The 288,358-nt window shown below is 42.2% G+C and overlaps 4 protein-coding genes across 8 annotated transcripts; 2 read left to right on the top strand and 2 right to left on the bottom strand.

Annotated features, from left to right (window-relative positions):
* Window positions 1-4,538: 4,538 nt before the first annotated feature.
* Window positions 4,539-107,461, top strand: MITF (melanocyte inducing transcription factor). Of its 5 annotated transcripts, none has more exons than XM_051627452.1 (10): window positions 4,539-4,831; window positions 61,119-61,365; window positions 87,191-87,418; window positions 88,546-88,629; window positions 89,783-89,878; window positions 94,902-95,019; window positions 97,807-97,863; window positions 98,882-98,957; window positions 100,494-100,641; window positions 103,407-107,461. In XM_051627452.1, the coding sequence occupies exons 1-10, from the start codon at window positions 4,728-4,730 to the stop codon at window positions 103,806-103,808; spliced, it is 1,560 nt and encodes a 519-aa protein (XP_051483412.1). In that variant the 5' UTR covers window positions 4,539-4,727; the 3' UTR covers window positions 103,809-107,461. The 5 variants fall into 5 exon arrangements, with proteins under 5 accessions (XP_051483412.1, XP_051483413.1, XP_051483417.1 ...); XM_051627457.1 differs by lacking the exon at window positions 4,539-4,831 and adding an exon at window positions 6,806-6,937; XM_051627454.1 differs by lacking the exon at window positions 4,539-4,831 and adding an exon at window positions 36,390-36,479.
* Window positions 107,462-112,984: 5,523 nt separating this feature from the next.
* LOC127388413 (2-epi-5-epi-valiolone synthase-like) lies at window positions 112,985-119,752 on the bottom strand. The gene is made up of 5 exons (XM_051627883.1): window positions 119,583-119,752; window positions 116,726-117,359; window positions 114,965-115,198; window positions 114,034-114,286; window positions 112,985-113,085 (listed from the first exon to the last, which is right to left on the bottom strand). Exons 1-5 carry the CDS (start codon window positions 119,750-119,752, stop codon window positions 112,985-112,987), a joined length of 1,392 nt encoding a protein of 463 aa, XP_051483843.1.
* Window positions 119,753-126,613: 6,861 nt separating this feature from the next.
* Window positions 126,614-158,075, top strand: LOC127388414 (uncharacterized). Its single transcript, XM_051627884.1, has 12 exons — window positions 126,614-126,622; window positions 127,495-127,594; window positions 128,584-128,782; window positions 130,459-130,550; window positions 131,566-131,798; window positions 138,662-138,898; window positions 140,189-140,272; window positions 141,536-141,749; window positions 146,373-146,581; window positions 147,109-147,181; window positions 151,603-151,720; window positions 157,880-158,075. Exons 1-12 carry the CDS (start codon window positions 126,614-126,616, stop codon window positions 158,073-158,075), a joined length of 1,764 nt encoding a protein of 587 aa, XP_051483844.1.
* Window positions 158,076-206,003: 47,928 nt separating this feature from the next.
* MDFIC2 (MyoD family inhibitor domain containing 2) lies at window positions 206,004-238,319 on the bottom strand. The gene is made up of 4 exons (XM_051627885.1): window positions 238,265-238,319; window positions 223,804-223,842; window positions 210,519-210,740; window positions 206,004-206,301 (listed from the first exon to the last, which is right to left on the bottom strand). Exons 1-4 carry the CDS (start codon window positions 238,317-238,319, stop codon window positions 206,042-206,044), a joined length of 576 nt encoding a protein of 191 aa, XP_051483845.1. The 3' UTR covers window positions 206,004-206,041.
* Window positions 238,320-288,358: the final 50,039 nt, after the last annotated feature.

Here is a 288,358-nt window from a genome sequence, read left to right on the forward strand (position 1 = left end):
GTTCTTGTGACAATCAGACTAAATGGTGCTGCTTTGAAAAATGTAACTGGTATATGCACAGCAGAGCAGCAGCCAAATTTCCACAGGTTTCATCCCCCTCGGACATTTTCCATCCTAAATGGGAGCAGGATTCCCCTGCTGTTACACTTCAGAGCTGCCATGTGCAGGGAGCTTCTGCTCAGAGATTCTTGTTTGGTTTGTTTTCCTCAGTGCAGGGAGTGGGGAGAGGAAACCTTTCTGAGAGCAGAAAGGATGAAAACTGCACCTTATGGGAGATCAAAACTCAAATGGTCCTGAGGGCAGGCAGAAAATGCCATTAAATCCTGAGTAAATGTGTGAGGGCATCACTGGGAGGTGGAGGGAGGTATGAAATAGGAGGAATTAATCTTGCATGGGCAAAGACAAGGAGTGGCAGCTGGGAGGGAAAGAGAAAGGGTGATGGATTGGGGGTCTGTGCAGAAACAGAGGTGGCTGGGAAAAAAAAGCACTGGGGACAAGGAATGAGGGAGGATGACAAAGCGTATGGGCAGAGGGTCTCCTACATCTGACCTTGGAGAGTGAAACAATTTAGATGATATATTGGGGGTGGAGATTTTAGCTGGCAATATATGCAGCTGGTAGGGGAAAAAAAAAACAACTGGAAAGGGATATTTCTGTGGGACTGTACAAAATCTCTCCATGGGTAATGGAAGCTCTCACTTAAATGTCACCTTTCTTTCTGTATTCAATGCTGAAAGCTTTTAAACAGGTCTTCTGCCCTGTAGGGAGATAAAGAGCAATAACAACTTCTTGTCTTTTCCTCTTCAGAGGTAAATTGCATCCTCTTCCTGAATTTCAGTGTGTGATACAGAGTATGAATACAAAGGTCTGTGAACTTTCTTCAAAATTAAGTCACATGTCTGTTTATGGTTTTGAATAGCTGCATTGACTGCTTCATTTCCCCTTCAAATATATGCACAAAAAGTTGGTGTGTGGGAATTCTTGTAAACTGGGAATTCTGCTGAGTTGAGTGTCAATTTTTTTGCCTGCTTATAGAGATATCAATCCATATTGCTGCTTCCTGCCGTTAACTTGAGATCACCAGACTGTGGTTTGAGTAACCTTACTGATGGGAGAACCATTTTGAAATTGTACTTATAGGCCAGAAGAAGGAAAATACAAATTATGAGAATTGTAAGTAAAGATACAACTGAAGGAAATGCAAAGAGTAAATTTTTTTGGGGGGAGGAAGGGAATAGCAACTCTGCTTAATGTGCTTGCTGCATGTTGAATTGTGCACCCATTGTATCTCGAAAATCATTGCTGAAATCACAGGAAATGTTCGTTCAGAATGAGGAAGAGCTGTGTCTCCTGATAAACCCTTCTCCTCAGCAGCCACGCAGCCAAACATACTCCTTCAGTCTCCCAAACCTCTGTTGCTTCTCTCTCAGACTTGATGAGAATCCAGTCTGAACAGGAGAATTCATCTAATAAGCTGAATGCATATTTTAACAGCTTTAGCTATCTCAGATCCACAGCTGAAAAATAACTGAACAACACTGAGCAGGGAGAGGGTCTGCACAGCACTGGGGAGCCCAAAGTAGCTCATGGCTTTTGGGAGGGGGTCATATTTGGGTGAAGAACAAGACAGAAATGTCCTATAGGCATTGCCTACATTACTAGATGTTAATCTACAGTTCTAGGAAGGTAAGAAAATGTCATTCCATTTGAAAAAAAATGGAGAACAGTAAAAAACCAAATGTGAGCAAATTGAATATTACATTCAAGAGAATAAACCAACACGTAGTTGTCAATAGAGATGCAGTTGTTTGTTTTATTCTGGCTGCATTTTGTATTAAACCATTCTTATAGGCAAAACCAGTTTGAGGCAATAGGAAACCAGGCTGTGAATTTCCAGTGGTCCCTAAAGCTGATTATGTGGCTGTGCCCCCAGTGAAATCTGACTTTACCTCATAGAGTGTTTGGGTCTGACTTGTAGTGGTGTGACAATGCTACAGAAATCCTACCTGGTAAGGGTCTTAGTTGGGTTATGCCCATGAGACAAACACTGGATTAAAGTTCATGTTCTCCTGCTGATTTGTGTTTGACAAATGACCTTTCTGTGTTTTGTTTTTCACTTTGCTAAATGGGACAATCGTTCTTGCTCTCCTCCCTAAAGCAGTTTGACATCTATGATTGGAAAATGTTCAGCAGAGCTATACAGAAATCTAAACCCTGCATCAACACAATAGTAATTTCATCTCTAATTCCACCTACTATGTATTTTGGGTTTAATTTCATTTTCTTTATGGCAATTAAACTACAATATTGGCATAATGGGGTTCACCCTCAAGCACCATGTTTGCTTTGGGGCATGCTTACGTACTGGCATCCTGCTTAGGCACAGTAGTAGTATTGTTCCTTCACTCTGAAAGATAAACTCTAAAAAAAATAATGTAAACACAAATGACATCTATCATGAGTGGAAGAAAGCTTTGTGTGACTCAGCAAAATGGTGTGAAGGTTCCAGTTAGCCCAGGTGTAATGAGAAATTGCCCTTATCCAAACACAAAATGCAAACCTTGCAATGCATGGAGGAGGGATGAAAGACAGAAATAAAATCTTCATGATCTGATAAGAAAAGCAGAATCTTCTCTCCCTGTGAGCTGTACAAGCCAGCCTGCTGAAGCTGTGGTATCTCAAGTGAAGCAGCAGTGCCTGGGACATGGATTTGCATACCAGATCTTAGCTCTTTAGAACTAGTGCTATAATTACAACAGAGCTGAGAGCTCATAAGCTATACATTGTGAATAGCTGAAGAGAATATCTCATTTTCACACCTGGAAAAACAGAAGTCAAGTCATTACAAAGGGATGAGTCCTGCTGCTTTTACCTCCCTTGCATGAAATCATGTCGCGTTTGGTCACTCATGAAAACACAGCTCATCAGAAACAGCCCCTAACCCACAGAGACTCAGGCTGGAAATGCAGCTTAGCAGTGGGTTTATTCTAAGTTGTTTTTAATTGTTTGTTTGTTGGTTGCTTTTTTTGCCCAAAGCACTGTTAGCAAGCCTACTCCTCTGTTGAGCCATCCCAGCCATCTGCCAATGTGGGCTCAAAAGAACATTCTTCAGGGCCTTATCCAATTTGTTGTATCTGATTCATTAAAGTAATTACTCTTGCTATTAAGTCATTGCTTGGATTTTGGCAGCTGCATAATAATCGGGGACCTAAATTCTAAACCGAGCTAAAATTCTTGCTTGGTTTTGTTTTATCAACTCTCACATTGCTTGAAATGAGCAAGGGTCCAGTCCAGCTGTGAGCAGTCTCTGGTGCAGCTCTGAGCACCTGCTGCAGCTGTGACCAAGGAAAAGGACATGTGGAAAAGCCTTTTTTCTGGCTTACCTGGTCTGCTGGAGTTAGTGGTGCTGCACTGATACAACAGGAATGGTGGGATTTTAGCTGTGAGTGATATAATGGCACCAGAATTAATTTGCATCAGCAATCAACAGCATCCTCAAACGTCCCAGGCCTTTGAGTTGTGCTGTGACTTCATTTAGTGAGGTCGAAGCACGGGGGAAATGCCATGAATGGCATTTTCTACGGCATTTCTGAGCTCGAAGGTCTCTGTCACCCTAACATCACAGTGGGCAAGGAGATAGGACAGAGGTGAGGAAGGTTTCTCTGGGCTGTAAAGAACATGAGCATGGGAGCAAAACCCCACTCCTGAAACCCAGCTCCCTGCAGCACAGAAACCCCTGTTGGAAGAAAACAAGCAAGGCCAAATGGGACCATTTAACAAGTCCAGAAGGGGACTTGGACCCTGGAGGTGTGCAGGGTCTTTGAAGCCAAGGAAGGACCAGCCCCATCACTCAGAGGGGCCGGGCAGGTACAGGGTATCTCTGATTCCTGACTGCACCCACATTCCCCAGTGCAGACACCTCCTGCTTCTGTCACCCCTGGGACCCGGTGTGGGTATGATGGAGCAGGGCAGAGACTGAACTGTGCTTCAAGATCATCTGCTTGTAGTTTCCTAAGCCTGCAGGAGCCAATCAGGAAGATAAGGCAGCATTACATTTTTTTTTTTCTGCTGCAAATGATTTAAACCCAGCTGGCTTTCAAATGTTTTATTTTATTGCACCTTTCTTAGCAACGTTTCTGGGCTCTTGCCTATTTCTAAAGGCACACGAAGTTTGCAGAAGCCCCGTTAGCGCTATAAATTATTTTGCTGAGAACTTGTTCTCGGCGCAGACAGTCCTGGCAGGTGAACGCTCGGCAAAATAAGTGTTGTTTGCCCCCGAACCCATCCCGCTCTCCTCCACACAACCCCCACCTCCGTCCCTCACCCAGCTCCCAACAAGGCCGGGTTCTGAGCCGCTCCCCCCGCTCCGTGCGGACACGGCAGCCCCGGCCCCGCTCCCCAGGGTGCCCGTGACGTCACGCGGGGCTGCATGACGTCAGAGCCGTGTGACGCCAGGGGGCGGCGGGCACGGCCGGGCCGGGCTGGGCACCCCCCCCCCCGCTCCCGGCTGACAGCGGCGGGCCCGGCCCTTCCCGGCGCGGCCCGGCGGGAGTTGTAGTGCGCAGCGGGCGGAGGCGGCCGGGCCGGCCCCGGGGCGGACTACAAGTCCCACAGGCGGGGCGGGCGGCGGCGCCGGGTGTGTGCGGGAGCGGGCGGCGCGGCTGGGCTCGGCTCGGCTCGGCTCGGTAACCTCCCGTCTCTCCCTCTCGCAGCGGCGGCGGGCGACGATGCAGGCGGAGTCGGGGATCGTGCCGGACTTCGAGGTGGGCGAGGAGTTTCACGAGGAGCCCAAGACCTACTACGAGCTGAAGAGCCAGCCCCTCAAGAGCAGGTGGGACGGGCGGCGGGAGGACGCGGTGCCCCCGCGCTGGGTCAGGCCGTGTGCGGGCGCTGAAACCGGCCCCCCCCGCCGGCAGAGACACCCCCGCGCCGGGGGGGGGGCTCATCCCGCGCCGCGGGGCGGCCATTTAGCGCTTCCTGCCATAATAGCGGCGTTGTCGGGCGGGAGGGCGGGCCGGGCCGGGCCGGCGTTATGTAAAGGGCATTGTTGGCCGTGCGGGGCCTCCCGGGACGCCGGGGCTGGGGGGGGGGGGGGGAGCGGACGTGGCGGCACCTGCCCCGGGAGCGGCCGTGCCCCCCGCCCCGGCTGTGCCCGCAGGCGGGGTCGGGGGTCGAGCTGCAGAGTTGTTGCAAGGTCCTGCGGCGTGTGAGGGGGCTTTGGGTTTTTGTTTTCATTTTGGCTTTGAGAGCGGGTTTGTTACTCGTAGTTGCGTGAGGAGGGGAAACTTTTTGCCTGGGTACGTCACTCCCTTTCGAAAGTGTTTTCTCCCCGAGATAGACCCTTTATTCTTATCTGGAGTGGCTGCGTCGGGGAGATATGGCCCTTAAAGGGAAACAAGGTGGTGTGTGTGTTTCTCTTTGAGGGGTGTTAGGGACCCGTTTTCCATGCCAGGGCTGGAAAAAGAAAGCAAAACCTCTGCCACTGCCTTGTCAGCAAGGGCATGTTTCTTCCTCCCCCTGGCTTTTCATTCAAAGTACCGGGGCATAGCGAGACCTCCATTTCACCACAACACTCTCCTTAGCAGTACTCAGCTGAATATAAGGTCATTGCTGTGAGTGTGTCGTGTTTGTAGAGTCTGTTGTTAGCCTGTCTTTATATTCACGGTTTTTAGTTTTGAACAATTCCTCTTTGTACAGCTGTGCATGCGGTTGAAAAATGAATGGGAAGGTAAATATAAAAAAAAGTAAAGTAATAATGTGCTAGCTTGGGTTGTACTGCCTGTCAGACACACTTGAATGTAAATAAAAGATTTTTGGTCATGTTCTGAATGCTTCAGAAACACTGGAGGTCTTGTAGTAAAAGATGTTAAAAATTCTGTCCCTGGCACAGGGGCTGGCAAGTGTGGGGCCACCTGCTGTGGCCTGTCTTCATGGCAGCCCTACCTTGCCCTGGACTTTGGGTATTGCTGAGGAAAGGTGCACATAGTGGTGGTGGGGATGTGCAGCCTTTCACAGCTGTGACGAGCCAGCCAACCTAACTCCTCTGTCCTCCAAGGTTGTGCAGGGGAGTTGCTGTTATCCAGGTAAATTAGCTGAGAGCCAGGGAGAAGATGGGTTTACCAGCAGTGATGGGTTCCAGCTGCAATGGGAGACCCAGAGGGCTTTGGCTTCGGTGCCAGTGTTACCAGCGGCGTGCAGCAGTTGCAGGATAGGTGCTGGAGCACTGATGCCTCATGCTGTGGTCAAGTAGCTCTGTTTGCACCAGCCACGGGTTCTAACTGGTGTGCAGGAGTTGTCCCTTTATGGTCATCTGCTTTGCAGTCAGCAGTTTATCTGTATGCCTTCAGATGGTGTGGGCATGGAGCTTAGATAGCAAGTCTGCATTTGACCTTGCACAGATGTTGTAACTGCTTTTAATTCCTGTGACTTGATGCTTTGGGACCTGAATGCTGCATCCCTTTGTTGCTTACTTCTCTTGGGGAAGAGATAGTAAAGGTACTCTGTAATGAAGCTCTGGAGTATTTGGCTGTCTTCTAAATGTTGACCCTTCAAACTTGCGCCAGTATGTTCGTTCCCACCTGGCACTGCCCACCCTTGGGATTTAAAAGGTCCTTGGGTGAGTCACTTAGACATCTTGGTGGCATCTCAGGTCAACATCTGTTCTCATGTTTCCAGGAGGGTGTGTTGGGTAGAAGAGGTGACCAGCTTGCCCCAGTTTGCCTCCCTGTCCCTCTGCACGTATCCATGCATACGAGAAGAGGTAGCCCCGAGAGTGGAATAACAACCCATGGTTTTTCTGGCAGGTAGCAAACTGACATGCTAATCTCATCGTGGATCCTGCCCAGCTCACGTACGACTCTTACCTCGAGGTAGAGTCTCAGTTGTCTTCATGGCCTTGTGGGAAATGAAGAAGCAGAGGAGCCACGGCCCCTGCCAGGTCCGTATAAACCTGTCCCTGGAGCCAGGCTGATAAAATTTGATGATAACAAGAGGCAAAAGTTGCTCACAAACCTGTTTGCTGTATGACGTGCAGATCGTAATCTAAGAGGACTTAGACAGTCCTTCAGCTTTGCTCAAGCCTGCAACCAGTCTGACTGATAATTATCAAGGGTATCCGACATCACCCTGCTGCTTTCTCCTGTGGATGTAAATCAGGAGTCAGGGGAATAGCACCGGGCCAGCGCGGTGTAGCGATGGGACTGTGGCCATGAGAATTGCTTTCTTACCATCTTCTCCACAGCCTTGCTCTGGCAAGGTGCCTGGGGAGCAGGCAAACCAGAGGTGATGGCTGATATTAGGAGGTGAGTCTGAATAGCAATCTGCTCTCCCCCCTGGTGAGAACTGCTGAGTTCCTAGCAGCATTCAGGGCTTTCTCTGATCTTTTCTAACTACAAGAGGTGAGAAGCATCCTCAGCTTATTCATGGCAGCTGAAATTGTGAGTACACAGCAGAGGCCATCCAGCTCAGAAATATGTAAGAATGCTGTGCTCTGAACCAAGAAGAAACCTTTTTTGTTGCCCAGTTAAACTCATCCCTGCTGATACTGCTGTTCTTCACTCAGTAAACTCTCCTATTTGCTCCCTTCCAGATTTGCTTGTTTTCCAGTATGTGACATCCAGTTAAAGATTTCTCCTCCTCTGTGTGCCATCACAGTTACACCATCCATATTTCATAGTTGAAGTCTGCAATCCAAAGCTCCAAGGGGTCCAATAATAAAAGCTTTTTGCAGTAAATACTGTACAAACTTAGGCCAAGCCACAACTGAATGCTAGAGGCCAAGGAAAAATGTAAGCCCAGCAAAAGGCTTTAATCACAAGAGATGGAGAGAATACATGGGGCTGATTTACATCAGTTCCAGCCATATTTCCTAAACCCCTCAGACTCAAGAGGAGTTAGCTTCTTGGGCTCAGTGCTAGATGCATTTAAGGTTTCTCTGGAATTTGCTGCGGTTGAATGTCTTTGAAAACTGAGATGTTTCAGTCACTTTGGTTTCTCCAGAGTCACTTTTCACTGTGGAAGGAAACTGGATTGCATGACTAGCCAGTAAGACAAGGAGATATTTTTTTTTTTCCTCACATTCGTACTTTATTCCTCTCCTACCATGCTCCCAAAGAATAACAGTTTTAATTTTAAGTGCATCCACTTAAATATGTATGTTTGTGAAATGAACAAGTAGGTAAAATTTCTGGTACAAACCGAGCACAATGAAATTGACAGTGTTTTATTTTCAGGCAATCAGCTGAAGCAAATAAACACAAATCCTGCCATGTCTGCATGCAGCCGCCAGGGTACTGTATGCTGTAGTTACATCTGTCATACTACTGATGTGGATTCTGTAAATCATTTGACTTACTGAAGTGATATTTCTGATATCCAACTGGTGCCTGGCAGTAAAGACATTACAGTTTGCCTTTGTGTGATCTGAACTACCCAGATGTGCTAAATGTAGCAAAACATTTATATATACAATTATTTTTCTCTTGTGTTTTGGTCCCCTGTACTGTGTGTCTGTTTGGATTGTATCCGTGACCTAGCAAGTACCAGCCAATTATTGTCAGTTGTAATTTACTGCCTTGCTCTTAATCAAAACGTGTACCTGCAGGTAAATTGCTACTATTGGTGCTATTTTCTGTTGCCCTTTCCCAGCTTACTTATTTTCAGAATGGTCAAAGAGCACATGAATGATCCAGTTACTCAAGTATTTTTAGTGGAAAAAAATTACTAGGAAATGCTTTTAAGTTGCGTGAATAGTTTTTTAGGAAGCTTATTTTTGCTTTATGAGCAATAGCATTGAGATGTAGAGTTTGTCATGATTAAAGCAATGATGTTTTTATAAAATTCTCATCATTCCTGGTGTCCAAATGCCTTTTTTAAAATCTAATTTTTCATTTTTTTACTTAGACCAACTAGTGCCTCATCTCTATCCAGTTAGGACTTTCTGTAAAACTCTCCTAGTAAATGCTTCCTTTTTAATTCACAGTGTTTGTTGAGACAGTATCAATTTCACCAAGGAGGCATACATCTTTAAACTGTGTACTTACTCTGGAGCCAAAGAGGACTTATAAAGTGCCTTAGTCTGTAGATGATCAAATTTAATTTTGTAAATGAACTTTGCAGCATGATTAAATTTGAACTTGATTACATTAGGCTTCTCAGCATTGAGTTTGTGCCTTACTTGATGTAGTCTTTTCATATTACTGCTATTTATGGTTCTTATTCAAGTGTTTTGTATTCTGGTTGCGTTCTGCAATGCAGTTTGTTCAAGCTACTGCTTATATCTGTTCCAGTTGTGCAAGAAGTGGAAAATATCCTTTATTTAGAACAGGTCACATGTGCTTGCATCCAGGAACTGCGTCTCAGTGTGTTTGAAAAAAATATAAAAATGTGTCTTGGAGGAACAGATTTTAAAAGTTCCTGAAATATTTTTCCGGCTGTTACAGAGGAACATGACTTATTTTAAGCTAAAAGGTAATAATAGCTGAGTTTAGAGTGATATATAGGCTAGCACTGACTGAAATAAATGGTAAAAGTCTTAACCAATGTCAGGGGGAGTAGAGCTAAACCAGAACTGTGTCTCTTTGAAATCTCTCTGGTAACATTTTTGTGAGTGAGTCAATAAACCCATGTTTATTCTGCACCTCAAATTTGCTTCACTGGGAAGGAAACCCTCTCCACATCTTGTACTCTTTTAAAAACAGTCTTAAAAGGAAAGGCTGCAATTGGCGTGTCTGTTATATAAATGTGTGGAGACAATACGTGGTATTCCTTTGTATTACTTTATACTGGGAGCTGGTGCAGCTCCCTGTCTGTAGCTGAGCATTTTCCATGGTGTGAGATCCTGGTTGACCTTTTCTGTGAAACCCTCACTCTGTTATTTGCAGTAGGCCTTTGCTATTTAGCAAGGAAACAGAAATAGCCCATGAAATTCAGTTCAGCATTTGCTTTGATATGAACTATTGAACGTCACCTTTTAGCTTCCTTAGCCTGCTTTCCTTGGGAGGATTTTGTTTAGCTGCCAAGCTGGTCAGAGAGTGCACAGATAGTTAGAGGCTGAGCTAACTACACAGACTTTGAACCTTTGAGCATGCACATGTATTTTTTATTTATCAGAATGCTGGCTGTATTAGTTGTGTGTAAGTACACATGCACTCTACATGAAACAAATCCATACCTTTCTGGTGAGCAGGGAGCTTCCCTAGCTGGCTCCTATTGATTTACAGAATCCAGGTGCTGATTTGAATCAATATATTCTTCTGCATTTTAAATGGCTGAAAAGAAACTGATGCAGCCCTGCTGATGGATAGCTGGGGTGCACTGGTAGTGCTCAGTTCCTTGCATGTAACAGAGGTAATTTCACAAGCCTCTGGATCAGAAATTTTGGGGCTATTGTGAACCTACCCATTGTTATTAACAAGACTCTGTGGAGCTTGTTCTGCACTGTGTCTGTTTTTATTTGGCTCTTAGGGTGATTTGTCAGAGGTTCTTTCCAGCATGGTGGTATCTAGAAGAAAACTGGGAAATGGGAGCAGAAAAGATGTGCAGAGGCATCAAACAAATTAAGCCATCTTCTATGATTCAAAGTTTAATGGGAAGAAATCTGTACAGCTGCTTAAAAATGAGGGCACAGGAGAAACTTGTTCCAACATTCTGCTGTCTTCCTATTTCTAGGTTTGCTTTTCACATCAGCATGCTTTGAGACTCTGCAAATGAAACAGGAGGAGTAATTTTCGGTTTACTTTTCTGCTAAAAATTGGAATTGCATGTTGGCTGTTAATTGTCTTCCGAGAACAATCTGCTGTTTCAGTGTTGAGAACAAAATGAGTGTCCAACTTCCACTAAGCTGGTCAGGCTCTTGGCCATTATTGTCTGTCTTGTTCTATTTTGAATTAAAAAAGTTTTCAAAACATGTTGGTTGTAACTTTTTTTGTTGTTTGGTAAAATTTGCTGTCTCTTAATATTATTTTTGCTGGAACAAAGATAGCATGATTAGGCACCATGTCATGGCAGATTTTGTTGGACAGTTAACTCTTGTATTGTCATAATATTATACTAGAACTGTGGTTATTTTATTTATTTTTAATAATCCCAGCAGCTAAACAGTGACAGGACAACTATTGGCTTGCATGTGGTTTTGTACTTTATTTTGTACTGGGGAAAAACAGCACAGGAAAAGGAATATTGTTGCATATTCATAACAGCACTACTGCTTTATCTGCAACAGCTGTAAAAAAGCTGATGCTGCTTTGAGTGTCAAGATTAAAATATTTAGGTTCACTGGAAGAGAAGGCTGTAATGCAGTCTGAAACAGACCAGCTTGTCCTCCAGCCCCTCTGAGATCGTGGTTCCTTATGAGCCAGGTCAGGGGTCTCCTTGCTGTGAATGCGCACTGACAATTTTGTGATGCCTTTGGAAAGGGCTCTCTCCCAGTGTCCTTGGCCAGAATTTCAGCTTGTGACTTGCATAAGCCCTGGTCCTTGATGTCTGTGGGCTTCACCTGAAGGTAAGCACTTCAAAGAGGACATGGGAACATCTGAGTGAAAGAGAATGGTGTGGATATCACTGGTACAAGTGCAAAAAATGAAAATTAACAAGGCAGGCTTGCAGTACAACTGTCAGCTAATACTTTAACCACTAATAGTGCCTTTGGATCGAGCTCATTTTTTCTGGTAACATCTCTGCTGCAAGGGCTGCTGTTATGTTTGTGTTAGCAGCTTTCTGCCAAGCATGCAGGCCAGGGTCTGGTGGTTTACAGCTCTTTTTTCTTTGGTGGTGATTATATAGAAACCCTCTCTGTACACTCCCCCCACCCTGACCTGCTGCTCACAGCTGCTGCTTGGACTGGACTGGCAGGTTGATGGGTAAAAATGTGTTGCTGGGATATATAATTACCTCTTCCAGCATGAGCCAATCCTGCTGCTTGCTGTGATGATTGTTACGTGTGCTGCTATGTAAAACAGAATGCAAGTTTAATGTAGGGTTCGGGCTAGTATTTTAACGTTGTAATTAACAGCCTCTAACAGTAAACAAGTTTTTTTTAAATTAGTTCCCATGAAGATTAGTCCTTTATGATGGAGGCAGACATGCATTTGCAGATATGGAATTTATGAATTCTGTATTACTTGGAGAAATGAGCATCAAGAACAAATACCTCTTTTTTAGACCCTTTTTCTGTTACTCTAAGAATACCACAGGTACGGTGTCAGGCAGCTGGAGATTAATCCTGCAGTTGGTATTTCATAGGGACAATTTGGCTAAGGGAAAGAGTCGCATTTGAGATGATGTGGCAGTTCCCAACTCTTGGAAGAACTGGATTCGTGCTTTTCAAATGCTCCCCAAAGACCGGTGAGCTGGTTTCACAGGTAGGTTGCGCCTCCGTTTGTGCTGCTCTTTTGACACAAAATTGGCATAAACCCACCTGAACCTGCTGGTGTGGCTGGGTAGAGTGTGCTGGGGGCTCTGGTCTTCTCAGACCATATTGTGAGAGTGCTTGTGAAGAGACCACTGGAGTTGCAGGGAGCAGAAAGAAGGTTTCTAGGTGTTCAAACCTACAAATGCAAATTTTGATAATCTGTGTGCAAGGATTATGTGCCTGGCTTGCCCTGCTGTTACATAAAAGAATTTATTTATGGTGAATTCTGTAATAAAAGGAGTTTACATGGTGAAAATTAGTGTTTTGGGTACCTGGAAAGGTGTTGATCAACTTTGAGATAGTTAGGTGTGGGAAGCTTGCCAAGTTTAATGTGTTTAAAGCGTCACGCCAGTAGCAGCTCCTGGATTGTCAAAGCTTGCCTGTAACCCAAGGATGCTGAGACACTCTTGTCTTCACAGAATGTCATGACACAAACTGGTGTATGAATGGCAGAAACCTCATAGGGCAGAGGTGTTGGAATCTGAAGACGGGGGAAAACTAATGAGGAGAAATAGGAAAACTGGAATGTCCCAAACAAAGGATGCTTCATAGAATGGAGATAGGAATTATGAGTGATTGTTACTAATCTTACTGACAGCCATCCTGTTCTATCATGGAAACACACAGAAAATAACAATTGCTGTGATTGCTGGTGGAGAAGCAAGAAAACTTGGGATGGAGCTAAATCAGCTGGGAACTGTTTCAGGGTGAGAAGATGGAAACGGACTTTGGAAGCCGTCAGAGGGCAAGAGATGGGGAATATGGGCAAGGGGAAGGTTGTGGCCCTGGAGCATCAAACTGGGAAGTTGGAGTAGTTCTGTGGAGAGGGAAAAGGATCATTGAGAGATCTGAGTGGGAGAGCTTGGCTGAACATGTTTTGTGCACACTTACTATCTCCTTTCGTGATTCTTTGGGTTTGTAGACTTCAGCCTGAATAAATAACAGTTGCAACCTGAGAGGATGAAGTCAGAATGATATTGAGATGTGTACACATGCAGGAGGGGTGATCTTACAGAAGAGCTAAGGGAAAACCTTTCTTGGGCTGTTCACTGAAAGCTGGAAGGAGCTCGGGGGGTTGTGGGGCTCTTGCAGGGAGTCTCCCAGGGTGCCGTTAACTTCTGTGTTTGGGTTTCTACTCGGTCTAGCAAGTTTTATTTTATTTGTACCAAATATTTACAGTTCTACCCAAGCTCAGCCATGCTAAAGGCACATCCCAGATGTCAGTCTGACTGGTTGCATAATTCAGAAAAGCTGCTGGGATCGTTTATTTATTTATTGCTGTTGTAACACCAAGGTTGGTATCTGATAAATAATTATTCCACCCTTGGAGAAGGCACACTGTAAATCTTTTAAGCTGCTCCTTTGTTTGTTAGGCTTGTGCATAATGAGTTTGGAATTTAAGATTAGTAGTATGCTGTGCAACTGCTCATTCTGTGACCTCATCCTCCTCCTTGGCCCGCCTGCTTGTCCACCTGTCACATCCTGTTGGGCACCTAGGGCTATATTCATAAGGGGAACTTTGGTTTAGCATTGCATCATCTCAGTTTTATGTGTTCTGCTGCCTAGTGGAATTAAAAAAAAAACAACAAACGGTGAGGTAGATGTCTAGGTCCCTTACAGAATGTATGGGGAGAGGTGGCCTCAAAGAAGGCTTGTGAAAACCAGGATGTGAAGTGGAGAATTGTTTGAGTCAGCTAGCAAAGGGTGTAAGAGACTGGTCTTCAGTGCTGTCACTGGAAGATTTGGTTGTCTGGTCTAGATGAGCTGTTGGTAAACCTTTCTTGGAGTTATATGTCAAAGAGAGGTCTGATCTTACAGAGATGAGAAAGAGCAAGTAGTACAACATGGCACTACCCCCGTTTTATCCACTTGGGACACATTTTGAGTTCCAGTCCTGTCTGTGACTCAAAACATGGGACTGAGTATGTCCACCACCCTTTGGAATGTCCAAACCAACAAACCATGGGCTTCTTGACGTGTCTGTTTTGCAGAAGACATTTTGCCATATATAGTGTTTATTGAACTGGTAGTGGCAGGATTGACTTGGTGTAATGCAAGAAAGTGAGCATTCAACTGGGATGGTTTTTACCCTGCTCCAAAAATAGTTGTTTGTACAAAGTGAAACAGCTCTACCAGGAAGCAAAGAAGATGTGCTCAGAAATTAGATTGTTTTCAGCTCCATCTGTTTCTAAAAGGCCATGGTCCAAATTTCTGTTATTGGGGTTACAGAATGGAATATGGGGACCTGCTTGAAATACAAGTGGTGATTTTTAGGGCACAGGTAGTTGGATGGAGGAAAAACATCTTTAGGGTTATGGGAACCAGAGATGCCTGATTTGCTGCAGGAGGACCAGGAAGTTGGAGGGTGTTATGAACTCTCTGATGGTACTGATAGCCAAAGGGCTTCTCTGAATGGTGTATATTGGCGAGGAAGCTGTCAGGTAGAGGTGGGTATTAACAGTGGAGACAAGTATGCATCAATTCTTGAGAGTGTTTAACTGTGTAGGAATGTGAAAACATTTGTGGTGCAGCAAGAGAAGCTTGAATCTGTGTGGAAGTGGGTTATTTCAAAGGAGTAAAGTAAGGCAGGAGGTGAAATAAGTGTCTCTCATGAACTTGTTTTTTTGATTTAGCTTGTTGCACAATTTACAGTTTCAATCTAATTGCAAAACTATTCTGCAAGTGATAATTTGGTTCCCAGCTAATACAGCTTTTGATATTTACTGTAGAAAGCTGTGCTGTAGGAGCTCGCTTGCCCTGAAGATGCTGTGGGCTGGCAAGGACTTTCTGGTTTTCAAGTGTATCAAGTAATGTAGAAAAGCATGAAATGGATCGACCTGTTGATGAGGTTCTTGGAGGTGCTGGAGCTTCCCCTGCAAAAAAAATAGGGCTGCCTGGAAGAGGCCTGGGACAACTGGGATCTTTCTTGCCGCCTTTTGGTATTTCCCAAAGGAATTTGCCACCCTGCCTTTACAGCAGCCTGCTGCTTTCTGGGAGAGATCCCTCTGAGTAGGCAGTAATGACTGTCTTTCCAAAGGAGTCCTCGTTTGTGGAGGAGACTGTTAATTATCCCTCCCATAGCCTTTTTAATGAAGGTGCCTGTAAGAGTTGTGCTGGGGTAGCACAGCCTCCATGGCACAGCATTTCCCTTCTCTGGCTCTGCTGTGTGTGCAGCCGTCTCACCGATCTGGGGCACGTGTGTGTTCTTGGATCTCAGGTGAGATCCTTAGGGACTTGTTCTTTGAAACTCTTGACCATTTGGCCTTTTGCTTTGCAGCACCACTTGAGACTATAAATAGCAGGAGGAGGACCAATGAGCTCGTGTTCCCGAATGCCCTTCTGCTGTGCCTTGTCGGGCTGCATACCAGCTCAATGAAGGGAAGTTGTCAAGAAGAGGTGGCTCCTGCAGTGAGCTGCAACCTGGAGCACCTCTGGTGTTGGTTGCAGTCTCAGCTGGTAATCCCACCGTTTTCATATCCAGAGCTTCTCTTGTGCAGCCTGAGCATTGCAGCTATTTTAGGGAGGCACATGGAAGATGGCAGGTCCTACTCTCCCAAAGGATTGCAAGTGCATCAATACCCTGTTGATAGGGTGCAGTGTGCAGCAGGTCACAGTGATACTCTTCTCTGTGCCATCCTGGCTGGCTGATGTGGTAAACCAGCAGTACTGCAAGAAAAGACATATTAATGATCTAAAGAAGAAATGCATTTGTGATTTCTTACAGCTTCTCCTTGTTCAAACACTGGGTTTGCTCACTCGCCTGTAATTTCATACCATTTTGTGACGTGCTGTGAGCTGGAGGGTGGTACTGGTTTGTATGGTTACCAGTCTCATCCCCTGCTATCTGATAACTCTACCCCGTTGCTATGAAACGTTTAGTGAGGTGAAAAGTAAAAGGGATGAATATCCATCTGTAACAGCAGAGATATTTTTTCACAACTCATCTCTTGCTGATCTTTCTGATCAGTTTACTGATTCTGCTGTTGATGTATTTAACTGATTTCTGGTGTTGCCATAAAATTATCTAATGTGTTTGCCATCTGTACTTTAATAACTTTGCATGGAGGTTTATTAAATAATGGTGCAGAAAAGTGCTGTATCTGTCCTTGTTGTCTCTTTGCAGTAGCTTTATTTTTTGTGGCAAGGACTGTAACAGCTCTTGAAATTCCAGTTCTGTAATCACTGTTCAATCTAAGACAGTTTTCCCGGTATTTAAGAGCCACAGAATTGGGCTGTGCTTTAGATAAATGGCAAATTTGGCTATTTCCAAGTCATCCACGGTACAGAAGTTGTTTAGTAGGTGCTGTTTGGTTTCTTGTAGTGCTATATACGCCAGGCTTTGAGGGCTACATGATGGAAATGCAGTTCCTTCTTTATGCCTGTAGCATGGTAAGAAATCAATGATAGAACTAGGAACTGTGTAGACTTTATTTGATAGCACTTAGAGTTGCAGAGCACCCCTGGCAGGAGGAAAAATGTGTGCTCTAGAACTGCAAGATTGTATTGATTGTATGGCATTTCTACTGGAACAAAATTATAAGAGGCTCAGCATTTGCACTTTTCACTTGCAAATTTTTTTCTCTTTATTTTGTATATTTAGAGAATGTTATGCTCTGCAAACTGCTGGTTTAGTATTTTCTGTGGAATGAAAACCATCTGGATAATTTAATTGAATTTTACCAAGGTTTATGGTAACAGGCTCTTCTCTGTTTCCTGGCATCTTGTTAGTTGAAGATGAGAATTCGAGTTAAAATTCAGGGACGTAACAATGTGCTGGTTTATGACCTGGAATTTAGAAACAACTTGGGCTTGTTTGAAGTTGTAAAAGTAATCAAAATATTAAAATGATATACAGTCTCTCCCAAAAGCATTCTCTCTGAGCAAATGCCTGCCATAGCCTTTTTTCCAGCCCCAATGCTGTTTGAATCCTTGGCATAGTGGGAGCTGAAGCTGAAGAAAGCATCCAGCATTCATGCCGAGGCTTCTTTAAACAAGATCAGATTTAAACACCAGCTAAAGTTAAGCATATGTTTAAAGACTTCCCTTGATCAAACCTGTGTTCAGCAGTATACTTCCATCTGCTCCTTATTTCAGAATCCTAAATAATTCCATTGATTTTTATACTCATAGGTTTAAACTTATTGCAGCCCTAGTAGGGCTGTAACAAACATGGGAGTGCCCTGCACTGACCCAGCAAACCTTCAGCACTTGAACTGTGCTGCTCCAGACTACCTGTGCTGAAGTTTCAGCTCATGGTTTGGGTATGTTGCTGGACTGGGAGAAGAGTGTTCTGTATATGGCTGACTGTTAAATCTGATGTAATTTTGAGCCTGACACTATGATTGTAATATATTCCACTCTTGTTGAAATACTACTTACAAAAGTAAAAAATGCCACTAGAAGAAGATAAATACATATTTTTTTTCAACATGAAATGCAGAATTAACTGCATTTCAGTATAGTCTGTGTAACAGAGGAAGAGCACTATCAGATTTTTCTGACCGCCCAGTGCTGCAAAACTGTGCTTTGGTGGTGTTTGTGCAAAGCTTTGACAGATGCTCATCACTTTAAGATGTTATCTGGACTGTTTAATGTGTATAGTAATTCCACGAGTTCTTTGATGCACCAGCACTAACTTGTCTGCTATGAATTCATACACTAAAGTAGAAATTACTTCTAAAATAGTAAACACGAACTTTGGCCATCTCGTGTTCTGGGATGATTCTAGAATCAGTTCCTCAGTGTGCTGAAACGTGCAGAGAGTGCCTTTTTGTAACTTGCAAATGTCTGTGTTCAACTGCTGCCAAGCGATGTTAAATAAATAGCACATGGAATTGAGTACCTGAGCTTCAGTCAGGGCTGATCATGCCTTGTCTCTCCCATGTCATGCGGTTACCTAGGACTACAGTTTTTTGCAGATTCCTTTTGGCAGCTTCAAGGACCAACAGGCTGGAGATCATACAGATTATGTTATTTAGCATAGAAAAGGTGTACTGGAATTACTGGATAGGTTTACTTCAGAGGTGCCTTCTGGGCTAAAGTAAAACCTAGCAGTTAAATGCAAATCGTTAAGGACACTGTCAGTAGCAAGTAGGAGTTGGGTGCTGTGCCATAGCAGTCTGACTTGATTCACTTGGTATCAGACATGGATGTGAACATGTGCTGACTACACAGTCTTTAGTTTGGGTTTTCTGAGGCTGCATTCATTTCTCTGTACTGTCAAGCTCTGGCATGTTTGGGTAACTGGAACTGACTGGCAATAGCAAAACATCAGGTATAGAAAATAAACCATATTTACTGCTCCAGGCTTTGTTCCTTTGGCATTTCCAATAACTATTGAGAAATAAGCAGAAAGTTAAGAGTGCTTTCTCAGAGTAGCACTTTTTGGGGAAGTGAATTGATTACTTGTTGCTATCTGGAAGCTCCAAGCAAACCAGAGAACCAGTGGTGTCAATGGTCCTTCTTACTTCATGTTTATAGGTGAGGGTGATGTCTGCATTTATTCAGTCCTTTTGGGCTTTTCTCATGCTAGTGAGTGATTTTTGGATGGTAAACAATGTACAGCAATATCTGAGCTCCTAGGATGCTGTAAGGCTTAGCTCTTAGGTGCCTTGGTGACAAAATTAAACCTTGTGAATGTTAGCTGTTGGCAGATTTTAACAGTAGTTTTTGTCTCTGCCTGTACCTGCAGTGAAAGGTCTTGTTACCCCCTTGCTTCTGTTTGTCTCCCCTTTTTTATTCTAAGGCTCAGTGGTGTGTACAAGGGAGATGTGGAGAAGCAGGTGGGGGGAGAGGTCTGGACATCTGCTTACAAGGCAGAATGCCACTTGAGTATCTCACTGCAAATGCAAGATTTGGGAGCAGGAGGAATCTTGTCATCTGGGTAAAATGTGGGATCCTGGGAGGTCTCGCTGTGTGAGCTGCTGCTTGAATAAAGCTGTTGGGGCAGTTTAACTCTGCAATGCTTAACTTCAATTAAGTTGTCAAGTTTAGCATTGCTTTAGGCATTAATAGAGTTTTACTCTCACTTAAAAATCTGGTTTAGTAATTAACCTCCATTTTATTCTGGAGTTCAGAAGGTGCTCATTTAGTGCAGCAAATCTAATGTCATGTGAATTAAAACATGAAAGATATTCAGTAATGAGAAACTGAAACAGGGTAGTGCAGAAATTTGATTATATGCAGCTTACTGGGAGGGAGCCTTGCTAGATGCTGAGTTCTTAATGAAAAGTGTTTTGAAGGCATTGCCTTACCTTTGCATTTGCATGGTTAAGGAATCTTCTGAATTAAATTGGGAATTACTAATGGAGTTGGAATTTCTGTTGTTGCATATGGACTTTTTATTGCACTTAGGTGTCTTGTAGAGCTTTTTGTGAAATCTGGATGTTGGATGGCTGTGACAGTACAACTACCAGAAGGTGTGAGGCATTCACAGAGATTGGGAGAAAAGTCTATATAGATGGAGGGACCCCTGGGTTAACTGGGTGATATGGACTAACAGCTGAGATCCCCCTTGTTGTTTTAGCTGAAGTCCGAGCCCAAACTCCAGCACATTATGCTGAGTTTATTTTTGGAGAGAGACACGGATGCACATGGGAAGAGAATTGTACCTGCAGGCAGCAGAGTTGCTTCACAAAAATGTGCCTTGCCTTTGTGATTTCCTGGTAGCATTCTTGATACTGCTGTGCCTGTATTTTACATCCTGCCATAGCCATTATTATTACAAAAAGTGGTCCCCAGCTTTTCTGGCAAGAGGACTGTTTAACTTCACCAAGCATTGGAATATAGCTGCATGGTGCTGTTCCAGAGCTGCTATGCAAGGGGAAACAGGTTTGATTTTCCCCAGAAATTGTCCAGCTTATTACACATATGCATGGATTATGTCTGGCTGGTGAGTCCCAGGCTTTCCAGGACTGGACTGCTGGCATCACACCAATTCATGTGGGCTGACTTGCCTTTGGATATAAGGTACAGGCCTCCAAACGGCCTGGAAAACTGCATTAGATCCTACTGTGCAGAGGTTTTGGATGGCTGCAGGGATAAGGGGCAGCTTCTCCCTTTTCTGCTGAACATGGCATGCACCAAGTGTTTGTGCATGTTTTTGCTCTGGGTATTGGGGACTACTTAAGAGTGCCTGTTAAGAACAGGAACACAAAGGCATTTGCCGAGCAATACTATCATGCTTTTACCCTGTGATGTGTGTTCTCACTTCAGAATGTATTTCTACTAATTCTTTGGCATTATTTGTTGCAGTAGATCTTAGAGTTGAAGACACAGCCGACTCCTCTATAGCTTAGATACAGCCTAGAGGCTTTGTCTTTTCTATCATCTAAGTGATTTAGGGGGACAAAAATAGCCTCTTATCAGGTACTTAACTACTTTATTTCCAAGGCAGTAATGTGGGGTAAAAGTTCACTGTATGAATGCCAGCAGAAGGACTATGCACTATGCAGGGCGAGGTTTTGTGCTGCTCCTGGTCTCCTCCGCTGTGGGAAGGTGTGGCCTTGCCCATCTGTGCCTTCAGTCCCAGTCCTGCACCCTGAGGAGGAGCTGGCTGCTAAATGGCTGCAGGGAGGGTTGATTTATCTCACTCATTCAGTAGGAAAGGACCACACATGCTCAAAAAGAATATTTTCCATCTGCTTACAGAACTGAATTGTGCTACGGCCACACAGCTACAAGACCTAGCCCAGGGGTGGGTTGGGAACCAGGACCGTGGGAAGGCAGGGCTCCTCCTTCTGTAGCAGCTTGAACTTTGGGTTAGATGGAACATAAAATCTTACTGCTGACCTTAGAAAAACATGGTAAAAGCAGTGTGTGAGTTGTGTGGTGGCTGGTGATCGGTTCATTTTCTGAACGTGGCTGGATTTTGCTGTCTGAAAAAGCATTCCAGTAGAATGTGTGACAAGTGCTGTGCTTAATTCAGTGACATCTTTACCAGTGAATCCAAGCTGATGAGTTTATATGACTGATTTTTGACATACTGAATATTTTAAACGAATGAGCAGTGATGCCAGCAGTGTGGTAACCTGCCAGGACTCTTTCTCAAGCTTTATGCTTACTCCATAGGAGCCATATGTACTGGCTCACTGAGCTAATCATCTTACGGCTCAAGCATAGTTTAGTTAATTCTGTGTAATAATTTACTGGTGTTAGCTATCCTGCAGTGGTTATCTGTGTGCAAAGTCCTGGCTCATAGCAAATACAGTGTAATGCAGGTTAACGGTAACCTCTGTGACTGTAGGCTGAGCTAAGCTGTCTTAGTACACATTGGCTGTGGTCTAACAGCACACGTGGCTGCCCTCGCTGCGCAGCTGCTGAACAGTAATTTGTTAAGCCAAGGTATTTTGATCGGCTGCTTTAGTCCTCCTGCCACCGTTGAGACCTGGTATCACTTGTGTCGACTGCAGCTGGAATGTCCAAGTTGTCCTCTGTTAATCCAGTTTTCATGGCAGACAGAAAATGTTGATAGTGGATGAAATGGGATTAAAGTCTTCCAGTGTGTGTAGCCACTGCTGGTGACTGTGGACTAGTTTGACGGGGTTCACATCTGTGTTAACTTTCAGAAGACAACATGAAGCTATTATGCAGTTACTGCCCACTCCAGGATCTGCACATCTATTAGGAGAGGCTGCTTACTCATGCTCCTCAAAAGTTGTGCCAAAATAGCTATTACATTATGTCAGAGCCCGTATTTTCATCCTGAACAATTAATCAGAATATAAACCTTGTTTCTCCTCAGCAGCATTGTATATAGACCTAGGACTTTGATACAAGGTATTTCGGAGCTGTCCTGATTCAAGAGGACTCTCCTCTGTAGTTGGCACATGTCAGGGAAATTATTAGGAAACGTGACATTATTTTTCCAGCAGCATATCTGGGGAGCTCCAGTAACAAAGTACTCTTGTAAACAGCTTTTGTTCTGTGTGTTGTGACTTATTCTACTATAACACTTAGAATCCCTGCTCTGGACCCAACGTCCCATGCTGCTGATAGGTGCTATGTGAGCATGAAGGAAGGTGGTGGGATGCTTCACAGCAGATCTGCAATCTGAGAATAAGACTTGAGAAGCAGATGGCTGCAGAGGGAAACAATGAGGCAGAGCTGTCAGCGTGATGGGAAGGAGTCCTAGTGCACCCACTGCCTCATTGCTGCCAAAACCTTGCTCTGTGTCCTGCCCAGGAAAGGGCTCTTGAGACAGACTTGGAGGAGGAGATGCCAGGGCAGGTATGCTTGGAGGTACCTCTGAGGACCTTCCTTTGTAAGTGGGAGAAAGTGCTGAGTAGATGTTGTTGTTGAAACGTGGCATTTTTGGTGACCAACTTGCAGCATTTCAAATCAAGCTTCAGCAGCTCATGGTTGTGGATCCCAGCTCTGTCTCTGGAGCAGTTGAATGTGATTCACTGTGACCCTGAGATTCCTGGTAGCAGAGCCTTAGATGGGAGTAGATCTCAGTTAAGATGTGACATGCCAAGGAAGTAGCATCTGTGGAGAATGGCAAAACCTGTTGTAACCGTGCAGAAAAATATTGACTTTACTGGTACTTGAGGTCTTAGACGGGAACATGGAGGCCTGTCTCCTGACCTTTCAGACTGTCCTCATATAACAGCTGCCTGATGGTGCTCTACAGGAGCTCCTTTTTCCTGAGCAAAAGCTCAAATGTAATGGCAAGAATTATTTGTACTGTGCAACACACAGCTGGAACAGGGATTGTGTACAGAAAAAAGTACCGTCACCCTCATGGGAAGGCTAAATTTGGTTCTGTAATTCTTGATCCTAATGGATGATTTTCTGTCTGTTTTGCCAAACACTCTGTAATGCATGGAAAACAACAATTTGATATAAAAGTGCTTGCTCCAACTCCTGCATATGTTAATGGCTGGATTTTCAGGCAGGAGATTCCAGGAAGGTGTGCCAGCAGTCTGAATACCTGCTTGTGCTATGGCCCTCTTTCCATGAAAAAGCTGTTTGGGTTTGAGACAGGGATGAAGTCATTGGGAGTGTTTGGTATCTCTTGTGAGCTCTGTGTGTAATTTTATTAGAAGTAATGGAGTATCATAATTCCTGAGGTATCCCACCATGCTTCCATTTATTTCTTCACTACTGGAAAATTCATGGAGAGTGAATAAGTTTGCTGTGTTGGAGGCCATCTGGAAATAGCTATAGCAGGAGATCTGTATATGTTAAAAAACTTTTCAAAGACTTTCTCTGGGGAAAGGTAGGATGGAGAGCTGGAAAAAAAGTTTAACAGGAAGAACAGACAAAGAGGTTTGGGTTCCAAAAATATGAAATGATGGAAATGTTTTCATTCAGAGAAAAGCACACAGAGAACGTTATGATTGCATACGAATATTTGATTATGGTTGAATGAAAATGCTGAAAAGTGTTACCCAACCAGTCGCTGTTCTCTTGGTTTTATCAGTCCCCTACCAGTTAATGTATATAAATTTGAGATGCCACCTTTCTGTTGTTGGACAAGGTAGCTACTGGTGTTAAAATAAAATTAAATACACACAATGCAGTGCAATCCTATTGGTTTGTGCCTGGAATTTGGGTACCAGTCAGCTGAGTTCTGGCCAGTTGGATGTCGAGTTCCTTCTTTCTCTAGCTATTTCAAAACTGGGAGTAACTCATCAAAGCCTGGGCTAATGAATCATTGCAAATGCTTGATGTGTTGGCAGCTACATGCCACCCAGCTTCACACTCTGTTCTTCTGCCATAACTTTAAAAAACTATTGGAACAGTGCCTTCCCCCCCAAAAAAAAAGTATATCCAAAGATCTGGGAAGTAATATATGCAACCCTCCCTCAGTTTATTTGTACCAAGCTGTTTAGGTAGGCCTTGATATTAGTTCTAGCTGCAGAACAGCTTTTAGTAAAGAAATCAAAATCTTGGATATCATTTACTCTGAGTAGGTAAATGAACCGGTTAAACCAGAATTGATGAAAAAAGCTTATCTGTGCTGGGAGAACTCAGTCAAAGAAATAAAAATCTCCAAATCCACAAGAGTTAATGATGGGGTATAGAATTTATCCTGTCAGTCATGTTTGTTAGTTTGATTTAGGGTAGGTATAGAGGTGTCTCATGCCAAGCTGCCTTCATCTTTGCCTGTACAGGAGACTTGTTTATTCTTGTGATGTATTAATTTAGTTAGATTAACTGAAATCTGTACTTCCATCAACTATTTGTCATACTTTAATTGACTCACAAAGTCCATGTTGTGATCTACTTCAGTGTTAAAACAACTTAGTCCAATACTCTGAGGAGGCTGCCTATCCTTGGGGGAGCAGATGCCTGGTGAGAGTGATCTGCTCCCCTCACTCTGGCTGAGGCGTCAGTAGGTAATATTTGTACTTTCAACAGAGAAGAAACAGGGATGTGTGTAGGTGAATGGTCCTCTCCTGACAAGGTAGTTACTGCACCTTTGGTTTCTCACCTTCCACTCCTGCAGCACCTTGACTGCTGTCTGAAGCAGACCATAGTCACATTGCAGGTGAGCCTGACCAGAGGCAGTTTCCATTTTATGGAGGGGTGAAAGTCAGGGACAATGTTTTAAGCTGCAAGTTGTGAATCAGGCCTTTCCTTCAAGTTTGGAGCAACAGTCTCCTTCTCCAAGAACCTTAAAACCTTTTCCATGATTTGAAAAGCTGCCTGTGCTAGCACTCCTGCCTTTTCATTTTCTCAGTTTCTGCAATGTCAGGAAGAAAAAATAAATCTGTATTGCAAGTAATAGTCTAAATATAGAAGTGTTAGTTTACAAATGAGCCATCTTTCTGATGGCTTCAAATGGGTTTTGTAATAAAAGGAAATGTATTTGACACTGCCAGAATTTACAGTCCCACCAGAGGCTTGTGAAATAACTGCTATACCAAACATCTTGGGCTGTAATGGAGCTTGTTGACACGTACGGGTTACTGAAGGGTATTTCTGGCTGTTGCCATGAGGATGAGTTAGCAGGAAAAATACTTTCTTTGCAACTTGTCTGTACCATGAGCTTTCAAAAAGAGGTTTTTAATAAATGGTGTTTAAAGAGAGGGGCTGTCTTTCAAAATGGGTACCAGAATATGGCCTGTGGGAGCCAAGAGGAAGGGATTATGAGTAAGTCTGGTGTGAGTGGCTAATAGTGCTTTTGGCTGTTTAACTGAGTAGAAAACTTTTTATTTTTTTCTTTTTCTTTCTCCAAAATCCTTTCAGGCTTGGTCCTTTCTATAGCTACTCTTCAAGGACCCAGTTATTTCGAAGTGGGATAATGACTTTTTCATGTGGTCACTTAATAAACTTAAGTGTTGCAGATTTAGAAATGAATGATCTTACTCAATTTGACAGCACTTTATTTGTAGTAAATATTTATAGGTGCACCCAGGGGACCAGTTCTGTTTGGTACACAGAGGCATAGCCATAAAGAAATTCCATTAGAAAGAGTGTACTTTGCCATGATTTCTGCTTGGTCTAACTTAGGAGGCACTGAAGATGTGTTGGGGGAGAGAGAGTCTCTGCCCAGTTTCTCTTAGTGTCCAAAAATAAAATACTATTTGAGGACTTTTTCTAAAAAAATAAATAAATAGCTGATGCTAGAAAGAAAATAAAAAGTCTGTAATGAACTTCCCCATGCCAAAAGTTAGTTTTCAGATTGAAATAAGATAGCTAAAAGAAGTATTGAAGCTTGATCCATAAAATTGTCTATTAAAGTATGAAACTAGGTCTCTGGTACTTAATTTTGTCTTCAGTCCAACTTTCCTATCTGATTCATTGCCGTACACATGGGTGTACATACCATCTTGTTTTAATCTGCAGACCTTTTGAAGGGTTTTACTGCTTGTCTGTGGGTCTTCATGTTGCCTGCATGAGGGCATCAGGAAATGGAGCTCCATAGTACACTGAACACTAAGGACTTGCTTAAGTGTTTTACTTGGGATCAGTTCCCTGTGGTGAGTGACAGGGCTTTAGCCAGCACAAAACCCAGTTGTAAAGCTATGGTTTCCAGCATGGTTAGGCCTGTGGCTCTGTGTGACCTGTGTCTGTGGGACATCAGGCTTTGCTTTGCCTTTTGCTGTGCTTTTGACGCCACACTGATGCTATGGTATTGTTTGAGCCCTGTGCTGGGGACCACCGCTCCAGGCTTTACTCCTTCTCAGTACACAATGCAAATACCTCCATGAACTCTCAGAGATGTTTCAGGTTACATAAACCAGAATTTAAAATAGTATCTTTTTCACAACACTTGGAACACGTGTTCTTGAATATAAATTCTCAGTGCAGTGCCAGCAGAGTTGGTTGAACAGATGCAGAACTCCGTCGCTAAGAATAGTTTCTGCAGTTATCTCCCCACACAAATTTTCTCCTTGGGCATTTGCAGTGTGCTTATCAACATTGCAGAAGATCATAAGTATGTTTAGTTTTTTTTGCAGAAAATAGTCGGCAATCTTCCTGCTTTCAGAAGCAATTAAAAGCTTGCTCTTCTGAAGCCCCAGTGAGTTTTAACTGATGAAGCAGAATTCTGCATGGAAGGGATTGAAAACAAACAGAATAAGGAAATTGAGCAGTATCTTTTTTTTTTTTTTAATTCTTTTTTTTTTCCCTTGGTAAACAGCAGCACTTGCTGGCAAGAATGGGAATAACAGATCAATCTGATGATTTTCAATTGTTGGGTTCATGTTTGTTAGTCATCCAGCTCTTTTGCAGCTGTTGCCCTGTTCAGTTTACCTGGTGAGGAGAAAGATACAGTGTCTTACCACAAGATGCAGACTCCTTCATCATGACATTAAGGCCATAAGAGCACCTGAAGTCAAATCAGGAGTTTGTTTGAATTAAAGCTTAATTTTCAGAGTTTTCCCACTGAAGGAAACTAAGTGTTCTGAGTTAGACAAACAGAATTTCGTCCCCAGTGAGCACAGAAAATTGTATTTAAACAAAAAAGAATTAATTGAAGGTTGTCTCTTCCTCATTCACTAAGCAGCAGAACTTGCATGGGGTGTGAAACTGTGGTTACTAACCATAGTTAATGTCTCATTCATTGCCATACACTGTTAACAGTAACTGTGGGTTACTCTCTGTTCAAGAAATGTTTCTGTTGCCAGTGGTGCCAGGAGATTTACTTTATGTAAAAAACAAACAAAACACAACAAAAGACCTGGGCTTGGCATATTAGTAATTATTGAAGGTGAACATAAACTAAATACAATAGGAACAACCTACTGAAAAGAAACAGTTTTTAAGGTAATTGAGTGCTTAATTCCTTTTGTTATCAAACACAAGTGCCCACATACAATAAAAATATGGCCTGGAGGAAAGAAAGTGAGAACTAGCAGAAAGACTTTGGGTCTGCCTAAGTAAAGCCAGAAAAGGGGAAAAAATGGGTAGAAGAATTAAAAAACCCCAAACACCTAAATCCCCCTGATTTCAGTGGACATCAAGGGAGGTAACTTGATGTGCTCTTGTGTCCTTTCTGAGTCCTATCACATCTGGCAGGCAGCAATGGAATGTGGTTGTTCTGCTTCAGGTGTGAATGCTGCAGAATTACTTGTCTTCTACTTCGAAGGCCAGTAACTTATCAATGGATATAATTTTATATAAATGTTGGTGTTGTGGCTTTGTGTATTTTAGTGTATTTTTTAGATTACTTTGTTAGATTGCATATTTTCTTGTGCATGGGACAAGACAGTCCTCAATCTTGGGATGATTAAAAAAAAGTGTCTGAAAGTATATGGAATAGTGGGTAGTGCTTTGCTCAGGGGAAAGAACACTGTGTATGGGGTGGAATTCTGTGAAAATCACTGTTGTTGCATTGATGATATAGGATTGGTAGAGCTAGGATGCATTGGATGTGCTAGGAGAAGTCTAAGGCAAGGGAGTGTCTGTGAGAGGGAATGCAGGTCTCCATGCTTCAGGAATAATAGAGAATAAGCTTCCTTACTATTTGACTCTCTTTATTTCTTTTAATGTACATGATAATAACTGTTCTGAAGGATGGTGGCATTGATGGTAGTTGGATGGTAGTTCTCATCTTCCTAATCAGGGACTGAGTTTATTTGTGTACAAGCCGTGGCAGGTCCAACCTCCCTTGGTGTCCCCACCTCAGTGCTGTCACTGCGATCTGGATTTTTCAGCAGTTTAAAACTTTTTCCAAAGGTGGCATTTCTCTTACTCAGCTTTTACAGGCTGCAACAGCATTTGTGGTGCAAACACTTCTTAAACAAGGGGGGGGGGCGGAATAAAAACGGTGCTGGAGTATTTACAAGATTCCCTAAACTTGGAGGTACCACTCCAATTCTGGATCTAAGCATTATAGCCCCTTTCCTCACCAAAGTGGAAATCCACCTCTCTACCCTGGGTTTGTCTCCTGAAGTCATTGTACAAACTGATGTTGGGAAAAGAAAATGTAGCCAAGCCAAGGAGCCTGGAGCCTGCTGTCCCACACTTTGCTTGTCCATACTTCGGAGCAAAACTGATCCCTGAAGTCTGTAGGACTTCCCCCTTAAAACAGGGAGTGGGAATACTGAGGGACAAAGGAAAGCTTGGGATTTTCCATATTCTTTTGCTTAATTAAAACAGTGATTCAGACAGGCAAGGGATACCATTTATCTGATCAGGCTTGGTACAGGCATTGCCTCTTCTTGAGCCAAATACCTTTGAGGATGGAAGAGACAACATAGTCCTTCTTGAAACCTGAGAAGGCTTTTGGTTGGTTAAGAAGAAATAAACTTGTAGATGATGAGTCTGGTGAGCCTGTGCTGCCATTTACACCTAGTTGGAAGAAAACAGGGATAATAATAGTATGTCGGAAAAAAACCCTGTAATCAACGAGTATGTTTTTGTTTAAGGATGCCTTTTATTTCAGGGAGGTCTGATAATTTCTGTCACTTGGAGAAGGCTACTGTGTGTGGTTTTGTCCTTTCAGCAGCTGTGGTAGCCCAGAACGATAGGGTGCTGTCTGCTGTAGGTCTGAGATAAGTGTTGGAAATCTGAATGTTTATTTCTGAAATATGATACAAATGTAATAACTTCTGCAGATCAGCTATATATTAGCAAATACTTGGTGAGTCATACCTTCCCCTTGCTGCTTTTTTTTTTTCTTCAGCATGTCATAAACATTTGGGAAAGCTCATTCATTCCGAGGTAGGCGTGAAATCCATCTTTGATGCATAGGATTGTGACTCAAGGAGTGGAAACAAAAAGGCCACTTGGTGTAATGTCTGCTGCTATACTCTTGCCAAATTCCTTGAGCAGAGGGGGAAATCTCCTCTGCTCTAGTTTGTTTGGAGGATGCTTTGAAGATTATGGATCTCTTCCATATAGCATACACCAATTAAATGTGATTAGGAGTGTTGTAGGTAATAGCTCTGCTATGAGGATGAAAAGGTGATGAGAAAGATGAATAGCACAGGATATGAAGGTATTGGCTGGATATGTGAGGGAAGGCAATGGGGTGCTGGGAATCTTGTTCCAAGGGGAACAGGGCAGCAAGGATGTGTAAGACAGCCTGACCTGGTGGGAGATATGTCTGGAGGGTTTCTAGGGGAAGCATCAGGAACTGACTGGGAGCAGACATCTAGGTGAGTTTCCACTTAATCTTCTTGCTCTGTCTGCAGTCCCTCTCTTTGTTGTATATGTTCCTTTGGCCCTTCTGGTAGAGTAAGTGGGACTACAGTTCTAGAAGACCCTTCTGTCTTTTATGCAGCACAAAGGGGAGCTCAGAGCCTTCAGACTGTCTCTTGTCTCTTCTTTCTTGCTTGAAATTAAGTATGTCAAATGTATCATTAGCTGAGAACTTGCCTCATCCTTTCATATCCGTCTTCCATCTGCCAGGACCCAGCATTTCTACCAGGCTCCCTATCCCTTGCTTCCTATACTTGCTCTTCCATTCTGGAAGGGTTTTTGGCTGTGGTAAAGTTAACTGCCTGCCATAATATCATGCATGTACATCACCTTCTCCCCTTCCCACCTAGGAAGTCACTCTTGTAGATTTCTTTTGTTACAGCACATCTACTTCTCCTTCCTGAAGCTTTTGCTGTGGGCTTATCCACCTTGTCCAACAGGGAACTGTTTCATGATCATCATCCTCATGAGCCTTTTAAAATGTTCTTATTAATGAACTGTGCTGTAAGTTATGGGACTGACAGTTGGCATTTAGTTTTTAGGGCTGTCTTGATAGCACACAGAAACCTCTGCAGTGCTCCCAGTGGATGACACCGACTCGGGTGCTTGCTGTCACAGGGACAGATTCTAACTAGCTGCTTGCGTCCTGGCAGTTTAAGGCTGATGGAGCAGTTTTCAGGGCACTCCTCTGTGCTCAGTGTGTTTGAACAGTGTTGATGTTCCTGTAATTTGCACTGAGTAGACAAACAGGCTGCTCATTGCTTCTCTGATTGCCCAGGATATGTTCTGTCAACTCCACCCTTTTTTCCTGACTTCTAGCACTTCCCTCTGATCCACTGTGGAGCTAGGCTGAAGAGAGGAACTGGGAACTAGGTGAGTCACCTCACAAAGCTCCTACAGCAGGTGCCTCACTGAATCTGCTTACGTTGCTTTTCTTGTCTCTTGTGGTCTTTTTCTGACCCATCTAATCAGTTTCTTCAGGTTGTTATTTGATGAGTTGCTTGTAATAAACAGTCTCATTAGCTTGTTTTTTCCTTGTGTTGCTGTCTCTGTTCTTTCCCTCAAGATTTTCAGCTTACCAGGGAAGAGATTGGCAGGTAAAGATGATCTTGAGATGTTTCCTGCTACGCTTCCTAGGGCAGCATTACAGAAAATCAGTTTTGCTCATAGAAAATAGAGGTGAAGGTTAAGCAGAGCAGTGCCTGGGGAGGAAGGAGAGGGAAGACAACCAGCTACAACAATGGTTCAAGTAAAAGTTGCTGCCTGTTGGCCTTGCTCCATCAGAGTGAGTTGACTGTTAACTTTTATACAGAAAAAGTATTCTTCTCTTCCTATTTCTCCTCTCAAAGGGAAGAAGAGATCCATGATAGGAATTGGTTGGGTTTCTGAATTATAATTATTTAAAAAAGACAAACAAAACCCTTTGGCATCTATTGTAAGGGCTGCTGCTGTCTCCTGGCACACTTTTGTCTCCACTCACGTTACTTATGTTGTCTGTCTTCTATAATGAGTTCTTTGGGACATGAGTGGTCATGTTTGCTGTTTGTGTAGTGCTGTTTGTGCAAGATGCTGATTGATGTTGACTGCTCTTGTGTGCTAAGGCAGTGCAAACAAATAATTGAGTAGCTTATATATGGCAGGTGGAGACTCGGTGTTTATGAGTGAATGTGCACAAAATGTTATTTTAACTTTCAATGCAGATGGGCAAACATGTTACCCACTTAATCCATTTTCTTCAAATGTGTATAGTACAGTCAATGAATGCTTTTGATCTTCATCAATTTTTTCACCTAGCCTGAAAGAGGCAAGCTATAATAAAAGAGAGCTCTACTAAGTCCATTTTGGTGTGGGTCACTCTTCAACTCCTCCTGCACTGGGAGAAACATTGTACAGTTTCTTTTAACAATGTAAATATTTAGGGGGAACATAACTTCTTTGTGGAAACTGTCTAATTAAAAGTCTTAGGAGCTGTGTTTATTTATAGCATGTATGAATAATTATTACTCAAAGTCTGGGTATTATTTTCTTGGGAAGTCCCTCATTAGAAACTCTGCATCATCAAGAGTTTACTGTTACTTAACTAGTTTCGGTTCGCATCTGGGCAGAGACGTAAGGAAAAACTGCAGAGCCAAATACAACATGCTGAGTAAGTAAGCAGATCTTTCAGCATCCCAGATAATTCTCATAGTGATTTTTTTCTTTGTCTGGAATAAGCACAGCCAATGCTTGGCTGCTTGTGCAGTGCAATGTTAAATATAAGGAGTGTTGTTCCGGGGGGTGCTGGGAGGGAGAGAGAGAGAGAAGTTGCAGGTGGGTGTGTGCTTCCCACCACCTTAGAGCTGGTGTTGCTGGACATCTCTGATATGTACCTTCTACCAGACTTCACACCCTCAATGCAGCTCTGCCTGGGTTATACATTCAAGTATTTGGCCTCTCTCCATTTTCTTTAGAACAGGGACCATTGTTTGTGCCTGGACAACAGAGGCTGTGTTTTCTAATTCAAAAAGTGCCTTATAGAAAAGGCCTTTATCGTCATTCCTGCATTACAAATGTGGAAACAGAAACAGAAAGGGAGCAACTTCCCCTCAGGTGGTGTAGATGAGCAGCAGTCAGGAACCAGAACCTTGTCCTTGCCAATTCGTGTAGTCATTTTGTCTTCGTTAGTGTCACCAAGCAAAGCTCTCCTGTGACCTCCTGAAATGCAGAGTTTATTACAAATATTGCAGACCCTGAGCAGCCCTTCCTTCTGTTCAGAGAGAGCTAGCTTGGTTGCAATGACAAGTTATCATGGCCTTAAGCTACTGACCATGATATTCTTTGACAGGCAGGAGTAGCTCAATAGTCCATGCTGGAGCTGTAGGGTTGGAGAGATGTGGCAGACAATGGGAACATGTACAACAGACTACTTCTCATCCTTCAAGTGACGGGAAAAGGAAGGTCCTTCACTGTCTGCTCATGGCTGAGTCCAGGGAGTGTTCTCCCACACAGGTCCTTGCACTGGGGGTGACCTCTGACCAGCTCATTTCTTGAAGCTGTCATTTAGTTTTTGTTACACAATACTTGCAGCTTTGACCTTCCCTTAAACAGAACAAAACTCAGAGCCTTTGGGGTCTCTTGTTCTTACTTTCTCAATTCTTCAGTAATTTTTTTTTTTAAACTTCTTTTTTAAGAGCTGGTGCCCTGTCTTTCCTTGTCACTTACTTTACCTGATGTGAATATCCAGCTCCTGCCTTCCTGCTGCAGTCTCCACCTGTGCTGCATCTCTTGGGGCTGTTCCTTGCACACCAACTCTTGTCCTGGCTGCTCCTCTGCATCTCTGTTTTATCTTGCATTTTCCTGTGCCCCTTTCTCCTAAGTGGAAGGCCTCTTGTACTACACATCCTTCCTTTTGACGTGAAGTCTTGACTTTATTCCACCCTCTGTCCTCTCCCTGTCCCATTTAAGACTAAAGGAAATTTCTGTAGCTTCATACCTAATAGGCAGATCTTGATTCTTTGTATTTTCACAGTAGGGAGAAATCACAGCTGTACCTCTGTACTTGGGAGTGTTTGTGCAGCACAAATCCAAGGATGATCCCCAAAACTCTGTGAACTTCCTTAGTTAGGGTAGGAAAGTAAGTAACACAGAAGCAATGAAAGGTAGTATTAGTTAGAGATCCAGGCTGCAGGAACAGGGGAGCCCACCTTCTATATTGATACCTTCTGCAGCAGCGTTTTTGTCCTGTCAGGACTTTGCAGACTGGCCATTTTTGAGTGCCCAAGTGCTTCTGTTGATCTAATGGAGTTGTCTTATAAATTCTTCAATCATCATGGCTACAAAGACATCCCTTTCTGTTATTATAAGAGTGTAACTTCTGATGTTTCAGGCAATTGGCTTGTTCGTCAGCTGTTCTCAGCAAGTTCTTTGAGGATGCATCCCATGGTTATCTGTCCTGGTTTCTTTTATATTTAGAGAAGGTGAAGGAGCTGTGTTGAATGTTGTTAAGATTGACCAAGGGTGGTCTGGGACATCTGCTTTGAGTCTCTGTTGAGTTCTGGCGCAAGACCTTTAAGCACTGGCTTTTCTATGTGGATGCCAGAGGGCTTCTAGAAGCACAAAGCGTTTGTGGTGTCTATGTTGAAGACCTGAGGGGGACCTGGACCTGGAAGGGCTGAATTGTGGCCCCACTGCCTCCATGAGGTGTCTCACAGGAAGCTGAAGGAAACTGCCTCCTACAGACCAAATGCTCAGCCTTGCATTTGAGAACAGGGTGAACACAGAAACTAAAAGGGACGGTTTCTGTATCTCTGGCATCTTTGAGAACAAGGGCAGTGGGATCTCTCCTTCAGCAATGTCTGGTAGCTCCTGCCTGGAGCAGACCTCTCAGATCTCCCAAATATAGTTATTTCACCAGATATGAAGCTGATTTTTTGTGTGTGTGTGTGTGTAATGTCCCAAGCCGTTAGCCAGGCTTCTTTTCAGAATACTTCACATTTGGTAATTTTTGCCTTGTGGTCTTGTGCTGGGCTTGTTTTTTCCTGGCAAGACTAAGAAATAAAGCTTGATTTGCACAGGATTTATTTCTTTACCATTTTTTGGTGTAGTTGAAATGACTTGAAATGAGCTTCAGTCACATGGTACTTACATTTGTTATAAAATAATAAGCAGATTTACTCCAGGTCTGAGTCTGCCTACCTGGCGTGGCATTACTCTAAGATGGATAAGCCCCTCTCTTGAGTACAAGACCCCATACTTTATTGTCCCTGATGCTGGACTGCTGCTATTGGAAGGGGTTGTCACAGGAATAGCCATCCCTTGGGACAATCTTGTCTATTTTCAGCAGGAAGTTCAACTTCAGTTTCTACCTGAAACTTGAACCCTTGGTAATAACTTGGTGAACATCCTTTTGTTCTGAAGTGTTAATTGCCAGAAGGATGCTGGAAGTAATTATTTTGTGTGACTGCACCCTAAGAAGAGATCAAGCAGCTAAACTGAAATCATCCATTCTTTATTTGCCAACATTGAGGCACTATTTATCATCTCTGTCCTAAGCCTTGTGTCTTGTATCTGTTTTTTACATAGGAATTAGTACTTGCATTCTGGTGAGCAGCAACGCAACTGAGAGAAGAGGCAAGTTCTGGGAGACTGATGTCTCCTCTCTCCCCACCCCTGCTCTGTGCGTTGTGCTCAGCAGTAACTGGGGAGATGATGAGTGTTTTCTTCAGAGGCTTTGGCCAGACTTGCTGTCAAGATGTATGTGCTGCAGTGCCTGGTGGCTTGAGTGACACTGGCAGATGGACTGTGTGCTCAAGTGGCTCTGACCGCTGGCTCGTCAGCACGTGTCTAAACACTTAGTCACCCATTAGGTGAAGTTTTTGAAATATTTTTTCTTTTTATTTACCAAACACAGGTCACTAAATTCTTCCAAAATCTCTGAAATATGGTTTATTCTTAGCCCAACAGAAGCATGTTTGGAAATGTCTTTTTCTATATAAGCTTTGGTCTTTCTGTTGACCTGAAATTGCTTATTGACTTGGTGATGCACCAAGGCTCTTTCTGAAACAGTTCATTTGATACACCCTCCACTCTGCTCAGTGTGTGTGTTTCCTTTAAAATGCTACTCAAAGCACAAATATAGCTGGAGCACCTAGTCTGGAGTCAGGGACAAAAATAAACATGACATTATTATATTAGATGTGGACACAGTTCTAACTGGTGTTTTGTTTTACCTTTGACATCTAGTATTTTTGAGCAGACTTCGAGGTTCGCAGGGGTTGCTGGTTTGGTGGTGAAGCCTTTCTCAGTCCAGCTTCTTTCTCTGAGGTTCTCGATTTTGGTGTTTGTGTCCTTCTCTAAAGGCTGCTATTATGGAAGGCCATGGTTGTGTTTTTCCCTGGTCATACAGAAGTGGCAGTTGGTCAAAATGCTCTCGCTGCCAACTGCAGATGCCTTTTTTTTTTTTTCTCCCTGTTCAGCAAGGTCAAAATTACCCAGGTTTGCAGTCAGCTGGCTCTGTAACCGTTACCTTGCTAAAGCACTTTTGCAGCTCTCTTACCTCCCTTCCTGCACTGAAACTCCTAAATTTAGTACCACTGAAGCCCAGGAGTTCGATTTGTGCTGTGAATTTGCCACAGCTCATTTCGTTTGCCTTATCCCCACCCAGACTGTGAAGCAGCCATTCCCATTCCTCTGCTTGGGTTTCAGGGAGCTGTCGGCAGCTTCCTGGCAGAGTTGGACCACAGTGCTGCTCTGGGTCCACGTCACTGTTACACCCACTGCTATACCAATAGCTGTATTTATATTTGCAGTATCACCAGCTACAGGCCTTGTCTATTTTAAGTATCCCTGGCATGCTGTAGCCTTTCCAGAACATGATTTGCACTCTTAGGGGAAAATGAAAGACACATCCAAGAGAAAGCAGCAAGCTTGCAGAAGTCTGGATGTACATCAAGTTTCCTTGAGGCGTATCTTAAGAGAAACGACGGCTGGTTATGAAGTATGGCTGCTAGAAGTTTCCTATCACTTACAGAAAACTAACAAGGAGAGATTCTGACTGATTCTGCTTATTTTTTTCCAATGCATATACACTGGTAAAATACTTCTGTGTTCAGTGCTGAATAGTTATTAACTCGAAGCCTTAAATGCAGCATGTCAATCATGTGGAGTTGTCACTGGCAGTAGGGTTTGGTAAAGATGCTCTGCCATGCTCCTCTGACATGTAACGTTTTCCTAAACTTGCTTAAAGGTAATAAAACTGATCTTGAGTGCTGGCGCTGTTGCAGAAAAGCAATAATCTAAACAACCTGTGTGTGTGTGCATGTGTTGGATTTGAGCAGGGAAATTAATGAGGGCTGACTCACCAGAATGATGTTTTGGGGGAAGGAAGAGGGTTCAGCTGCTCACCATTCTTACAGGCAGTAAGTATTTGAAGTAGGTTAGTATTTGATAGCAGGCAGTTAGGGAAATAGCTGTCTCCACATGGTGTCTGCACTGGGCATGCTTGATGGGCAGAGGAGAACATAGGTAAGGGTTCAGTGGTTTCTTGTTGCCCCAGCACACTGAATTTTAGTAGTTGTCAACATTATTAAAAGCTTACTTGAAATCTCTATTTAACTGTAGTAAAAGACTTTGGCTAATAGGAACATTCAGCCTCTAAATGTTTGAAAACTATGGTAGTTCAGCAACCTTAGTTTTATGGATTAATAAAATAATAACAAAGACTGTGAGTAAATGGCTTGTGTGGAGCCTGTGCAGCAGCACATGCACGGAGCAGTTACTGAAAGAGTTGTAAGGGTCTTGTTTGCAACTATAAATGTTCTTGTATAGCTTTCCAAGGGTTGATGCAGGGGCTGGGTCACATCATTCTGGACACTATCTGCTGTGGCTCAAACCTTGTATTTTTCTATGCTTTTATGTATATGATCAGTAATTTAAAATACAAAGACTAAACTTCAGTGTTTCTGAGCCAAAAATAATTTGGATTGGATGGGGTCCCTAAAGGTTATCTGCTCAAACCCCATGGCTCAGTATCTTAAGTTTGAAGTTGGACAAGGCTCAAAGCAGCCTGGTCTAGTCAAGCTTTGCTTATCTCCCAGGGGTCCCTAATGAATATCTTGAAGGATGTTGATACCAATATTGACCCCCTGAAGACTGCTGCTGTTGACACCTTCCACATGTAGTTGGACAGACCTGCTGACTGCTGTGGCAGAGTGGGGCAGTCTGTCCGGATTTCCTTGCACTTTTTCAGTTAAACAGTGATGGCTACTCTCCGTTTTTATCCATCTCTCTGCAGAAAGCAGGCAGCTTGGTGAGGCACTGTTTGCCTGGCATGGGATCTGTCGCATCGCCTCTCCCCAATCCCAGTGGAGCTTACACAGGTGTCTGACTCCTTTGCTTTGCCTGGTTACTGACAGCCCTAGACCTAAATGATCTTTGCAGTGAGCAGGCCGTCAAGACCCAGGGCAGAGTGGAGGACCACTGATTTCTAATGTAGTTTCTCTCTGCCAGAAGGCTTAGCAATGCTTGTGTTTGCAGAAGACCTTAAAAACCTGGGATACAGGACTGCTCATTTTCCTTCCAGCTGCCAGTGCCGGGCACTTCCCGGTATCTTTCACTGCCTGGATGTTCCAGGTTTCAGAACAATCTCGGCTGTACTGCTAGGTACATCGAGGGTGGGAAGAGTTTGTTTCCTACTGAAGAAATTAATTGCTGGTAACTTTCCACATTCTTCTTTCTCAGTTTTGTCACTGAGTATTTTCCAGGACCTGTGTTTTTTTTCCGGTAACAACTTTGGCTGGAAAAAAACTATAGGCTGATTTTTGGTGCAGTTCAGTCTGGAATGGCTAATATTAAGAGGAAAAACTCACTTGCATTTTCAGAACTTGTGGATGATTACATTTTCAGTAACAGATTATTTTTTTTCTTTAAGTGCTAACAAAATATGTGTATGTACAAAAGCGTGTTTGAGTGCAGAGAGATTAAGCCAGCTATAAATAGCATCTTCCGTGACCCTGCTGGAATTTTCTTTAAGCTTGGAAACACTGAAGTGTGTGTTTTGTGAGATTTGAATCATGAACCCTGAAGAAGAGCTAATGAGTTCTTATTTCTCACCCCTAATCTCCAACTAGAGCGTTCTTTATACAAACAGCAGATCAGTCTGAAACTGCAGCTCAGTTGCCTTATTTAACTTCTTTTACTGCCTTGTTCATGGGAATGTTTTGGTTTTTTTCTCCAGTTGATGTGTTTATGAAAATAATTTATTTCAACTCATATTATCAAACCCATGCAAGATGTGCAATTGTTGCTGTGGGTGGCAGTTTCAAAATCTACTTTATTTCCTGTGGTACTAAAAAAATAATCTCTTTTTGTAACTCCTACTGTTATGAAATGCATGGCTCTCTCTGTTATTCTGTCTCATTTTCCCTGCAGCTTAATGAAGAGGTGTAGCTGGGGCTAAATTGTCAGCTCCTGGGACAAAAGCCATATTCTTTGCTACCTGTCCTGGTGGATCTGGTTGTAGGCAACGTGTGGCAAAGCACTTGTTTGCTTTTGAGGCTGAGATTTGGCTCTAGGATTTAAAAATGTTCCCAGGATATGCTGCACCTGAACCTGCCGGGGTGTGATTAACATAACTGCTAATTAAATTTTGCCAAAAAAATAATTAAAATTTATTAAAACCCCTCAGTTTTGTTGAAATAGAAGTGCTTTTTAGGAACACATGGACTTTGACATTTTTGGTAGGAAGTAGTCAGAATGCTTTGCATGTTCTTTTTTGATGTAGAATTCCTTTCATCATGTGTTAGTATTTGAACTGTAATACATGTTTTGGTAATAGGTTGAATCCTTGCTCCAGGAATACCTTCTTTAAATTTGTTTTCTGTTTCTGTATAGAACACAATTGTAAAAAAAACAAATTCCAGTTCTTTACTAGCTGTTGTTTGGCATGAAGTCGTAGAGCACTTAAAATTCCTCATACAACAGCTTTAATTGCTTGCTAATCTTGCCTAAAGATTGGCTGAGAATGTCAACTCTGTTCTCCTGTTACTTGTTTTCAGTAGCATAGACCACAAATGCTTGGATAAAATGTACAAGGAGTATTTACTGTAGAATGTAGATAAAGGGGTATGGAAAACCTTGCCTAGCTAGGGTCAAGCTTTTGACTTTTAGGTTGTTGGCTATTGATCTGTATCACTAATCTGGCAGATGTATAGCTTTTGTAGAATGAGTTAATAATTTCTTGGTGTAAAGCAAAATCAACAACCAGTTGACCTGAGCCCCTTGAAAGGAGAAGGGGTGTGATGCTTTTCCCAGCGCTGCTGCTCCTCTGTGGAGCCTTCCTCAATGAGCTGCTCTTTTGGACAAAGATAGCTGTGCCCTTCCTCTTTCCTCCCCACATTGTGTTGAGCTTTGATGAATGTGTTAGTACTCATGTTGTTGCCTGTTCCCTTTTTTTAGAAACAAATCTTACCCTCAGTAACTATATTCACAGTGAGTAATGGAGAAATCATTGCTCGTTAATGATTCACTTAGAGGTTCCTGTATTGCTGTTGCTCAGTCACTTGTGTTGCTGTTATCTGCAGAAGTATTGCTCAGATGAGCACTTAGACCTGATTTTCATAGTTTCAGTAGGATTATTGTAATGACAGCATGGCAGGTGTCTGCCTTGGGTTACTGATGATCTAGTCCAAAGTGTATCAGCTTGGAGTCAGTCCCAGTGATGCTCTCAGCAGGCTTGTAGAAATTCTTTGAACCATGCAACTAAAAGAATGTTGGTGCTACTTAAAGACCACTTATAACAGTTATTTTGTTGTTGGTTTCCAAAAGTTATGCATGGCTATTTCATAGAATCATAGAATGGTTTGTTGGAAGGGACATTAAAGATCATCTAGTTCCAACCCCCCTGCATGGGCAGGGACACCTTCCTCTCAGGATTTACCTGTCCTGTTGTACCTCTTGTACACTGAAATGATTAAATACTAAGCTACTTTTCCATTTGAAACTTATTTTTCAAGTTAGTCTTCTCTTCACAGCCTCTCTCAAGTGTTTGCTTTCTGTGTGCACGCTTGGCGATCTGCTTTCTTGGGAAGCCCCTGTGCTTTGCTGCTGCAGTCATAGGAATGGTGCATCTAATAAAGGAGCAAAAGCCACCTTCAACTCTTAAGTAAGCTTGGTTGCAGAAACCAAGTCCTGAAAGAGATGCCTGGGGTTACCAAGTCCAGTCCTTTGTCTCTGCCGTGCCTGTCATATCCTCCCTAGGCTGACTGAGTTACGCAGATGAAGCTTGCCTAATAATTCCGCTTCCTATTTTGTAACAGTCATTATTGTAAACTGTTTCATGGTGCCATTGTTCAAATAAACTAAAAGAAAAAAGAGGGCTCACACAAGAACAAGAGGATGCTTTCGCTGCTTCTGGCTTGGTTACTTCCTGTGAAAATAAACACTTGCCATGCAATGCTCGGGATTATTCAGCAACAGTCAACCCAGTAATAGAGTTTAGTAAGTTGAAAACCCCTAGAAGCTTCAGAGTGTTAGCAATATGAAATTGGTGTGGCCTGACTTTTAAACATTCTGTGTATTTTTAAAATTATTTTTTTATTTCATTTTTTTTTGTTGTTGATGTCTACTTGCCTTCCAGCATGGGTGGTCAAAGCCCAGTGGCTCTGAGTTGTTTCCCGGGAGCCTTGTGCAGGTTAATGACACCTCTGGGCTCCGTGGTGCTATGGCTAAATCCAGGGTTGGTGTGAAAACCCACACACCAAACTGGGCAGCTATGACACAGCCACTGCCTGGCCACGAGTGCAAGCCTGGGTGGTGGGAGGAGCAGGAGGCTATGGCGGGTCCTGGGCCATGTGGGGTATGTGGTGTAACTGTGTTAGGGAGAAGCGTGGCAGATGTTTTGATAAAAAGGGCTGATATAAAACCTAGTTCACTTTATTGCGTTTAGGATTTTCTGTAATTGATTTGATTCCAGGGAGAAAAATCTGAATTTTTTAACCCAAGTTTTTTTCTATTTTTTTTTTTTTCTTAACCAGTGGTGTGAAGCAGGTCAGGGTCTGTGCACTGTCATTTTACAGCAATGACTTCATACCCTCCCCATTTTCTTCCTCTCGTGTTGCTGTTCCCCACTTCCCTGCATGCTGCCCTTTCCCTCCTGTCCCACCTGTCTCCTCCTGGAGCAGGGGCAGAGCTGGCATTGGCTTTGGTACAGGCCAGGGTGCTGGAGTGCCAGTGGGGAGCCCAGAGCTCAGCCTGCCAAAGCACCTTTGCCTTCATGAATTCACAAGCTCTGGGATGTCGCATACCAGAGAGCTCAGATCTGCATTTGGGTTTAAATTTGTGCAAAAGAATGGAAATGTCTCTGTCCAGCCTTTTTTTTCTTTTTTTTAATTGCACTCTTAATAGCTAAAGTGAAGGAGCACAAAACCTGGTTATTTTTAATTTTTCCAAGGGATACCCCTTCCAACAGCCCTGAGGTTGCTCTGCATTGTGTTAATCCACATAAATTGTTCGAGAGACGTGGGCCTAAGCCCGGATGGGAAACGGCACCGAATCAATGAAAGAAAACATTCAGCAATGTGCATTTTATACAAGCATTTAAACTTTTTTTTTTGGGTTTTGTTTAGTAATAAAAGGAACAAAGCTATTATTAGTGACCATGGGCTTGGGAGTTTGCTAAAGCAGCAGTAGTTACTCATCTGTTTTGATTTGCAGAAGTATTCTAACAAAGGCAGCCACAAACGCAGCGGCGGGGTTAGGAGGTGGATGGTAGGAGTGGAAGTGCAGTTTCTGGAAGCTGGTGCTTACTAAGACCTTTCTGTCTAGTCTTGGTTTCGTGGCCATTAGGAGCACGGTTCCCAGTGAGCTCTTGCCTTGCTGGATCGAAAAGAGGGAGAATGAATCCTCTGGGTAAGTTCTCGGTCCTTTTTGTTCTCCGAGCTGCAGCAGGGTTGCACAGAGCAATTGTCACTTCTGGTGCCAGCACGGGGTTGCGTTTGGACGTCAGCTCTTGCAGCTGGCTGGCTGGAGTTGGAGAACAAGCATTGTTGTAGGATATTTTCTTCTGCCCCATCCCCAGGTAGGAATAAAACTAAGAAATTATCTGATTTACAACAACAAAAATCCAAACCTGCACACGGTTGTAAAGGCTTCCTTGCTTGTTTCTTCTGTGAAACCGTCCTAACAAGCATGCACAAGACCCGTGTGTGTGCTTTAATGTTCAGCCAAGCTGGTTCATGGTTCACAGACGCTGTGGACTGCAGAACTGATGCTGTGCGTGGGGTTGGTGCTGCCTTGTGAGTGCTGTTGTGGTGCAGTTTGCTCGGATTGCAGTTGGGGCAGAGGAGCTGGCAGCTGGAAATGTTGCAGTCCAATACCAGCAGTGCCATAAGAGTGTTAGTCCCTGGGGAGTAGGAATGAAATGCTCCTATTGATTTCCTTGGGTTTGAGACCATGTCCCAGCTAAATTTGGTTACAATGGACTGAATGTATGCTTGAATTTAATGTTGTAATCAAGTGCTTAGTGAAAGTTTGCTAAGTATGTCATTAAAATCAGCCTCTTTTTCACCCCAGTCCTGCAGCAGTTAGAGTGTGACCTTGGAATTTGAGTTTAAATCCTAAGGCTGCCAGGACAAATACCACGAGAGATACCTTGAATAAGTAGTGTTACCTTTCTGATTTAACTTTTCAGAAATTGCAGTTTGACTAGATGTCTGTGTGCTGAAGACAGGGGCTTAAAACCACGGAAATGCAGAAGACCTAAATGGAAAACAAGGATGGAGCAGGAGAGCTCTTGTTTGTGAACAGAGATCTCTTGGAGCAGCTGAGCCACAATGTAGAAAGTTCTGAGTATTTTTCTAGTGTCTGAAATGATATTGTCTGTGGTTTTTAGAGAACAGATAAGCAAGGGAGGAATAATTGGGCTGCTTTATCAGGCTGCTTACAGAAACTTGAAATTTAGCATGATAGTTGAATAAAAGGTCTTATCTGTATTTATGGTTAATAGTCAGAAACTGCCGTTTAAGAGTATAGATTAAGTAATTTGTGTTTTGCTTTTATTAAAATATAAATGTCTTTTCCTTAGTTGTTTACAAACATTTTGTCAAAAAATATACCTTCTCTCTTCACTGCATGAAATATTTTACTTTCAGAGGCCAAGGTTTTGGGAGTCAACTGATAGAATAGGGAAAATGTTGCACTGGGCAATATATTTGCACAGGACATTTAGCAGGACTTTTCTGCTTTTTAGGAGTGTTTTTGTTTTGTTTTTTTAATTTGTAACCTTCAAGGTTGTTTTGTTCTGTTTTCTCATAAAGGTTTAGCAAGCAATGAAATATGTAAACAGAAAAGTTTGAAATGACCTGACACTAAAGGGAACAAAGAAACCTTCACACTTTTGAAAGGGGATTGTGCATGTAGAACTTCAGTTTGCTTGTTTTTCCTCTATGGCAAACAAATTTTTGAAGTTTACTTTGGCAGTGATTCCTACCACCATTGTGTTAAATAGGAATGGAAGGATATTTCCAAGCACAGTGTTACTGCTGTGCAGAAATGCAGTTTTAAATATATTTTACTACTTTGGTTTGGCTTTTTACATTTTTTTGTCCTCTTCACATGCATTTTAAGTTCCCAACCACGTTGGAAATAGTCATATTCACCTTTTCACTGGAATGAGGAAAATATATGATTTGGCAATTCTGACTTGAAATTTACTGCTTAAATTTTTAGGCATATGAAATGTTAACCAGTACAAAAATGCCTGCATGGTGGGTCCCACCTTCTACTTGCATATTTGATGTATTAGTTCCAAAGAGTTCTATAGCATTTAATGAAAAATTATAAAGATGGACTTCAGTATAGAAAATGTGATCAGTTTTCTGCCAATATAAATTTTTTGTTTGCTTCTCTAGTTATGAAGGAAAACATTATCAGAGAAAAGCTCTTGAATCATGGAATCATTAAGGTTGGAAAAGACTTTAAAGATCATGAAGTCCAACTGTCAGCCCTACACCCCCATGACCACTAAACCATCTCCCAAAGCACCATGTTTACCTGTTTTTTGAACATGGTGCCTCCCTGAGCAGCCTGTCCCAATGCCTCACCACTCTTTCAGTGAAGAATTTTTTCTTAAGATGTTACTTCTTGGAAGGTAATGCTTGGATGGTCGATTAAATGATGCTGCCATTGAATAATGTAGTGAGAAAATGATGGGACAGTTAGAAACTGGGTTTTTAAGCTGCTGCAGCTAAGTCTAGAACATCCTGGCCGATTTCAAACAAAACGGACTTCTTCAGGTTTTCTGGAGCATGGTCTCTGCATACCTGTTACCCCAAGATTGAGGGATGCACCTTTTCCTTTGGGGGAGGGTATCAGCACAGGAGAATGTGAGTTATCCCTGTAGTAATATGTCCTTACAGTAATACCTCAGGAGCTGCCATGGTTCAGTGAGTGGTTTGGGGATTTTTGTGGCTTGGTTTTGTTTTGAGGATGCTACTGTCAGCTCATGTTCCTTAGGCTGTGTTGGGAATGCCATGATCTCTCCTAGAGGTGAATAAGACCATCCCTACAGTCTTTTCAGTCTGTTACTTCCACTTGGTCATGGAGAGGGCTTTTCACCTTCTTGAACTAGGATCTTCTGCATTCACTGGAATAGCAGTAGCCTTTTATTGCCCTTTTTTATAGCAGAATATTTATTTTTTCCTTAAATAAGAAAGGATAAAACTTACCTGAAGTAATAGCAGTAACAGTAATAAGGTTTTATTGCTCATAAGACACTGGAATGTGCATCCCATTCTGGCACTTGCTTCAGCTGCAAACTTTTTCTTGGACCTGTTTGAAAACCTAACCCCTCTGGCCTGGGAACTGCATTATTCTGGCTGACTTTGCAATCCTCAGCTTACTGGGTGCTGGTTCTGTGGAGGTGTATGGTGGGATGGATGATGGAATTTGATTTTTTGTCAAGGGCTGCTTTTGCTCCTTTGAGGGAATTTTTGAATCCCAGTCTGGAAAGTTTTAATGTGCTGGCTTTTTAGTAATCGTAAACACTTGTTGGATTATTAAAAACTCATACAAAAGCATTCAAATATAAAAGACTTAAAACAACTTGTATATGGACTTAATCATTAGAATGTATTTCTTAATGCTTTTGATCTGCTTTATTTTTTTCCAATGGAACCTTTTCAGCTTAACATTGTGTATTTTGTAGATTGTCTCTGCTTTCCCCCAATTATTTTTAAAAACCAATTTCAGCAGGATGAGGTAACATTTCTTTAGAAAGCGCTTACTCTCTCAGACAGGAGGGTGTTTTTCAGGTTGCATACTTTGATTTTGTGTACTTCTTAATTACTACTTTTTTCAGAATAAATTAGACTGCATTGAGAAAGTACCGGAGGCTGAAGTTCTTTGTTCCCTGGCTGGAAATAATGTGGCCAATGAAGGTGTTTTCACTGCTCCACTTCTGGACTTAGGTGGAAATTTTGGATGGCAAGTCCAGGACATGGAACAGTAATGGGATGGCAAGGGTTTGTGTTTTTAGTCTGATGTAATAGACTGAAAGGGTTTTTCTTTGCTGAACTCATGAATAGGTCTTGCAAGAGCCTGGTAGGTTCACATTCAGTTATGTCTTGTGTTGCTTGTCACTGCTAGGTTGGATAAAGAATCTTTGGGAGAGGAAGAGCAGATGAGCGTGAATAGATTAGCCCGTGTGGCCTGGTACTTCAAAGCATGAGAGTTCCAGGTTTCCAGGATGGCAGGAAGTGGTGGGCAAATGAAGGTGTGGTGTAAAGACTCTTGAAGGTAAATTGGCTTAGTTCTCCCTGCAAAGCAAACTCCCTGCAGGGGTGTGTGAGTTTTGTTCCTGTATGGAAGTCTGCTGCAAGTTCTATTCATGTTATAAACACATTGACCTGAAGAGAATAATTAAATTGACTGACCAGTTTTGGCTGTCCAGGCTGAACTGTTAGAGATACCCCAGGCTGGTTAGGAAGGCATTACTTGGAAACCAGAAGGGACCTTCTAGGAGAACACGGCATAGTGGGTGTACATTTTTGTACGTTTTTGTTCCTTGACTGAAAAAAGAAGCAAATATTTTTACTCAAAACTGGTGACCTACTTGAACATTTGATTAAGGCAAAACTTCTCGATGCTGACTCTGTGGGCAATTAAACTGAATAACGTGGTGTCGTTAACAGAAAGAAAATAGGGACCGAGGCTGATGATTCGATGTGAATGAATAACAGCTTCTCCTTTTCATCACCTGCTCCCACAGTTTTCTCACTCCAGCTTTCCTTTGCGCTGCTGTGTCAGTTACTTGTGCTGCTTGATGGGAGTTTTATGCCTGTTTAAGAAACAGTGACTTGGAGGAACCTTTACATGACAAAAATTATCCTTATATGGAGCCTGTTTTCAGACCTTTTCCTAATGTTAGTACTTGAAGTTAGTCTTAAACATGGAGTTAGTCCATCTGAATGTGTGACTGGCCCAGGAAGCACAGGACCCCTTTGGTGTCTGCGTGGTTCAGTGCAGAAAATTGAGGAACAGTGTAGCAGCAAGACACAAAAGGTGGGGTCAGTTCAACGGTAGTGACTTGCAGAGTGGTAACATAGGCACTCAAGTTATTTTTAAATTAGTTGGAAAGGAGGGGTCACATTTTTGCGGAATTATTTGCTACTTCATCACTTCTGAACTCTGGTTCACTCAGCTGGGCTAACATGGGAGAAGATATGGGCAACTGCATCCTCCAAGGTGGGGGTGAGAGGGAGGATTTCCAAGAAATTGCAGCACAATGACTGCAAATAATCTTTTTTTCAGCTGACCCAGCATGCCAGACGATATGAGGAATGTTTAATTAGGGCCCAGTTGGGCTGGTAGCTCTAGAAGAGCCTTTTTTTTTTTTTTTTTTTTTTTTTTTTTTTTTTGTGGGATTCACTGAGAAGCCTGTTGAAGCTAGCATGCTCACCTTCTAGAAGGATTGTATTTGGCCATGCTGTGGTATGGAAGGCAACAGCTCCTGTTGTGTGCAGGACTATATTCCAGCATTGCTTCAGGATCTGTATGCTCTGCCAAAGAGCTTGTGTTGTCCTGCATCTGTTCCGTTGGAGCTTTTGGCTGGACGGCGTCTTCTCTGGCCCATAAATTGTTACTGGCTGCTTCGTTTCACAGTGACCTACTTTGATTAGGCAACAGGTCTTTATCTGAAAAGCAGCAAGTTGTTCCTTTGCCAGTCCTCCAGTTGGAAACAGTTTTGGAACTGGACTTCTCAGAATAAGACTGTTGGTACCAATTAAATCCTATTCATACCTGGTTTATATCACTTGGTGAAGTGTCAGGGTTGTTCTTTCTGGGATGTTTGTTTCTCTGCTATATTTATAGACAAGCAAACACTCATCCCCATCAGCCTTCATTTTGCAAGGTGAAAATGCCAAACTTTTCTTTAGTTTCCTACTATAAAGGGGGATCTTGTTTCTCTCCTCACTTCAATTTCAGCTCCTTGTTTCCGAGCAAAGATGCCCAAGCAGGAGCCCTTGCCCACAAGGTCTTACACAGATGTCTTGAACTATGGATACTTGTGCTTCTCCATCCTCTCTGGTATTACCTTGTCTGAAACAGCCTTAAGCTGCTTCTTTTTATGCTTTTGTTGCAGTGCTTGGCCACTTGTGCTGTTAGGAGTGACTCATTCCCCTGAGCTCTTCTCTGTCCCATTGAGTTTAAATTCATCATAGAAATACCGATGATGGACCATACCCTGTTGTGCTTTGAAAGTTCCTAATGGAGTTATGGCAGCTCACCAGAAGGATGAGCTGTTTCTTCTGAACTGTGCTTTGAAACAATACAGACCAGATCCAGCAGATAAAAATCAAGGGGAATTTTACTGTAAGCAATGAGTTATCTCCCAGAAAGTCAGTGAATCCAAGTCTGAAGCCTTAGCAGAGACATCAGGTACAAAAGTGATCAGAGGGCTAGAAAACGTCTCCTGGGAAGATAAGCTGAGAGAGTTTGGGTTGTTCAGCCTGGGGAGGAGAAGGCTCCAGGAAGACCTTATAGTCACCTTCCAGGACCTGGAGGAGGAGTATAAGAATGATGGTGACAAATGTTTTAGCAGGACTTGTAGTGATAGGACAAGGGATAATGGATTTAACTGTAAGAGGGTAGATTTAGAATAGGTATAAGGAAGAAATGTTTTATGCTGAGGCTGGTAGAACACTGGCACAGGTTGTCCAGGAAGGTGGTGGATGCCTCATCCCTGGAAACATTCCAGGTCATGTTGAATGGGGTTCTGAGCAACCTGATCTAGGTGAAGGTGTCCCTGCTCACTGCAGAGGCGTTAGACCAGAGGACCTTTGAAGGCCCCTTCCAGCCTGAACCATTCTGTGAAAGCTGCTGACCAATTTGGGTGTATGATCTGGCAGTAAGCTTAGATGCTGTCCCTTTATAAGGGGAGAAACAGCAATGCAGTTTTAATGTGGTGGGAGCTCAAGGCCAGTGTCAAGGCTGGTAGGAGTTGCAGTGTTGTTTGGGATTTGGAGTTTCTGAAATCTTTGATTCTTTCACAATGACATGACAGTGCTTGGAGGAGGGATGAGTGGGTCTGGGAGGGGAGCAGGGCCTGGGAGGTCAGGGCTGTTCTGAAGCTGATGTGTGCCCACTGTTTATCGGGGGAGGGCTGTTTATCCGGAGGGAGGGTGGCATTTTCCTCTTTGCCTCTTTACCCTTTTTCTCCCCTCTGAAGCGAGGTGCCAGCCAGCTGGCTGGGGAAGCGGGAGACAAAGCTCCATCTAGTGTGGAAAGAGAGATGTCAGGGAGCCGGCAAAATAAGAAATCCTACGGTAGGTGCCTCCCCCTGGTCCAGGCACCGGATTTGTGGTTTGGTTTTGTTTGTTTGTTTTTTGCTTTGTTTTGGTTTGCTTTTGATACCTTGTGAATAGGGTTGTAAATGCTGCCTTCACTGTGCCATTGTTAATTGAATAACTTGGGCATCCTGGAGAGCTGGTGCTCATTTTCTGTACCCTGGAATGTGCAGAGGTTAATACTGGTGTTAATACAGTTTTAAGTAGTCTATAATGTCAGTTCTTGGCAAAACCAAGTATATGTCCATCCATTAAGATTAGGAATTTTATAGCCAGCTTATAGCCCTGTGAGGAGAAGGGACACAAAAGTGTAACTGTATGTAAAGGTTAATGCTTTTAAAGTAAAATAACTTTTGACTGTCTGACTGGCTTGTACAACCTTAAACCACGGTAAGTGCAAAATTAATGCAAGTATAAATGGACAAGACATTTTATTATTATCTTTTAAAAACAAAACAAGAATAAGTACTCTAGTTGACCCTGCCTGGCAGAGGTGATGATCTTTCGAGGTCCCTTCCAACCCCTAAGATTCTGTGATTCTGTGAAATAATCTTGTCTGTTCTGGAAGTTGCTAAATATATATTTTATTCCCCCCTCCGAGTATTTAGAAAACCAGTTGCAGTTCCTGAAAGTGGCTTTGCAGCAACCTTTGGAACTGCACAGCATTTCTAGGTGACTTTGCTGCAAATTTATAAACCTTGGTGGCTGCTGTAGGACTGTATAGTTGTCTGCTGTAGCCTAGAACAAGAGAAGGTGTGAATTTCTGCTCCACCGTATTGGTGGGTCCTGCTGCAGGCACTTTGCCAAGGTCATGAATGCTAAATAAACCAGATTAAACAAAACCCTGTTGCGAGAATTCATGATTAACTGTAGTCTTTGCAGGATTTATTGGTTATATGCTAAGCCCCTGCCTTTATTTTTTTGTCCTAGTAACTAAGGCAGATGTGAACTTCAAGTCTGGTGAAAAATTGTTTGGCTCTTGCCTGTGTTTACATGATTCAGGAGTTTGCAGTAGTTCCACAACAAATATAGCTTTGAACAGAAATAGCCCTTCAAGTGCTGTGCTTCTGGCAGTGCAGGAGGGATTAAGAGGCTCTAATAAAAAGGCTTGTAAATGGTTTTGAGTTGAATGCTTTTTGTTGGTGGTTTTTGGGGTTTTTTTGTGTATGTGTTGTGTGGGTTATTTTTTTTTTTCCTTTTTCAAAAATACACCAATAGCTGTAGGGTGGGTATTTTGCAAAGTAAGAAGTGGTATTCCTGCAGCAAGTTACCTGGACAGCATGTCTGGTTTAGTTGGGAAACTGTGCAAAACATGGTGCATGCTGGAGAATTTAACTTAAAATACCTTTTTTTGTAGAACTGCATCAGCTGTATTAATTTTTGATAATATATTTGGTTGCATGAAGTTGTTTCTGAGGGTTTTGCTTGACATCTCTTACTTGAGAAGGGCTTATGCTTTATAGATGCAACCTGAGACAGATGCGGAACAAAAGAGTAATGGCAAAACGAAATGAACACTTTGTATGAACAGGACTGTATTTGAAGTCTTAAGAAAAGACTTAAGAATAGATCAAGGAGGACCTTTTTGTGTAGATTTTGACACAGTGAATTGGAAAGTATAGATGTTGCTTGCATGTTCTTACTTTGAATGAGACTTGATTCTGTATCATGTTTTTGATTTAGTAGGTCTTTTATTTACATGTCGTCCTAAGCTTCAGTGATTGTTTTCCTCTTTCCCCCTCTCTGGTGTTCATGGACCTTTGTCTGGCTAGACACAAAGTACATAATTATTTATTTTATAGAGAGGGTGGAGGGAGACTTGCCAGAACAGTCTCTGGAGATGCCAGTTCCCCAGAACTCCAGCCTTTAAATCAATACTAAATATTTTTGTGAAAGACTGCAATTCATATAGATGTCATGAACTTTACAGAATTTACAGCTGTTGGATGGTGGGTGAAGAGGTCCTCTAGTCAACACTTTCTCTGACCTACTCCAGCCACCCAGTGCCAGCTGCATACAAACCCCAGGGTGTTCTGACGTGACCCACAACTTACACCTGGAGGTTGTGAGCACCCAGTGCCAGCTGCATACAAACCCCAGGGTGTTCTGACGTGACCCACAACTTACACCTGGAGGTTGTGAGCACACAGAAACCCTACTCATGTTGGGAAGGCCCTGAACTGGGAGTGGTTGGGATTTTGGGATAGGTACCTGGGGACAGAAGTACCTTATTGCTGGATGTGGCTGTACTGAGGATGCTGATGGATCTCGTGGTAGAACAGTGGAGCTACCTGATGGACTACTGGGGTTTACTTTCTCCAGGAGCCTTGGTTTGAGATTGCCTCATGTCAGGGTTGTTGAAAGTCACATGGAACGGCCTAAGGAAGGGAACTGGAGGCCATCTCTTCTGTAGTTGTTTGCCGTTGGGCCATTCCTTAAGTGAACAATTGTCATTTTGCTTGGTCTCAACTAGCAAGTTTGTAAACATCGCTAGTCCTTTCTTACATGGACAGCTGGAGCTTGTCCCAACTTCCCTGTCTGTGCTGTGAATACCCAAAGCAGCAAGACTGGTACCACTGTCCTGCCATTGCAAAGCACGATTGCAGCTTACCTATCCAAATGGTTGGTAAAGTAAGTTGTTGTGAATAAAAGTCGTTTGCCCTTCCCCCCCCCAGTCATTCAGCCTGGACTGTCAAACAATCCTTTTTGCCCTAGTCACTCTTCCACAAATAGCCACAAATGTGGAAGAACTATGAGCAACGGTTAAGGACTAAAACTGAAGTTTTCTTGAAATGTGTAGACACTGAGAAATCAGTTTCAGCAACCTTGAGAGCTGCTTTGTTAGAAAGAAAAGTTGCTAAAGACACTCTCTGATCTGATCAGGTCTTGTAATGAACAGCTAGAGCTGTGGCTAGAGATTGAAGTGAGGGTTTGCATAATGTCTGCCCAAGATTATTTTAAAGTTAACGAGTTGTTGCAGTGGTGTGTTAGGAGTTTTTTCCCCTTGCACAGAGTATTCACCATAACAAGCAAGTCCCACATGCTGATAACACAGACCCATCACATACCGAGCACCAAATTTGCTTTGTGGTTTTCATTATGACTCTTCAGGGTTCTTAATCATTTAAAGCAAATCTTCCATAATCACTTTCCCTTTTACTCCTTAAGATCCTGTTTGCTCAGCATACCAGAGTGAGGATATCATCTGTGCAAGATGAGGCTCTGAGGTGCCTTGGCATCTTAGGAAAGGGTTGTATAATGCTCTGACAGCGGAGCCAGGAAGCAGAAAACCTTGGATGAGCAGGAGGGTGTGGGCTGGGCATTGCTGGGTCACTGTAAGCCTGGAGGAGCCTGGTGGCTTTTTGGCTGAAAGGGACTCTGAGCTTGTGAATGACAGGTACAAGCTGTGAACACAACATGGTCGAGTCTTGTTTTCTGCTGGGCTGCCTCTGTGAATAAACTTGCCATCTGACTGTGTAAGTGCTTGATCATTTCTATACCAAGATATGATGGAAAGGTGATGGATGGGCAGTCAGATTTGGGCACTGTGTAATTGCAAAGTATCTAAAAGTTTGGTGATCATACATAATCTTCCCTCTAAGCTGTGGTGTTATCTTCTCTATTTACCCAGATAAAAGAAGGTAAACTCTGTATTACAAAATCAAGAGCTACAGAGGTTGTTAGTGGAGCGTTATCTCCTGCCTTTTTCTTTTATCACCTCTCGGTCGATTTTTATCTATCTGATTTTATCTATCCTTTTTGTTTTGCAAATGTGTGTAGAGCTCTTTAGAGAGGGAAGTAGATGCCACCCATAGATGTGGTGTCTGAAAAATGGTTCAAAAAGCCTTTAACAAGGTGACTGGTGGTCAGGATCTCAAGTGAAAGACAAATAAACCTCATGCTTTCCGTCCCCCCCCCCCCTTTTTTTTTTGTGTGTGTAATCTCTTGTCTGAAGTTTGTGATGGCTTTGAAAATTTCAGGAAGAGCACCAAACCAATATTGGGTAATGCAATCAGCTGAACTTTAAATTCCTTTCACCCAAGAACATTTTGGGGAGCTTGAGGTATTGGTGTGTAGGTGTATCTTCACCTGGCTGCTCCTTTCTGCCTGAGGAATTCAGCCGTTTGAGCAGAGGTGAAACTGGGGAAATACTGTGTATGCTGTTACATTGAGTCTCTGTACTGTTACAGGTGCATGTCTAGCTCTTCTGAGATACACCTCCAGTGATTCCTGTGTGGAGGTTCACCTAAGTGAACCTTGAACGTGAAGGAGTTACGTCCCAGAAAACAGATTTGCCTTGCACCCCCCCTTTCCTGCTGTCTCTCTTGGTGATAAAGATCGTGAGAAAACTGTGCCCATTACAGACAGCCCTTATCCAATCCTGTGATGCCATTAATGGCCAGATCACACCCCTTTTAATGAATGAATGGGAGAAGCACTTTCAGTGCCGACCCATGTCTTCCTTTCTTATTGAATCTGCAGCGAGATGCCTGTGGTGGCCAGGGTGGTGCAGCTGCCGAGGCACAGGTCTGGGCATCAGCCCCACGGGAGCACTGGGCGTCCGTCTGTGCCCCGTCTCCAGCAGCAGTTTGTGCAATACTCTCGTGCAGGTGAGACAAGATGTAGTGAGATCCTGACCCTGAACTTCTGGGCTGTTACGGAGTCCCTTCATGACGGCTGAAGACCTTGCATGTGGCTTCCTCACCTGCCCTGCTCTTCATCTTGGTAGGTGCTGGATTGCACAGGTCTGCAGTGCTGGCAGGCGCCGGGCGCCGCTGCCCGCCTGGCTGCTCCCCAGGGATTGGAGTTGCCAGGTCCTTATCTGGAGCCACCCCTAGAGACACGGCCAGCCAGAAGGCTGCTTGACTTTCAACCGAGGGTGCTCTGCAAAAGCCCTTGGACAGGATTTTGGGGGGGAAGATGGAAGCTGTTAGTGTTCAGAGGTTCATGCCCTGCTGCTTTGACAGCTTCTGTCTGTAAGTGGCACTTTGCTGGAGCGATGGCACCGCGAGCCGAGAGCATGGTGGGTTTGGTGTGATGGAGGTTGTGTTCTGGGAGGTAGGAGTGCCATGTTTGGAGCTGGCTGCTGTCTTCTGCAGAGGTGCAGTAGCTGTGGCTGGCTGGAGATTGTGATGGTGGCTTTTAGGAGGGGAAGAATTGTAAAATACTCCCGTGTTCAAAGAAGCTCATAAATATATACATATGCACACATATATATGTCTATATCCTTCTGCAACTTAATGGCATGCACATGTTTGGGCTAATGGAGGTTCAGTTTAGTAATAAAAAGAGTTGGTGCATTATAGTAGTTACCATATAGAGGTCTTTGAGGACATCCTGGGTTTGCAATTATTCATTTCCCTTTTAACAGGAATGGTAGTAAAGGATTGTAAAATGTGACCTTTGCAGCTTCTAGACTGAACCTCTTTAGTTTTACATTGTTCCTTAAGCTGCTGGTGATCAAGCTTCCCAAGCTATACTGCAAGCTGTGTCCACAAGTAAATGGGCATTCAAGCAGATCAACTTACGGCATTTTATTAAGTCAACACTCATGCAAAAGCCACCTCCAGAGCTTAATAATTATTTACTGAGTGCTCTTGGGTCATGAGAGAGATTTTCATTAAGTTCGGAAAGCATTATGTTCAGCAGCTTGTGAAGGTGTGTTTTAAAGACAGGAAGAAAAATGGAAAACTACTAAATGGTGTACAGCTACTTAAAAACATTTCTTAGCCAAGGATTAAACAACGGGTTTAAATGTTAGAACTTTGTTTGGGTTTTGGGTTTGTTTGGTGGGGTGTTTTGATGTTTTTACTTTGTTTTGTTTGTTTTTTCAGAAGACAAGTGTATCTACTGTGTTAGTTCAATTTGTAATTCAACCCTTAGCTCCTGGGTAGTGAACCTTCATGGTGGATGTTTGAGGTATTTTTCCTTCTTCCTCCCAGCCAGGTCCCCTCAATGCATTCAGGTTGGATGCTCCTTGGGCTGTGAGTTGTTCCATGGGTGCAGCCGCTGGTGTAGGGTAAGCAGTGCTGCTGCAGGAGAGCAGCTCTGAGCTGGTTCAGGTTGAGATAAGAAGGCTCTGGAGGGACATAAAACGTTTGCTGTGATGATGGAGAAGATACTGCAACGGGCAGAGTATCTCTTTAAAAATGTAACCTTCAAACAAGGAAACCCTCTTTCATATAGAGGCCTAAAACGTAGTCCCTGCTTTACTGTAAAAGCTGATAAAGGTCTCCACAACGTTTGTGCCATTACCCTGTCCTTGGCAAGAAAGGACGTTAAAGGGGTGCCAGCTGTTAGTTTATTTATTTTTACATTGATACTTTAAGCAGTGCCAGGCATTTGGTGTGTGAGCAGAGCATCGCTGTAACCCACAATTTTAGGCATGAAGTACAAAGTGCTCCAGGGAAAATGCCCTAGTAGTGTTCTTATACTTAGAATCCTTAATAGAATACTTAAGCTGAAAACAAGGGAGAAGAGATTGTGTGTGGGCTTTGTTGTTTGTGAGTGTTCTTGTTTTGGGGTTTGGCTCCCTCTTGCAGTTTTTTTTTTCTTTTGGTGTTATCTTTTCTGTCACCCCCTGTGGCAAACCCTGCCGGCTGGGAGATCAGATGCTGTGAGAAGTGTTGTTGCTTCAGCCGTGTATATAGTCCTGTTGACAAAAAGCTTCTTGAAGTTTTACTGCTTAGTAGAGAGACTGAAATCAGAATCTGCACAAATAAACTCAGTTTTGAGGAACCTGTAGTGGTCATTGAAGAGGAGAGGGATGTTGGAAGGGGAGCTGTGTGGTGGTCTCTGGTGTTGAAGCCTTCTGGAGGTCAAGCCATGTATTTGAGTTGTGATGTTAGCATTCTCTCATCTGCTTGCTTTAAAGATCAAGGTAGTTTTATGCTAATGTCAGATGCTTAAATGTGGGTGTCTTTTCTCTATATATAATTATGAATGGGATAAGGGTAAGACATGAAACACAAGCATCTAAATCCTGTGTTATTTCTTACCTCTGACCTCTGAGATCTGGTGCAGCTCAGTGGATTTCTGGAGGTTCTAAATCTGCTTTTCTTGGCTGATTTTTCTGTGGACTAGCCCATTAACAAACAGTTGGCATGAACAGAGGAAAGCACCAGCCTCCCTCTTCTGTGCTATTTCTCTGCTTGTAGCACAGCAGTTGATCCTGCCAGAGCAAGTGCTTTTGAAGCTCTCTTTTTAAATGCATTTTATTTGGTTCTTGTTCATCTCTATTTGAGAAGTTGGTATGTGCTTTCAGGCATTGTAATTTATCTAAGAAACCTTACACTGGAGGCTTTTGTTTTTCTTTTTTCTTTTTTTAAGAAACCTCTAAACAGTAATTACAAAGCAAAGCTGAGTTAAATAACTTTTTCCTGTTCAAAATCTCCAGAGAAGTCTCTTAAGAAGTACATAGCTAATGCAAAATAATGTTTATAAACCAGAAAACTCATGTAAATAAGGCATGTGAACCACAGAACTTGTTTGATTGATTTATAAGACTCTGAAAAAAAACCACCAGACCAACAAAAGATTAGTTTGTCTTTTTGCCCAAAGAGGCAGAGATAAAATAATCAGCACACATCTGGGAAGGTAGATTAGGCTCTAAAAGGTATGGTCTCTGTAATCTCTTGAGTCGATGGCAACAAAATCAAACTTGATTTTAACCTGATCAGTTGCCTTTTGTTGTGGAGCAGCCCATCTGCATTATAACTTACATATGCAGTAGCATTTCCCAGCCATCTGTGCAAAGGATATGTAATTTAAACTTATTAAATAAGATGTTATCACTTCATGATTAATTGGATTGGCACGTGACACTCATAACTAGTAACTCTCAGTCTGTATTACACTATGCTTAATAGACTAATGGATAACTGGCTTAATCATATATCAATTAAAAGGATGAGTCGGTTTCATTTATTGCAATTAAAAGGTATCCATAAACAGTGTTTGCAGGAAGTATCTAAATCACATTGTGTATCAGTTGTGTGTGTGGGCTCAGTTGCCAAGTCTGCATAATCCAGGGGTGAATCAGTTCATGTATGAGTTTGGAACCCATGTGTTCAGGTTCTGGGTTGTGCTTCGGTACATGGCACTGGGCTTGGTCGTGGGAGAAGATCTGTCTGTGCAGCAGTGCATAAAGGTCAAGAAGCTTTAAAAATACACATTTTCAAAACTCTTCTGATGAAGCCTTTGGCATAACAAGTTTTTAATAGCTTTTTTTTAATTGGAAGAGTGAGTTTCTGACAAAGCTTCTCCCATTTGCTCTCAGGAGGGTAGGTGGTGATGTAACCCAAACCTTCTTCCATTCTATTTTGGAGTTTTGCGTGGAGTGTCCTGGGGTTGAGAGGAGGAGCGGAAGGGAAGGGAAGCTGGGTGGGAGGACAATCCATGTTGTGTGCAGAACAGGCTTAGAGAAGAAGATACCAATGTTTCATGCAGTTTTCCACGTTTGTTCAGTACCAGTTGTGGCTAGTGGAAGGAGGGCTGGTGTGATGAGACCACCATGCCAATGGGATGAGCATCACAGTTCGGGGGGGATAAATAGCGTGGAATCTACGTGGCAGGAACTGTCTCGTGCTTGTCCAGTTTCCTTCAAAGTGCTTGTGGCCAGAACATCTGGCCAGGCAGGCAGGTGTCGTGTGGCAGCTTTTATCCCAGATAACAGTATTATTGGAACTCAAATATGTTGAGGACAATAGCTGTGGCCTGGCAGCACAATTGCTGCCAGCCCTGCCTGTGCCCAGGGCTTGTGTGCCTCTTCACTAGCTGTAATTATAACGTGCACAAATAGGAGAACCATGCGACTGTTGAGGTCTCAGCTCTGTTGTAGCTACATTGGTTTCTGGCTTCTCTTTTGAAGTAAGAATGAACAGGACCTTCACTGATCTCCTTTCAGGCTTTTTCTGGCCACCAAAATCTGGTGTTTTGCATGTGAGTAAGGTCAGACTCTTCCCTTTGCTGGTGTCTGCTTTTCTTTTGATATTTGCTTAAAAAGTACATTGCTCAACCTTGCAGTATCTACCATATTATGTCTAAGCTGTTTTTCCAGTGAATAGTTAAAATACTGAGTAGACTTGCAAAAGCAATAAAACCTAGAAGCATCTCTGCCCTTTGGGGAAGAATTTGGTAGAACAGCATTTTCATGGACTGTTATTTCTTTTAAAGATACAATCTTTGAAACTTTTGTTGACAATTTTCTATCCAGGACAGACCCCTTACTCATCTGCAAGAAGCTGTAAGGACAGTTGTTGAGTTGTTGGTGTGAGTAGGCACAGTCATCGCGTGAGCGAGGTGAGGTTCCTGGCAGGGGCTGTTTGAAATGCCATGAAAATAATTTCTGCTTCTCCTTTCTCCCTCGTATTGCCCAGAATTCTAATATATGGGAAGGTTCTTCTGAGATGGTAGGTGGAGAAACAGTTTGAAATAAAAGAAGGTGGGAGGAACTGCTGGGTTGCCAATTTCTCAGCATTTAGCTATCTGTAAAAAATGTCATTAGAATCACAGAATCATAGAATGGATAAGTTGGAAGGGACCTTAAAGCTCATCAGGTTCCAACCCCCCAGCCATGAACAGGGACACCTACTAGACCAGGCTTCACAAGCCTCATCCAACCTGGGCTTGAACACCTCCAGGGAGGGGGCATCAACAACCACCCTGGGCAACCTGTTGCACCTTCCTACCCTCATGGTGAAGAATTTGTTCCTGATGTCTAACCTAAATCTCCACTCTTTCAGTTTAAAACCATTAGCCCTTGTCCTATCACTGCCCTCACTGGTGAAAAGCCCTTCCCCAGCTTTCCTGTAGACATAATGGGAATCCTACTCAGTGTAATAAAAAATAAGCCTTTCCTCAACATGAGAAGAATAAATCCTCCCTTAAAAGCAGCATTGGAGTGCCTTCTTTTTCTTGTCTATTGCAGTGGCCTCCACAGTGGGGTAATCAATATTATCAATGAGCAGGAAAAAAATACTAGCACTTCAGTAATACATGCATATGAATAAATATATATAATTGGGGTGTATGCTCAAACACTTTTTCCTGGTAACAGTGCATAATCAAAAAAAAATTGGGAATCCACTATTTACAACAGTCCTGTCATGGGCATAAACTTGTCCTTGGTTTGGAAATGTGCAAGTGGTTCAGCTGTGTTCAGAAAACACACTGCTGAGTTTAGATGTGAAATGCTTCACCCTTAATTGAAAGGGTGATGGTTTTTACGAGTATCACAGTCAATGACTTGTCTTGGGCAGCTAATTAGTGCGATTATTCCACAGCTGCATTAGTTTCACCACAAAGGTTTTCTCTTGTTTTATCAAAAGGATCAGTGTCTCTGTGAATGTTTCAACCTGACAGGTCTTAAATAGCAAGATGGTCCCCGCTCTCCCTCCTTCCTTCCCTCCCTGCCCCCAAATGTGTGCTCTGGAAAAGCAGAGTTGGCTCTCCTGGGAGACTTAAGTGTGAGTTCTCCTTTTTCATTTTTACTCTGTTTTCAACATTGGTCCTAAACAAAGCTAGAAAAATCCTAGCAGCAGTGGCTCCGGTTGTCCAAATACAAGTAGCCTTTAGTGCCTGCAGCCTGCAGGCCAGACCTGGAGGGGATGCTGGCTCCTGGACTCCTTTGTAAGCTGTCTCCTCAGCATCCTGCAGGTACCACCCGAACACTGGAGCTAGAGGTGGGATGTTCAAGAGCTGTCTCCTCATAGAGTGGGAGCGTTACTTCTCGCTTCCCCAGGCATGGCCCTGCATTGTTGTAGCCTTGTGAGCCCTTTCCTTCCATGAGCTGACAGCAATCAGCTGCAGCAGTTGGAATCAGAAACCAGATACTCTGAATTATACACCCTATAGCTCTTTCTTTTATGAAGTCATGTATTTTTATCCATTTCCAGCATTGTTCCCTTGAAGGATGTGCAGCTTAGTATTTACATACCCTAATTGTTCTGCCTTATGCTACAGAAATGTCTTATAAATGTAATGTAGTTCTGAGGGCTTACAAAACAATGGGTTGCATCAGAAGGTGTTCCTGCAGTCCATGGCAAAGTCCAGTGGTTTGTCTCATGCTCTCTGGTAGGAAGCTCTGCTTGCCAATGGCTTGGAGATAGCTCTTAAGTGGTGGAGCAGCACAGTGTGCTACCCTTGGGCCAGCTTGGTGGACTCTATGAAGTGTGACTGAAATAAAGCTGTTACTGTTGTTTATTCTGCCTGTTCTTCTATCTCACTGCACTCAGATGATGCTGGTAGGCCTGAGGGGGGAGGTGGGTTTTTTTTGTGTCTGTTTCTGGCTATGAAGAGTGTTGCCACCAGCAAATCCAACCCCTAGGTAGCATTTAGTAGAAAATAGGTGAACCAAAGTTATGCTGTGCTGTCACTGGAGAGGTAGGTCTATTTTATCTATGAATTTTGGAGCTAGATTCTTAGACCTGGAGTATTACCTATACCTATCATTAGACTTCAGACAGCCTTTATTCCCTTTTGTTAAAAGCAGTATGAGTGCCTGCTGCTGCCTCGCAAGGCATTTGCTTTTCTTGTGGATGGTTGCTGTAAAAATTGAAACAGCAAATAGCTCTTTACAGCTGGGCACTTTGGAAGTGGTGAGCTGCAGTCAAGTTAAGGCAGCCTAATGTGGCTGCTAAGTACCTGAAGTAGGTCGGCTCCGAATTCCCCCAGCGCGGTGCGGCGGATCCTCACCCATCCCGCCCCACGTTCCCCTGGAATTCTGCAAGCTCCCACCACCATAGCTGCAATCCCACTTGTGGAAGCTGAACTGTCTCTCTTTGGTCTTCCCACAGCAATTCCGAGCATCCTGGCGCTTCCAAGCCTCCCTTAAGCTCCTCCAGCATGACCTCACGAATCCTGCTACGACAGCAGCTCATGCGTGAGCAGATGCAGGAGCAGGAGCGTCGGGAGCAGCAGCAGAAGCAGCAAGCAGCCCAGTTCATGCAGCAGCGAGTACCAGTCAGCCAGACACCTGCCATCAACGTCAGCGTCCCTACCAGCCTGCCCCCTGCCACCCAGGTCCCCATGGAGGTCCTCAAGGTATGCTGGTCTCTGTTCAGGAGCTCTTCCTCATCTAAACAGACTTTATTTAACAGGGCCATGGTTAGAGGGATTTTTTTGGCAATGAAATTTTGCAACTAAGCTATGTTCTGGCTTGATTTGCAGCTTATTTTGGTGTCCTGGTAGCCAAGAATGGAAAGTCTTTTTGAAAAAGTTTGTGTGACTTTTGTTTTCTTCAGACTTTGAGATCTCGGGAGGGACGTTTTGTTACAAAACTCGTGTTTCCGTCATTCTCCCTTTTGAAAACACTTTCCTGTCTTTCTAGTACTTAGTTATTTTCAAAGAGAAGGAATTATCAGTAGAAATTCAAATCAGTGTTTTGATTTTTAAGAGAAAAAGAATGAAATATTTTTGTAAAATGGAGTAAAAACTCATTACAAAAGAGCTCCTCGGAAAGCCTTAATCTGAAATACGGGTGAGTTTCCAGCCTTTTGCAACGAGCCTTCGTAATCCTTTTTTTCTTAAATGACTTGTTTGCTATTAGTAGCTTTGGATTCCTTGTCCTACTGGAAACTGTAGGAGCTTGTTAGTACCCTCTGTCAAAGGAGAGGTAGCTTGCTAATTACTTAGGGGGGAAAAACGTGAAGAGCTATAAGAAAAGAGATCATTTCATGCGCTGGGTAAGTCTAAGTAGAGTAATGCAGTGTGAAATGTGGGAAGAAAAGAATGCAAAATGTTTTTGAGAAATTTCCTGACATATTTAATGAAAATGTTATTTTCATTAATGTTGAAGTGTTACCTATTTCCTCTGCTTGTTTCTAAAGCTTTTTATTACAATCTGATGCTTAGTAGCCACTTTCAGTCGGTAAGATCGTTATTTACCAGTTGAATTGATTAAGTTTGGTTACAATATGCCTGTAGTTTGCTCATCACTGTTATTTACCAGTGATATGTATTCAAATATTTTGTTTTAAAACTAAAATCCTGAGTTGCAGACTCAGGATTTTGAGGCCATCTGTGTGATGGGTTTATGGCGGAAACGTTGGGTGCTTTTATTTATTACATCTGCGTTACGGTTTTGTGTGGCCAGTGCAAACACTGATACTTAATTGGGACACTGGAGTTGTACTTCAGTATGGTCTGTGATGTAGGAACAAAATGGACACAGTTGAATTTTGTATTTTTATACATAGATATGTTTCCATTAAGAATTAAATATGACGTACCTAGAGCGTATGTGCATATATATATATAGTAGAGCCAGAAATGAACTGGAAAGAGCTATTTTGTCTAATGTTGGTGTATAACAATTTGTTAAACTTGTTTCTAAGTTATGACACCATAGTTATAATTAATATCCAGCAGATGTGTAGGTGCTATGAAATAGCAGGTTGTGTTTTTTTGTGTAATGCACTTATTTAACTAAACGTATGTTTTTACGTCCTTTCATCTTAATATGTTATGATATGAGTTTTAGCGATTTCATTTAAACCTCTCTGAAAATGTGTAGGAAAGTGTTTCTTTTCAGATGATATTTTACTGTTAAGGAAGTAGGGTGATGTCTTGAAGAAGCATTAGCAGTTGTCTGTGTTGTTCATGTTAAAACTGCATCTTTATATGAGAGTGGAGGGGAGGCAGCACTTGATTTTTGAGGGTCAAACTACAGAAAACCCTGCAGCTGAGAGGTGATGCTCCATTATTACAAATGGGATTAATAAGAGCTGGCTAGTCATAGGATTTGTAACCTGGTGGAGCAGTGCTAGGAGACTTCCTGTGAAGGACCTGAATCCTTGTCCTTCAGGACTACAAAAGAAGTCCCCTGTTTTCTCCTGATGGAGGAGAGTCTTCTGGAAGGAGGCACGACACCTCCCCTGAACTTGTCTTTGGCCCAAATGGCAGTGTGTGCATGACCCTGTAAAGCGAAAAGTTAAGAGAGTGTATCCTTAACTGCCTGGTAAATTAAAAGTAATAACTGGTAACAACTAGACTTGTACATTGAAGGTGATGGTTCTGGTGGAAAATGAGCTCCCTGCTGGAGCAAAGTGAAGGTTGTCTTCTCATCACCTACATTTACATAAGTAACAGTCAGAATTGCAAAACCAACTCCTCTTGGTCTCTGCCTATGAGAGAAGAGAGACTGCTTAGCATAGTTTTGCTGCTTGTTTTTGATGGGTGAAAGGAGCTGAAGATTCATCCTTTTATTCTTACTGATGAAAGTGGACAAGTTCTGTACAAAACAAAATAGTTCAAAATACCAGATTTTGTCATGATCGTCCTAAAAATTTACCACTGATGCTTTAGTGTAAGTAGCATTTCTCTGAAAGGTCCTTATAATCTTGAGTTGTTTTGTTGTTGTGTGGTTTGTTTTTGTTTTTTTTTTGGGGGGGTTGTTTGGTGTTTTTCTTTTAAGTATAGGTTATTTGGCTCAAAAGAGGAAATTAACAATAAAACAGGGTCTTCCTGGTGCCCGTGTGGTGACAGCTCTGCCTGCTGTATCGCTGCTGTACGAGTGACATCATTTCCCTGCAGCTGCTTTTTACACTTCAGTTGTTTTTTGGCTGTAGAAAAATTTTCCATATGAGCTGTACAGAAGTTTTAATTAGATAAATAGGGAACTAACTTGGTAACTTTATTATCCAGATGGTCTGGATTTAGTGAGCTTACCGAATGAGGTAGACAAAAAGGGAATTTCTACACATTCAGAAATGGTAATCTACAAAAAAAAGAGGTCTTTTTGAATATGACTTCACAAACAAATAAAACCAAGTGTAGTGGGGATTTTTGCTTTTTTGTTTTGGAAATAAGGGTCAAAAAATCCTCACTCCAACCCTATTGAATTTTTCAATGTTTGTGTTTTTTTTTAATGACATTGTGTGACTTATCCTTTCTCCCACATCTCACAGTATGAGAAGAAGAAGAACACGTCTGAGGGTGGTAGTTTGGGATGGCTAGTTTAAAAGGAAATCAAAAGTGTTAATGAGCTTGGATATTTTACATCTGTTTTCAAGATGTTAAAGATGTTCATTTAGAAACAATACAGAAAGAAAGAGGAATACATACTAATTGATGTCACATTGCATAGGAATCCCCAAATTACATAATGGGGTATGTTCAAGGTCATATGAGTGTATCGAATTTATTTTTCTTGAGTAATGACTTCTTATTGCATCACTTCTCTGCCAAGTAATGTAGCTTGGCAAGGTAGGAAATAACCTGTTGGAATTTAAATTTTGTGTCTCTTTGTGGCGCCTCGTTACCAGACGGACTAGGAGTAGGTCTAAGGCCTTTGAAACAGTATCTCTTTGAATCTCATAGCAAAAGGAAGATTTGTTAAGCTTTCCGTTACCCTTCTGCAGACCTGATGTTACCTTCACAGCTGTACAGGCTGGTTTATATTTAAGCACCTTGTCATCCATCTCCTGTTGGTAGTTGACAACAAAACACTGCAGAGAGATGTCACAAGAGTTTCTTTGCTTCTGCTGCAGTTCAGCTTCGTGCTCTGCCTTGGATCTAGAAGCATATAACTTAAAATGTTGGTCACTGAAGTAGTCCCAAGCCCTATCAATGTTTGATCAGGATCTGTTCCTGAGGTACAAAGAAAGTTTATATTTAAAAGACTTAATTATTTGGGAAGAATTTGTCTTAAGATGTCTTCAGTGGGTTGTTTTATGGAGTAACTTCGTTCATACATGTGTATTTTTGTTCTTATACTGAATTGGTATTAAGAAGCTGTTTTGTTGTTGATTGTAGTTATTTTCTTGTCTAGTAGAAGTCCTTATCTGTTGCAACAGAAGTGCTACTGGAGGTCTCAACTTTAGTATTCCAGAGCTGATTTTTGGAAACTGCTTGCTGCATTTCAGTAAGCAGGGTTAGCCCAGGCCTTGAGGAGGTCACGCATCAGATCCCTGCCTGTGGTCACTGAGGCATGATGATAGGTTAGTCCTTTTTGCTCTTCAGTCATCCATCTGCATAATATTACTGCTGTTAGTCCCATACCTTGTGCAGTTAAATTAGTTAAAGGTGGTGAAATCCTTGGCTATTAGAAATCGAGAGAACGTGCCTTTGGTTTGTTGTTCAGCTTTCCCATAGCTGTCTTGAACTTAATCTGTTACTGTCTTCCTGCTTACTGTCATGGAATTAGATTTTTCTCCTGCAGTCCTAGCAGCTGTCTGCTGGCAGTTGTTTAGGGAGCATCTCCTGTTGGTGTGATGGAGTTGCTGGGTTCTGCTTTTCATGCCTTTCATGTTACACGCCCCCCATTGGTGCATGGATACCACGCTAGTGCTGCCATGTTTTTCATGTGATGCACCAGGCCATGGCTCATGGCTTGGTGGAAGCCTGAGCTGGATGTGTTGGGGTGAAATGGTGTGGTCCCTGCCCCAGTCTGTCCCTGATGCTGCATGTTAACACTCCAGCAGACAGATTTACCTCCCTTTTTTCCTGAGTCTCGTCACACCAGATGAATAGCACAATAAGAAGTCTGGTGGACTTCCCATGTTTCTTCCTCCCTCTTTGTGTGCTATTGAGGATTTAAGAGTGTAGCTTCTATTTGGTACAGGTGCTGAGATGGGAGATGCTTGCCTGAGACAGCCGCCTTGGGTGCTGCTGCAAAGTACAGCCTGGAGGGCTGGAGTGGGGACCTGCAGTGGGTATTTGCTGCACAAACTGGCATGTTCCTGCAGTGATGCAAATATCTTTTGGACGCTGCATAGATGCTTTGCAGGTAATAAAAGGTCTCCTGACCAGTGAATGATATAAAAGGTCCCTTTCAGGATGCTAACATCCCCTTTTTTCTTGTTTCTGAAAAGTAAACAAACAGTTCCTTTGCTCCAGGCAAGCTGGGCAAGGTGGGTCCTACTTCGGTCATCTGCAGCACCCTCACAGTGCCTGCTCTTGCTAATGGGGCAGCTCACCCAAAATGCCAGGCATGTATTCAAACATGTGAATTGGAAATACAGGCTAAATCCCCATTTTTAGTACTGACTCTTAACAGATGGTTAATGGTGTATTTGCATACAATAATGCTTATAATATACTGGATATATTAAGTTACCTGCCACTAAGGACCCCATTTAGGATGCCCCCAGCTGCACTGCCTAGGTTGCTGTCTTCATGGTATATGTTGTCTGTGCTTTTGGTGCTAGAAATACAGCTCTTTACTGCTGTGTCTTGTCATTGTGGCCTTTCTTTCATCTGGGGACCTAAACAAGCAAAAACCTCTTCTTTTCAAAGCCAAGAACAAGGTACTGTTTACTGGATTTCTCCTCTTCTAGCTGGATTATTGCAAGAGCTTTTGCACATCACATAGTGTGGGCTGATCACTACTGATACCAGCGCAGTTCTGTTTGTCTCTTCCTTGTTACCACCCTGGCCACTGCTGTAGCTCATGCTCTTCCTCCCCCTTAGATCCTCCTTGTCCATGTCAACAGGAGTGCAATGCTGCAGCCACCCTGCTTGGAAGGGTGCAGGCAACCAGGCTGGCCTCTTGCTTTCACCCTCGTGTCATTGCTCATTCAGATTTTAAATGCACCACCACGATAAGCTCTTTGCATCAGATACCCTGTATTTCTTTGGCTTTGAAATGCCAAGCATGCCTTCTGAGTGATGTTAATGACTATGGACATACATAAAATAACCTACCTCCTCCTAGTCCTTTTCCAGTGTGCTTATTACAGAGTGACCTGTGGTGGTAACGCAGTCCTGCCTAGCAGGGAAGGCTGTACAATTAGCAGTAGTGTTCTTAGTGTAATAATTACCATAAAACTTCATTGTGTAGGGGACTTATCTCACAGTTCTGAAGAACAGGAACAATGGGATGTCAAGATAAATGTGTGGTAACATCTGCTACAGCACATGTGTGTTTGTGGACACACTTATCTGATTAAGAGTTAATTTAATCTAACCTGACAATGGTAGATAGTAGTGTGTGCCAGTATGTTAATTAAGTGTGGTGTGTACTTGCAATTGAGAACTTAGACAAGTGATTTGCCAGACTTGAGTCTTGGTGAACTACAGATAGGACAGTTAAACTAAGGTTTCTTACACTTCATAGAGAAAAACTTGCCTTTGACTACAGAACCACTGAAACCTACCTTGTGTCCCAAGCCTTCATGTAAGTAAAAGTATCTCTCAGGTATTAAATCTCTTGCTTGCTTAGTGGGTTGAAAGCTATTCCAAAACAAGCACTGGTGCTTGATGTCTGTGGTTAGTAATAGAGGTAAAGTGTAAACTCTTGCTTAACACCCAGGTTATTAGACATTAAAAATGCATGGAATTCAAGGGGTAGCATACTTCTGTGTAAAAAGAGTCTGATTGCATGACTGCTAGTGCAAAACACTGCTTTCACCCTTTGTCTCAGATGTCCTTTTCCTGTGGATGCAAATATGCCTGTTGCTTAGCTCTTGAGAGGTTTGCTGTTGCTGATGAAGATGTCTGATTTTTCCGTCTTGGCTCTTCAGCTGTGGTCACTGTGGCACAAAATACAGCTCCCAAAGCGGTGGGACAAACAGTGTTGCTGCTGAATGGTGCTGCTGGGGGGCTGGGGTATTTCCTGGGCAAGTGATACTGTGAGGAGACTGCACAGGTAACTGAGCAAAGCAGGGTGGTAGCTGAGAAACTGCTCCTGATCACAGAGCTGCTGCCCTGCAAGTTCACTGTAGTTACCTAGTAGTTTGAAAAAAACATTTTTTTGAACCGAAGGAAATAAGGATACACACACCCAATTATACAGGCATATGGAGGACCAAGCTCTGTTTGCCTTTAGAAGGTTCTTGGTGGTTTATATCCTAGTTGGTGGCCCCGAGGATTTGCTGTCTTCCTGCTGGCACGATAGCATCCACAAAGTTAAGGAGAGTTTGCTGAGTTTGTTCTGTTACAGCTTCAAAGCACTTTTTTCTTTTTTTTCCTTTTCTTTCTTTCTTGCATGGTCTAGACATATTATCTGATGGCTGAATTACCAGACCTTGGGAAAATGGTGGTTCACCACGTGTCAGTGGCTGTTTTGGACCTGCAGAAGATGAGTTAATCTTCCTAAAGATTTGTAGGTGCCCATAGTTGTGGGTATTAAAAGCATTGATGAGGCTCTGCAGCCCACCAGGTTTTAACAGCTTGTATTAAGTCCTTTCTCAGTCAACGTTAATTTAAAAAACACCTTATTCCACTTTCCTGCCTGAGCCAAGGACTTAAGAAGAGGGTGACTGATGGTCATTGCAGTTGTGTTCTCAAGTCCGTGGCTTAATTTGGCAGAAAATAGTGCCTGGAGCACACACGGGGCTGGAGAACAGGGTGGAGGTCTGGGGAGGCCTCTACTGACACCTTTGATAGATGTTAAATTTTAAATGTGACAATTCAGATCTGCTAAAAGTAATCTTTCAGCATTATGTATGCTTGCAAATATTTCAGTTCTTCAGCTAGTTTGGCAGCATTATTCTCTCAGATGCTGAACCTTGTGTAGTGAATGAATTCAAAGTGACAAGCTGGAGACATTCCTGCCATTCAAGAGAGGCTTAAGGAATTTCTTATTGGCTAAATTACAAATATGTAGCATTTTGCCCAGCACTGCATGGCAATTTCAACCTGCTTGACCGTGACAAGATTAGCACTTTTCCTCCCCCTCCTCAGCACTAATATTAAAAAACAACAAAAAAAAATTAGATTAAGAAGTACCAGGCAGAGATGCAAAAGCTGGAAAGAGTAAAAACCAGCCTTACCTTGAATGATTCTGTCTGTCATTGGATTGGTTCCTTAATTAGCCCCATGTCCTTTCACCTCTTGAGAAATAAGTAAGGGATAAATTTGGGGATAAAGACAAAGACGCCCAGAGATTTACCACACACCGCTAGGTAATTCATCAAGGAATGTTGGTAATTAGCCCTGCCTCTTTCCTTTCTGGCTCATTTAATAAAACTGGTTGATTTAAAATAATTCCTGCTGGTTCATTATCAACTACTTTAAGAGCCAAGTTGTGAACTTGAAACAAAAAACAGTATTGTGTTGCTGTAAAGGATCTGGCAAGTGTGTTTTGTTTTTTTAAAAGAAATTATTCGGTCCTGTCATCAGTCTCCCCAACTTGATAATTAAATATTACTTTGTTTGGATTACCACTTGGCTTTTGGGGTGTATTTATTTCTGGTGTCTACTACTGAGAGGCAGAGAGGAGGGGTAAAAAAAGAATCCAATATCTTGAAGAGGTTCATGTCAGGTTGTGTTAAGAAACATGGCCTGATGGAATTCAGCTGAATGTGGACTTCACAATAGGAGTCGTAGTTGTCCAGTTGAGGAAATGGGCAGCTGCTTTAACCCTTTATCTCAGAAATGAGTGCCAGCTAGATGTCTTGTTCTTTGAGCAAAGTGATTCATTTTAGTAATGCATCTCCTTAGTGCTTGTGGTGGAAATTTGTCCCTGCATTGAAGGCAGAACTCTTATGGTATGATTTGCATAGGAAAATACTAATGCAGAATTCTGGTTTTTTATTATGGATGGAAGTAGCATTACTCAGAAATTAGATGAGAGTTTCAGGCTAGAACTGGATTGATACACTGCTGCCTCTGTATGGCAGCATCTGGTTTGAAATTGTTACATCAGTTGCTGGCCAGCAGATCTGGTTTTGTCTGTCTGACTTAATTATTTAAGTTACTATTACTGTAAATCTTCCTATAATAATTAATGACAGACTCAGGTTGCAACACTTCTGAAACTGTTGTGGGTTAGAGGAAGGGCAGGCTGTGCCAGCTTCCCGCTTACAGTAGATTTGCCAGCTCTTGAATCCTTTAGAAGACTTTTTCTGAACTTCTTCTAATTCACTAGTATAATTTGGTGCAGAATTGGCTACATTTCACTGCAAATAAGAAAAAACATCCTCACTTGTGTTCCCCATCTGTGTCCTCTTTGATATTCTGGGGAGCTTGTGTTTGTTACTTGCTGCTGTGACCCAGGAAAACGGTGGGTCTGCTTTTATGCCATGGCAGGTTGGTAAATTAAAACCAAAATAGAACAAAAAGTGCTGGCTTTTCTGGAAATTCTACTCTGCCAAGCCTTACTTCTCAGCAGTTCTTCTGCTACCAACTAGAAAAATAACTTATTGCCTCCAAACACTTGCAGAGAGCACGCCAGGTTATTGGGGTGACAGCTCAGCCCTGCAGGTTGTCACTAGAAGCACTTCCACTGGATGTCAGTTACCCACTTCTTTATTATTTTGAGACTTAATAAAATTTGATAGTTTAAATTGACTTAGAACTGGGTACGTTCCTTATATTTTTAACATACTGGAACAATATTTTGTTATGGACCTGAGTGATTTATTGTCCTTAGCTTGCTGAATATCAGTAATGGCAGCTAAATCTGAAAACTCCTGGGTAACTTACACAATTCAAGCAGATTTTTTTTTTTTTTCCTTTTGAACTTGGTTACGAGCAGCGAGCATTTCAACATCAGTATTACAGTAGTTAAGCTGGTACATGAAGTGCTGGGAAGGACTGAGAGCTCATTCAGGTATGTCATTAATTGCATTGCACTTTCATAATCTCTCAGCAGATGGCACGATGGTTTCCAAGAGTGTGTGTGATTCTTGGGAATGCTCTGAGCTGCTGGTGAAGTCGAATTCCTAGACTATTTCTTTCACTGATAAGAGCTAATACTTGAGTGTTAAAACTCTTTCGACACGTTATTCTAATAATGTTATTTGCTTGTGTTACTGTCTTTTATTTTCACCAACCAGAGGTACCTTTAAGCCATTAACCAGTTAGATGCTGTATGCAGTAGTTATTAGATGTGAAAAGAAATTACTGCTAGGAGGGTAGGTTGCCTCTTTTCAATGAACCTGCTGCTGGTGTCCAGTAGGAGTACTAAACCTGTTTAGCAAGTAAGACTAGAGTGCTCAAAAAGCCTAAGAGAGAAAACTGCAGCCTGTTTTCCATTGAACGTTCCCTGTCCTCAAAGCTATGTCAGACACAACTGCATTGTGTTAAATTATATCCCACTTCCTGCTTTGTGCTGCAAATCCTGATTTTTGTAGACAACATGAGCTAGTGACAGAAAAATGATTTGAAGAAGTACGTGATGGCTTTCTGGAAAAGTAGTAGTAATTATTGCTGTATTTCTAGATGAATGTGGCTTATACAACCTAGAAGCCATTAGCTGTTTTCAGGCAACCCACCTACTTGAAGTCCTGGCTTCTGACAAGAACATTTTTGTTACTGCTTTGGCTGGAGTCCATGTCGTGTTGCCAAATGAACACGTTGACATCAGCAGGAAGGTGTCTTGTGTGTTTATAGAAACAAGTGTTTCAAAAAGCTGTTCTTCTGCCTTGGGACAATGTACTTCTTTCTTGCTAGCTAGCTAGCTAGCTCTTCTCTCCTTTTGAACATGAAGAGTGGCAGATCTGCTTGGCAAAAAGTGTCCCAGGCCTTGGGTGCTGCAGATGCTGAGCGTACAGCAGCATTGGGAGCCATTGCTGGAGTCTTGGCAGCCCTCAGGCACCTAAGCGTCTTTGAAAGGTCTGAGTCTAAGGATTTGTTGCTGCAGGCTCCAGGGAATTCTAAAGAGTGAGTTTCAGAGTATTTTCCCTTCCTTATCTAACACTGGTGGTGCTTTTTCTTTCCTAGTTGCAGTGAAAGGCCTTGCCAGTAAATTGTTGTATTAAAATCTGCTGGGAGTGATACTGAACCAGAAGTTATTTTGACCTGGAATAGAAAATAATTTATGAATTGAAGAGAAAGTTTGTATGTCAAAGAGGTGAATCAAGCTTGTATTTCAGGCTTTCTTCCTAAAAATCATCAGGAAATTCCTGGTTGAAGCCATCAGAATTCAGTTTGTGGACATAGTGGTTGGCTATGAGTGGAAACTTTCTGTTCTTTTCAGAGGAAAATATAAATGGGCAACTAAGGGATATCTATGGGAAGAAAAAAAATCCCTCGCTTGACAGGAGCAGGTTTCAAGACTGAGGTGTAGAAAACAACTGATCTGCCTATCCCAGATCTTTATAGAGGTCTTGTCAAGGACCACGTCTTTAAGGCTACTACTTCTTGCCACCTAAGCCTGTCATGTCTCTCTGCGGGTGTTTTGTTTTTTCGTTTTTGTTTTGTTTTAAGTGTGTGGGTGTTTAGTTAGTGTTAAGTGTGTTTGTTCTGGGTTTGGAGAGCCCTGGCTAGAGGAGGTGATATTCTTAGGAAAGACTTATGCCAGTGTACCCATATCAGTGATCCAGGGAGCTGTTGCCTTTAACCAGCATCACTGTCCTGATAGCAGCTGACTGATAAACCTGCTTTTGGTGAGAGAGCTTTTTTTTTTGGGGGGAGGCAGAGCTACTTGTAGTGCTGCTACAGCCTCATGTGAAGTAGGGCTGTTCTGTCAAAGCATTGTTAGCATTTCAGGAACTGCTTTAAAGTTAATTCCTGCCTTGTTAAACAGTCCTTTAGAGTTAATTCTTGTCTTGTTAAACAGAAAATTCTAAGAAGTGAGACTTGTGTTTAAAAAACAAAACAACAAACAACAAAAATACAGCAGTCATCTATATTATCATAATTCACTAATTGAAAATTCATCCTTTGAGCAGTTTAATACTATTTTATTATAGTATTACTTTGTCTATGTTACAGTTCTCAACTCTCACCAAAACTATGCTCTTCTGAAATACCGCAATAGCCTGGGTTGGTCTCAAACAATTTGTCAGGGAAGGAGTAAAATGACCTTGAATGACTCAGCACTTGTGTGTAGCAATCGTAAGCTTTCTATCCCCTTTGCTTTTTAAAAGGCAACGGGTTCTGGACAGCAGGCACCATTGATTGCACAGCGGTTAATGGGCTCCATTCACATGAAAGTTCATATATTCCTTAAGGGTTCAGCCCTGTCTGGTTTGCTGTGTAAAAGGAAAAATAGTATTTAATCATGCTACTGCGGCTTTTCAAAGGAGTTTATCCTTCTCTAAAGTACATTGGCTTTTTTGAGGAAAGAAAAGTGGTGCCTTCTGCTCTGGAGTGCTGTTCAGTATTTCAAGAAGTGGTGGCTCTATGTAAAGTACAACTTCCTATGTGGGTCACTGTTCAGAATTGCCTTCCCTTGTGGTGTTTAATGTAGGTAACAAAGGGAAAGCTTCCAGCCAGGGTTTCGCTGGTTCCCAAGACTTATCCTTAGAAAACACTTCTCTCTGAACTTGCACCTTCTCCAAGAAAATTTGTTAATTCCATTTTGATCTGCTTTGGTTGAAGGTGGCGGGCTGTGAGGACTGAGTCAGGTCTTGGTGGCTCTTACGTGATCTGAGTGCGCTGAGTCTGGACACTTCACTTAGGATGTGGAGTGAGGAATGTGCTGCTGACTGCTGCAGGGCCCAGGGAATAGTGACAAATAACTGCTGGAGGAACACAGTTAATCCAACCTTGCATTTTATTCTCTAGTAGCTGCAATTCCAGACAATGCCTGAAAGGCTGTTGCTACTAACTGTATATAAGAAGCAGGCCACCAGATGGGGTAAGGCAAAAGCAGCTCTGGCTTTTGCTCAGTCATTTCTTATTTGTGCCCATTTTTATTCTGGGGGACTCAGTCCCGTGATACACTGACTGTGAAGCAAAGGTGGCTGATTATGTCCCTTACAGCCCTGGTAGTTTTTGCTCGCATGGTTGTGCCAAAGTGAGCATCTGTGGGGCCACACTAAACGTTATGTGGGACTGCTGAGGCAGTTTGACATTTTAAAAAAGCCCTTTTTTTGGAAAACTGACTTCTTATTTTCATCAGCTTAGTGGGTTTGATGGCATGGATCTATGTAGCCCTGCAGACAGCTCTACCTGTGTTAACTGAGGAGTGAGAGCAGTGAGCTGATGTGGTGGAAGGACAAGCAGCTGGACATCAACACTGGCCCCTTCTCAGGCCAGCTCTGCCTTTAGTGTGGACCTCAGCCTGTGAGAGCCAAGTAGAGCTGGTCTGGCATCAACAGCTTGAAATGTGTGCAGTGTTCTGAGCCCTTCTCCTTAGGGGTCCCATGTCTTGCTCCATACTCCTTGAGGGTGCACAGCTAGCTGTAGTGTCCTGGTGACCAGCTGTGACCAAACCTGCCACTGTCAAAACCCAACTGTTTGCTGTTGTGGATGTACTGGCATCTTCTCATGCTCCTCAGCAGATGTTAAAAAACCTCAGACTTTTACTTTTCCTCTGTTCAACCTTTAATTCATTTAAAACAAACTCTGTTCCTTGTGAGCTTATTTTAATTTTTGAAGCATGAAGATCTCTAAAATATTTATCTCATCCTATAAAGCAGTGATATGCTAAAATGGGTTGACACTTGAGGTTTAAAAAGGATGAGGAAGGTATAGAAGATTGAGTTAGGATCTAGTTAATCTGCATCAAATCTCTAATTACATCCATCTAACTAGCATCTGGTTGCCTTGAAGCATTCTCATACTATTTCTTGGGTAGCTAAAACCTTGTGTGTTCTCAATCAGTGATGAGAGGGGTGTTGTAAAATACATGTTGTATCATTTGTATTTTTTCAGTGGTAAAAGGAGATGCATGATTTCCCCCCATTAATAAATACGGCGTTAGTGAAAGGTACTGCGGCTGTTTCCCCTTGTGAGCACAGTTCTGCTCTTGTAACAGCATTTGAAGGGTTACATTAGTGTGGGTCAAGTGCGGTTTAAAATAGGATTCTTCTGAGACCAAGCCTGGAGGCCCTGAATTTCCTTCTCAAAAGGCGTTTTGATCTTCTGACAAAACTCTTACTTCTGAATTCCTTGGCGATTCTTATTTGCGACTAACCTTTGGAGAACTGGAATGGTAACACACACTCTTCTTTGTGCTTTGTGAATGTGCTTCTCCTGGTGAGCTGCTAGCTTGTGCTTTTTTGAAGTTCAGATGAAACCATTGAAAAGAGTTTTCTGTAAGCTATTTGGGAAGGTGGAATTTGTCTGATGTCATGTAATAAAATGTGATTCCAGTTCTGCACAAAGAGCCCTAATCCCAGCCTTGGTAGGACTCCATGCAGTAGAGAATGATGAGCTTGTAGCCTCTTGCAGGCTGGATGTCTTACCTGTGTTCACAGGCTGAAAATGCAGCTGTGCCAGGGTGTGTGTGTGTATGCTGGAAGAGCATCATGGCAGAAGTTTAGCCCATCTTTTTGTATCACCTATTTTTCACAGTCTTTAAGTTTTAATGATAAGGAACTTGTGCAATGTCTGTTGAAGTAATGATCCTGACTGCATTTTTTGGTTACAACTGCAATAAAAACAGGGCAACTGGCAGGTCGCTGTTTTTGTCAAAGATTTCACCAGTTCATATGATAGTCCTGCAAGCTCCCCATCCTCTGCCCTGATCAAGGGTCAGTTACGTGGACAAGGGCTTCTTGTTTCACAGTGTAACTAACTAATTGCCTACTATATGTGAAATAACATGAGGAGAAGGGTTTTCAACACCTCATCTCTGGAAGACATGGAGGGGCAGGTGTGGGAAAGGTTACAAAAATGGCCAAGTGTTTGGATGTTGTTTTTGTAAGTATAAAATAGATCGTGATGCTGTGTCTGTATGTATGTAAGGCCCAAGATCTTAAAAGGGCTGAAATGTTGGCTTCCTTGTTTCATAAATGAGCACGTGCTCATATTTATTTATTTTTCCCTTTTTTTTTCTTTTTTTTTTAAATTTCTTGGGAGCCAGATGATACTCACTGTCTGTCTGTTGTGGGAATAAGATCATGGGCTGTAAGAGATGAGGTCATGCAACCTAGTGGCTGTTTCCCTTAAGTATGTCTTTGAGTTACAGAAGTATTATGGCAACATTCCTTTAAGAAATAACTAAAACACTTAAGTTTCATTATGGTTTTTGGGTTTAAAATTAGAGCGGAATAAACATACTTAATTTCTTCCTATTGCAGCCTTTAATCTCTTGTGGCTACTGTGATGTCTGCTGTGGCACCTACTTGGTGAGTGAGATGTCAGGAAATAAAAGATGTCATGTTGCTTGGTGGGAGTGTTGGACTTCAGCACTCTGCTCCCTAGGGAGAGCCATAACTGTGTGTGTGGAAACCCTAACACTGTTGGCTTTCAGTTTTGATGCTCTATGGCATCAGTTTACCCTCCTGGGTTAATTCTTCTCCAGGTTTGCCACCCTCTACAAGGAGCATATTCATCAAAGTCCAAAAAAATCCCAGTTCTGATATGTAGCAAAATGCTTCTGATAGTAGCAAGTTGAGTTTTCATGAAGGTGACTTGGATTATTTTACATTAGTGAACATGATGATCAAGCACTCTCAGGTACTGAAACTGTTTTATTACAACTGGGTAGGTTTTAATACAGTCATAAATAACATCGCAGCTCATTGAGCAGAAGGATAAAAATGAAGGAGTTTGGTGGTAAGTCAGCTTGCATTTCCTTCACTTCAATGAAGTCAGCAATTTATTATTATTTTAAGTTGTGTCTAATGATCATATTAGTAGTGTGAATAAAAGGGACAGATCTACACTGCTTTATTCATCTGCTTGTTCAGGCCTTCCATAGTGGGTCTGCCATGAGACATCACTGGCTGTAGACAAAGTGATGTAAAGCCCAGCTTAAATTTTTCTAGTTTTTTATTAACTGTGACATGGAGAAGCTCAGGGCAAAGTTAACATGCGTAAAACTGTTCTGAATTAACAAAATCTTCATTCTCTTGCTAACTTCTCATGGTTCTTTGTATTTGTCATAAAGTGGGTAGTCTCAGAACAGGCGTGTTCCAGAACAAGTGTCCTTTGTGCCGTGGCCAGTGTGTTGCCAAGTGCTTTGTTAACATGAATGGTTCTTTCGAAATTGTTTTCACTCTTATTATTAGATACTCTTTTAAAAGTTTTGCTAGGCAGGCTTTTCAGTAGATGCCCAGGCCCAGCTGTTCCAGCACACCCGGTGTGGCACTGGTTGGATTTGGTGTATATGTTTTCTTGTTTTGATGTTTGAGTCGTGATTAGTGGCATGTTCTTGATATGTGCTTTGTGAGTGACCTTGAGAGCAGGCTGCCAACCTCACAGTCCCCGTGTAATTATGTGAACAATGAGCATAGCAGTCTTCACCTAGGTCATTTTTAGACTAAGTATGCAGCAAGTGTAGATGTCTTTAGACAAGTATGCAGCAAGAAGTAGAGGTTGGACTAGATGACCTTTAAAGGTCTCTTCCAACCCAAACTCTTCTATGATGTCCTTCTGATGTGCAGTGTGCCTCCAAAACGAGAAGGCACATTTTTTTTTCCTTAGACTGTAATAATCTAAAAGTTTCATTTGAGTTTACAAAAACCTTGTATTTTAAAAAGAGAAGGACACAGCTGTTTGTTTGTGGCTTTTGGGCATTAGATATATTTTGATGTAGTGCCGTCTTTACATCTTTCTCCCTATTATGTGTTTCATTGCTGAATGTTGAAATTCTGTAAATAAATACTTCAGTAGCCCACAGGCAATATTCTGAGCTAGCATTGTGTATTTGAAAGACGTTTAAATCAAACTCACTTTTTTCTTAGCCCCAAAGTGCCAAAGATTACATTTCTCAATGTTTGAAGTTATCTAGACTCAAAACTGTGTTACATACACTACAAAACTGAGTTATCTTTCACAAACCTCCTAGTGACAGATGAGACCAGTGTGGAGGGGTTGGTTTTTTGAAATTTATGAAAGTAGCAGATTGAAGTTTTTTCCCTTTCTGGTACTTTTTATCTACAGTTTGAGCAAAATCACCTATTTTAGCATAAATTTTACCTGTGAAAAGTCAGTGTTGTGCGATGCACATTAAGACAAGTCCATGCAGTGGCAAAGTAGATTTACTACATGAAAATCTGCTTTTGGCATGGGAACTTGAAGCTTCTGGAATTTTATTTATTGAAGTCTGGATAATAAACAGCCTGATCCATTCTGTGTGTGGGCAAATCCTTGTCTCTAGGAAGCTGGTAATAAGGATATGTATTTTAAAGTCAGCATGTGCTCTCTCTCCTTCTGTTTTAAGCTCAAATCTGGTTACTTTTTACTCAACACCTTGTATAAAACTGTTTTGTGCTTTGTTGATTTTCAACAAAGATGCCATTATTTTTACTCAGTCCTGTTTGCATTCTTAGCATTTGACAAATAAGCAACTTGAGCAAAACCAAGTATGGAGAAGGATGCCTCTTCTCACCTGTGGAAACTGTCTCCTCAGGGCATTGAAGAACTTGAGGAAAAACTCATGTTCCTCCTCTTGTGTAACAATCTGCATGCTCTCTCGGGTGTAGGCTCCAGAAATATAACCAGAATCTCCAAATCCTTTGAAGGATGATGTGATATAAGCAGTAGCCTGACCCATCAAGGCCCTGCTGGGAGAAGGTTCTATGTTCTGCACCTCCTCCAGGCCATGGGAAATGTGATGGACTGAAGTTGTGAAGACACCAGTTTTTCCAGCAAGCTTGCCGTGAACCAGAGACCTGGAAGTAAAATACTCTGTGGTGCAGGTCTAGCAGGGGTTACTGAGGGCTGGAACGGTGGCTGGGTTAGTAACCCCTGTGAAATGCAACTGATAGTCTTGCTCAAGCTCTAAATATGTGACTGCAGGTCAAAGCTGTCTTACCCAGTCCTTGGCAACCTTAGGAGGAAGATAAGGTTGGACAAATACTTTTACTTCTCTACAGTGACTTTTGACAGTCAATAGTGAGCTCTGTTAGAGTGGTCTGGTAAGTCTTGCGTTGGTGTTGCTTGGGCTGTAGGAAAGGTGGATGATTGTGCTTGGGCTACAAAAGTCTTTGCAAGGGAGAGCAGGGAGGAGAGATGTTTTCAGAACTTCTGTACTGACTTTGGACAGCTGAATGTCTGTAGTCCTATGACTGTGCTCCCTCTAGAGTTCACATCTCTACGCCAGGTCTTGCAGGAGAGCAACTTTATGTCTATCTTTAACAGTTCCTGTAAGGAGGAGTCATGTCCTACTGTGAGCTATCTCAAATCCTCTAGTGCTGATGGAAGTGCTGCTCAGCTTCCTTACGAGAGAGGAGGATGGCAGAAGTGGACATAAATATGAGGTGCTTGAATTAAACTTTTTACTGTGGGAGTACTATAATTCAGACTTGCCTCTTAGACTCAGTTGTGTGCCTGATATTCTTGCCTGGTAGTCATAAATTATTTATGCTCTGCAGCACCTGGGGCAGGTGAAATCACAGCAGGAGATTTGTGTCTGACATTTGATGGAGTCAATTACTTGTCTGTCCTAAAATGTTGCAGTGCTTTTTGGTGTCCTCTCAGGGAACTGTATGAAATAAAAATTTATGGCATGTGTGTTAGGGAGTAAACAGTTGAAATGCTGTTGTACTAACAAGAAACAATGCAGGAGTTCAAAGGACTGAATCCTGTCTGAAAGCCACACTTGAGGAATGGCAGCTCGCATGCCACTAACCTGCAAGTTACATCAATTCCTGTGGCCTTAGGCAAATTTGGCTAACATCTCTTTAATTTCCTTAGATACTGTTGTCATGTGCTTCTATAGCTAAAGCACAGTTTTTAAATACTAATCCACAAAAACTTTGTTCTTTTTGTCTGCTTCATGTCTTTCCCTTGGATAAAAAGTCACGTTACGCAGAGGAATTTTTGGTGATGAGCAAAACAACCCATAGTTGTATAAGTGGTCGTTCTGGACAATGTGCCTTTTCTTTTTCATAACTATTTGTGCTTGAAGATGGCTGTGGATCCATGTAGACTGGAATCACGATGCCAGTTCTTAAATAACTTTTTCATACCTGCCTTGATTTTCAAGTTCAGAGGGTTATTTTGAGTGGGTTAGGTAACCAAGGAGTTTTGTTGTGCTGATGTTTTTCCCTTGCATTGGCTGTGCCTTAGGTAAAATCAGCTCACCCTGCCTGTCATTCCTTGGTCAATACAAGTAACTCCTCACCTCTTTCCTGCACTTGAGGCTTTCAGGTCAGTGTTCCTTCTGGCCACTCTTCCTGGGTTATGGACAAAAAGCAAGGGCAACAAATATGATCTAGAAAAGATGGAGAGAAGGGGAGAATGGCAGCCAGAGAAGTTACTGAATAGGTGTATCTGTTACTGAATTCACAGTGGCCCTGTTTTGAATGATAAATCCCAACCCAATCAACTTCATTTTGATTGCATTTCTAATGAGGTAGCTGTTCCATCTTGGAGGACTAGAAAGGCTGCAGAAAGCAAGAGGGCAAAACTCCTCATGCAAAGCTCTTAAAGGGCATGGAGATCCTTAGGGGGAAAACTGTTGATGCTCTTCTCTTTGAATGGTGCATGTGAGAAAGTGTCTTTGAGAATGAGTTAAACTGGTGTCTTGCAGGTTGTTAGGATTGCTCTGAGGTAGTTTAGGAGAATTCTTCCTGACATTGCAATGAAGCCGATGATCAATATTTTAATGAAATAATTGAAGTTTTTTTATAGTCTTTATGATTTTTCATCTTAATGGGTCAAGCTGTGATGAATGACTTGCAGAACTTTGAACCTGGATAAGAAAAATTCAGGAGAAGAAATCACTCTTAACGCAAGAGGCACTAATTGATTATCCTTCTTATATGTCATCTTTTTATTCAAAGTCCTAGAAAACAATTTGTTGCTACTGCTGTTGTTTTTCTTTATCCTTGAAAGTGATAGGTGGAAGCAGCTTTGAAGCCCTGGACCAGCATGTTGAACAGGGTTATTGCTGTGACAGTGGAGCAAGCTGAAGCCTGTAACCCTTGCAAAACACTTTAGTGGATGTGGTTTTGTATCGTTTTTCTTTGGGTAGCATTAATTGTTCAATGACACAGAATTTTAACCTTTCTTAAAAATCCCATGACATTTAGCTCTCTACGCAACAAAAAGTTGTATTGAACTGAGAAAACTGACCAAAAAGTATTTTATTTGTAATCATAAACTGTAAGTCCTAAGGCAATTTACTTGAAACAAATGGTCTTTTTAATTAAAAAAAAAAAGTGGGGGTGAGGAGGCAAAGTTTTCTTCTCCCTTCGTTGGCTGTCCTCTGTAAATCTCTGCTGTGTCCCTCTGCCCAAGCCTCTCTCTGCTTAAATGAAGCATTAAGTGGTTTGTCTTCACTTTCGCAGGAAGATTCAGTGGTATTTTTGGTGAGAAGAATCTCCTTCTGTGTGGTTTGGGAATGGGAATCTGGTCCTTCCCAGCTCCTAGGGGCCAGAGGAGTGGGGCATCCCCAGAGCTGCTGGCATCGTGTTGGCCTTTTGTCACTTGTGGTGCGTCAACAGAGCATTTGGGGCATCTTCAGCTTTTACAGGCACAGGCATGAGGTCTCCACTGCTTAATTATACCTCCTGGTTCTTTTTTGTCTTCAAATTCTTTGTTCCTGGTGGTTTTTCTGCTTAGCTTGGTTGCCTTTTCTTTACTTCATGTGAATGGTGTAGCAACATGAGTAAACCAGGAGTAGTCTGGGTATCTGCAAAAGTTTTCACAATGAAATTGTATGTTAAACTGTTCAGAAGTTGCAGGAAAGACCATGAGTAAAACAAGCATTCAGAGTTGCATAACTTTTTGTTTTGTGGGTTTGTGTTTTTGTTTGTTTGGTGTGGGTTTTTTTGTTTTGGTTTGGTTTTTTTAGGTTTTTTTGTCATGCTGTTCATGCAAAGCTCATACAAAATTATTCTGTGATCACACTGAAATAGACTTTTTAAATTTCTCCCTGGATGCTAAGAGAGGTTTGAAAGCAGTGGTACTTGGAGATATGAGAAATAATACACTGTGACTTTAAGTAGTGGCTGAGATAACCAATAAGCAGTGTTCCACCTTGAAGAAATACTCTTAACACAAAATAAGCTGGGCTTGGTGCTGGCTTCCTGCAGGTACCCATTTCAAAACAAATCATACCCATGCATGGATAAATTCATAGATATATAAATAACACAGGCCAAATAACTTTGCCTAGTTACCTTTAACCAGAAGTACTGCTAGGTCAAACCTTGATCCTACAGCAATTAATAAACTTCTAACTATGATTGGACTCGTAGAATCTTAGAATACCAGGTCAGAAGGGACCTCAGGATCAGCTGGTCCAACCTTTCTAAGCATGCTATAGTTTATATGAGATGGTTCAGCACCCTGTCAATGATCTTAAGGGTCTTTTCCAACCAAAATTATTCTTAGACTCTCTGAACTTGGAAGTTTTCCTAGAGGATGATTGGTAGTAAAGCTACAGCTAATTACTAATTTTTATTCTGGTATAAATTCCCTGTTATTTTAATCTGTGCAAAACACTTGGCCAAGCCAGGAGACTTTGCTACCCTGTGCCTGCCCAAGAGTGAACTCTTCCATGCCCCTTTACCAAAGGGATTTGGTCAGTGGGAGTGGGGGTGCATTGCTTAGTTGCTGCGCAGCACTGTTCCAAGTTCTTGCCATCATTAGCAAGTTATTAATAAATTAAGTCTGTGTGATTCTCAGCAAGTCTTGACAGGAAGAGCAAGTATCAGAAGTATTGTTTCAGTTGTTTGTGTTGGCTTTGTACAGAGGAACCATTGAGTGCTTTGTGCTTAAGCAGGCAGCTATGCTTTGTGTGGAAATTCCTGAGCCCTGATCACCTTAATGGGAGACATCTTTAGCTTTTTAAATTACAGGAAGTCTGTTGGTCTACTCAGGAACCCTGTCGCTGATGTGTAATTTACTACAAGTATTTTGAAGAGTGTAGTCTGAAGTACACCTAAAATTCCCACTGGTGTGATGTGTGCACTTAAAGCTAGTGAAAGCCATTGATTAACTATTTGATTGATTGACATTACAACCAAGGGCTAGGAAAAATCTCCTCTACATATATGGGTTATTACTGTTGTTTTTGTGATGTGGAAGAAAACAGGCAGCTTCACTGGAACTGCTTTTCCCCCTCCTTGGAGACATGAACTGGACGTATGCACTGGAATTAGGAGTCACGTGTCGAGATTAGAAGGCATCAGAAAGCCTTTTCTCTGCTTGAGATAGCGTTGCTCTCCAGGATACTCCAAAGAGTGAGGGAGGGATGAGTGCTGAGTGGTAATCAGCATGGCTCCATCCAAAACTTTTCCAGCCCAGCTCAGCCTTGTTGAGCCTAAGATGGGTTACATATGGGTGCAGTCAAACTGGTTTCTTTATACTTCTTTTCTTGGTGCTTCAGCTCAAGAAAAGCAGCTCAGTGCCAGCATGGCAAGAATGGATGGAGCTGGAACTTCTGTCCTGCAAGACCTGTAGAGCAGGAGCAGCTGACAGTTGGCTCTGTGTGTGGAGCCAGCCATGGAGATTAGTGGAGATGCTGCTGAGCTGGCACTGGAGGCTATTCTAGCATGAAACCAGACCAGCTTGGCTATCCTTGAGCTGTAGTTTCTTGTAGCCAATTTTTTCTGTTACTAGGTTGTGATAAATTTAGCTGCTTTTGCCATCTTGTCTTAAATAATTGTCGAAGTTCTTCAACTCATACTGCCATTACTTCTTGCTGCCAATACCAAAACACCCCAAAAAAACATGTTCTACTCAGTTTAGTGACGTTACAGCAAAACTTGGGTTGAGATTCCTGGACATAGATGGTGGGAGATCCAGAGGATTCAGTTTTAAGTGGTTCTATTTTTCTTGCATGCCCCATTCAGACACATTTCTTAGGGAGCATATCCAAAGCAATAAATTGTTGTCTTGCACTTTGTGTCTCATGACTGTGGAAGAACAACAAGAGCTATTCTTCACCCCAAAGGCAAGAGGGGGCTGAGGACCAAAATTAGATCTTAATTAAGGCGAAGCTTTTATTCATGGTTTCAAATTCAGAGTGGTGGAATTCTGTTTTAGGGTCTGTTTTGCAGCTGCCACTGACTTGAAGCCCAGACACCTGACAGCAAATAAGTTTCCTCAGAGTCACTTGTTGCCCATGTGTAGCAAGAGTTGACTCTACATGAAAATGTGGTATAGTGGGTAACTCTGCTCGGAATACTCCCAGAAGGATATACCCATTTCTGTGAGCCAGAATGACTGTGGTGTCAGCAATTAAACGGATCAGATTATAATTTGCCTTTGCAGTCATGCTGTGCACAAATAGGTGGTTGTGTTTATCTCACTGTTACAGTCACTGTAAGAGTGGGAAGAGGAAGAAAGATATACCTCCCCACTCCCCAAAAAAAGGAGAAGAGAAAAAATCAAGAGATCGGCTTCAGAACTGCAGCTGAAATCTGTTGCCCTGGACCAGAGAGAATACACTTCTCAGCAAGATTAAAATTCTCAGAGAATAGTTACACTGCTGTGTTAAGTAGAAATCTGCAACTGCTTGTCTTCCCTGGGCAGCACAGCCTATGAAAAAAAATAATTAAAAATATGGAATAGCAAAATAAGACAGTCTATTTAAATGCAGAATACTAAAATGTTGGGTAAAGTATGTTCTTGTTAAATAAATACGTGTTTTGCTGACAAAAGTCCTGTGTCAATTAGGCAGTGTGTATTTCAAACAGTGGAGTTGGTATTAGAATCTAGTGCAGATAATATTTGATGATTGAAAGTGAGGATGTGAATCTTGGGATTGTGCTCGTCCCTCTCCTGGGAGCATGGGGGTGGGTAGGAGATGGGTGGGAGAGGAGAGGTTTTGATCCATCCTATTGCCACGGCAGGGTTGAGGGAGAACAGCCGTGGGGTCTGATGCCTGGGGAGGAAGAGAAATGTGCAAATTATGGCAGACAGGAAGGGCTTGTTTTGAAAATAACATATTCAAAGATAAGTGTTATGAAAATAACTCATTTACTGATAACTTTATCTACTTAGAAGATGAAGATTTAAGTGAAAAATAGACTTATCTGGACAGTGTAAACCTTGCCAGGAACATTGATAACACAGTTTGGGATTGGGAAAGCAAGTGCCGTGCTTATCACAGCAGAGTTCTGTATTATGTTGCCCTGTGATTTAGTGCAACAGATCAGATTAAGCTTTCCAGAAATGCTGTCTCAAGTGTGCTTCCCTGCATAGCAGAAACCTTGGAAAATAATGCAAGCTGAGCAGCTTTTAATGCCTGTGCTTGAGGACAAACTTTTGTCATCATGTTGAATAGAAGGAGCAAGTAAGTTCTGGAAGGTGTAGAGACACTGTGCAAGTGTGTTTGGGACATGCTTTAGCCCATTGTCAGCCATTCTTGAACTGGAAAGCCTCTTCCATTTGTAGGCTGGGGCAGAGTTAATGGGCTCTGAAGCACCAGGGAGGCTGAGGACATAGAACTTTTTCAAATCCTCCATGTTCAGCTGCAGGTCCTGGGTGGGTTGGTAACTGCATGGGCCGGGTGACGGAAGGTGAAGACAGGACTGTGTAGCCACATGGATTTATCCAGTGCACCCCACTGCCAGGGCATGTGCGTTAGGCTCCTAGGGAGTTTGTTCACTTATTTCTTATTCTGTACTTAAAAAATGTTAACCTTACTGCTTAAAGAAAAATACCATTGTCTGTTAGTACGACTGGAACGAAAGATGAATAGCAAATTAGCCTTGAGCGAACTGTCAATCTGACTTTGATAGCTCATCACTTAAAAAGGTCCTTTTATGTTGATGAAAAAGGATGACGTCAAAGCCAGGGAAGAAAAAATAAAACCAATATTTAGGGCTAAACTTGCATAGCTCCCAAGAAGAGCCCCTGTGTGAACTGTTTGTTTCTCTACATGCGTGGCTAATAGGCGTAGGTTACTATAAGTCTGAGCAGTGGCATTCAAGTTCCTTCTGGTTTGGGGCAGCTTGTTTATGGTGCTTCCATATGTGAATCCCTCAAACTGGAGCAGCATAGAGCAAAGGACTTTGCAGTCACATCTCTCCCAACCTATAAGTAGTATGCTGGAAATGCTTGAATATAATCATTATCAGGTGAGTTTTTACTGCAGATTTATTTTAAAACCGGGTGCTAAGAAGGCTTACAGATTCAGGAAATATTTTTCCTCTAGTAATATGTTTTATATAATTTCTTCCACAAAATAACAGGGGGACACATACATGGTCACTTGTAACTGCAAAAGACACTTTAATGAATCTGTTTTAAAACAAAAAACTTCTCAGAGTATTGTATTTTTGTTCGCTTTCTACCTTCCGATAAAACGCTCACGGTCAACAAGAGGTGACAAAGAATTTCCAGGATATGGTGAAAATTTTGCATGGAAAAAGTTGCCTTTCTTCTCTTGCTCATTTATGGTACGGGAGAATAGTTCAGGATGAGGTTTTTCATATTTTGTATGTAAAAATTTCCAAGTACTGAGAAGCTTATCTTAAATACAAAAATAGCTGTTGCTGAGGACAGTGATTGATCTGAACCAAAACACTTCATTTTTTGCATCTTATTTGCATAATGTGTTTATAAGCAGGTTGTCTTATTTGTATATCATTTAGGCCTTATGTCTGAGATAGAAATAATTTGTAGGCAGAAAAACAATGTATATTTTTTAAAGCAATCTGTTGTTTTAAAATAAACCAACAAAACCTAAAAAAAAAATAACAAACCTTTTGCTCTCTCTGTTACCTGCCATTGATTAAAGGTCAGCCATCTGTACTAGTTGCTTTTCATCAGTAGCTACTAGCAAGTAAAATGAGTCCTTCAGTGCAACTTGTTTCTCTGTGTTTTAGTGAGAACTAAATGTCACGTAGCTGAAGGTCTGAACGGAGAACAGTCTGTTCTGGAGTATCTGTATCAACTGGAAAACATGAGCATTGGTCTCAAGTGAGAAATCTCATGTTGTAGAAAAACAAATGGGACTTCTTGGTTTACTGTTGAAGTGTCAGTTGTTGAAACATTGGAACACTTGCTCAGGGACTGATTTCTTGCCACTGAGGGGGATATTGGTGAAGTGCCGTTGAGTTCCTTGGAGCTGCACGGGTTTGTACTTTGTGCTAAGCTGGTACATTTGTCACACAAGTATCGCTGAAGTCGGTAGCGCCTCTAATGATGATGTAAAACAAAGCACTTTTCAAATTGTGTCGTGCAGGTGCAGACTCACCTTGAGAATCCAACCAAGTACCATATCCAGCAAGCCCAGCGGCAGCAGGTAAAGCAGTACCTCTCTACCACTCTAGCAAACAAACATGCCAACCAAGCCCTGAGCTTGCCATGTCCAAACCAGCCCGGTGACCATGTCATGCCGCCCGGAACTGGAAGCAGCGCTCCCAACAGCCCGATGGCCATGCTTACCCTTAACTCCAACTGTGAGAAAGAGGTAATACACTCCCCCTGAGCGTATTCTTCAGGAACATGGAATTGCAGTCTGCTTGATTTCTGTGTTTGCTCATTTTTAAGATGTTCATTTCTTTTCTTCTCAGAACTCTTCACTTTGAAAATGCAACTACGACCTCTTTGTCTGCCTGGTTCTATGTATATTTGCATAGAACATTTTGGCCAAAAAAAAAGTGTCCCTCTAATTTCCTCTTTTTTGAACTATTTTAGCTAGTTTATGCTTATTAAAACTACTTTTTTTTTTTTCTCTCCTTTGATTGATGCATGCTGTGAATAGTTGACCTTTGCAGAATACAAAGCAGTTTTGTAAGCTGTAACTTTCTGGAATAATGTTATTTATGGCTCATTTGTGTAAAAAGAGCAAAGAGCATAGCAAGAATAACTGCAAAACAAAGGGTTTTGAGACCTTTTAGGTATTTTTACAGTAAAATTTGAACAAGGCTTTTGCTTAGCTGGAGGGCCAGGTTGTCCCAGTTAGTTTACCTTAAAATGTAACTGGTTGCTGTTTCACAATGAGCTCAGTGCTGCAAATATAAGACTTCACCAGCCTATGCCTAGAAGTCCTCAACCTTGTCTTAATCATTGCTGGTCAGAACTTGGTTGATGTTACTTGTGTGCTCAGGTGCTGAAGGAAGATGTTTTGAAAGATGTTAACATCTGTAAGAATAATGTCAATACTTTGATAACATAACAACTGGTGTAGGATTGCAGAGCTCCTCATGTCGCCTCATCCTGCCCCTGAGGCCTTTGTGCCAGATTTCTAATACAGTTGCACTCTGTGGGGAAAATGTTATACAATTTGAGAAACATTTATTACAAAATGTATTTTGCACATGCAAAGGAAATTACTTGTGCTCCATAGCTTCAGAAGAAATAAATACCAAATTGTTTCATCCTGTGGTCTCAGTTGTACCCAAATCTTTTTTTTTTTTTTCCTCAAGATATTTACAGCTTCACTTTGCTGTGTCATCAGGCACATGTGTGCATGACACTGTTTTAATAGTGCTCTTTTTGGGACTGAGACTGTGCCATGAACTCAGATCCATGCTTTGCTTTTTCTTTTTTTTTTTTTTATTTCTTTTTTTTTTTTTTTACGTTTTTTTTGTGCAGGGATTTTATAAATTTGAAGAGCAAAACAGGGCTGAGAGTGAGTGCCCGGCTCTGAATACACACTCACGAGCATCATGCATGCAGGTACTGGATAATACAGGAGCTGGAGCACAGGTCCCCTTTCTGATGAGCATGTTTCTTTGAAGTTACATGGAAGAGTCAACATGCCCTCCAATGTCTTTAAGAGATTGAGTTTAGGATGTGTTTAAGGAACAAAACAATGTTAATTTACATCAATGTCAAAAATGCATTAAGACATCCAAGAAGGGATGTGCTTTTCTAGCACTGTAACAGTGTAGCAGAAGCGCTATCAACCAGGAAGAGGTCTCTTAAGAAAAACTTTCCTAATGCAGTGTGTGTTCTTGTCCTGATAGTTTCTAATGCCACGTTTCTATGCAGATCACACTTGAATTTAAAAAGAATGCTATGAGGAGGCTTTAATCCACCCATGGTCATTTGTCCTCAATAGGCATCTATTGCTGGTTTGGTTTTGTTTATTTTTTAAATCAAGGGGTTTGTATTTCTAGATATAGGATAAAGGCTGTTCCTTTCTTGCTCTCACTTCCAGTCAGTGTAATTAATTCTGATCACACTTTCTGGAGGTGATACAAACCCCCTATATACTATTATTTCTACAATCCAAGTTATGCATTGGTTTTGTAAGTTACTGTCATGCAAACTTCTTTTTTGTAATGAGCAAAAAGGAAACAGTCAATGCTGCAGAACAGTTTGGAGCACCTGTGTGGTGCTTTGGAGGGCTCTGTTTCTCCTGACCGTGCAGGAGTTTCCAGAGGCACCTTCCAGCCCAGCCCCAGCAAGAAGGTGGCTTGCACCACCTAAAACCATCTCTGAGCTGCTCTTGGATGGTGATTCCTGGCAGAGTTTCTGAGGGATGTGAATCTTATGGATTCTGTTGTGAAGAGCATTAGCGTAGCTTGTTCTATGAGGAGCTTTCTCCTCTGTTCCTGAGAGGAACAGGGTGTCCGTGGCAGGTAGAGCAGGGTAACTGCTGGTGGGAGGAGTGGGTTGGACCATGAAGTCTCAGCTTTGTCATGACCTGACTGTCCTGACTGAATAGTGGGAGTCATGGCTGAGGGATGTGGAGCATGACAAAACTGCCCAGGCACCTCGTCCTGGGAGAGAGCTGCTGTGTGGCTGAAGGGCTTTGTTGGCCTCTCTGTACCCTAGTGGCTTTGATAACTGTTTTGTTTTCTTTTGTCCACCTTTTCTGTTGCAGATGGATGATGTGATTGATGACATAATTAGCCTCGAGTCAAGTTACAATGAAGAAATCCTTGGCTTGATGGATCCAGCCCTGCAAATGGCAAATACGGTACAATGGTCCTTACCTTCTGGTTTCCCAGTGAAGTCCAACTGCCTTTCCTTGAGAGAGCTCAAAGCTGTAGCATGACTTTTTTTTTTTTGTTTGTTTGCAGGCAATTATGGAGTTATTGTGTTGTCCCGTGAAGTGTAATTAGTTAGCTCTAACTAACTGTTAGCTCTAACATCACAGCTTTGGCTTAACCTGATCTCAGATGGAGAGAATTCCCTAGCTAGGCAACAGCAAAAATACTACAAAATTCACTGGGACTAAAAAACAATCTTCAAATCAAACAAAAGGGGAAGGAATAAAGAAACTTAAAAACTGAACAGGAGAAGGGGACACTGGAAGGCTGAGACAAAAGGCAAGAACACAGAGGTGGGAAAGTGAGTGAGGGAAGGCACAGGTTTCCTCCAAGTTTCTGTTTCTGTTTGCAGCTTCACATTGCTGCTAGCATTAATATAATCGTACTTCTGGCATAATCTTATTTTGATCTTCTGTGGAGGGCAGCTCCAGTGAATTTTTTGCCTTAGGCTTAAGTGCTGTTAGATCTGGCTGAGTAGATGTCTGCCAGGGCTGGCTTCTGTTTCTTTTTTATCTGGTGCCAAAATTTACAGCTTACCACATAGCATCAATCTTGTAGCACAGTTGTACATTTGCTGACAGTACACTAACCTAGTCCTATGCTCCCACAGATTCCCACAGCCCTCTCAGAGATGTGGTGCATGCTGCAGGAAGTGGCCCACCAGCATCCCTTGCTCAATAGTGCCCTTTGAGTAGGTAGAGAAATAACTGCAGAGTCCTACTGGAAAGAAGGGATTTACCTTTCATCTACATTTGCTTGAAAAGTGCAGCGGCCCTGGAGCTGGAGAGGAAAACTTAAACCCATGAAAATATAGTTTTCAAGATAGTTACTCTTTCATTAGGGGTTCAGGTTCTTTTGGAGACCTTCCTCTGAAGTTCCATTGGATTGGGACTCAGGGAATTAGAGGGGGGTTTTATCTCTTTGTGTTTTTCTTCCTGTCTCCTTTCACAGGGACCCCAGCAGTGGCTCTTTGCTTCCAGAAAAGACCATTATGGTACTCAGAGTGCTTTTGGTGCAGGGGGGTCCATAAGTCAATACTTAGGGAGGTCTGCATCCCTCCTGCTTGCTGCCTGACAACAAGCTTTGTAAAGACTACCTCACCCACATTTGCTGTGAAATTTCAGAAATTGCCCACTGTATGTGGTGAAGTCTGTAAAATAAGGATATGAAATAGTAGAATTAAGACTTCTTTACTAACACATTTACATTGCTGGAGGCATAAAGCATATTTCAGCCTCTGAATTAACCTGGAACAAATCCTGTAGAGATGGAAATTGAACCACATGTTCCAACAACTGTTTTGGGGAAAAAAAAGAACCTAATGTAACAGATACTTTTGCTTTGGAACAGGATTTAGCTCTTAAAACACCCAGCATTTTACTCATAAGGAATTCATGTCTGTAGACTGGGCTAAATAGAGGTGGAAGAAATCAGGAGAGGAAGTGGTCTCTAGAGAGACACAACCTATAAATAGCTGTGCTGAGACTATGACAAAGGCTGCTATTGTTCCATGACCAACAGAGAACAAAAGGAGCAGTTTGTTACTCTTGGTAACAGTACTTAATTGATAAGCAAAATGGGAGATTTCTCTATAGAGGGAGAGAAGGGAAGCTACCAAGTTCCTCTTAATTGAAAAGGGCTCATGGCAATCAGTTGCTTGTGGAAGTGTTTGTAAACTTTGGGTTTGGGTCACAAGTTAACTGGCTTATTTCAGTGACTGTTGCTGAGTTTGTGCTTGTAGGTAAGGGAACAACACAATACATTGTTGGTTGCAGGAGCTGGGGAACAGAATCCCTCCCAGTGTGTTACTGGAACCTTAGAAACAGCCCTGTTGGTCACACAGCTGATGTCTCCATGATTTATATAGAGCCAGAGTGACTGAAATGTGAGTGCTTGTTTGGTTGGGATAGTGGAGGAGAAAGGAAAGACTCCCCTGAATGTGCACTATGAGGGGGCTGTAGTAACAATTACCATATTTGAAATTTCTGCTATATAAAAGCAGTAATTTGTGCACCTTGTGAAGCTAAGGCCTAGAAATATGAAAACTCACAAATGAAGACTTTTTAGACCATGCTGTTTCAATGAAGATGACAAGCTAAGTCAGCCATAAGCCACTCTTCAGTTACTTTTTGGGAGAATAAAGGTGAATGATCTGAATGATGCTGTGTTTAAATTTCGTTGTAGCCAGAAGTGGCTAACAAAGCTTTCAGGGAAGAATATTGAAGTTATAAAGATGCTAGAGTTTGGTGAAGGCAGAGAAGGAGCCTTATTAGCACTAGAAAAAAAAGACATCAAATTCCATGTATTTCTCAGTTTTGAGACCTGCATCTTCCCCATGAAATGACTGTGGGAGTTCTGAATATTTTCCGATTGCTTTGTGCTTGGGGAAGGGGATGAAAAGCTTGAGTATCTCAATAGATCAGAGCTTGTAGCATTTGCAAACAGTATGTTTTCCATAGGAGACATTCCAATAGGAGACATTTGAAACCAGCTCAAACCAATGCCCTCAGCATAGGGATACTCTCTCCTTTCTAGTTCCCTGAACTTTGCACTAATTAAGTGTTGGTCTTAACCTTAAAAGTCAACTGGTTTTTATTCCCCTGGGACTTGGAATAGAATTGGGAACAGAGGATGTGACTCAGTTTTAATTTACCTTTACCTGCAGGTATTTTAGCCATGTGTGATGAGCTGAAGTGTTGTATGCACTTCATATTTTTCAGGTGAAAGGAGTTGTATGAAGTTAGTCCCAAAGATGTGGCTTGTAGTGCTGGAGAAGTGGCCCCCCAGGGGCTCATGCTGAGTGTGGACTGTGCACATAGTCACACTCATAGTAAAAAGTTAGAACTGAAGCTTTGAGTTCAGCTTGCTGAGGAAAGGGGTAAAAAAAGAAGCTGATCAATCTCCTTCCTTAGGGGTCACTGATTTAAACTGAGATTGTTGGCATCTGCCTCTAATGTAAATTTCCTTGATAAGCATTCACGTCTATATGCAAACTTGATCAGCTCTACAAGTTTCTCCCTGCATCTTCCTTTATTTAGCTCATGCTGCATCAGCAGTGATTGTGCTCTGGTTGCTGCACAGCTCTTGGTGTGGTTCCTCTGGTGTTTGCAACTTCTACAGGACTTCAGCAGCTTCTGCCTGTGTTACAGCCCCTTTTGTGATGATGACTTGTACAGGTCCTGTTTGTTTCCATGGAAATGCAGCACAGTGCTGACACCTTTGGGGACAAAAGAGTAAATCACAAATCTGTTTTAACAAGCTGGGTCCATTTTGCAGTAAGTAAAGCAGCTTGGTGACCTTGAGTATTCTCCATGTTTAGTTATAACGTGCTGCTTTACTTAGGCATCAAGATGCTACTTTCTAGATTTCGGGGGGGGGGGCAGGGGAGAATTTTGTTTTATTTCCCTGAAATTCCTAATTAGTTTTCACATGTCTGGTCTGAACTTCAAGTCCCTGAGCTACAAACAAGTTCTTTGTGCTCTCTCCACGAGAGAGCAGCATAAATAGAAAAAGCACATCCAAGTCAGAAGGGTGTGTGATGCTGTTGCTGTGCCTGTGTCTTGGATGGGGTCAAAAGATATAAGGGGTCAGCCTTGTAGAGCAGGCAGGGAGAGAGTGGTCACCCTGATATTCATGGGGATTCATCACAACTTGGGCCATAGTCTGTGATGGACACCTGTGACCTTAGATTTATTATAGGTATTCCTTCTTGTTGTTTGTTTGGGGATTTTTTTTTTGGTTGGTTTATATATATTTTTTATTTTATTTTATTTTATTTTGCTTTCAAGAGCTAAGGGGAAAGGGAGGAATTACAAGGCTTGATCTTGGTGAGAATTCAGTTACATTTTTCCTCTGTCATTTAAAAGATTGAGTCAAGGGACTTGATTTTTCTTATTGGCCACTGTCTGTTCAATACAAGTATGAGCAGGAGTTCTAGTGAGTGGATGCAGATCAACTTTTATTCTTATGGTGGCTCCAGATGGCAGATATTTTCTTAGGTCTCATTCTGGCAAGGACCATCAGCAGAAGTTGGATAGTCTGGGCTGTGACTCACTCCATTGTATCCAAGAGCATTAGTTATATGGGTGTAAAGTTAATACTCTTCATCTCTGTAGGATCAGTGTCTTGGAGGGACTGGTTTTCTTTGCAGCAACAATGATAAGAAGTATTGCAACTCTGATAAGATATCAAAGTGGTTTTTTTACGTGCCTTTTCAAAACCTAGTTTGAAAACGAGAGAGGTGGGTAAAATAGTGCACACAGGATAAACTTCTTTAAATATGTTTCAATTTAAAGGTACAGCTTTCGAAAGTCTTGTTGGAATACAATCCCATTTCTGTATAGACCTTCTTGCTTAAATATGCCTAAATAAGAATAGCAGAATGAACAAGTAATTGGGAAAACTTAATGTCAAAATAATCTTCCTCCCACTGGTGTGTGTTTTTGTTATGTAAGTTAAAGTAAACTTAAATGTTTTCTGTGTAGGTAGCTTTCAAATCACATGAGAAAAGGGACTGATGAATATAGTGTTCTCCTTCAAGCATGTGACAACTTGCTATGTGCTTTCACTCACATATTCCTGGAAAGCTGGGGGCTTCCTCCAGGAGTGCTCTGTAGGCGCTCTCAGATTGTTCGTGTAAGAGAAGCGATGGGGGTACAGACTTCACTGTTCCACTGCAAAATAAGGAGAAATAAAGCAGCAATGTTGTCAGCTTGTTACCTCTGCTGCACGTTCTCTGTCTACATATTTGTGAGAGAAGACGGTTTTCCTAATGTAGGAGTTCTATTCCTCCTGCCCTTACAAATCAGTGACTTTTGCTGATATCGTTGCACGCTCTGTTTGCACACAGAGAAGAGCACAGATTCCTTAGCAGATCCTACTCTGTTCTTCTGTTCAAAGCCTTTCAAAAGGGCAAAATAAATGATCCTTTTTCTTGTTTATCTTTTCCAGTTGCCTGTGTCTGGCAATTTGATTGACCTTTATGGCAACCAAAGCATGCCTCCTCCAGGACTAAACATCAGCAACTCATGTCCAGCCAATCTTCCTAATATAAAAAGGGAGCTCACAGGTAAATATGTCTTTAATACCACCTTGGAGCAATAATGGAATTGTTTTGAATTCAGGTGATATTGGACATAATTTCTGTTATGGAAAAGAATATGTGGATGAATAGTTACTTTTTGCTTTCTGGACCATTTTTTAGCAGACTTGTTAGTCTGCAGTGCAGTTGTGTTCCTGTGTGGCCATGTGTGTTCACTTTGACAAATTAAGATCAAGTCCCTAAGTGTCACAGGGAGCTTCTGTGCATCTCTTGCAGAGTTGTTTTCTAGTTTGGGCTTATCATTTGCTCTGTCAACACCAAACTTTTAACAAATTCACATCTGGAGTCTCTGTGGGATACAAGTTGAGGAATGCTACAAGTTGAGGGTTTACTCTAGTTGGGGAGGGCAAGAGTGAACAACCAGGCTGTTGTAACATGAAATCTGGACGCTTAGATCCTGTAAAATGCAAAATTAGACACGCAAGAGAGAGAATATGCGTCTCTTCATTGAAGAGGAAAATGAAGAATCCCATACACTTCTTATTGTGTTGGTTCTTCCGGCAGTGATTTGAATAAACCCTTGGGAGGCAGGGGGAAGGGGGAGACTAAAAGCCTTTTTCTCTCAACCATGCATGTACAGAAACTAAGTAGTCTGACAAATGAAATAAGAAGTTTTGTTTTCTCGAGCGTGTTTTGTTTTTGCTGTTCTGCTTCACTTGAAAGGCTATAACCACATGTAGGGTACAGTAAACAAAGTAAGCTTGTCTGCAGGAGGAACAAATGGAGATCCATCCTAGAACCAATGACAAAATCATCTTAATATACCCAGGAATGGCTGTTCTTCAGCCCAGCAGGGAGCCACACTGTAGGCAGCATGGTAGAGCCATAGTTTTGTCCTTGTCTGACATATTTCTGGATTTCTATTGTGAAAACTCACAGGCTGACTCAGTTGCAAAGCAGGTTCTGGGCATGAATTAGTTTAAGGAGAGCAGTTTTAATAGCCCAGGAGTCAGCTTCCCAGGAGGAAATACCAGAGCTCTGAGCTGGCAGATATTTGCATTTATATGACTGTACAAAACGTCAGTTCAAATGAAGACACCCAAGCTGCACAATGATTTCTGACTGTTAGAAAAAGAAAAGCTCTTGCAGTGATGGAACTTCATTAAGAGGTGGATGGCAGGGATGAGAACTACTCAAAGTCTTTCATCACCTCAGTTATAGAAAGTTAAAGGTGGCTGTAGGTGGCAAACTAAACATCCAAGTGGTCTTGTGCAAGTCCTCAGTACCTCAAAATAGACCTGAGCTAAATTATGTATCTATAAGCTACATTCACCTGTGTACAGAAACAATGCAAATTAGTGCTTCTGTTCAAAATATATGCTAGCAGATTGCATTTGATTTAAGAGAGTTTAGGAATTAAACTCAAATTTGATAGCAGTTGCTTTGACATTGATCTGGCCAAGCCTTTGTGCAGAAATCACTATTGCCGGTGCTTTTTGCCAGCCAGAGATTTTAAAATCAGCATTTTATTGCAGCCAGGAGTCCTTTGGTTCTCCATTTCCTGATTTTGCTGTTGGAACTTTCCTTGCTATATTTAAATCTAGCATCTGTCAGAAACCTTTCTCCATCCTACTGTATCAATATCAAAATTATGAAGAACCAAGGGAATTTAACAAACTTCATTATGCTTTTGCCTGAAGTATTGTATGCTGATGTCTGATAATCATAGAATGTCTTGGGTTGGAAGGGATCTCTAAAGCTCATCTAGTCCGACCCCCCTACAATAGGCAGGGACATCTCACAGTAGAACAGGTCGCTCAGAGCCCCATCAAGCCTGACCTTGAATGTTTCCAGGGGTGGAGCCCCCCACCACCTCTCTAGGCATCCTTTTCAAGTGATTCACCACCCTCAGATTAAAGAACTTTTTCCTAATGTCCAACCTAAATCTACCCTCTTCTAGCCTAAAACCATTACCCCTTGTCCTGTAGTTACATGCCCTAATGAACAGGTCTTTCCCAGCCTTCTTACAGGCTCCTTTCAGGTACTGGAAGGTCTCTATAAGGTCCCCCTGGAGTCTTCTCTTCTTCATGCTGAGTGTGTAATAAATGTGTAGAGCAAGGTTAAGAACAGCTCTGAGTTGAGGAGACAACTGATACGTAGCATGGTTGTCATTACTTTTCTTTTTGCTTTCCTGAAGCAAGGACTGTTGTTTTCTAACAATGTTGCTGATAAAGGTGTTGAATTTTTCATCTTATTTCCATATAATGAGGACAGTAGTATAGCTGGAAAATACAGTATTTTTCATTGGTCACTTAAGTTATCCCTTGAGTCTTGTAGTGACGTGCAAGCACGTGCCACAGGAGGAGGCAGCTTTAATTTGGATGAGTAGAGCCTCTGACTCCTGGCTGCTTCACATCCTGCCCAGGGAGCAATGCCATAAGCATCTGGTTCCTCTGGTTCAGCCTCTGCTCCCTGCGTTGCTGGCCGCGTGTGAGCGTAGGAGAAGGGATGTTGAATTTCAGCAGTTTGTTGTCCTCAAATACCTTGCTGAATCAGGGCCTCCGTGGGAAACGTTCTCCTCACGGAAGTCAACGTGGGAAGGGATGCTCCACAGGTGCAGGGATGTGAAGTTCAACACCAGTGTTGGGTTTTGGCACTCACTGCCCCCCTGCTCCATGGAATGGGTGCGATGATTGGTTTGGCAAAACCCGACCAGGTTTCCTGCGCAGATGTTTCACAGACCCACACGTTGTGTTTGAATGACCTTCATTCTAATTACTTCATTCACATGCACAGCATGTATTTTTCCTACAGAGTCAGAAGCAAGAGCGTTGGCTAAGGAGAGGCAAAAGAAGGACAATCACAACTTGAGTAAGTTTTGGTTCTTCATGTTTTGCACCAATTTTAGCACTGATTTTAGGCGTCCACTGTTGGAATGTGGTGATCATAATCTGAACGGGACACTGCATGTGGTATGTAGTCCCCGTTCCTTTTGTTGTGCCCATAAAACAAATATCTCCAATTTTTTGTGAAACGTGTTCTTAAATCTAGTATTGATTTTTAAACTCTACTTTTATTTTTTTAATAATCTGAGTGAACAGGAGGTTGTTACTAATGGAATTAAGAGGAGCAGTATCCAGTTGCTTTTAACAAATCCACCTTGCATGATTTAGCCATTTTTTTAACATAATCTAAAATCTTAGATATGTGATGAACTTGTGACTTTAAACATCAGTGTGTGTCCTCACTGTGGCAATTTTATAAATTCCATTTTTTAAAGGAATGTGTATTTCCAAGTTGGAAAACCCCCTGACATTTTCATTAGCATCTTATGATTTAAAAGATCCTTAAGTTGTCCTTTTATAACTTTATATTACTAGAAAAAAAAGTTCTTTCATGCCTTGAGCTATTCAGAAGCCTTTTCTGTAGCATGAAAAGCTAATGCAGGAAAACAGGTATTTAAGTTTGACTTCTTGATTCTCAGAATGTTGCATTTGAAAGAGTATTTTTAAGAAGAATCTATACATTTTATGCCTTTTCCTGCTTTGGGATTTCCTTGAGCATCTAAATTTTTGTCCCTGAGTTTGTCTGTGATGCTCTTCCTTAGGAAAGCATTCCTTTCTCAGTTGAGTCCTACTAACAGCCATCCTGGTTTTTAGAGTCTCAGTTAAACTCAGCCACTTGAGCAGTCCCACATGTTTGCAGTGTAGCCACAACTTCTGACTTAGTGTCTCCATGTGTGGGAGAGCAAAAGAAATTACTCTGCCACTGGATTTTAAGCTTCAGGCAAACATTTCAAAGGCACTTAAAGAAGTCTTAGATGAAACACTTTATATATTGTAATTAAGTGTGAATATTACTTGTAACATTTGTGCTGTTTTTCCTAAAGTTGAACGAAGAAGAAGATTTAATATTAATGATCGTATAAAAGAACTAGGCACTTTGATACCCAAGTCAAATGACCCGTAAGTATAATGTGCCCAAGGAGACTGTGGGAGGGAAATGTCAGAAGAGAGAACAATCCTAAGGGAGAAAGAGAATTCACAAAAAAAAATAATTCTGAATTTTTTTGTATGATCCTGGCACTCCATGATGGTAGAAATGCTTGAGGGTTCCATTATGTTTTATGAAGATCGTTTTGGGGGTTATTTTCTCCCTTTTGGATCTTAAATTTACATTAATTTGATGATTTCTGTCACAAAGCAGTCACCATACCGTTGTGCAGGAGCTCAGCATGGACTGTGGGATTTGGAAGGGCTGGGGTTGGTGCTGGGGCTGCCTGGCTGAGCAGCACAGACTTGTTAGGATGGGAAACCTTAGTCTGGTCTCACTGCCTAGCTGGCTGCTTGTCTTGCTAAGCGATTCTTTCCATTTGTTTCTGTGAAATTACAGGGCAGTTCATTATAATTCCCCTTCCCTTCAAGAAGGAGGAAAATAAAGAGCGTAGTCGTGTGTCTGTTCACTAATAATTGGCCAGTGTTTATGGTAATTTCCCAGTAGTTCTTTTAGGTAATTCTACTGCTACTAATTTGTCAAGGAACCCCTCTTGCTCTGGATCTTGAAAATCTTACTTAAATCTGAATGAATGCTCCATGGTGCTTTTGGGCACAGTTTCCATTAAGGCAGCTGGCCATGGAGCAACTCCCAGCTACACTTCAGAGAGGCTCTTTACTCTAAAGCAAGCAAGACAATATTGCACAGTATCAGCCTATGGGAGAGGTGGATCTTTGGTCTGAGAGTCTGCAGTAATCTGGTGGTTTTCATGTAAACAAAGTAAGATGATGCAGGGGAGAAAAGGATGCAGGCAGCCCCTCTCTCTAAAGCAAATGTGGGAAGAACAATGTGGGAGAAGCAGTATGGGAGCCACGTCCCCCCTGACTGAAGAGCTATCACCCCCAGGCTTCAATGTGGCATTTTTCTTGTAGCCAGTTTTAAGCTAAAGCACTTGAATTTGCTGCTGCACTGAGCTTCTCTGACCGTGGCACAGCAGTGATACAGTGCCACCAGGAGGACTATTGCTTGCTGCTTCTGAGAAGCCAAAGGGCTTCAGGTCTTTCTCCCACAGAAGCACCACGTGTGTCCTTTTAAGTAAGTCCCCAGCTGAAATCAGGCAGGGCACAGGTAGCCAGCTGGGCTGTGTCCCTGAAGAGCCTTGTGGGGTTTTGTGGTGTTGTCTTCCAGCCTTGCCAGAAAGTGACGAGGGGTGACCCTGGTCATCTTTGCTCTGCATGGTCCTAAGCTGTGCAGTGACAGGGGGTGGGACTGAGGGGATGGTCAGAGGGCAGCCCCTGGGCTCTGTGCCCTGGGCTGGCTGCTGTGTGGTGACCATCTGGCCACCTCTGCCTTCCGCATTCATCAGCTTGGAACCAATATTAGCCAGGTGTTATGTATATAGGAGGTGTAATCATACCTGCCCATGGGAAGGTAGTGACTATAAAATAAAGCTCTTAAACAAGCTCCCTGAAAGCCTTAACTCTTCCTTGTTTTCACTGATCTCAAAGGGATATGCGCTGGAACAAGGGGACTATTCTGAAGGCATCCGTGGATTACATCCGCAAGCTGCAAAGGGAGCAGCAACGCACGAAGGAGCTGGAGAACAGGCAGAAGAAGCTGGAACATGCCAACAGGCACCTGCTGCTCAGAATACAGGTTTGCTGAGAAAGAAGCTGCAAACGCTGTCGATGTTGCAGTGTGTGACTGCAAATTGTGGCAACTGAAGCTTGTTTGTAGGAGTGTGGGTTAGAAGGAACCACTGCTTTAATTAATGGTGGCCAAGGCTAAGATGTCTGCAGAGATTTTTCCAGGAAAAAAACAGGATACATTAGTGTAAAAAAAAAAAAAAAAAAAGTAATGCCACTAGTGCTAGTAAAGCACTTAAGACTGGTCTATTTTTGTTCTACTATGGGCAACAGAAGTTGCAAGCCATACTATAAGAAAAATTTATGTAGATTTTTTCCGTTTTTTGGGGTGCCAGACCTAAGGAATTGGGACTTTATATATGGTTTATTTGTTGATAGTGGTCAAATTTAGTTGAACTGTTTGGGAATGTGTTCACTCGATATGTCTTGTTTGTGGAGGTTTTTTTTTGACCTGTAGCTTTAGTGCTTGTTTTTCCTTCTGAAGTGGTTTGAGATGACTGTCAATAAATAAAATCTTTTAGGTCCCATCAGTCAGAGAAGCTCTGCAGATTCCAGTCTTCTAATCTGCTCTCTTATTTCGTCTCTCTATCAGCCCTTCTCTCTGATGCTCTGCAGGAAACTGTCATCTGCTTTCTGCTGCTCACAGGACAAAATGGACAGGGAGGGCAGCACTAGTGACAGACACCACAGCACTGTATCTTGAGTTCCCTGTTGGTATCTGGGGGACTGTATTTAATGTGGAGGCTGCCCTGGCTTATCTGATAGCATTTGCAGAGAAGTGCACCTCATGCAAGTGCTCCAAGAGTTTTTCAGCAGGACAGCCAAGAGTGTTGAGCTGCTTTTTTTTTCTCATGGAGCTGCTGTGGTTGGTTGGTGGTCGTCATTGTTCCTTGAAGTCTGTAGGACTGTAAAATAGTTCTCCTCAACACTGAAAAGCAGTAGGTGGCATGAATATTTTATCCGTGGGTTGTTGCCTTGTGAGATTCACCCAGGCTCCCAGCAGCCTGTATGACACAGAGATGTAGGGGTGAGAGCTCCATCTCTCTAGTGGATTCCTTTGCCTTCATCTCGAGCTGGATAGGAAAACTTAGCCTTGCACCCTACACAGCTTTTGTTGTCAAGTCTGTTCTCCAGGTGGACAGAGAGAGCTGGATGTCCACCCCCTCTATAAAAGGCTAATAAAAGAATATCTAGACTTGGGTGTAAGAACACATAACATGGAGACAGTGATGTCCCAGATTCTCCCGTTGCTGCTCCCCGCAGCGCACACGGCCAAGCTCTCTGTGCAGCCTCTGGTGTCAGACACCCCTGAACCACAGCCTGGCTAATCCACAAAGGAGATAATGAAGCTAGAAATACCTGAGAGCCAAGTGTGGTAGTAAACAGCTTTAAAATAGAACAGGCTGGGATGAGCTTGAGTGCTGGTTTTGTAGTTCACTGAGCAATCTGTTTGCTTAGAGTGAGAGGATAAAGATGCATGACCCCTCTGCAGAGCAACATCAAGAATTGTTATTTCAAAGCTAAGTCAGATCACTTTTTAAGCATCTTTCATCTTCCTTTGCGTTATCCATCTGCCCTGGCTCCTTCTTCTATCAAAACAACATAAAAAACAGACCCTTGAATAATGGGCAATACATCTGGCAGCAAATAACCTAAAGTCTGTGTTTTCTCTCTTTGTGTTGATTAAGCACAGAATAATGTTAGCTGATGGAAGAAGTGACTCTTTCTTCCACCTTCTCTGTTGATCTTGCAGTGTCAATACAAGCTTGTTCTCTTAGCTTGAAAATGGAAAAAAGGCAATTAATCAACCTCAGTGACAGGAATATCCAGAAACTGTACAGTCACAACAGTGATTGTGATTGCCTAATATAAGGTATAAGTAGAAGCAAAACACTTCTCTTACCGCTGCATTTAAAAAAGGGTATTTAAGTAGATTCTTCTATTACCTGTCTTCAGTCAAGTGCATCTCTTATCATTAAATGTAAAGGTGAGATTTAAACTTTTTATGGAGATTTGAAGAATCCTGGCTGTGTGTGAAGTATGAAGCGACTTGCCTGTCATTTTTCAGTGCAGGAATAATGTTGCTCAGTTTTGGCTGACCTCTTTACTTCCAGCTCTACCAGACTTGTAGAATGAGAAATGTCCCTTCCAGTGTCTCAGCAGGAAATGACCAAGCATCATCTAGACATGCTCTGTCTTCACATATGGCTTTTTGGACACACATCTGTCCCTGGATGTGTTCAAGGAAAGGCTGGATGTGGCACTTAGTGCCGTGGTCTAACCAGTGTGGTGGTGTTAGGTCGTAGGCTGGACTTGATGATCTTAAAGGTCTTTTCCAGCCTTGGTGATTCTGTGATACGAAGTGCATGCTTCTGCTATTCCATTTTTATTTTTTTTTTCCCAACTTTTAAATGCTTTCCCCACCTGTCCTGATTCCGGACTTGCCTGTGGCACTGGTTTGAGAAAGAGCCTGGGGGAGGAATGTTTCGTTTCTGTAGGGTGCTGGGCTTTGTTTCTGAGGTAGGTTCTGAGGAGAAGTCATGTTGTGTGTGGTGATGCTCATCCACCTCTTCATGAAATTAGTGTTCAGGTGAAGATCTGTAGAAGTGTACAAGGTGCAAGCTCTTGTTACTGTTAGAAAGGGAGGAAATTTTTTGTGTCCAACAGAAGGATGCAAAGTTGCAGTGTAAGTTGCAGTACCTGAGAGCATGAGATGACGGATTTTGCTTTCATATTTATTTATTATTTTAATCTGTCCCTTATGGTCCTTCACAGGAACTCGAGATGCAAGCTCGGGCACACGGACTGTCCCTTGTTCCATCTACAGGCCTTTGCTCCCCTGATATGGTCAACAGGGCCATCAAACAAGAACCTGTGCTGGACAACTGCAACCAAGACATCCTGCCGCACCACACAGACCTGTCTTGCACAACCACCCTCGATCTCACTGATGGTACCATCACCTTCAGTGACAACCTTGGGAGCGTGACTGAACCAACTGGCACTTACAGTGTTCCTGCCAAAATGGGATCCAAACTGGAAGATATCTTGATGGACGATACCCTCTCTCCTGTCGGAGTAACTGACCCACTACTTTCCTCTGTGTCTCCTGGAGCATCGAAGACGAGTAGCAGGCGGAGCAGCGTGAGCATGGAGGACACTGACCATGCTTGTTAGCATATACTTGGCACACCTTTCATAAACTGCTTTGTTTCTTGATCAGTAGATTAAACAGTTTACCTTTTGTAGAATTTTTTGATTTTTTTTTTCCCTTGTGCTTCATCAGTAGCCCAGTGTGTGTGCGTGTGTGTATATATTATATATATAGGATTTTTTTTAGATTTTTTGGTGAAGAAACTTGTATATTCTATTTTAAAGCTACCAATGCCTCCAAAATATTGTACAGCATATGTACAGTATCTGTGAACTGGATTCGCCAAGAACTTTGAACTGGTCAAATTACTCAAAGCAATAGAATGAATTACACATGAAGAGTCTGTTTCTACTGGGGGGGAGGGGGGAATCGTAGAGGTGTAAATGCAACCTATTTACTTGGAAACAAAATGTACAGTTAAAAGAATGTACAGAAACAACAACAAAAAGTCCAAATTTGTAATTGTATTAATTGAATAGTGCTGCCTTAAAGATACAGTGTCCCTCAAATGTTGGTCTTTACATGACAAGTGTTTAGGGAAATATACCCACCCTACTCCACTCAGAATACAAACAAGCAAAAACAAGTGTTAAGACATCCTGATTGTGTTGATTGTGAGAGGGAGAGGGGAGTCTCTTTCTCGGAGTGCTCTTTAATTGTACTCTGAGCTGATTTGAGTTTTCCTTTTGATCATGGTTCCAGTTTTTCTCTTAGATTTTTATTTTGTTTTGTAACACGTGTTGATGGCTTGCTGAGAGGAAACCAAGCAGGAGCACTGTAAGTTGGTAGGTACACACTTTGGACAAAAAACCCCACAACAATTGAGACATTTTATCAGCTGGGCACATTACGTTGTACATATCTAATTGGCTTTATTTTTTTTTTAATTGCATTGTACAGTTTCTTTTGATTTGCATGGATTCCTTAGTTATCCTCAACTTTTTGTTTTAAATATATTTGTATTTCATTTGTAAGATTTTTGCCTCTTAATATTGCAAGAATTTTTTGACATTTTTAAAACTCATTGGAAGTTTTCTGCGTTCTTTGTAAACACTTGAAAGGAAGCTTTTATGCAGGGTTCTGTGTTTTAAGAGAGATTTTGAGAATATTTTGTATATTACCGTCTCACTTTGAACATGTTTTTAAACACATTTAAGGTAGAGTATAAATTTAGATTAGGTAATAAAACAACTCTGTAGAGAAACTGAACTTACATATTTATTTTTAGTGATACAGGAAAAAAAAAGTAGTAATATGCTTGGAAACATAACTATGTAGTTAATATACCAGTTATAGTAATTTGTGTTTTATTTCAGCACTGGGGCTGACATAAGAAAAACAAAAAAGAAACAAAAAAAGAGTAAATTACTGTATCTGCAAATAACTGTTACTTGATAACAATGTTATTAATTTTTAACATGCAACAATGTTGTACAAGTAGTTGGGTGCATTATCTACTCAAGTGTAGTCCTATGCAATACTGGTAGTTATACTCGTATTATATCAAGCCTGGGTGTTTGAGAGGGGTGACCTGTGGTGTTACGGGCTGGATGGAGTGGATGGATTTCTCCAGAGCAGCCTAGAGCTGACTCGCAAGCGGCAGGCGGGCGAATCCCGTTCGGAATGAAGTGCCTTAAACTCTAGTTATAGTCTTCCTGGACTAGCACTGACTGACGTGTGGCATAGGAGGGAGCTTTCGGGTGGTGTGTTCCAGGACGCTGGGGTGTTGCATGGTGCCTACGTAGAGAAAACAAGAGCTTCCCATTCTCCTTTGTGCTACACGGGGAATTACAGAGGGTAAGTGAAACGGTTAGTGATGGGGGTGCCAGTGTGGGAGGTTCCTGAGGAAACCTTGATGGCAGCAGCTGGTGTTCAGAAATCAAATGTGAACTGGGCAGCGATGGGACAGCTGGGGACAGGGTCGGCAGTTCCCGGAGCTTGCGGCCTGGCTGGCTCAGCTTTCTCCTGAGGGTTTCCCTGTGGAGGGGTTCTTGGAGTGTCTCCTCCCAGTGCCAATGGCTGGGGGCTTGGGGGGGATGTGGCTTGCTGCTCTGGTGCTCCAGGGGCTTGCTGCTCCAGGGTCTGCGTTGCTGTTGCTCGTTCTGTGGCTGCTGCTGGCTGTCCTGCCATCTCCGTTCCCACGTGAGCAGCAAGCTGTGTGTTGGCATTGATGCAACCACCAGGTTGTGGCTTTTGGTTTGTTGAGTTTTAATTTTTTATTTTTTTTTTTTAAGGAGGAGCTGGAGTTAGGTTTTCATGATGACTCTTCCCCCTACGCTCCAGACAGCTTTTGGGAATGTGTCTTTCCTAGGGTAGTGAAGCTCTGGCCCAGGGCAGGACCTGGGACCCTGCAGGACATGCTGCAGCCATCGTGGTCCTTAGGCAGGGAAATCCCCTGCCAGGCAGCTCTGCTGTGATTAGCTCTGAGTATGTGGGTACAGGCTTCTGGTGCTGCTGTTTGGTAATGGTGACAGGTAAAGAAAATCAGGGCTGTCAAATGCTTGTAGCTGTAACACAGGGTTGCATTACCCTTCCCCATTGAAATGGAACAGCTCTGCAGCAAAATCAGGGTGTGCACGCTTGAGTGTAGTAGCTGAAAACCACTGAATAGATTGAATAAGGCTTTGGTTTAGTGCCTGTGCTGGGCATTCAGAAATTCAAGTCTAGGCTGTGGTATATAAATATTTTTTCAAGCTGACTTGAAACACTGGTACCTGCTGGCAGCCATGACTGATATTTGGCTTCATGCTGTGTGGGGATGAGTTAGGATTCAAGAAAACTGTCATATCAAGAGCTGGATTTCTTGATAAAAGTCACTGTGACCCCAGCAGCTGTGTTGTGTGGTCCCTGTATGTTGTGTCACTCGGAGGTAACATGACTCGGTTGTGCCCTGCTCACTCATCACCCCATGTTTCCTTAGGCTACAGCCCTCCTCTGAGTTTAACCAACCTTTGAGTGGCAACATGTTGGGGCTGTGGTGGTGACATCTCAAGGAGACACGGACCTCTAGGTGGGTGCAAACTGGAGATGGCTTTGCCTGTTTGCTCATGGAGGAACATGTGGCTGTGAGGTTTTGCAGCGGATTGATGGCAGAGGCCAGAGACAGTGTTTAGAGGCAGGGTTTGGCATGAACTCGGTGGAGTGAGATGGACAGAAGTTATTGCCCAGTCTGATGGTGGTGTCTTGAGGGACACTGGGCTGGCGGTGGCTTCCCTGAGTGAGCGGACAGGACACCTACCAGTTCTCACTTTGCCAAGGCCATGCAACAAGCAGGAACATGCAGAGTACCGTGGAGTTCTTCCTTTACTGCTTTTGGTCTACAAAGCAATATTTAACTCTTACAACCTGTAAAAGTAAAAAGAAGGTACATGAGGAAAGCACAAAGCACAAAATAATGCACTTACATTTATGTTGTTTGACATAAAATGCACTGGGGGGGGAAGCTGATGTTGATAATAGTATAAATACCTATATTTCTTGAAAAAGTGACATTAATTACTGCCTCTTGCTATGATGCTTGGTACTGTAATGTTGATATTCATCTGCTGTTGACTGCAGCAATAATTTGTGTATGGTCCATAGCACTGTAAATTATGGATCAATATTAATGTATCCAATGAAATAATTTGAACTGTTGTTCTTGATAGATGGATTAAAGCATTTGGTTTTTCACATATGTCTGTGTAAGCCACTCGTTTTCCATGTAAGTGGATCATGTTTGTCTGTGTGTTTGAAGTCCCAGCAGTGCTCCTGTGTTTGTGACCTGGCAGTGGATGTGTCCATGTCCCTGAGTTGGTGTCAGTCAGCAGCCCTGGTTGCCCCAGAGCTGTCTGGTTGTGTTGTGGTAGCACAGGGGGGATGGAGCTACTCACCAGGCTCCACTTGGGCTTTGCAAGTACCCACCAAAGCAGATAGAGCCAAAACTTGCTGTTCAGGCTAAGGGACAAAACAGGTGGACATAGAAAAATAGCATTGCCCCTTGCCCCCCACCACCTGCCCTGTGATGGACTGGGTGAGGTCTGGGGGTACCAACACCTCTGCCCTGCTGTGTCTCCTGTGAGGTCACTCACCCCTACAGTTCTACACAGAAGCACCTCACCACCTTCTGCAGCTGACCTCTGCATAGAGACATCCCAGTCCTCTCTGCTCTGAACCTTCTGCTCACCCAACATGCAAACAACTGCTGCTGGGTTGTGCTGCAGCTTATGCTGGATAGGAGCTAGCTGGGGTCTTGTTTGTCTTCCCATCTTCATGATTTTTCCCTGTCTCTGTTGCTTTCATCCCCTCTGTTGCTTGCTGTCCCCACAGCATGGAGTCCTCACTGTCTGTGAATGTTGCTGCAGCAGCAGTGGTGCTTAATGTGAATTACCTCATGGGCTTTAAGCCCAGATTACAAGTAACAGAAATTTTAAATTTGGCCTGTGTCTAGAAAATCTGATACTTGATAGGAGTAGAAAATACTCAGTAGAAAATAATTCAGTTACAATTAAAAATTACCAGCTGTCCTGCATCACAAAATTTAAAAACCAACCAACCAAAAAATGCTGGGCAAAGCTACCCAGCCCTGCTTGGAATGGAGTAGAAAAGTCCTGTGCCCTCTATGTTGAAGTTTTTTTAGTGTTTCCAGCAGGCTTTGTAGTGCTATTCCTTTAGAAGTTCAGCACAGTGTTGGAATGTGACATTGTAGTACTGCAATGGGAGATCTGTTTGTCTGCAGTCTAGGATATAATTTCTAATCTGAATTTTAACTGTGTTTTGGCTTTTCTTTTGGTGGTTGGTTGTGCCAGCACAGTGTTTTGGGAGTGAGTTTCTTGGTTTTGGTGGAAGCAGCTCCAGGTTTTGGCTGGGTTGCAGAACCCAGGAGGAGGAGGAGGAAGTAATGGGAGTAATGGCTGTAAGTTGCTGAATGTGTGTCAGCCCAGAGGTGGTAGCAGTTCTGCGTAGAAGCCTTTTGGTTCCTTTGGACAAGCCTGAAAAATTCTATGTCGGGTAAGAAAATGGATGTTAAAAATAAGGCTGCCAGTGCCTGGTGGAGTCTGGTTTGCTGGAAAGCCCCATGGCCAGGCTGTGGGACGCTGCAGGGCTTGGCTACACAGTGTGGTGGCACCTGCCACCGTGTCACCACACTGTGCTTTCCTTCTGGGGAGACACCTGAGAGCTCGGCAGCTCCCAATGCTGGTAAGAAGATGGTGATTGTGCTGCCTCGGCAAGTTCAGTTCCTTAAAATTGCAGAGGAATGGCTTGAAAAAGTGTCCCTGACTTATTAAAATTAATAAGGCTTAATGAGATGTTGGCTTGCGGGTTAAGTAGCTGTGCACTGACCATTGCCATGGTCTTAACCTGTCATCCAAAGTGTGCCTTATTTGAATCTGCTCCATTTTTAACTAAGTTTTTGAGAGCAGCTCTCTTCAGTGTGTGTTGAAGCTCATGTCTCCACTGAGGCTGGAAGCTGCACTTTTTATTTTTTACAACTTTCTTACCTAGACTGTAAAGGGGTAATTCCATTCCTGCACTTCCCAGAGCTGAGACACTGTTGTGCTCTATGGACAGAGTGGGAAATTATGGTTCCTGCAACACACCTCCATGTGAAATGCTGTCCAAGAGCTGGGTGAGGCAATGAGAAGGCTGCTAAGGTCAGTAGGGTGAGCCAGGGCATGCAAAGCATCTAAATGTTGATTGCCCTTTTATTGTCTTTCTAAAAATCACCATGGGGTTGATGTGCACATCTGCGTATTGTGGATATCTTCTCTCGAGTTACAAGTGATAGAACAAGGGGAAATGGCTTCAAGTTATGCCAGGGGAGGTTTAGATTGGGTATTAAGAAAAAAATTCTTCACCAGAAGGGTTGTGAGGTGCTGGAACAGCCTGGCCATGCAGTGTCACCATCCCTGGAGGGATTTAAAAGATAAGAAGTGGTGTTGAAGGACATGGTTTAGCGGTGGACTTGGCAGTGCTGAGTTAATGGTTGAACTTGATGATCGGAAAGGTCTTTTCCATGCAAAACAATTCTGTGATTCTATGCTGTCTTGAAGGAGCTGTGGGAGAAATCCCTAATGCCCGAGGTGCCTGCTGTGGGCAGGGGAGGTGCACTGGGTGTCTGGGGCAGCTGTTGAACACGGTTAGAGGCTTTGGGAGCTGGGCACAGTGGTCACCTCATGCAGCCATGGGTGGGGAGGCCACAACTGTGTGGGAGGGAGGGCAAGTGCCTGGCTCCAGCTTGAGACCTGGCATCCGAGTGTCATGCTGGTCCCACGTTGTAGGGCCAGGCTGTGCTGGGCTCTGGGGTGTGCTTCAGGGTTGGGTCAAGGGAACACACAGCTTGGGGGGCCTCTGCTCTTCCTCAGATACTTAGCCCTCTCTCTGGCCCTTCAGCAGAGCCTCTCCAGAGCTCCCTGCTCCCACTGGCTGCTCCTCCTTGCCTTCGAGGGCAGCAGGAGTTGGATATGAAATAAAAAATGCGGGAAACAGCACACTCTGGTGGGGCTGCATCGTTTCCCGCCGCCTGCGAGGCTTGACGGAGCGCAGGCCTCCCAGGGTGGCACCGACTCAGTGATCATCCCGGTGGAGAGTGCTCCTTCACCCTCACTGTAAAGAAGTTTTTCCTCATATTTAAATGGAGCTTCCCATATTCCAACTTGTACCCGTTCCCCTTCATTCTGACACTGGAAACTACTGAGAAGAGCCTGTCTCCATCTTCCTTGCACTCACCCTTTAGCTACTTACATGCATCGATAAGCTCTTCCCTCAGCCTTCTCATCTCCCGGCTAAAGAGTCCCAGCTCTAGGAAATAATTTCTCTGACCTCTAAAGTAATTTCTTTCAAACAAATCCATGAAGAACTTGTGCTGTGGAGAACACAGCTGGGTCCTCCACAGTCCCCTTTTGTCCTTGGAGTAATGTGTCATCGAAGGTAATAAGAAAATAAGAAGAGATTTTAGGTCTAATGATAATAGTTCTATTTGAAAAAGCAGGAATTTAATCCAAGCTGAATAAACAGAAAAATAATTAATTTCATGCTAGACATTTTAAAAAAAAACAAAAAACAAAAACCAAAAAAACCCGAACAAAACACTGCAAAAAATGAGGTGTATTTTAAAAAGCTGCTGTTCTATTAATATTTTCCACCTCTTTCTCTTGATCTTCCAGTGACAAGCCAGGCAGAGGCACTCTTTATCAGACTCTGAAGCAGTTGAGCTGCTGTCATATGCCTTTCTTGATACACACGTATTAGTCACACAGCCGTTTTGTGTTCTTTAGCATATTTTAGTATATAATTAAAAATGTGGCTGTCTGCTACTAAGCAACCAAGCATGCCAGGGATTGATTGTATTCTGTCACCCACGGCAGAAGGGAGGGTGAAAAATAATAATCATGTGTTCACTTTTCAGTCTTAATTGTGCTCCAGCTCCTCTGATATGTTGTTACACACGCGCCGGCTCTGGAAGACAGAGGCAAGGCCAACATGTGGGAGTGGTTGGCAGGTGACCCGTGGCCACGTTGCTGTCACCAAGAGCACATTGGTGTTAGGTACTGAGCTTTTAATGGGTACATGTAGTCTGGGGACTCTTCTGGGTTCGGGCCAGCTGAACGCTGCTAGGGTCCTGCTTGGCTTTCCAAGTGCCTGAGGAGCTAAATGCCTTTGGGCCCCTGAGAGTCAATCCCTGGATATTTAATGTAAGCAGTACAAGGTAATGTTTGTCTTGTAGCTCCTCCTTGTAGGTAGATGGGAGTAAAACCACTGCACTGATGGACACTGACCGAAGGGCAACTGATAGTCCTGCTCTTCATTGGTTTCTAGATTATCTGATGTGAAAAAAGGCCCAACCAGCTCCTGGAGAGGAGGTAAACCACTTGCAGGTGCACCTGGGTGAACACTGTAAGCTTTGGGAACACCAGAGCTACAGCTCTCTGGTCCCAGATCATCTCCTAGGGGTGGCCAGTACCAGATGGGACAGAGACAACACACATTTCCTCTCCTGGAGGCTCTCAGCACGTTGTCCCTTGCTGTCCTTGGGGCTCACTCAGGCTCCTGAAAAGTTCAGGTCCTCATCTAGTCTGGTGGTGAATCCCTTTCTGTTCTAGTGAGAGGCTGACAGTGCAGGTGGCTTCCCTGAGAGCAGGAGCAATGCTTGTCCCACTTGGTGGCTGCTGTCAGGAACCAGGTGAATGAACCAGTGTTTGATGGTCTGGAAACAGGAGAAAATTCCGTTGATATCCTCAGCCACAGGCTTATTTAACTCAGGGTGTGAAGAGGTTATTTCTGTGGGAAGATGTGGCCCTGAGGATGTGCTCTTGTGCTGTTTGCTGCAAGGGCCCTATGAAAAGTCTTCTTAGTAAGGTGTTAGCATCTGTATGGAACCATGTCCTGAAGCTGGAGAAATGCACGGCTCTGAAGAAGGGCTCAGGAAGGTTTTTTGTGTACTTTTAGGCATACCTTCTCCAGGCTCAAGAGGAAAAGGGATTGATTATTTCAGCTTTATTCCTCACTCTTCCAGTGCCCTTCCATCTCTCCAGCATATGCAGGTGCACACAGGCATGCAGTACCTGCAGCAAGGGAATGGCTACTTTAAAAGTTTTCCAGATTTAATAGCTTTTATTAATTCAGCAAAACAGAAGCCAGTACATCAGCACAAACTGGTTCTTTTTTTTTTTTCCTTTTTTTTTTTCCTAGTTTGAATGAGCTGAGAAAACAGGAAGAACTCAGAATGCCAAAACCAATGAAGGAGAAGAGAGAACCCATTTCAAATATTTGATACAGCATGGAGATTTTGTCTGGTGCTTTATGTGGTCTGTGAGCCAGATGCACCTAGTGACTTCAGGGGTCCAACACCAAGCAGTGGTGGGACAGAGCTGTGCAAGGCCATGGCAGCCCCAGGGTGGATAAACTAAACGCATGAGTAGAAGCCACTCACTTCCCCTGAAGGACACAGTTTACTATGAACTACGCCATGGGCACTTGGTGGTTTTACTTCTGAGCCATCTCTTGAGCGCTAATGAATTCCCTTTCAAGCAGAGCAATGGGAAGAGCTAAACCAAGTCAGATGCCAGCCTGTATCCTTCTTGTTCCACGCAGCTCTGGGTGTAGGTGGTTTCACAGGTGCTGCAGTACTTATCTTGCTTAATATTCAGTCATGCCCACAAAGTTACAATGTTGAAAAGCTGCATCATGGGGCAGGACGATGGGGCCAGGCTGGCAGCTCTCAGAGGGTGGCTGGTTCCTCTTCCAGTGCCGTCTTGCAGTCCCTGACCCACAGCTTGTATGCTCTTGCCAGGGTCTCTTCAGTAGTGTCATTGAATATCTCTGTAAAAATAAGACTTGTAGTTAATCGAACACCCAGAGGAGCTTTTCCTGCTTGCATACTCTAACTCACTAGAGGGGAGAGTAGCTCCTCCAGTGTATGAGAGGCAGTTTTCTTGTGAGTGTGTGGAGACTGAATTTCATGGAAATTGTCTGGATGGATAGTAATGCAGGAGACCACAACCTGGTCCCATGCATTGCATCTGTGTTAGGGTTTGGCTGGTTTGTTGTTGTTTCTTCCTTTTGTTTTGGTTTTTGGTTTGGGGGTTTTTTTTGTTTGTTTGGGTTTTTTTTATGAGTGTGTTTCACCCCAGATACTGAACAGATACTGTTTAGTTTTCAGGTATTGTCTCTAGGCACGGTAATGCATTAAATTCATTTTGCCAAGCATTATTTAACAAATATTTTCAAGTATAACAAAGGAGTAGTTTGTTTCCTTTTGACATTGTTGGTTTGTCTGCCAGAGCATTGTGTTTAGACTGTTGGTTTGCAAACACATTTGCAAAGTGAATTGGTCAGTCATAAGGCAATTAAATGGGCCTCAGTCTAATCAGAAAGATCCCATGTCTCAACAGGTTTTACAGAATCACAGAATGGCAGAGCTTGGGAGAGACCTCTGGAGATCATCTAATCTAACCCACCTGCTAGAGCAGGATCCCCCAGAGCACACAGGAATGTGCCCAGATGGGTTTTGAGTGTCTCCAGGGATGGAGACTCCACAACCTCCCTGGGCCGCTTGTTCCAGTGCTGTTACCCTCAGAGCAGAGAAGTATTTTCTTATATTTAGGTCAAACCTCCTGTGTACCAGCTTGTGACCATGATTATTGAGATGTTAAGAAAAGCACGAGTAAAACCAGAAACTGCAGAACGTCAGGGCAAAATTTGCAGCATGTCACCATGCTGAGGTGCCTGCTGCTCACGGGTGTCCCTGGTGTCCCTCTCCCACCATACCTGCCACGCCGAGGCCGGTGGGCAGGGGCATGCGGGGCTGCCCCCCGCTGTGCTTCAGACGCTCCATCAGGGCTCTCTTGATGAGGGGCCAGCTGCAGCCACTGTGCCAGACCGGCAGCTCCAGGCCCCGCATGCACTGGATGATCTGCTCCTTCTCCTCGGCCGTGACCAGCCCCCTTGTGTAGGCCACATATGTCATGAAGGCCATGTCGATGTTCACTGCTTCTCCATGCATCAGCGACGGCAAAACCCTCTGAAACGGAGCAAGGCAGGTGGGGGGAAAAAAGGCTTGGGTTGGCAAATAGTAAATAAGTTGGGTTTTTTACTTGTGAAAATTGATATTTGAGACTTGCTGGATGTTAGCGCCTTGTGGTTCATGGGTTGTCTGGGTGATCTCTTTCACGGGTGATTAATTGCATGAAAAATCTCCCCTAGGCATCCAGGTTCTAATTCTCCTCCCATTCAAATCACTGATAAAGAGGACCACGGGATGGAGAGAAGAGCTCTGAATTAAGGTCTAGTCCTCCCCATAATTCCTCAGTGGCCATTTCTCCCCAGTAATCCAGGCTATGGTCTCCATGCCTTTGCACTGTTGTAGCTCATGTTGGTGATTTCTAATGGCTTCATTGAAATCTGTTAATCTCTGTGCTTTGGTAAGGGACTGGTAAGAACCAATAACTGGCCTGTGATCTGAATAGGAGACATGAGGGAGGATGTGGGGTGGGTGGTGGGGGGTTGGAAATGGGGCAGGAAAAGGGTTCTTTTTACCCAACAGAACCAGGCTGGGTGTGTTGGGTGGTCTCAGGTAACGTGCAAATCTGGAGTTCCACTCAGCTCCCTTTGCACAAATTTTTCATGCTGCTGATTGAAAGCTTTTTTTTTTTTTTTTAAAAAAAAAAGCAGATGTTGAAATATTAGAGCTGTCACTCACCATTTCCAGCTCTGGGCTTATAAGGTGACCAAAATCAACCAGCCTGTCCAAGTCATCCTCCCAGAGATTGGGAGCCAGCTCTTCCAGCATGGTTTCAATGGCAATCCTGGTAGTCTGCAGTGCAGCATCCCCGTGGTCAGCAGAGCCACTGTAGGACTGGAACTTGGTGTCCAGTAGGTATTTCCCATGGTTCTTGAGCAGGTCAAACAGCCCTTTGTGTTTCATGAGTGCCATCTAGGGTAGAACAGAAGAGGTAATTAAAGATAGTTACGTGATTCTAGTATGTGCCTTTGAAAACTTGAGTGTTTCAATAGACTGGCCTGTAATTTCACATTATACACTAGCAAAGAAATATCTACACACTTGGTATGTGGGAAGGTTCTACATCTGTAACATGCAAAAATATTTCTGTAGACACAGTTCCTGGCTAGCATGTATGTGGTAGGAGGGAGGATACACCAGTCTGGTGAACATTCAGGTCTCTAGGAAATGTGACCTGGTGGTTTTCCATGTGTTGCCAGCTATGATAAGTGAAGATGTAGGCAAAAGCAGGGTGGAAATGTCCAGTGGGGTTCTGGTAAAATGCCAGAGATGATGGGAGCACTGTTGGGCAAGTTCCCGTGCTACTGGACAGTGCTGACTGTACTGTGAGCTTGCTACTTGCTCAGCAGTTTGTGATGAGCTTTGGCTGTTTGTGTGCCTGGCAGGAAACTCCAAATGGTCTCAGCTGCATGGTGGCCACCCTCAGGACAGGGACTGGATGGTGGGCACCCACAGGAGAACTTTAATCCCTGAAATTGCTCTTTGGGCAAGGGTGGGTGGGAAAGCACTGCAATATGAGCAATGTTGAATGCCAGAAACCTTCACACATCCAGGGAAGTTCCCACTATGCAAGCACTGAAAAATGCTACTGATTAGCTCATTGCTAATATACTTCGATAGTCTGAACTCTGCTTTATCAAAAGTTTTCAAAGCTCTCCAGGCACAAAACCTTTTACTGTGCACTTCCCAGGTAATTTTAGAAGCAGAATTTTCCTCACAGGCGATTGATTGACCACACTCAACATACCCCGTGAGGTAGGTGCAAATGATCTTGCAGATTATTAATCTCCAGGATAATGAACCACAAATTCACTGCCAGCAGTTCATTTGAGAGACCTATGGATCAACATAAATGGGAAGATGCTGAGTATGTCTGGCCTTGAGTTTTGGAGTTTACTCCTCAAGTCTAACTCTAAGCACTGTGTTTAAGAGGTATTCTAACAAGTTTAGCAGCTCTAAAATGTATGTAGGGTCAATGAGAGTTAGAAGTCTCCATTCAGCTTCAATGGTTCACCATAGTCTCTACAGGGCATTTTATACAATGCCATGGATGGTGGTGGACATCCTACCAGCATTGCAGCCTTTCCATACTTAATAGGGACTTACAAGAAAGATGGAACAGACTTTTTGGCAAGACCTATTGCAATAGGACAAGGGATAATGGATTTAAATTAAAGAGGGTAGATTTAGACTAGCTGTAAGGAAGACATTTTTTATGCTGAGGATGGTGAGACACTGGCACAGGTTGCCCAGAGAGGTGATAGAAGCCCCATCCCTTGAAACGTTCAAGATCAGGTTGGATGGGTCTCTGAGCACCCTAATCTAGTTTAAAGTGTCTCTGCTCACTGCTGGGGGGTTGGACTAGATAGCCTTTAAAGGTCCCTTCCAACCCAAGCCATTCTATGATTCTATGAATACTGCAGTTGCAAAAGTCCATACCTTTAAAATTTCACCGAGGCCATTGGAGATGTGTCGCCTAGGAATGCTCTGAATGAAGGATCTATCCAGGAAGCTGGCTACTGGGGGGGTGTAGCCCCCGAGCTTGTTCTTACACTGCAGGAAATTCACCCCATTCTTCGCCCCCACGCTGGCATCCACGTAGGAGAGGAGGGTTGTTGGGACCCGAATGTAGGGGGTGCGTCTCCTGTAGAGCGACGCGGCCAGTCCTACGATGTCCAGGCAGACGCCTCCTCCGATGGCGATGATGGGCTCAGTTCTCCTGTCAATGCTGAAGCTCTGGACTTCTTGCAAGATGTTCAAGACAAGGTCCATGGATTTCGTTTCTTCAGTGGTGGGCAGGGCGAGGATTTTGTGCTGCACGTTATTCTCTTCAAAGTATTGTCTGACTTTGGAGCCATAAAGTTCGTCAACAACTTCATCTATGACAATGAAGCGCCTCAGCTTCCTTTTGCTGCTCATGGCTAGCTCTAGCTGCTGGGGGTCAGTGATGTGACCCCAGAGCAGAGTAGTGTTAGAAGGATCCAGAATATTGTATGTTTCGACCACTTTGTAGCAAAAATAGATGGGAGCTTCAATTGTCCAGGAAATTCCATCTTCAGAGACACATTCTCCTCTGGCAAGGAACAGAAAACAATTATGAGATTCCTCTTGTACTCTGCATGTCTGAACTAGCTGGGGATGGGGAATGTGGAGTCTCCTGCCTATGCACTGCCAAGGCACAGGGCTGACAGGATGTGACATGTCTCCTGGACATCAGGGCCCAACTGCTTTGGCAGCAGAGAAACCCTCTTGTCTTAAAGAACGGTCAAATGTCTGAACTTCTACAAGATAATGGTAAAACAGAGAGCAGAAAGGGCTGGAAAAACAAATAATTTTCCTTGCAATTCATTCATGTGTCAATAAACCAGCAGAAAACCCCAGTCCAATCACCCCAGCTCCCCAGAAGGGAGTGGGGAAGAGACTGCCAAAGTTTCCCAAAGTATTTATGAAGCAAACATCCTCTGCCCAGTATATCTGGGTGAAAGGAGTTGATCTGTTCCTGTCTGTCTGCACACAGCCACACACATATACACACCTCCATACAAAATAGTCTCTCTACAATTCTCATCAGAGTGGATCTCTCTGTCTTGAAACAGAGATGATAGAAACAGGAAGTGCTCCCAGGTAGTTAAAATAAAAATATAATTATTTGAGAGGTGGCAAAAGTTTCCACAGTGGAGTTTGAAAGGGTAAATAGAAGCCCACAAATCTGGCATGTACTATCTATCTAAAACAGTGAAGAACACAGCCCTGCAACCCAGTTATTGCTTCTTCTGTTGCCAAGGGGCAGCCAAGTGGCTTCTTTAGTTTACTGGAAATCAGGAAAGGATTTTGTTTTTGTTTTAAAAGAACAAAACTGCATATATTTTTTTTTTTATGAGATCACTTTGTGAGGGTTGTTTAAAAACCTTTGCTTTGTTTTTTTTTTTTTTGAAGGAGCGGATGGCTGATTGGATAATCAGATTTCTGTACATGCCCAATTTCTTTCCACATGCCTGAACTTTCTCTTTTAGGCCTAAATAGATGTTTCTCTATCTTCTTTACCAAATTGCTGTTAAATCTGGCCCTAAGCTTTTTAAGTGGTACAAAAAAACAATGAGGATTTTTACCTCCAAGAAGATTTCCTCTGGGCTTTTAAAATGCAAAAAATCACAAAACATGATGGTGTGTATTTTAATGTACCAAAATATACACCTTACAGCTGTACTTTATGTGCATATACCTCTGGCATGTGAGCCTCCTAAGAGACAGGATGGTTTGGAATGTTGGAATCAGCTGTGGGTGCCAGGTGGCACAGCTAGCACCCATCACCACCCCTCTGCTGTATGAAGAGAGCAGTGAATTGGAGTCTGAACATACCCTTGTTAAAGCATGTGTCAGCTGAGGATTTTTCAGGGTCTGCTCTAGGTTCATCCTACCACTGACAGAGGTCCTGCAGACTGCCTCTGGGTCTGCCCAAGTCCTTTCTACCTGCTTCAGCTCTGCCTCAGCAATGCTCCTGCGTGGCAGCTGCCCAGGGCTGGCACTGGATCCCCTTGACCTGGTCTTGGAAAGGCTTAACTTGTGACATTAAAGCCTGAGTATAACAAATGCTAGAAAACTCCTGATGTGCAGGAGATAACTGTGTTAAGGAGGAGCTGCATCACAAACAGGGCTCCATGCACTTGGGAAAAGGAGTATCCTGTAATTAAAGGATAATTAACTGGAGAGATGTAATATCAGCAAAGAGCTGTATGTATCCCTGGGAGAAAATTGTGTCCCTTGTCTGAAGCAGCATTGGGTGACTTCTACAGTTTCAGGGATGTGTTAATGGTTTTGCCCTGTGTCAGTGACCTAGTGTGATTGTTTTTCCAAGCCAGTCATTTCTTCTACCTGCCACTCTCTCTATAGATGCATTCTTCTCCCATGCCTGTGCATGAGCTTTTGTACACAGACATCTCCTGTATATACAGGGGGAAAAACAGACCAACCCCAAGTGCAACATTCAGCAATCCCTGCAGGAACGTTTCAGGACTTTAAAGAAACTTCCCATCTACAGAAATTCAGGCTGTTGATAAAATTCCCTATGTAACTTAGCCAGGTCATGCCAAGGAGAATAGCAAATACCTGTGCTGCAATATTGCACCTTTTGAAGCCCACTCATGTAGGGATGTACACTTAATGGTGGGTTTAAGCTTCAAGGGCATGCAAGAGGGTTTTTCCAGCTGAGATGCATCCCACCAGGAAGACTGCACAGTCTGCTAGCCAGAGCCCTCCGGTGCAGTCACCAGTGGACACAATGTGCTCCTATACTTACATTTTTGCTTCGGAGAGAGTTACCTTGTCCTCACAGTTGGAAAGGGCTTCTCCTTTCTTGATCCTGCACCACGTGTTCCTGACTCTCACCAGCTGGAAGTCTGTCTGCCGGGGCTCCTGGGGCACAGGGGCCGGGGCCACTGGAGCAAAGGTCTCTTCTGACACTGGCATGATTCTGGAAGGTAAAATCTACCTGGTAAGAGATCTCCTGTAACTGGGTGTCTTTGAGGTGCTTTTTAAAGGCTTCAGGTGACCAGGTGTTGGAAGGGGAGGACTTGTCTCCACGGTGCAGCTCAGTTACAAAACCAAGATTATCTAATCTGGGATGCACGTTAGGGGTGGTAGGAGCATTCAAAGACATGTGCTGGTACCAGGATGGGGTTGTATAATCAGCTGGTTTTATAATGCTTGAGAGGTATGCTGGGAGCACATACGTTATCTTCCAACATGATGCCCTACAGCAAATTAAAGGTTATGAAAGGCAAGTTGTATGATTCTCCATTATCTTCAGGAGCCTCCTTTGCTGAGCGAAGCCTCTGGTCTGTCTGCAGCTCTAACCTGCTCTTATGGGGTGAGACAGGAGAAAGAGCATGGGGACAGGATCAATTCCAGCTGGTTAAATGTCTTTTGAGCTCACATTCCTGTTTTCTTTTGTGTTGAGGAACAGTGTGACTTTTGTTGTTGCTGGTTTTAGCTTTTATGGTGTGTTAAAAGAAATAATCAGAGGGAGTCTTTCCCTCTAAGGGCTGTTTTTGGGGGGATTACCTGGGTTGTGATTTGTTTGCCAGGCTGCTGGTGAGACTCTGAGATGCTGGGGTTTCCCTGTGGTGGAGTCATTTCAGGATCAGCCATGTGGTCCAGGTGATGACCCTGCCCTTAGTCCCCTGCTCTCCTGCAATTGCCACCTATTTGTTGTATTAAGACTATGCCGGATTCCCCCTAAGTACCCAAGAAGACCCTATCTCCCTAAGCCAAAAGCACGTTGCTTCTGTGGGTTGGCTCAGCCAGAGGGTAGAAGTCTCCTTCTCTAGGAAGTGCTGGCATGGTGGGGGGTGGCAGGGGGCCCATTCCTGCTTCCCACGTGATGGAGGGATCCCCAGTTCACCTTTCTGTCTGGTGTTCCAGCTGGAGCTGTCAGAACCAAACTCCTTTAGCATCCAGCTCTGTGCACTGATTTTGCCAGCAGTGCCTGAAGGTATGAATTCATCTTTGCCTTCTCCTTGGCCCTGTTTCTAAAAGCTGTCCTTGTTCACAAACAAAGATCAGGAAAACCGAAAACAGGCGTGAAAGCAGCGGCTGGAAGAAATGCTTCTTCAAGAGCCCATTGAACAACAGTGAGCTCTCATTGCATTGAAGGCTTATGGATCACAGGATCACAGAATGGTTTGGGTTGGAAGGGACCTTAAAGATCATCCAGTTCCAACAAGCCCTAGATGTATCTCAAAGTTATATTTCCAAAAACGCTACAAGAATACGCTCTAAAGCCATGTAGCCCTGCTCCAGGAAGGGTGTTAACTCCTATCAGCTAGCTCTCACTGCTGGCTTCATCTCCAGATGGTGAAGAGCTTTGCAGAGAGGACAGACTGTTATTCCCATTTTACAGAAGAGGAAAACAGAGTGACCAGAAAAGAAGCAACTTGCCCGAAGTCACCTCCAAAGCTCGTGGTGGGTGGGTTAGATGACATACTAAAGCTCTTAGCCCATTTACCAAATATTTGTGTGAAATTTTAATTCCCAATCCAAACACAATTTGGATTGCTTTCCACAGGGACTGCAGGTCTAATGCAGTTTGTTGTTTACTAAATCATAAGATGGAATAATCTTAGCTATGTCCTTTTTGTCTTATTTGTTTTGATTAATAGCAATCCACTGATCATTGGGACTTACTGTGTTTACTTTTTGTTTAGGCTTTTGTCCTGTTCATTCATTTGTTTTCCATTTATACTTTCCTGTTCTATTCTGGGGGCACTGAAATATCTTCTGTTTCATTTTAGGAGCTGACAAATGGACTTTCCAGTGTCCATCCACTGGCCGTAGCCAATGACTGCCATGTCCTTTTACTGTCTGTCCTGCAGAGGGGCTGCCAAGAGCCCTGCAGGTAAGACCTGCTCCCCCCAGCCTCTGCTCCTCCTGTGCCCAGCCCTGGGCTCTCTTCTCACTCTTTGCGGGTACATTGAGTCAGTCCTTGACTGGAGAAGCCCAGGCTGAATGCCCCAGAGGTGAAAGATTCCCTTCTGGTTATGGGTTTGTCCACATCTCCTCATTACCGTCAGTTTGTGTTTCATCTGCATGAGGAGCAGACGGCCAGCCGACCTCAGGTCCATCACATGCTCTTTAATTAGTTTTTTTTAATTCCTCACCAGCCTTTTCTTCTCCAACTCTGCTCCAGGCCAGCTTAAGCTTTTGGATACCCTGGATGATCCCAGTGGTTTTTCCTGACACCTCCTCCAGCCAGTGCTTTCCTGGGATCTTTTCTGGTGGTGCAGGAGCACTGTGTGACACAACCTTCTTCAGCCAATGCAGAAACCTGGCCTCTGAGCTGGACCCCAGAGCAGTGGGTGCTCTGAGGTCTAGCTGCATGAGGCAGTGAGTGACCTTGCAGCTATGGATCACTTGCAGATAATCTGGCGTTTAAAGTCCTGGGGCTCTTTTGGCCTCATACCTGATGGTTTAGTGGGGACATGTCTGTGCTATGTAACCAGAAGGTTATGAAATTGCTGATTCTCTCATTGAAAGTTATCCTTTTTTTTTTTTTTTTTTTTTTCCTCTTTTCATGCCAGATGCTGTTGGTTCTCACCCACTTCCTGTACTCTGGGTGGGGTCAGGAGTGGGTGCCCAGGGCCATCCTCCCTGCGCAGCCTCTCCCTAGGGCTGGGGCTCAGCCCAAGTGATTACTGATGGAGAAACCCATCCTCTTAACAGACACCTGAGCACCAACGTGCTGCTCTGCAGAGGCAGCAAACCCACAGCAGCATCCTCTGAGGCTGGGGGACAAGAAGCAACATGCATAATCCTGCAGGTAAACTCCCTGTGTGGGGTGGGGAGCTCCAGGAGAGGTGGTGTGACAGGAGGGGATGCTGTGTGACCTCCCAGTACTAAGTCACTTGCTGCCCAGCAGAGATGGGATCTACAGACTGTGGCTTGGCAGAAAAGAGCAGAGGGTTTATTGGGGAGAGGAATTTGAGGCTGAGCAGGGGAGGTGGGTCTGAAAGAACCTGCAGTCAGAGGGGTGGATGCTCCCAGCAGTAAGGGATGGGCAGGAAGGTGGACACTGGTGTCAAGAGAGTTTAGCTGTGACTAATTTCTGGTGGCTTGGGGTGCTTGTTTTTATAAATATTTTTCCTGCAGCTTTACCATTGCCTCGGTGCTTTCTGTGGTATCCACACGTGCCTGGGTAGCAACCACAGCCAGGTGCTTGCTGCCTTTTTTGCCTGTTTTCTGAAATCACCAGCTGAGCGTGGGAACGCCGGCTGCTCTGAATGGAGAGATTTTGTTCTCTCACAGCCCGATCTAAAGCCCATTGAAGCTGTCAAAGGACTCCTCTTGACTGCCCTGGGCTTTGGATCTGACTGTCAGTGGGTACTGCTCGTTCCTGCTGCATGCAGCATCATTTGTTACGTATGGAAATAAAAGTATGCTTTGCATATGATCTGCCAGGGACTCCCGAGCCTCCCCGATGCAAGCACACGAGTGCAGGGAGTATCCAGCCCTCCTTTTCCAGCAGCAGAGCCTGTAGAAAACATGTCAGCTAGCATGTTTTCCTTACCTTCCCCTGAAGTTCAGTCAGAGTTTAGCACCCTGGTTCCTGCACAAGCTGCTGCTTCCTCCACCTCAGCTGCTTCCTCCAGCTCTTCCTCCTCATAGTCCCACTCCACTCCTAATCCATTATCTCTCCCCATGCCATCACTGCTGCCATCACGGGCTCTGGCGCTATTGATGCTGAGGTTAAACATCAGCTAAACTCTGCTCAGGACCCCCTGCAATATTTAATGGGCAGGCAGTTGGGTTTGGCCCATGCTGTCAGCCCACTCTTGGCCCCACATGGGCTATGACATGACACTGTAGTTCATGGTCCTGCCCAGGCTCGTGGGTGGTGGGTTTGGAACCACTGAGCAGCCTCAGAAGTGCCACAACTGCAATCCTCCTTCCCTCTGCTACAGGTCCATCCTTTCAGTGGGCGTACATCACAGCTGGGTTTAATGTAGTTGGGTCAAGCAGTAGAACAGGGTCTCCTGATGTCCTGGTTGAAGTTTTGTGTGCAGGCTTCTGGTGGGCTAAGGAAACAGTTCAACTTAATCAGTCAGAAAAGCAGAAGGCCACAAAAATGTCAGAGGGCTGGAGCACCTCTCCTATTAAGTCTGTCTGAGAGAGTTGGGGTTGTTCAGCCTGGTGAAAAGAAGGCTCCAGGGAGACCTTATAGTGACCTTCCAGGACTTAAAGTTGGCATATAAGAAAGATGGAGACAAACTTTTTATTAGGGCCTGTAGTGATAGGGCAAGGGGTAATAAATTTAAACGAAAGAGAATAAATGTAGACTAGATATAGGGGAGAAGTTTTTACAATGTGTATGGTGAGACACTGGCACAGGTTGCCTGGAGAGGTGGTAGAAGCTCCATCCCTGGAAATACTCAAGGTCAGGTTAGACAGGGCTCTGAACAACCTGATCTAATTGAAGGTGTCCCTGCTTACTGCAGGGAGGTTGGACTAGTTGACCTTTAAAGGCTTCTTCTAACCTGAACCACCCTGTGATTATACAAAATTATAGCTCAAGCATTGCCTTTCTGCATCCATGAAGAGGTTTGCCTGGTGAGATGTGGTGGCTGAGGTGTATTTACATGTTAGGATGAAGTGGTGAGTGTTGTGATAAGCTGTTGTCAGTGCCTGAGGTGCTGTGGTGAATATGATGAATATGATGGCTGGAACTGTTTGGGATGATTTTATCAGGCTGGATTTCCAAGTGTTTAGCACCAAGTGGCTCCTGCCCAAGCACTTGGCACCCAAGCATTGAGCTGGCAGCATGGAGTTTGCGTGCATCAGGTTCAAGCTCTGCTCTATTTGGGAAGGGGAGCTCTTCTGGAAGTCATTGCTGGAGCTGCAAAATAGATTTTAGAGGCTGGAAGGTGAAATGAGGATAGCCCAAAAGTGAGATCCAAGGCTCTAGTCCCATATCTTTGGGTGTGGTATTTTCACTTTGCTTTTGCCAAAGGCAGACTGCCTTTTTGTGTGCTTGTCTCCATGCCTTCTCCTGAGCAGCCCCCTGCAAACAGTACAGTGTCCTCCACTTTCCTGGCTGAGCTCCCCCCACCCAAAACATGCCATCTAAGTCCAAGCTACAGAGTTTAATTTCACTTCTGGAGCAGCACATCCCTCTGTGGTGCTGCCCAGCCTGCCTGCTCAGGGGACACTAATGTCTCCCACATATAACTTTGCCTCCACCTACAATCCTGATTCCTGACTGGTGTGAACTAAAAGTGCCTGATTCCTGAAGAAGCTGGAGCTGCAGTCTGTTGCTCAGCCTAGTTGGAAAACAGGCTGACTCTGCTCTCAGCATCTACTGAGGAAGATGCTGGGAACCATCCTGCTGGCAACTGTGGTCCGTTTTAAGAACTGCCACCTTCTCTTTTTTAGGAAGATACTGGAGGCTTAAAGCAGCCCTTTCCTGCTTGAACTCCTCTGCTTTGCACCTGGAAGCATTTTCCTCCTCTGAACGAGCTCTTTTTAATTTTCTACACACACACACACACACACACCCCATGCATGAAAAATCTGATGCACCATTAGATGGGAAGGGGGTAAGAGTTGCCTCTGCATAGAGTGAGCTATGAGGAGGGAACCAGGCAATCTAGTTTGGTGCTTACTATAGTACAGCAGCTTTACTAGGGTTGAGTATAAAACTATGCACTTTTCCTGGAGCAGCATTAAAGAAAAAAGTAGTTACATAAATTTTCTCTCACCTCAGTGCTCGGAGCCTGGAGCTCAGCCTGGCCAAGCCTGGCAGCCAGCCCTGAGCTCTGCTCTGACTTGCCGGGTGCTTGCATAAATGAAGGCAATCCTGACCTCTGCTGTTGGCCCGAAGCATCATCAGGCTGTAAAAAAAAATAACAAATATGCAGAACTTCCTGAAAAGATTGTATAATCTTAGCTACTGAGTGATCTTGGCATGCCCCGCGTGCTCCCGCTCCCCGGCTGAGCTTTTGGCGCCTGCGGTTGGTGTTACAACACAGGTTACAAAACTGCTGGAGGGAAGTCTTGTGTTCCCTTCCTTCAGTGACAGGGGATCCTTGTCTGTTATGCATCCAGAAGCTTAACATGATGATTACTGAAATCCGACATGGATAATATAGATGGTTTTCCCCCTCTAAATTAACAAAAAGCCTCCGAGTGCTTGTCAGGGAGCAGGAGCCTGGAGATGCTTGCTCATGGGGTGGGGAAAATGCTGTGAAAAGGTGTCTTCATACAATGTATAGTTGGGCTGAGGTCAAGAAATTAACACATGGTGTGGGAATCGAGGTGGTTATTCCTGCACTTAAAATTAATTATAAACTGCTGAAAGAGATAGAAGCTGCCCATGGTGGTGAGAGATCGGCAGGAGATGTAAAGCTGGGGCTGCTGAAGCTGCCTTCCTTGTACGTCAGGCTGAGCTACTGCTATGAGCAAGATGCTGTTTAGATGACCTCCAAGTCTTGCCCAGGATGGCAATTCCCATGGAAAATGCACATATATTTTATGTTCCTTGTCTACTTTTATATGTTTTTTGTAATTTTGAAAATGAAAATTGGTGAAGTTGTCTCAAGAAACAGCAGAATGGTCATCTTAGTAGCTACAGAAAGCTGAGATGCTGTTCTGAGAAGCAGATATTTGGGGAGATTTAGACCTTCCCCTGTTCCCAAAGACAGGAGATTATTAATGTGGTGCCACTTGGTACCAGGAGGAGTGGTCCCCAGCAACTGGAAGCTGTGTTAGGGTCATCTGGTGTATCTCCCTTCCCCTTGGTGCATGGAGGAGTTGTAGAAAGAGACACTGAGAGTGGCCATGACCATAGTGAGGAGACAGCTATTCTCCCTTCCTGTGTTGAGGACATGTAGTTGCTTAGTGTATCCTTCTCAGATTTATCCCTTGAAATGCTCAGGCAGAAAAGACACTTAAAAAACAAGCACCGTCCTGTCATGTGACCACTTAGCTAGAAGCTGACACCAGACCACCACCCAAGCTTGGATGGGACACCCATAAGACACAGTGTTTGGGGAATAAATCCAAGGGGTGTTTTAAATAGATAGGAAATAAATGGAGAACAGAGAATCCAGAGGTACGTAAGTGTCTGCACTTCTCAGTCTGGTCCTTTAATGATCTTCTGATCAAAAACTATTCCTAAACTACAGCTTCATGTTTGCCTTCATAGTCTCTCAGCAGTGGGCTAGATGAGGTGATGCTCTGATGTCCTCAGGGGCTTCATACCAAAGCTCTGCCAGAAGGCTGTGGCATGGCTGGATGCATTCTACAGCATCCCAGACCCCACCAGAAACCCATTTTGGGATGGGGTCATGGTCCCTACAGCAACTGTATTTCCACATGGACAGGGCTTTGCCCCACAGCTGCTAGGCTTGTCCGGGCCAGTCTTCCAGAGGAAAAACATCCCTTTTCACTCGCTTCACTTAGTTGTCTGCAGCTTTTCTGTCATACAGAATAAATTCCTGCCAGGGGCAACCTACTCCACCCCAGTTATACTCCAGCCTGCTTGCCCTGGGTCTCTGAAATCTGGGCTCACTGGTGCTTTCATAACCCAGCACGTGCCCTTACACCTGAGGGGTGGGGGAGATTTCTGAACCATGTCTCTTTCTCTGTGGGGCCATCACTCACCAGGGCCCATCATTGTGTTGCTTCCACATGGTGATATGGGATTTTTGGGGTTTCAGGGCAAGTACAGTGCCATAGGCAACATTGCTTTTGCCCCCAAGACAGCCTATTTCAATCCTGGAGATGTTTCTGCAGACTTTGACATGCTGACGTATTGTTGTGTGTGCATAACTGTTTCTCTCTCCACCTGAATCATCAGCTTTTGGCAGGGTCTGACTTGTGAAGAGCTGCAGGGAGATCTACCATGCTGTGCCAATGGGTTCAAGCATGGTTAGGTTTTTTTGACCTGAGAAACAGAGGGTTCAGGGTGGTGCATCACCACCAGAAGCTGTTGTGGGAAGTTAAAGGCAGAAGAAGGGTTAGGAGGTTGGATTCCTGCCAGGTTGGTTGCGACATCAACCTGCTTAAAAATTGTCAGTTGAAGAGCATCTTTGATTTTATGCCATCAGGGATTTGGCACAATGATTTTTTTACTTGAGTATTTGTCAGCTGGGCTGCATTAGGGCAGGTGTACTTGTATTTTAGAAACGAGCACCATGGGCTGCTCTGCAGACTCTGCACAGCAGCCTCCGTGGCACAGACACGTGTCGAGGCACTTGTGCACCTTGTTGGCACAGAGGTAGCCGAGTTCCTCCTTCTGACAGAGGTAGTGGTGCCTGCGTGTCCTGGCCTGGAGGATCTGCCTGGGTTTGCAAGAGTGGTTTGAGAAGCACCCTGCTTTCTCCAAGGAAAAAAACTACCGAGAGGAGTGGGGTTTATACACAGTTGTTTGGTGTTTGATGTTTATTTCAGAGCTTCAAAAGTGAAAAAACATATTTTTGAATAAAATTGTTTGGGTTGGAAGGAACCTTAAAGATCCTCTTGTTCCAACCCCCTGCTTGAGCAGAGACACCTCCCACAAGAGCAGGTTGTTCCAAGCCCAACCTGGCCTTGAACACTTCCTCTCAGAAATGCATCAACTGTGAGGGGAAAAAAAACACAGAGAGAGCATGAAAGAAAAATGAATTAGAATGGTAATATTTTTCTAGTTTGAAGAGATTACCATGATTGTTTTTGTAGCCCTTCAAAAATGTGTATTTTATATAGAAAAACAAATAAAGCACACTATTTTTTTTGTGTCTAAATTCCTCTTCTGCTGATTTGAGCAGTTACAGAATCATTGCTCTTCCTTTTGTTTTCCATTTCAGAAACCCCAGCTGGACTCATTGCTGAGAACCTTCTCAAAGCCAAAGAAATAGCCCTCAATGACTCTTGTGTTCCTGAACAGCTCAAGAATTACTTACAAAAAGCTCTCGATGTTGCTCTTGGACTAGACCCTTACCTGGATGCAATGGCAACTTCAAAGAGGTAGGGATAATCCTTTGCAGCCTTGTGCTTTTTTCCTGTGATTGTATGAATGTGTTCTTAGATTTTCTGTTCAGAACACCCCACAAACACAGAGGACAGTGGAAGGAAGGGGGATGAGAGGTAACTGCACCCAAATATATCACGAAATGTGCATGAACACGTGCGTTTGTGTGCACCTTGAGGAGAGGAGGTGAGAACAGAGTCCTAACTTGAAATTTTGGAAGATATTCTGCCAGTCAGCTCTTGACTAAAGCAATGCTTGTGTTGGACCATATCCTGGGCAAAACTGTAAGGCAGCTGCCACACTGTGCCCTCTGAAAGGCTCTAAGAATGAGCCCCTGCATCAGATTGTGCTGGGATAAATAAAGAATGAAGAAAACCTGCACCTCTGGATCCACCCTCTAATAACAGCCTTTATATGCAGCTTTTATCTCCAAGAGCTCTACAAACATTAATTAATCTGCTAACTAAATTACTCTAGTAACTAAACTAATTAATTAAACTAATTTAAGGTATCATTAATTCAGAAGTCCAACTGATACCCTCATTATTCTTTTTTGAGCTACAGTGTATTACCCAGCCATGTGGGGTCTGCTAAGCCCTTCCCATTTATCAGTGTGCATTTTGATGTGTGGAAAAAGCCAGTTCTGTCTTAAAGTGACAATGTGTAAACTGTTCCAGGCTGTGGATTACGGGAACACTCCTCGATGGTTCTGTTGCTGAAATAATAGCTGAGAGTTGTTTGACTTGCTCTTGCCGTACGATAATAGCTATACATTATCTTATTAAAGTTGTTAAAGCATTTGTGAGGGGCACAAAAGAGGTTATACAAAATGTTCTACTCTTTAAGTCTTGGATTATCTGAGTGTGGCTGACACGGGTTATGAATTCTTTCTCATTTTACTGAGGAGTGTGTGTGTGTGGGGGGGGAGTTCTGGGGAAGGGAAAAAAAGAAGCTGAAAAGGCTCTAAATACTGGCCCACAGAAGTGTCACCAGCCATTTCTGGTGGTTGTTTACTTCAGATGGGGTCATCTAATTTGTCTAGAGGCTGTGGACTTCTTCCAGTCATCTGTTCCCTTCTCTTCATAATAGGTATCATCTCACTTCATCCAGGGTCCTTGTCACAGGCCTGGTTTCTGTGAACTAACACCTGGAGATATCCTGCTTTTCTCAGCAGGTTGGGAGGAAAACCATTTTTTCCTGTCTTGCAAAAAAAAAAAAAATCATAAAAAATTAGCTTTTGCATCTTTTGCCCCATTCTGCAGTGAAACCTCTTCTGGCTGGAAAAGTGAAAAAAAAAAAACAAACCACCCAAAATCTGGCCAAGGTAATTGGAACCATTTATTCCAAACCAGCAGGTAGATAAGACACCCGTCTGGAGCCAGCTGGAAATGGGGAAGATTTGAGGTTGAACAGTAGGCAACACTTTCTTTCAGCACCACAACCCCTTCTTCCCTAACCCATATGGCTGCAGCAGCATCAAGACAGTCCTACTGCCAAGGTAGGTCCTCTTAGGCATGTAGTTTAGGAACACTTTTCATGATTCTGGGCTGATTTCTCATGCTCATGAACAAACAGACATTTTCCAGGAGTTCCCTCTTGGCTGCTGTTTTTTAGGCAGGATACTCAGGATTTTGATTGTTACCATCATGTTGAAATTTCTGTCTTTTCCCAGAAAACCTTCACCTGACCACAGCTCAAGAGATGCTGGAGGAACTGAAACCAGAGCTAGCCTGCAGGCACATCATACCTCTGGCTCTTTGAATGGTAAGTTGGTCAACCAAGCAGATAAAATTGCACCTGACTGGTTTGAAGTTTAGCACTGAAGTTCATCCTCTGTTCCATCTTGTGGGGAGATAGTCTGACTGGTATGGAAGTGCTCAGAAAATGTGGAAAATTCCTTAAAAAGAAAGACAGGAACTTCCTGTAGGCTTGGATCTTTTTTTTGTGTGAGTTTTCTCTGTCTTTCATCTCCCATGCCCTTGTGCACATGCACATGCTCCTGAGTGCTTTAATTCAGAGTTCCAGTCCCCTCCCCTAGTGAGCAGCAAGGAGACCATCATCCTCTCTGGAAGGGGAAGGAAGGGAAAGGAAGGGAAAAATCATGTTGGTTTTGGTTTGGTGGTGTCTGATAGAGGTTTTTGTTCTTTTGTGGTGCAGGTGGCCTGTGGCCAAGCACTGCACCTTTCCAAGCAGCAACACCCAGGCTTGTATCCCAGTATAAAGTCTATTATCTAATCTATTCCCAGATTCATTCTTCCCAGATGTTCCCATCTTTTGAGTAATATATCACCACAGTGAAGTACTCTTATAATGTATTACACTAATACATTGTTCGAAGGACACCAGTGATGATAAATTTCTTAAATGATGGTGCTGTCTAGGGATAATGACTCTAAGAGCAAATGCAAGGTAATGTAGTGATTTTTTTTAACCAGGTTCCAGAAAGAATATGGAGACCTCTTAAAGCCATTTTCATATAGGGGGAATGTTAAAATATGCAATATTTCAAGCACTATTTAACAAGCACTTGAACAATAGCAGCATTGATGCTAAAGGTTCTACATTTAAAATCAGTCCCTTTATTCTGTTGTCTTTTAGCTGCATTTTAGTTTATTTTTTTTTTGTCAGATTCTGTTGTTAAGCCCTTATTTGAAGGTGTTTTAGGATTAGTTTTTTATTTTAATGATCACTTAAAAGGTACATCTAATTTTCATTGTGAACAGGGAACAGTCTTTCCTATGGTTTTTATTTTTAAATTTTAATTCTTTTCTTTCAACAGGCCAAATTTTTAAGATGTTTATGCATATGATCAGAGCCAGGAGGATTTTATTAATTGGCAAGCTTAAAGGTTACAGTATCCTTGCTATTGCAGAAGAATTACCAGATGATGGCAGAATCTTTGCATGCGCAGAAGCGCCGTATCTCGGAGTGAACAGCCAAGAAGCATTTGATTATTCTTCAGATGGTAAAAAGATAAGCATGAGAGTGGGACCTACAGCAGACACTTTGGAGGTAATGTCAGTTGGAAGGGGAGTTTCAGGGTTTCAGGCAGGTCCTTGTTTCTGCCCACAAGATGCTGAATGGTGACCTTGCAAATACGTGACCATGCTCTTGCACTGGAGTTATTTCTTATTCATGATGATGTATGATGGGATGGCTCTGTCACACCAGATAATTTTTTGCTTCTCAACTAAAATACTGTACCTTTTGATCAGAGGGATTACAAGGTCTAAGTGCAGGTTGATAAGCTTCAGTGGCAGGACTTGACATAGGTGGGCTTTGTCTCAGGGGCTCTTAATTCCAAGCATAACAAGCTGAAAGGGTGTATCTCTCCCTGCTGGGCATGCCCTGGGAAGGACAGCTTGCACCCAGTGTTCACAAGAATTGGAAAAGTCCTGCAGAAGTTTGTGACCCCCAGGCTGTCACCGTTTTCCCCAACTGGCAACCCTGCAGGCCATTAGACCCCAAGTTTCTCACTTCCAGAGCAGTGTGATAAGCTTCAGATGTGCAAAACCATTAGTTGAGTTTGTTTCATTATGAATAGTGACTTTGTCCCAAGAAATAGAAAAGCTTATAACTGTCAACAGCTAGAGGAGTTTCACATTGAATTCCAGTTTATACAACTCCAGGACATGGAGGGCCAGCACGCTAACAGGTGATGTCCATGCTAGGTTCATTAAACATGTAGCCTTTTTATTATTAATGATCAATTTGATCTGGTTCTGTTTTCAATCTGGATGTGTTAGTGTGAGCTGGATTGTAACTGTATTTGCATTAACAGGTCCCATATTTGTTTCTAAAATGAAATGGCCAGAAGATTTCTGACCTCTGACTGTTATGACCTCTAAGTTTGACAAGAAAGAAAAAAGAGCTTTACCAAGTATATGAATAAATGAAATGTTACAGATCACCTGCAATGTGCAGCATTTAAAATCCCAGCTCCCCACAGTGAGTGTGAAATTAATTGAATTGCTGTTGCTCTCTAGTGCCCATTCTGTGCAACTGACTTACTGTGACTGAATTAAAATATCCAGAGGCAGGCAGAGTACATGCTGTGTAGAGATTAAAGAAGAGAGCAAAGACATGAAAATTAAATCCTTAAAACAGAACATTGAGGTTGATTTTATATCCTCCAATTGCAAAGCAAAGGCACATCCAGACCCCGGTTCTGCAGGTGCTCAGGGCTTCAAAGAAACTCTTGGATCCCAGAGAGATCCCAGTGCTGAGGACACCTCAAGGTGCAGGATTTCTGCACTGGGCTCTGAAATTTGGTTGCTCAACCTGGCAGGTATTTAGCAATTGGGATCAGGACGATCAGGATTGTCCTACAGGTCAGAATGACTGTAAAAGGTGAAGCAACGCATTTGGTGGCCTCTCTATTGCCTTTGCAGTTTGGGCTTATTAAGGTTTGCTCAGCTGGAGTGAGGCAGCCATGTGGGAACACACCTAGATAGATGGATGGAAGAGGCTCAGGCTGTGAGCAGCATGCTGCCTTTTCCCTCCCAGAGAAGACCAGCTTAGCCTGAATACCTGTGGCTTCCTCCACTGCCATTTGGCCGTTGTTGGGAAGTGTGGTGAGATTTAGGAGAGCTAGAACAAGCTCTGGGAAGGATTATCTTTGTTGTCTGTGGTGTCTGCAGCCCTGGGTTTCATTCTTGTCCCTCTAGAGATATTAGAGGGCAGAGATGGTCACCCACCACATGATTTTTGGATATGTCTGCTGCAGCTTTCTTACCAAAGTGACAATGGCTGAATTTTCTTTCCAACCTGAGTGCAAAAGGGCAGGATTTCTGCCCATCTGCTGCTCCTCCCCTTTTTGCAGCTGTGCAAGCCCCTGGGAGCAAAAGATTTGCCTTGCTGCACTGGCTTTTTCAAAGCACAAAAATGTCATATGATATATAAATAACACTGCCTGGCAGGGAAGTCCTTTTCTGCTGCATGGAACTATGATGTGGAAAATCCAAACTGCCAGAAGGTATGAGATGGATTCTCACTTCTGGTGTAAAATTAGTCCACCGAAGAGTTCCTCTTGCCTTGAGCATGAGGCTACCATCCACATGCTGCAGGATTTGTCCAGTGCTGTGTCCACATGTGCTGCTGATGCCCTTTAGAAGGAAATCTGCCAGATGTTGCAAGAGATGCCACAAGGATGTGGCACATCTGTGCCTGTGCACCTCAGACAGCAGGAGCTTTGTGGCACCCATGTAGCTCTGGTTCTTCCACCTACACCCAAAGCCCACGAGGGCTGTGTGAGAGCAGAGAGCAGTGCAAAGGCAGCTCATCATTCCACAGCAACACCATGACCAGGCTTTCTGAAGCCTCTTGTGCTCCTTTGCATTATCGCACCTTCCCTGTCTCTTGTCCCAGCTCAGAGCCAGCTGCAAAACACCTGGGATTTTGAGCTGTCAAAGGATTCTAAATACCAGACAGGAACTGCAGAGCTCAGGTGTACAATGGGGTGCTTTTGGTACCTGAGGGCATGATATAAAAAATCCACCTTTCCCACATGTGAGGGATGGCAGGGCCAAGCTAGGTCAGATCCCCACCAAAGCATGCTCCATGCTCACATGCACCCTGGCACAAGCCTCTGTGTCCATTGACCGCAGGAATTTTAATCCAATATTTAGAAATGTGGGCAGTGGGGAAGATTTTCCTTGGGCTCAGCCTCTGATACAGGTGCTTTCAGTGGGAATTAGCTACTTCTCCAACACATGCTGGATCAGTGTTTCAAAACCTTTCCCAACAAGGTCCTTCAGTCTAAACTCTTGTCATGCTGTTCCTGGGTAATTTCCCTTGCCAGGCCTGATCCTGCACAAAGAGCTTCCTTTAACTCCCACTGGACTTTTGGTTGAACAATGGATGCAGGATTGAGTCCGGAGGGCATGCAAACTACCAGGAAATGAATTTCCCTTCCAGGAGTTTTTTGATCCTTCCATTTAAAAAATCGAAACAGCAACACACAAAATAACACCGTGTTTGCAGCAGATTCTGCTGATTGCAGGGCATTGTGCAAGCATGTCAGGGGTTTCTTTTTTCTTTTTTTCCCTCCTTTTACCAGACAGAATAGGTGAAGAGGTTGAGCTGCAGATCTCATTTCTCCTGTTTTGCTGCTTGTGAAGTCTGCCAACAGAATCCACCTTGACAAAGTCAAGGACTCTGCGTTTAATGTTGAACTGAGTGAATAAATTATGCATGAAATTGTGTCGGAGTCTCTAGTGTGCAGAATTGCTCCTTTTGATATGAAAGGTTAATTCAGAAAGGAGTCCAAAATAGCTGGAAATTGTGGGGATAAGTGGATAGTATTCACTGTTGTGAGCTGTTATTACTAGAAATTGCATTCCCTCTCTAGCTTCCCTAGAGATTTAGCTTTGCTGGTGAATATAAACTGTACTCAATAGACTAGCATTTAGGAGTAACAAGAGTGTATGTCCACATACAGTAAAATATTCTAATGGTGTTTTAAAAGGAAGCTGCACTTTTTCATGTATTCTGTGGACCCAAAGGATGGATTGCTATTACATTTAGGTCAAGAACAAGGCATAGGGAAGGTAATAAGTTTTGAGTACATCTTTATTACAAAGATGCTGACTGTATGATCTGTATCGAAGGAACTGGACAGTCATTTCTTTTCTGACTGAGTTTGTATGTGCCTTATGAGAGAGTGTCATCTCTGATCAGGACTCCAATCAGGTTTTCTCTGAGCTTTGACAGAAGATTCATTCATGTTTTCATTTGGGATATCCTCTCCCTGATTTTTGCTGTATCCCTCAGCAGCTCTGCTGTGCCCTTTCTTGTGCTCGATTTCAGTGCATCTCCTCCATGTGATCCTGTGCTAAAAGTTTGTGTTGTTTTTTTTTTTTTTTTTGAATCCTAAAGGAAGTTAATGACTCACTGTAAGCAAAAGCATTAATTTTAGCCAAGTTTGCTCTGAATTAAGACACTTCTTGCTGCCATCTGTTACCATCTATGATGCCTCTGTAGCAAGGAGCAGGGATTGCACTGTAAACGTTCAGGAAATTAGTTTCAGCAGGATATTTTGCAGGCAGATTATTTCCTTCTGGATCTCAGCTTTCCTCACAGTTGGAGGCATTGGGGCTCTGCCTGTCTCCAGCAAAAGACAAAGGCATCTCCAACGTGGTGTGAGGTCCCAGGCCTGGCCTAGTCTGAGAATGAGTGTGGTCAATCCCTCCTCTTAAACCCTCTCCTCCATTTTGAGAGGGACAGCAGTGAGGGTCTCCTCTCCATCACTGCCCTGACAGTTCCAGTGCTTAGTTCTGCAGTCACAGCTGCTAGCGGAGAAGCTTTTCTTTTCTTTTTTTTTTTCCTGGCTCTCTTGGTTCAACAGTGGGTGCTGGCACTGAGGAAATGCTCTCCAGTGTGGTAGCCTGGCCACCATGACTGCCTGTCTGAGTGACCTGTGCTCTGCTAGCCAAGGAGTTCCAGGAAACAGAGCACTTTCCCATTCCTGAGACTCTTATCCTCTTGTGCAGAGGCTGCTCTAGAGGCAAAGCTGGTTCAAGGAATGTTGTGGATTCCTCTTGTAGGCCTAGAGTTATTTCCAGTGAACTGCTGTGGAAAGAAGAAGCTCAAATGGTGGCAGGGTTCCAGTACAAATTCCAAGGCAGTGATTCAGGCATTTCCATACAGGTGTCTAGCATCTAGAAGAAATGAAAGGTGGCCAAGTGACCTTCATGGCTGGACATTCAGGACTTGATGAACTGGTGGAAAAGAAGTGCCTTCTAAGCAGTGGCCTTGGACACCCTGGCAGTGCAAGGGCAAGACAAGCATGTGCTGGGTACAGCCAACACAGACACCCTCCTGGGATGAAAGCTGGGAAGTTAAAAGGTGGTTAATCTGTATCAGAAGACAGATAAGGAGATAAGCTGTCAGCAAGTACAGTACAATAAGCAACAGTACAATAAGAGGGCTGAAATGAGAAGTCCAGCTAATATCCAAAGATCTACACAACTCCATATGGACCTAATGAAGTCAATGCATTAAAGTGAGATTCTTTTTCATTAGGGAGCCATACTAGGGAGCAGTAGTAACATATGTTCAGAGATGGCCACATCTGCTTCTGAATGTCTGCCCCCCACCTCCTCCATCCGGGAAGGTTACAAGTCAGAAAGGAGTGATAAGTCATGATAATTGCTCAGATTTGGCTTTGGCTCTTCCCTCTGGGGAATGAGACCTCTAATCTCTCTCTCTGATGGACTCCTCCTCCTAGCTTTAATCCTCTGACCCTTCCTGAAGTATCTGCATAGGACAGACTGGCAGAGTGGCAACCTGATATCAGATATTCTTCCACAGTAGCAAAAATGTTCCAGCTGCTTTCCCCCACTATTGCTCAAGAGGGAACCAGGGCAAAACTTTCTAACTGGTCATGAAATGAAAAGATGAATCCCAGGAAACCAGATGTCCCCAGATTCTGCTAGGTTTATTATAAAACAGCATATATTTGGCCTTAAGATCTCCTTTTGTTGTAGTGCAGTATCAAAAGGTGTCCTAAAATGTGGACTCATTAATGCTTTTGGCAGAGCTTCTGTGCTATCAAGCATCTGCAATTAAGTGTGAGTATCCAGGCTTTCAGGCAGGCTTAATTTCTTAACCACTAACAAGCTCACAAGGACACTAGTTTGCACAATAAAGTAATTCAGAGTTTCAGTGATCCACTTCCTGCTAGTTCTTCATCTGAATGACACACTCCCTACTCTTGAAATCTCTGTTTGGGAGCCATCAACCTCCTTCCCAAAAACAAATTAGTTTTTTTCACATTCTGTTGCCATTTGTTATTGATGCTTCCTCTGGTACATCTCAGGGGATTGCTCATCACTCATTGTGCACAATGTCTCCAAACACAAAAGGGAAATCTGGACGCAAGAAGTACTGTTAAAAGATGTGGTAGAAACAGTGAGTTCTGGAAAACATAATTGTTTCTCTTTTCACTCAAAATGCCAAGACTTGAAAGCGTTTTCTTGCCGAGATAGGTGGATGAGCCGTTGTTTCATTGCAATGCACACAGATGCAGTTAAACAGTCCCAGATGGAATCTGAAATATTCCATCGCAGCCTCTTGGGCAGCGAGTGCATTAACTGCCACAGGAGAAGGCTGTAAAGGCTCCCATCTGGTCATCCATCAACACTTTTATACATTATCATCAGCAGCCTGCTTGGAGGGAAGGTGTGCCACATTTCTGAAAATCCAATTAGATGATAGCAGCCAGTTCTCTTTTATCCTCTCTGTTGCTGAGCCCTCCAAAGCATTTTTTTAGATTAAAGAAACATCATTTTCCTTCACAGAAGCTGGGCTGCTTTATCTCTATCATGACCTGTTCTTTTATGTGCTTTATAATTCTATTATTAATTGGGATTTCAACCATTTTCCTGCTACAGAAGTGATATTCACTACTTTGCAATTCCCAGGATCAGCCTTATGCTTCTTTTTCCCAGACTGATATAATTGCCACTCTTCAAGTTGTTGATAGTTACTCTTGTGAGAAAAGACAACTTATTGCAACACCTCAGCTTCAGGGTTTGATGCCATTCCTCTCCCTGACCCTGAAGGATCAATTTACTTTAACTCTAGATAGGCAGAAGTTTCTGCTGTGGCTCTCAACACCAGAAGCAGGGACAAACCATCCTCTTTTATACCCTGATTTCCTCTGAGAGGTCAGAGTTTTGGACACCAGTGTTGCTGAAGAATTGTTTGCAAAGCATGGAAAACTCCCAAGACCTCCACAATTCTTGAAATGTTAATTTAGAAAAAAAACAGGGTTCCTTCGGATTTGGATTTTACAAAAAAAAGCATTTTAATGGCAAGACATTAAGTTTTCAGGTAAATAATTAGTGTTTTCTCCAACACATTTTTTTTTCCAGGCGTTACATGCTGAGGATGAGCACTTTGATATAGTCTTTATTGATGCTGATCAAAGGAATGCTTTTAACTACTACAGCTTTGTCATGGATAACCACTTGCTGAGAATGGATGGAGTGGTCTGTGTAGAGAATACACTCATGAAAGGACAAGTCTGCCTGGAGAACATATCGGATGAAAATGTACTAGCTGTCAGAAAATTAAATGCAGTGATTAATTCAGATCCTCGTGTTGAGCAGGTTAGTGCAATGCAATTGGTGAAGGTGTCCGTGGTACCATGTCTATGGATTTTGAAAAGCACTCTTCAAAATGTTTCTTTTGTTGGTGCCATTATCCAGAGGACCTAAAACGAACTCAAAATTTTATTATAATTCACCTCACTTGAGCTCTATGTATGAGTTTCTATATTCAGAAATGGTCCCTATTCTCTGTCTACATCATGCAGAGTGTTAAAGGCAAGATAAAAGTGGAGCACTTAAGAGTGAATAATCAGCTCTACACTACAGCCTCGGAACCAACACCCTGCTTTAAAGGCTCTGGAGGCTGGAGGGCATCTCCAGCACAACAGGAGTCAACCAAGTCCTACTCCAGCAGGAGATAAAAAAAAAGTAATAGGATGCATAAAAAATATGGTGTGGTTTTAGAGGCAATATTAGGTACATATCCTCCAGGGTTGGTGCCATGGTGGACCAGGCAAGGCCTGTCACCTCCCTCCAGGCACCTGCCCCCACACTAACCCCTGCCATAGCGCTGCATGGCACAGGGGTGTGAGGCACATGCCCACAGGGTTTTGGTGTGCACCTCACAGGCATGAGGTCTATCCATAGGCCAGACAGACTCTAGAGGTGCCTCCTGTGATTCTGTATTTGTTCTGTCATCATCACAAGTATTAGCTAATGTATCAGGAGTAACAGCTTTTCTTCATAGAAGCAGGAACAATTAATGACAATTTTCCATGCCTTAAGTCTCACTGTTAACCATGCACTGTGTGTCACTAGCATGTTGTTTCCATATCTAATGTTCTAACAGTTTATTATTGGCATTGAACCTCCAACACTGAGTGCAGCTTTCACTGAAGTGTGATAATAGTATCAGAGAAGGTAGGTGGCAAAACCCCCTGACATTCTTCTATGCAAGACAGATGTTCCAACAAATGCTGAAGGACACCAAAGTGTTGCTATTGTGGTTTGCTAAGCTCCAGGAAGAAGCTTGAAATATCTTTGTGACAGCATTAGCCAGAGAGTGGAAACCCAGCAACCCCAGCAGCTGGCACTGATTTAGAAGACTAAGAGACAAAATTGCATTTATTTTCCTGGCGTTTGTGTAAGCTGTGAGTTTGGAAGAGGAATGTGAGCAAATACAAATGCCTGACATATTTGTGTTGGAAGGGATTTGAACTAAAGAATAGGAGTAGGAGAGAAGCCGCTATGACCTAAGGAAGGAAAGACTGTCCCTTGTGTCAGTGGAATCTGGGTGGTGGAAAGCCAGGTACCAAGCAGTTGGGAACTGTGTGTGTGTTACATTTGCAGGTAATTTTACCTGTGCAGAGTGGACTGAGCATCATTCGAAGAAGCCCTGCACCTCCAGATGCAGTGATTGAATCCAAGGTATGTGTTTCCTCTCTCTGAGCCATTCTGGGAAAATTTTGACTCTGCTGAGAACAAAGGCAAAATAATTTCCAGGGGTTTGGTGATGAGAGCCCAGGCTCACGTGCTGTCGTGCCGTGGTGCTGTGTAGCTTGGACTTAAAAGCTTAGGGCTTGGCATGTGTTGGGCTCGTGAATCCAGAGTTACACTAACACTTTAAAATGCTGATTCCTTGCAAAGTCTTTTGGATGAACCATGCAGGTGCTGTCATAAATCCCTGGAGTGGCTGGCAGTGCTCAGCAGCTGCCTATCCCTGGTGTCTCCAGTTCTTCCCATGCAGGAGGGCTTGGGCAGATGGAGCAGGGGCCCAGCTAGAATGAAGCCATGCAGGATTTCTGAAGTAGCACTTTTTTTTGGTTTTGTTTTGGCCCAAAGGCAGCACATGATGCCCTCCTATAGTTTCTGAGCTGAATATTTGCATGGCCTTAGATTTTGCTTGTACTGTGGAAAAGATAGTGCTTTTATCTTTCTCCATTTCATGCAGTGGGCATCATCCAGCTGTAATGAAGTTCCCAAAGGGAATCATAAGGGTCTAATTCAGGAAATCCAGACCCAAACATCCTGATAGTTTTGCAGTTCAAGTGCTCCCAAAACTACACGCACTGGTAGTTCCTGGCATTTCAAACTCAGTATTTTAAACATCTTGTATTTTCCATTTTGATTCCAGTCAGGGGGAAATGCTGTATGGCAGCTGATCAGACGACAGCTTGGTTTAAGTTATTGGCTGATATCTTTATTTGCGCACCAGCCTTGTGAAGATATTTTGATTGCACTCCACTTCAGCCAAATCCCGCTTTTGGGAACTTGTTCTTAGCTTCTCTGCCTTCCTGAAGCCAGCTGAGCCCAAGGGCAGGTTTGGGCCTTTGGGGTGAAGTATCTTAATCTGTCATCTTCTGAGACATTGTACTTGACCTGTCTCCCCTGGGAAGCTGAGCCAGGAAATTCTGTACCCTGCTCTCCTGTAAGTGGGGTGGTCAGTGCCTCTCCCCAAAGCACAGCCCTTCTGCTCCATCGCCTTGCACCTCAGGGCTCCTCTTGAGACTAGTCTCTGCAGGGATAAGGGTGCTTTTTGCCTGAATTAGTCACACCTTTTGTATTAAATAATGGGCCAAGAAGGCATGGATTCCTGTTGGTTCTGTCACCTCGTTCTCACAGGCAGAGTCCTTCCCAGCTGTTGCTTACTGACAATTGGTGCCTTATTGTGCGATGTGTGTGTTTTTGTTTCAGAAGGATGTGGTGAGGGATGATGTCTTCTGGGGTCACAACCGGCGCCGCATCCTGGACCGTCTGCGCTTGGACGGGAAGGTGGCCTATGTGACGGGCGCAGGGCAGGGCATCGGGAGAGCCTTTGCTCATGCACTGGGGGAGGCTGGGGCTAAAGTTGCTGTTGTGGATCTGGTCCTTGCGAAGGCAGAAGCTGTGGTGTGTGAGCTCAGCCTCAAAGGTAAGCACAGGACTGACCTGCAGGTCCTGCTGGACACGGCCTGGTGATGAGTTGTAACGTGCTGCTTTCCTTGTTCAAACCTGACCCTTTCTCCCAGGTGCCATTCTCTTTCATCCAGCCCCTTTAGGGAATAGTTAGAGCAGAGGATTTTTAAACAGTGAGTGCATGGCATGGTGACAAAGTTTCTCCTACCCAGGCTTGGTGTCAGCATTGTCTCAGCAGTCATTGATATCACATTGTCTGCAGCCAAGGCACCTCAGGCTTCACTAAGGATGGCAGACAAACATGGCCTATGAATTCATTAGCACATACCCCCTCCCTGGCAGCTCTTCCATACTTAATGTCTGGACAGTGCACCAAAACACCAAGCCAAGGCAGAGCTATTGTCACCCTAAATCTCTCTTTGTGGCCTCAAACTGAAGCAAAGTAATTTTTAAAGCCTGAGCTGTAGTTCTTTCAAACATGCACACAAGATCAGCTATAGAACAAAATACTAATACACATAATAACTAAAATCCCAAATAAGAGGTGAAAGCCTCTACAAGCAACTTCTCTGTCAACAGTAGAAAAGAAAATGTAACTAAAATTGAGTTTCCCCCTGGAGCCAAGCTACACTACAATTGTAAAAGGGTAAAAGAAGTCTGGAAATATAATTTTAATGAGAGAAGAAAGGAAGTGTTACTCATTGTATAATTCCTTCTGTGAGATTACAATTGAGCCTTCTTCAAAGTCCAGTTCTTCATTGCCTCTAAAGCTGGGCTTTACCTGGGAAATTTTCACATTCCCATTTGGATACAGTCACTAATATTTTTTTCCACTCTTGCTTCAGAAAGAGACTGGACCATTTGGAACCATATTCTCCAGCAAAACTAGCCCCCTCAGATGTGTTTGTTTCTCCCAGCCTCAACCAGCTTCCTGAGGAAGGGGTGAGGGATGGTTTTGGTGCCACCCTGAGCCTCTGCAGAGAACCCTTAAGTCCTGGTCTGTATGATCCTGGCTCTAGTAAGCAGGAGGCACTTCACACTGAGTACCAGTGTACTGCTTAAAGCTTTGATTGCTCATCTGATCCCAAACAATGACCAAGAACAGAAAGTGTCCATCTCCTATTACGAATTCTCAAGTCATCCAGTCCCTCCTTCCCTGAAGCTGTTCATTTTCTTATGCACTGAAGCCATATGGTCTTGGCACAAAGTAGCTGTGCCCTAAAAGTTAACTTGCCTTTTGGACGTTTTTTCCCAGGGAGATGCTGCATATCAAGTACAGTTATTCAGATAGAAATGGGCTCCTTGAGAGTGCCATGAAACTTGGGATGCCAGCAGCCTAGCTGAAAACTAACCTAACTTTTCTCCAGGGCATTTTCAGGAGTTTGAACATCCAGCCTTCACTGGCTGACCTAGATCTCTGCTCCTTCACCAGTGGGCTGCAAGCCCAGAGGAGACATGAAGGAGTGTTACAAAATGCAGTTGGAGAGGTCATGAGGCATAGCAAACATTATTGCAGTCTAAGGTAAAGAAAATCATGCTTCTCAGTCTTTACACATCTTTATCCTTAGAGGTCAAATATTCTCTATCAACCTGACCGCTGCAGCTGGTCAGGGCACACCTATTCCATCTCGTGATGGTTTTTGAGGTTTCAAATTTATTATCTTTCCTTGTTGGAACAAACCCCAAACTTTGTAATGCTTTTCTGAAAGGGAATTATATCCAAATGCCCGTTTTTGGAAAGGATCTGAAAAGGTCAGGTTTTCAATCTCTTTCTCTCCTGAGGTAACGAGAGAGTCTAGCCTGGACCTCAGAAGATTTTCCTTGAAAACTTTTGTTGAAATCAATATGTTTCCATGAAACATTTTGGCTTCAAAGAAGTAACATACTCTGTTGGAAATAAATTTTGACACAAAGGGTCAGCTAGCTTTATTCTCAAGATATTCACGTGAGTAAATTGAAGCATTCATAGTATTAATACATATTTTTCTTGGTATAATAAGCACAAAGGAGCTGTGATTTCCCCTCCTCCCCCCTTTTTGGTTGCAGATCTCTAACTGGAAGTTGGAAATAGAGTGCCCCAAGTTATTCCTGTATAGGTACTTTTCACAACATTTTGCTTTGCTTTCTTAAACCCACTTTGCTTCTTACACCCAGGAGCCCTTTAACTGTCTTTTGGGATGGTGCCATCATTTAATGATGAGTTTTAAACATCAGAACCTCTGTGATCTCAGTTTTAGCTTTGTTAGACAGCTTGGGTGTATCTCCCTTGGCTACAGGGGTCTTTGGTTTTAGATCCTGCATGGATACTTCTTTCAACAGTTGCTAATGGATCCTGACAGAAGAACCAAAAATGATGAAACATAACCAAAAAATCCTGAGGGTTACCTTCTACTGCATACCCCTCTGTCTTCAGGGGGAATTACTGCCTCTACCTTGTGGGAAGAATTAGTCTGATGGGATTTTTAAAATGTGCATTTTCACTGTAAACTATGCAAATGCCTTCCCCACAATGTCACTTCTGATCTTCTTTTCTTTATGCAATGTGCTACTCCCATTTCTATGGAGACACCAGAGATGAAGCCCCGTGGCAGGGGGGCCATGTACATGTCCCCTGCAGAAGGGCACCTCAAGCAGGTTCGGCACATCAATGCTTCTCCAGCTCAGAGCCACTGGGCTCTTCTCCTGCTCCTCTCATCCCAAAACTGCCTCCACGAGCATCACAAAACCAAACTGAGGACTGCAGAGATGCATGTAGCAGCATGCTCATGTCTTGAGTTTCTTACATTTGGTTAGGACTGCACATTTTAAGTTATTTTTCCACAGTTTATTTTTAAGAGATGTTTGGGGGGGACAGCAGAGAAGCAGAATGTTTTTTTCCCCTCTCTCAGAGTGCAGGGATATCAGCTGAATTGATTAAAGTCAAGTGCGGGACTCTGGTTTGAAGTGAGTGTGCCTTCACTGCTTGTTTGCTAGACACTCACACGTGGCACCTTTTGTCTTGTTTTTATGAACTGCTGTATAAGATGAAGCCATAGATGGGGTGAGAGTTGGAGGGCAGGTGAAGAGCCTCATTCTGTTACCATTAGTAACACGCTTGCACCCGTTTTCTCTGTAGATTGAATAAGAAAGATTGCAGCAGCTCCCTGCACTTTACATGTCTTGATAACAATTAGGAGGAGCACCAGGGGCTGTCTGGCTGTTCTTATTCTTTCAGCGTACTTCAGTAGAAAGCCTGCAATAAAATAAGAGGCTTGTTTTGTGGCAGAATGTGCATTCATGTTTGTAGGTGGTGTATTATGGGTCTGCCCTTTTCTCTGCTATGAGGAACAAGGGGACCATGGTGTGGCTGAAGGCCAGAGGGGACATTAGCTTCCATATCCCAACACGGGGAGCATCCCAGACCAGCATCACCTTGGGGCTGGTGCTCCAGCAGGCTCCAGGAAGCACTAGAGGTCAAAAGGAGCTTTCCATCCCAAAGCCCCTTTTCCTGTAATTTTCTTCAAAATATTTTATTGTTTTGCCTTGTTTTTGTGGAAGTCTCCATCACAGAGCTTCATTTTAGGAGAGTCTTCTCCTGTTCTCCTGGGATAGGCTTAAGGCTTCTGTGAATTTTTTTTATAGGGAATAATTTTTCCATTTAAATGCAAGTAAAAAAGTCTTTCTTGAATAGCTGTAACTTCCTACCTGTGTGCTGATTTCTGGCAGTCTGCTGATCTATGGTCCAACTCCAGCAGCTGTCCCTCCTGTTGGTTGATACCCGTTTCCCCACAGCCCTTCCTGAGTAGCCTTGGTTGGCTTTCAGGATGGACATAATCCCATGAGCATCGGGTGCCTCAGCAGGCTGCTTATTTTGTTTAATAATAAGGGTATTTAAACGTGATTTTCCTAGTAAATTAAATGAAGTTGTTTTCGTATCAGCTTTGGTGCAAAAGTCAATGCCTGGATTTTTCCAGGGAAAAAAAGTACAACTTTAGAATGTTTTGAATACATTCAATCTCTTAACTTCTGGATGTTTGCATTATTCTGGTAGTGTGATAAATAAGGCCAGGCACTGTGACTACCCTACCTGGGAGCCTGCAGGTATTCCCAGTTAGCTCCCATCTAAAACTGGTTTGCTTTTCTCAGAGGCTCCCAGCTGCTTGCACCCTGTGCTTCATCCAGAGAGCACTTTTTGGACAAATCGGTTTGATTTTTGCAGCATCTTGGGAAGAACTGACATGAAAGCAGGCTCCATCTGAGCAACTGAAGGAGTCCTTTGCTTGATCTTGTTCCTGAGCTGTTCCCATCCAGCCCAGAGTGCTAGAAGCTCCTGTGGAACTGCTGGCGGGGGCGAAGCTGCAGTTGAGGCTTTGGACAGAAGATGGTGCAGTGTTCAAAGCTTCGTCCTGCCGCAGTGCCAGGGTCCTCTCAGCCCTCGGGCTTCTGCTTGTCTCCAACAAGCAAACCCCGCACCCGTTAGCAACTTGACACTAACAAATATGACAGGAACAAACACACATTTTGCTGTAATTTGTGGAGCAGTGAATGAAGGTGGCACATACATAATACATGTATGCGTGTATGCATGAATTAACAAATAATCATAAAAGAGATTCTTCGTGAATTCCTGAACCGATCCATGGCTCTTACTTGAACTCAGGGATTAAAAGCATTGCCCTGACAGCAGATGTAAGCAAACCCGAGGATGTGCAGAGGATGGTGGCTGCAGTCGTGGCTCGCTGGGGCACAGTTCACATCGCTTGCAACAACGCGGGAATCAACCTGAACTCTGCGAGTGAAGACACTTCCCTGGAAGAGTGGGACAAAACTTTTAATGTGAATTTACGAGGATTATTTTTGTGTTGCCAAGTAAGTTTGAAATGCTGGACTGGTCTGTTTTGCAAAGGGGTTATGATTTTTTTAAGCATTTACCGAGATTTGGTAACATTTTAGTAATAATTATCAGCATAGAATTTGGGCAAAGTTATGGGGAAAATTTGCTTTACAGCAATTACAGATTTTGGGTCAATATTTTCCAGAGCAGCTGGTACTTACTGGCTGCCCAAACCCACATATTTAAGAACGGCCAGATTTTTTGGAGGCTGATTATTTGACACATCCTGAAAACCAGAAAGTTTTGGGGGGCCATTTCCCACATTAGTTATTTATTTGATAAAAACGTGGCCAACAGCAAGGCAGGTCTGAAGTGGCAACAGCATTTTTCCAGCATCAGCCGTTTTTATATCAAGTTTTTATATCAAGTGCTTAAAAAAAATTAAAAAAAAATGTGTTAGCACATAAACTCTTCTGAAAAGTGAAGACTTAATTTATTATCATGTCATTATTAGCACAATCACAAAAAGGGTCACTGGTCTTTCCTTTAATTTCTGTCACAGGCTGCAGGCCGCATTATGCTGAATCAAGGATATGGGAAGATAATTAACACAGCATCTATGGCAAGTTTAATAGGTGAGTGATGAGAGCTAACAGTTGTGCTTCAGAATCCATATTTTAATTACTACCAATGCTATTTGATTCAATTAAACCTGTATTGGGAAGGAGTAAATCACTGACATTTTGTACTAGAGGAAATGTACTACAAAAATTTTATTGATATCATTTTTCAACATTTATCTGTCCTTGATGTTTTAGAGCACTTATTACTTTCCAAGGAGGAGGTGGAGTCACCTTCTCTGACTTCGATGCAGGGATGGAGTGGGGAGAGATGCTGGTGCACTCCCCATTTCTGTCAGGAAAATGTGTTTGAGTGCATGAGCTGTGCCTCCGTGATGTTTAGAAGCCACCCTGAAGCTTTTGCACCAGTTTTTGCCCCAGTACCCAAGGTTTTATTTCATTATCCTTGCCAACAGGTGTCTGCACCGACACTGCTGAATCAGCAGTGTTGTCAAAAGCACCAATAAACCATTGGAACATATGGAATGAAATCCCTACTGCTGAGCTAATCTGGAAGGCAGTTACATGCTGGTGAGCTGAGGCCCATGTAACAAAAATTGATCAATTACACAAATTAAGCATAGCCCTTTAGGAATTTATTTTATTGGTCTGGACATCTGTTGCAGTATTGTCCAAATCCAAAAATCAAATAGTGCCTTGGGTTGCCAAGTTAGGCAAGAAAATCTAGTAGCTATAAAAGCACAACTGAAAACTCCTGTATTAATATCATGTCCATCTGCTGAATGTTACATAAATATGGAGTCCTTTTATTTTCCTTGGGAATAACATTTATTTTTACTGTGCCCAGTTTGACATTCTGTGACATTCTGCTCAGTTTATTGCACAGTAACTTTAAACGTTTCTTCAAAAATGCATTTATAATGTTGTTGTTAATATTTTTTTCCAAGTGTCTTTACCAGCTGTTTTACTCATGCTAAAACACAGGCACTATCACTCTGCCCCTGCTTTGCAGTTACAAGATCTCCCAAAGAAAAAAAGTTTAGAAAAGAGATTTAAATTTCAAATGCCCCCTAATTCCATGCTCTGTGGGGGTATGGGCTGGGCTGGGGCTGTCACCATCCATACCAAGGTTTAAAAAAAAAAAAGATTACTGAGGGGGGTGCTGCTGGTTTGGCACACTGTTCCTGGCCTCTCTCTTGCAGCCCAGAGGCGCTCAGCACTGCTTAAAGAGAGGTATTTCCCAGCTTTTCCATCAGGCCCTTGTGTTGTTACACCACAGCATCCATCCCAGCCCCAAGCTGGGGCTGCACCTCCTTGGCTGGCACACCAAGTCCACTGAGACCCTACATAGGGGTCACATTTGAGGGCAGTATTGTTCCTGGAGCAGGAACAAGCATTGGAAAGCAAACCTGAGAGCAGCCTGGAAAGGGTCATTGCAAGATGTGTTTAAATGTCATTGAAAGTTAATGTGTGCTGGGCCAGAAGTTGAGAGGAGAAGAGATGCATTTACCTTCTGAACCTGTTTGAATCTTGGCATTGAAAAAATCTAGTAGTTATAAAACTACAACTGAAAACCACGATGTTCATATCATGTCCATCTGCTGAATGTTAAATAAATATGTTGGTTGGTTGGTTATTTAAGTATGTTGGCCAACTGGCATAGTATGAAATGTTTCTAGAAATAGTTAGGGTTTTTTTTTTTAAATTTTTTTTTGTAGGTTGAGTCCTTCCTCAGAGATACAGAAAAAATAAGGAGCCTGTTAGCAGAACAGGGAGGTTTTTCTTTGTGATTTTTCCAGATACACTGCTCAGAATCAGTTGTAATTAATTGAAGAGGAGCTGCATACATTTTGCATGTGTGCATTTTGATTCTGGTGTTTCACTGGAGTTATTGCAGATGTGGCTTCAGCAGCACAGCCCTGGCCGCTGCAGCGCCGCGACTGCACGGATGTAACTTGGATCTGGAAATTTTACAGGGAATATCTCTAGTGGTGAGTGGTCCAGTCTTCTCACTCTGTATGCACCTCTCATTAACATTACGTGGCTGCTTCAAGGTCAGGCTGGAAGCCTTATGCGCCTAACAAGGTTGCAAAAACCTGGCATCAGGTGTTTAAAATGCACTATGGCTGCTGCCCTCAGTGTGTGTATCTGCTGTGCTCCCGTCTTCTCATCTGGAACAGGAATCAGTGCCCCTGATTCACTTCCCAGAAGCCTTACAAATTCAGATGGTTTTGCTGGTGTTCACAAGTTCTAGCCCCATTTTGTAGGAATTTAGAAGGTTGCAGGTTCTGTCTATAAGAGACCACCTCAGGTAAGGGAGGAGGAGGTGGGGTGGGGTGCTCAGCTGCAGAAAGCCAAAGCTTCACAAGCCTGGCTGGCTTCCTCTTGAGCTCTTCCCTTTGAGAGGGATCAAGTGTCTCAGGATGGGAAATTTCGTCTTCTGAATTACCTTCCTTAGATATTCTTGTGAAGACAAAAGCATTTACATGGAAGGACTCTTGAATACCCCATCTGAGGACCCCTCCCCAGGTCAGACAGCTGATTGGGATACCTTGTAGCAACTTGCTGTTCTCACCCAGGAGTGATGGAGGTGCAGAGCTGGTGCCAAAGCTCTTCTCCTCGTAGCATACTCCCAGTGATTTATCACAAACAGACATGTTTGGAAAGTTTAGCAAAGAACTGCTTTTGGGAGGTTCCAAGGTTAACTACCGAAGTTGCATGTAACTTGGAGCTGATGTGTGGCAATTAATCAAGAAATTACATCCTACATCTCTTCGAGAGCCCACATGGTGCGCTGCGTCCGGGGGCGACAGGCACAAGCAGAGGGCAAAGCAGTTCTGCCAGCCAAGATGTGAATTATTTCATCTTGAACAAAAAATGAGCACAGAAGAAATGCTGGCAGAGGGCATGGAATGAACTGCTCTTTGTAGCAAGCAAAAGGCCTCTGAATTTTGAGCAAACCTCCAGCACACATAGAGAAAAAGAAATACTAATTGTTGCTCCCATCACGTACGTGCTTTAAATCTGTTCTCAAACATCTGTGCTCGAGGCAAAGCTCCTTATTCACATGCTTAGTAATTTGTGTCAGGACTATTTTGTTCTTTCAGAGTTTGGATAAGTCAGTATGTTAGTATCTTCACCCGTTGTATTGACATGCTCAAACCCAATGGGTTCAGTCAACAGAAGGAACAGTGGATGTGCTGGGATAGCACAGCTGGTGGTGATCTTGAACTGATGCACCACTTCAGCTTCATGAATTAGACCAATTTAATGCCACCTCCCAGTGCCACCAAAGTGCTGCTATCAGTGTGCCATGGGATTTTCAGGCTCTGCCTTATACAGACACCACAATTCACCTGCATTCCTAACCCTGCAGGCTACAATCGCCTTTGTGTTTCCTTATATTCAGCACTGATTTTCCTGATCCTCCCTCCATGAGAGAGTCAGGAACTCAGTGATGCTCGGTACCGACACGATGCTAATTACAGACCAGTGCTTTGCACTGGGTTTGCTTAATGCAGTCATGAAGGCAGCCAGAAAAGTCCAAGAAGAGACACTTGGGGAGTGTAAATCCCAGCAGCTGGTCTGACTGGGTTTGCCTCTCAAGGGTTTAAAGCACTTAACATCCACTGGGGATTTGTCCTTAAGTAGCTTTCCTGGGAATACTGCAAATGTGAGAGCTGGTGGAGGGGCAGAGCCTCCTGAGCACACAGCACTAACAAGCTTGAACATTGTAATTAGCAAGCTGATCATTTTCCCTCTCTGACTGACATGTGACATCGCTGAAACATTTTCAAAAGCTTCAGATTTTGAAAGTGGTGGGTGTTCTGAATTTTTGGGGCACACCTGTGCTCACATCCACACAAACACTGGTTAGATAATGTGATGTGTTTGCTTCAGACTATGGAAAATTTAAAAATTAAGGAGAAGAATTTGTTTCAGGAAGCTATATATAATAATATAATATGTTCTATAAAATATATTATGCACTAATATAATACAACATAAATTATATCATATGATAACAGATCATATTATATCATATGATTTAATAATTATGGCATGTTACATTTTATTAATATTACAGTTTACATATATTTTGCATATAAACATACATATATGTACAATACACGACTGTGCTTGTGTATATATGATTATCTTTCTTGGGATTAGTCAGATATTGTACATGTATGTTTAATACATTGGGTTTGCCTTTGCCCAAATGCAGAACCTTTTAAATGTCTTTATTTCTATATTTTTCTCCCCACTAGCCCACCTGCTGAGGCAAAAAGGTTAGATGACAAGACACAGATGCAGATTTTTGTGCTGTGGGTGGCTGAATTCTTGTTGCTCCCTGCCTAGCATCGGGGAAAATGGCCAGAAGTTCATCTCAATACAGGGAATTGTCCATGTAGTGCTTAAGCTATCTCAGCTAGTGGAGAATAAAAGATGTTCTGTTTCTGCATCCCTTCCAGTCCCGCACCCTCAGAAGCAGCTGGCGTACAATGCCTCGAAAGCCGGGGTTGTAAAATTAACACAGACACTGGGAACTGAGTGGATTGACAGAGGAGTAAAAGTCAACTGCATTTCCCCGTAAGTAACATGTAGTATCGTTTGGAAAGTACAAAGAGAATGAAATGTTCTAAGAAGCTCAAATGAACAGTATCTCGGCAAATAAAGTTTCTAATTAGCAGGTGGATTGCATCCCTTTTTATGTTGTCTTTTCCTTAACAAAGGTTTAAAAACTTACAACCCAGCCTGCTCTGTTGCTGTGTATACTCAAGGATTTAAGAAGAGGTTTTAGCATTTGATAATAGGTTTTCCAATAATGTGAAGGGTAGTTTTTAGCATTTCTCTTCCAGATGAAATATTTCCTTAGTCTGTCCAAGCCTACTGTGGTTAAAGAAAAGGCTTTTGACACTTAATAGACAATACCTCTTTCCCCTTTTTACTTGAGACAAATATATAGGCACTTTGAAAGCCCCATTGTACTGCTGTAATTGAGATACTGTTCAGCTCTGACAATCACAGGAGGCCAGGTGTAATTTTATAAATAGATATATATTTATTACAAATTACATTTCCCTTATTTTCACAGGCTTAAAGCTGTATGTTTTATTTTGTGGTATTTATTCACAAAGAAAAGTTTTCTTGCTGCATACACTTTTTCTCTCCTTTTTTCTCACACACATGCCCAACGCAGTCATTTTATTAAACAATTAACAGTGCATGATAGTGCTGAGCAGAAACCCAAGTGGGCAGCGTTAATTGGAAGCGGTCAAATTCCATAGACCGTTGAAGTCAATCAGAGTAAGTGAGAAGGGCAGGATTTTAACCCAGGAGTTAAATTGTAATAATGAAGATATAATGTACGTCAAATTAAGAAAAACAAATTACATATTTTAATCCACAAGTGGAGTAAAAAAAAATAAAAATCACAGAGCTCAATGGCAAGTGGCTCAGTTGTTACTGTCGGTCTGCTCTCCACGTCCTTGTGCTAGCTGTCTTCCTTATGATTATTTATTACTAATTATCCCAGTGACTCTAGCCATCGCTTGATGTGATCCACAGAATTTTTTAAACAGCATCTTACTTGTTAATGGGATTTTCCCCGTGCCAGTGCTATTGGCTGTGCAATAGTGATCCCACAACTAGTGCCTGTGAACTTGCGCTGGCTTTCGGGAGCCGGGGGAGATGGAGAGAATTCGGGAAGCTCAGCAGAACCTGGAGGGAGCTGTGTCTGAGGGCACAGGGATAATCTTTACCATTGGAGGTGAGGTAGCAGTGCCACATTCACAGTGATCATGGATGAGGAGGCTCTTAGGCAAGGAATTAACCATTTCAATGTCGTTTACATAAATTTAAAAATTATCCACGTAATGTTCAAAACTCTTTGTGTAAGTGGGAATAATATTTGAAGAAGTCGTGTTTCTGGACTCTGTTGTTCAGAGCATGGAAAAAAATAGTCACGCTCGCCCTTTTGTCCTTTTCAAGCCCAAACAGGGTTGTATTTTGATCATCCTGACCCGTCTTTACTCCAGCTCCAAGCTCAAAATCCTGCAAAAGGAAGGGGAGGATTTCTTTGAGGAGGAATAGCCAGAAGGGGCACACAGATGATAGATGTTTTTGCTGTCTGGAGTTGCCCAGCTGTGGTCAGGGAAGTTCCCCTACAGCAGCGGGGGACTGGGCAGGACTGCTTCAGCAGTTGGGCTCAGCACCTGCCCAGCAGTGCCAGGCTCAGGCTGAACCCCTCCTGCCTGGGTCACCTGGGCAGCTCTGGGTGGTGGTTCAGATGAAGGAGCCTACAGTGGTTCCTACAGCTCAGATCCCTAGAAGAAAAAACCACATATTCTTTAGTGAATAAATATTCATGTTTACCCTCCTGCCTGTATGAGATGTGAGCTTGCCTTTCAGTGCAGATTTGGACTAATTCTTAGACCTGTGGACCCCACCAGTCTCATTGTCATGTCTCTTGATGTGACTCACTGAGGCACAGGGGCATCTTCAACCCCCTTGAGCTTAATTCCCAAAGCTGGGCAGTACCCTCAAGGCAACAGTGCATTGTTCAATGCTGTCAGGATATTTGGTAAGGTTAGAAAATGTCCTAAATGCATGTCTTTCTGAGCATGCATGCCATCCCCCACAGGAGGGGATTTTGAAGAATATAAGGAGTACAGAGGTAGATATGGGGCATAATGGTACCCAAGAATGATCTCTGGATAAGTAAAACATGTAAGTGTGCCCTGAAGTCCTTTGCCCTTCCCGCTCACGATTGTGTTAATGCTTTAAGGAACTCTCAGAATTTCTCTGGCTATAGCTCCAAACACTCCAGTCTGGACTTAAACAATATTTTACCATGCAAACCTTTGGCCTTTTTCTCCTCTTCCTATCTGGTCACATTTTATCAACTTAATTTCTTAATGAGTGCATAGAACTTATGCAGAGCAATGTGTAAACGTTATCAATGCATAAAATGTTACTGCAGACTCCTTAGGATAATTTATTACATTGATAAAATTGAATATCTAGAGTTCTCTTGCTGGTCACACAAGACTCACACCCGTGAGGAGAAGGCAGCTGAGGCTTTCTGGATGCTCTGGCTGACTTTGCCTATTGCTCCAGGTGGCAGCAAGTGTCTCTATGTATGTCTCTATGTATCTGCTTAGCTCTTCTGCCACCATCTAGGGCAGCTGCCTCACAGGTTGCTGCACAAGTGATGCCATACAAAATTGAAAGGATGCTGGAGTCTTCCCAAATGGGATGGGGGGTTCAGGCTGCAGAGGAGACCTTGGTATGAACAGAGACCTTGACAGAGTGCTGACTAGTGGCCAACACATTTTCTGTCCCCCATACATGTAAAGTTTGTTGGGTGTGATGGAGCAGGGAGCTTTTAGGAGCCTCTGGTTTTTGGCATATCCGACATTAGAATTCTTTATTGTCACAGACATTGCACTGAATCATTGCCCATTTTGGGGGCTAATTGTGTCTCCCTGCTTGATTTGCAAAATGCCATCATGTGATGACCTCCAGGATGGGCAGCTGCAAGTTCATCTTCAGTTGAACCCACAGCCAGGCCAGCTTGCCAGGGACCCCCTGAAATCCAGCAATCTCAGGAGATTAACCATGTTCCCTGCTGCAGGGATATGGGTTTGGGCTGTGATGAGCAGAGACTTTGTCCCCTGCAAGCCTGTCTTGCTCCCCCAGGACAGTGCAGGGACAGCCAGACGGTGTCGTACCAGGGTTTTAGGTGGGTATGAGGAGCCAGAAAGCAGGTAGGGCAGCATCATGGCAGGTTTTGAGTGTATCCCACCACGGGGGAAGGAGAGGCAGAGCTGGCAAGAGAAGGAGCACCCCAGCATCACCTGAAGGCGTCCCAATTAAGCAGCATTACCATCCCTATTAAGCAGCAGTCGTTGCTGGTAAGTATCTTTGGACTTAAATCTAATTCCTTGGGAGATGTCCCAATTAAGTGGATCTCTTGATTAAACACTTCCTGATTAAGTGGAGTGTACTTAACTCATTCAAATTAATAACTCATCTGAAAGAAATCAAGTTACATACAGATGGAATCTTTTTTTTTTTTGCTCTCATTTGGGGATTGAGCGCACGTAACAATTCCAGTTAAGTATCTGGTAAGTGATATTTTTCCTAATGCGTCTCTCAAAGTGGAAATGTTTTAGGCGATTGTTTTTTTGTGGTGGTGGTTTTTTTTTTTCCTTCCTAATGTCCCAGTTGTCCTGTGTATCAATAATGAAATATTGATGCTCACGTCTAACATTAAGGAACCAGCAGTTTGATATTACATTGACATGCAACAGAAAGTACTGATAGGCTCAGCACTGCATATGAGATGAGGTAGGGAATTAATGCATTGGCAGTTGTCTTTGCTGGAACTGGTTGGGAGCCAACTAAAATCTGCCTAAAAGGGTTCAACAACATTAAATTGCCCAACTTGGCACCAAAGCTTTCCCAGAAGATGTGTAGTATCAATGACATGCCTAATATTTATAGTGCCATCAGTATGTGTGTTTGCAACTTTTTAAGTTTTGCGCTGTATTTTTTTCCTCATTTCTGTAACAAAGATTTGTACTGAAGTTTTGTTACACATCTACGTTTTTGCTGCTTGGAGGGAACCTAAAGAAGGGCCCAGTGAGAGGCCCAGCACTGTGATTTCTTAGTTGCCACGATCAGATTAAGGATCATTTTTCCGAGCAGATTGAGAAAAGCCCTCTTTCCCTCTTTTTAGCAAAATCTGTTGTGCTGGAGGACTGTGTCTTATGCTCTAATCTACATTCCCTTGGGGTTACAACATATATGTAATTAAAAAAAAAAAATAAAAAAAATTATAGAATCATATGGATCTCACTGTGAACTCTGGTAGTGTAAAGCCAGAATGATTATGCTGATGGATTTGTAAGCACTGTGAGAGGCACAGGAGGGAAGGGAGTCCAGTATGTGTCACGTCTGCTGCTCAGAGCGTGTATGTTTCTGAATAAAACCAGTTCTTGAGGAGTTTGGGAGAACGAGGGGGGAGAGTGAGGGGCTGTGCTGGGGGCAAATAAGTAAATCATCTGCAATCCTATGCTGGAATGTGTTTGATTTTATTACGTTGCCAGAGCTTAAGTGAGCTGCATTGCTCAGTGTTTCTGAACTGCTCTGGTGTTATTGACAATTACACTAAAAAACTAAAGCCGATGTATGAATCCTGTCTGATTAGTGAAAACAGAAATGTTTGGGGGAAAGTCTGAATTAGTTCCACTTCATAACAGAGTAAATAGCAGATTTCAGCCTTAATTTAAAACAAAAGGTGAATCTCATACCCAGAATCCAGTGTGTCTCAAAAAATTGTTTCCTTGGAAGTACAAATTGGGATGCCAATGAAGTTTCAGAACAAAACGGGTATTTTTATACTTTGTTCATTTCATATTTATCACTACCTTGTTTGCTAATTTTCATTTGCGAGAGGCAATTCTTCCAGCTAACTGACTGCCTCAATGGGCCACTGATTTCTTTGAAGTGACAGTCTGTAAATATGCATAAAAAAGAGATGCAATTAGCGTGTGTGTGGTTCAGTGCAGCCTGATTTCATTGGCAAGTTTACCCACAGTGTTGATAAGCTACATTATCTAGAAAATTGGCCGCTGAAAAACAGCACCTCTGATTGCCAGCAAAGGTTCCAGATAACAGGGTGCTGAAGAGAAATATAATTGAGGTTGAATATGTTAACCAAGGTGTCACATGCTCCTTAGAAGCGCTAATTTATCAGCATGTTGGAATTTTTATTAACATTTGGAATGCATTTCTACCGCACTAATGAAGTGGAATTGGCAGTTCAGGTTTTAGTTATTGTCATTTCTGAGAAGTTAAATGTAATTTCTCGTTAGACACAGTTATGTAAATATATTTGTTCAGGGGCTGAAAAAATTATACATTTTGCAAAATACAAATATGTTGTTAAGGAGGAGTATGACAAATCAGTTGCAGTTAAAGTCACAAAAGCCAGCCAAATGTTTGCCCTGTGTTGTGCTTTCCAGAGCATCACTCATTTTTAGGGCACCTGAAGAAAATGAACATAGCAGAGTTTTAATAAATGGTGTAGTCACTCGTTAATGGAAAAGATGAGATGGGAAAATATGTTGTAGTCTGTTTGGGTATTGGTTTTAGGGAAACCTCATTGGGCATGCTGTGCTTGTCTTTGCTTCTCATTTTTTGTGTGGAAAGGGTCTGGTGCCTCTAAGGGTGCTGGGTTTTGTTTCCCCTGTTTTGTGACATATGTGAAGTTGGGTTGTTTTCAGTTTCTGGGCTGCACACAAACACACTGTGTGACATTATGCTGCAAAGCGCTGAGAGGAGAAATCTGTAGAAGGACAGCACAGACCTGGTTCGAGGAGTTTTTGGTTCCAATGAAATGCTTCTTTTCTATTTAAATAAATTAAATAAATATAAAATTAAATTATAACAAGTAACCTAAAAGTAAGGGGGTACTGTTTTCAGCTCTGAGCACTGTGTGTGTGTGCTCACTTTAAAGAAACCTTCCAAGGCTGCTTGGCAGCAGTCAAAGCAATAGGAAAGAAATGCTACCCAAGTTCATATCACAACTTTCAGCCTAGGCAGAACAAGTCTGCCTCGTGCCTCTTCTTTGTGCTTTTCCACAGTTTTCCTTCCCAATTAACATCTCAAACACCCGTAAGTTCTGCCTTTCCCTCTCGGGAGAGCCCTGCCCTAACCTCTTGGCACGTGTGCTGGTTGCAGGGGCATCGTGGACACGCCGCTGATCCGCTCCAAGGAGCTGCGGCCGCTGGTGCGGCGCTGGCTGGTGGACATCCCGGCAGGGAGGCTGGCCCAGGCCACTGACCTCCAGGCTGCTGTCGTCTATTTGGCCTCCGAAGCCTCAGATTACATGACAGGCCATAATCTGGTCATCGAGGGTGGCCAGAGCCTGTGGTGAGGAGCATCCTTCAGCATCATCTCTCAAGGACATAGTTTGCTTTGGAAAGCGCATATTAGAGTTTAGCTCAGTCCCGGTTTTGACCTGGGTGGTCAAGTGGCCAGCTGATATGAAATGATTGTTTTCTTTTTTTGGGTGTTGCTTTGGAGACTGATACAATGGGGGTGGGGGGGGAGAAAAAAAGATAAATCCTTAATTTTCAACATTCTCATGTTTTTCATTATGCATTCAGATTTCTGTTACATTAGTATTTAGTGATATAAAGGCACATTTACTGCAGTGAGATTTGGCTACTACTGACTTTAGCAGGGGGAATTTTTAAAGCAATCAGTATTAGCTGGTTTGTGTAGTATATTGTTCAGTATGGTTATTTTTTGTATTCGAGTTGCTCTGGTGACATCTGCGAGTGGTGAAAAACTGTTGGGTGTAGTGTTCAAAAATAATAATAAACTAGTGCATTGCATTTGAACCAGAATGTTGCCTTTTTATATTTACTAGTGTTCTTAGTTTATGACAGTGTTTTTACACAAACAGCCACACAAATACCCCTGAAAGAAAAGTTCTGCACCTAATAGAGAATCCTTGTTGATAATTATGTTGCCCCTAATCTGAAGACTACTGAGGTAAGTGCTCATATACTTAAGTGTATGTGTGAGTCTTGATACAACTGAGTCTTTGCTTTCCTTGATAGGCAAATGTAAGCAAAGGTGATCTTCCAAATATTTTTTCTTTTCCTGCTGTGAAATGATGAAGGCAACTCTTGGGTGTAAATCAGGGCCAGCTCAACTGATATCAGTACAGGTCTGTTGGCTGAAGAGCTCGTTTTGGCAACAGTGCCGGGTTCATGGCTCATGGGCAATAAAACGTGGCACCATAACAGCACCATTTTGACAATGTTATGCTTTTGTACAGACTTCCATCCCAAGGGCCTTTCAGCATAACCTAAGGAGAATTTACGGGAAGGAATTCACTTCCACATCCTCATGTCATTTGTTTTGCATTTGGCAGCTCTTTGTTACCATAACATAAATAATTGTGGATGAATGTCATTACTTTGATTAAGTGCTACAAGTCCATACATTGGCTAGCCATTATTGTGGTGAATTGCTATAATGGCTTCAGACTTGACATTCACAGCCACAGTGTAAGGTATGCATCTCACTGACGTACTATCATCGTTATCGTGGATAAAGTGCAAGAAGATACTTGTCTTCATTAAATTTTCTATTAGACCATTGATAATTAATACATATCTCATGTTTCATCTCGAGCCGTTTTTCTGTTGCTGTTAAGCGACTCAGGGCTGGAGCTTTTTGGCTTGAAATCCCTGCCTGGTGTGCATGATCTAATTTATTGACAATGCTCTGCAAACTCACAGGCTTAAAGAGAGCTCAATTTTGGATAAATCTTCAAGAAAAACAATTAAGGATTTAAATGTTTTATTATTTTTCTGGGCTTACAAAACCTTTTCTCTACTAGCTCCCACACTTGCATCATTTTGTGTCATGCTCTGGAGGGCTCGGTGGAGTTCTCACATCCTTCTGGCTGCCTTTTAGCTCAGAGGTTAATGTGCAAACATTGGTGAACTCATCAGGAGCTCTTCCAAGGGATCCTAGAGGGGCTTGTATACTATTGCTTGGACTGCTGGTGAACAGTTTGTTGCAGCTCCTACCTAAAGTGTAAAATAACAAACTTTAGCTAATTTGAAACATGAACTGCATTTGGCACTGGAACTGTAACCAGTGTTTTCGTTTTCTCAGCAGAAAGACAAAGGGCTGAGCAGGCTTCTGAGGCTGAGATCCCTTCCTCTGTCTGGAGATGGCTGCAGGTTAGCACCAAGAGGCTCTGGCAGGGCATTGCAGGAAGCTGAGGTTCGTTGTCCTGGTGCCAGGTGTTTTTGGGAATAAGATTTGCAGCCAGCAAGGGTTGTCTGTGACTTTGGAAGCTTCAAATGAACTTTTTAAACAAAACCCAGACAGCAAAAAGAAAAAACAATGCAGACTTTAAAAAAAAATTAATAAAATAAATAAAATAATCAAAATGATCTCTTAACTAAGCAGCCTCTGGTGTTTGGACTAGAGCTTGTCTCACTCTGGTCTCTTTGCCCCCAGGCTCTGCCTTTGAAGGGCTGAGCAAGCAGAGTGAGACAAGTGAGTTTACCTGCACAGGCTTGGACCTTGTCTGGAGATGCTGCTCTGCTCCCACAGGGACCCTGCCTCTACTTCTGGTTGGCTAGGGAAAGAGGTCATCTCTTGTCAGGAAGGGCTCAAGACTTTAGCAGCCCAAGGGCATGTGACACTTGGTGCCAAGTCCCCAGGTGGTGGACAAATGTCCTCATGGCACTTTTGGCTTGTGTGGCATCCTCACTTTGGCCAAAGAAATGGATCTTGAAGGAGAGCACGTGTCAGGAGGGAAATGGCTCTCCCCACAAGTGTCTAACCTCTCCTGAGGACAGACCTTCACCACTCTTCCTGCCACGCACATGTACCTGGGAGTTCTGACACGGGCATTGAGGCTTTTTCTGGTCTCCTTTGTCATTTCATGGGGAAAAGGCTGATTTCCACCCAAAGGCAGAGCTGGTCTTGCAGTGATGCTCAGACCAAAACTTTGGGTTGAAATTTCTGCTCTGTAGCCTGATGCCTGCTCCCCAGGCATGGGGCTCCCCAAGGTTCCTTGCTGCAGTTGTGGGGTCTCTTCTGGCAAAGCAAGTGGAAGTGGTGATTTCCACTGTTAAGGGAAAAGCTCAAGAGTGATGCTAGAGAGATGTTTTTCTGTCTTAGCACAGAGAACCTGGGGGGTGGAGGGGAATAAAAAAGGAAAGTTTTGAAAAAAAAGGTGCCTTTCTGGGGGCTGCAGCTGCGAAATGACAGCATCTGGGTTTGGTGAGGTTGGTGGGGGCAGCTGAGCCCGGGGGGTGCGGGCAGGGACGGGGTGTTGGGCAGGGACGGGCGGAGACGCCGTTCCCGGCGGTACCTCTAGGAGGAAACCTCAACCTGTGTTGTGTCTGCGGGAGCCGGGCTTCCCGCCGCTGCTCCTCAGCTTCTCCACTGCCGCGAAGTTAGTACTTCTGATATTTCTAAGTTTTTTTCTTTTTCTTCTTTTTCTTTTTTTTTTAAACATTTATGTAGAACACCACATAATTGCAGAAAAGATAATAGTCACATACCCTAGGGCTTGGTGTACACTTATGTTAAAAGTACAGCTTTTATTGGCAACTACAGTAATAACCTTTCCATGTCAAATTGCTTTAAATTAAACTTTAAAAAAAAATGTAAAAAAATGCTGGCTGATACCCACACTTCGTAATTGTCAAACATTAACATAATGTGGAATACTAAAGCTGCCTACATCTTGGATTTAAAAATAATTATTTACTTAGGTAAATTCTCTATTCAAAAGCATTATATTAGATTTTTTTTTTTTTTTTTTTTTTAACGTGGCCTCCTTGATATATAAGTTAAAATGCAGACTTAAACTTGACATGGAAGTGGGATGAATGTTTCTGTGGCCTCTCAGAGGAAAAAGGAGAATTTTATACCTTTAACTCATCCATCAGTCATGGGTGACCCTGAAAGAAACGTGTCAAGGTGACACCTCCAAAGGCATAAGTATTGCAGGTGACATCTGGTGACCCAAGAGCAGTGACCTGGAATATGTGCTGATTGCACCTTGTGCCACAGGCCTGAAGCACACAGGCAATGTTCCTTATGCTGGAGGACATCTCAGAGGTGGGTGTCTCAGGTGTGTGGGTAGGCACAGCCAAGGGCAGCAGGGTGGTAAGGCTTTACACACAGGTGTATTTTACTTACCAGTTTCATCATGTAGCTGGAGGAAATGTGATATGGGTCATTCAAATTTCTGGTGCAGAGCAGGAGGGGAACCTGCATCATGACATGTGGATCTTGGGACTTCTCTGCTGCATCTGAAGGAAACTGGATCTCCCAGGTGCTGGGAGAACACAAGTCCTCATGGTTTTCTGTTTTTTGGGAGGCTCAGGCTCTGATTTGCTCTACTAAGGACTTCCATCTCTAGGAAGCTAGGGCTTCCCTGTGAAGTCCACCCCACCAGTTGTTCCTTGGAAGTACGCCAACATTTTGCTGGAAGGTCATTTTCTTAAAGAAATCGGCAACTCCCTTAGTGCAAGAGCTGTTGTAGCAAATTCCTGTTCACCTTTGGCTAACAAGGTAGAAGGGGATTGCCATTCCCATTCCTTTAGCAGGTAAGAAGATCTGGGAGGCTCTTGCAGCTGTTCCAGCCAGCTGGTGGTGGAGTAGAAAGGCATGGTAGCACCTGGGAACAAGAGGTCTGTGATTTTCAAGAGAGTTAAACAGTTGTCGGGAGGGGAAATGCAAGGAACTGAGGACTGAAAATTGGACACCTTTCCCAGCCTTGCCTATTATCATATGTGTTTTATTCTGTAATTATGTATCTGATTATACTTTAATTTCCACACTGTTTTAATTCTTTAAAGCAGAGAAGAAAAAGACATACTCATCTTTGGAGAACCTCAGTGCAATCTTACAGCATTTGCTTTCTCACCAGAACAGGCTGAAATTCTTCAAAACTCTCTAATCACAGTGAGTGTTTGATGCTAGATTTTCACCCATTGGGTGTTTTTTCTTCTTTCAGTACCTCATTCCTCTTTGTCTAGAGCTCTCCCTTCCTCACCTGTCCTATCTGACCACTTTTCCCTGCTCTGCTGCCAGTGTTGCTACTGTGACCCCACTGCACCAAGGCAAATGGAGAAGAGTGGAGAGGGGCCAAGCGAAGCATGTTGTTGGTACACATGGGTTTTCCAGAGACACCTCTCCATCCCAAAGCCTGGATTTAGCCTTCATTTACTTGTACCCCAAATGACTCCATTGCAACCCATGCAACTTCTGGTACAAGGACTTTATTGGCAATAAGAAACGCAGGAAGGGTCTTGTTCATGGGTGAGTACAAGTAACTCTTACCTCAATCCTTTCCCATGTGATTAGGTGAATATGTTCTAAAACCAAGGGATGGCCTGAAAAGGTGTCCTGACGGCTGTAGGTCCCATTCCCACTTTTGTTTAAGTCCTTTCCCAAACTGGAGCTTGATGAAGACTACCTCAGCCCTTGCCAGCTTGGATGGGACAATCTGCCCTCCCCTGGAAGGTGTCCTTCAGGACACAACCCCACACAGCAGCTGTGAGTGATTTCTGCCATGCTTGATTTCCTCCCCTTTCTCCAGCATAGTGAGCTCTGTACACACACAGTTTGTGTCTTTACGAAGCCTCATTAAGTCACAAGATACATTTTTTTTTTTGCTTGACAGTTTGTAGCAGCTTCTTAAATGTGTAAACTAGCATTTCCAGATTTGTATTGAAATACCAACAAATAGATTTATGTTTCCTTAGGCTACTTCCTATGTCTGGACAGGCTACTGACACTACCTTACATGTACAGTTGTTGCATAAATGATATGCATGAGAGAAGCCATTCATTTGAAACTGTTCAGAATGATTAAGGGCTTTAATTACAGCCCTGATTAAAACAAGGCTTTTGGTAAATAGCAAAATGGCCAATACTCTGCTATTCCTTGACAAAATTCTCTTGGTGACAGCAGAGTTTGTTGCTTCTCTTATTGTCATACTACTCTTCAAATTCTGATGTTCAAAACCCACCTAAGAAATGGGAACAGGCTTTGCCTCAATGCTTACCTGTCAATGAGGTGTTGGAAATGCTGATCTACTTTTGATATGCTGCACAGCGCCTGTGCTGTAATAGATGAGTTAGTTGTGGAACTAGGATCGTGACCATGTTTCAGTTTTTCCAGATCTCAGGTAGATTTACCCACCATCTTGCATGAAACCATGTGAATGCTCTTCAGCAGGATTTCTCAGGGCAGTGCAATTGTCTGGGAGATCAGTTTTCTTCCCTTTTGCAGGGGACTGTTGCCTCTGGTGGCAGAAATGTTGGTTATATTTAGAGCCTGCAACCAGCACCGTGCAGAATACAGCGAACTTCAGCATCTTTCTGTACAAGCATTTCACATATTTCTTAATCTTCTGTGTCAGGTTTTTTCTCTGCTTCTAATCCTGAACTGCAGAAATGTTGGGAAGTCTTTTCTGAGGGATAGAAGTAGCTCAAGTGGGTTGCAAATGCTAGGAAATTGTCTTCCCTCCTTCTCTTCTCCAGTACTTTACGGAGTTAGTAGGGTGGTCCTGAATGAAGAAGCAAATCTTCTCTCTTCTGAAGCTCCTCATAAATGTGCTTGCAGTTAATATGAGTCCTTTTATATTCTCTCCCTTCAAATTCTTTGGATTAAAACAAATACCGTCTGGTTCTTTTAGCTCTTTTGATTATATATTCAGAACTATTGTGTATCCTGGAAAATGAGTTCTTTTCAGTTTTCACTTTTCTTGACAACAAGCTGAAAAATTTCCCCAAATGAAAATTTTCTGCAAAAGTCTTGGTTTGTTCCCAGACCCATTTTTCAAATAAGTAACGTTTTGATGAAAAAATGCCAACCTGTTCTACTTAACAACTGTTCGTAGAACTGACGAGAGAAAAACAAGGAATCAGAGGAAAAAAAAATTACCGAGTCTTTTATGTAGAGTTAATCTTTGAATATTCCTGTTGTTTCAGTAACAGACAAGATGTTGGTACAAGTAGATGAATATTTAAACATTAGCATTGACACTGACTTATCTTCTCGATGACATATTGATTGCATTCTTTCTGTAGGGATTGTTATGGACTTCCCATAGAGTCACTGAGCATCTTAATGAAGACACAGGCTGGATGTTTATGTAGGTATTTCCTTAGAGGTTGGTTATGTGGACAATCTACACACTGAATAAGCCCCCACAAATGCACCTCGAGTGTGTCTGCCCTTTTATCACCGCTAGCATGCGTGATTAGGTAGAAAGGCTCTTGTTGTGATGCAATCTTAGCTCGGTACCTGTTACTTATTGCACTAAAATGACCCTTAGCTTTTCTCTTGACCAAAGCACCTGGAAGCTGATTTAGACTGTCCTTCCCCTGGGGATGGATGTTTTTCAGGCATTCAGATTATGCCTGAGATGTAACTCCACAGCCCTTCCCATGGACACCTGTACACATTTTCTGGGGAAGTCTCTGAAGGGTGCTGGGCTCACATGGGTGTCCCAGCAGGCACGGAGCTGGCTGCTGCCCCTGACACCAGGCAAGGGGACAACTGCCAGGTGGCTGTCACCACTGCAAAACAGAAGGGTGACAGAAGTATGCTGCTTGGATTAATACAGGGGCTGTGTTTTGTTAGTGGCACCGAATGAATTTTGCAGTGGATGGAGATGTATGGAAAGAGAGGTTTTCAAATGAGAAACGTATTTAGTGCAGTAGACTACATGGTAGTGTCTTGTAAGAGAATTTTATTTTTTCTAAATGAAAAGTACTAGGAAGGAAAAACATAAGTGCATAATAAATTATGACTCAGAGCAAACCTCATAGACTTTAAAAGGAAGGCAGGATTTAATTTTCACTGTAGTTACTAAGGAATGCTTTTCACTGACATGAAGATGAGAGACAGAGAATGGTCATCTGTGGGACAGTGAACAGTTGTTCATTCTGTTAACATTTAAACTGACCAGTAGGTTTGGTGTTATCCTTATCAATAGCTGGTTTTGGCAAGTCTTGCAAAGTCATACGAATTCTTACAGATCCTAAAAATCTTCAAAGAATAATTTGTCAGCCTTGCAGTTCTCAGCTTAAGACTCTTCCTGCACACCTGGATGAAGAAGATTGTCATATGGACAAAGGCACTTCTTCCAAAAGGTGTTCAGGACATCCTCTAGGTTGTTGAACTTATTCTGATGTGGAAGATGCCCCTCTTTGGGTTGGAAGGTGTCGGTTCTTGGAGTGCTGGACATCCCTTCTCCCCATCAGTGCTCTGGAGAAAAAGTGGGTGGGTTTTCTGATAGTAGTTAGGGTGGCCATCCTTGGCAGAAATGTTCTCCTTGCTGATATATCATGCTGAAACCACACAAAGTGATATTGGAAGCCACCTATTCTCCAGGGCATTTGTGTGCTTTTCTGAGCGTCAGCCTTGGGCAATAGGAGAGACTTTATGTCATGAGATTGCTCTAAATATAGTTGGACAAATTGTCTTGTTTGGCTAGGTTCCATACAGGTGCTTTTAGGTTTCAATCCATGTAGGTTTACCCCTAATTTAAGCTCCAGCTTTGAATGAAGTCAAATTGGAGATGTATGATATAATTGTTGATAATACAAAGACCTGAAATCTGGATAGTGCCAGAATAAATGCATATATTGATCCAGGGTTGTTTTAAATTAAACTGGATTCACTTAAAATATTAATGAACTGGAAAGGGTCAGTTAAAATCTTCAAGCTGTGAGATTTATAACAGGCTTATCAAAGCAGCTGCATTTTGCATCATTTCTAACTTTTGACTTGTAAGAAGTTTAGATTTTTTTTTTTTTTTATAAATACATATATATTTTCTCTAGCAAATGTGTGTGTATATTTATATAGATTTTTTTTCAGCTACGTCCCCATATGCATCCTCACTCTCAGAACATTTTGCTTTTGCTCTCCTGGCGTTTCAGTAACTCTCCTCAGCTGTGTGCTGCCTTCCCTTCCAAGTGCAAGGCATCACAAATTCCTGCTGCTTTGCCAAGCAAAAGAGGGCATTGAGCTTCTTTATGAAGAGGATATTTTTGCAAACTGGACCTCATCTATATCCCAGTGGAATTTTCTGATGCTTCCATATTACTCCTGTAAAAAAAAAAATAATTAAAGAGTTATAGATCAGACATCAAAACCAGTAATTAAAGTCCAACTTACTCTTCTTCACTATCTGTCCGTGCACTTCATTAAGGAGCAGAGACATGTCTTTCCTCTCCTACAGCAGTCAGATTCAAATAGACAGTGTAAGGACCAGCCATCAGTAGTTCTGCTTCTCAGATTTCCAAACCTTCTTTGTTGGGAGATACTGGCAATGGTTTGAAGCTTAAAGAGGGGAGATTCAGGTTGGACATTAGAAAAAAGTTCTTTCCCATGAGGGTGGTGAGATGCTGGAAGAGGTTGCCCAGAGAGGTTGTGGCTGTCCCCTCCCTGGAGGTGTTCAAGGGCAGGCTGGATGGGGCTCTGAGCAACCTGATCTAGTGGGACGTGTCCCTGCCCATGCAGGAGGGTTGGAACAAGATGATCTTTAAGGTCCCTTCCAACCCTAGCTATCCTATGATTCTGTACTGTTGTGTCTCCCCTTAGGTGGACATATAAGTCTCATATGCATAGCTGGATATTTAAAAATAGTTGCACATACGCAATTAAGTGCGAAAAGCACTTGCCAGGTGAACAGTTTGGATTTGTGCTTCGAGCCTGGATGCCAGCAGTGGATGATGGTGTTGACATTGTGCTGGTAGCCATTTGCTGAGAGTAGTCACAAGGGACTGGGAAATTGTGACCTGTCCAAAGTAAGCCTTTGAGGGATGTAATATTTTTATTCAAGTGTATTTTGAAAGCTCACAGAGTGAAACAAGCCTAAAAAGCCTGTACGTAGCACTGAGAAACAAGCCCAGTTTGATACTGGAGATCATGGCATCGCTGCAGTTTGTTTCACTCTTGGTACCAGCTTTGCTGTGCTTCTCCACTCACTGTCCTGCTCCTACATGCCCTGCTCTCCTCTGCTCATACCACCCCTAGTCACTACCTGAAAACCTAACAAAAACAATAAGCGTGAGAATACAGCACAATCCTCCTGGCAAACACATCTCCTTGGCATCTTCCTGGGTTTTTTGGGGGTTTTGGGTTTTAATTTGTTTGTTTATTTGGTGGTTGTTCGCTTTTTTTTTTTTTTTAAGTCCTAGTAGACCTGACTTCAGGGAGTGCAACCAGGAACCCAGATGTTCCATCTGGTTTTGAATATGAATAAGTTTCTGAGATGCTTGGAGAGAGGAGAAACCTGCCCAGTGCCAAGTGGTGGAACTGGTTCCTAGTACTGCTTCAGTGTCTTATGGAAGAAAAGCCACCTTGGAAAAGCAATGCAGGTTTAGTAGGCATGAACCCACATAAAAACAGTTTATCTGTGTAAAGATCTAACAGACCTCTAAAAAAGACTTTTAAATTTGGAATAGGTCTGGGAAAACACTGTGCAATGCATCACTGTGGTGTTATCTGCTTTGGTCTCAGAAGGAAGCACATGATACTCTGTGGAGACCCCGTGTCTCCCTGCCTCAGGAACAAAGTGAGCCTTTATCAGTGACAGATGAGAGCTCACGCAGAGTACAGACAAGGAGTTTTCATGAGTCTGTGGCCTCTGTTTTAATGACCTCTGATTTAATGTCTTCAGGAGCACAGAAGCTTCTGCAGCTCTTGCTGGGATGATGAGCCTTTGCAAAGATCTGGCTCTTCACGGCTGTTCAAGCCTTAGAGGGGTAATTATGCTACAACTGACTCACAAGCAAGAGAAAGCTTGTAGGCTTTCAGCTGTCTTTAATTTTACATTAGACAAAAAGCAATAAAGAAACTTGTTTTCTGTAATCTATGGATTTAACTTTGAATAGCAGGTGGTAAATGTTCCAACAAATATGTATATATGTATCAAATCTGTGAGTGCCCAAATATTTACATCTTCAGCCAAACAAAGGCTGGAGACTCACGTTGCCTGAGGGGAAGATTGTTTTAGAGAAACAGGTTGAAAGGAAATCAAGAATGGGAATTACAAATTTTCTTTCAGAGATGAGTGGTTGTGGTGGGGAGGAATCATGTTCCTGATAGATGCCTGGCTTAGAGAGATAAGCCGGCTTGCAAAAAGGGGTATCCTCTTGTCTTTTGAGCCATGGTCTTGTTCCTTTGAGCACTGTGCACAGTTGAATTGAAGGCTGTAAAAGGAGCACGCCAACAGTAGTCAAAGTTGGTACCAGCTTTCCCAGCATGGGCTGTCAATCTTGTTACATGGCAAGGGTTTGAGATCTGCAGCTGATGTATGGATCTGTCTTAGATGGCAACACTAGGAGTCTATTAGTTCCCTGTTGCTAGGGTGGGAATCAGTGGGAACATCAGTGGATTTATGGAGCTCCAAGAGTCTGGGAGCTCAGACATTTGTAACGTAAAACACAGCTATAGGGAGATAGGAGCTATTTGCTTTCCACACCACTGCGCCATTTTAAAATCTAAGAATGGCTAAAGTGATGATGTGTTGTGTTTAGCAGGTGGCTGCTAAACTGAACTAGAACTTCTCTGCATAGTGGAATTTCTGCCAATGTCCAGTACCTTCTTGAATCTTGCGAGGTTGTAGGCTTCATGGACTTTCTGTTGCACTGAAGCAAATTGGAAAAATATGAGTAACTATTGGTTTGTATTTTCCCATCTTTTAATGTTCCCTTTCCATTTTGAGATAGGAAAACCAGAAGGTCCAGCTCTTCGCTTAAGGTTTTTTCCACAGCTTTGAATACTGGTGTGCTAGTCCATAACACAGCAGTTCTGCTCCATGCACTGGAACTGTAATTCACCAAGTTTTGTGGGTTTTCCTCCCAAAGGCTGTGCATCAATTGCAGATGCAGATCTTAATCTGGATTAATGGACCTCAGTGGTGTAATGCATCTCTGAATGTTCCCACTGGAAAACTCCCTGTTTTTTCAGATAGTGTGTATCTTTTACTAGATTATTGCTAGCAGAGGAAAAAAAATGGTGTGTGTCTATGCACCAGTGGGAGGTCTTATCCTTCAGGAAGGTTTTCTAGAGTGTCAGGAGTAATACTGTTAGTATGTAAGGAGTACAAGGAGTAAAGATTGAATTTGACCTTTGCTTGTGGGCTATTTTCAACAAGATGGAACCAGACTGGCACTGCACTGCCTCAGGGGTGCCAAAACCAAGTCAATGCAGGATAAATGCCAGGACAAACAGGTATACTTTGCTATGCTTTTGATGTACTCAGTGGCAGATGCTGAAGCTTGTGGTTTTGCATGGGTATGTGTCACCTGTCATGAGCTGCAAAGAAATCCAGGCCTTTTTTAAAGAATTAGGGAAACACAGGCAGGTGCAGGACTCTAAGGCGGCAGGAAGAAAACAGTGAAGTGTGTCATTTCTCCTCCCATCACGGCTGAGGCAGCCTTTCCTGTACATCAACACACACCAAATCTCTCATCCAAACTTCCATCATCTTTTGCCTCCTTTGCTGCTACATCTTTTAGTCTCAGACACAAGCTGCTGCTTCTCCTATTCAAGGCTGTTCTGGTCTATCTTGATAAATGTGTTCAGCAGTGGCATTTCACCATCCTTCCTCCAGTAGACAGAGATGGGTTTGTGGTTTGTTTTTTTTTTTTGCTGACTTTATAATGGTATAGAGGCTTCTTTGTATGTTGGTTGAACACTCCACAACAATGTGTGGACCTCTTTTTCCTCTTCCAGCTCCTTCTCTTGCTTCCATGCTTGTGAAAATAGCTATGGCTGGAGTTGGGTGCTACCCACTTCCAAACAGGAATAATTAGCACAACACTTCTGGCACAGATACCTGGTGGTTCTTGACCAGTATGGCTGAAATAATAAGGAATGTATGAGTGATCCAGACATAAAAGTAGGAGTTTGCGTCATATAAAATAAACCTAAGACATCATTTACCGGCCTTGTCACATGGGCAGAATTCTGAACATCTTGGTAGAAGAGAAAGAGTAGATGGAAAAATGAAATGATTGTTATACATATCTGAATTACAAGTAGAAAATAACTGTGAAGTTAAAGGGACATTCTTCTGTTTAAAATGAAATCCCAGTGTATTTGTAACTTCATGAAAAGAAAGATAAAAACATTCTGGAATTTGGCTTTTCAGTTTCACATATTTTACCATATCATTGAGTTTAAATGTATTGATGTATTGGATATGTTTTTCCATGTAAAACCTCTTGTAAATGAACTATTTATTTACATGAAAGAAAAGGATTCCCAGTGCAGCCCACGAAACTTCTCTCTTCAAGCCTGCCTTGAAAGAAGGTTCTATATCATATTTGGCTCTAGCTCTCCATGCTCTCAATTTTTTTTTCTTTTTAAGTATTCTTAAAACTAAATAAAACATATATATCAGTATTTCTGGCTGAATGAATGAGCACTTCCCCTGAATAGACCTATTTGAATGGCTACTCAATGTTTTGTTAGAAAAGTATATTAAAATGTTGTAACAGGCTGCTGAGTGAAGGTGAGGGACAGAAACAAAATATAAAATGTGTCATGTGAAAAAAGAGCCCCTTATCCAAGAAGATCTTGGTAAAACTTTAAATGGAAAAGTGACACTCATCAAACGATTTCTATATCATCTGCACTGAATAATTTACTTTTGGGTGAGATTCACGAACATCATTGCAGAGGAAGTGTAATTGAAAATTATGAAAGCTATATCTTTATTGTATATTACAGCACATGCCTTTGATATGGCGTTATGTCTGCCACAGCAGGAAGTGTTTTTCAGAAAAAGTCAAGTCTCTGAGACAGATTCCCAGTGGTGTAAATCAGTGTTACTCCACTGAGAGCACCCTAGTGAGCAAGCTTCTCCCTGAAACCCAGCGTCCCATGTCTCTTTAAGCACCCAAGCAAATGACTGGTTATTTTCAGGGAAAGTTTACATGGGTAAACATAAGCAGAGGAAGAGCTCTGCTAGTTTGTAACAAACAGCTCCAATGTTATTGTAAAACAGCAGGGTCTTCTGCTCAAAGTTTATAGAAGTGTGTATTTTCTCCAAGTGCAATTTAAGTCAGTCTTGTTTATGATCACTAAGCAGTGCCACAGGTCCCTGTGCACTGAATGTATCCCAGGTCTAAGCAGCCTGTCCTTTGAGGTCTTGACTGGCTTTGATAGCACAGACCCTTCAGTTTCAAAAGGTGCTTCAGAAGTAGGAGTCTGAGTAAGAACTAGTCTGAAAACAGAACTGGTGTCTAAATCGATGAAGATCTGCTGGCTAAGGACTTGCTAAATGTCTTTTTAACAGTGTAGATGGCAAGTCCAATGCACTTTTAAAATTGCTCCAAGAGTATCTGAATGCCTAAGGATCCATCCCCAGTGATTTGCAGAAATCCACCCCTTGCCAAGGGCTGGCAAAAAGGGCAATGTTGGTTTAAAGTACTCAGTGTCTGAGCCAAGGGATTTTAGTCTCACCGTGTGCACTGGGGCAAGTCCTGGCTGGTCCCCAGCACCCCAGGAGAAAGGCCACCAGCACCTTCATGCTAAGCCGTTTCCCAGATGACTTGTGCTGGTGGAGAAAGTCTGCCCAAAGTAGAACACCATGAGTGACATTAGCATTCAGAGAGCATCTGTTCAGCCATCCCCAGTTAGCGTCTGACTGTCAAACTGAGACACAAGTCTATTCCCAATCCAACTCCTTAACCCCTGCTGTGCCTAACCCACTGCCACATCTCCCAGCACCATTCCTCAAGGGAGAGGCAGGCCAGTGCTCTCTGCTCATCACTAGGGACATGAATTAACTATGAAGGCCTGGCTGCCTTATTAGCAAGCATCTTGTTTGCCAGTGCAAAGAGACCATGCATGAACCCCCTCTGGACAGTTCTTTGATGTACCATATCTATGTCTTTCTTGGCCATTCGCCCTATCCTGCTCAGGGATGTGGTTTTAATCTACTGGAAGGAGAGGTGGAAAAGTTGGCAGCCTCGGTAGCCGGGAGGTATTAACCGTCATGAATGAAAATGTGAGTTTCATGTAAGGAGCTAGACCCGATGAGGTGCAGATTCCTTCCTGATTCCTTCAGGTGAGCCTTGGCTAAAGAAAGGTCAGCAAGTACTCTTGTGAAAGCCCATGGGAAACTGTCTAGAATGTCCCAGGATAGAGAGCAGAACACCAACATTTTCAGGATTTACTGGTACTTTTCCTCAAAGGGCAATGGCACAAGTAAGTTTTGTTTGTTTGTTTGTTTTTGTTTTTTTATTATGTGGGCTTCTGCATCTCTTCAGTGCAACTTTCATTTCTAGAGCTGACAAAAAGCCTAATCTATCCTTGTCCTCCCGAAGTGTGTGTGTGTGTGTGTAGATGAATAGAATTTGAATGTTAATCAGCACTTTTGTAGTTCTTCAGAGCTCTTTGTGCAGCATTTGTCTTTTTGGAAGAAAGGAAAGTTTTTTTGTCACTTTTAAAAAGAGGTTGATGGAGAAGAACTTGTCTGGCTTTGTGTTGGAGATATCTCCAGAGCCTTCATCATAAAACTATCAGCATTTGCCAAGAGATACCACACAGTAACCACAGGTTTTGCTGGTTCCCCCAGAGAGCTCACTGCAGGAGCAGGACTGAAACGTTAATCCAGAGAGGATTTTGGCTTTTAATATCCTCTGGATGGCAGTTATTGAGGTATGAGTCAATGCCAGTCCTGAGATATGTATCAGCCTGTTTCACATCATGTGCTTCATCCTTAGGCCAGCAAGGATGTTTGATTAGGGCTGACCTTCTGGTAGACTGTTGGATTGAAACCCTCAGGGGTGGAGGTTTGGCTATCTGAAAGCTTCCTTTTGTGACCTTGAGCAAATGCTTTAATCCTTCTGCTCACTTGGCCATCTGTGTCCTAGTAGGATGTTTGGGGAGATTCTGGTGCTCTTGTGCCCTGACCTTATTTTGAGTTCTCCTGGTGGAACTGTAACATGAATGTCAGTACTTACAAGGATGCATTGCATGCTTTGTTTCTCTTTTAAAGGCAAGAGATTTTGAACATTCTGTGAGTTCATTCACAGAATGTTTTTTAATCCAGTTTGCTACTTAAAACTTTGCTACTTTAAACAATTAAGTTGATTTGCTCAATAATGACAAATTATTATTTTCCAAGACTTGTGAAAAATGCCAGTGTTCTTGTACTCCAGTCCCTGAGCTGATAAAAGAAGCATTCTTATAGGTGTTTTAAATGTAATGAGTTTTCAGATACCATTTATAAATGTCCAGTGGATAGAATTTTATTATTTTTTTAAATTTCCTTCATCTGATCTAGGTCTTTGATAAATACTACAGACAAACGGAGTGCTGTAGGATCAGTCTTGACAGTTCTTCAATAAAAGGCTGTGTGGTTCTTCGTCAGTGTCTTCCTTTCAGTGACAGCTGCTTTGTTCTTTTTCAGTCAGATTTTCTAGTTAACACATCAAAAGTGTATCTGTGTACACGCAGCACTGAGAAAACAGTTCAAAGAGGCAGGAGATTCACTTTTAACTCTTCACTGCGTTTCCCTGCACTTGTCACAGAAGATAGCTTATGCAGAAAGCTTCAGAACAAGGTGAGGAGTTCACTGAGGAGCACTGTGAAGCATAGCACATGTGGATTTGTCCTAGAACACAGACTGGACAGTCAATCCACTTACCATCCCAAATTAGCTTTCTTTCGAGCCAGGCTATTAAGTGATAAGAAGTTTTCAGGTTTAGGCACCAGGCACAGATAAAGTCATTTGTTTGATCAAGCACTGAAGTTTTTGTCTGATGGTTCTTGCTGTGGTGTCAATAACCTGAAAACCAATTAAACTGAGCTCAGTGTTCAGTTTAAACTTGGGTGTTTTTTTTTGGAGTGTTACCATCAGCTTCTAAACAGTAAGGACAAGCAACTGCTTTGCATATCACTTCTCTCATCTTTGGTGGCTGAAAACTTATTTCTTACTACATTTTTAATTGCCCACCCTTCACCCACCACCTCAGCATCTTAGCACACAACTTGGAATGCTTTTCTGCTACTTTACAGCTATTGAGCGTTGCTCAGGTAAGGAGCCAGATCAGCAGAGTAAAGTGCTAACTCAGGAGAGCATCTTCCAAGCATCAGTTCCTAGTCTGAACAAGATTTCAAACCTGTGCTAAAATCCAGTAATGTTAAGTCTTACTGGAAGGTCTATTTTTGAGTGCCTCTCCTCATGAGCTGTCTCCTGAATAAGACCTGGGAAAGTGGTTGAGAGCAGCAGCAATGTAAGCTTCCTCCAGGATTTCTCACAGCCCTACAGCCACAGTGGCAAACTGTTTCTTGTACCCTCAGGTAGCCTTGGCTAATGGAGAGCCTCTTTGGATGTGGGGCAGTGACTCTCAGGCATCAGTGGAGGCAGTGTAACATTCCTAGCAAGCACCTGTGCCCTTCAGGGGGAATCACTCCCTCAGCACAATGTCCCACTTCCGCCCCACTGGAAGCCAGGTCTCTGTCTCTCCAGTTTGGCCTGTGGGGATGGTGGTGACAGCCCATAGTGTGGGCACAACAAAGGGACCCACTTCACAGCTTCCTCATCAATAGCCAGAGAACAAGCTCATCCTCTGCCAGCTGGAGCTTCTCCTTTATCTTTTTATTGTTCCCTTCATTGGTCCTATTTTTGTTTCATTCTTTCTTTAATTTCACAGCAGTTTGGAGCACCCATGAGCCTCCATATCCAAAATTTACACTTTGTATCTTAAGCAAGTGGATGTGCCACGTGTTGGTGGGAAGAAAGAGGAGATCTGATCGTCCCAACAGCACCACAACACAGGAAGTGAGCAGTGACCCTCTCCTTCCCTCCTCCCTCTGTTCTTCACCCAGTGCTTCTCCACTCCCTTGTGTGGTCTGTGTCTGCAGGTAGGGGCTACAGCATCTGGCAGTGACATTTCCTGTGCTCTCAAGCCCCTGCCTGTGGAGTGTCAGCTGTTAAAGACACACAGGACAGGGATCTGCTCAGACATGGCAGCATCCTCCTTAGCTCAGCACGACCCATCAGCTCCCACTGACATGTCCTCTACTTGACTCCTGCAGATAATGGAGACCAGAAACACACATCTTCCTGGAATGAGCCCCACCAGACAAGCTCTCCTCAGGCTGCCCTTGTTGTACCCTCCTGCGGTGCGTACAGCCTCAGACATGAGGTGACAGAGCACGTGAGAAGGCAACATCAAAGCCAGCGCTTGTTATGGACCCTTCCTCGGGTCCTGTCATCTCAGGAGCGGGCTGGATACCCCGGTGGCAAAATTACCACATTTCTACAGAAGAGGATTTATGCAGTCTGGGGATATTGTGAAGCAATGCTGGTAGAAACCATCAAAAGAAGGACAGCTGGTTACACAAACAGATAAGGAGGTATGTACCACAGAATAAGGATTCTTCCAGGAAAAGGAGGAGGAGCTGGTGATTTATGTGGAATGGAAATTAGTCATCATTAAAACAGATGGGTTGGAGGAATGAGGAGAGCTCAGTGCTAGGGTGGATTCCTGGGAGGTGGAGAATGAGTCCAGCAGCCATGTTCTCCAGGAGAAACACAAAACTGTGCTAGGCTCCTTTTAGGCACAAAGGGAGCCTGAACCACATGCAGGACAGGGTCTATGGACCTGGGCATGTGGGAATGTCCAGTTGCTCTGAAAACACCAGTGAACAAAGCACCATCACCTGGCAAGAGTATTTACCTCAGATTTTGATGGGACGTAGAGCTGTAAATGAGGAGGCATCGCTGGTGTCACTGGAGATGGCCAGACTGGAATTCTGTGTGGATGTGTTTTGGTTAGAGAGGAAAGGGTGAAAACAAGTATAATTAAAGATAAGATGTAAGGAAAACATTAACAAATGGGAGCCTCTGGTACAGAGGGTGTGTTTTCCATTAGGGTGATAACTTCTAACTTTATGATTCTGGAATACATTCTAGTAGGGGATCAGGAATCATTATTTCTGGAAAAATAGGCTTTGCCATCTCATCTGTACTGTATCACCAAACGTTACATGAATTTGCCTAAACCCAACAGAATGAACAATACTGCAAGTATGATCTAGGGTGGAAAACGAGACACTGAACAGCTGCTACAATTGATTTTAATATTTAAAAATGCCCAATAGAATAACCTCTTGGAGTATCTGGATATACGTTTATATTTATTTTGCAGGAAGATGATTTTGCAGATAGATGGTGAAGGAGATACAGTACAGGACAGCTCCCTTCAAGAGAAGGTGTAGGGGTACAAGAAAGAGGTGCAGGAGCAACCAGGTCTATCATTTTGTTCTCCTCTCATCATTTCTGTGTGCTTAAGTTTCCAAAAACCTGGTCATTGTTGAGCAAATTTGCAATCCCCTTGGTTGGTTTCTTGCACCTCCACCCCCTTCTCACTTCCATCCCACTGCACTGGCTGAGGTATAAAATCTTCAGCGCTGGCCCCATTTTAGCCAAATTTCTGAATTCTTTTTCCACACTGGAAAACGTCACTGGGAATCATTCCATTAACTTCAGTGATCCTCTACCATCAACTGGCATTAGCAGTAGAGACTGAAGGATCTGGAAAAATGTTTTTTGTATTCTGTCAGCCAGGTAGAAAGGTGGCAAAAGGAGTGCATTAAAAAATCTGCATTTATTTGTCAATACCAGAGTGTGCACTGTCAGTAACCTCTGGCTTACATTGTTTTATCATGTCAATATTTCATAGCATCATAATGCTATTATACAGCTGACTAATGGGAATGGCTATTAGCAGTGTTGATGTAGTTTGAAAATAGCAATCCATATTTTATGGACCAGAAAGAGACCAAGCCTTTACCTTAGACCTTAGCAAGCGTAAAAAGGGAGATAATGTAAATGAAATTTACCTTCTCATTTCCATCTTCCCCCAATTAGTTAATAATTCACATATTGTCCGTCTGCTTTCATGCTTTGAAGACACTCACACAAATTAAAATATCCTGAGGAGGTCTGTTGAAAACTCATCCTTTTCTAGCTGGAGGTAACAGACAGCTCTGCTCAGCCCAGCCTGAGAGCCTTTCTAAATCACAGCTGTCCTTTGTGTCACAGTCCAGGCAGTGTTTTGAATGATTTACTAAAGTCAGCAACTAAGTATATGGACTGGTGCTGCTGGGTGTCTCAGCAGGGAAGAATAGGGTCTTCCCCAAGGTCTCAGCTGATGACCACAATATCTGTGACCACACTCAGTCTTGGTGTTTAACTGCAACTTCACACGACCCAGACCTCACTGAAAGGCAAAACATGCCAGTGGTTTGATCCACAATGGACATGGCTTGAACCCTTGCCCCAGCACCCACCTGGTCTGAAATCCAGGGCTGCAGGATCAGACTCTTCCCCTTACGTTGGAGGCCAGGAGGAGGCAGACAGACAGACAAGATGTTGCTCTGAGTTTGTACAGGTTCCTGATGCGCACTGTGGAGGGGCCAAGAAAAAAACCCTATTAGTCTGTAACCATCAATCTTCTGCACTAACCTGCTCTAGACCTTCATGAAGTCTATGACATTAAAGAGAGAAGAGAAATGAAAATTGCAAATGGCCTGTGAACAGCCTGCCTCTAAAAAGTTGCCATAATGGGGTTTTACTCAGGCCAACTAAATATACTGTAATAGTAACCTAATGGTGGAGCTAGAAATTAAATAGATTGTGTGTTAATTGGGTATTGGTTAATGATATTATTTCACTTCATTAGTTCATATTCCATCTCTGAAAATGAAATCCACCCTTGTGCAGAGAGGCTGAAGCTCTCTCAGACCTGAAGAAGACCCTGTAGGTGTATCACTTACACCCTGCTGAAGCTTTCAGTGTGGGGCGTTAGCAGGTGTACTCAGCGAGAACAGCTGGAATAACACATCTGAACTGTGCTACTTCAACAATTAGCAGCATATTATTAGTACATTATGAACTTGCTCCTAAGAAAAAAAAAATAAAAAAATATCCCCAAGCTAGAAGGTCATTAGGAAAGTATTTAGAGAAGGTGATGGGAAGCTTTCATCAAGACATCCCATTAAAATGTTTTGCATTTTTTACCTTGGCCTTTCCTGGCCTCATTGCACAGTATGCATTATTTATTAAAAATGCTGTCCACACAGTAGTGGGCAGCAAATTGCCCTTTAAGCTCAGTATTAATGAATGAGTGCAAAAGCTTCCTGAGAAGTGGAGGATTTGGAAACCCAGTGGTCAGTTTGATGCATCCCGGAGAGCCAGATGTGTTGACAGGCTTTATTTTACACTTATGGATATGATGTCAAGGCTTCATGGGAATGCAGTGGGTTGTGAGGGCTGAGGCAAGCTTGCTGGAAAGAGTGGGAAAGTAGCTTAAATTGGTGAAAACTGAATTTATCTCAAGGCTTCTTAAAACTTCTTTGTCATTGACGTTTCCCTTTGGATCAAGGCATGAACCTTATGTGGTATTTTCTTTTGGTCCAGTAATGGGCCAGACTTGCACTACATTGTTGCAACAGTCAGTCATGGAAGGAAAAGGAGAGGAATGTAAAAGATAAGTAGGTTTTCCCAGTGAAAACAAAACAAAAAAGAAAAGTCTGATGTATTTGACTCAGCATTATAGCTGCTCAAAAATGAGATAGTGGGAATTCGCAAAAAATCCATATTTTCTTTTCCCCTCCTGAAATTTGATATTGTTATTGTGCTCGTTATGAACAAGACTTTGTTTTTTATTTCCTTCATCCCACCCTCCCCTTTTTTTTTTGAGTAGTCACGTCATGTTTAAAACCCTACACTTTCAAAACCAATTGACATGCCTTCACCTGTCCTTTGGGACGTTTTATTAGCTCCTGATTCACAGGGAGCCCAAGCCTTTGCTCTCTGGCAATCAATTATCTTGGGCAGCCACCCAAAAAAAGCAACTAAACCCAGGGCAATCTTTTTCTGAAAAGCAGGACAATGTGGAGTTTGTGCCATCAGCTGATGGGTGGGGTTCTGCATTCCTCTGATGCCTACATGGAGGTGCTGGCTCTCCACACAAACTAACAAGGGGGTCCAGCACGAGGGGACAGGACTCTGCAAGCTCAGTGAGGTTATTTTTTCAGCCCTCTGGGATCTCGTCCAGTCTGAACAATTGCAGATGGAGGTTTGCAGGATAGGAAGACCAGATTATTTTCTTCCTTGATTTACTAGACCACATAAGTATTTTGTTCCCTGTAATTTATGTGGCTGGAGTCTATATTCTTCCTAAACTTTATAAAAACATCCTTTGCATACTTTAAGCTTTTAGTACCGTGGCACTTGCCAAGTTCATTTTCAGTCTTTTCTTTGTTACTCCTGACTTATAATTTCCTGACTCCTGCCCTGATGCAACTACAAATCCTCTGATTCAAAATCTGCTCCATCAGAAACCAGCAGCAGCTTACCCGAACAAGAAGGGTACAACCTGGTCTTCAGTAATTAATGTAGGGACCATCAGACTATATGAGACCCCAGACTATTATGACCTAATTTTATAGGTAAAAATTACTTGTACGAGCTGCCCTGGAGCTAAATCCAGTGGGTCAAAACAAAAGAGCAGGCCAGACAAAATGCCTCCTCCTTTGCTCATCTTCTTTACAGGCTGGCGCATGTCTTAAAATATAAGACATTTCAAGTCCTTTCTGCTCTAATTATGCGTAACAGTTTCTTCCTCCCACCCTTTTTTCTTAAAAAAAAAAAAAAAAAGATTTGCTAAGATTCTGCTTTCAGGGCTGTCTTTTGGCAATGGGCTTTGTCAGCTGCCTGCTGTGCTGCATTGCTGCTTGATCTGTTCCAAAGGAGGGTTGCTCTGTTAGTGCAACTCGATTGCTTTTCATTCCCCTCAACTGGCCGGGTTGGAGTGCAGCAGGAAAAGTGTCTTGGGCACTGGGTGAGGTTTAAAAGCGTATGATTTAATCTAGGAAATTTGAATGGAAATATTTTAGGGCAATGTTTTCACTTCTCTGCTGGTTAAAAGGAAATGGGAAGCATTAGCTCAGAGGACAGAGTGCAAAGCGAGCATTTGCACAACAGACAAATTATTACCACCCTGGTTCAGTGAAACAGAAATCATAAGTTTGTTGTTTTTGCTTAAAAGGAAATTGTAAATATGATTTTGTAATCCAATATTTATTGGCCTTGGTTTCTTCAAAATATATAGTTTCCAAATCAAAATTTAAATATTTATGCAGTAGCACACATTCCTCTTATAGCTAATACAAGTAATAAATTTATCTTTCAAGGCAGCAATATTTTTTCACTCAACCTTGACTTTTAAGTTTAAATATGTGGATAAGAAGTGGTGTTATCTAGAAGTTGTTGTCACTTATTTCTGTGTACAAATCAAGATAATTCAGACTGCTCTTTTAAGAGGTAGCATTTTTTATTTCTGTGCTCCAGCTGATCAAGCAGTTTATGATGGTTTATTGTTGTTTTTCATTTTTCTTCCTTGAGTTAGCCGGATTTCTTGTGTGTACTTTCAAATATGAAGAGGTGAATTTCCACAGCCAGTGGAACTGTTGGGAAAAAAGTTTAGTGGTAAATGATCCTTTTCCCTGTAAAACTTCAGGATAAGATTTTCATCCATGTGAAGTCTGTCATGCATCATTCTCACACTTTAAAGGACCTGTGATAGGTATATATGTAGAAGAGCATGAGAAGGATTTTAAGGTAACTGAGACTCTTGTCCATGTCTCTCAGTAGGTGGAAACATCTGTTTCTGTAGGACATTTTTGATAGATCCCAGACATATTCGTGTCTGGTATTAAATCCAGTGCAGTTATAGCCGTTTACTTCTGCTGGGGAAGTGATCCTGAGACCCTTACTGTTCTTGCTCATTGTGTTTCCAGTCCTCTGGTTTGCTTTGGCACTGTATTTTATTTTTATCAGAGAGAATCTCTAGATACAGTAAATTTTATTTTTCTGTCCTAGTACATAAGGGATAATTTTCCCTAGCGAGGCCTTTCCTTCATCATTTTTCTCTCTTTCCTTTGTCTTTCACCCAGCTATATAACAAAAGCAGGTAGTAACGGAATATTACTTTCCCCTCTGGGTGAGGCTACTCCTGCTTGCACTAGAATCTTGGCCAGCGAGCCCCTGGCAGGGGCCGTGAGCTCAGTGCCTGGAGAAGGGATAGGTCTGTTCTGCAGAAGGTGACTCTCTGGGTACATGGGGAGAAAAAATGCCAAATGGCACCTTTCCCTAGGAAGCAGTTTTGTCCTCTTTGGGGAGATGGCAATGTTGTTTTTTTCCTGTCCTGCTGAGGAGGTGTGAGCTAGCTCTGGGCATCACCACAGTCAGCTCTTAAAGATGTGTGGCTCCAAAATTGAACCTTGGTCTTATCTTGGCAGAATAAGTGTAAAGTCTCATTTTCAGAGGTTCTGGTTTGTAGAGGGAGCTCCCCTTGGCTTTCACCAAATTTTTTTGACTGCCCAATCCACCAATTAGTCCAAAGAGAATTTAATGGGCTAGAGAGTCTGTGGCCACAACTGAGTACCTTAACATATTTCTCTTACAATACTGCAGCTCCTTGACTTGAGCTCTTCATCCAGGAGGACAGTAGTGGAAGAATCCTCCCTTCCCCCTTTCCAAAAAGCAAAGTGCCTCATACACCAGCATTGCAGCAGAAGCATTATTCTGTCAATACAATGGCCCTTGGGATGTCAGTGGAAAAAGTTAAAAAACCTGAAGTCAAGAGAAAAGCCTAATAGAGTTGCACTGACTTTGCATACACTTTGAATGAGCCATCATGGTGTCAATCAAGTGTCTAAGACTGAGCAATCTCACAATGTCAATGCAAGCTCTGTGCTAAAATCAATGGCAGGGTTCCTATTAATATTTGGAATTTCTATTTTCTGAGACTCTTAAAGCTATTTTCATATCTTTTGAATATTCAGTAATGCATGTGAGAAATACTGCTGCTCTTTGCCAGTCTTCCTGTTTTCTGCATTAGAAGGTGTGTGACAGTAAAGGGGTTTTTATGAACCCTCTTGCTGGCTCCTTTTTGTACAAAGATGCCTCGAAATATTTCTGATCAGCTCTGTGCTCATACACTAAAATAAAAAAGTGTTTCCTGTATGGTGAAACACCCTGTGGTTTCTAAACCTCTCACCTCTGCCCCTTGCTCAGGTGAAGCAGAAGGGTCCAAGCAACCTTAGAAAAGGTTTAATTTGAAAAGGCTTGAATCTTGGTGTAACCACTTGTTTCTTCTCCTGTAGACAGCCCTGACCTAAATTCCTGTAAGAACTTACTGTATAAACCCAACCACCTAGGATTATCTGACATCTCCCATAATTTTTAAGCTATAGGGGAACTTATCAATGGCTTTAAAATCATTATCCAATACCCCATTAAATGTCCCTGCAGCTGAATTATAAGATGGGATATAAGAGACAGCAAGCAGAGAATACTGTTCCTCAGCGTGGTCTTACTGTACCAAGAGAGCAGAAGGCAAAGCAACACCAGGTTTCTGGAGATAATGCTGGCACATCAGCATTAGGCAATAATGGAGAATGTATTCCTCATCCTTCTTCTCCCCCAGACAGGCAGAGGTGATATATCTTTTGGCACTGTCAGCCTAATCTAGGTCAGTCCTATTGTCAGGCTCCTCAAATAGTACCTGTCCATAGTTAAAATTTATGTTGGAAAAGCATTAATGCAAGCTTTTAATAAGATGAAGAATTTAACAGTATGCTGTTATCTGGAGATGATATATTTTATATACAGGAGACATATTTAATTAGCTTTGCAATAGTCAAAGCGGCTCATGCAGAGGCAGGCGTAGCTGCACCTCCGCTCCTTCCCTCCTGTAATTAGAGACAGCAAATGCAAAGCACATATTAACTTTTCTGGTGGCTGAAGCTGCCTTGCTCAGACCTTCATACACACTGCTGCTCAAATATAAATTAGCACTGACAAAGCACACTTGGTGGATAAATAAAAAGGAGGAGAAGGACTCCTTGAAGTTTGGCTGTGAGGTACCCGTGGCAAGGGAGAGGAGCAGAGGCAGCATGACCTGCGGACAGCTCAGGTCCTGCAGGGAGGAGGATAACCCAAAGTGGTGGGTATGATGCTCCAGGTTTGAGGCCCTCTCTGCACTAGTATCTACCTCTACAGCCAAACCTTTCTCAAATATCACTTGATGTTGTGGGCCCAGCAGGAATGCAGGCAGCTGGCTTGTCCCTGTCCTTGGGGAACCCTCCATTTTTTCCTGCTCAGCCTGTTTTAGGGTAGTGACACTCAGACCCTTGTTAGAAGTGAGTGGGTCACCTCCACCCTGCCTGGGAGGTGCTCTGGGTCAACAATGAGGGTGAAGTCAATGACACCACTGACTGGAGCTGCTATTGGTGTTTCTGTGCAGGTCATTACAAACAACACTTCAACTGATCCTATTTTTCACTCAGCCCTCATCTCTTCCTCTCCTTGCATGCCAGAGCCTGTCAGGAAGACACACATGCTTCTGGAGGCCCCATGCAGAAGCCAAGGATGTCCTTGAAACCCTGTGAGCATTTCTGCTCTTCAAGTACAGCACATACGAGGCTTTCTTCTGGGTTATGGCCTGGCTGGGCACCAAAATGCAAGCCCACAGGAGTTGGAAGGTTGCAGGGGTGAGCGTGATGCTAAATGACACTACATCTTATTTCTCCTCCCTTATCTTGTCCTGCCCAGGAGATGATCTTCACTAACAAGATGATGTTTCCTCAAGCCATGTGCATAGCCCAGGCATCAGAGTGCTCCATGGCACTGTGGATGGAGTCACATCTGGCAGCTGATGGTTGAGACTGTTGCATTGGGACCCTATAGCAGTGTGACAGCAAAGGTAAGCACAGCTCAGCCACGGCCTTTGGAATAACTTCCTGAAATATTCTGTGGGGGAGAACTTATTTGTTTTTTTAATGCCCAAACAACGTTTTAAGGATTGGTGATGAACAGCCAGTCTGTTTCAGAGGTGTCACATTTATTAATGCACAGCGATGAGGTATCTGTGAAAAGTCAGGGAAAATGCTTTACTTCTCTCATAATGATGATACAGCTGAGGTTAAATAGACAAACATATTTTATAAACACAGCTTTTAGGCTATTAAGGCTTTTCTCCTGGCTGAAAAGATGTAAGAAATCACTGTAAACTAAGTAAATTTAAATGGTTTCTGTTAAAAAAAAAAAAAAAAAAGTTAACTATTAATAAGTTGTTGAATAACAGGCATTTAAAGAAAGACATAACTATGATATTAAATAGATAAATGTAAAATACTCTGTGTGCATTTAAATGTGAAGATCACATTAGGAGTAGAAAATTACAAAAATTTAAATACTGTAGGAGGTTGTTATGTAGGTAGTCTATAAAAAACAGGCAATTTGGAATTCCTCTAAAGAACATAAACCCTAGATAGAGCTGCTAGTTCCTTTGATAAAGACAGGTCTCAAGCTGAAGGTTTGATGTTTAAAACCCCTAAAAGATGTCTGAGCTATCTTTTTCTAAGGGATTATATAAGATAAAAGCTTGCACTGTAAGTCCCTATTTTAAGGAACAGAGTTGCTAGGAAGTTGTTAATACAGCAGGCTAATTGTGCATGCAATAGAAGTATTGCTCCATTCACAAAATGAAGTGCTAACTTTTTAATAAGGGTTGAAAATTGTCTGATCAGGAGCTGGTGCTGGTGTGTATCCCTCAGGGGCTGCTCCCACCTCAGCTTCAGCACCGGGATGCCCCATGGACATCATGGAAATGCTGTTGTTTCTTACAGTGATTGTTGAGGAACTAACAGGGTGACATATCCAGGTTTTGTGCTGGTCAGTCTTCCCAAACTGTTTACATCTCAATTACCTATTTACTTGATTCAGTTCAGTGTGTCTTCTTCCCTTTCCAGCCTCCAGTGTCCCCTCCAGAAATTTCCCTTTTCCATCAGTGAGCTTGTTTGTCCTGGGATATTTTCTCTTTCCCATGCCAGGACCCAGGTAGCCAAGATACAATACCATGCTCATCACTCCATTTTCTGACAGTCAGAAGATTTACCCCTCATTTCAGACATGTTTAATATCTTCAAAGGGCTGCATCCCCTTCTGGCTGTGCCTACCTTTTTCTGTGGGTTAGGAGTACAGACCTTGACTGCTAATTTAAGCATTGCAATTAGTCAAATTTCTACAGTTTGATGAACTTAATCTAGGCTTCAGGGGCTCAATCCAAAGCTGGAGTGAAATGTCATTCCTCCTTTGGATTTTCTGCTTTATGTGAGCTAGATCGAGGAGGGGACATGTATTTTAATGTGGGATGAAGGAACAAAGAGCTGAGCACAGGACAGTGGGGACCCTGCACTCAGCACCACCTCAAGACACAGTGCAGACCCTTCTCCCTTCCTCTTCCCTTCCTGGGCTGATGAACTCATCTGGTTCAGACCCTGCTGTTGTGCTTCCCCCCTCCAGCATTTCAAGGGCTCATTTTAATCACTGAGGTCTTGCATTCCTCGCAATGCAGCAGGTTTCCTCTGTGTACAAGAACTTGTAGCAGAATTAGGAACCAGACCCTCAGCTGATGCAAATCAGCATCATTTCATGAAACGTGGCTGCCCCGGTGCTATCAGTGTGGCTGGCTTGATTCACAGCAGCTGCAAATCAGGCCCCAGAGCTTCCTTTTATTAAAATACTCTTGATCTGTAAAAAAAAGTTGTGAATAAGATGATGGTGATAGAAGAGGATAGCCTGCTTTGTAGTACCTTGTTCGCTAACGTTACAAATGATATGGAAATTCAGTTGATGTTTTGCCTTTCAAATATTAGTTAAATCATTCTGTCAACACATATTTTTTAATACATATCCTCCCTGTCAGATTTTACACTTAATCTTGGAATCTGTAGACAGCTCAAGAGCATCTCTTTCTGCAGTGACTCCTGCATCAAGGTCTCCTTTTCTGTTATATTCAGCTTGCATCTGTTTAAACACAGGATGCAAGATAAATGGTAGTGCCAGGCTTAAACATACATCATCAGGACTCTGATGTGAGGCTCTGGAAGTGGCAGGGCCAGATGGTGTAATGCAAAACTCAGACATCATAGTTTGTCATGCAGTGCTCCAGCCCACTGGACTAAAAATGGACTTCCCTGTGCACTTAGTCAATCATCTCTCTGGTGACCAGAAAGCAGGGGTCAAAACAAGAGATGTCACAAAACAAAGGTTGTGGTCCTGCCCAGCAGCTGTTCAGCTCTCCCAATCTGGACATTGTCCTTGCTAGCTACAGGGGTGGAATTAATAGTGGAAGGAGGTTATTCCAGATGATTTTATGGTTCTGCACAGTCACACTAACTTAAAAAATAAATATATATATATAAAGTATTTTTATAGATATATAATGATGAGAAATACAAATATGAGATAATGCGCTTACTAATTTTGTAGAACAGAGTCAAGAATATACAAACCCATCTAGAATAACATAATACTAAAGAACTGTTTTTTAGGAGGACACCAGAGCCATCCATACATGAATAAGTCCATGTGATGTTTGCTGTAGGGGAGCTACATAAGTACCACCCAGAGAAAAAAAATTATCAGCTAACCCATTATGTTGTTGGGGAAAAAATAATCAGAGGGAAGTGGCAGAACCAAAAGACACTCATTTGAATGCAAGTCTTTGTGGTTAATTTTGATTTACGAGCTACAAGAGCATTTGAAATGTGACCACATTTTACATTTTTTACATGCTGGCCTCAAGACTATATTTAGAAACTAGTCTTGCTGTGAAACAGGACTCAAGATTGTGTGTAAGAAACTGCTAGGAGTAATTGTATCTCATATTCATTAATAATCAAAATACTTGTATTTAGAGGATGATTCCTCACCATGTGTCTTCAGTTTTCTGTCTCTGAAACTTAGTGAAACCTGACAGTTCAATTCTTTTGAAGTAATTTGGAAAGAGCCAGAAGGAGGGATCTTTTGCTCTGGTTTTGTGGTGGTGTAAACCCTGGAATAACTTGCAGTGAACTGAGCTTTCTGGTGCTAAAAGCAAGCAAAGAAAGGAGCAGCAGCTTGCAGCAGCAGATCCCACACCTCCCAAGCCCACTGAATTTGAAATGTTGCTCCTAGTTACCAGAAGAATGTTTGTTATATTATGTGGGACAAGCTCGTTTGCTAAGCTCTGCCAGCTGGAGAAAAACATTGTATGACGAGTTTGTATTGATTTAGCAAGGTGAGTTACTCCTTGCACTGTTACACTTTGAGGAAGAAACTCATCAATTGCTCATCTCTGGGAGATTTTGTTTTATCAAGCAGCAATTTCAACATATGTGTAAGAAGTGGAGAAGATTCAACTAAAACAGACAGACATTTTTAAAATTTGCCTCAATTTACTGTTCTTGCTGTGTTTTCAAGCTGCCCTGCGCATAGACAGGGCTGAGTAAGAGGTCAATGTACCTTAAAGCTTGTTTACCAGCACTGATCTATGCATCTGAAATAGGACCACAGGAAACTTAAATGCTTTACCCAGACTCCAGGTATCTCCACACAGAGGTTACATGTGCTCAGCTGGGCAAGGGAGCAAGGAAAGGGATGCAGGAAAACACTGTCCTGTTTGGAAAAAAAAAAAAAAAAAAGATTTAGAGTTGTCCCCTGAGTACAAGTAAGTGGAACTGTTTTTCAGTCTTTATTTTTCAAGGAATAGGTCATTATTTGTAGCCTAAAAAGAGATTTTTGGAAGTACATACTGATGGTAGAATGAACTTGTTGGAACAGTCCAGTAGATGTAGAGTCAGCCTGTTTGGGAAGTGTAGAGTGAGGCTGAATTGTACTCACAGGAGCAAAACACCCCGAGCCCATTGGTGTTTTATAGAGCTTTGATTTGATAGGTTATTGATTTTGGCTTTGGGGGATAAACCCCTGCTGAGAAAGTATCAAACTCACACTGAATAAAATTGTCAAAAGCCTTAAAACCAGCAGTGAGGGCCTGGCCAGCTCTGACTGCAGTGTTTCTAATGGAGTGGGGAGGAGATGCCTTATTGCCTTCAGACCTCTGGAAGCAGTTATGTGTATTAAATACTGGAATAACTTGATATTTTAAAAGCTTATACGCTCATCCAAGTAAAATGGGTTTAGAAGGCTGCTGGGAGTTTCATTATTTTATGACTAAATCGATACCCAGATTTATGTCTTTTGGACATAGAAACTTGAATTTAATTGAGAAAATGGATCTAATGAGGATAGGCATTTTTTATGCAGGTGCCCTTGTTTAAAAACACACATGCACACAATTCTGTACCACATGGAAAAAAATAAAAGAAGGAGCCATTGAGTTTTAAGGCTCAAATTTACCCACTGAAAAGAGTGACATGCCCAAAACACTGGGGAACAGGGAATGGCAAAGAAGTGGTGGCACTTTTGAGCACCTGAGAAACTAAAAGAATTTTCTTTTTTTTCTTCCTGAATACATAATTAACTAGTTAACACCGAAAAGCATATTATTTTGCAACCTACCAGCAAAATTAATGGCCAGATGACAATAACCTGACCATCACAATCAGCACTACTGCTGATTCAAGTGCAGCATCAGTGTTTGCTATTTGCCCATTCTCTGGCAAATGTGTGATATTTATGGAACACTTTCCCTAATACAAGCTCTTATCTGCAGTGATGAAAATGAGTAGGAAATAGTATTAAATATATTTAGCTAAATTCTGCTCCCTGTATGGAATCAATTTAAAAAAAAGAAAAAAGCCCCAGACAAGAATATATGCACATGCTTAATTTTATTCCTGTCTCCAAGACCAACTTTCGACCACAGGCTTTGCCAAATTGAAATCAAAATGCAGAGTAACCCCACTGACTTCAGTGAAATCACTTGTGATTCAGTCCCGTATATTTGTCTCAATATGTGTTTCATTGGCTATAATAGGCAGAAACTATTTATGACACAAATTTCCTGGACTTTTACAGGCACAATTAGCACTCTGAAGGGCAGAAGACAACTAGCAGGGAAAGCTAACAAGTATAGTAATGTCGATGGAGAAGTCATTAACATTTCATTTTCTATACATATACTCACATACACACACCAATGACTCTCCACTGGGAACGTACACATCTTGCAAATCCAAATTACACACTGAGACTAGGTTTGTGTTGCAATGTACTGCAAGAAATTTTCAACTTTATAGTTGGCAAGAAATTAGCATTTACTATATAGAGAGACAACGTGGCGGAGTGTATTTTGCTCTTTATGCTAAACTTCCACTGATTGCCATGGGAATATTCTGTGTGTGGAAAGGTGGTAGGAGCTGAGTCTGGAACAGTAAACAACAGTGATAATCAGGGATGTTTCTGTCTGCACTGAAATAAAGTGCTAATAAAAAAAATCTGCATTCTTATTATTTAAAAGCCACAGTCAATAGATTTCTTTTTCCCTACTGACTGGAAGGGTAAACTTCTGTAAACAAAATCTGACGTGCCTCTCTTATTAAATGTCATTTAAATGAGCACTCTGAAAAAACCCAGAGATGCCTTCAGTGAAAAGAGGCAAAGGGTGGGACTGGGAATGTCTTGCGTGGCACAGGTTCTCCCGTGTAATTTTGGGTATGGTCCTTGAGTCTTCTGCTCCTTGCAGAAATATTGTGGAGGAGAAGTGCTTGGGACAACGTGAGGACAGGCTGTGATGGGGCTTGGGATCGTGCCCAGTCGAGCTGCCATGGTTGAGAGTCCTGTGCTTCAGGGAGCTCTACCCAAACCAGGTTTGACCTGCAGGAATACCCTTCAGCAGATCAGGAGCCTAAGCAGGAGCTGCATAATACCTCATGGCTTCCTCCTTCTCCCTGAACTCCCCCACATACCAATCAGTATCTATTGTCCTTCCAGCTCCAGCTGGGAATTTTAATGACCATTACTGGGATTTATGCACACGCTTCAAGTGTAACACCAACCCCACCATGGCATGTGGTGTGTTCTCCACCAGACCAGGCACCTTCTATTTTTATTTTTTTAATATTTGCCAGCCAAATTTGTCTCTGAAGTTAATGGCAGGTTTGGGTGCAGGTAGAAGCCTGCAGGTAGCTGGGAGAGCAAAGGCTGCAGCAGATCAAGCCAGGGAGAGGAGCCCACGAGCCTCTGCTCACACCTGGGGACACGCTCCATGGTCCAGGCTGGTCTGAGCGTCCCCAAACTTGTAGCTGCAGATACTTCTGTAAATAGCTCCCAATAAAAATAAATCTCCAAAATGTATAACTGGAGGCTGTGAGCTTTGTATCTGTTACTGCTCACTGCACTGATAGAAATCCCCCAGCAAGGCTTCCTTGTTTTATTCATGCGGGCAGGTTTCTGCTGCAGTTAATGGCAGGACTGTCACGTTCCAGGAGCTGGGTCTGTCCCTCGTTTTGCCCCGAGTAATTTTATAGGCCAGTGAATCCTGTGACAAGCTGAGCAGTTGTCCTGCCCAGCACAAGCTGTGTAACTTTGTCCTGTGATTCCTACATGAAGCTTGACTATTGCTAACTAATCCTGCAAGTGCAGCGTGCTCAGGAGGAATTAACTGCTTTTTGAAAATACATTCCTTCCTGTCTCTTTCAAGTATTTTTACTGAGTGTTTTTCACACTAATTTTCTGTGTCTTGCTAACATTTCTTAGGATATACTTTTTTTTTTTTTTTAATAAACAACATATGATTACAAAAAGAAAAAAAAAAGCCACCCTGGAAGAAAATTCATAAGGATAGTGCCAAGGAACTGAGGAGTACTGGGATTATGAACGTTTTTCCATATTGATGTGAATTCAAAATGGAACTAATTTTCCTAAAATGCTTGAAGGAAGCAGGAACATGGGAGAATGAAGTAATTATTAATAATCCTTCAGGTTGGTTGTGTCTGTCAGGTTGGCTGCAAGGACTGGTTCAGCATCTCAGTGTCAGGGACAATTCCAGTGCAGAGCCATGTCCCCCAGCGATGGCTCATCTCCGAGCAGGACCAGCCCAGACCTAAACTCCTGCCATCACATCACCTTAATGAACCCACTCACAGCCTCTCTTACAGTGGCAACAGGATGTAAAGCAGACATTGGAGGACAAAGGATACACTTCTATCTGTAAGTAGCAGTTGGTAATGGGATATTTAGAATGACTGATGGTCCCATCCTCTTCCCTATCAAGAACACCAAAGCAAGGTCTATGCATTTGGCCTCTCAGAGAGGGAGGGGACTTTCAGATTCACAATTGTATCTATCTAAACTGGTTAAAAAAGAGTCTGCACTTTCTTGCTGGAGCAATTTCCATTAAGTTTTTGCCAAGCAATTTTTTTTTTTTGTCAGGCATGTTTTTTTGCTTTATTCTGTACATGAATAGAGTCCAGGTAAAATATTTTTAATTCATTTCAGGCTGGATTAGTTATTGGAAAAAAAGATATATATTTTTTTTCCTTTTTGTTACTTGATTTAATTAGTGCTCTGTTTTTAAAGTGGCAAGCCAAGCTTTGCCAAGTCTGGCTCTCTGACTCATGCTAACAGGGTTTTATAGCCCCACCTGCACCTAAAAGAAGGAAAAGAGTCCCAAAGCTTTATTTTTAATTCCGTGTACATACCTTGTTCATTCCATTAAAACACACACAAGTCCCAGTGCCCACTCTCTGCCCACCAAAACCCACAGCACTGGTGGTCCCCCATGGGATCTGGGGGAATGGCTGCTGCAGGCAGGGATGGAGGCCAGTGAGGAAGCTCATCGTGTCCCTTGTTTGCTATAGACAGTGACTAAGAGAGTTTGAGGGACTGAAACCTTTTAATTTCATGTTATTAATATCCTTGTCTTATAGGAATTTGTGCCTTTGCACCTCTCCAGTCACCGAGCACTGTGCAGTGGATCCAGGGCTACCTGCAATGGCTGACCCAAAACCTCCCGTATTTACCCAACCTCCACCTGAGCTCTGGGTTGGGGTGAAAGTCTTCAGTGTGAAAAGGGTAAAAAAAGGTGTTGTGCTTTTTTTAATTACCAAAAGCTGTGCTTGTTTTGACATTTAACATTATTCCTCTTTGCTCTGAAATTTTAGTTGCTTTATTCTTTATGTTAAAAACAATTAAAATCCTGTAACGTAAAAAGATTTAAAAATTATCACAAAGAGCTATTTGCTGTAACTCTGCTTTTTTTCCTGGCTCAAAAATTAATTTTTTTAAAATTATTTTTTTAAACCGCACCTTTCTTTATCCTGAACAGGAGGAGAAAAGAGCACCAAGGTGTTAAAACCTCTGAGAAGGTGGGAGAACCCCAAGCTCTGCACAGAACAACCCTCCTGCGACAGCGTCGGGCTCTTCTCCCTCCTTCTGTGTGTCTAAAATCCACATGCTAGAAGATGAGGATGGAGAAGGATGCTCCTGGAGGTGACTGACTCCCTATTCTCACATCTCTCAGGCCCAGGATAACCTGGCACAGGGTATGCTTATCCACTCTCCCACCACCACCTTGTTTCATCCTGTTGGCCCAAGAGGGCCGGAATCCTGCTCTTCCCAATGCCGCTGGCAACCTCCCCGCTGGCTTTGGCAGGAGTGGGCCTTTTGCTGTTGATTTTTTCCCTGTCAATCAGTCACTTTGACATCTAAATGTCAAATGACACCACATGGCATTTTTTTTTCTTTTTTTTTTTTTTTCCTTTTTCTCCTCACAATTTAATTGCAAGCACAAAATGGTGGGTGCAGCGCGAAGGGTTTCGAGAGAATGTATCATTAGCAAATTCAATTAGCTGGCACTTGTGCTTGCTGGCATGGAGGGCTCTGGAGCTGGTGCCAGGGAGGATGCTGCAGCAGTAGCAGTTCTCCCAGGCTTCCTGGCTCACCTCTTTTTCCTACCCCTTGGGAGCAGGAGAGCCTTCCCTCCTAAGCCACCTGGGATAAGAGGTTCTATGGTCAAATTCTCCCTCTGCAATGACAACAAAATAAGGGTCTCTCATGCTTCCAGGAATTGTCTTGCTGTACCAGCAGATCAGCATTTCCTCAATTGTAACATCATTCCTGGAAATAGTGTTACATGACATGCCCTCGCTGCCTGTCTCCGTGTGAATGAGAATCCAGCAAAGCTCATGTTTTCCATTGTTGAAATACCAGCATAAATCTTTCACTAATGCTCTGCTGTCTTTTATTATAACAGTCACTGCAGCATAGCAAAGTATGTCAAATCTCTCCTTGTTGGTACAGTCAGTTGTTGGCATCGCCCTGACATGTTTCTTTCCTTAAAATGGCTTTGTAAAGGGACTGAAAGGAGTAGCTCAGCCTCTGGCAGCACCTTTGCATGTTTTGACAAATCTGAGGCTTCAATGTTGTACGGAAGGAGGTTCCAAACAGTGGGGAAACAGAGCCCTAATGATGGGTTTTGACAAAAGCCAGCCCCATCTAAGGAACAACAGTCCCAGATCTTGTTCTTTGGGCAGGTTCTGTGCTGGTGGGAGGGTGGTGATGGCAGGGAGGAGGACAGGTGGGGAGGGATGTCCCTTGGGTGGGACCCATCAGGGAAATGAGTGGCTGGGACCACTCGTCCTGTGCCATCAGGATGCTCACCTGCCCTTGGCAATGCCCACGGGTGCAGAGGTCTGGGTCCTGCCCTGGCTGCCATGAGCAGGGACACTCACTTCAGCATGAGGAAGGCAGCTTCCAGGAGCAGGGGATAAAGCAGAGCTGTGCTCATGTCACAGCCAGGACAGATTTAGGTTGACCTGAAAGAGCATTGGTCTGAGACTTGCCCTTGCCCATGCTTTCTAAGGGGGGCTGATTTTGCTCAGAAATATGAAGGTACTTTTGTTCTTTGTGTTTCCCTTTCAAAACTGAATATTTCTGTGGTTTTAGAAGAGGACCTGGCAGCTGGTGACTTGAGGCTGGTTAAACAAATGGTTTTATAAACAAAAAAGAAAATCACAGTGATGTAAGAAATTAATGCCTGGCTGCTTGAGTCACAGAATATCCCATATCTCTCTGTGTCTTCTTTCATCTTTTCTTCACTGCTGTTGTTGACATCCTCTGTTGTAAACCCCTCAAACAGACTTATGCCTTCCTGGATGTCTGTGTGGCCCCTGTGCCTTTTGAATTCTCCTCCAATAGAAGAAATTATTCTTCACCTGCTTCACTGCAGCTTTGAGGAGCTGTGGCTGCCCTGCTGCCAGGGGAAGGGCCAAAGCACCTGCTGCTTCACCTCAGGCTGCCAGGACCTCCAGGTGAGGAATGGCCACTGGCAAAGGAAACAAAATATGGAGGGGGACAGTTAATTGGGGTAAAATCTACTCATCTGCAGAGTGCTTATCTCCACCTCTCTTTCTCTGCCCAGCGCTTGGCTGGGGCATTGCTGTCTGTCCCTCTCCAGCCGTGCAGGATGCTCCCCACCACCTGCCCCAGCCAGGATACTGGCTTTTCCCTACTGCTTAAAATTTCCTGCACTTGAAACTGCCTCTGCTCTCTCTGCAACAGACAAGTGCAGCTCCTCTCTGCTCCTTTCAGAGCAGAGGCAAAACCCAAGTAAGCTCCCTTTTTGGTTCCCTGTCTCTCCACGTTTTGTTCCTTCTAGGTAAGAAGAAACTTCTTACCTGTAAGACCCTCCACCTACATCTCAGATTAGGAAAATCTGTTTCTCCTGAAGACAAAGATTCTTGTTAGGTGTGGAGAAGAGCTTGTCTCATGGGTCCTTGTAGGACAGTGAGGGCAGCAATGTTAAACCTCTGCAGAAGTTGAAGTCCTCTTCAGAAGGAGGACAGCTCATGTCCTGTATTTTCCTGGTTTTCTGCTTCTTGGTTTCTAAACTACATGATACAGAATTGGATGTCCCTTCAGTGCCCAAGACAGCTGTGCAAAGGACATACTAACATTTTTTTCTGTTGGGAAACTGAGGCAGGAGTATGGTGTGAGTCAGCAGGGTTGCAAATGGATTCTGTGGCAGGACTGGAATTCAGTTGTGTCTCAGATGAAAGTTTTCTCACCACAGGCATGAGATAGCCTAGTCTCTAGGCAGACATCACAAAACCAATGCTGTTCCTCGGGAGCATGAGCTCTGGCCCAGCCCTTCTCTGAAGGCAGGAGGGACATCCCTGCTTCCCAGGGCTGCCACAGGGTAACTATCTGATACCCCCTGCAAAAAGCTGCAAGGCATCTGGCAGAGGTGCAAATGGCAGAAAGTGTTTGGCAAAGCTCCCTGGCATCCCCTCCCCGACTCTGCACAAGATGTTTTACAGCCTTTGTGAACCCGTGTAGATGCTGGTTCCTGGCAAGTGTTGTGCTGGAGGCTGCTGGTTTTTGCTGAAGCCTCAGGAGTGCAGCTGGCCTTTAAATCCAGCTTTATAGGAAGGAAACTCTCCCGTCCCCCAAGAGGGAGGTATGATCTTGTGACACTTAGTGGAAATAGAGCAGGTTTCGTTTGGTCAAAGGCAAAGTATTTTCAAGGAAACATGAGCTTTTTAGGAGTGTTCCAAAGCCAAGTCCAAAAACTTTCAGTCCAATTATCTTGCTTTCCCAGGCTAATTTTATGAGGAGGCCCTAAGATGTGAATGAGGAGTGATCTTGTTCAGCCTGAAAAATAAAATTAGCACCAGTATGAAGAGGACTGAGGCCCAGAAACCCACAAGTGCCCTATTTTTTTTAACTGAAGGATGCAAAGGCTCAGCTCAGGATGTAACTGAGGTCCATTTGGAATAATGTATTTCATACTTGCCTATGAGAAGGAAGTAAAGTAAGATCCCTTTGGATGGAGGCAAGCCCTTTTTTAGTGCAATAAAGGAGAACAGGGATGTTCTTTTTCTTCCTGCTCTTGTAGGACTTTCTACCATGTCCTAGGTCCTTTCCCCTACAATGTCCTCTCTCTCTCTCTCTTGTAGGTAGGTAACTCTATCCCTCACAGGTCAACCTGTTCTTAATTTTCTTTCTGCTTCAGTGCTTTAACACCATTACAGCTATGAGGCAATATTCAACTAAAAACTGTAACCATCCAGCCAGCAGCAAGCCTGGACTGTACCACCTGTCTCCTCAAAGCTGATGGTCATGTTTTCTTTCTTGCCAGCAAATTTGGAGTTCATCTTGAGCCTCTGCACTTTTGTTTTGTGCCATAAATGCAGTTCTCTTCCCTCTCATTCCCCTCTCTCTCTCTCTCTCTCTCTTTCCCACTCCAGCCCTGCACACCAGCTCATCCTTTCACTGTAGGCATCCCCAAGGTTTCCAAGGGGTTGTTAGAGAACAGTGAAAGCCCAGCCCTGGGTAACCTGGGTTGTGCTGGATGGCTGCAGTGGCTGCTGGAGGTAAACCAGAGCACTGACATTTATACCACCAAAGCCACCTCACCTTGCCAGTTGAGCCTCATAGGGATGCTTTCCTAGGTCTGACAGCACAGTCCCCCCTGAAATTTAGATATTCTGCAATAAAACAGACATCAGTAACTTCATTGCTATATATAAAGTTTCCCTCAAACCTTTTTCGAACTAAGTCCTGTCTCCTCCCCAGGAAGCATCTGCTTCCCGTTGCCAAATTCTTCTGCGTTCCTGTCCCTTTGGTCGTGTTTTCTCTGAATCCTTTTTTAAAAAAATGTGCATTTTGGCTGCGCGGTCATGCCAAGGAGTGTGAGAGTTTGCACATTCTGAGCAGGGATTGGCCCGTCTCGAATTGGTGCATCCAGGGAACCTGTCACAAGTTCCTTGAAGCACTTCTGCCTTCTGTTGTGCTGGCACTGAGCTGACGGGCCCTCATTTTGCATGTCTCGGCTCCACGCTTGGCTGGTGAGGATATTTGCAAGGCTGGATATTTATGGTTCTACTCCACAGAAGCCTTGCATGGAGTATTTGCTGTGCCCTGCCTTACAAAAAGGAGCCTAGTAATAAAACTTTGAAGGCTCCTGTTCAAAACCCTTATGTCAGACCTGCCTGGGTGGTGGGATGTCTCTCTCCCTGTTTGCTGAAGGAGTTCCTGAATTTTTTGGCTGTCACCAAATCCCTTTGCTCCCCTGCAGTTCTCCTTGCTCTGCCTTACCAAAGGGTTTATAGGGCTTATTAGTGTCATTTCTCCCTGTCCTATTCAAGCCATTTTTCACTCATAGATTGAAAGATTTGGAAGTGGCTTGCGAGGCAGTTCAGACTAATTGCCATCATGCAGGACTGTACTGGTGCTGCTCCCAACGCTTTGAACCACGCCTAGGGCCACCAGCAGAAAGTGTTTATGGCCTGAGACCCCAAAGCAGGTCCTTCAAGGATGGGGTTTAGAGCAACCTGGTCTAGTGGAGGGTGTTCCTGCCAATGGCAGGGGGGGTTGAAGCTAGGTGATCTTTAAGGTCCTTTCCAACCCAAACCATTCTATGATTCTATGAAATTCTATGAAGCCTTAAAAGCTACATTTCGGCACAGCCCCTTTGGACTTTTCCATCAGACAGTGGCAGAAGGAGCCTGTGGTGACCAAGGAGCAAACACCAGCAGCTGTCGATCACTATTATGCAGGATGAGCCACATCCTTTGAGGTTACCAAACTAGAAGTGATAGCACATGGATACTGGTCTATCACCTGTCTCATCTGTCAGTGGTGACTTCATCATCTGGCACCTGGAATCCTCTTACTGCCCAAACACAAGGGAGAGGAAAGAATGAATGATTTAAAACCTCCTTTCTCCAAGTAGATGCTGATCTTGTGTTGCCAAATTATTTTAATGGTGCCTTCTGACCTTGAGAGAGATGAATCTAAGCTACATATCAGGTCTTTGGATCTTGGCAAAGTTCAGATTTCCAAGATGAAGAAACTCAAACAGCCAGAAAGGCGACGCTGAGCCTTCTCTGGATGGCTGAACAAGTGCCATTAGCTCTTGAGTGTACTCCCAACTAGATATAAAAGGAATCGGGAGTGTTAAGGAAAAACAGTCAAGTGAATGCCTGTTACAGCTGTCGCAACAGGGAAGTTGCAACACTTGCTTGTAGGAAAAGATGCAGAAGCACAGAGAGTACCTGTTAGTGCGAGCGAAGCCAGACTTGGGCAGGATTTCAAGTGTTACAGACACAATCCTGAAGGCTGTATGCAGAGCAGTGTGACTTTTCCATGGTGCTGGTTAAGAAGACGTGTCATTGCAAATTCTTCCCCCCCACACCCTTTTTTTTTTTTTTTCACTCTTAATGCTGCTTAAGTTTGCTTGGGCCTATACAGAGGACAGGAGCTCAGGAGCACTCAGGGTGCCAGGGCACTGAATGGAGGGAACGGCATCCTTGACTGTGCTGTAAACGTGGCTTGTTCCTTGGTCTCCCTTGCTGCAGATCAGATTTCTAGCTGAGAAATGAAGTTTTTGGAGGAAAAAAAATCCACGCTTGGTCTCTTTGTTCTTTCCTGTTTGCAGACTGTACAGTCTTCCCTCTTTCATCTTTAAAATTAGGAGTTCTCTGGGTCAGAGTCTCCCCCCATGCCTATGAAGCAGTGCTTGTGACAGAGCTGTTACAGGCAAAGATTAGGGGGTTTATTCCACCAGAGATTCTGGAGTTTGGGGAAAAACACCAGTTCAGATAGATGTTAGAAAATGAAAGAACTAATGTAAAAGGATCATCAAAGAAAACACACTCTGGAAAGAAAGGAAGGATTCTGTTCTAGTTCTTATTTTATGTTTTAGTGAAATGAAACAGATTGTTGACCTGACTCTCAAGGACTTCCCAGGCTCCCAGGAAAACACCTGGGTTGTTCTTCTTCTGTGGAACCCTCCAGGGAAACAAGCAGTTCCCAGCTCTACCTTGCCCATGATGCTGCAAGGTCTGCTTTAGCAAGTGGTCACTGTGTCATGATCAAACATTTTACTGGAAAATTTCTGCTCAGCTTGAACTTTGGCAACTGTATAGTCTCTAAAGTTATTAACAAATAGTGCTGGGTCTGGCTTTGTTTTAGGAAGGTTTCTATCACAGTTAATCTTTGCCCACTCTATGTAATTTCTTGCTTCTTGGAACACAGTCATTGCTCTAAATATCCATGAGTATAAATATGGATTTCTATGTACACACATACACTGAACTGCACAAACGGATATTTTATCCTACCATACCCTATTGTGTCATATAACTTAATATAAAACTGTATGTCTGCAATGAGAAGACACATTTTTCTGGCCTGGTTAGTTAAAGTGAGGCATCAAAGGTTAATTTCTTCCTGTCTGAAATTAGCACCAAGCAAGTTAGATCTGACTTCACTCTGCCAGGATAAACTTTGTGTAGTATATCTCATATAAAGGTAAAATACATTTTCCATGACTTAAACCTTTGTGGATCGGTGCTGTGCTAAGGGCAATTAGATTTAACATCCCTGGAAGCTCCAGAGGCATTTTAAAGGACTCACTCTTTCGTTCCAACTCTAGCGCTCAGAGAGAGTGAGACATTTTTGGAATGGGTTTTGATGGACTTATAGGAAAATTTGTATGACTAAGAACTGGATTTGTTCCTCTGGATTTTTTTTTCCCTCTGGATTATCTTTATGTTGGAATTACATAAGTGTGCAGAGCTGCATGCAGTTGGCTTAATGTAGCTAAAAATATATCTTCTGATTTCCATGTGGAAAGGTAGCTAGATTTTTCCAGCTTCCCCTCTCAGCGATGACTTTATGGTATGCATGGGTTATAGATTACAGGAAAAATTGAAATGTTTAGTAAAATGAAGAGTTTTGAAATGGATTAATATTTGGTTATATCTTTGAGAAGATGAATATTGATGTTTGTCCTTCTCCACTCCAGGTTTTGAACTGTGCTGGAATCCCTTACAAACGAAGCTTATTTCAGAGAGACCATCTGGTTGTAAACAAGGGCAGGAGTGGGAAGCACAAGAGGCAGCAGAGACCTTCAGGAGCTGGGGCAAAAGTTCAACTGATGCTTGTCCTGCTTTCATACCATGGCTCACTTGTCTCTGGTGCTGCAGGAGTCACGAGGACTACCCAGAGAGGAGAACATTCTTCCAGGGAGCAATTGGAGGCCATGAGGTAGTAACAACTGCTATTGATTATAGTAACCAATGTTACCCCATCTCCTTCTGCTTCTTAATCCTTCATCTACCTCTCTCTTCATATATATATATATATATATATATATGTAAAATAGACTTTGTTAACACTGTACTATGCAAAACTGTTTCTTGGAAGGAGATTGTTCTGGCTGCATTTTTTGATGCAAGGGCTCACAAAACACCAGGTGAACTCTCCTGTTCCAAAAGATTAGAAAACCTAACCCTTTTTTTTTAAACAACTGATTGTCCCATTTAACACAACCTTCAGCACATTTTGCTTCATCCTCCGTGTGGAACAAAGACAAGTTTCAACACCCCCAAAATTTTGAGGAGCTGAAACTGTGGTTTTGTGGGCAGCTTTGCTGTTTCCTGAGCAGAAGACTTTGTGTGTATGATGATTGTATCAAGCAACAGGGCACAATGACTCTCTGAGGGAGTAAATGATGCAAATGTACTGCAATCAAGATGAACAAAGGGTGTAAATTATTTGCACACTTGTGATTTACCTAAAACAAGTCCAGTGTAACACTGAGGACCTATCAGGATGTTTCCATCAGCTTTTAAAATGCTGTGTAAAATAGAATGTGTTACAGCATAAAACAAAAATCCTACTTTTGTTTTGTTTCTTCTGTCCCTGCCTGGTATCTTTTCTAAAATGGACACATCCCTTTGGCTGTATAATCTTATCATACATAATTTTGATTTAAATCTTGTCTTTTCTCAGCTGTGCTTGCTAATGGAACCACTTAAGCTTTTTATATAGTTGATACAATATTTTCTTCATTGCTCTCTGGTATTATTTTTTACTTTGTAGAAATCATGGCAGAACTGGCAATATAAATTCAGTCTGCATTTTAATTATATTGATGGTGATTTTTTTTGTGTGTGGTTGTATAAGATTGGGGTTTTTTTTCTCTCTCTCTTTTTTGCCATAACCATTTAAATATACTGTGGCATGAGCATGTGAGTGACTGTTTCAGTTGCAAGTTTCTCTCATGAGGAAGCAGACTTTTCCAAGATCTCTGTCACTTATCCTGCTCAGCTCAATGGGGGCACCAACAGAATGTCCCTGAGACATCATCTGTTTTTTTCTTTTTATTTTATAAGCTTTTGTAGTGGCCTGTGAACTGGTCTGTTGGAAGTCCACAATCCCTCTTCAACACAAGGAGAATGGTGACTCATCTCTGGAAAGCACTAAGAGATGGTAAGTCCATGATTTTTGGCACCTTCGGATTTGTAGATTTCTTAGACTTCAAATGGGGATTGATGAGTAGACAGTTTTTATTTACTGACAATTTTTTTTTTTTTTTTTTTCTGGATGCACCTAGAAAGAGGACAAATTCTGTGCTGCAGCAATGGCTGACTCTTTCATTTTATATTTGTGCAACCTCCATGATGACTTTAATGATGTGGCGGGAGGGGACAAAATGAGTGTGTCTCTTAAGAGTGAATTTTGTCCTTATTTTAAAAGAGTTCTGAGATACCAACTGCTGCCTCAGGAGACATAAGCCCTTCACAGAGGCAGCAAATGCAGTTCAGCATTGCTCTTTCTTTGTGCTTCAACTCTGACCAGGGAGGAGCTTGCTCCTGGGACAGAAAGTTCTCTGTTTACACTCAGACCTTGGCATTTTTCCTAAGGGTGCCAGTTATAATGCTGGTTTTTTGGTAATATGGGCACACATCCATTCTGAATTGGCTTGCACCCACCTCCTCATTTTGCACAGGCCGTGGAACATGCATCAGATGGCAGCCATTCCAGTTCTGCGTTCTGGCATTTCCTTAACATGAAATGCTGAGGAAATCTAGATCTTTACCAGCAGAATAATGAATTCCATAGAATTGTTCCATCGTGCAACAATATGAAACATGCTAAGAGAAAGTGCAGTTTCTCAATTATTCCATCCATCCCCCCTCTTTTTTCTAAACCACAGGAACGATAGATTATTAATCATGATTAATACTCAGTTACTGTGAATTATAGTGGAGCAGTGCCTGGAAATCCCAATCTGTTCACTAAACTTATTTTCTTGCATAACAGGAAATTCATCTTGCATTTCAGGGGCCTAAAATACAGCTTGACATAGAATTGAACCAGCCGTTTCATATAATTTAAAGAAAAATTTAATAGATACATTCTTAGTCCAACACTAGTGAACATTTTTTTAATACTGTGCAAGCATAACAATAGCAGAAATATAACTGTCAACATCTTAATTGTTCCTGTATTTTGCTTTCTTCCTGAGAACAGAAGATGAGCAAAGCTCAGCTCCAGCTCTCAGCCTAATCCCAAACCACTGGAGTTAAGGTGGAGTTGTGTCTTGTCTTGACATTTGGAAGATGTTGGACATTCTGCTTGTGATTGCTTAAGAGAGTATGAACATCCAGAATGTTCTAGGAAGCAGAGGAAAGTCAAGATAAAGTAGTATGCTCCATCTCCATATTTGGAGGTGTACATGGGCTAATTTTTATTAGCCCAGTAGCTGAAAGGACTCATAGTGTGCATGGAGAGTAAGGCACCAGACTGACTTTATGGAAGGGCTCATGTTCAGTCAGAGAATTTAATTTCCATTGAGATAATTCGTCTTCAGCCTTTTGGAAGCACCCTGAGGACTTCCATGCTCAGTTCTCTGTGGGCGGGACAATATTGAGAAAATAACAATTACTGCTATAAAGAGTTTACACCATAATCTGTATAATGTCCTGAGAACACAGTGGAAGGAGGTGAAAAGACACTTTTCTCTCAAGAATGAGACTGCTGGGTCATTTTTAAGAGAAGATCCTTAGAGAGCATCCCAATGTTCCCTCCTGTAGAGGGTAGCAAAACAGCTCTTTGTTATTATCTCTGCCTCTCTCTTCCCCCAGCCAATCTGTCAGCCCATTTATGGTGCTGAGGAGAGGCGTTGTGCTGGAGCCATGTTCCCGTTTGCAAAATGGTAACTTCTATTTGTTGTTCTGAGGAGCTGGTTTCACACACTGGGGAGCTGACATCTCTCTGGGAGCACAGCTGAGTCCAACATGTTGAGAACAGCCATCCACCCAAACGCCTCCTACTCAAGCACTCAGACCTTCCTTACCAGTAAATAAAAATCACAGAGACAGCCTTGAATTGTTCCACATATTTCTGTTTCACTGGAATGTCTGCCTGTATTCAAATCTGATAAATGGGTATTTCTCTGGCCTAGGAAGCCAGTTCAGTGTGGGAATTAGATGGCTCTCCAAATTGAAAGCCCAGATTCTGGAACAGGTAATGGAAAAGTGTGACTGACTTTCTCTGGTGTCAATGTGTTAAAGAATTCCTGTGTCTCATGAAAACACAATGTTGCAATTAACAGTTTTATGACAGAAAGCAAAGTTTTCATAAGTGGCTGCTTCTAGTACCTTGTATGAAATAGCACATTTTTTAAGGTTTAATTGCTCCTACAGAAGAACCTCTAAAAATCTACTTCCTAAAACAGGAAACCTGTCAATGTACCATTGTACACGTTGGGCAAGGAGATATGCTGCAGTATTTACACCACCACCATTCACTACAACAGCAGCTCTCAATATAACCCAGAGTGTGATTCAATTCATATTGTTGGGACATCCTGTCTAGCCATGGCCGTGACCATTGTAATTTTGTCTTTGACTTTACCCATGCCCGAGACTAGACGTGACCTCAGTTTGCCAACCTATACATTATGATGTGAAAAAAAGCTCTTTCAAATATAGTTTCCTAAAATAAGAGTTAAAAAAAATAATAATTTGTGCCAATAGTCCTTAATTCAGCTGCACAGCTGATGCCTGCAGACCTCACTCGCCATGGATGATCCCAGTGTAGTCAATGTGAATTACCTTGCAAGCTCAGAGCTGGAACAAGGCATCCTGGCTTGCAAGAGAAGTTTCCTATCTCCGGGTCCCTCACTGGCAGCATTTTGGGGTATGCAACCCTCTGGTTTTCTCTCTTGGGCTCCTTCTTGCCATCGCACATGAGACCTCCTCTTTTGGATGGCAGCATCAAGAGCGAGGACTGCCAATGTGCATATCTAGAGGTACTTCTCTAAGAAACGGTTTGTGGGGCAGGTTTTCTCCTTTTCTCACTCTTAAATGCTTTAGGTCAATGTCTTTATCCATACGTGCCCACTTGCCATTTGTCAAGGACAACCTATGGAAGAAAGTGGAACGACCCAAGCCTTTGTGGCCCCATATGTTGCATTGAGAATTTAGTTGTAAGGTTCAGTATTGGGAGACTTAAGATCAAAACCCAATGGGTTTTTGGGAGAAGTTTTAGTGCCTATACAAAGCAAATGTTGTCTTTGTTGTTAGTCTATAAATAACGTGAATAAGCAACCCTGTATTTTCCTCTGTGCTGAGTACATGTGTTCTGCACCCTCAGGCAGCTGAATTTACATGCTTTTGGTGTCATCTGTGTAATGTACAATATGAATTTCCTTTTTATGAAGGAGACCTGCCATCAGAAAAGAGAGAGTTTGAAAGCACAACGAGGACAGATACTGCTGTTTTGTAATCTTTTGTGCACAGGTGGCACAGATTTCCATTGCAATAGCTGGCAATATTCTGCTGCTTGCAGAAATCCTACAAGGCAAAGGAGTTACTGGCCATCCGTGGGGCAGTTCTCTTCTGGAAGTGTGCAGTCAATTCCCATTTAGACTAATTACACTTAAGGAACCCTTTCTTATAACTAATGAACAACAGGCATAACCTGCTATTACCTATCCATAGGCACACACATTAATACACTGCCAAATTGCACTGCCCTGTTAAAAAGCTTCCTTGACAAAATTCACTGGAGATTTTTAGAGGCATTTGCTGTAATTACTGATAGCATGGTTTCTAAATTCATTTAATTTTCTTTCCTACCTAAACTGAGCATGTGAATGTGTTTTAAGAGATTGGATAAATACATTTTTAATTATAAAATGATGCTATATCATAAATTATTAATAATAACCAACAATGTGTAATACATGTTTAGGTATGAATCCATTAGGAGGATGAACTAATATATAGCAGTCCTAAAATGATGTCCTAATTTGTCCTGTGTTTATGAATGGGAAAATCTGTGTTTGAAGCAATTAGAGGTTTATAAAAGCCTTGGATTGACAGTGGGCAAAGCATCAAGCATGCTTGGCACTTAGGAGTTCTGTTGTTATCTACGGCAAAGGAGAAGACCCATTTATTTTTTTTCCCTTTATTGGATCAGCAGTTTGTGGAATCATACAACCAGAATAGTGCAGGTTTACAGACCTTCAGGGTGGGACCAGCATGGTACTGGTTGGCAAAGGCTCTGGTTATCATAATCTTTAAAAAAAAAAACAACAAACCCACAACAAAACACAACAAACCATCAAAACCAAACCAACAAAACTCCTGTGTACTCTCTCAGTTCACTTGCAGGCAGTTGGGAGGAATTTTGCCTCTTTATTTTCGTCCTAGCGATAACAGACTTCGGAAATCTCCATGGCAAGTTCCAGGCACTCACCAGTCTCGTGGCAGGACTCAAAAAGGCTGCAATCAATGTCACAGTCACAGTTGCAGTCGTTGTTGGCGTGGTCGTCGTTGGAGGTCTGGTAGTATCTATTGGATGGACAACAGGTATCTATCAGCCAATGTTCACAGGTATCAGGCAGCATTATAAGAAAGTCCCAAAATTGGCAGAACAAGCAGGCCAGGATAAGGGTCGCACATTCATCTAAGAGAAAGGAAAAGCAGCGAGACATAAGAGAAAGGGTGTGCTGGGTGACCCAGGATCAGGCTAGTGTGATTACACAGAAATGAGATGCAAGACAGCACACCGGGTAGGCTAAAAATACAGTAGTGATGACTACTTCCATAAAGTCAAATGAAGGGATTTATATGTTGTATGTTCTGGAAAAACAAAACCAGCATGAAAATAATTTGAATGAAAATATTCTGTGGCAGTGAGTTTCAGAGGAACAAGTACTCTGAACCAAATTTGTGGTTGGCCTTGATGAACTTAAAGGTCTTTTCCAGCCTAAATGATTCTATGCTTCTATAATCTTAAAGCCTTTGGGCTATAAATTTCAGCACAGGAGTGAACCTGAGGCAGCAGGGATGGTCTGCAGCTGGGTTGCAGCCTTGAGGAGTTTGGGAGTGCTGCTGCTTTGTGTTGCTACATGTGCCACCCAACCAGTGCATGAGACACTGGAGTTTATCCTCTGTTTCACAAGAGTTTGCCATTAAAGAAAAAAAATCAGACTGCTCCTGCTATTTCTAGGAAGGAAAAAAAATAAATCAACAAAGGCTTCCCTCAGAAAACTTCCAGGGGCAGTTTTGCAGCACACAAAGATTTCAGAATAGTCCTTATTTAAACTATTCTTTTCTGGGGTGTTAAGTCTGCTACAGTCTGAATCAATCCTTGCTGCAAGTCAGTGTGCAAATATCCAAAGCTCTTGTAGAGAGTGGATCAGGCTCTCAAACACTCCAGGTCTAGTTCTTGCTTTTCTTCAAGGCCATTCTGGAGGTATGGGATAGCGTGTCCCTGGCTCATGAAGTCTATGTGGCATCCAGATGTGGACTGAGATGATCTCATGAACAAGACCAAATCCACACACACAAAAAGAAAACAGATTCATTACCTGCTTGTAATTTTATTTCTAAAAGTATTCTATTTCAGTAAAAAATGTTTAAGGGCAGCTCAACTGTTTAACCAAAGACAGGGAGGAAAAGCAGCATTTACAGACAACCTGCTGATCGATTCTCACCCCAAGGAACCTTCCACCTTTCTCACCTTCTCTTTCACAGCTTTGTTAATTTTTGAAAGGAGGCAAAATTTTGAAAATAGCATCAGCTAGGGTGTGTGTCTGGACCCAGTGAATATTCCAGAAAACCTGTTTGTTCCCCTCAAAAATCAACTCATGGCCTCCCCACCACTCAAAGCACAGCTCTGGGGGAGCTGCCTCCAGGCGCCGCAGGGCTCGGAGCAGGTGTTGGATCCTGACGGCGTGAATCCAGTTGGAGAGTAAAGATCCAGACCTTCCATTTTTTTTTTTTTTTTTTCCCTCCTTGATTTTGGAAAAGAAAAAGTGCTTTCAACAATATGAATGCCTTTTCATTGGTTCTTTCAGGAAAGCATATGGTTATAACCACATTTCTTGCCCTAGGATGACTAACTGTGAACTCGTTCAACTGCATTGGTTCTGTTGTGGCATTTTCTGTCTCACGTAGCATAAAGTTCACTGCCAGGAAGTTTCCAGAATTATGCTCTTTCTTTTTTTTTTTCTTTTTAAGAAAGCTTTCTTGATGAAAAACAACATTAAAAAAAATCATTTCAGCTTCTTTATTAGGAAAATCAGGCAGTAAGAATAAGCAGCATGTGATTGAACTTCTTTCTAAGCAGCCAAACATCACCAAAGTTATCAATTTTAATACCTATTTCAGTATGTCAAGATCTATTTAAGTTCAGACAAGCACAAGTAACTTCTAAGTCAGTTCTGTAGAATGAAAATGACTAGATTTTGGTGATACTTAGTAAATTCATGCTTATATTTTTTTCTAACTAAATGAACTGAAATAATTATAAAATTGGAACATTTTATAAGGTGACACCACTGCACTTAATTGTATGAAATTTACAGTGTAGAAAATGTAATCATTTTATTCAGTAGTCCATAGTGTAATTAAGACTATTCTTTTTAGATACCTTATGTTTATGAAATTGTAGTCCTATATATAGACATGAGAGATGAAATTTAAAATTATATATCAATTAAAGAGCTTGCTTTTTTTTTTTTTCTCTCCAAAGATCTGCTTTCTAATAACAGTTTTTTCTCCTGAATATGTTAACAATAATGGGGCTTATGTAATCTGGAGAGAATAGATACAGTTCTTAGGGCTTGATCCAGGAAAGAGAGCACACAAAAAACCACAAGATTTTAATAATAAAGTAATGTTTCAGCACAGAGTATGTGATGTGCAGTAAAAATGCTTTTAAATTCCCATCAGAGCACACACCATGAACTGTGATAATGGATGTAACACATTCCGAAAAATCTGCATGTGTGAGGCTTTTTTGTCCTGTTTTAAGTGGGGTAATGTATATAAATAATAGATATTAGCAGTTAAACATCCATTCCTATGCATCCATTTATATATTTGAAAATAAATTAGCCACAAACTGCACAAAAGGAGATGCAAGCTCCTTTTTTCTCCTCTGTTTGCCCTGCTGTTTGCCACCAGCGTTACTGCATTGATCTCTGTGAGAACAATCACCTCAGCTCTCAGTCTCAACATTAGTAGATTAATAACCACAAAAGAAGAACTTCTAATAATTTTGCTAGCCTGCCTCATCTTTAAGTTTTTCTGCTCTTGTCAGTGGTTGCCAGCTCACCCTCTGCTCACACAGATGACGCTCTGAATGAACCTGGTCCAAAGCTCACTTGAAGCCACAATGGTCACCCCTGGTGAGACCCATGAGCTTTGGCTCTGCTCCTCTCTGAGCACAGGGAATTAAATAATCACTGATTTCCTCAGCTATCACTCTGTCTTCAGAGATTCTCCAAGCACCAGCAAACAGGATTTGGCCTCGTGTGTGTGTGGAATTAGCAGTAACTTGTCAGAGTAGAGTGAGCAGAGTATGCAGTGACAACCACAAATCTGGCTTCCTTCGGTTTTCTTGGCTTCCATCCAGCCCTTAACATTATTAATTGAGCACAGATTGGGTTGGTTTTTTTTTTTTTGTTAATTTCCTTCACTTCAAGCCTTTTTAAGGAGTATGAAATCTGTTATTTGCATCACATGGTACACACCTGTGTGCCAGTAATGGCTGAGAGGCCTGATCAGATAGTCAACAAATTCAGAAAACAGGGTGTCTGGACTACAGAGCAAGACCCTTAAATAAAATAAATACTTAAGATCCTTCACTGAAATTAAATGGATTCTAATAGATGTATCAAAGTTGTTTCACTTATTACATCTTATTACGGGATCAGTGATACAATGGGGATGGTAATGGTTCCTGGAGGGCATGGTGGTTTACTGTGTTGATCTCTATTTAGAAGTTCCTCATTCAGAGACTGTTAAATGATGTGCATGGTGGAGCCCAACCCCATTGGATATAACACACTAATCTGTTATTGCAAAAGGCACACATAGCAAACTTAAAAAACACTTCACAGTACCTTTTTTTTTTTTTCCTCATCCACTGGGAATAGCTGGTTCTCAGCATAATTCCATTAAAATCAGGGGTGTTATATTATTTAGATTAGCAGGAGTCACGGCCCTTGGTCTGCAATGAGTGTTCACAACCCATTTTATTCCTTAACCCTTGGTTACACTATTGCCTCTGAAGCTCTTACAAAAAATAATGCAGGTATTCACTCTTTAACTTTTACACAGTAAAAAGGATCAGCCCCTTTTGGGAAAAGATAGGACAGCTCTAATATTCCCAGAGCAAATCAAGTTTTAGCAATGTTCAATTGCAAAATTGCACTTAAACTGTTTGGCTTCTGCTGCAGTTTTGGTTTGTAACTCCCTTTCTGGGTGCTTTGTTTTCAAATATGTTTTTTTTTCAACATGCGGAGCATATGGAACTAACCAGAAGTCATCTTTATATGTATCCACCTGGCCCTGTCATCAGAAACATCAGGGCAGAGTATGAACAGAGCTCCTCATCCTGACCCGTGTGAGTGTTGCAGTGCAGGCTGCAGAGGTCATACACTGACCACCAGTCACAGCCTCTTTAATATCACTGACACTGGAAGAGCATCTTCCACAGATTCTCATCTATCACCACAGTGTCTGCAGGGCAACCTAATGTTGCTTTTGGCTCCGTTCTTGAGCCTCCTGTTCAGCACAGAAGCATTTACTTTGAGTTAGATACACACAGTGCTCTTGCAAGAGGCATTGTTTGGAAATCAGCTGAAAGATGCTCTGTTTTATGGAACATACCATCACTGTCTCTCTGATGTACCGATGCGTCATCTTCGATGTAAGTGAATTCTCTGCATTTCTCCAGGGCAGCAATGGATGATGTGCTCGCATCTGACAACTTCTTCTCATTTTTGGTACCCTTTGATGAAGCGCCTGTGATGCTGAATTCTGCGACAGAGCTCACAACAATGCCTTTCATAGGCTTTTCATCTGTATGTGTTTCATTTGTAAGCTGGATATCTGGTGGGATTAGGGGAAAAAAAAAAGAAAAAAGACTTGTTTGTGATACTAAGACAGAGATCTGAAAGAATAACATATGTAGAATTTCCAAGCCTACAGCTGTTTACTTCCAAGCCTAACCCTACTTACCTCCTGATTTCAGTTTCTTTATGCAAGTGAAGTTTATTCATAGTATCAGGATTTCTGAACTTGTATTCTAAGGTTTTTTCCTTAAACCCAGTGGATTTAGAAGCTGAGGAATAATTCACTTCCGCTGGGTAGGATCAGGTCGGGAGAGAGAACGGAGCTATTGCCTCAGTCGACATCTATTCTGACTGTGGTATCCTAACTTCAGTTGGTGACATAAAAGAAGACAAACCAATTATCTTATTATTTTTCAACAGCAGCTCTATTTCCTTAAATTTACAGCCAGCAATGCGTGTAGGTGGTACCTAGATGCAGATGTGCCAGCTCACCATGGCTCATAATCTCATAGCTAAACAAGCCAGATGGTCTCTGTTTAAAATCCAGATTCATTATTTCATAACTTCATCCACACTTGTGTTCTTGGCCTGGAAGTCAACTAGAAGACAGGATATTTCACATACTGTCAGCATGCCAGAAAGGCAGCTCAAAAACCAGAGGGAGAGCTTAATTTTAAGCCCCAACTAGGGGAAAGGTTAAGAAGAGTTCTGAGCTCAATTTATTCTTGAAGAACTTTGCAGGCACAGATAAACATGGGTTGATATATAGTTTCACTTACTCTCTGAAGTGATCAAGAGGCCAAGAAACACAGTCACTCTCTCTATGGCTGGGATGATAAAACCTCATCAGTTCTTATCTAGAGCTGATTAACTCCTGCACCTCACATCAAGCACAGCTTCAATTTTTATCTTACTTAAATCTTGTGATATGCTTGCTCTTGAGATGGATACAGAAAATCAATCTTTACAAACACCTCAGTTTTGCAAACGTTACTTTCCAAGAGAAACAGTAAGTGCTCTCAAGTACTTAGTCTGCTCTCTGCTGCAAGGAGCCAGAAGAGAGACCCTGCATATCTCTTTTTTTCAGACACCTTTGACCCTGGAGAGATATTAAAGAAAAGCCAAGAAAAGATTGATAGAGAATGAAACCTTGACAAGAGTTGCAGCCAAAAGGAGGAAGTGTGGATGCAATGGGTGGATTTCAAGGTAGGTAAAAAAAACACTGGAACCATCAGGCTCAAAGTGGGGGGAAGAAAGGATTTGAGGTCTAACTGTATGTGGAGCAAGTCCAGTGAAGGTCATCAGGGTGGTGAGGGGTCTGGAGCATCTGATACATGAGGAGAAGCTGAGGGAGCTAGGCTTGTTTGGACTGGAGAAGAGAAAGCAAAGAATGGGGCTGGATGCTGTCTTCTACTTCATGACCAGGGTAACAGAGAAGTCAGACCCCATCTCCTTCCAGCAATGTACAGAGGTAAAAGCAACTGTCACAAGCTGCAGCAAGGGCATTTGGGGGTTGTATATGGGAACAAACACTTCATCATGGGAGGTGTAAAACAGTGGGGCAGACCTCAAACAGACTGGGGAAGCATGGAAAGCTCAGCTGTGCATGAACCCCAGCAGCCTCCTCTTAGTGCAGTTACCCTGGTTTGAGGCAACGGCCAGACAAGGTGACTTCTACAAGTCCCTTCCAAGCCAATTTTTCTATGATTTCTGTGTTCTTATTTACTTACAGAATGAGTGAGCATTCCCATTAAATTTTCACCCATAGTCAGCTTTCATGTCATTTTAGATCATCTCCATCTGGTGACACATGTAGAAGCAGAAAAGCTGGGTAGAGCTTAGTAGAGTAAGACCTTGGAAGAGGGTAGGTAAGAAGCAACACTAAGCTATCGATTTCACTTGAACTTTACATCACTGCATTAAAAATGTGTGTTGGCAGATGTTTTGGCTTGATTTTGTACTTGTAGCAATGACAAGGACTAATATGAAGGGAATGTGGATTTTCACTGTTCTGGAGAGTTCAGAGATTAGCCTTAAACAAGTAGTGACTACTGGTGGGATAGAGAGAGGTGGAGGGAAGGAGGCAGTAAGACAGCAGCAGAACAGGGAGGAGTCTCAGAAACCTGTAACGGTGAGTTTTTATGAGTGTTATGACCTAGGGAAGCCACAGGTGAGACTTGGGAGGAGGTGGTAGTTCCTCCACATGTGAACCAGCAGCTCAAAGCACAGCGGTTTCACGTGAAGGTTGTACACTTGGTTGCAAGAAAACAACATTCTGGGCAAAACTCAGCTGCTCTTGCTCATCTGTGATAATTTGGTGGTGGTTTCCCTGCAAAGTAAGTACAGATTTTTTTCCTCCTCTCTGACTTCTTGGTCAGCTTTTTGAGTTCAAAATGTGAAAATCAATGCATTTTGGATGTCCTTACACGTACAGAAACCACTGCTTCCCAGTGTTTATATATCAGTGATATATCACAATTTTTCCTGCACTTCATTTGGTAACAGGCTGTCTCCAGGAAAAGTTGTGCTAATTGAAGTAGCAGAGCTCTGGAGGAAGCCATGTTGCCCTTATACGTTGGATTTATTGGACAATAATTGAATTGTGATTCTAAAAGTCATATGTCCCACCTGTTATTCAGGTGACAATCTTACAAACGGCTTTTCCTTGTCCAGGCTGAGAGCTGCACCCAGGCTGAGCAGCTGAACACACATGGATCAGACTGAAAGTCCTAGGTAAGTAGGATGTTTTCTATCATTTTCCACTTTCAAAACTAGCCCAGAAGTCTAAACCAGATATGTTTTAAGTTGCAAAATATTCATTGAGTTTCCTATTTCTGCAACAATACAGTGGCCCACAGTAGGCTTTAAGCATTAAAAAAAACAAGACTGAAAAAAAATTCAGACTGAAGTAATCAGTGAATGCAGACTAACATTTACCATATCCGGCAACTTTTACTATTCATGCTTTGAGTCAATTTTTATTCTTGAAGTGCTGTTGAAGAGAAATCAAAACCAGAAATAGAAATGCATAGACATAACCTGAATTTTTCAATACGGCACCACCAAACAAAAGGGTAACAAAAGCTGTCATTCAAGGACTCTTCTGTTTGTTAAAGCATGCTACATCTTTGAAAATACAGTACATTTTAGTGTCAGACTCTTAGTTTGAAAAGCTCCCTTTAAGTAATGTTATACTTGTCTTGTACAGCTAGATCAAGTCTTCATGCAATCACCATAACAAGGAACTTGCTATGACAAGTGAGATCCTTGCTTCCAGAAAACAGTGTGAGAGAGGCTAAAGCAGTGTACAATTATAGGTCTCCATTTCATTTTTATGCAATTACCTTCAGTTCAGCTGGGGGTCCATCTACATTATGTCTTTGATCAGTTAAATGTTTGCACAGAGTGTCTAAAGAAGTAAAGATTATGATAGACCAGCATAAAAAAAAAAAAAAAGGAAAAAAAAGAGTGGTTAACACTCTTTTCTTCTTTTATAATTTGCTGCTGCATGGAACAGTAGCAGGTTGAGAGTTTGGAACAAATAAGTGGTGCCAAATAGGCTTTAAAAGTATATTATGTACAACTGGTATTATTTATGATTAATGTTAAGATAGAATAAAAAGAAGATGAAGTTACAATAGAAGATGGGCAGAGGCTCAGACTTTGTTACTGATCAGCTTTAGATATCCACAAATGCCTGTGTTTGTAACGTATAGAAATCACCCACTGAAGTGAATTAAAAGAAAAAAAAAAAAAGAAGTGTATCACGCTGAAGAAAGCTCAGATTATTCAGTGTTAGACTGTTAGGCAGAGGCAGCTATAGGTAAACTCCCACAATGTGCCATTTTTAAAAAGTATCACGAAGTAGCAACTTTCTTCCTGGTATGGGGAAGCTGGGACTTGCCTTGGTTGTTGTAGCAGGAGACTGGGATTGTTCACCCATGTTTGAATTAAAGATAGAGACAGTTGTAATACTCACATGAAATTTCTATTTTCTTTTTTTAAGTTGGGTGATTCAGACAGCTGACTACACTGCCTGAATCCATGAAAGCACAAAGTAATTCACTTTCCACTGATGCCAGCCCCAGATCCCTCTGGTTAATAGTGAGGAGCAGTGGTAGCAGCACTGGCATTTGCAGCAGGTCCCCTGACCTCGTTTTCTCTTCACTGCCTTAGGCACAAACCACGCTGCAGCCCTTCAGAATAGGAGGATGCAGTTTCCTAGCATGCTTTTGAAATTAGCTTTTATGTACAGGCATTTAAGGGCTCTGTGTCTGTTTTTTGGCAAGGGATGGAGGGGCAAAAGGGACTTTGGTGCTGGATGGGGACTGCAACAATGTGATTAAAGCCAAAGAGCTGCTTTAGGCCATGGGTTAGGGGGAATTAGCACTGAAAGATGGAGGAGAACTGTCTATCACCCTGCAGAAGGCTCATACACATCTTAAAAGCAAAGGACAAGGAATTCTGTGGCTCTTCTCACCAGTGATATTTGTTGGTCCTTTCCCTCACATCTTTGTGACAACAACTCACAAGGGTTAATGTTGAAATGAGTGGAAAACTCCCTCAATTTAGGACACATAACTTTTTAATTTCACCGTGAGGCATCTTCATGTAGCAGTGCAGCACAAGAACCAAGGGAGTGCCTGGCTGATCTCCCTGCCATTCGTTATGCCATGCACTGCTGTCACTACCTGTCTGCTTAATATATCACATGCTCGTCACGAAGAGAGCTGTGTGCCATGTCCATTCAGTCCTGAGATGAAGCAGGCAGAGCTACATCAGACCTGATGGATGGTAACTTGTATGTCTAAAGGCTAGAACTGAACTCACTTGGTTTGAAAAGACTCATAGTAAAATGAAACCCAAGTCCCAGGTTTCAATGGTCGTGTTTCAAAAAAGAAAAAGCACAACATACTTTTTCTTGTCAGCCTAAAGGACATATTTGGCTGCCAGCAGTGATGGGAAAGGATGCCAGAGACACCTCTGCATGGTGTGAGCCATGCACAAGGCCACAGTTTACCTGGATGGTCCTCGCTGCTCAGCATCACCCTGGGAAGCACCAGGAGAGGCAGGGAGCTGGTGCAGCTGGCTTGGTGGAAGAACAAAACAACTTTGCAGAGGGACACTGTAAATAAACGTGGCTTGGCACGTATATCACCTCCAGCCACTTGGTGACAGTCATTGACTTCAGGAGTTGTTGCTTTGGGGGCAAACAGAAGCAGATGTGTTTCCTTGCAGGGGGACAGCGCACTGTTTCTGTTACCCTCTGTCTCATTTCTGGAAAGGAAGCCAAAAATGAAGCTAATTGCTAAGAAAGAAAGTTTCACCTGAGAAGAGGGGAGAAGGATCACTGGTAGGTACAGAATTTCCTTTTTTCAGGTAGGTATAGAAAATTTGAGGGCTGGGAGATCTACTATTAAATGTGGGTCATCATCTGTGCCAAGCTTGCCAGAAACCTTAGCTGAGGTTCCCAAACCATCAGCAAAGAAGGAGAGAGGAAATTGCAGCCCGAGCGCCAACCTCCATGGCTTAGCTGCCTCTCTGGCCAAGATGCCCAAGGTCCTTGTGGTGGCAAGCCCAGGTCCCCACATGGGTGCTGAGCTCCTCTGTCTTTCCTGTGTTTGGCCATCCACTCCACGAGTAGGGCTTGGAGGCTTAAATCTTCCTTCCTTCTCTCTCCAAGGGTCAGGGAGGCAAAGTGTGAGAGCATGAGGAGCTATCCCTATGGCTTGTGCAGCAGATGGAGCAAATGCCATGGGAACTGCTCTCATCCATGGAGGAGAGGCCAGAGGGACAGCCAAGCTGAAGCAAGCTGCTCTAGATCATAATATCATGGGTGCTTTCATAGTTCTGTGCCTATTACATTTTGCTGAGCTCTGGCCTAAGGATACAGGGGAGTTAGAGACTGCTTGTTTTTGTTGTAAGGAAACAGGGAATAGTACACAAGGCTATAAATATATTTTGGGCTTCATATGACATCACAAATGCTTCTCTTCTTATTAATGATGATGGATGGGTAAGTCACAGGAGCTTTGGTTTTACTTTATTTTGCAGTTGCAGTAACAAAGCTAATGGTACAATGGGGGTATTTTTTTTCAATAGTGAGATTTTGACCTCTTTGCATACGTTTTAACTTTATGAATTAGTGACCCAGCTGACTGTAAAGCCTTCTATAGGCTTATTATAAATCTATCATAGGACTGGCAAAAAATTTTGGCCCAGATCCTAAACTCTGACAAGCATGTGTTGATGGACTGCATAGCAAGCACTTCCACTAATATTTCTCACTAATTATACCATATATTAAGAAAAATGAATGAAGCCAATGTTTATATGCAGCTTTAACTGCTTTTGATATAAGAAAGCAACACAATCCCTGATAAATTTTCACCTTCAACATTTCTATTCATTATGGTTTTTACCATGATGAATGAAGTTAAAACTGAAGAGGGAGGGGGTTTGTCCTGAAATCTGTTCAGTGAATGACTGAATTTACTTCCCTTCTCCAACTTGTGTTGAGGAAGGAGGGAACAGATGGACACAGGAAGAAGAGGGAGGCGAGTGCAGAATGAAGGATATGGGTGAGGAACAGATGGAGTCGGGGGAAAGCAAAGAGGAGAGTCAGCAAGGATGGTGGGAAAGTTTTCCACTTGACCTTGAGTGGAACTGAAGATCTGCATACACCATGGGGCACCTAGATTTTGGGATGCATCCTTTTTCCTGTCTGTGACACTTATGCCTCAAAGCCCTGTGGGCCATCGCAGCAGTCCAGTCCATCCCAGGGGATCTGCAGAACCAGATCCTAGATTTTCTTGCCGAGATGGCTGCTGCAGATGGGTGTCTGCACTGTGCTCAAGACCCCCAGTGGTAGTGGCAGGGGAGAAATGTGTGCAGGTATAGTATCCAAAATGGGTTGGGGCATGATAACCCTCCCAGGGATCCCAGCCAATCCAGAAACTGGAACTTGTCATTTTGAAGAGTCATCCTACACCCTGTTTGTGAGGATCCAATGGCCAAAATATTCAGTGATTTATGATTTTACCTGCCTAAAGTAATTCATCCGAGATGGCCTGATTTGCAGAATGTGCTGAGCATCTGTGCTTGGAGGTGGATTGAATTATATAGCCTGAGTCACTAGTAAGTCCTGGAAAATCTTGATTATATTCTTAATTCTATTAAATTGCCTGTGTATAGTCCATTGGTTCTGGCTTTGCGAGCTGAAGAATGGAAGAGGTGAAAGTTAAATATTGGCCATGTGTGTCATTCCCTTTGAAGAAAATGGGAGCCATGTGCACTCACCTAACAGCAAAGTTTGGCCCCAACTATGATTTCACAGCTGAGCCCAAATTTCAGGAATGCCAAAGCACTAAATGACTCAATTGGAGTAATCTGATCAATGCTGTATTTTCACTGTGGATTCAAACTGCACACACAGCAAGAGCAGAATTAGTTTTCTCCTCTCTCAGAATCACTTTTCTCTGCTGATTTGATAGCATGAATATGGAATTTTGCTTTCATCCCACAAATAAGTGAAATGGCAGAAAACGTGTCAAAAATGCAAAACTTTATGTCCTTTTTTACTTTCTGGGGGCTGTTTAAGAAAATGGTTTCATTAATTTTGACTGAATAAAAGGTTTCTCTAAGGGTTTTCAATAGGTGGCATGAAAAGTGTTAATATGAATTATCAAGACAATGGAGGTTAAAACTGTTTTGAAAATATGTTTCTTTTATAGATCTCAGCTGCTGGAAGAATTACAGAATAAATACACAGTAGTGCTGACATTCTGTGGTGTTTCATCTTAGCAAAAGAGTTTTTAGTAAAGAAAATTCTTCTCAAGGAATGTTTTCTGCAGCCAGTCCTCAAGAAGAGGTTTTTCCCCCTCCCAGTTTAATAAAATTAAAGTAATTTCTGTCATATTGATATGTCGATATGTTTTTCAATAAACTTTTTCACAGAGGGTGTTTTTTTTTTAAATTCTCTTCACTTTAAAAATTATAATTATATGTCTTCCTCCCACTTTGAAAATGGCACAAGGTGCTCATTTGCAGAGCTCTACTGTTCAAATCTTCACTGAGAATAGAAATGTCATGACTCAGTTAACAATGCTTTATTATTCACATTGATCTTTTTTTATAGTGTTCTTTATCTCAAAAACATTGTAAATCAGATATCTTCCTCCCACTCCTTTGTTCATTTGCAAATTTTTATTATTCTAGTTTAAAAAAGCAATGGAGTGTCAAGAGTCAGTGTATATTGTTTATGTTCTTTTTTGCTTTAAAATCACTTTTAACTATAAAAAGTAAGATGTACAGCAGGGAAAAAATAATCTGGGTTTAAGGATGTTTAAAAAAAGAACTGAAGGGATCAGTGTGGATTTTATGTTGTTCCCTTAGAGTTATAACATACTTTGCAAGAGGGGGGACCAACCACTGAATGAAAAGGCTTCAATGTGTTAATTCAAAGTCCCTGTTGCATCAGACACTGGCCATAACTCATGCTCTTAACGAACTCTTCAGCAAAATTCCCAAGTGCAGTGCAGTGTGTTCCCTGGATGGTTTGCAGGTGCCTGCCCAGAGACCTGTGCTCTCCATCGCTCTGTGTCTGAGCTCAGGGCCAGGTTCTCAGGAGTTCCTTCCTTCCTTCCTTCCTTCCTTCCTTCCTTCCTTCCTTCCTTCCTTCCTTCCTTCCTTCCTTCCTTCCTTCCTTCCTTCCTTCCTTCCTTCCTTCCTTCCTTCCTTCCTTCCTTCCTTCCTTCCTTCCTTCCTTCCTTCCTTCCTTCCTTCCTTCCTTCCTTCCTTCCTTCCTTCCTTCTCTCCCTCCCTCCCTCCCTCCCTCCCTTCCCCCCTTCCTCCTTCCCTTCCTCCCTCCCTTCCTCCTTCCCTCCTTTCCTTATGGTTAATTACTCACCTCATCAATGAGGCTAAGACTGTTTGCCAATATGATCAAGTTTAAGAAACAAAATCCTAACCAGAACACAGTAGCCAGAAGTGGACAGGGCTTTATTTCATATACTGGCACAGAAACTAAAGGTAGGTCTCACCCATGAGTGTGTTTGTGTAATTGCTAACTCTGTTTAGTTTGGGAAATTTATAGATAATATAAACCAGAAAATACTGAGTTTATTACAAAAGATATTTTTTTTTTCCATGTAAAACTCTGTATCATTAAATTTGGAAAGCACTTTACATTCTCAGTTTTATTTTTGGTGAGCACTATCTATTGGAAAATGAAAATATCAGAAGGATCTCCAGGCAGAATATGTGAACATTACAATGAAAGGCAGCACAGTGTCTTCCTTTCATGTCCCAGGGTCTTTGGCAACGGTGCCACTTTCTGAATGACACTGGAGTTAAGAGCCAAAAGCTTATTTCCAAAGCAAGCATTACACACAATAATGGTCAAGATCTCCTTGCACAGCATTAATGCCAGAGGAGCTTTGAGGCTGTCAGCATTTTTATTTGGTGGGGGAAACACCATCAAACCCACATATATTCCTAAAATTCATCCAAACTGTTTAAACAGAGCTGCAAATCACAGAAGATGCAGCATTTCTCATAGATGGTGCTTAAAGCTCTACTTGTGGTAAATTGGCATGTGATAATGTATGACTACAAAACCCCATGTCTTCTAATAAGTTAGAAAACCTTTTCTTTGATTCAAATCCAAGGATAAGTGGCAATCTGTGGGAATCTTATGTCTTCTAAAGACTTTCCTAGCAATTTTTTTTCTCTCATCTGCATGTCATACTGGAACAAATCTGGGAGCTGGACTTGTCCACTATAGCAAACATTATTAATTTTATTATGTTCTGAGCACCTCCCTAGGTGTTGCTTTGCTGGACTGTGCTGGAAAGCCATTTATTTAGCTCTGCCAGGGCCTGATTCAGTGTCAGCAGATGTCAATGGAAAGACTTCCAGGAAGCTCAACAGATCAGGCTCCAAAATAGGGCAGCCTTCTCTGGATCTCTTGGCTCTTTTCCTCAGAGAGAGTCCTAGACAAAGCAATTAGCTGTATCTGAAGCAGATGTGTCGTGCCATACATCTTCTCACAAAGTGTCTTTTTCCTGGTGGACACCAAAGATGCAGAACATCTATTCTGGGGGCACACAGATGACATCCACTGTTTCTTAATTATGTAGTAAGTACTTCTAGGACAGTGTAGTCTTACTAGTTCTGGCAAAGGCAAAAGTGGTAACTGTTCTGCTCGTGGTATTAAATACACTTCTCTTGCTGTGCAGTGGAAGGGTGTGTTTAAACTCACAGTCTCTCACTATTCCTGGATAGTGTAGGAGAGCCCAGGAACACTCAAGATGTCTTTTCCTGTGTACATTAACTCATTCAGAGCAAAATAGTGCTCTTAGAAAACATGAATCTTGGAGCAGAAGGAAGTTTCCTTCATGACTTTGCTACAAAGGTTTCCAAAGAGCTGCTTGTTCCTCTGAGTGCATGAAATATTAGGTTCAACTAGCTAACAAGCCCAAACTCATAATTTCTTCTCACTGTGGTGCCTTGGCTGTGGTCATTTCCACCTGGCTTTTTAATGTTGGTAAGTGCAGTATTAGCACAATGTCTTTATTGTACGAGCTTTCAGAGTGGAGCTGCAGAGCTCCTGCAGCCTGGGTGAAATGCCAGCCTGTCCCCAGCACCAGCTCTTTGTCCCCCTTTGCAAGGAACTTCCCTCCCAGGGAGTTTTGCTCTTATCCAACATGAGCAGTGAACACCAGAGGTTTCAGGTGTTGCTAGATGGGAGGTCCCCATGCTCCCACCCCTCTGTGGACCAAGAAGAAGGATTAAAACGTTCACTGGGTGACCTTCAGGGCCCTCAGCTCTCCAAAGCCCCCAGAGCAGGACCCCTTGTCTGTCCCCTCAGGGTTGCACAGGCATGGGGTGGGTGAGAGCTCAACCCTCTCCTCACCACTTCCTCACATCAAAACTTCACTGAAGCTTTTGCACAAGGCTCAGGTGTACAACCCCTTGCAAAGAAGGAGGTCACAGCCCAGGCCCTGGGAGGAAGAAGTGAGTGTCAGTGAAATGGAAAAGGTGCCACTGTTTTAACACCGAGATTAGGCTAAATCTAACCCCATTAATCCTTCAGAGCAGGGCCCCTGGTTTGTTCTTTTTCAGTCTATTCAGTATTCAAAGCAAGTTGGGTTTTTTCTGTCACTATATCGCTATTGTTAACAACTATAAATGTATTAAAAACACAGGGGCATTTTAGTATGTGTATTGTGCATAAGAAATATTGTTACATGACAAGCTCCAATTGGCAAGTGAAAAGAGGTTTTATTGAAGGAAATAGCAGCAGCAAACAGTGAACTATGCAGAATAATGGTAATTGTTCCTTTAACACTGGCAGCGCACGTTCACTTAATATGACTGCTCCTCTGTCTCTGCCTCATCCAGACCCAGAGGACCTGTTAGACAAGCAGGCAGCCACCTCTCTCTGGGATCAAGCTGTCAATGCAAACTTGCTTTCTTTCTCTTTCTTGGAGCTAAGCTATACCCCCAAAGCTCCTGAAGCTTTCCCTGAGTGAAAGCTTTAAAAAAGCTCCATTCTAAATTACATTACATGAGCTGTTCTCTTCAGACTGACAGAACAAAAGCTGGGGGGGGAGGAATATGCCAAAAGTACCACCTGAATGACTGCTGAGTTGCACAGAATGAGTTACCTCCTCATGCTTTATCAGAGCAGACTAACGTCATCTTGACCTTGCCTACCAAAGCCCCAGCAGTGTCCTCTAATGAACAGATAGAGTTGGTGTCCTGTGTGTTTGCAATACAAAGAAATGCAGAGCTGTTTAGTGTGGGCTTTTTGCTTGCAACAATAAGGTCTTGGGTTCCTCATTATAAAAGGTCCTGACAGGGGTATGGTGCTTTCTAAACTTTTTAAGCTGACATGGTCTCTAACACAGCCAGGCCAATGTCACAGGGCGAGCCCAGCCTGTGAGGGCTGCACAGCCTGCTGAGCTCACCCTCTGAGCTGTGACACCTCAACTAATGGTCATGGTGGGAACTGCTGAGGGCCACTGCCTAAATCTGAGAGGTGGCTCAGGTTGGCTCCCGCTGGGAAACTCCAATTAAAGGTCATAATCAGAAGAAGGGAGCCTACAGGAAAGCTGGAAAGGGACTTTTTACATTAACTGATAGAATGAAGGGGGATAGGTTCAAGCTGAAAGGGGGTAGATTTAGGTTGGGTGTTAAGAAGAAATTATTTCCTGTGAGGGAGATGAGACGCTGCTTCAGGTTGCTCAGAGAAGCTGTGGCTGCCCCCTCCCTGGAAGTGTTCAAGGCCAGGTTGGATGGGGCTTGGAGCAGCCTGGTCTAGCGGGAGGTGTCCCTGCCCATGGCACAGGATTGGGAACTCTAGGCAGTTCCAACCCAAACCATTCATGATTCTATGAAATAACGAGAGCATTATCCAGTTCTGCTGTGGCTGAGTAGGAAGCAGATAAATTGACACATCTACCCCTTCTAAAGGCTTTCAGGTGGTACCAATTGGTTCAAGAACCCTCACTCAGGGAAACATCCTCAGCTGGAAAGGTAGGAGGCTGTGGAACTTCCTTCTTCTTCAGCAGATAAATAAAGGAAAGATAGGAGGAACGGAGCAATGTTCTGGCTGCTCTCCAGGTAAGGTGGCTAAGGGTCAGTTGAGGGAGTTGCATAACCCTAGAGAAATCTATGGAGATCTTGCAAGCTGAAAGAAGCAGCTTCTGTGTGTGACTCACGTGCTGACCTTTTCTGGTTTCTTACTCCATTTTCAAAAGAAAGTAGTTGTGAGGTTAAGAGCTTGTTATCTTGGTACTCAAAAGCTTGTAGGCTTAGACCACTGCTCAGCACTTCTATGCATATTCTGCTGTTTTCAGTAAACCTTAAAATGTTTCTTTAAGTTATTAATACAAATAATAATCTTATTTTTAAAAATGGGCTTAAAACTGAAACAGATGATGAGTCAGTATTAAGGCAAAAAATGTTGCTCCCATCCTCCATGGAATTAGAATAATTGAGTTAATTTTCCTGCATGAAAGGAGCACCTTCTGTAGTTGCAAGGATGTGGTGCCATGTGTTGTGGGGACAAGGAGCTGAGAGAGTGGAGGGCTTACCTGGGTCTCCAAGGGGCTGTAGGATGGGGCTGTCCAGTTCTGGAAAACAAGAACGGGAGAGGAAGGCTTCACTAAGCAGGAAAAGCTCATCAGCTTTATCCCACTGGGCACCAGGACTCTGCAAACTGCTAAAATCTCTGTTATTATCATAGGGAAGAATAAAGTCAGGCTACTGGGGCTGGAGAGTGAGTTCCCTGCTTGGCTTCACAAGTATGGAAAACACTACTTTTAATAGAAACTGGGAGATGCCCCTTCCCCTGAAGGCTTCTTGCTCAGATGACTTTTTCCCTCCCCAGGGGACACAGAGTGTTTTCACATGGTCAACACAGCTTGTCTTTTCCAGAGGAGCAGACACTGCTGGAGGATCCTGACTCCCTGATGCAATGTTCAGCCCTGAGTGAGTAACATTTCTGGGTTTTGTTACATCTTCTTGGTGGCCTGTGTTTGAGTTGTCTGTATGTGCTGGATTGGTGAAATGTCTCTGCCTTGATCTGTAAGGGACCATCTTAATGCTCCTTAAAGCTGATGGAAATGTTTGGCTTCAGGGCTTAGTAAATCAGGTGTTGTATCTGCTTTGTGCACCAAATCATGAAAATCTTAATTAGGCAAAATCTGCATTAAAACAATTGCAACTGGGGAAAACACTGGTAATGAACCTGAACACAGACCTTATCGTTGTGTGCTTCCTCATATCCCTGTTCCTACCAATGATGCATATATGAAGGTGGTGGTTTTTAAACATAACTACTGTAACACATGCAGCCTAATTTTCAGAATCATGCTTTTAGAGGACAGTGGGGGTTCAAGTTTAGCTCAACTATCTTTATTTTTCTGCTAGCAGAGCAATGCTTCCTAAATTTTTTGGTATATTAGGACTTTGGGGTGCCTTTAACTTCCGGGGTATCAGAGTATCTCAAAATTAATAATGATGGCAAAGCAGAAAACCTCATGGTGTTTGTATTTGCTTTGGATTTCTCCTGCTTAGAGAGGAAGATATAGGTGTTCTCTGAATGCATGGATGTTTGAGTGGCATTGTGATCCCACTGGACGTGGGGTTTTGTGTCACACAGAGGTCACTCAAAGCAATAATATTCTGTAGCTTTTTGGTAAATCTGGATCTGAATGCAAGTTGGGAAATATACTAACCTGCCTTGAAAATCTGAAGTTGTCCTTGTAATCGTGGCAACCAGAAGCTTGCTTATAAAATGAGGAAAATATGATCTGGAAATAATTTGGAGACAATAGACTGGGTGCCATGGTCCTGTTTCCAAGCTTGTGATTCAAGCATTGCTGGCTTTTCAGCAGGACAGCAGCGAAGCTCCTCATGGCATGGGGACAAGTGTACTTGTGGGTGATGGCTTTTGAGTCCCTGACACTGACATCAAGAAAGACCTGGAGACCACACTCCCCTCTAAACTTACAGTTCTTCCTGTACTGCTCTGCCTGGTATGCTGCTGGGTACATGCCCTGGGGACGTAGGGAATTATTTGCTCTCCTCTGGACCAAGGTCCAGAAAGTTTACTTAAAAACCTGTAGATAACTTTTCTCCCTTTTCCTCTACACGTGCATGTAAGCAAAATTTATGCTTTCTTTGAGCATTGCTAAAAAGAAAACAAACATGCTTTTTTCAGTGTGTTCATTTCAAGCCAGGATTATTCTGGGAAATGTGATTTGTTCACACCTTTCCATGACAAATGACAATGATTAAGGTTGCACCTTTGTCAACCTCTTTCTAAGTGTTTTCAAGAAGTTTACTTAAAGAGGGATTATTTCACCTGCCACAACATGAGGCAGCTCTGAGGTAGAGTCTAGTTTGCACAGAACAAGACACTGAGCATTAGCTTAAGGCAGGAAATTTAGGGTCCAATTGAGAGTAGGATCACAAGATCATGGACTGATAGTTTGCAAGTGTGCTGCACCTGAATAAAAAAAGTTGCTTGCCTATTTCTGATGGCACCAGAAAGACTGAGAAAGGCTAGCAATGTCAACTGTCCATTGGAGGTATTGACTGCTTGAATCCTGGCTGTCCCTCAGTGAGTGCTTGTGCCAGCCATCTAATTCTTGTGCACCACAACCCCTCACAAAGCAGGGATATGTAGAGTTCCTAATCATATATGATTGGATGCTGAAGAAATGTCTGTAAGTTAATATACACACAGGACTCGCTTATGCATGATGCTGTAAATGCAGTTGTCAGTCTTGTGGTTGCCTTGCTCAGCTTCAGAAAGCCTTAAATTTTTATGCAGTAAACTTTGCTATTACAGCTTATGGTCACTAGTTAGCTACAGCAGGAGGGTCAAACTTTGGAAACTGTAGTTTCTTTCCAGCATGTAGGTTTCCTCCCCCTCCAAGTCTGTTTTCTACTCTTGCCAGTACCCTGCCTTCTGTGTAAAGGCATTAGTAATACCAAATAAAGCTAAAGATGCTTGTTATAACAATTAAGTTGTTTCCTCTTTAATCAGAGCTGATGCTTATGCCAGGTTTGGCATGAAGAATCTGTGTATGTGTCTGGTTTAGGGCACAGAAGCTAATCATTTGTTAGAAGACTAGTGCATTACATAGAATTTTGCTTTTAGTTGTACAATTTACTGAGAGGTTGGAATGAGCACTAGTAGTCTAACTTTTGCTTGGATGGAGGGGATGAAAATAGAAAAAATGGGAAATAAAAGGCTATTGCCATGTGTGCTGAATTGTGGCTTGGTAGCAGCAGTTGTTTTGTAGTTAAGTGGCCATCAAAACTTTTCTTGGGGTGGCAATAAATAAAAAAGTGTCTTCAGAAAATGTATCAGTTTTCAAAGAGTAACGAAAGACGCAGAAATTGTGACACAGGTTTGCAGTCTGTTTCTGATTATCCTTTTGCCTGGAGAGGTGGGCTTTCTAATTGTAAGGTTAAGGAATCTTTTTAATCTCTCTCTTGCTTCCTAATCCTATGCTAGACAGTATTGTTTTCTGTGCCTTTTGTCTCCTGGGGAAGGAGACAATCTCTGGCTCATATGAACATCTTGTTAAAGTCTGCTGAGGATTAGGGGGTGTGACAGTTTTCTTGCTGAGCCTTTTTATTGGGGATTTTTATGCTTGCTTTTCTGGGAGGTCTTTGAAATATCCTTTATGTAGCAATCACTTCACTCTTTCTTTGTTGTCTCAACTGTTGAGGCTGTATTCTTCTCATCTGTTCCTGTTTATATGCCATATTAGCTGGTCATAACAGTTTAGCTTGAAACTATCATCATGCCACGTGCTACTGACTCACAGGAGTGTTGCTGACTGCTCCAGGACAAGGGCAAATTTGAGCTTTATTTTAAGGCATGCGAAGCTTTACCATGGTTGTTTGGTATGAAATACTGTTAAAGAGGTTTCAGATGAAAAATAATAATCTAGGAGTTAGACATTTGAAGTGCCCGCAGGTAGGTAAAGGCATTTAAAAACACTTCTGCTATAATGAGGTAGGTCTCCCTTAGGGTGGTGATCATCAGCTGTAGCTGGTGTGATCAGTCTGGCCCAAACTCCCACAATAATCACCGGAAAAGAAAAGCTCATCCTGCTGGCAAGTCATTCCATCTTGACAGAAGAGTTTGAGCCATGACAAAATTGCTCTTTGGGAGACTTGTTCTGTCCCTGTTCTCGCCCCACCCCCTGCAGTTGGCTACAGATAAAATATAGATAATTACCCAGACCAGAAATCAAAATTTTAGGTGACTAAAGTTAAATAATACAAAGACTAATCTGGCCAAAGGCATGAAAGAACTTGTACATATTTCTTATGAAAAAGTTAACTTTGGTCATTTCCCATTTCAATGCAGGAAAGCTATGGGGTTGGTCACTGTATTGAAACAGAGTTAAAGCAGAAGTTTTTGTTGCCTAAAACTTTTGTTAAATCAATGCTTCTATACCTTGAGTGGCTATCTTAAGACACATGAACTTCTCGTATTTTTTAAGTGAGATGGCAAGCACAGATTTATTGCTGATTTCCCACAATGCTTATTTCTGACACCCTGTAAGCTCAGGTATCACCTGGGGAGATCCCAGATTCAACATTAAGCAAGAAGCCAGGGGTTTGTGGTCTTGCTGATAGGTTTTGTGGTCTTGCTGATCATGATCTGAGATGTTCGTATGGGAAAAAATGGCTGAATCACATTTCTCCTTTGAGAAAATTTGGGTGAGAATGGTTTGCATTTAGTCATAACCAAAACTGAGTGACTAATGAGCACAAGATGCTGTTTTAATTTTTTTTAGTTAAACTCATTTATTTCAGTGAGCAGTGTGTTGTATCTTTACAGAGGAAGAAGCTACCTGCTCAGATGTTTCTTTCACTCCAATAAGTACCTTCCTAAAAGCTGTTTTTTTCTCCCCCTATCAAAATTTACCACATGTAACACAGCATTTCCACCTGCCTTTGCTTGCAGCCTCTCCAGCCTAAATTTTAGGGTCTAAAGGCATATATTATATCGTTCCATTTCACATTTAGCCACAAAACCCTCTCTTCCAGATATGACCTCAGTTTATTTTATATTACAAGTCTTTTCTTAAAGTATTTTATACCTAGCATAATATGAAATGATACGGCACTGATGTTTATCAGAACTGTTTCACACTGTACCTCTTTCTATTCCTGTATTGAGGAACAAGTACAATACAGCTGCAGATTAATGCCACCTTTTAAAGTAGGCTTAATGTGTTTATTTTCTTGCCACATTCACTCCATCCACTAACTTGTTATATGGATTGTATTTAATGGGAATCTTGTGGGACTATCAAAGGGCATTTATTTTCTATTGAAATAACAATTAAGATAACACGCCTGCTAATATAGTAATCAAATAAACCTGACAAATCACAAAAACTTTTTTAAAGCTGCAGAGGCATGCTAACAAATCTATTTGATCAATATATGGGATGTGGAAAAAGAGGAGACAAGATTGACTGATGAATAAAATGGAACTGACACAAATAGGCTGACAGCCAGTCGCAAGTCTCTTTAGGGCAAATGCAATTAACTTAGAATAATAGACTCAAATTTGATGGTTAGAAATGCATTTTTATTAACAATCACAGCCTGAATCATTATGCACTCTTATGAATAAAATTGTAGTTGTACTGAAAGTCTGTATACGTGTGTGCATGTACATACAAAAAAAAACCCTTGTTGAAGAATAGCTTTATTTTTGTGACAGAATAACTGAGATTTAAAATTTCAAGCATACACAAGTGTAAATCTAAATATTCAAATCAGTGATATAAAAATGGCATATGTGGTATGCTAGTATTAATGATAAAGGCAATAAGCATCAGTCCCAGGACTGCTTGTTCTTTTGGGATGTGAAACTGCAATCAGGGATTTACAGATTTCATTCTGAGGCAGAGAAGTCATTACTAGAAACATAAGCTCATTCTCTTTACTTTAATAGCTGTTTTAAATCATTCATTTAGAAAATACATTAACTATTTATTGTGTAGGCAGTACATTTCTATTGGCATTCCATTTTCATGCTTTTTTATAATCCTTTTTAACAAATTATTTTATTAAAAGAAGATTAGAATTAGCAGAAGGATCCTACCAATTTTTGAAAATGCTACTCTTGAAGAAGGATATTTTCCATTATTAACAGGTAGGCAGTATTAAAACTTTAAAGGGAGGGAAGATATTCAATTGCTGATGTGTCCTTTTTCTTTTGACCTTCGTTGCAGAGGATGATTGCTATTTGTAAATTACTTTTAGAATGATTAATCTCATTTAATTTCTGAATAAATACATAATCTTTTTTTCCCCAAAAAAAATAATAATTCTTGGAATTTAGATATGAAAAGAGCTGCCTGTAAGATGTGTTATGGTGCAGACATCTCTTTTTTATGGGAAAAGATAAAATACAGCACCTAATGCAGAGAAACTCTACATGTTATTAGCAAAGGATAACATGGATATGAAACCATTGTACCTGCAATGCTTGGTGCTTAAACGTCTTGAAGAATATGGGTCAATATTTGGAAGTAAAACTGCACCAGGGATTATTTAACTCCAGGTTTCTCCAGCTCAGTGTCCTTGGTGGACCACTGGCTGGCCAGGGACAGGACAGCAGCCAAACATGATGCTCTATAGTTGCCTGTAGCATGAAGGTGCTGGTGTAAAATATCACTGTAGTTCTCAGTCTCTAGGGTTGCTGTGCTGGGTCCAAGAACAACCACACCTGTTTTTTTCCACTTGGAAGCTGGTTTTAATCCTTCCTGTTTCTCTGGAGTGAGAAAGGTGTAGAGGAACTGGGGAAGCAGAATGCTTCGTCTCTGGTAGGGGAGAGGCCTGTGGAAACCATTGGGAATGGGGACAGCATGGGAGAAGATTTTTCTGGTAAACACCTGGTGTCTGGGGAACTTGTAAGCTGCTGGGGTTTTTTTGTTTGTTTGCTGCCTCTAAATAGCCTTAAAGTCATTGCCATGATGGAAAAACTTCTCAAGAACTCCAAAGGCTGCTGGAGACTTTCCAGATGTGTGATTTTTGCCATGTGTTTTTTTTTTATCCTCTCAACCTATTCTAGAAACTTGGGGCAGCCCACCTGCACCCTTCCTGAGCTGGCTTCTTGAATAGCTGGTATTGCCTTTTCTTAGAGATAGGGTGGATGGATCACATGCTGTTCTAGCACCATCAAACCTGTTGTGTGCCTAAAAAAGGAATCATACTGTCAGGTCTGGCAGAGTGGTTTTACTTTAACACAGAAAGTGTTGCAAAATGCTTGGAGATCTGGACTGTGAAAGGTTTCTCACAGAACTGCGTTTAGCGTAGAGGGAGCTTGAGTAGTAAAATTTACATTACCTATTTGATGTCTCCTTGCCATCTCTGTAGATGTCACTGGAGACTGTTGGAGGACAAGCTCCTTCTTGAATGTGATGCCAGAAGACTGCTCTTTCATGATCACAGTTACTTAATATTTTAAATGAAAAATAGGTCTTAAAATAGCTTATATGAAAGTTTTAATAGGTTAACAAACTAAGGAAGAAAGACCATATGATCTGCTGATTTAAACAGGGGCATCCTCTTGGTATTCAATGTACAACTAGAAAAGGGGACTGTGGCTCGGTGGCTTTAGGCTAGAAAAATACTGGTGAACTCCACACAATGTTTTCTGATCTGTGATGATGTAAGATAAGAGGCTCAGGCCCTGCATGATGATAGACTAATTCTCCACTGATGTAATCATCCAACCAGAACCAGAATGACTCACTCCATCCATAAATATCTTGGGTCCTGCTTCTGATCACATTTAAATTCATTCAAACCAACCTCATCTCATCTGCTTGAATGGGCTTACTCCTGAGTTAGGATGATACATATAAGACAAAATCCAGGACCTTAAAAATGAAATCATAATTAGTTTCTCTTAATAGCTGCTCTATTAAAAAGGCAGATCTTCCAAAAATGTATTAGAAAGCAAAAGAAGATTGTCTGTAAGTGCATTAGGTTCTTTTTCAACCCAGCAGTGGTAGATGTGTTGGTGATGTATCATACTTACAATATGTTTCTATTGGTATTTAAGTTCCATATTTTTCTATTTCCTTTTTTTAAAAGTTCTTTCATTAAAAGAAGATTAGAACTAACAATGTTACTACAATTTTTTTGAAATACTTATCCTGAAAAGGATGTTTCTACCCAGCACCTGCCTTTTCTGTTCTATTCCATCTTAATCCTATTCAGGTTCTGAACTCCTGATTTCACTATTTCATGCTCCCAAAATATTAAGAGATTCCATTTTCCCCTCAGTTTACCCTTTCCTCATTTTTTGCAAATACGGCTTGGCCAAGATGTTCTTGATGAAGCAAAAATACTTTTGCTTTACTTTCTGTTCACCTTGTCCTCGAGCAGCTGCCAGGCAATCTGTGGTAGCTGCTCTGCTACCTGAGAAGTGCTCATATATAGAAACATGAGGCCAGCCTCTGTCACAGCACAGAAAGCCAAAAATGGAAGATGATCAGAGGGCTGGAGCACCTCTCCTATGAAGACAGACTGAGAGAGTTGTGCTTGTTCAGCCTAGAGAAGAGAGGGCTCTAGGGAGGTATCATAGCACCTTCCAGTACCTGAAGGGGCTACAGGAAAGATGGGGAAAGGCTTTTTGCAAGGGCTGGTAGTGAGAGGACAAGGGGGAATGGGTTAAAACTGGAAGAAGGGAGATTTAGGTTAGACGTTAGGAGGAAATTCTTTGGTGTGAGGGTGGTGAGACACTGGACCAGGTTGCCCAGGGAAGCTGTGGCTGCCACATCCCTGGAAGTGTTCAAGGGAAGGTTTGATGGGGCTTGGAGCAACCTTACCTAGGGGGAGGTGTCCCTGCATATGCAGGGGGCTTGGAACTAGATGATCTGTAATGTCCCTTCCAACCCAAATCATTCTCTGATTCTTCTTCCCGTGAAGATTTCTGTAGCTCTGTGAAGTCTTTTCATAAGCAGGTTTTAGTGTTAGAAATTAATGGTGTTGGAAGGAAGAGACTCTAGACTATATATTTATAACATAAAAATAGTTTATCTAATATTTTTTTATTAGATGCAGATAGATTGACATATCTGAATATTCTTCCTTCCCCAAGTGATCAAGAATTGTGCCAACAACTGGTCCTTCATTCCAAGTGTATGTTTCCTTCTGTTAGTGTGGCTGGAAAGCCACAAGAAAATGCTTATAAAAGCCATATTTGTAAGGTAGCTAATTGCACAGCACTGGTTTGCTGTTTGATTCTAGACTGTCCTGAAGGCTGATTTGCACATCATGTTGTCTTAGTGCCACTGGCATGGAAGGGGAGGGGTGAGTGTATATTCTAAAGCTGAGCAATGGTGCCAAAAAGTATTACAGATGATGCATCTGGAAAGGACCTCCTAGTTCTTGTCTGTGGGCTAATCCCTTGGGTGTCTTCCCTCTTGTTTCTTCCTGAACACTAAGTGACAATGCCTGAGACGCTTCCTGAGGCTGAGCATTGCCTGATCATCCCTGCTTGGAAGGTATTTCCCTGCCAACAGAGATACATTTTTACCTTTTTCCAAGTAGGCATAAAGGCAGGTGTCCTGCTGTGGAAGGGGAAGAAAATGTAACAGGGTAGGTAACTCCCAAGTCAACACTGCAGTTCTTAAAATCTTGTTTTTTCTTTCTGGAATAATTTGCTTCCTCCCTGTTCTTGGTAGTATTGCTTTTTTTTGCCTTTTTTTTCCCCACAGTGAAGGGTCACATTTTGTTCTTGCATGTGTGTTGGTTTGGTTTTTTTCAAAACCATATTGCTCTTAAAGACACCAAGGCAATTCCTACTTCATTTAGGACCTACATTTGCCAAGGTTTGATAGGTATTTTATTTATAATAGGCAGTGCCAGTGATGATAGAACAAGGGATTGATTCTGCTTTAGCTTTTATGACAGGGCTAATAAAGTTCTCTGGCTCCCAGACAACATCTCACAGGCCCTGTACTGCAGTGCAAAATTATGGTTGAGACTCAGCTGGTGGTTATTGTCCAGTAAATGTTCAACATATTTTAGTAGCGCATTAGTAGAAAGTTAACTGCAGTGCCTGGTGATTTCTGCCATGGCCAGAAATCAGTCAAACTAGATGCTCGGTGCAGATACAGTTGAAAAGTTCCTGTCCCTGAAAACATGAAGTCTATGCAGGTAGATGAATTGTAATGATTTTACAGATGTGTGGACACAGATTATTTTTTTTCAAGAGCACAAAGCCATCCTAAGAATAGCCAGGTACAAAACTTTGTTCTTTGGAGTGTTAAATAGACAGTAAAAAGCATATTTTACATAGTCTCAGTTATACTTTTATCCTCTTCTTAAAAATCCTTGCTTCATTTTCTTCAGTAGTCAGGAAGAGGACTGTGATTCACTTTCAAGGTGGTTTCCCAGCTGTGTATAGTGCATCTCTTTAATTCCTTTAGGTTCAGTGTGAATTCTTTGTGGAAGAGCACTTCTGTAATTTCAGTGAAACTTTTAATGTTCTTCCAAGAGAAGGGGAATTTGTGAGGGTTGCCATTATGCTTCTCTTCAAACAATCTTTCCCAAAATATTAAGGAAGGAAAACCACAAAATTGCACTAAAATTGGGGAAAAAAACCCACCTATTTTAAAATGTTGTTTCCTAGGGAAACTAAGCAGAACTTTAACTACTTTGGAATTCAGAGTAGTCTATAGAGTTTTGTGGGTTTTGTGTTTTGGGTTTTTTTGGGGGCAGGGAACAGACTAGTCCAATACAATTATTCTGTCTGACTGGAGCACATAAAACCATTCTCAGCAATTTTTCTTTCAGAGGGATTTATTCTTTGCTGCATTAGTGGATGCAGTTGAACCCAGCTGCAAATCACCAGAGACCCTGTCTTTAAGCAAGGTGCTGCTCCCTGGAAGCCAAAGGGAGTTTTTCCATCTTCTTTGATGAAAGTAGGAACAAGCCCTTTATTTGTAACTTTAAGCAAGTAGGTTAGAATTATGAAGAATGATTATTTAAAATAGCAATGATGTAATACCAGTGTCAATTCCATTATTTTAACAGATGTAAATTTGCTCTGCTCTTGAACTCTGAATTTTAATGGCAATATTAAAGAGATACTATTAAGACTACTTAAAATAACTATTTGTAAAAAGTGTCTGCAGTTGGGGGAGGGGGAGTTTAAATGGCTTTTTTATTCAGTCTGCACAATTATTTATTTGAATGGTTTTGTATATTAAGAATTAATATGTATTAGAAGCTGAAAAGATCACACAATTTCAATTCTCTTTGGATATGGGAGAGCTTACACTATTTAGACAAAGCAAATAGACTTGATTTAGGTAGCTTTCATGGGACAAATAACTGTTTAATGATTACGGACAACGTAGGTGAATAAAACAGTTGAAAATCAGCTCTGTAAGTAACTTTAGGGTAAATTTACATGCATTTCAAGGCAAGTTCCATGACAATAGCTCCAGTGTTGTACCTGGCTGATGATGGCCACCGTCACTTTCTTGGTAGTCAAAAGGAATGTGGATTTGGAGGTACTCAGAGAATCCAGTTCTTATTTTACATGCAACCTGCATTGCAAAAGGACACTGGAAGCAGGAGGTCAGGGTGGTTGGTGCTGGAAAGAGACCTCTTAAAACTTATGTAGGAGGCTGTTAGCATCTGTTGTCTCAGAATTGTTGCATTTTCTGGAGGGGAAGTTGAGTAGTTTTAAAACAAATTCTAAGGCCACATTCCAGACCTCACAAAATTAAATGGAAGAACTTGAACAGTCTGGCATTGCACTAACTGGGTTATTACAGGCCAAAAACAGATGGTGCCACTTGTTGTTGTTTTTTGTGGTTTGTTTGTTTTTGTTGGATTTTTTTGGAAGAGAACTAGAAATACTAGAAAAATGAGACAGAATTTGGGAAATCCAGATTCTACAAATTCTATACTGGTATTTTTAGGGCTCAGCCTTTCTGTCAGTAAAATCAGTGGCAGTTCTATGTGATTTTTAGCTCATCTACAGCTACTAAATGTGGGTGCTACAATTATTTTTATTTCTTGGAAACTTGCAGAGCTCATCTTCATTAAGAAGAGCTGGGCACTGGCAGCTGCAGTCAAGGGTCTCAGCTACCCAGAAAGCTGAATATTTAAATTATGTTTATCTGAAGTATCTCTAATGTAACACTGGTTATAAATGTTTACTTTGTTATTGTCTCAATTTGTAGGATGCCTCAATTAGTTAAAATAAGTGGTGGCATAGAGCAAGATGAAACAAGCCTGCAAAGTTGGGATCTGAGGTGTTTTCAAGTTTAAAAAGGCTCTAGGCTGACTTCTCATTATGTTCACTCCAGAGTATGTTCCTGTCCTCATGTCCAAATCTAAGCAAGAATCAATTTCACACTTCTAAGTAACTGCTTCACCTCTACTCCTATTAATCACCTTCACAGAGCAAATAGGCTGTTTCAGTGGTTAGTGGCTGAAGAAGATTTGAAACTCTCAAATGTAAAGTAAAAATTATTCATAGTTTTTTTACTTGATTAGGAAAAATAAAGTGCCTGAGCAGAGCTGGACACTGTGAATCATTTGACTTAGCAATTGTTTCTTCTAAGTATTTATGAGTAGTCTGACAATGTGCTCTTGGAAGTATTCAGTTTTGATCCAAGAAGAAATGTCTCTTTCCATTAGTTTTTATTTCCTCTTGCTGCGGACAAACTAGAATATTACAAAGGGCAACACCATGAAACTTCTTCAACTTTCCCTTGGGGGAGAAAAGCAGGATTTTTCATCTTAAAATGAAGTCTTTGTTGTGCAACAAATGTCTTTCATTTCTGTAAAAGCCACCACATTTGAAAAATCTAGGCTGACCTACTGTGGCATGAGAGAAGGTGTATTTGGCTGTAACATGGTCATGTAAACTCACACACAGGTAGATTTAAACATCACTGGGCATAAATACAATCTCCATGGGCAAAAAGAGCTTTTTTTCTATCAATAAAAGCACACCATGACTAACAACTTTTGCTGTTTTCTCTCAATATAGCAACTTTTTCTACATCATGCAATAAACCACGGGGTCAGCTGCTGAAAGCTCTCATCCTTGGCCACCAGGTCACCCTAGTTTTGACAAGATTGACCCAGAGCAGGGTGTTCAGTACAGCAGGTTTGTAGCACAATTGACCAAAGCATCCACAGCTCAATCTGCACAAAGTTTTAAAGCAGAGGCAAATTCAGACTAACAGGCAAGATTGGAAGAGATCTGCCAGAACTCCAACCCTGTTCTACCAACCTGCTTATAACTTACTGGTACACTCTACACAATGCTCCTGAGAACAATAACTACATAATCCCATATCCCACAGTTCATTACTGTATGGTGTTTGAAAAATTTCCCATTAACAAAACACAGCACATGCAGGTAAAAACATAAATACATCTCATTGAGGGGGTAGAGGGGGAAATGGAAAATATGTATTATATTAAACAAAGGTCTGGGCTCTTGTACAAAGTTTGAGGGGGAAAATTGTATTAGTCCAGGTGGTTTCTCTAGTGGAGGGAAGGATACAGTTTCTTGGCTGCACTAGAGATTAGAAACAGAGCAACATTATATCCAAGATGTGGCCTCTAATCTAGGCCAAGGAATTCTCCATTTTCTTCTGAATCAGAAGCAGATTCAGCAACATGCCTAAGCAGAAGCCTGACTTCAACCACAAGAGCAATTCTAGTGACTTTGCTCTTGAAATCTTGGTCTAAAGAATCTTACCCAAAGTTTGCTTGTTGCCAGTGTTGCAGAGGTTGTTTCAGGTTGCACAGCAACCCATGGAGTTCTGTGCTCTGATATTCTTCAGCAATAATCAAGAACTTGTATGTGACAGAAAGGACTAAAGTACGGGGAGATTGAACCCTTGAGAAAAATATCACAAGAGGACTCTGATGCATACATGCACTGCAGACCTGTGACATGAAAAGCTAACAGGCCAAACCACTCAAACCTTTGTGCTTGTAAAACCTTTTCTTACTGTTTTATAAGAATGCTTGAGATTGAAATCGGTACTGCAGAATACTGTTGGTGGAATTGGAAGAGTAACACTGGCATAATTTCAATGAGCATCTTATGCTCTCTAGGTCTTGATTATTGACCCTCTGAACCAGCTTCTGCCTAGGCATGGAGAAACAGATGTTCAATTTGTGTACTGGGTATGGAAGGGAGCTCAGCAGTTGTTAGAAGCTTCCTGAAAGAGGAGTTTCAAACAGAACAAGGTTCTTTTATTTTTGTGAGCAGATAAACTGCTCTTAATTACTTGTTCATTCCTGGGGTTGAAATAATCAAGCCTCATAATATTGTTTAGAGAATAAACTGTATTTGGTATAGATTTCTATATTTTTGTATGCCATTTCTTAGATAAAAGCAAACATGCAGAGGACCCTAACAGATTTCCTGTCATTCACTAGGGTACCTTAGGCAAGACCTTGTGTAGCTTTCTGGGATCTTTCTACCTCACTATAGATGCAGTGCTTGAGGGAAGTTCATCAATCTAGGGGGAAAAAAAAAACACAAACCAACAACAGACCTCCCATTTCAAGCTTTGGCTGTTGGTTTTCTGCTCATATAAATATTCTGCAAAACACACGTGGCCCTTGAAGGGCTGTGCTGGGGGAATGGTTCCCCTGGCAAAGCAGCACCACATGTTTCTGCCAGGCCCTGTGCTCTCTGCAGCTGCACAAGGTATCACATAACCCCCTCCACAGCAAACACACCAGCTTGCCACTCCAGTGGGGCCCCAAACACTGTGAATAGCAAAAGGAAAGAAAACTCCCTGAGACTCAGGACTCACTGTGAGTGAATGGATGCTGGAGCCAACTGCCCAAGTCTTGTCCTCAGTGCAGGAGACTTGACGGGTGCAGCTGAGATTTTACTGTTTCTACAATTAATGTTTGAACAGTCCACATTCTTTAATGGAGAAAAGCCTTGGTTATATTGTCAGAACTGTTGTATGATCCATGCCTAACCTTCCAAGTACCTACCTGCCTCATGTGGTGGTGTGCTTATCCCAGCATCAGATGGTGTCCCATCCCACATGATGGCCTGAAGCTCTTGCTGTGTTTCCACTTTGTCCAGCTTGCCCTACCTCCAGGTAGCTCAGTAATGCCTACCCACAGGCACCCAAAACAGATGAGAGCACTTGTATAGAGCCTGCAGGGCTACCCAGCTGAGGTGTGTGACCTTGAGTAAGGCATTTCCAAGGATCATCAGCTTATGCAGCAGGAGGATGTGACCAAGTAATGTTGGACCCTGTGATGTGACGATATAAGGACAGTAACAGAGACATTTTCTCTTATCCCTTTGCTTCCATCCTTTCTCGAACTTGGCCACCTCAGGAAGTTACATGTTACTGCAATGCCACCAATAACAGTTGTCTTAGGCACCAGTGGTAAGCACAAATATTAATTCTGAACTATTGACTTCATGCTGGGCAGTGCCATTCAAGAGGTTCAAAGACCAGAAATATCTCATGGTAGTGATCTGAGAAGATTTGAAGAAGGCTTGCCCTTGTATATTGCTGGGCAGCAGTGAGGAGTACAGGCCCCAAAAGCACCACCTGGACATATGCATCATTTGCTTTCCCAAAGCTGATGATAATGTGTCATTATAGTTCAATTAGTTGCTGCTCAGTTATCTGTCAAGTTTTTGTTTTATGGAAAAGTAGGTTCACAGATTAAAAAAAAACAAAACACCTAACTTGGGAAAACAATGGTATTTTACATATGAAGCTGTTTTATTTTGTGTGAAATTTAACTGTAATGATCTTAATGACTTATGTAAAGTGAAATACCCAGTTTTCTTCTTTCTTTCTCTTTTAGCCCTGGTCTCACACAGGTATGTTAATGATTATTTGTCAAAGTCACACTGTTTGCTTACAAGGTACGAAGGCTTTTTAGACACTATAATGACAGCTTTTGATTCACTTGATAATATTTAGAATAAGCTGTAAAAGCCAATCTCTGAACGAACAGACCGCTTTTATTGGCTTTTAGTGCTATTACTGCTATCATAAGTGGTAAATTGGCCTAATGCAAGTAATACTGCTGTGTCATACTGTAAAAACCATGGCTTAGTTTTATATTTATTTTTCATGAAAAAAAATTTTAAGGCATGGAGACTGTACTATTCTACTACTGTTGGTGGTTTCCTCCGAGCAAGAGCTGGGGAAGCTTCCACTGATGTTTGGAGTTTTTTTGCTTGGACAAGGCTGCTGATAAAATTAGGGACCAACTGTTAGTCAAGGAAAATCTGAATTCAGTGTGCCCATCTGTGGAATGAGCTCTCAGGGAAAAGTAGGTGAAGCTAGGTTGTGTATTTACATGGTGTCAGAAAACCTTTCTTAGTAGCACATCATCTTCATAATAAGAATGTTATTCACAGCACTGACCTTGCTGCTTGATTCACCCCTACCTTGCCTGCATGCACTACATGGGCAGTGCCAAAGATGGGCACGTCAAAGCTTACTGACTTGGGGGGGGGGTCCTTCCACTGAGTTCAGCAAGGTGTCTGCAGAGTCCATCTCTGGGGTCCTTTGCAATGTCCCTCTCCCTAGTAGGCACCTTGAGGGATTCTCTTTCCAGGTATAAGGGACAAGTGAAATTCCAAGTCACTATGGTTCAGTGTTCTCCTAGAAATAAAATACTAAAACTTTTATTGCCCAAAATGAAAACTTCCTGAAGCTCATAGGCTGGTTATTTAAGTATGTCTTAACTAATCTAAGAAAAGCACAAGACACCCATAATTGCGTAGCTGAAAGCTGACATGGATGTGTTTCAAATCCTTTTTGATACTTTTTTTTGTCTTGTTTTGTAATATCAATAGTATTTTAAAATATTAAACTTTTAAAGTATCTGAAGAAGACATTACATTTGGTCATAACTATGAGTGAAATTGAAGAGATTTAGCTTTACTTTTGGGTTTTCATTCTCTTATTTTCTTTCCTTCCCTTTGCCCCTGTATATCATAATGGACTCTTTTCCACCAGCGATACTGATTGATCAGCCAGGATGTAAATTTAGGACCAGCAATCAGTGTAGGTGACATGGCTGTATGATAACCTTAGTAGGCATTAAACCCCAGCTTGGTCTGAGTCACATTCAGAATTGTTCTACCTGTGGCAGTGTGGATTGCCTAGTGTCTTAAGCTTCTGTTACCCAGCAAGAGAAGCTGTGGTTTAGCTTCGTGCTGACTACTTTGGTATTCAATAAAAGTGGAGCAAGTGCAACTCACAGGGTGGAAAGCTGAAAGACCAGCATCTGATAGAAACACGTTACACAAAGCAGTCCTACAAAATTGTAATTACCTGAGGATGTGCTCTGTTTTTCTAGGACTCCTCTCAACTTATTTCTTATTTAAGAGTGAGATGTCATGCAGAGAGCCAGTCTGAAGCATGGGTTAACAGAGTGAAGTTATCCCCAAAGACCCTTTTTCTGGCTGTCAACACATAAGTCAAAAACCCTAGGAAGGCTAGAGATGGGAAATGTCAGTCTGAATTTAGTTTTAGTGATACATAATAAGAACATGTGGTTGGAGTTGCTTTATCTGAGAACCAAGAGTGAGGCAGCAAAGATGATAAATTATTCTTGTTTGGCAGGAAAAAAACAAGCATAATGTGTTTTAAGTTTAGCTAAAACTTGAGTATTCCAAAGCCAAACATAAATTCATCATGGTATACTATGTGGCTATTAAAAATTAGTCTAATGACAGAGAAAAGCCTATCTGAGTAATAATCACTAACTTAAATGAGCACATGCTTAAAATCTTTATTTACTTTCAATATGCAGTGGGAACAGGAAGAATCGTATTCCAACTTTAATTTTGGCATCCAACTATTTGTGGATATGTGATAGCATTTTGGCACATGTTAGTTGCCATGGACATGTAGCAAAACTGACAATTTGGTGTTAAAAGGGTTTAACCCTTTTAAAACTGTCTTTACAAAGACCACACAGCAGAAAACTGTTCTCTGGAAATCCAGTGTCTGAGTTTGCTTCTGTAGGTCAAATCAGTTTCAGCTTTAAAGAACTCAAGTGATCTTGTTTACCCCAAATCTACAGCTCTCCTTTTAAATTACAGGTGCAGTGGTATAGCCAAGCAGTGTTCCTATCTGCATCTTTCTTGCAAAAGCATTTTCTTTCTTGGAAACTGCTTGTAGATGGATTTCAGCAAGAAGAACATAATTTGTCAATAGTCAGTTCTCAGATGTCTCAACACTATCGTGGCAATGTTTGTGTTTGTTGTAGAGCACAACAGTCAGCAGTGCATCTACTTCCCTATCTTTGCAGCCTACTGACACATTCAGGCAGAAGTATTTCTTCCTGCAGATATTTCTCTACTGTGTATATTCATTTATGTGAAAGAAGAAAACATTATCATGTTTAACTGCTGCAATCATAAGCACATTAAGTAGACAGATAATAAACAATCCATCTGAATTTATGATTAAGTGAATTGTGTCTGTGTCTTTCTAATGTGTTTATTCAGATTAAAGACTGAAATTAGTATGAGACTCTATAATCAGGAGACCTTAAGAGACTATTTGACTCCTTTAAAATATAAATTAATTTAGTTTGAGGACAGAAAAGATCTCTGAATCACTTAAATATTGGGTGGTAAAGAGGCCTTGGGCAATTCTCTTAAAATATAAGAACTTCAGTTTTATTAAGAGGTATAAAGAAACTCAGTTGACACTGAGGGCCTCAACACCTAGTTTTTGCACATGTCCTCCTGCCCAGCAGGCACCACAGTCCCAGATTCAACCTGTTATACAGGATGTGCAGAGGATCTGGAAACTGGGAACAATAAACTGATGGGAGAGGTGAGGACACAAGAGTAGGAAAACTCCAGGAAGGAATGGGGAGAAGAACCACCCCAATGTACTCATGGCTGTTTCACTTGTGCTGGGCACCTCTGTCAGCCACTGTTGCTGGGGCAGAGCAGTAGAAGATGCTCTAGTCTCTTCCTACCTATGTGAGTGAGAGAAGCAGATGGATTGGGCATGGCCCAGGATCAAATCCCTCTCTGCCTGCTCTCAGCTCTGTTAAGGATTTTCCACTTTTTCCTGGATAGCTGAATACTCTTTAGCAGGGACTAGAGACAATCTCCTGCTCTTCGTGCAGGTGTCCCACCTGCTGGGCTGTAGTGTCCTTTCCTCTCTCTCTGAAGCAGTGAACTTTTAGTGGTTCCATCAGACATAGACACTTGGGAATCTCCAAAGCATGATATTACAGAGTATTCTGACAGCTGGGGACCATTGTTGGCTTTTGGAAGGTGTGAATTCAAGTCCTCCCATACAATCCTGTGCTCTCAGATCAAATCTGAACTCTCAGAACTACTCACTAATCTGATAAGGGGTTTATGTCCAGTATTTTATTGTTGGACATCTAGAGCAGTCACTGTTAATGTCTAAGTATATTTCTATCAGGATTGAGTGCTAAATACTCATTTAAAAAAATAGATAGAAAAATAATTCCTTTGAACCTCTGCTAACAATGAATATTTAATTCCATTTTTGGTCTTTACTTTTCCTTCAGTACTTCATAAGCAATAGACAACCAGCATGCCCAGGATTTAGCCTAACTACAGCACTGAGTACTTAGAAGCAGCTGTATTTTGGAGAATGGTTTCAAACCTTCAATAAGAAGAGGGGAGGCATTTTTATTTTTTTCATAATCTAGTTATCTTTAATCTAAATACTTCGTTGAACCCCTTCAATACTAAGTATTTTGTAAAAACCTCTACATGACTGTCAATCTGGGTTTATGTATGGGTGTATAATTTTGCAGGCCTATAAAATACCTTCTAAAAACTGGCACAGAGTTGCTTATATCCACAATCATCCTGCCTTCAAGTTCAGGGTAAATCAGGCCTGCACAGTGGTTGTTTTGATGGGATTTCTATCAAGGAATTAAAAGTTCCATGAATGAACTAAATGCTCATTAAGAAGTTTGAAATGTCTGTTTTTCATAGCTTTTAAGCATCTAATACCCAATTAGATTCAAAGTTCTTACTGTCTTCCTGTCTCCCTCCAGAAGAAACTGCTACTAACCCTGAGGATATTTACATTACTTCATATTAGAGGAAATGCAAAGAATTAATTTTTTGAGCTTTCAGAAATGTCAGGTAAAGTTGACTAAAAGACACTAACAGTGAGGTCCACTTCCATCTTGAAGAGGAGCAAACGGCTCTGTGAAAGTGATACATTCACACATTGGAATCTAATGCCAACAACATCCCTAATGTTGAGGGCATGTTTGGAGCAGATAGATGATCAAACACTGAAAATTATGAAAATTTAAAAATACTAATCACTTTGATTAGTACTGAATTTTCTTTAACCTCCAGGTTGCATATTCTGTTTAGTACAGGTATCTTTCTGGCTTCTATTACTGTAGACTTAGGAGACCAGCTTGACATTTGACCCTTCCCTCTACAAATTGAAATGCTAAAATACAAGATCTGTTACTTTATTCCTCCTGCTTATCACTTCCCTACAACAAATGAAATCTTTTGCAAGCCAATGCAGCTCTGTTGCCTTTATGAAATTACTCATTGCTTGGGCACTGACCTTTGAGCTAAGATTTTCCATGCACCAGTTTGCCATCATATGTAGGAAGCACTATGGGAGCTCTTGGATATGTGGATTCTGCTCTAAGTTTCATGTTGCTGAGAAAATCAGCAAGTAGCAAGTGTCCATGTTGTTCCGTGTTTTATTCTACTGACACAACTGAGGGCAAAATTCTGAATGTTTTGCCCAAGTTCAGCAAAAGATAGAATTGGTCTGGAACACTTCCAGGGGTGAATGAAACAACTTCAGACCTTCCTCGGCATTGGCAGTTGAATGGAAGGGACTTTTCCTTTGTGGAAAAAATTCACTTCAGGCAAGAAAACCTAAATTTCACTTAGATTTTTACAGTCAATATCCAACAAAGGAGTGTGACTATAAACTCAACCCTATCTCCTAGAGAAGTATCACTGCCTCTACTGTACGTTTATTCCACTTCTGTGGCAGTATTCAAAGCCTTAAATCTCCAAGGACCTTCAGTTCAAAGATCAAGGACCACTCAGTTTATAAAACTATAATTAGGGGTGGTGAGCTGGGGCCATTGCAGATTTCATATACTCCCTCTCCATTGGAAGAGAGTCTTTAAATCTGCTTTTTTACAACTTAAAGGAAGGGTTGTCTTGATTAATTCATTTGGTCATAGTCCTGAAGCTGACAAGGCATCTTCCAGGAATTTGAGCCCCCTGGGATCCTTGTCATCAGTTTTTAAATGTGCTTTTTTTTTGTGTGGTTCTTATCTGGAAACAGTCTGCTTGGATTACAGCATTCATTTTATAAGTGTTTGGCATTTTCTGTTACATGAAGCAGAGAGGTATTTCTTTGCTATCAGTCTGTAAAGCTTTTCAATCCAATGACTTAATTCAGGCTGGAAAAAGAGAGTGAAAAAAGCTTCTGGATCCAAGTCAGCAAAATTCAGGAAACAAGTAGCCAAGCATGTATGTAAAATTGCATTCATTGACTTCTGAGTTTTCAAAAAGAAATTCTAAATATGTCATTTAGCCCCCTCAATGCAGGGTCAGATCAGAATGCTCTGCTGAGAATAATCTCAGCAAAAGCACAAGCCTTGTACTTTTGCTCCAGTCCCTGCAAACCAGGTAAAAAGTTGGAAGATTTTAAAAGACCTGGGAAATTCCCATAGTGTCTCGGGGAGAACTCTCCTTTTGGAAAACCAGTCTCATGGTGTTATGTCCTTCCTGTTTTACTGCTACTTGTAAAAGTCTCTTAAAGCCCTGGGTAACAAATGAGAGGGGTGAATACTGCGATATAGGAAGGTTTTGCCCTTGTCTCTGGGAATGTAACCCCAGGACCAGGCTGAGGCATGTTTCAGTGAGGTGCAGTCAGGAATAGCCTGTGTTGGATTTCTGGGATGTACCACTAAGAAATGTGGAACAATCTCACCCAATGGGATTACTTCTGGAAGAAGATATTATTTGAATAATGTGAATAATGTCACTTCAGCCAGGTCTATGATATGAGTAAATCTCTTCATATGAACTGTAGTCCTTGGAGGGGTGAAATTAATCCTGAACAGAGGCTCTATTTACCACTTAAGCCCTATTTTATGGTTTAAGTGCTGACCTTGTACTGACCTTCAGTACAGGGCTGAATTTCACCCTACAGCAAAAATCTGCTGGTTGGAGCAGCTGATTAAAGAAATTGGGGCTAGACTTTTTACTATTTTCAAGACAATGAAAACATACCTATTTTAGAGAAAAATATTTCTGATTTATGAGAATTTTTGTTCAGAAAGGGGCTGTTTTGGTGAAAGTCTTGAGATTAACATTTCAGTTATATTTCTAGCAGGAGAGTAAGGAAGCCATTTCATTAACTTTTCACTGGAAGTTATATATGCAGGGCATTTGTGTACACAGCTGGGCAGCATAAAACAGGAGGGCTTTGTGTGAAAATATCTTGAAATGAAATTTCATTTCTGTGCAATTTGGGTCTGCGTCCCTGGGCTGCTGTGGCCAGTTTTAGATGAAGCCATAGGATGGCAGCATTAGGCTCTCAAACATTCCCTCACATTTGTGATGGATCATGAACAGACCACTGCTGGCCCCTGTGCAAAATCAGTGTCACCTTTTACAGCTTGATGTCAGTCAGATAAGATCCTGCCTGCTCCCATGTATCCATATGGCTGTAATAATCAAGTGATACCAAGATTAAATGTTTGTAAGGATCTCCAAAAACCACATGCTGAGGCTGGTGTGAATTTAGCTTGGCTTTGACCTCCCTTCCCACCAGATGACTGCTAATCTGGCACTAAATCACCACCATGGTGGAAGAGCCTCAGTCCATGTGGAAGAGGCTTGTGGCTGGGCTGTGCTCTGCAAGGTGGGAGCATCCCAGCCCCTGGGAGTGTTACTCATGTTTGGCTACTGCATTTCGAAAGGCATGTCTAGTGTCCAGATTTCACAGGACCATCAGACAACTGTGCTTGATTAGGTGCCCAGAAAGATGTTTCTTGCTTGGGGTGTGATGGTCTGTTTGCACATTTTCCAGATGCGTGAAACAGGTGGGGACGTGGTTTTATTGGTTGTTCTTTAGTCATTTGTCTTTATTCATATTTTATACACTGTTGTTTTGTGCATGTCAGGGCAAATTGTGTACAAGTGGACAGAAATGCAGATAAATCTGCAAATGTTTCTTTGCAAAAAAGCCCGTGTTCCTCTCTGCCCTGATGTTTTGTAGGGATTGGCATGAGAAATTATCTCCATCCAAAACTATCTTGTGTCTAACAACAAGCTCTTCCCTGTGGGAAGAAGCAAGCAAATAAATACCTTCACTCCTACACAAATAGGAGTGATTGTCTGGCTCTACTCCTATGTCCCAGGCTTTCCTCAAGTTGGTTTTCACCAGTGCTAAGGTCAGACAAAAAGAGAATGATGTGAAGAACTGCTGTGTCTCTGCTCATTCGTACTGCCTCTGGTTGACCTGCATGTGAGGCTCTGATGCAAACTCTCCAAACACAGGTTTTCTCATCTATTGTGCCATGTTTAGCAATAATAGTTCGGATGAACATGCCATACTATCAGAAAAGATTGCTGGTATAAACCTTCACCCTGAGACATCTTGGGTTAGGCTGGTGATCATTTCACCATCTTCATTCACACTCTAAGCCCCAGGAGTTATACCTTGACTACATCCAGACCTGAGTGCTAAGTGCCTTAGGAGGGACATAGATGTCTCAGGACTTTCTTGAAGTCTGGCAAACCTGGAGCATGCATTTACCAGTCTGCTTCCCTCTTTACATTTTTACTGTTATTTCATTGCATTTCTTCCATCAGCCAGGTACTGCAGAAGACCTCAGGCCCTCTACCAAAGAAAGACTTTGTAGGATAAGAAACAAAAGGAGAGGGCAAATGTGCCAAAGTCCATTTTAAAAATACAGTCTAGGGTTGTGATTATGGGGCTGTTTCTCTCCAAGACTGTGCTGGCTTGTGCAGCATTATTTTTTTCCATGTCATCTTTAATTCCCATCTGTCTTTTGTTGCATTTGTGACAGGGGTTTGAGAGCACAGCAGTGGGTGTGAATGTCTTGCTGAGAGGAAGAGGCAGGAGTAAGACCATTTATGCTCTTCCTTGCTGATTTGATAAGATATAGTCCCATATGTACAGCCTTACATTCTGTAATACTTTTAATGAAGCTGTTTTGGTTTCTGTGGTGCTTTGTGAAAGAAGTTTTCCCTTGAAATAAGGCTTTGATTTCTGCTTTTTGAGGTTTAAAAACAAAAGCAACATTTCTTCTACCAAAACAAAGTAGAGGATAAATAACTGGCAACCAGATTAAAGTCCCTCTGCCCCCTTCCTTGGTTAAACAGCTTCTAATGTTGAAAGCCTACCAAAAAATAATAGGTACCTGATTTTGATGTTGACCCACTGCACTACCAGTCCATGAGCTATTACTTTGCAAAGCATTAGGAAAAAAATGAAGTCTAGGAAAGATGCTAAAGCCACAGCCTAGTCTCTATTTTTTATTTCTGATACTATGTGGTTCATGATTGTTTCTTTTAGAAGGAACAAATAATCAATACAAAACCATGAATAAAAATAACTTTTCTTTAAAACTGGATGCTAAAAGAACATATAGTCTTCTTACTGTGCCTGATGGAAACAGTACAAGTCTGTTCTCCACAATTCATTGTTTATTGGAATGCCTGAAATCTATATGGGAGGTATTTTTAAAACATTTAAACATAGACGTTAAGCTTCTGCTCCAGACAATTTGCTTCACCGTATTCTAAAAACACACTGTGTACCACAGAAGTGCTTAAAGCAAAGAAACAATATCTACATTTTAAGAAGCAGACTTCAATATAAGATAAAATAATGTCCATATTCTTATCTCAAGGAAAATTTCCTTCCTTTCTGAGACACATTTAAGCTATTTCTTGACTGAGCTGCTGTACAAGACCTTCAAAGCTCAATTCTTCTCTGTGGCACTTGAGAGAGAAGAGGTGCCCCCAGGCAGTGTTTGGCTCTTCCTGAAGGAGATAAGCTTTTCTAAGTACAAAACAATCAGAAGGTAAATAATGATCTAGAAACTCTGGATAGTGTCTCTCCTTAGGAAGAGGAGAAATAAAACATTGTGGATTAGCATCATGAGAGTGAAATGACCTCAGGAATGTACAGGTGGGAGAGATGCCACCTGGTGCCTGGAGTAGATCTGGACCAGAGGATAAAAAGGCATGTGGGACTCTGAGGAGCCAAGCATCACACTTATCCTGCTCAGAGACATGGAACAATGCAAGTCCCCTTTATACAAAAGTACCTTTTATACTCCTTTTGTAAAGTTGCAGATCTTGTGCTCTGCGCTCTATTCTGAAGCAAGATATAGAGCTAGAGTCCAATGCTGTCTTGTAGGACCAGATCCAGATCTCTCAGCTCCTTCACTCTGTGATGCTCAAACTGCAAATCATCTGCTTGCAGAGTCTACAGTGAAGCCAGCTGACACCTTGCAAGCAGAGGGGTCCGAGTCTCCAGCCCAGCAAAGCCTGGTGCTGGCCAGGCAGCTCTGCTCCAGCCCATGATTTGTATTCTGCAAAAGCGCTGCGTAAACAGTGAGGACTACAAGGCAGGGGCATTAATTTAGGCCTGTGTTATTGCAGCTCCTCTTGCAGCTAAACATCCTAGCGTACAGTTAACTACCTGAGCTTAAAATAGTGATGCTCATTTTACAGATGACATAATGGTAGCTATAAATGAGCCTTTTCCTCTATACCCCTCAAGTTAATGTCTTCAAAATACGAGGTCACTTGTTGAGTCTTCCCAAAATACTTTTGTTAGGACTAAAATATGATGCTTCCATTAAAACAATAATTTACACCTAAACATAGATATTTAATTTGTATCACATGCATCTTGAAAGTCTCTGCTTTGTGACTCCATTTAATTGATGTTTCGCTTGTGTGTGTATGAAATACACTAAAGTAACCCTGCTCCAACCAACAAACATACATAAAGATGCCATAAGCTATGCATTAACTTGGCAAATCAATTTTTCTAGCAAGAAATATATCCTAAGAACCTTTTCTCTTTATGTGTACAGGCATTTGCAATAAGGAAACCTTTACAATTCCATGTCTTCTAAATAGTTTAATAGAACTCAGTATGTGAAATACCAGTATCTGGCACAAATTATCTGCCATTTTTCAGCCTTTAATACTGGATAGGTCTCCTATACTTGTTTTGTATAACTTCTCTGCTTCTGAGAGTCTAGATTTCATGAACCACTGACAACTGATGCTACTTTATTCTGTGATGACACGTTGCCAGATCAAAAGATTCAGGGTTGACCTTTACTCATGATCAAGAAAACCAAACAAATATTAATCCAATTCAGTAATAGCTTGAGTTAATACAAAATTTTCTTCAGAATTAGGGTGACAGTCCATAATTCTTAATGGCTTATAGTTCAGGTCAAAAACTTCTCCATGAATACAAGGATATTAGAAAAAAAAAAAGAGCTTTTGTGTTATTTAAAATGTGATAATCTAGGCCTTTCTGTGCAATAATCAAATGTACATGCATGTTTCATAGAAGTCAAGCTATGGAATTTCTGTGGTAGAAATTCCTGGCCATATTGAAGCCTGTAAAATATTCTTATGTTTTTTTCTTCAAAAAAGAGCTCTTAATAAATGAGAAATATCTCAACAACTCAACAATGTAACTTACCTTTCCTCAGCCAAGAAGTATTTTGCTTTTCATGCTCAAAACTTTCTGCTGGTTTGATTTTTATCTTGTCTGTCTCGGCTTCTGACATCTGTGGGGGGGAAAAGAATTTTGGGATGTCAAGTTCTTTTAAAGAAAGTTTCTGACAAAGAAATAGATTCTCTATTTAGGTTCCTGCTATAATAAATTGTGATTACTTACACAGACACATTTTTTCTGCAGATTATTGATACCAGTAATACTTCAGTCAAATTTATGTTCTGTTTCTAAATGCTTTATCAATATTACATAGTTGCTGTTTGTAGATGGATTCTTTTGTAATGTAACTATAAATTACATTATGAAATGAATGAGTGATAGCTCATAGCATGCTGGTAATAGATGTACATATAACACACAGAATAGATACAGTCTGGCTAAAAAGGAGGCATTCAGTCTGCCTGTTTATTGTGGTTCAAAGTTGCTGTAAAGCCTGCTGTCAGAGGGAGGTATAATTATGTAAATAATGATAAATATTTATAAAGGCAACTTGAACAAAGTGTATATATATATATATATATATATATATATAAAAAATCTCTACTGCCAGTTGCGACAATTTATTTGCTGTAATGGGAAGAATCAGATGCAAGTTACAGTACCTGAGGGTATTATGTGTACAGCAGCCATCAGCCCCTACACTGTGGTTTGCTCCCATTCCTGCTAGGAATAAGATTAGCCTGTCCGGGCTTCTCCTAACTGCTTTATATTTTCACTGAATCCGGTTAACTAAAGCATTTCTCTATTTTTACCTGTATCTCCCAGCCGAGGGTGGAAGCAGCAGGGTTCAGAGGCCGGGGAGGAGCGGAGCTTGCGGCCGGGTCCCTCGCTGTGTGCTGGTGTCCAGCATTCCCATGCACTGACAAAACAGAAAGGATGAGCAGTGCACTCTCTGCCTGCCTGCTGTGTGGTGCTAGATTTGTCTTGCTGCCAGAATCAGGCAACTTATTGCTGAAGGGTTTATTTATTTATTTATTTTCCTCCCCCCCCTTCTTTTTTCTTTTTTTTGGTTGCTTGCACTTCTAGAGCTGGGCAGGGTAAGGAAGGAGGGGGGTAATCAGTATCCCAGTGCTAGTAGAGTGTGTAAAAAAAAACCAACAAAACAAACAAAAAAAAGCAAAAGCTTTGCAAAGAAGAAAAATTGATTTGGAAAGGTTATTACTGCAGTTCATAACCCAGTGAAATCTGCAAGAGGATGAGGACAATAAAAAGAGAACCAGGAAATTAATATTGACAAATCAGATACAAGTATCGATGTTTTGACTAAATGTAAGTTAAGATACTGAAGGATGTAGAAGTTGGACCCTAAATGGTTATTTACAGCTGTCACTTCAGCAAAGAAAAGCTCTAATCCTGTAATCAGCTGAGTGCTGCTACCCTCCTGAACTCAGGAAAGCGAAGTTTAGATTAAGCAGATTTAGGTTGGGTACTAGGGAGAAATTATTTCCTGTTAGGATGGTGAGACACTGGCCCAGGTTGTCCAGAGAAGCTGTGGCTGCCCCATCCCTGGAAATGTACAAGGCCAGGTTGGATGGGGCTTGTAGCAATCTGGACTAGTGGGAGGTGTCTCTGCTCATGTCAGGGGGCTTGGGACTGGATGGACTTTAAAGTCCCTTCCAACCCAAAACATCTGATCCTAAATCCACCATCACGAAGGAGGGCAGGTCTGCAGAGATGACCCATCCTCACCTCCACTGCTACAAGGCCGGGTGGGGACAGCCCTTGTGCTGGGTGGCCTTGACTGTCAGCACAGAGGACAGGGTGACAGGCTAGATGTCCCTGTACCTTGAAGGCATTAGAAGTTTAAGGTTATTAGTTGACTTTACAAATTCTTTCTATAGTTACCAGCAATATTGCTCTAATATGAATAGGAGTAGAGTCAAGCCCAAAGAGATAAGATTTTAGGGTGCTTAGATGTTGCATCTTACTTTTTCTATAGGACAAAAATAAAATGCTTCCCAGAGCTGAATTTTGAAAGTGTTGGTTGCAGAGCACATTCAGAATTACTCAGTTATCTTACCTTTTAGGCAATATTTACAGGATTTCATGCAGCATTTGTCACCAAATACTGTAATCCAAGATCCTAGTGCTTAAGTGTGACCAATAAATAATAACATATTCCCTTTGTTATGACAATTATCTTCCTCTACTCTCCCATCACATGTCATTCTTACCAGAAAAAAAAAAGTGTTTTCTTTCTTTCTTTAAATCTCCTGTGCAACATAACTGAGATTCTTCTACCATCTTTAGCTAATTGTGAATTGCATGGTAAGTGCCTACTTACATCTCCACTTGCAATGATTAGTCTTCCATGGTTTGAAAACCTATTTTAAACAGGGTACTTTGGGAATAATTGCAGCCACAGGGGGGAAACATCTAGGGGTAATATTTTTAGATCTTTCTTCCACTCCCCTTGGATGCAGCTTTGAGAACAGTGTATTTCCAGTTGCAGTTCCCCTCCTTCTCCCAGAATTACCTGGGGGTTTTTGTGTGTGTTGTTGCACCTGCAAGGCTTTAAATGTATCAGTGGTGTTGATTCTTCAGCTGCTTTTGTCAGGACAAGCTATAGGTCTCTTGCTGGGTCCTAATAAAATCAGCTGGACTCCACACAGATCATCCCAGACCTGTCTGATTGCAATTTGGACCTGATGCTATTGTATATTTCAGAAGCATTATTTAAACTGAAGATATGGGTTGTTTCCAAAACAAATTAGAGACAAAGCTCTTTGTCTAGTTCATTCAGCACCTCCTCCTTGTTTTTCTAGAGATTTTGTCAAAATCCTGATGTCTCCCAAAAAGTAAATCAGACAAGAAAAGCCCCTCCAAAACCACAGCCCTGAAAGCTGCTGTTGCTTGAAATAACGGCCCCTGAAGCCTTGTCCTTAGAGGCTTTTTCCTAGTAGGAGCTAGGAGTGAGTCCAGACTCGGTGTCCAGGAATGCAGGAAACCAACATTGCTGACAGTCCGTTGCTAAATGTGTCCCCCAAACCATGACAATTCCAATTTGACAAAACTGAGCAGACACAAAGCTGGTTTTGTATCTGTGCTTCAACAAGGTCATGAGCACTTCAGTTCTAAGATGATCTCTTCATCTGCTGTTCTCAGCTGAGATGCACTGTAGGACCCTTTTGCTTTTTGGTAGCATGCAAATCTGCACAAGTTACCTAAACTGAACCTTAGGAAATAGCTCAACAGGGAGTTAAGAAAATATTAAATGGGTTCGTTAAATGAATATTCTCCATTCCAACATTCAATTAATGATCCTAATGTTTTCAAACTAGGAACATTAAATGTAACCTTTCATAATCTCAATCAACTCCAGTTTTGTACTAAGATATGTTTCTGTGTGCTATTTTTGGCCTCATTTAATTAAGTTGTTTTAGATAAATGCATCAATATTGCTGTTTCATAATCAATCTTAAAGTAGTTAGAGGAAAGGCAGGCTTGCCATGCATCCTCAGTAGTGCCAGACTTTGCAAAGGAAGAAAAAAATATTATGAGAGAAGGTCATTAAAATATTGAGTAAACTTATTTCTGTTAAAGCTGTAATTGAATTTTTAAAGCCATGGCCCTTTTTAAACACCGAACTTTAGTTTATGGTTTGATAATTCATTTCACTTTTATTTTATAGGTTTTATTTTACAGCTATTAAATAGCTATGGACCATCACTTGTTTCTTTTCCTTCCAGATTGTGAAATAGGGCATTTATATGAAGGATTTAAAAAAAAAATAAAATCATAATGCCAAAATAGATGTGATATCAATCAGTTGCCAGATAAATGTACTGTATCAAGTGCTTGTTGAGATTCAGGAATCTGTTTTTCTGGTCTGCTCAACATGGAGTGCATGCAAGTCTTTGAAGAGTTAGAGAATAGGAAACTTTAATAGGTTGTAATAACCATCAAAGCAGAGGAAAAAAAAAACCCTCATTGATGGTCCTAGCAAGCATCAAAACTGTCAAGGCTTCTTTGTGTGCTTAATCAGGAGGTCAGGAGTCCAAGATCAGCTCCTGTCTTGAGTCTATGGGATGATGTGTAGCCATAGCCAGGAGAGTTTTTGGTTCCGTCCATGGCTTCAGCATTTACAACATTTTATTTTGTTATCTAAAGCGACTTTTTACTTGAGGGTATGAGCTGTGTGCCTAGAAATTGAGTTCTCCAGTGTGAATTTTCCACAGCACTGCATTTGATTAAGCAGTTATTTCTTTCTTGCACAATCCAGGTAGAATTCAGCCACTTGTCCACTGGCAAGCGGTGCTCTGTAGCTTTGGATACCCCACACTGCAGTCAATGTGGTTTTAAAAAATAATAAAAAAAGTTATGATGAAACTATGCCTCTGCTCCCTTTTGCACCCTGGGGTGATCATTTCCAATAATAAAGTGAGTATAATGTGATGTGCCCTGTCAAAGTCAAGGAATCTCTTCTTGATCATGTATCTGTAGGTAGAATATTAAGTTGTGGGAACACAATATACAGCCAAATTATCCTGGTGATTACATGTAAAATCCATGGGTTTTGAGCTGAACCATCATGTCCTGTGAGTGCTTCAAATGCAAAACAGGCTGTTTGTAGAGACTACCTCAAACTGGCACTGACAAATGATCTATATGCTGTGGAGGCTCAGAGCAGTACAAAGACAGGAGGATGTTACTCCCCATCACTCTGCCTTACAGACACACTAGATAATTTTTCAATAACTCTGTGTCCTGCAAGGGGAGACATGGGGCTTTATTTCACTTTTCCACTCAGTGCCACTGTAGGTTGGTGAATGTCTGGGAATGTGCTCAGACTTAAACATGGAATAATAGCTTGAAAAGGGTTGCAAAGGCAGGTAAGCATAGAGGTCACTAATAACATAGAGGTAGCACAAACCTGTAAGATTAAGAATGCTTCATGTTTTCACTGAACAGTAAAGAAAGGAGAGAGACTGGATGTGTTTCGTCTTCCAAGAGAGCAGGAGGGAGGTTATTTAGTGTCTGTGCTAAAAAGTATGATATGGACTATGTTAGGGGAAGAGGAGAAAGGGCAAATGTGAAATAAAGTTGAGAGGATGATAGTGAGGTGCTGGGTTGGGAAAGGCAGGAAGAACCATCCTCTAGCCCTGGAGTCACAAAAACCCTGTCCAAGCTGAAATGTAACAGTACTCTCTGGCCATCTTCCCTCCTACCAGCAGCAAACTCTTAGAGGCCCTGGTCAAAATCAAGGTCCATATTTTATAACGGTTTTACACTAGCATCTGGGCTATGTGTACCTTTGTGTAACTTGGCTTTGAGCAGAAAATCCTCCCAGGTCTGTCATGGGCTGAGTTCTCCATTCCCTCTGCATGTGCTGTCTTTATAGAAGCATTGCCCAGGCATTTAGGTGGGTGCTTTTGGCTGGAAAGTATCTAAGATACTTTATTAACATACCATAAATCTTTTCAAAAACTTAGTATCTCATGTTATTCAGCAATTTGCCAATTTAAAGGCTCTGGTTGGTTCATTTGGAAAGGCAGGTGAAACCAGGTCCTTTAGATGAGCAACTGCTGCAGGAGACCTTTCTAGACAAATATTTGAAATGCTCTTGGTCACTACAGCAAAAGTTGGGGAAGTTTCAATAAGATGAGATAACAAATAAGCTGAATGGTGTAATTGCTGCCATATCACTGCGCATACTGGTGTAACTGACAGGAATGTGACCAACTCATGCAGGGGATGTATCCTTTGGCAGATGGTGTAGCTACAAGACCTTTATGGAAGTGTACAGGAGTCAGTGAAGCAGGTGCAAAAAATGAAGGTTGTATCTTTATAGTAACAGTGCATTAGTACTGTCTAGAAACTGGGTGTCTTGGATCATTGCAAGGCCCCCACTTCAATATATTTACAGGAATTTTGAAGAATCTTAGGAGACCATTTGCTCCCTGTTTAGCTCAATGTAGGATTGACTTTGTCTGTCTCCTTACCAATAGAGAGCCTTTACTTGAAGTCCCACAGAAACATCCAGGTATGTGCCCTTTCCAGACAGTCTGCTCCAGTGCTCTTCTATCTTGATAAAATACAGAAAGTTTTCTTGATGTCTAACCTAACTCCTTTGCTGCAGATTCACCCCATTATCTCTTGTCCTTTCTGTCCTGCCCATGCAGAGTTCTATCTGTCCGTGAAAAACCTTCCAGCAGATAAAGGAGGGTTATCACATCTTCCCTCAGCTTTTTACAACACTTACATTTAGGATATTCATTAGCCTATGATCAATCTTGTGATCTCTCTAGAGCTTCACCTTTCTGGTAATATGGTGTCCAAAAAGTTGTCATGTTTCTCCTAAAGATTTCCCCACATGAGATGGAGCACTGAGGTCGCTGGCATGTTTTGCAACTTTTCTTCCTCTTTACAAATCCCAGTATGATGCGTCTTTTTCAGGATGGCAAGAAAGTCTGCACTTATGTTTGGTCTATAATCCATCCTCTTCCTCAGATTCAGCTCTGCAGTGTAGTAATGTAACCAGTTGTTTTCTTTTTTAAATGTAATTGTTTATTCCTACCTAAGCATAGGAATGTGCAGCTGTGCTTCCTGAACTTCATCCCAGTCTTCCATACTGTCTTCTCAGTTTGTGAAGATCATGTTGAACTCTCACCCTGTCCTCTAAAGTGCTTGTTAGCTCCAACCTATTGTGGTTGTGCTGGTGGATGCTTTCAGAGCTCTTTGGAAATCATTTCTCTGCTGTATAGACGTTTGGAACAGGTCAGAAATGAAGCTTTACGGTTCCCAGACCACACTTGCGTAGGTGGCACATGTTCCCCCACAGTTTGCTCCCTTGCAGGAATCCATTAAAACCTTTAATCTCTGGCTCTTCATGGTTTGATGAATTACAGAGGCAGCTTCTTGAGTGCCAGTATGACATGTCTGTGTGTTTAAATACCTATGTGGGGCCATGAAGAAAAATCCCCCACATCTTCAGCAAGTGCAGAGTGCACCCTGGGCTTGCTGACAGCCAGAACACACTGGTACTATTTACAACCCGGGTGGACACAGCAGCAATTTGCTAAGTCTTCCATCATACATAAAAAGCCAGTGGCAAGTATTTTTTAATGAAGGGGAATCTGAGCACTTATAGACTCATTTGCTGACCAGTAAAGCTTGACAGCACCTCCCTAAACAGCCTGATCCCAGATGTCAGGGGAAGCACTGTGCTTTTTAAACACAGAAAACTGACTGAAGTGTTTCCCCTTCTTGCTTTTAAGTAAGCTGCTTCCCAACAGTGGTTGAAATGTGGTTGCCTTCTCGGAGGTGCTGAGTACAGCTGAGAAGGGGAGGGGTTTTGTCTAACTTACTCTCATAAGGAAGACAAAATTAGACCTCAACCTTATTTCAGGAAGATATCAAGGGAACTTGCAGCTGCCATGAACTCAGCACTACTATTTCTCAGTTAACCACCACTGAAAGTAGTTTCTTGTTCTTTTACTAAGTTTGTTTGCCTTTGTTTAAATCATAATCAGGACCGAGAGAAGGCAACAGTAGAGAGAAAACAGCAACTTTGTCAACTCTTGGATAGGGTCTCTCTGGGGTAGAAGAAACCTCAGGTCAACCTCCTTCTGAATGGTAATGTTAGCTTTTAGCTGGAGAGAAACAGGTCTAACAGAAGAGGCTAAGAACAGGTTCTAAAGGAATGGATACGTTGGTGGTTGTGGAAGTCACCTGAGATCGCTCTTGTTAATGCTTCTATGAGATGCTTTGTAGAGGTCTGTGATTTGGACTGTGAAGTGAGAAAAATTGTGAAGTCTCAAAATTTTGTTCCTGCCTGAGCACATACAATTGAAGTCAACTGGGAGTTCAGCACCCTGAAAATAAGGCCTGGTGTCTAAATGAAATTAAACTTCAAAAAGAAAAGTAGTTTTCTGCCCCTTTTGGAGCCAAAACAAAGAAGTATTTATTCTATTTGATCAGCTATTCACAAATGATAACTTTGTATCTTTAAAATAACTGCAAACCAAATTTAAAACTGGAAGCTCTCATCTTTGATGTTATCTGCAGATAAGACAGAGCTTTGAAGCACTAACAGAGACTAATTGGAACAGAATACCAATACAACTAAAAATTAACGGAGAACACAAGAACTCTTTGGAGCCCTATCACTGTAAACTGGGACCATTTATTTTCAAATGCTATAGAATTTCAGGGAGAAAGTGCAGTTGTCTGGCATGGAGATGAAAGAGAATAATTGTCTGATTCAATGTAGTATGACACTTAAAAAATCATCATAGGTTTTAAAGTTATTTGTATACATTAATTGTATTTTTAAGTATGAAATTCTTTCAGATATGTTACAGGTTGGAGGAGGGTGGAGAAAGTGTGTCACAGGTGAAATAGTATCTAATTATTTTTTTTTTTAATAGGTTTTTTTTTTCTTGTTTCGTTTTGAAGACAGCATTTCTTTCCATCCTGTGCTTGAAAAATATTTGTCAAAGTTGCTGGAAGGGAAGGAAAACAAAAAGTAATAGTGCTATATATAGAAAGCACACAGATGAGAATAGAGCAAAATTATATCTGCAATCTACTCTAGACTTGAACATGTATAATCAATTGTCATCGGTTCTGCAAGTTGATACAAAGGAGACCAAAGTTTGCCCTGGAGTTTCTGCTCATCTCTTGTATGCCGAGCCTGCTCTAATGCTCTGTGAGGTTCTGTTGGCTCATGGTGAGACAGATGAGGGAAGGACAAGAGCTGAGTGGAAACGTGCTTTGGAGAACAACTTGACCTGATGAGAGCTCAGGCAGCACTTTGGGTGTTGTGCAGTGAACTGTGGACAACCTCAGACCCTAAGCCAGAATGATCCTTCCAGATGTGCCAAGGTAGTGGAAATGAGATACCTGTGTTTGTATCCTTGCTCCTCAGAGTATGGAGGCAATGTTCTCTCTAGATCTGTCCAAGAAACCCACTTGGTAGTAAAAGTAAATCCTGTTGTTTAGCCAAGTACTCTCTGATATTAAGCAAAGCCAGAACTGAGGTTGCTCAGGCAACCTTACTTCTGTTCCCTTGTTCATTAACATACTGGGTAATCATATAATTGAAGCTACTGATTTTTAGTTCAGGCTGTATCTTGGATTTAGACAAAGATTTGTGCAAGACAACTCGAACTGCCATGGAAAGCCTGGGAACAGAGTCCCAGAGTGCTTTCAAACACTGCTCAGGCTTTGCTGGAAATGTAAGGAGCAGGAGGTATGTGGCCATGGTGGAAAAATCTCTCAAATGTAAGTGAAACATGTTTGAGGAGAACTGCTCCTCTGTGAGGCCCCAGCATGGAGACCCTCTGCCATTGCACAGGTTACCCAGCCTCTGCAACCACAGCTCCACCTACTCGTTTCTTTATCTGTGATTCACACACTGGGCAGCATCCCTCTGACCAGACAGGTAACCACTGATTTCTGGAGAGTGGTCAGATGTGATTTTTTTTTTCAGTTGTAAAGCACCATCTATCCTTGACAACACTGTAATTGAAAACACTGTTGATATCATTGCCAAAAATGTCTCAACCACTCACTATGACTGTTATTTTTTCTTAACTGATTTTCTACCAAAACAGTCATTAGTTCTTAGCTAATCCAATAGTCTGTGCTTTCAAATATTACCTAGTTGGTAAAACATAGGATTTATGTATTTTTGCAAATGTTTCCTTGTACTGTACAGTTTGGATTAAAACCAGTCTAATAGTTTTTCAAGCATACTTAGTTCTCTTCTTGAAAGCAAAAGATACCTCTTTTATCTGTAACACTGAAAAGTATTTAAGTATCAGAAGCTTTAGTTTTAATGCCTATTGCTTTTTCTTCTTGGGAACCTGGAATTTTGCAGTCCTGTGAAGCACTTGTTTTCTCCAATGAATATTCTACACTGCTGCTTCATTTCAGGGGGCAAAAGCAGTAACATAAGAAAATGAATGAATAAACATTCTTTAATATGCAAAAAATAGCTATAAATTGATTTCACTAGTCAGAAATTGAGACACTTTATTTGGGTACATTTCATCACACTGAAAGCTTTGTATGAAAATCTGAAGTCTGCCATTCACTCCTTTGAATATTTTCATTGCTGATCTTTTCCTGGTTTGTCTGTTCCAACCAAAGGACAAGCCTATGTGTTACTTAGAAACAAAGTTAACAGGTCTGTATTTGATGTAAACAAAAATTACCTACAGAATAGGATGGTGGGGATTCTCTTCCAACATTTTTGCAATGAATAAATAACTTGATTTTTTTAAAATTTTGGTTTACTGCAGAAACATGAGAAATACCTACCTTTATTTGATGCAGGCTTATTTCAGAATATTTTGAGCTGCCTTTTTCTTAGTCTTAGCTGGAAACACTGACAATAATCTAATTAAAAACAGCAACAAGACTTCTGCTCCCAGTACGTTACTGGGAAGTTGGACTTAGACGGGGCTTAATGCAGTCATTCCAAACGAGAGCACTTGGGTGGAATTCTGTTTCTAATTAGTCTTCAAAACAAAGGCAAGGGTCAGCAAAGTCTGGTTTCTCTCGAAATCTGAGAATGCCAGGAGGGCCTGTTCGAATTGTATCCTTGGTCCAGATCGGTTTCTTTCCACATCTGACCACAAAACCAAGGAAAACATCATAGGCCAACTTGAAGAACGAGGGGAAGAGCCTCATTCCTTCCACCCAGCCAAGCCTCCCTTCTTCACGCAAGCTGCTCTCCACAGCCTCCCTGTGCCCAATCCTTCACCTCACACCCCCATCTCCTTTAGTTTGTGCCATGTCCTAAAACCCTGCTGACACGGAGTACACTGAGGAACCCAGGAGTACTTCTGAACTCCAGTATCACCAGGTCTGTCCCAAATAACTGGAAAATAAGCCCAAAGCTGTGGGTCTGTGGGGCGGGCCGTGCAGGGGGGAGCAGGCTGGGTCTGGGGGCAGGTGTCAGCAGGGAGGTGAGGCGGCCCTTGGAGGTGGTGGTGAGTGACACGGGTACATTGCAGTGGGGGCCCCAAAGGCTCTCATTGCCTGGCCCAGCTTGTCCCACAGTACTTAATTTTTAACTTGTGGAAATTTCTGAAATATGCATCTTAGAATATCTGCTTAGCTTGCCTAGAAAGCTTTAATAATTAATGGAAATTCAGAGTTGAGGTATAGTAATGATTTGTATGGGGAGCTGTCTTTACACAATCTGCTCTCAGAGCTTGCTAGAGTATTACTCTTAGTGTCTAATTAACTTCCGAAGAGTGATACTGCTCCTTTCCCTACACTGATTGATCAAGAGCTGAACTGCAAGTCATATTTTCCAAGTGATTCCCCAACGTCCTCTCAGCTGTTGCAAGATCTTGCTGAGGAGCAGAACTGTCTTGGCTATCAAGAACCACTTTCAAATTTTCAGATGTAGTATCTTAGATGTCAGGGTGTTCCTGTTGCTGTTTAGACCACATAGCCACAGCACAGGAATTTCTAGTCTTTAGACAGGACTTTGTATGATGTGATATAAATACTTTTCTCCAGTAGCAAGTCTTCCTTGTACAGCTTTTGGAGCAGCTTACTCTCTTTGGGATTCGCACTGATAAAGATACTCTGATATACTTACATGCACTAAAAATTCAAGTAACTAATACTGATTTGGAGCTAAGATACGGTTTTGCAAGTACCAACTACCAGCTAAGGACTTTAAAAATACAGGGTAGCTTCCTTGTTTTTCCATTTGCATGATGAGTGATCTGGGTAAATTGTATTTTCCCCATCTGTCAGACAGCGATCATATGTTGTCATCTAGCTAGGAAAAATAATCTATAGACACCCTAAGACTATCCTAATTAGTACCAAATCTGTTTTCAGGCTCTTTGGCATTTTATTTATTTAAATTAAAACTATGTGAGAGTGAAAGAAAATATGACAGGACACTGAACAGGGGCAGGGAAGGTTTCGTGCACCTCAGGGTTTATTCTTACGGCCACTAAACTTTGGCAGTTACAAATAATACAAAGTCCTAGAGAGCCATGGACACAGGAAACACGAAGTGTAGCACAGATCTTTCAGACTCACTTTCTTTTGAAGAACTCACCAGTCCCTTCCTAGAATAATTTTTAGGTTCACCAGAGGATACTGGACAAAAATATCTGTTTTCTCGGTATTTAATTCTTCCTTTAAGGCCTGTTTGTCCCACCACTTTCCTGTTCATTGCTCGTGATCTCAATAGTTGTCTTAGTCTTTGACACAAGTTGCCAATGCATTTTATAGGTATTTGCTCACCCATATATTTTTTTTTTTATCCTTGCCACAAAGGCTGTGCCTTCACTTTGCACCTGAGGGCTTTGTGGTGACAGCACTGGCTTTGGAGACTGTGTCTTCAGGCTCATCTGTAACTGACAGCTACCAGCTTGAGAGTATCTACTTTCTTAAGATCCAAATAGTCCCCTGACAGGATTAATGGCCCCTTCTTTTAAGAAAATAGCTATATCTCCATTTCCTCTTTCCATCCAAACAGCATTTCTGATACTAATAACATCAGCCAGAGCAAAAGAGGAGATAAAAGCACTGGTGGCAGAGTTCCACGTGTGAGGGAAGGTGTTATAAAGTCTTGGAGAGCTCATACAAAGTTTGGATCAAAATTAATAACTGGCTTTGTCATTTAAATCAGTCTAGAACCCTGATGTATTTGTTCTGAAACTTTATCAGGAAAAAGCTAGACTATGGGTCCTACATTGTCACTGCTTAGAGCATTTAATTTTTGTAGAGCTAAAATGAAGGTATTTAGTGTATCTCCACAAGAAGCTGATAACTGAATTAAGGCACATATTGTGGGTTTTTTTGTGGTGGTATTTTGGGGGTTTTTTTGTTTGTTGTTTTTTTTTCTTGTATGGGGTTTTGTTGAATGTTTGGTTCAGTCTTCAGATATGAGTGAGTGTAGGGTCTGCTCTGAAAAATGCCTTACGCTGGAGTTCCTCAAGGAGAGGTACGTAGGGACAGATGAAAACGTTGGTTTGGCATTTCTTCCAAACTCGAAGCATTAAGACTTGCTGCAAATTATGTTAGAGCTATTCTACCATTGTGCTTCAACTAAATTCTTACCTACTTACCAGCAGGACAGAATAAATGGGAAGTATCTAAAGATGAAATAAAGATCTTTCCCAAAGAGTTGTCTTAGAAAAAAAAATAATTAAAATACATAGTTTTGACATAAATTAATGTTTCATCCTCCATTTGTAACATCACTTCTAAAAAGAACAAGTTTGTAATGATAAAAAATGTGTTAGGTGCAGGGAGGAAACAAATATAATTAATTCCAGATAATAATGCTTTGTCCAAATACAAAAATATAACACTGGGACTGTCTAATGTTCTATGTTAGCCAAGTACTGCTCCTATAGAAGGATAAAACCAGGGTAAGCTTTTCTGCAGGTTTTATAAAATTAATTTCTTATGATTACCTTAGCCAAAATCAGTTACAGAAATATTGCCAGGTACTCAAAGAATTACATTTGTTTTTCTTGTATGTAATCTCTTTACAGTATTGGTAGAAACCCTTTAAATGTCAGTATCCTAAACCAAAGGTGTCTAAAATGTGGTGTGCCAGCCTTACAGTTTGCTGTGTCCCTGTTACTGCTTCTGGTGCTGCCTCCAGCTTCTGAGCTGCTACTGATAAAAAAATTAAGTCATTGTAAACCCCTGTGCAAAAATAAGTGTTTTCTGGGTAACAGCAAATAATAACTCATGTAAGAAAGGGATGTCTTGATACAGATGCCTGTATCTCCTGATGCAGATTCCTCCTTTATCAGCCTGCCTCCCTCCTTGTGGTATAGCACAGAACAGCCTTGGCTTAAAAACAAAAAAGGTGGGAGGAAAATCCTTACAAATCAAGGCATGCAGTTGTCTTTGTGCACATGAATCATTTTGAAATGCTCACGTTCATGTAACAGTAATTTTAATAACAAAATACATTGCCCGTGCAGCTTGATGGTAAATGTGTGCAGCTCTTTAGAGGGGAAGGGCTGCAGACAGTAGCATTTAAGTTGTGGGGCTTCTCCAGGGTGAAGCTACAGAAAAGCTGATCAGTAAAGCAAGAAATCACTGCTCAAGTCTGTAAGGGAAAGAGGTAATGGGGAAGCTGCTACCTGAGGGGAAGGGCAAGTCCTCTTGCAGATAAGCAAAGAGAGAGCTGTGAGGGGAGAAAACCATATAAGGAAAGATTAGAGTTTTTTTGAACAGTGTAAAATTATTTAACACTGAAGTTGTATCTCAAGCCAGTCTTGTCTATCCCAAGACCACTGCACGTTTGTAACCTCAACTTTGCAGACCACACTGTTTCTCTTAGATAACAAGGACATGCAGATAGTGGGAGGCACAAAAATAAATTAGAAAAGGATTTCTTTAATGCTCCTAATAATGTATTTGGACATGATTATCATAATGAATCTTGTAAAAGGAATTCACTGTTTCCCCTTTTATATGATGTATTTCTGACCTTAACCCACTTGATATGCGATTCCTATTCAGCAAAGGTGCCCATAATAGAGGGGCAAGAAAGATGAGCAGAGTTCAAACAATAGGGTAAGAAATGCAGAGTAGTGGGAAAAAGCTTCCATTTTCCCATAAGCTGGGGCATAGAAGATACTGCAGCCTCAGCTTTACAGTATCTTATGAACAAACAAATTATGCATGAGTTTGCTCAGGGGACTACTCAGCTACTCAACAATAATGGGTAATTGCCCTCACAAACTTATCCTCATATCACTCATACACACCAACACTTACACTGAAAAGAAAAGACGTAAAGAACAAATTTCAATATAAAACACATTATTATTATGAAAATGACACATTTCCATTTAACCCTTTTCTAACAAAAAGAACTTGCTTTTCGAAGAAAATGGGACAAGGAAATTTTAAATGTTAGTCTCAGTATTTTCCCTTGGAAGGCACACTCAAGATTGTTTTACTTGGCACACTCTGTACTCTTCATTGTAGCAAAGGCTTGCGGGTATCTAATGACACAATCTCAGAATGCCATAGAAATTTGGAACAAAATCCCCATCTTCGATACAATTCAGCAGATTCACGCCATATGGAAATCCTGCTGTTTAATGTAACACCATTAAAAGCCACATATTGCTAAATTCATCTCTCAAAGATTTTTGCAAAAGTTGCAGGAACAATATTATTTCTGAGTTTTTAACCTTTATTCAGCCTCCAGCATTCTCAAGAGTCAAATGTATGCTGCATAACTGAAAATCCAACTACTGCATATGCTGGGGATATTTTGATTTCTCAAACATACGTAGTAATATAATGGCCGTGTCTCCTTCATAACCAACTAGTAACTTACAGCTTAATAACTGGGAAAGAGATGAACCATAGCTAGAGCTCAGTGTCCTAAAATATGACAGATTAATTTTAATTTATCCTATATATCTTCACCTTAAGCATCCTACTAATTCCTTTTGTTTTTCATATACTTTCAGTTCTAGATGGTAAGGTCCGTGGGCCCAAGACTGTGTGTTAACATTTTGACTTGTGAAGCCTTTTGGTATTTCTGGACTGCAAATGAAATAATTGATAAAGCTGTTTGCTGCACAGCCACTTGTATGCATTTTCAGTCCATCCCTTTAGGAAAATTCTCTACTGAAGGCAGTTGTTAAGGATGCACAAGTAGACAGAAGGAATTTGACTGCTGTATAGATGCTTTACCAAAGCTTTGAAAAATATTTTCAACCACATCTGCATAAATCTCAGCTCTCCATACTGGACTGTTTGTAGATGCAAGGATTCTCCAGCTTGTCTTCTTGCAAGAATTCCTTCAGGAAGGGTGCAGGATGTGACAATGTATCCAGCCTCTTGTTGCTGGGTGTTTCCCTGAAATCCTGCTGAAATCTGAAGCAGTGTTTCTACCCAGTGTGAGAGGGTATGTGACCAATATCACCCCAGAGAGACACCGTGAAAGTGAAGTCTAAGTGCTGTCTGCCATGCTAAAAAACAGTGTCTTTAAACTCAGAAGTATGTGTAAGGTCTATGCACCAGGGAGCTTAGAGGCATCTGTAAAGAGTCCTACACAAGATGTAAGCTGTTTTTTTCAACTTGAACCTATTTCAGATTTTCCTTTCTATGCCTATACCTGGGGTAGGGATCAGCACGAGCGTCAAGGCCAGCATCTCAGGTGTGGCAGGTATGGCTATACTCCCAAAGGGCCTGCTTTTCCAGATGGTGAGCCCTCCTGAACATGTGGTGATCATGGGTGCTTAGAGAAAGGCCAATACTTTCTTGAAAATATAACTCGGGGAGGATTCAAATTCTTTAAGTCAGCAAGGATAATGACTCAGAGCAAGGTAGGTGTTGTAGAGACTTGGGTGGCACAGCATGATGAATTGGGGCCAACACCTCCAGGAGATGACAGAGTTTAGAGAGGAGGAGTTTTAGTTGCAAATTCATAGTTTACAAGAATACGGCCCCTGATCTAGGTGGCCAGACCTATTCTGGTAAATTTTCAGAAATTGCTTTCCAGAGCTGTTGGCAGCCTTGTAAGTCCAGGGTTTCAACTCCAGAGTTGCAACAAGAAAATTACTCTCTCACTTTGTCAATACGAGCAAAATAGGCTTTACATCTCTTTAGGGAAAACTTGCAAAGCAGCAAACAGTCATGACGGAAGGAATAGCTCTTCTAATAAGATGAGCACACCCTGAGTAACAAATTACCTGGATGAGAGAAGAGCACCAGTCCTAGAAACCTTCCCAGGCTCTGGCTGGTGCACATCTAGCAAATCACAATGTGCCTCTGTAGCAGGAGCCAGTGAAGCTGCATTTGTGGGTTGTGATGACATTTGTATGTCCCTAATATATTTATAACCTAGGACAGAGTACCTGTGTGTACGTCTCACATTTTGTTCCTAGTAGATATGTAGAGATTTAAGCAGGTGAAAATGTGTCCACAAAGGACCATAAAGAAGAAAAGGAGTTATAAGGTAATGCAGCAAGAGCACTGATGCATGGTTATTGAAAGTAGAAATGGTTAACATGTGGAAAGAGGTATATAAATGACTGCAAGACACTTTTTCTAATGTCTTTCCCTGTTGCTCTTAGCAATATCACTGAATATGATCAAATCGTTTTTCCACTCCTTTGCCACAGTAAGTTTTGCAAGTTAAAAGCCACCTTAAAAAGGGGGCACAGGGTCCACAACAGATAGTGCACATTCTGTTGTGTGATTCTCAAATGCTGCAAGGGCTCTTCCTGTGGAGTTTTAAAACCACTCACAACCTTTGTTGCCACTGGTGCCAGTGGTTTGGTGTATTGGGGCTGTGTGGGCTCCCAGCTCTGCTTGTGTGGGGGCCTCAGAACAAGGCCATTGGCTGCAGGTTTAGCAGCACCCAGTGTGTGGCAGCTCCCCATGTGTAAGCCTTGGTATAGTTTTAATTTATTTTTAAGAACACAAAGAGACATGATTTAAATATTGTGAAATCCTGTATATATTTTGGCTCAGTCAGTCATATGCCTGTTTACTCACAGATTCCCCAAAATCTGCATTTCCTCAGGCATTCATGTCTTTCAGATTCTTTGTGCTGCTTTTTCTGCCTCAGTTATTTCTTAATACTGTGCTGCCTGGTCTTCCTTCAACCCAGTGGAATATGACCTTTCTTATTAGTCTTGGTTTTAACACACGTACTCAATGATCCCTGCTTGATTCCCTAACCATGAGGCCAATGGCAAGTGCTGTCAGGGTGGGAAACATCTTTCTGCCCTCCACCTGCCTCCACCACCTCTGTGCAAAAAAAAAAAAAAGGAAACTCAACTGTGAGTAGCATCCTAATAACAAGATAAAGAATGGCAGATAAGCCCTGCTTGGTAGATGGCTGTGGCTGAGAGATGTAGGCTTGTGTCCTCCCAAGACAGAAGCAGGGGCAGAGCTTTACAATACCCTGGACAAAAAGTGTTTAACTAAAAATGTGCTAAAACTTGAAAGGGGTTTGTGAGACATCTCCCTCCTGGCCTTGGTCTTTAAGTCAGGTTTAGGCTGCTGAATACTGGAAAGGCTGGATTTTGAATTGTGTTTTGCTTAGAACTGCCAGATCAGGAGCACAGGTAGATTGCTGAAGGATTGGGTTTTCCCCCTAGGGGATGGACACCCATCTCTGTACCTGGGTCTCAGCCTCTCCATGTCACATTTTCCTCACTGCAAAGCAGACAAGCATCCTGTTTTCCTTTCTCTCCAAAGAGCATCCTGGGTGCAAGCCTGCCAGCTTTTTCTACACCTTGTGTAATGGGACTCTGCTTTGGGTTGGAATACTTTTGGTCCCCTGGGAAAGGTGGACTGCAGGCAAAAAACAGACCTGCAGACTTCAGTAAATGTGGTCTGTCCTGTCACTGAGCAATCTCTGTCATTGAAGTCCCCTTTCCTTCTCTTAGCTGAAAGATTATTTTTTTTTTTTTTTATAAAGAACACAATTTTAGGGTACTTGCATTATCAAAGAGTTTGTAAACCTGATTAGGAAATCTATTTAACCTGGTGACAATTTTCCTCCTTGATGTGAAAATCCATCTGAATCCTGGGAGAGAGGGCAGACAGTGCCCCAGTCAAGCTTTCTGCAGGAATATCTTGTTTTAGGAAGAAACAGAGGAAAAGCAAAGGCATGACAAACCACAAAACAATGAGGAGGATGTCTCAGTGGAGCATTGAAGGGAATAGATGCTCATGATGGTGATGAGATTTTATTTTAATCATACTGATAAACCTTTTAATTTTGGTGCATGGCACCAGCGGCTTTAAAAATGAAATAAAGGGTTTGTGACTAGCAAGAGTCCTTGCTGTTGCTTCCAGAGCATTGCTTGGGCTGTTATTAAAGCCCTGCCAATGGTTTCAAGTGGAACAGCTAATGTTTCAAGTGTTCATAAATAATTGTTTAATGTTCCAAGCACTTTAGGAGCAGGTTTTAAAAACTAGCCTTGCACTGATTATATCCACGGCTGTAAAAACATTCTTTCTACACTAGCTTTGTCTGCTACTTAGAGATTTTAAAAAGGAAAAAAGAAAACAACCATTGTCCTCTGTGTGTTGATACAGAGGGATACAACCAGTGTGGACCTGTAAAAAATCCCCATAACTAGCAGATTTTCCCTCCAAAATTGGCTAAAATTTGGGATAACTTTCCTGTGTTGTGAGAGCAGGGCCCCAAGCTGGTGTTTGAGAAGTGAGGATGGTCCATCTCTGCTGCTCCTGGAGCAGTGTGGTGGGATGGCACCAGGTCCCAGGGAAATTGTGCATTGCCTCAATTTACCCATCCCAATGGGTGACACCTTAAAGCAAGGTGAGAGGGGGGGGTGTTGGAAGGGGAGCAGGACTCGACCTTGGAAAAGAGACAGATACAATAGCATCCCTGTTGTTGCTTCTGTGCTCTCCAGGGTTGTCAGGGCTGGAAATTGTGTTGGGGAGACAGCAGTAAAACTTACATCTCAAAGAGATAAATCTGGTCACGTTTTGCACTCTTAACCAGTAGTTTGATTGCTCAAACCAAGTTGCCTTTTTTAGTATTATTATTTTCAAACTGTATGTGGGACAGTAAGAAATTTTATAAACAATTATCCCATTAAAGTAAAATAGGTTGGAAGAACTGCTGACTACACCTATGCTGAACATTCACAGTAGTTCAGAGAGGGCCTTGCAGTCCTGCAGTTTGATCCCAGTAACTTGCTGGATTTGTCTGCATGCTTTTTCCTAAGATGATGCTTTATTGCTGTTTTGCTGTTGCTCACATCCCGTTCATTTCTGATGGCCAAAATCATATTTAAAGAAGTAATTTTTCCTTAAGATCTGTATGAGTGTACATATAAGCACATACAAATTCTTGGGAATTAGAAATTTCTACTTAGTAAGTAGGACTAAGAAATTTTGTCTGTGTACATATATATTTTTGTGTTTATAAATATCTGTAGAAACACACCCATGTGTAACCTTACTAAGTCTAGTCACAGAAGCATCACTCCTCATGTGGCTAAGAGCTTTCAAGCCTGGACCTTAGCTCTCAGCCCTCCTGTGAGAATCTGACTAGCAGGTCTTCCACTGCAAAAATACCTTCCCCTTTGTTTGCTGTTACAATTTGGAGATAAAAAACCCGACATTCTTTCTGCTGCTGATTAGAAGTAGATTGTGCAGTGAGACTGGAAGCGGGTGCAAACACCACTTACCGCTCTGCTTGTCGCTTTTCTGGTTTGGCGTGGTGGTGGTTCCCCCCCACACGCGTCCCCCCCTCCTTTAGATGTGTCTCTTCAATATCTCACCAGTTATCTGGGCAATGCTGTGCCTCCTGTTCAGGTGTGGGGAGCTGCTTGCCAAGGATCCGCTTGTCAGCAAGGAGGGAGGGGGGAACGGAGGAGAAAGGGAAGGGGGGGGGGGGAAAAATACCCAAACCACTTTTGAGGCCAATTGTTTGATCTGACAAATATCATCCCTGCTCGGCCGGATTGTTCTTGCTCGGCTGCCCTCTCCCGGCATCGCGGCGCGGTGCAGGGCCCGCGGGGCACCGCGTCCGCACCGCACCCGGCCGCGCACCGCTCCGCGCGGGGCGGGAGGCGGGGTGAGGGAGGCGGGATGCCGCGTGTAATTAAGCATGAAAAATAGCCAGCATTTGTATGGATCAAAGAAAACAATTGTGCATAAGGGCTGAACAGAAAACAATTGACTATTATTGAATGAGAGGATTGCTCTAATTAATCCAAAAGATATACCCACTGCTAAATGAGGTGAAGAAAAAGCTCAAGAATAGATTTAACTCCAAAGCGTGATACAGCTGAGGCAAGGGGGCAGTTTATGACTCAACACAGTAGAATTTCTGCTTGTAAATGTGATTGCTAATGTGGTGGTGTTGGTTTTGTTTTGTTTTGTTTTTTTCTCAATCACAATTTTCCTAACTTGCAAATGAATCTGAAATATGTAGAAATAATAGTGTCTGCTGTGGAAAATGAATGCCTGTTTTTCTTCTTTAAGGTTTTATTTTTAACTGTCTCTAGTAAAAGTACATTAGTCATATTTATCTCACTCATGAAAGAGCTTCTTTCTGTAACTTGCTTCAGATTTGACCCCTTTAAGGGTTATCTACAGTGTCAGCTCTCTGTCTGGTTTAGGACATCACTGTCTGTCCCTGACTCTTCCTGGATGCTTTATTGACATTTGGAAAGCCAGACTGTGTTAAGGGACAAATGTAAATTTCAACAAGAAACAGTAAAATATCCCCACTGTTCTGTTTGTGGTCAAGCAATCTTATCAAGATATAGGGAAAATTAAGGCTGAGGGAAGCAGTGGTGAAGAGGGAGTGCCACTTCCATCCTTCTGTCTCCAGTATTTCCATTCCCTCCCTCACCATTTCCATTTCCTCTTGTATTTCCTAGTTTAAAAGATAAATGATCAGTACCTGTGACCCCTAAATTTCTTCTACACTGTTATATTTACACGGAGATTATATATATCTGCAGATAGAATTAGAGGCCAAACTAAATTCTTTTGTATTGATATAATCATAGGAATTATTTTAAACATGATGCATGTAACTTGAGAGCAGAGAACGACCAGGATGTCTAAAAGGCAGACACTCTATGAGTATTTATGAAAAAATCTGTGTGCTCTTAAGATGTCACGCATAATCCGTGCTGTGTCTCTCTTCAGTGTCACAAGCACATTTACATAGATTGTCATGAATTTCAAATTGCACCTCAAATCAATGCCAGAGTACAATTACCTCCTAGTGCAATGCAGCCTTCCTTCAAGAGTTAATCACACAGGTCTCGCTGTGTTTGGAGGCACAGCTAGCCCTGCCATGACACTTGCAGCTCACTGCTTATGGAGTGCCAGCATCAGGTGTCCTGACACGCTTGTAACACCTCCATGGGACTGAATGTCACCAGTGTCTGGTGCCACCTTGTACCCTCCACAGAACATGAAGCGTGGAAGCGCATCATGAACTCAGCTGTGTCTAACTGGTGTGAGCAGTCTCTCAAGGGCAACACATACGTGCTTAGGGCTCTGTTTTGACAAACCATTTGTAAACATCCCATGGGGACTGTGCTCCAACAGGTACAAGAGCTCCAAAGCAAGCATTTTCCCACTGCTGTAATGTTGCTGCCGTCATCTAATTGCATGGGCCTTGATTGTGGGGAAAGATGCCTTGAGTGTGCTGCTGTCTGGTTCAGACTAACCATAAAAGGCTAAACACGGCCTTGCTCCAACTCCATTGGTTGCACACATCCAAATTGGATCAAGGTTCAGTCAGCAAGACCTTCTGGTTGTGGGGAGACAAAAAGAGACAGAGATTTTACAAGGATCTGCTCCGGGTGACACCATAGCACCTGGTAGGAACAGCTGTGTCATCTGATCCCAGGCTTCTTGCCATGTCCCAGAGCACATTGCACCACTTCAGAGGGTAAAAGCTTCCCATAGAGCCAGAAGCAGCATTTAGTGTAATATGTTTATTTCTGGAGAGAGACCATGCAGCTGAAACAGTTTCTTGTGGCATGTTTCTGGTTACAAGCGTAAATCATAAGGTGTCTTGATAGTTTTGCCATGGGTCTCTCCATCAAAGGCCACTCCTCTGCTCTGCAAATCACTGTCTCCAGAAAGAAGCTTCCAGCAAGCATGGTCAGGAATTCCCACCTGAACTGGGGACACAATGGCCCTCTGGTGCCACTGCTGCCTCATTAACTGATGGGAAGGGGAGGAGGAGTGCTTGGCTGATGGCATTGCAGTGACGAGAGACATGTAAATGCCAGTGATGCTGTTTAGCATTTCTCAAGCAAGAGAATGGGCCAGCAGATACATTGTGGATCCTCGCCAAGCGTGTAGGGGGACATGTTGTTAACTTGCTGGTGGCTGCTGTAGCCAAGAAACCGAGTAGCCATGTAGGGACTGCGGTGGCAGGCGGGAGAGAGAGAGCACATGTAGAAATAAAGCTTCTCACTCAACAAATTCTGCTGTTTGCATGCAGAAAAAGAGGTATTTTTGCAAGTGGGGACTTAAGAACAAGATTAAATTCTTCCCACTTCGATCAGAGCAGCAGTTAGGGACAGGCACATGGTGAAAGGCTCAAATTCTGGTGCAAAATATCATGGAAATAACTGAACACAAAGAAAATTTGGAATTGCAAAAATCAGGAAGCCATGCTTTTGTGGACTGACAAGATGGAAAAGTCATTCTCATTCTAAGGGTTTTGTGGTGTAATTTAGCCCTCTGGGCAATATCCTCACTTTGCAATTTCACTGCAGGTTGAGACATCTCCTCTACGAGACAACTGGTATTTTATGTACATAGAAAACAATAATTCCAGGCACTTGGGACATCAGCTAAGTATGGAAACTCTGACCACGACTGGGGTGTGCTGTCCTGTGAATGTTGTGCTGGAGATCCGCCCTCTATATACTTAGCTGCTCACCTGAAACTCTGGAAAGATTCTTTTTTGTCACATTCTAAAAGACGCAGAGAGCTGAAAACAAGTGTTTCATTCCATGCCTAAGGTAGTCACAGTTTGGTGGTAGGTGAAGTAATGACTATATATAGTGACTAAAGTGGCTTCAGATACTTCTGGAGAAAAACTGCTGTATAAATTTAAGGTATTATTATTAAGGTATTATTATTGTAGGTTTGCCACAAGTTGCAACGAGACTGTGAGAATCACCTTGGAGCACCTAATACTGGCTCAGCTGCAGAGTTTAAAGTTCTCTTTCTGTCAATATTGTGTTAATTTTATCTGGTGCTTTTGATTAAACAAATGAATCTGGAACAATTTCAGTAGCTGATTTTCTAAATAGAAAAGGCACTAATAAGTGAACATCAAGTTGCACCCCTCTGGCACTCAGAGAAAGGAAAATCCTTTATGAACAAATCAGATGTGGTCACACTGAGTCCTAAACACTGCTCAGCTACCATCATGCTGATTTAATCAATCCTCACGAGGTAAAAAAGGTAGAAAGTGGAGAATAATATGCCTGATGATGAGATACTTTAATGAAATGTGTTGGGATAATTTAGTGGGGAATGAAAGTGCTATGGATAAAAGTGAGTCAGAAAGCATGAAAAACACCAAACGTATCAGAACATGTGTATAATATCAAGCAATGGTTGAACATCCTTAATCTGTGCTCCACAGGTAGAGGGATGAATTGGAGGTGGTTTGGCTGTGAATCAGTGGGGTCAGGGGAGGAAGCAGTGCAACAGTCAAACAACAGATGTAGTTTGGGAATTGATGGGAACAGGTCTTTTGGGGTTCAGTGGCTGCAGTTCATTAGAAAGCTTGCAGGGAGAGCTCCCAAACTGGGGAGGCATGTAGAGCTGGTGTCTTGTAAGTATGAACCTATACATTTATTCTCCTGCTGACTGTGGAGGCTGGAGTAGTGTCCTCAGTACCTTAGTAAGAACCATTGTGGGCTGAGCTAAAATAAGTAGCTTTGTACACTGGCAGGAAAGCACATATACTGGTCTCTGTGGACCTGCAGTGCCCTGGGTACATCACCTTTCTTCACAGAGAACATTAACAGTGGAAGGAGGGCAGAATGGTGTTGCAAGTTCCTGCAGTAAGGCAAAGGGTAGGTGGTCATGTCTTATTGTTTGGATCATGACCTGAAGGTAAAGAGAAGCTCACTGCTCAGTTTCTCCTTTTATGAGTAAGACTGGTCCGAGATAGGCATTTGGGACATAAAGGCACAGCCAAAATGCGTGTTCAAGTAATAAGACCCCAAGGAGAATTTAGTTAAAATCCCTGTAGCTCCATGAGTCTGAGTGCTTTGGGCTCTGGGAGGCACCAGCTGACGCTCCTTAGGCTGGCACATAATGTCCCATCCTGCCATGAGCTACTGGATGTGTTGTTGACAGCTGAACTACAGGAACTTGTAAAAAGAAAGAAAAAAAATAATTTAAAAAGACAGTTTAGAGAAAGATTAAAACATGCATCTATTTGTGTATTATTTATGTGGACCTAATGCACTACAAAGCAGGAAAACTAGACGGCAGGTCCTGAACTGATGTTGAGTGTTCAACCTTGCTTAACCAGCTGGACATCAGGTCCATAATTTTTCTGAAGGAGCTTTTTTTTCTTCAGAATGCACACAGGGAGCAGATCTTTTGAGTAGGAAGGTGCCATTTTTACACAGTCACTGTTCAGACCATAGCCACACTTGAAGCCAAAAATAGAAAATATATTTTAAAACTTGTTAAATTAAAAAAAAAAAATTAAAAAAAAATGAGGAAAGAAAAACCTCCAGCAGAACTTTGCATTCTCCGACTTTTCAGACTTTCAGGTCTGCTCTCTTGATTACACATTTTCTAGCTGATGACATGCCATCAGCTAAAGATGGATTTTAAACACAAGTCATGTCAAAAGTTTCATTTAACCTCTTCAATATAACAAGCTGCTGATGGTTTACATTTCTGACAGTAGAGGTAAATTAATCTGTGATGGATGTTTGGAAGAGAGAGAGAGGATTTGCAAAGAGCGAGGAAGAAGTAAAATGGTAACTGGTGAAGGCACTGGACATCTTCTGGAGTCTAGTGAGGGGTGGGAGGGATGTGGGCAGGTGATATTTCTAGATCTACATCTATAAGTATAGAAATATCACACTCACTGTGTGTATGTATGTGTGGTTTTTAAATAAAAATAATTTTCCATTATACTGTGCAAGTCTGACATTTGATGAAGTAGAATATTTCCAGATGGGTTAGATTTTGGAGAATAGGGAGTAGGTTATGATTTGTCTAATGAAATGTTAATTTTTTGGCAGTCAGAGGGGTTTAGGGTAAATCAGTTAAACTCAAAGATGATTAAAAAGGGATTTGTGAAACTTTGGAGTAATAATTAGTATTAATTGAGGCCATCATTATTTTATATGGTAAAGGTAGCGTGTGTGTAGTTGGACAACAAAGAAAATGTTAGGCTCGTCTTCCTCCTTTCTGAGGGTTGTAAAAGTTTGGAAGGGAGCTCTTGTTAGTAAGTAATCCCAAGAGACATAACAGGGTAAAACCTTGACACAAGAAAATTCAGCCAGGAGACAGTTGATTTCTCAGCTGGGAGGTACTTCGGGAAGAGATGGCATCTTGCCGTCTCCACCAGGACTTGGTAATAATTCTCACTATTCATGAACAGATGTCTTTGGTTGGATTCCCTAGGTGCATTTGAATTCATTACAGGATCTAGGGAATCAAGATATTAATTCTAAATTATTACATATTATAGATTTTATTTTCTGGAAGAATGGGAACATGGCAAAAAAGAGGTTGTAGTAAAAGTGGTAAATGATACCAAGATAGCATAATCACAGAATGCTGCTGTGCCAGTCAAGGCTTTATGGTTAGTTGGATTGCTTGGGTTTTTTGCTTTAACATTGACTATCTAAAATAGTTTGGAGAGAGAGTGAATTTTAAATTGTGTGTGTGCTGTGAGACCAAAATTCTGTAGTTGAAGACTTTAATAAGTTATATTTGTCCAGATATTCAACTGGAATAAAGTATTAGTGCTCTGTTGCAATCAGTGTGAGCATACCACTTTTACAGCAGATGAGGATCTGACCAGCTAACCTAAGACACCTTGTAATTGCAAGCTGAGCTATTTTGCAAGTAATTAGTAAGGACTGAATTAAAGGACCACTAGATGCTATCCTATGTGAGTTATTATCAAGGATAAGCACTTTGATATTTTTGTGGGACACCAGAGAGTTGATACAAACTCCCTGCAGATGAAATTTTCACTTTTTAAGAGCAGCCTGCAAGCCTTCCTTTCCCAGGTCGGGGAACTTTGCAGACAATATTTTTAATCTGAATGTCCAAAAGCTTTTAAAATCTCCATGACTAAATTCTATTCTAGTGCTTGGTTGCATTAACAGATGTGATTTTTGTCAATGGGAACTTGGCAGAAGAACAAATTTCATCAGTTAATATTTGTAAACTGCTTTGAGATCCACTGATGGAAGGAAACCTAGTCTTAAAATAAAAAATGCCAACTATTGAAGTTTGTTTTCTGAATTTTCCATCTTTGAATCTATATTTATAGGATTTCTTCACATTTCTTTAATTATCGCCTTCCAATTTTATTCTTCTGTCGTCCCCATTTTCTGTGTACAGATGGTGCTTTAGTCATTTTTCTGTTCACCCAAGGTTTTCCTAACACAAAGAAGGACCAGGCCATTACAATTGGTCTTACAGGTATGCTGAATTTGAGTTTACTACTTGTCTATCTCTTATTGAAGGCAATTTAACCCAGTATAGCAAGTACCCAGGACCTTTATCCTGCTTGGTATTAAAATATTGATATGAAAATATCAAGCAGTGTCTGATTTTAGAGTCTGCCTTAAAGCGTGGGGGTTTTTTTCCCAGTTGATTTATAAATTCTCTGTCTTGATTAGTTTTCTGTCCCCCCATTCTGCAATGGATTTTGATGAAGACAATCCTCTGTAAATGACATTGCCATTGATACAGCTTGGGAAAGCTGCAGATGATGGGCAGGCCAGGACAGCTCATCTGCTGTACAGGTGCTTGTTCAAGTCACAGCACATCTTGCAAGGACCCTTTGGTCGTCCTCTTTGGATGCATTCATCAGCATGGTCATAATCAGAAAAGAACCTTCAAGCATGCATTTCTTAAACTTACACTTGAAAAATTCCCAACTGGACACTTTCTTAGAGTTGTAAAAATAGTTAATGCAGTACAAGATTTTTTTTTGGTGTTGCAATTTCTTTGCACAGGCTCCAGAATTTCAGCATTTGTTAACATATACAAATTTGCCTGGACAGACATCTCTTCTGAAGTTGGTGGATGCTTTATTTTGCCCAGCATTAATGCAACATATGTTTCAAGCCAGTCCTGATAATGTTTTGCAGTGGTATTCATCTGTGATATTTGTAGTGAGTTTTTTGGTGTAATTGTAATGCAGAAGTTGTCTGTAGCCCTGTGATATGTGCATAATTGTCCCTGTCCACTGTAACCACCAGCACCTCTTGTCAGCAGGATTGATGGTAATGTTTTGGTTCCTTTTTTAATAATTAATTGCTTCTCCTTCCAACAACAGAGGATTCAAGTGGAGCTTTTGTTGTTCTAAATTTGAAATCTTAAGTCTGTGGAGATGTTTCCAGGAGGCATTTTCTCCAGTTCAACATACAGTCTAACCACAGGTGTTGTATCATCAAAGAAAGAACCCATATGCTAATTTAAAAATAACAGGCCTGTTTATTATTGCAGTGCATCATCATCAAAGAAAACAACAACAACCACCTGTCTTTAGCTGTATAATTAAATCGACAGGTCTTTATTCTTGCTAAATGATATGGTAATATATGGAGAATAAGAGAAATAATCCTTTTAAACTTTTGAGATGTTTGCAGCACTGTTGAAAACTGTTTTTAAAATCAGGGTTGTTTTAAAAAATCTGTTACTAATAAGATGCCTTTCCTGGTGTATTTATGCTTCCTTTAGCACTTTTTACCATGCTGGAAATTCATCTTTCCATAGCTTGGATGGCCACCTGTTCTCACATCTTTTACTGCGTGGTCTTCAGTGATTCATTCAATTTCATTTTTGTCACCTTTTTCTTTATTGCTCTCAAAGACCTATTTTTGTTGCCTTTCTCCAAGCAAAGGCAAGCTCAACACCAAAGCTGGTCCATATTGTGACCAGATGGAAGGCTAGACGAGGAGACGGATACTTCTTGTCTTCCTTTCTGTCCCACCACAGAAATCCAGCCAGCCCAGCTCCTCTCTCAGGCAGTGGTGGTCCTGTTCTGCACAAAACAAAAATCTGCTGCTGCTTTTAAAACCAGATGAATGCTGATGTTTCTCCTTGCCAAGCACTAGCAAAAGAGCTCAGGCTTTGAACATTGACTTCTTGTAAATTAATCACTCATTGAATCCGTTTGTATCAAAATTTTGCTTGGACTACTTGCATACCGATACCAGCTCTGGAATGGCTTGGTCAGGCCTCCATAGCCAAATATTCTACTAGTTGACCACATTTCCTACCAAACCCAGCTGTTAGAGAACAAGCTTACTCCTACAGTTACTTTAATTGGATAACAAATTATAACGTTGTTTTCACAGATCACGCTTTCTCCAGAAACACTTTTGACACAGAAACTTGCGTAACTAGTGCTCTTAGATGAGTAACCTGAATCATGCTCTCTTTTAAAAGGCCAATCCTAAATCCTTTTTGCTATCCACTAGACCTGTTAGTGCAGATCATGTTGGCCTGCAGTGGTGTGTCATACTGAACCTGTTTTATAGGACAAGGCTTCCAAAGAATTTGGGGCATTAGGCATTTAAAGTCTTTGAGAAACTGATAACTTTCATTAAGAATTATATATTTTTGCTCAAGAATTAACTTGTCCTACTTTTTCTTTTGGTGCTTTCTTACTATGCCTTTATATAAATATTTTACTCTGATTAAAGAGGAACGATATGCCAGGTCAGCTGGAGGGCTCTGCACCTTTCTTGCAGAGATGAAGGAGAGGGACATCTACCTCTCTGAAATCTCTTCTTCAGGAATTCAAACTTTATATTTTTAGGTGTGTTATCAGTTATGTACCTTCCTGTTTTCTGGGGTTCTTAAGACAAGAAAAATGTGTCTGTCTGCAGAGTGTGCCTTCTGGGTAGGAATACTGCAATGAGGTAGTGAGTTGGTATCTCCATCTGGGCAGGTGTGGGCTTATTACTCTGAGTGCAGCAGTTTGGCTTTGCACTGAGGTACTGAGGCAGAAGGTCTTTACTGCAAGTGAGTAGAAAGGCTCATTTTCCTCACAGGGCTGATGTGCTCAAGTTACAGAATCACAGAATATTGGGGGTTGGAAAGGACCTCCCAGAGATCATTGAGTCCAACCCCCCTGCCAGAGTAGGACCAAAAAAACCACCAAACCCAAAACAAAAAAAGCAAAACCAACACAAAACCCAAACTAAGGCAGATCACTCAGAAAGCCATCCAGACAGGTCTTGAAAGTCTCCAGAGAAGGAGATTCCATGACCTCTTTGGGGAGCCTGGCAGAAGGTGTTTCTTTTGTGGATGTTTGGTGGCCCAGGTTGAAGAATTTGTTTATAAAGTTGGCAGTATGAATTTTTGGTCTGTTATATCTTATTAGTTCAGGTGCTATAACTGGACAATAAAAGTGTGTGGTTTTCTGTAAAGGAGCCAACATCTTTCTGTAAAGGAAGCCAATCCTTTCTACAGAGGCAAGAGAAGTGATCTGCAGAAGCCACACTAGTCACTACTCTGCTTTAATGAGTGTTGCAGTAAATCTGGCAGTCTGTTCCACATGAATGTCTAAGCCACAGATTAACTCCACTAGCCTGCTTAGGTTTCTTAGCTCATTGGTCTGAAGCTGCTTAACACTTTTTTCTGAAATGCTGTCCTGCAAAGTGCTTAATTTTGCAGTGCAGGTGCCCCCCACCTTACAGTCTTCACCTGATTGCACTGGCAAATCTCACTGTACTGTTCTGTAGATTTATTTCTAATCATCCATAAATAGACTCATCTGTGTTAGGTCTGTATGTCTGAGCAAGGGAAGCCACATGACAGCATGCCTCACTTGTTGGAGCAAGAGCAGATCTCGGGAGAAAACTTCATGGGAGTCGATGGAAAATTCTCATTGAATTAAACACATCCAGAATCTCTGACAGCTTCTTCTCCAGACTTGAATTCTTTGTGTGGGATGGGGTGAGCTGCACAGGCTTGGTTTATCCTTCAAAAATATGTCTAGTAATGTTGAGTTCTGTACCAGCTCTGGATCCCAGGAGAGTAAGAAGCTGAAAAAGTATTTTATTTTTTCTATTAACATGTGCAGTGCAGTTTGTTTTGCCTTATCTGGATAATGGCTTTGGGCATTTTATTTTATTAAAAATGCAAGTTATAGGAAGTTTAGGAGTAAGGCATCATGACCAGTTACTTGAGATTATTATGGATTTAGGCTTGTGTTGAAGGATTAACAGGATCAGTATATACATTTCACTGTAGAACTGGGCCGGAAGATAGACTTTCAAGAAATAACGTGACAGTTTCAATTTCTTTCTCTACTTTAGGACTTCAGTGAATGAAGTATGTAATTAGCATTTATTGAATATGATTGAGTGGAATATGAAATTAAAAAGGATTTGTTACTAATTTTATTTGGTCATTGAAATAGTTTATTTTCCTGATGAATTTTATTTTAGGAAAAAATAAAGCAAATGTTCCTGACAGAAGCTAGAATCTTTAAAAATTTACTCATTACAGCTTTGAGAAATACCAAAGATTTAATCAGAGCACAAGCAATAATGCAGAAACCTAAAGGAGTGAAAACTAAAATAAGGGCTGTGAAACAATTAGTGGAGTATTACAACTAAAAACATATGGATTTTTTTTTCCCCTAAAGCTATAATTTTTACTATCCTTTTCAGTAGTTTCAAAATGTTATTTAAAATATCTCTGCAGATTGAGAGTATGCCTTGATACGATTCATCTTATGTTGCCTGTTTCCCCTGGCTGCAGAATCGGTAGTGGTCAAGAGGTCCATTTTCCCCATCTCTCCACCTTAAGGCAAGACCACCTGTGCCTGCCAGATCTGATGGACACTTGTTAATCTATTTCTTAAGACCTCCAATGACAGAGACTAGACCTCCAATGACAGAGATTCTCCGTCCTCCCCAAGCACTTTACTCCAGTGCTTCCCTAGCCTCATTGTTCAGTAATTTCCCTTAATCTTTCTTGCTGCAATTGAATCCCCTTACTACTGTTCCTATATGCCATGGGCACAGGGAATAAATTCCTCCTTTTTATCTTGGAGCAGCTTGTTATGTGTTTGAAGGTTGCTCTCCTGTGCTACTTGTCTTCTTAAAGCTCAGCCAAGCCAGTTTGTTCATTTCCTCACAGGTCCTCACGGCCTCTAACCTTGTAATGACTCTTCAGATTGCTTAAGGTTAGTTTACGTATTTTTCCAAATACATTTCTCCAGTTTCTGAGTGGTATTTTATGTAGCTGATGAAGCCTTGGTGTTAGAAAGGCTTGCAGAATGAGGCATTATTGAAGTCAGTGGGATGAATGGGTAAAAAGCTACACCTTTTGTGCATGTCTCTGGACATGTCCCCCCATCACCAGTGATGTCACATATCCTTCATTCATGCCAGTTGCTCCTTGCATAGAGCAGAGAGGGTATGTTTTGCATTTTGCTCCTTTGAAACTCGCTGTTATGTCCCGGAGGCTCCTGCAGCAGCTGTCACAGGGCAGCTAGAGAAGGTTCCCACCTCCCTGCTTCCGTTGCTCCCCACCCTGTGCACGCCTGCCTGCCTCCCGCCATGCTGTGGCCTTGTTTTCTGCCCTCTTCTACTGCCTGGGCATATGGACCTGAAGTAGAAACTTACGGGAATATGCAAATGTTTTAATGATGCTATTTGCATATCTGGAAGTGATTTACAAAACGCTGCACATGGAGCTGCTTAAAACTTGGCACCAATAGTTCGCAGAGGATCATGGCTCAACACAACAGAAAAGGAATATTCAGCTGGGTTTTGCCAAGCAGGGCAGTGCTGGAGGCAGCTGAAGAGATTCTGTCAATGAAGGAAGAGATGCCTGAGTCCTTACCCAGGCTTCAGCCCTGCCCCAGGGGAAAAACATCCACCAATGTACTGCTTTTCTCTGCTTTCTTGCCACTTTGGGACTTGCAGCCAACTGCAGCTGGTCCTGGTGGTGGGAAATGTTCTCCTGCAAACCCCCAGGAGCAAAAGCAAGCAGTAGGGTCTTGGGGGCTGGAGCATCCCAGGAACTGATTTATGCAGAAATCTTACAGATTTTTAGTTATTTGTTTTCTCCTGCTGGATAGGATTTGGAGATGCAGCGCATTTAAATATCTGAGTTTGGATTCATTTCAGAAACAGGCAGCATTTTACATTGATCTGTTTTATGTGGACCCTCTTTTCAGAGCCTTTGTTCTGGGAACCAAATTCCTCTTTCCTACACCTATTTGTAAAAGCTGATAGTGTCTTTTCAATAGTTCCCACTGACAGGATGAGGGGCAACAGACACAAGGTGGAACATAGGAAGTTCCATTTAAATATGAAGAAAAACTTCTTTACGGTGAGGGTGACAGAGCCCTGGGACAGGCTGCCCAGGGAGGTTGTAGAGTCCCCTTCTCTGGAGATATTCAAGACCTGTCTGGATGCAGTCCTGAGTAATGTGCTCCAGGGAATCCTGCTTTAGCAGGAGAGCTGGACTAGATGATCTGTAGAGGTGCCTTAAAATTCTGACAATTCTGTGATTTCATTAACTGTTATGCATGTACTCCCTGTGGAATTGTTGTGTGAGCTGGGGAGCTGTGCTGGCACAAACGGGCAGATGCACCTAAATCCTGCAGAATCATTCACCTAGTTATTTAAAAAAAATCAGTAATGTAGGTCTATCTTAAAAGGAGGGAGAGGACAGATTGCAGTTACTTGTGTTCACCGTTGGATTTGCCAGCTCTGTTTCCTCTGTTTTCATTTATTTTGGCTTGAATTTAGCACTAATAAGAGTGATGGCATTAGTACTTTTGGAGATTGCATAGAAATTATGTTTTTGTAGTCAAAAGAAAATCTGCTCTCAAACTTTTGCATCTAAGTCTATGACAGGTGAATATCAAATTAATTTAGTAGGAGATGCGTTCAAGCACAAAAATTGCTAGTTTTTATATATGAGGAGCTCCTTGCAGAAGAACACCTTTTGTGCGAAGGGTTTCCCTGAGTCCAGGTGGAGACTGGACAAGCTCTTGGAAGAAGAATCCACAGGGTGCTGTTAAACAGAAGGAAAACACACATGGCTAAGAAAAAAAACAGATCTAGGAAGTATTTACGAGAGGAGATTTTATATAAGCTTGGCCTGTCATTGTGCTCCTGCCCAGGCACCTGCCTGGGTCTAGTGGTGGAAGCAGGACCCAGGGGGAGAGGGACCTTTGCCCAGTACAACTACTGTTAGGATTATTTGACTTTTTTGCCATCAATGTTTTGTGCCATCTTACAGGAAAAGGAAGGAGAAATACATCATTCTGAATAGTGTGTTCACACCCCCAGAGGGTGAGCCCTGTATGTCCACAATGAAAATATCCCTTTCTCAAATGCCCTTTGTTGTGTGAGCTCAAGGGTTTAGCTGAGGGGACCTGCACACTAAATCACAGGTTTCTCGCCTACTTATGTCAAGAAACTAGTGGTTACAGCAGATGAGGAAAGTGCAAGGAAACAGCAAGACAGGGTATCTTGCAGTGCACCAGCTTCTGAGCCATTGCCAAGCATTTTGTCAGCTTTGTAAGGGGAAAAAAAAAAATTAAAAAAAATATAAATATATATATATATACACACATGAAAAAGCTTTTTAAAGAGAGAGAAAACCCCATTTAGGGCTGGATTTTCCCAGCTGCTGAAGGCTGCTCTTCACTGAAATATTTACCTGTTTCACCCTTTTTACAGGGTTTGATGTGTGGTTTGCATCTCTGTGTCTTGGGGATGTGGTGATATGGTCAGATGCTAAAGGCAGACAGTTTTCTCTAGAGAGAGTAAGAAGGTCCTCTTGCAAGAGACAAAGTCATTCCCTAGCTTATTCCTGCTCCAGACAATGCACAGCTACCACCTCGCTTACTGCGTGTTTTGATGAGGTTCTGCTACCATTGCATGTACTTTATATTTTTTTTGGAATTGTATAAATAGGATATAGGAAGAGGGAGACTATTTAGGGAAAATACTAATTAAAATGAACAATAGAAAATAAGAGGTCTTATGTTTCTAAAATTAGAGGCTAGTTATCCAGTACTAAATAGCCCTGTCATTATTAATTTGCAGTCCCTCTTTTCTCTTGCCCGACACACACACACTACCACTGTTATCCATGGCTTGTCTGTCTAAACACCATTTCTTTCCAACACTCTGCATTGTTTGCTGGCTCTTGTTACAAAAGCTCCCCAGTTCTGGGCTTATCTGGCAAAAGGAAAGACGAAATATGAATACAAATTTGATGAAGGAATAAAAACACTAACAAAGGTACTGTCATGCACTTCTTGCTGGATGTTGCTTGTTGGCCTCTGATAATTTCAGAAATCTGGGAGCATGGACTATGATTTTATTTCCTAATAATCAGTAAGTGTGTTAGATTTGATGGCTTTGTTAAGAATGTGCTTGCCAAAATTAAAAGGAAAATTGGATTTGTGTCTTGGTGTACATTGAATAACTGCAACATGCAGGCATGGCTAGAGTTGCAGCTGTGCTTGTGAGGAAGGCAAAAAAAATTTGGAAGAACCTTGAGGTTGTGTGGCTCTATCAAGTCCCTGTGCCAGGTTAATGAGCCACTCCAGGACTTTTACATCCCAAGAAAAAGCATGAAGATGGGTTAAAGCTCCGTTTCCTCAGTGTACATAATAGATAACAATATTTGGCTGATGGTACCGTTCTGAATCACTGTCTACAGGGGCTGACGGCAGGAATGTCCTTTTGTGGGTGGGGTTAGTGCATTTATGGATTACCTGGACTTCTCCCTTTTGCTGAAGATCAGCTCTTCCTGAAGGACCCATCACCATGTTTTCCACAAAATTGCTCTCCTGGGTTTTTAAATCCTCAGGAATGAATCCTACCCATGCCAGACCAATAGTTTCTTGTTACTTATTGTTGAGACTGTGTTGTCCATCACCAGATTGTGTTTTGCATCCAGTTGAAAGATGTTGGATTAAATGAAGTCACCTTGTGCTGTCATTGCTTCATTTTTATTGTTGTCTGGAACAAAAACCTCTCTGAAAGGTGAAGAGGGGGTGTAGAAGGTGTAGGAATCTGTGTTGGCTCAAGGGACAGTAACAGGGGAAACAGAGAACGGAAGAGAACAAAATTCCCAGGGAAAATAATAAATACAAAGGAGGAGCAGGAAAGAAAAAGGCATAAGCAACCATAAAAAATCCAGTGCTGTCAGCTGAAAATTGGGGCGATTCTGTCATATTAATGACAGGAAACCATACCTCTACTGGCCTTCACTGACAGAGCTGCAAGCAGCTGCTGTGGAAGGAAGGTGACTCGAGCATGAGTGAACATATCTAAGATTTTGTGCACTTATTTTGTAGAGAGAGAATTTAGTGAGGATTCATCTGTCATTACCATATCCTCTGTTGAAGGTGTTACCCTTGGCAATGGGTACTCCATAACTAATTTAGCTTTTTTGTTGTTCTGTAGCAAGATTTTTGTGCTTAGTTCACCTAGTAGCTGTGATTTTTTCAAAAGCAAAGAACAAACAAATCCCTGAATTAACAAGTAGGATTTATGAAACATATTTTGATTCCTGATGCTACCCAGCTCCTGGCATTTAATAGATCAGTTACAAGTAGATTGCTTGCTAATTGCTTTGCTGGATCTCCTGTTTTCAGTCATAACTACACGTTAAGTGGAGGTGGTGATGCTAGTCAGAGCTTTCTACTTACTGAGTTGAAACTGAGTGAAACTTCTACAGACTCATGCAGGTGGGGAAATAACAGTAGACATTGGTGCCCACTTGATTCTCAGCACAGAGCCAGGCAGTTGCCTGCTGTATATCAAAGTGTCAAGCATAGGTGTGAGATAGTCCAGATAAAGGGAAATCCACAACTTTCTGCAAAATAATACAATGGCTGTCACACTTTATGCAACAACACTAACATACATTTTTCTCTTTAAAAAAAAAAAGAAAAGAAAAAGAGACGGTTGTAGGAGATCTGACCATGTGCACAAGTTCTTTTACAGACTTGTGTGAAAAACCCTGTGTAGTAACTTATTTGGAATTCAATTAATTTGAGGGAGAAGAGCTGGCATGACCCTGCTGAGATTCAGTCCTGTGGCTCCTGGCAGGCCAGGTAGTCCCAGTCCAGCTCTTATGTCATTCAGCCATGCCTTGCTTTGTGTTTATCACTTCACCAGTGCAATATTGTGTAATAACATGGAGAAGACATTGTTCACAGTAGATTACAGCCCCTGTTTAAAGCCCTAAGTGAATGATCAGTAAAATCTTTGAGGAGTGTAAAAACCCAGCTGGATTTCACTCAAAGGGTGAACTTGAAGCAAGTAGTGCCTGGTGTGATGCTGAACATTTTGTGACTGTGTGCTAAGTTTTGTAGACTTTAAAAACTCCACAGCAGTTTAGAAAAGAGGCATCCATCTGAGGAAAAAGCTTCTGGGAATAGAGTCATCTCCCTTCAGCACTGATTTCCAAATCTATGTTGATCAGAAGCTGTTGCATTAGGGGAAAAATATTGATTTTGCGTTAGTTTAGCTTATTTCTCTCTTGGTACAAGTGTAGATCTTTGACTTACTAAAGTGCACTGATGCAGAAGACTTTACAATTTGCCTTCAGTGGGGCTCTAGGGTGGCCTCACTCTTAGTTTGTCCATTTGGATTATAGACTCCTCAGGACATCGGCTGTTCCACATCAGCACCTGGGGTCCCTTTCTGCCAGATGATGTACAGTTCTCAGGGGAAACCTGCTTTAAGGACTGAGGCTGGGGTGCTGAGCAGTCTTGACCTCAACAGTGTTGGCTAAATGAGGAGGTGGGCAGAAGTAGTTGTCCTGTCTCATTTTGGCAGGAGTAGTGGCACGTCTGTGGGCAGTAGGTTCCACTGTCCCATCCCTCTGTATGGTCACAGACAGCCCTGCAGAGAGAGCTGAGGCAAAGGACAGGCTCTGATGTTTTGGAGAACTGTCCTTCATCACCTGTACAACTTGTCTTATTCATTGCATGAGGTCCTCCCAAGGCTTTTGCTACCTTCCCCTCCTCTTCCAGCTTGTTCTTTGTTCACTTTGGCCTCATTCCACCTCCCTTTCCAACTAATTTAAAAAAAAATATAGGACATTAAAGTTATTTGAGAGGTGTGGTGGCTTTCAGAGTTAACATCGGAAAAATGTACTTTCCCTTCATTTAGTATTTTTAAAGAAGTAATAAGTAACACTGCAGGATACAATTGTAATAGTATGAACAACTCTGAGATATCTGAAGCTTTATTCCTTTGCCTCCTGCCTCTCCTGATCACTATAAGTCATGCATGAGCTATTACTTTTACTGTACATAATTTCTAGTATCCTTCGACATCCAATCACTCCTCTGATAAAGTGATTTTCTGACTTTTTCAGCCATGCTTACATAGCTGTTTGTGCGTGTGTGGATGTAATTTATCTGTTTATTATAATTCTAATAATGAAAAGAAAGTGAAATACTATTATAAGGCTCAGCATGGTAATCAGTTTGTTGTTATTGCTGGTCATGACAATCATTTTTAAGGTTCCATTTTACTAATAGCACACCTTAAATTTTTCCAAGTTGGATGAGATTTATCCACTTTAATGAAGACAGAACAGGAAAACTAGGCTGGGAGAACATGAAACCTAGGCCGTA

Source organism: Apus apus, chromosome 9 (genome assembly GCF_020740795.1).
Source record: "Apus apus isolate bApuApu2 chromosome 9, bApuApu2.pri.cur, whole genome shotgun sequence".
NCBI classification, from domain to species: domain Eukaryota; kingdom Metazoa; phylum Chordata; class Aves; order Apodiformes; family Apodidae; genus Apus; species Apus apus.

Bases quoted from the DNA above. Each gene is read 5' to 3' on its own strand.
- LOC127388414 (XM_051627884.1), top strand. The intron at 128,783-130,458 runs GTAGGGATAATC...GTCTTTTCCCAG, and splicing joins GCAATGGCAACTTCAAAGAG to AAAACCTTCACCTGACCACA. The intron at 138,899-140,188 runs GTTAGTGCAATG...TTACATTTGCAG, and splicing joins CAGATCCTCGTGTTGAGCAG to GTAATTTTACCTGTGCAGAG.
- LOC127388413 (XM_051627883.1), bottom strand. From the start codon at position 119,752: ATGCCAGTGTCAGAAGAGACCTTTGCTCCAGTGGCCCCGGCCCCTGTG. The intron at 115,199-116,725 runs GTATGGACTTTT...GTTCTACCCTAG, and splicing joins GCCTCGGTGAAATTTTAAAG to ATGGCACTCATGAAACACAA. The intron at 113,086-114,033 runs GTATGGTGGGAG...TTATTTTTACAG, and splicing joins CACCGGCCTCGGCGTGGCAG to AGATATTCAATGACACTACT.
- MDFIC2 (XM_051627885.1), bottom strand. From the start codon at position 238,319: ATGTGGGATGGGACACCATCTGATGCTGGGATAAGCACACCACCACAT. The intron at 223,843-238,264 runs GTAGGTACTTGG...CTTGTTTTCCAG, and splicing joins CACACCACCACATGAGGCAG to AACTGGACAGCCCCATCCTA. The intron at 206,302-210,518 runs GTATGTTCCATA...CCTTTCTCTTAG, and splicing joins ACATCAGAGAGACAGTGATG to ATGAATGTGCGACCCTTATC.
- MITF (XM_051627452.1), top strand. From the start codon at position 4,728: ATGCAGGCGGAGTCGGGGATCGTGCCGGACTTCGAGGTGGGCGAGGAG. The intron at 4,832-61,118 runs GTGGGACGGGCG...GTCTTCCCACAG, and splicing joins AGCCAGCCCCTCAAGAGCAG to CAATTCCGAGCATCCTGGCG. The intron at 61,366-87,190 runs GTATGCTGGTCT...TGTGTCGTGCAG, and splicing joins TCCCCATGGAGGTCCTCAAG to GTGCAGACTCACCTTGAGAA.